The 288,358-nt window shown below is 37.3% G+C and overlaps 2 protein-coding genes and 1 pseudogene across 6 annotated transcripts; 1 reads left to right on the forward strand and 2 right to left on the reverse strand.

Moving 5' to 3' along the window:
* Positions 1-22,446: 22,446 nt before the first annotated feature.
* Positions 22,447-24,371, reverse strand: LOC118890481 (C2 calcium-dependent domain-containing protein 4A-like). Its single transcript, XM_036843399.1, has 2 exons — positions 24,146-24,371; positions 22,447-23,675 (listed from the first exon to the last, which is right to left on the reverse strand). The coding sequence occupies exons 1-2, from the start codon at positions 24,160-24,162 to the stop codon at positions 22,502-22,504; spliced, it is 1,191 nt and encodes a 396-aa protein (XP_036699294.1). The 5' UTR covers positions 24,163-24,371; the 3' UTR covers positions 22,447-22,501.
* A 6,911-nt stretch (positions 24,372-31,282) lies between these two features.
* On the forward strand, positions 31,283-221,243 carry VPS13C (vacuolar protein sorting 13 homolog C). Of its 5 annotated transcripts, XM_036841777.1 has the most exons (85): positions 31,285-31,480; positions 47,155-47,198; positions 49,692-49,734; positions 53,053-53,148; positions 54,563-54,664; positions 59,488-59,550; positions 64,279-64,344; positions 69,752-69,861; positions 72,177-72,236; positions 74,688-74,747; positions 76,115-76,195; positions 77,130-77,187; positions 79,826-79,953; positions 81,695-81,801; positions 82,379-82,550; positions 83,721-83,783; positions 87,469-87,598; positions 88,164-88,258; positions 98,460-98,602; positions 99,451-99,643; positions 101,204-101,318; positions 101,902-102,038; positions 103,007-103,130; positions 104,505-104,622; positions 107,304-107,433; positions 108,245-108,323; positions 108,989-109,128; positions 112,339-112,492; positions 114,147-114,226; positions 115,819-115,878; positions 118,165-118,327; positions 119,090-119,206; positions 120,074-120,177; positions 120,603-120,770; positions 121,276-121,580; positions 123,338-123,485; positions 124,495-124,603; positions 130,827-130,963; positions 132,670-132,826; positions 133,795-133,874; positions 134,368-134,427; positions 135,134-135,290; positions 137,092-137,208; positions 138,653-138,756; positions 139,166-139,333; positions 140,555-140,859; positions 141,829-141,976; positions 145,020-145,170; positions 147,207-147,319; positions 151,517-151,686; positions 153,109-153,356; positions 154,506-154,735; positions 156,248-156,340; positions 158,969-159,334; positions 159,716-159,802; positions 161,475-161,630; positions 161,835-162,099; positions 162,741-162,901; positions 163,905-164,026; positions 164,539-164,833; positions 166,102-166,491; positions 168,008-168,112; positions 168,842-169,006; positions 170,533-170,661; positions 177,853-177,986; positions 179,725-179,851; positions 183,153-183,388; positions 194,788-194,929; positions 195,966-196,106; positions 196,899-196,980; positions 197,092-197,161; positions 197,792-197,903; positions 198,022-198,135; positions 200,087-200,226; positions 202,167-202,248; positions 203,220-203,333; positions 204,968-205,043; positions 205,462-205,625; positions 206,850-206,895; positions 208,487-208,610; positions 209,132-209,246; positions 214,051-214,139; positions 217,506-217,629; positions 218,965-219,048; positions 219,358-221,243. In XM_036841777.1, exons 1-85 carry the CDS (start codon positions 31,381-31,383, stop codon positions 219,457-219,459), a joined length of 11,262 nt encoding a protein of 3,753 aa, XP_036697672.1. In that variant the 5' UTR covers positions 31,285-31,380; the 3' UTR covers positions 219,460-221,243. The 5 variants fall into 5 exon arrangements, with proteins under 5 accessions (XP_036697673.1, XP_036697671.1, XP_036697672.1 ...); XM_036841774.1 differs by lacking the exons at positions 59,488-59,550; positions 64,279-64,344 and having other exon boundaries at positions 108,245-108,332; XM_036841775.1 differs by lacking the exons at positions 59,488-59,550; positions 64,279-64,344.
* LOC118889716 lies at positions 126,328-128,786 on the reverse strand (annotated as a pseudogene).
* Positions 221,244-288,358: the final 67,115 nt, after the last annotated feature.

Here is a 288,358-nt window from a genome sequence, read left to right on the forward strand (position 1 = left end):
GCTATATTTAAAATGGATAACCAACAAGGAACTACTGTATATAGCACAGGGAACTCTGCTCAATATTATGTAACAACCTAAATGGGAAAAGAAAAAGGATAAAAAACAAACAAACAAAAAACCTACTTCATGTTATGTGTAAAAACAGAGGTAGGTTCTAGGCTTGCATAATGATAAAGAGGTTTTTCCAGTATGTGAATACCTGGTGGAACATTCAAACGTCATGCCAGACTTGGGAAAATTCTTCGTTGTCTGGGACTGTCAAATTGCAGGTCATTTAGTATCCCCAGTTTATCCACCACATGTGCACAGTGTTCCTATAATCATCGTGCTGACCAAAAGCCCTTCTTCAAATTACTAAAATGCACCCTGAGATATATCACCCCATTAAGAACCACTGCTTTAAGCCATGAAATGATCTAATCTGGCTGTCCCCCAGCTGTTCTGTCAAGAGCCCGTCTTCCCTCCCCACTCTGATGTGGGTGCGACCTCAGGGCCTGAGCTGAAGGCTGTTGACCAGCGCCTGCCCGGCTGATGTGGCTTTCCTGGGCCGTGACCCAGCTGCTGTGGTTCTGAGCGTCATTAACATCCCACTCTCTCACCTACCCCCTCCTTCTAGAGGCAAGTGGCACAGAGCCCACTGACTGGGATGTGAGCCAGGGAGAGGGAGGAGCAGAGGTTTCTATCACGTACCCCACGAGAGGATGCATATTGATTGACTCCTAAACTTTTTACCGCAAGTGCAACAACTGCTTATTCAGCAGGATTCCTCTGGCTGTTCCTCCCACTTGCAGTGATTTAAAGATTCAAGATCTCTTCAAGGTTGAACGCCCATCCATCAGTTCCTCTGTCCAGGGCCTTGCTAACCCATACGATGGTGATGATGGTGCCTTCCTGTAAGTTACTAATAGGCACCCCCTAGACACTTCTGTAGGAAAACGCCGTAACATGCTGATTTGGTCATAATAAATCCACAGATCCGTACTGTCTACAATGTGAATGTTCCCCTCCCCCCCCCCCAGTACACAATAGGCTCAAACCTAGAGGCAGTCCTGGACTTTTTGGTCTGTATGATTCAGGCCATGGCTACCTCGTGGTCACTGCTGATTGTAATCATTCTGACTCTGTATTAAATCAGCAAATGCCGGGACTTCCCTGGTGGTCCAGTGGTTAAGACTACACGCTCCCAATGCAGGGGGCCCAGGTTTGATCCCTGGTCGGGGAAGTAGATCCTGAGTGCTGCAATGAAGACCCGGCGCAGCCAAATACATAAATAAATAAATCAGCAAACAACTATTAATCACCTACTATGTGTAAGGAGGGAAATATAAAAGGGATTAGGACGGGCTTCCCTGGTGGCGCAGTGGTTGAGAGTCTGCCTGCTAATGCAGGGAACACGGGTTCGCGGCCTGGTCTGGGACGATCCCACATGCCGCGGAGCGACTAGGCCCGTGAGCCACAATTACTGAGCCTGCGCGTCTGGAGCCTGTGCTCCGCAACAAGAGAGGCCGCGATAGTGAGAGGCCCGCGCACCGCGATGAAGAGTGGCCCCCGCTTGCCACAACTAGAGAAAGCCCTAGCACAGAAACGAAGACCCAACATAGCAATCAATCAATCAATCAATCAATCAATAAATCTTTAAAAAAAAAAAAAGGGATTAGGACATGGACCCTTGAGACACTCATAATTTAAGTTCGTGAAAAGAAAGTGTGCTGTATATTTCCCTGGCTGCTGCTTTTGGATTAGCGACTTGCTGTAGATAATTAACTTTATTGCATATGGTTTTCCAGTAGGGATTCAACTGGTCTCCTACCAATATCATAGTAATCATGTGAGATATGAGGATTTGGAGAAAGATGCACGCACCCTAGACACTTGAAAAATTGGGGCTTACATGATTTTCTCCTACATAAACATGACTGCTTTGGAATCAGAATCTTGCTGGAAAGTGTAACCTCTTGCCTTGAAAGAGACTCAATTTTATCTTGAGGCCAGTTGAAAGATATATCACTTTTTAGAGTAACTACTGAGCATTTTTTTTCTAGTGATTTCCCGGTGAGCTGCTTTTATTTTTCAGCTGACAATGCACATAGGATGTGACCTTCTCAGAAACTAAGAAAAAAAATTATGGCTTTAATTAGTTCTTTGACATAAATACAACAATCATATTTTCCTTTAGGAGCACTTCAATACTGTTCTCATGATTAAAGTGCACTAATAAAGTCAAAGGACCACTCAGAAAATCATAAGAGTTCAAGGGTTAGGACAGTACTGACTTGTTCACATTCCAGACTCCAAATGATGTCATTTAAATTGGTGAAAACAACATAGTATAACTTCAAGAAAAATGTATTGAATCAAGCAATACAAATTCGGCAAAAGGTATAAGAGATATATTTCAAATAACCTGTACATCATTATCATTTACCCAAGATCATCAAAAAGAGAAATTGAAATTATCTGTAAATGTGCTACGATAGCATTACATACCATGAAACGAGGGCAAGGTTTTTTTTTTTTTTTTTTTTTAATTAATTATTTATTTATTTGTTTATTTATGGCTGTGTTGGGTCTTCGTTTCTGTGCGAGGGCTTTCTCTAGTTGTGGCAAGCGGGGGCCACTCTTCATCGCGGTGCGCGGGCCTCTTACTATCGCGGCCTCTCTTGTTGCGGAGCACAGGCTCCAGATGCGCAGGCTCAGTAATTGTGGCTCACGGGCCTAGTTGCTCCGCGGCATGTGGGATCTTCCCAGACCAGGGCCCGAACCCGTGTCCCCTGCACTGGCAGGCAGATTCTCAACCACTGCGCCACCAGGGAAGCCCCAGGGCAAGGTTTTTTGAAGCATATTCTTTGCAAGTTTTATTTTTTGACAACTTGCATTACTAGCAGAATAGTTTCTTTCTTCCCAAATAAAAACTCTTTAAGGAACTCTGGAGGACAAGAAAATTTAACAAGTTACCGCAACTTAGAATTAAAAGCTAGGCAGCTGAAAAAAGGAAGTTATAAAATTATCAATGATCTGATTCACATTTTAAAGTTTGTTTTGCATTGACAGAATATCTTCTTTACTTTTTGCTGCTGTTGGTTTCAAGCTTCCAAGTTGACAAACGTAGTAATTTTTCCTTCACCACAAATAATGATATTTGGTTATTAATAAAGTTATGTTCCCATGTGTGGCAAAGTAAGCCTATTTTTATGTACTAGGGGTGGGTGTTGGAGGACTAACATCTGTTGTTTTTGCTTTGCATCCCTGTACTCTCTCTCCTGAGATAACACCCCCTTCCTTGGAGGAACTGCCCCTCCACTACTCTGTGAGGTTCTTGGTTCTACTGTCAACAGTGGTACCCTTCCTTGGCAATGGTGATTGGCCCAGGGAGGGTCCCATGACTCTGCCGAGCCAATCAGAGGCTTCCTTGGGGACCGTGTTGCTCTTCTTTCCTCTGGGGTCATTAGGCTAGTTGAGTATATGCTGAAAATGTTGGCATCCATGGCCTCCACCCATCATTTTCTCCACTCCATGGAAGAAACCTGATCATAGTAGGAGAGCTGGAGATGGAGAGAGAGACAGAGAGAACCACAGACTGTGGTTGCTGTGGCCAAATATCTTTTGAAGATCCAAGTTCCCATCCTGCTTGACAATACCCTGTGCACCCTTCTTGCCAGCATAAGGCAACAGTTATCTGAACCCTGTACCTAACTGTAAACAATAATAGTAATAGCAATAACAGTGAATACTCACTAAGCTTGTATGATGTTTAAAGCTATGCTAAGCCCTTTACTCCCAGTGTCACATTTTGTTCTTACAACCACTCCAGAACTTGTATAGCCTAATAGAAATACTACCCCCAGTTTATAGTTGAGGAAACAGACACAGAGAAGTTAAGAAATGTGTCCAAGTTCACAAAGCTAGTTAAGAGGTAGAGCTGACATTCGAAGTTAGGAAGTTGCACCCCAGAGCCTCAGTCAGGTTTCCAAGATTCCAATATGAGAGATGCAGGCATAGGAATTCATGCCTCCTCCTCCTTGAAGCCCTCCTGCATTACACAGGCTACATTAAATTCCCCATTGTCTCAGCTTTATTTACCCTTCTGGCCACTTCACCAAGCAGGTAACATAAGAGGCAACACAGAGTGTGGTTAAGAGTCTGGGTTCAAATTCTAGCTTGACCTCTGCTAGCAGTGTGACCTCAGCCTCAGTGTCCTTGTTTGTAAAATGGGGATAAAAAATAGTACCTAGCCCTTGATGTTGTTGCATGTATTAACATGTTAATATACGTAAGGCATTTAGAGCAGGATCTGTCGCTTACTGTATAGTGTTAGTTGTTATCAACCTGATGTTCTCCAAATGTTTTCGGTGTCCATGTTGCCTCTCCGGGTAGAGTTTAAGGTCTGTGAATCCTGGGGCCTTTGTCCCCCTTGCAACCTCTAAAGAGGCTGATGACTACATCACACAGTATGTGAGGAAGAGCACACAGTAGGCACTTATGGGTTAAATGCTTGTGGGTGAAGCCTGCTATGTTTTGACTCAGTGACCCCTCTCACAAGCTTTATTAAAGATGTATAAGGCAAAAGTACTCATTTGGAATTTTGCTTTTTATGCCCTAAATTCATATTATCTGTGACAGTGGAAACCTGCAATTAAATGTTTCTGCCCTATAAAATCAGAACTGTAGACCTGAATATCAGGCACACTTTCTGGGAAATTTCCCAGTCCTGGCTCAGCATCTGGAAACCTGACCTTCTTCCCAGCAACCATCCAACAGGTGGTGGCTTGGGGAGGAGTGGCGAAGGGAGGGGACCGGAGAGGAAATATGAGCTCTGAGAAAACAGTCATCTCTTTCAAAATATCACCAGCAGAATGAGGTGCGTCACATCCAGCTGACATTTCCATTTTATTGAAGGATGCAAACAAATGATTGGGTAAGGGCTTCAGCATTTATTGAATCAGTGTTAATAGCCCTTGGGGCTTTACTTAGTGAAATCACAAAGATCATCAGGCTTATGCTACTAGAGTCATCTTTGAGATGAACAACTTCATCATTTTGTCAGCTGGTGACATCCATTAGTAGATAATTTACCTCTGCAAATTATGTGCATGAGCTCATAGCGCCAATTTCAAATTTGAAAAGAAAGAGCAAAGCATTGGAGGTGGGTTCAGAACCTTTATCTGCCACCTGTACCTGTGTGACAATCCAGCATCTTCTCTGTAAAACAGACATAAGTCACACCTACTTTGCTGGATTGTGGTGAGAATTTGAGATAATATATGGAAAGTACCTAAATCATGCCTTGAAAACACTGGGTGCTCAAAAAGTAACTTCTGTGAAAGATATGATGCCAAAAGGCAATAGACAAAGCAGCTGGGTTGAATGTTATCAGATTTGCATTCAACAATTATTTCCTAATCAAGCAGATTTGGGCCAGGCTACATCCAATTTAAGGACTGAGATACATACTTAAGAAATGGAGTTTACCCCTCAAAACATGCATGACATGTGAATGGATGTTCAACTGGTTTCATTACTAGTAATTTTTTCCTGTCCATTTCTATTTTAAATGGTACCTTCTAAATATAGAGCTTTTGAACATAAGAGAAAGGCTTAAAATAGGAATAAAATATGTAACAATACCTTCTTACCATGTCCATGGCAGACACTATTAATCAATTACAGTTCTTTTTTATTTCTTGTTGTTGAACCTGGATGTGGCTTTACTATCCTTCTCAACACATTGCTCCAGATAACCTTTACTAATTGATCACATTTGATATTTGAGATAAATTCTATCTGTCATCCTGGCTTAAATTTGGATAATTGTAGAAATAATAGAAGCCTATGGGATAAATAATTTAGCCAGGTGGGCCCTATGTGCCCCTCAGATCAATTCACAAGCAGCTTATAAGATTCGACTGAAGTGGACAAAAAACAAAACTCCATCCTCCTTTATGACTCTGCAATTTTGCTGCTTATAATGTTGTTTTTATGTGGAGCTACTGGTATGGATTTGAATCAACACAACCTATTTCCTTTGAGAACTTTCTGTATGTAATACATGGAGTTATTATCAATATGACAGTGCAGAAAGCCCAGAGGCCGTCTGCGGAGGGATCTGGGTCTTGAGTGCATGCTGGTCCCTTTCTGTCATCCACAGGAGGAGGAAGGATGGAACATGTACATGAGGGCCTACTGCACATTTGAGGCCCTCATTGGAATTCTTGCCTGCAGTGAGGCACACAAGGCTGTCCTCCAAGCCAGAACAGCTGGTGTGGAGGCTTGAGGTAGACTCTGGTGATGACTTATAAGCCAAAATATTTCTCATTATCCAAAACTTAAATGTTTGGGCTAGAGAAAAAGTTAGGTCCAGCAGATCATACCATTCCCTGGGCAGCTCTTTGAACATTAGTGATTAGTGCTCTGGCTCTATTGGAGATAGGAACCAGGGCCAGTAGGGAAGCTGGCGGGTCAGGATGCCCATGGATTTGCAAACTGTGCTCTAGAAGTCCAAGGGATTCCAGGAGGACCCCAGAAGCAGCTATGGGAGTGAGTAGGAGGCTAAGGGGTGGGGCCTTGAAACTATGTCCAGACCCCGGACATATTTCTCACCATCTCCAATGCTACCGCCCTGATCTGGGCCACCTCATTTCTGCCCTGAATTAGTCTCTTTGCTTTCATCCTCATTGCCATCTAGCTTATTTTCAATGCAACAGCTACAGTAAGCCTGTTAAAACAGAAGTCACATTAGGCAATTCCTCAGTTTAAAACCCTGCCGTGGTTCCCCATTTCACTCAGCATAAAAGCCAAATTCCTGGCCAGACTCTTCAAGGCCTTGCACAGTCTAGTCCCCTTTATCTCTCCAATCTCTTCTCCTGCTCCTCTCCTCGTCACTCACTGCCCTCCTGCCACCCTGGCATCTTTGTCGTTGCTCCACTGTGCAGGTGTGCTTCCATGTAGGGCCTTTGCTCTGTCTCCTGGATGCTCTTCTCCCAGACACCTGCTTGGTGGTTTCCTCACTCCCTTCTCAAATCTTTGTTCAAACCTCACTTTCTCTCTATGAGAACTTCCCTGACTACCTTCTCTATTGCAGTTTTCCCCATATCAGCTGGGCACTCTGGATTCCTCTTCCTCTGGTATACTTTTCTGTTTCCTGTTATATTTATCACCTTCTAACATACCATACATATTTACTATATGTTGATTTACTCTGTTTATTGTCTAAACAATTTACTCCCCTTGCTAAAAAGTAAGTTTCATAAGGGCGGGGATATTTATCTGTTTTGCTCACTGATGTTTTCCAGGCAGTTAGAACACTGCCTGACACATAATAGGATTTCAAAAAATATCTGTTGAATTAGTGTCTGAATGAATGAATGGGTTTCTGGGCCCATCACTTCTTCATCAACCAGAGCAACTTCATCTTTAAAATTAGCATTGATGTTAGGTTTCTGCATAAGATTATATTTGAAGAAAAGATTCAGCAGCTAAAAAGTCCATTTAGAAACCACCACTCTGGTCCAATGCTCCATTTACATATATTAGGGGGCCTGGGCCCAGAGGACTCACACATCCAGCTAGAGCAGAACCAGAAGAGGAACCATCTCCCCTGATTTATGATCTCAGCCTTCTTCAGTCTCTTTCACCCTCATCATGCCCACCTAAATGCCTTCCCTACTTCTTCCTTAAATTTTTACACCTGCTTTGAAAGAAGAATCATTTCACAGTTATTACAATCAAGAGTTTTCACTGCTAAGAAATAGTAACAGGAGCTGCTCTCGCCTTCCCCCACCTTCTTTTTTAAGCTCTGGTTACCACAAGTGACAGGTTTACAAGTATGTGATAGCTGGGTTTTCTGCTTCCAGCTCAACCACCTCAGGTGTGATTAGGTTTACTGATGCTGTTATTACTAGCAATTAGCTTATATATATATATTTTTTTCTTCTGGCAATGCCTGGTTCCTAGAAATTTCGCAAGCTCTTCTCACATATGCAAAGGTTAATGAAGTAATAAACATCACCATCTGTTCTGTATTTTCCTCCCCAGGATTTTTTTGGTTGCTTTTTTTTTTCCCTTCTCTTCTCCTTTATGGTATCTTACGGGAAAAACAGTTGGCTAATCAGCCAGCCAGACACTTTCCGGGCTTTGTGTCCTGTTTCCAACTTTAAAGAAAAAGAAAAAAAAAATCCACAAAGGAATTGTTAATGCTTATCTCAGTGAGATTTTGACGTTTTGGAGGGAACAATTTGACCCAGAGGGACAGCATTATGCTGCTGGTGGCACAGCATTATAATGGTAGTAGGGCTGGCCTGAGCTGCCTCAGCCTCTGTATTATCACCTTCACCTGAGACAGGGCTTCCCTGACCCCAATCTATCACATCACTCTGTTGTGTCATTTCATGTTACTTCCCGTACCTTGTTTAGCTATTTTTAAAAACTCATTCACTGTTCGTTCTCAATCCCATGTGAGCTGGGACCTCTCTTCCTTGCTCCTTTCTGTATTCCAGCGCCTGGAAGAAGGGTTCGCATGAGTTACATTCATGTAACCAATCTTTTAGAAGCTTGTACCTCATCTAGAATTATTCATCTCTGGGTCATCTCAACATCACTTTTTTGCAGACACAATCCTTCCCACCCCGTGGAAGCAATCCTCTGTATTTTCTTAGCTTTGTTTGAAATATCCAAAGCGGCTTTGTTTTGACTGGACCTTGTCAACAAGTGATGAGACCACCACTCAGTATCTGAAATAAAGAACAAAGCTGAGGGCTTCCCTGGTGGCGCAGTGGTTAAGAATCCGGCTGCCAATGCAGGAGACACAGGTTCGAGCCCTGGTCCGCGAAGATCCCACATGCCGCGGAGCAACTAAGCCCATGCGCCACAACTACTGAGCCTGCGCTCTAGAGCCTGCGAGCCACAACTACTGAAGCCCACGCCTAGAGCCCGTGCTCCACAACAAGAGAAGCCACCTCAATGAGAAGCCTGTGTGCCGCAACGAAGAGTGGCCCCCACTCGCCGCAACTAGAGAAAGCCCACATGCAGCAACAAAGATCCAACACAGCCATAAATAAATAAACCAAAATAAATAAATAAACAAACCAACCAAAGCTGAGATTATTGCTTACTATAGTAAGGGAGGGATACGCTGGTCAGGCACATTCATTTTGAGCTGAGAAGTCTGCTAATACCTTTTAGGAGTTTGGGGAAGCACAAAGCTCAGGAATTGGAGGAATTTTAGAGGCAAAACTGATGATGTTCTCCGCAGCTGCTTGGTTACTCAGCTGAGACTGTTGTTGATTGGCTGTCACTCAGAGGTAGGCTTACTGAGGTGAGTCCATCTCTCATTGGCTGGCTTCCAGAAGTGAAGGTTGACACTGATTGGTTGGCTTGCAGAAGCATGTTCAGTGAGGCAAGTTGCTTCAAAAAAAGTTTTTGAGACTTCTCATTACCGTAGTTACATACCAGTCTTTTCCTAAGTTAAGGGGGACTTTTTTTTTTTAATGCTCAACCCTAATCAGTACACCTACCTTAGTCTAGTTCTAAACTGTGGGTAAGGTAGGTTTGTTTCCCACTATACCCCTTATTAACTTTGTGACATTTCTTGAAAAGTCACTTAACTTTACTAAATGTCAGGCTCCTCATTTGTAAGATATGGCTAATGATACCTACTTCTAGGATTATTGTGAAGATTAAATGTTACAATGGTTGTGAAAACTCTGTAAATTATAAAACATCCTGAAAATATGAAACACACTTGAAATCTTCTCAAAATTTGATAATATATGCCAAGATGATGTGTAAATTCTAAAGTGCTATAATCATAAATATATGATCTTTTTTAGTATTTATGTTAGTATTATCTTTCCCTGTTCAAGACCCAATTCAAGTGTTCTTTCCTCCAAGAAAATATCCCTAACTACCCAAGTCTGAATTGATAAACTGATCTTTGTATTCTCTGAATTTTGACATTTATCATCTGTGCCACACAAATTAGCCCTCATAATTATTCCACCTCGATTTATTCAATTTATTTAATTTCTGGTTGTTGGTCTTACTTCTGCAAACAGATTTTAAGTTACTTAGGGCAAGAATCTTATCTTCATTAACATCAAAGAATATCAGAGTTGGAGAGCTCATGAGCCCAGGGTCAATAAGTAGTAGCACATGTATCCATACTTTAGTGTGAACCTATACAGACATAGCTAATCAATCACAGAGCTCTCTCCCCCTAAGCCCAGATGTTGTCTTAGCATTCTTTTCACCATAGCACTCCAGGCCACCACTATAAGTTCAGTGGAGCTTACACCTGAGATAAAATCCACTTGCTATCCTGGATCTACTCCACGCCTCTCATTTTCCAAATGAGGAAATTAGGGCCCAAAGAGGGAGTGACTTACTCATGGTGTGCAGAGCCAGAACTAGAACCAGTGTCTCCTATTTCTTGTCATCTTCTTTCTTCAGCGTCACTAAGCATGCTGTGTTGTTAATATCCCCAAGGGTGCCCGACACAGTTGCTGGGTTCATACTGGGTGCTCAACAAACACTATGACCATCTTTCTTAGGGCTGAGTTTACTCAGGTATTTGGAAAGCAGAGTATTTCACAATGCTATTGACATTGTAATTTAATATCATTGGGTCTGCCTGGGGTGGCAGCTTAATTCATGATTGTGAATTACCTGACATTTCAGTTCAAATTTGTGGTTTTCAAACTCTTTTCCTTCTGTAATGAGGTCCACAGAGGATATCCCAAACCTTTTAAAGTATATGCCCCTCTCACCACTTGCCATAGTCTCTACCAGTCATACACATGGAAAGAGTCTGTAGTTGTACAAAACCTTCCTGGTTAAATATGGCAGGTTAGATATTTAAAAAAAAATACATCAATCACATTCATAATGAAAATTAGATTTAAAAAGCATAAGTCTAAAAACATATTTGCATGAAATCAGTTTACTCTCCTCCAAGTTATTTAAGATGGATGCATCTGAGCAAATTGTTCTTCCCGGTTCTTTCTCCAGGCACTTAGAAGGGCTCTCAACAAAACAGTGATTAAAGAGAGTAGGGTTTTTTAAATCCCAACAGAAATAACATTTTTGTGCTTTGGAGGCTCTTGCTGCAAACTAGACCCTGATACAGGAAAAAGGAGACTGGAGAGGAAGGGGACCCTTGCTCAGAAGCAGCCCAGGCCAGCAAATCCTTTGAGAAAGAGTCCTTAATATCAATAATTAATATGTAACAATAGTGTTACTTACCATAGCAACCAAGCCATACTCATTCCTTTTCACTTGCTATTTTATCTCTGGAAACACTGTGCCTTCTACAAACATGTTCAGTTCTTTAGTTACAAACCTATTAAATTTCGGGTTTTTCTCTCCCTTCCTCACAGTACTTCTCTTCCCCATTTCACTTTGTAAAAGAAAATACTAACAAACTGGAAAAGGCAGTTTATTAAGGTGTATTAGGAGACATAACCTTGTTCATAGCCTTTGATCCTGAAATCACATCACTTAGAATTTATTCAAGAAAAAAAATCAAAAGAAGAAAAAATATTGGGAAGAGTGAAAAGTGTTCAACAATAGGGACATAGTGATATTTATTATTATATGTCTACTTTAAGGGCTATGATACCAAAGGCCAATGGCAACATGAACAACTAAATTATAATCATAAATAAAAAATAGAAAAAAATGCTATGTGTGTATACACTATTCTTGAAACTATATAAGTACTGGTATACTTATGAACAAAGACTGGAAAGTAGTGAATAAAGACAAAAATAATTTACATCAGAGTGGCAGGGGAATGTTTGTGTTTTGATGGTGATCATTTTTCAAAATGTTCTTTAATAATACAAAAAATTGAGAGTTCACCAGTGTAATTAGTATTATGGCAGATGAAGGAAGAAGGGGCTCTAATTTGGGAGTCAGGGTATGTCACTAACTGGCAATATGACCCTGCAAAATCCTTTCACTGTTTGATCTCACTTCTGTCATCTATAAAATGAAGACAGTGAGCAACTTTTTTCTAAGTTGATCTGAATTCTATTATCTTCATGGACTTACCTTCTTCTTTATTTAAATTGACATTTGAAAGTGTTTTACTACTATGTATAAAATAGATAACTAATAAGAACCTATTGTATAGCACAGGGAACTCTACTCAATACTCTGTAATGACCTATATGGGAAAAGAATCTTACAAAAAAGTGAATATATGTATATGTATAACTGATTCACTTCGCTGTACAGCTGAAAGTAACATAACATTGTAAATCAACTATACTCCAATAAAATTTTTTTTTAATTTAAAAATAAAGTGTTTAAAAATGTTTAAGGATGGTAAATACATGTCAAATTTCAGGGCCTTGGTCCAAAAAAGAAACTTTCAAGCCTCACTCAAGCTTAGAGAACTGGGTTACCTAAAATAAAAAGTAATATATCTGTCTTGGCTCAAAACCAGTCATTTTTTCTTAAGCAAAAAGCTGTGATTTATCCATTTTTCAGAAAAGCTCATACTTAGAACCTACTGCTGAATACATAGTTAATCATGCAGTAAAATACCTTTAAAAGATGGAGAAATAGTTCTGTCCAAGGGCGATGTGATATTATGAGTGAATAAATCATGACTGCTAACATAGGATGAGCCATTCTCTTCTAATTGTTGCAAGGCACAGTGATATCTATATGTTACTTTTATGTGCCAGGAAGTCGGCAAGTCAAAGTTCTCCACAGGTGGGACAGGATCACCAAAGATGATCCCAGGGGCTGCTGGGGATCTAAGAAGCAGTGTTTCCACAACACAGTTTATTAATTCTTACCTTGATCCAAAACTTTGTTCCTTTTCTTTTTTTTTTTTTTTAACGTCTTTATTGGAGTATAATTGCTTTACAATGGTGTGTTAGTTTCTGCTTTATAACAAAGTGAATCAGTTATACATATACATATGTTCCCATATCTCTTCCCTCTTGCATCTCCCTCCCTCCCACCCTCCCTATCCCACCCCTCTAGGTGGTCACAAAGCACCAAGCTGATCTCCCTGTGCTATGCGGCTGCTTCCCCCTAGCTATCTATTTTACGTTTGGTAGTGTATATATGTCCATGCCACTCTCTCACTTTGTCACAGCTTACCCTTCCCCCTCTCCATATCCTCAAGTCCATTCTCTAGTAGGTCTGTGTCTTTATTCCCGTCTTACCACTAGGTTCTTCATGACCTTTTTTTTTTTTTTCCCTTAGATTCCATATATATGTGTTAGCATACGGTATTTGTTTTTCTCTTTCTGACTTACTTCACTCTGTATGACAGACTCTAACTCCATCCACCTTAGTTCCTTTTCTAAGGCTGCTCTTCTCCCTTTTCTCTTTAAACCCAAATCCAGCCCACCTTGAGCAAAGGCTGTGTGGTCATATGTATCCCGGCCGTTCCAAATCCATGTCTTCCCCTTTACCAGCCATATGACCATGCGTCTTCTCTGAGCATCAGAATCTACTTTTAAACTCTTTCCTCACTCGGCAGTGGCACAAAGATGTCTAATACTGAATGTGTCTCTAGTATAATGTCTGGAACATCAATATTAAATAAATGTCAGAGCCTTTCTCATTTCCCAATACCCTTTTTAAAGAATCCTTGTCTGCTTGCTTTGGCACTTTGTTTTATTCCTGAAATGACTCATATGTGTATAACTTATCTCCTAAATCCCTTAGATGTAGGGTCCCACCTATAGGATAAGCACCTATTGAACATGCTAAAAGCTTGGGGGTAAGTCCAGAAACATCATCCATTATGAAGAAGCCAAAAATAGAACTGGGATTTATTGAGTGGTTCTACATACCAGGCCCTGTGTGGAGGACACTGAATTCATTACCTCCTTTAATCCTTACACAAATCCCATGTGGTAGGTAATATTACTACATCTTTACTAATGAAGAAGTGACATTTAGAAAGGCTAATTGACATGACTGAGAGACACGAATAGAAAACAGCAGCTGAGATCTGGAACCCACATTCCTCTGATTTTGAATATAAACTCCTCTTTTAAAAAAATGAATTTACTATCAGCAACCAACACTTGGAGAGTTGCTACAGAATATCCAGGCCCAGATTTGAATGTGGAGTGGCACCTTGGAATAATGATTGTCAGAAACTGGCTCTGCAGCAGTATTCTAGTTCTGATGTCACCAGATAGCTCATATTTCTGCTCCCCCAGCTTCAGTGTGAAACAGATAGGAAAGAAGAGATTGTCAGTTCTTCGACAAAGGTGATTTCTATTAACCTACCTAGAAGAAAAGCAAGAGTGTCTCTAACCCCCATCTCGATTCAGACTTTTCTCTAGTGGTATAATTGTTATTTCCTTTAACTGACTCTCACAAAATTTGATCCTGATCTATGATAGATCTCTTTTATCCAAATTGATTTTAAATGACTAAATTAATCGCTTTGGGAAAGAAACTCAGTGACTCTTATGAAACTTGAAAACTATTGAATCGGTACTGAATATTTTTAAAATTCTGATATTCTAGGATTTTTTTAATGAACCCAGATATTTTACAGATATCTTATACCGAGATAATAATGGTTACATTACTTTGAAGTTCTGCCCTAAATGGAGATTTTGCCTAATTGTTATTGCTACTTTTTAATTATTAAAGTAAAACTGTCATCAGTATTCTCGAGGGGACTGAGGTACATGGTTGTAACAACACATAGGTAACAGAATCGAAACTTTGTAAAAGGTAAAAAAAAAAAAAAATAGAAACTTTGAGTATGTGTTTCCTTCAAAAGGTCCTCATATGTGCAAGTTTTGGCAAGGATGTAGGGCAAACAGAACTCTCACATGTTGGTGGTGGGAAAGTTAAATGATACGACCATTTTGTCAGTTTCTTAAAAAGTTATCACATGATGATTCATCCATCTACTCTAGGTATTTACCCAAGAGAAACGGAAGCATATGCTCACACAAAGTCTTATACATGAATAGTCACAGCAGCTTTATTCAGAATAGTAAAAGACTGGAAACGATCTAAATCTCCATCTATAGGAGAATGGATGCTGATTCTGGAAGTCTAGCTTCCTAAATGGGGTCAGATTTTCTTTTTTTTCTAATGTATTTTATTGAAGCATAGTTGGTTTACAATGTTGTGTTAATTTCTGCTGTACAGTAAAGTGATTCAGTTATATATATATATATATATATATATATATATATATATATATATATATACACATTCTTTTTTATATTCTTTTCCATTATGGTTTTTCACAGGATACTGAATATAGTTCCTTGTGCTATACAGTAGAACCTTGCTGTTCATCCATTCAGAGTCAACTTTTCTTTAGCTTGGAATGAGCTCCAGTATGTAAAGAGCATGGAAGCTGTCATTCCACTCTCACAAGAAAAAAGTCCGAACTGAAAATTCATGACTTAATAACTTTTTCGTCAGAGATTTGAGGTAGCAGAACAAACCATCACTCTGAAATCTGGAGAGACAGACAGGAGCATGTGGAGAATCACAGCCAAGATCAGACTGAGTAAAACAGAAGCTGCTGGAGCCATAAATTGACAGGAATACTTAATTTTGACAAATTGCTGGAGCCTGAGTGTGACTAATGTGTAAGTGAGATTCTCCTGGAATCCATAGTCTTGGAGGAGGGGGGCTTGTGGCTGATATACTTTCATGTCCAAGAACACCACCAGGTTCCTATGGTGAAGAGCTAAGCAAAAACCTTAGTAGTAACCCTTTTGAAATACTCCCAGTACATTCTCCATAACAAAAGCCTACCCTACAGGGAAAAAGACCTGACCAGAGCCTATTGACTTGGGGGAAAGGGTAGTTACCCAACTCCAATCTTTCCATCCTTTCCATCTTATCTAGGGGGAAAAAAGTAAACAGACAAACACAATAAGACAACAACAGCAAAACATTTGTGAAGTTCACAGCTTAAGTACAAAGGCCCACAAAAGGACTGAAATTTAATCATGGGATTATAGACTGCTTCCCCACCCCAATATTTACCACCAAATCAGTGTAGGGCCCCCATATAATAACAGTGGGTAACAGCTGAAAGAGCTGCAAGGCAGATACTCTATTTAAGAAGGTGATCTTAGAGAAACCCAAAGACTACAGATAAGACAAGAGTAAGAACTCTAAAGGAAACTGAAGCCTTAGACACCTAACGGCTACAGCAAACAAACACAGCATAACTCCACCAGGTAAACTTAACCCTCACACTAAAGGCCTATTTACCTCAGTTTCTATTGTCTAATACATTATACCTAGCTTTTAATTGAAAAATTACAAGGCAGGCTAGAAGGTGACAAAAAACAGTCTGAAGAAGCAAAACTTGCAGAACCAGACTCAGATTAACACAGATTTTGGAATGATCAGAGAATTTAAAATAACTGTGGTTAACATGTTAAGGGCCCTAATAGAAAAAGTAGATAACATGCAAGTACAGATGGGTAATGTAAGCAAAGAGATGGGAAAAAAATCAAAAGGAAATCCTAGAAATGAAGCCCTGTAACAGAAATGAAGGAAGGCTTTCAAGCATTCATCTCTAGAATGAGTACAGCAAGGAAAACTCAGTGAGCTTTATGACATGTCCATAGAAACTTCCCAAACTGAAAAGCAAGGAGAAAAAATAATGAAGGAAAAAAACCCAGAACAGAATACCCAAGAACTGTGAGATAATTTCAAAAGGTGTAACGTACGAGTAATTGGAATACTAGGAAGAGAAGAGGGAACAGAGCAAATGAAATACCTGAAGTTAAAAATGGATGAGAGTTTTCCAAAATGAGTGACAAATATCAAAGAACAGATCTAAGAAACTCAAAGAACACCAAGCAGGATAAATACTAAAAAAAATCTATACCTAGGAATATCACATTCAAACTGCAGAAAACCAAAAACAAAGAGAAAATCTTGAAAGAAGCCAAACAGGGGGAAATACCTTACCTATAGAGGAAAAAGGATAAGAATTATATTAGAATTCTTGTCAGGAATCATACAAGTAGGAAGCCAGTGAAATGAAATATTTAAAGTAATGAGAGGGAAAAAAAACATTAAAGTAGAATTCAATATCCAGTGAAATTATCCTTCAAAAGTGAAGAAGAAATAAAAATAAACAAAAATTAAGAGAATTCATTGCTAACAAATCTGCCCTGCAAAAAAAAGTCATAAGAAGTTCTTCAAGAAGAAGAAAAATTATATATGTCAGAAACGCAGATTAACATAAAGGGAGTGTGTCAGAGAAGAAATAAATGATGACAAAACGAAATATTTTACTTTTTCTTAACTGATTTGACAGATAATTTTTTCAAAGTAACAGTGGTAATAATATTTTGGATGATTAAAGTATATAGATGAACGAAATGAATGAGAACAGTATTATCAGAGATGAGAGAGAGGTATTGGGCATGCTCTTTTATAACATACCTTTACTACCCACAAAACAGTAGAGTGTTATTTGAAAGTGGATTTAGAGGATGCACAGTTGTAAATGTATACTGCAAGCAATAGGGCAACCACTAAAGAAATTTTTTAAAGAAATATAATTGATATGCTGAGAGAGAAGAGAAAATGGTATCCTATAATATGTTCAATTTAAACTAGACAATGCAGTAAAAGAAGGGAAGGAAAAAAAAGAAACAAATAACAAGTGCAAGGAATAGAAAATAGTTACAAACAGGTGAATGAATAAAAGAATTGTGGTTTATCCATTCAATAGCTCTTCATTCAGCAATATAAAGGAACACACTACTGATATGGGAAAAAAATATGGGTACATCTCAGAATACTAATGCTAAGTGAAAGAAGCCAACCCTCCCTCCAAATATATATTTTTTCCATTTACATAAAATTTTATAAACTGCAAACTAATCTGTAGTGAAGAAAGCAGATGGTTCCCTGAGGACCAGAGAGGGGATGTGAAGGGGTCAGGAGAGAGGGATTACAAAGGAACATGAAGAAACTATTAGGAATCATGACTGTGTTCATTATCTTGATTGAGGTATTGGTTTCATGGGTGCATGTGTATGTCAAAACTCATGAAATTGTATACTCGAAATAAGTGCAATTTATTGTATGTCAATTGTACTTCAAAAAAGTTTTTTAAAAATAGCTTACCTGAGGAAAGATGGTGAGGTGAAAAAAGCAGTGAGCATGGAGTTTTGAGAGGTCTGTAATTAAATTCATGATTTACTTGCATGATCTCAGGCAACTTATTTAATTCTTCTGAATAGAAGTGTCCTTCCCTGTAAAATGGACACTGTCTCTGTCAGTTAAGATTGTGTTCATATATATCTGAAAACCTAGCAATGGCTGAAACAAGTAAAGGATGTATTGTCTCATGGACATGAACTTTGGGTGTAGGCTGTCCAGCGCTGGCATGGAGGATCAGTGACGTTACTGGTGAACCAAGATCATTTTACTGTCCTTAGTGATGGCTGCCATTCCTCAGGCAGCTTGTGTATCCCAGCAGGGAGAGGGAGGAAGGGGAAGAGGCACCATCAGGTGACTTCTCCCCATCTTTCATTGGCCATAGATGAGTCGCATGGCTATCCTTAGCTGGAAAAGGGCCTGGGAAGGCAAGTTTTTGTTCTCTAGCCTCTATAGCACAGAAAAGAAAGCAATAAGGGGTTGGATTGTGCGTTGAAGGAGCCAACCTACAGCATCTACCCCAGGTACAATAAAAGTAACTAGCCCAAACTGTCATTGAGAAGATTTAAGCATATACAGGATTAAAAATTTGCTTGAAAACTACAACATTGCAAACAAAACAAAACAAAACAAAAAACATGTTGCTATTTGCTTCCTAATGTCCTGAAGGCCTAATCTGACCAGAGTTTGTAATCCTCTCAAATTAATGTCAGAGCCATCATGGCACCATAATAAAATTCTTAGCTATGGGATGCACGGTAGTGAAAACTGGGTTTGTAAACCCCATGGGCTGTCTCAGGTCAATTCCATCTGTTGAACTAGTAAACTTGGAGGCAGAAGATCTTCTACATAGCAGGGCTGAACCCCACAGGAAGTATTTCTCACTAGTGATAACATACTAGCAGAATTCCTAGGAAAACCGTAGTCAGGTTCCCCTGGGAGGTCAGAAGTCCCCAGATCAGCACACTGGATTGAAATATGACAGCAGTATGTACATGACCATAGAAAAGAGGCTCAGTGTTGGGTCCTCATACAGGTCTTTCTTAACCATCCAATCTAAGGTGGATGGTTCACCCTAGTCACACTCTTTCCCATTAGCACATTTAATTTTCTGAAGCACTACTAAAATTATTTGTTTGTTGTCTATCTTCTCCCCTGCCTTTGAAAACTTAATTCCATATGAGCAAGGACCTTTTGTGTCTTAGTTACAGCTATAAATCTAGAATCTTGAGTATGATAGGTGTTCTAAATTAACCTTTTGGATACCTTTCTATCCACTTATATATTTTTATTGCTTTAATGTCATAGAGATCACATAGTACCCACGTTTTGCTCTGTCTTTCAAATATCTTTGACCAAAGGAGTATTTTTACCTAGATCCTGGGGATGGATATGGGGAAAATGTTTAGAATTGTTGAATGTGGGTAAAAGAAAATTAGATTCTAAAGAAACAATCTTCTAGGCAGATTTCAGTCATATTAAAGCTAGTATTTTAGGTGTAGAATGAATTATCTTTGTAAGACTAAGTGACAAAAATGATTTGATTTTAAATTTGTACTTAACACTATTTAAACTGACATATTTCCCGTTGTTGTATAGGGTTTTTACTTGAATATGTTCAGATATTTAAACCTCAAAGAGACAAGATGGTGCTGTGTCATTTGTGGAAAAGATATGGGTACCTAAAGCCCAATGGGAAACATGAGAACTCTTAAAGCAGTTTTCTGCAACCAACATGCTGTTTGCCACACGCGCCCAGCTTCATTATTACTGGGAAAAAGTTTTTTGTGTTTTTTTTAATCTAAAATATTTTGGCACCTTCTTTGCTCAGATAGCTATGTTTAGTTATTTTGTGATGTGACTCTTCCTGTAATCTGATATTAGCACACATCTTCAAGGTCATTGGGTCCTGGCATTAGATTGGTTGAGATGGTCTAATAGGAAGAAGATAGACCCACTGACAAAACACAAGAGGAATCCACTAGAGGGCAGCAAAATGCAAATCAAATTTAAATTTGCCCCCAGAAAGTCTGCTACCGTATTATCACAAAAATTTGTACTGCAAGTAAGATTTCTTAAATGCAAAAAATTCAGATTAGATCAGTGATGTAAAATAATTTATGCACAAGTATTTCTCCTTTCTTGGAAGTAGTGGTCCAAGAGCAAAATGAAAACAGAATTGGTTTCAGTCCCAGCTCTTTCACTGACTGCGTGATATGGCGCAATCTACAGTTTGCCTCTCTGGTCCCCTTCTATGATATGTGGATTTGTACAAAATGATTCTTAGCATTCTTTTCAACTCTAAAGTTCCATGGTTTCATGATTAATGATTCTATTTAAGTCATTTAAAATCTTGTTGATTAGGCTATTACATTATTCAATCACCCATAACTTGACATTAGTGGAGATTCTGTTTGGAAATACCCACCGTTATTTCATGGAAAACTTAGGTCCCTGATATGCATTGATTTTCCTTCTTAGTAAAATGACACTTCTGCCCCCAAACTGTTACTTGTATATAATCTAGTGACAATAGTGGTTGCAATGTTTTCTACAATAAATTTTATGATTTAAGCTATCAATACAACCTGTTTTTATTAAAACAAACAAATAAACAAAAAACCCTACAATGATCTTGTGCATACCCAGGTTGTTCTCACTCTCCATTTATTTTCCTTGTAAAGCACTACACATGTGAACTCAGTATTAGTTACTCTACCAAAATTCTAAAATCATTAAGAAGGTTATATGTGTGTGTGTGTGTATATATATATATATATATATATATATATATATATATATATATATATATATTTTAAAAAATCGTTGTCTTGAAGACCAAGGAAACTGTGACTGAGAGTAGATATAAGAGCAAACTACTAAAGATCTGAACTACTGTGATGTCATCACTCATTTGGTCAACGATTTTGAGCTTCTGGATGTGATTGATTTTGACAGTCAATTAATTCAGTTACTCTTCGCATTTGTTCAATGAATGTCATTATAAATATCTACCACAATAACCCATTTTCAGTTTGTGCTTGAGCTGTTATTAAAACTGAAACTCTTTTCTAAGTAGCATTTTTCACGAGCACCAATGGATAAAACTGTCAGCAGTTTAGTGAAAGCAGAAACCATTTCTGAACCCAGACTGATAAAGTAGCCATATTTAACAGTGCACCACATATTTAAATATTTTCAACCCTCATTTAGGACACATTTCCCTCCTATATGCCTAAGAAAGGAAGAAATATGCCTGGCTGGCAATGAATTTGAGGGATGAAGGAAAATCATCCTTTAAAACATAGTAAACCTATTATTACTATCAGAAGCCAGAGGAGGTAGAACAATGTTACAGGTACTCTTGACTCTGCCCTGGTACATTAGCTTGTCTGGTGCCAATAAGGCTGGTACCCCTTTTTCTATGACTCTGAAGTCTTTAGCTTCTGCCTCAGTCAGTCGTAGACCCAGCTCATCTCAATGCCTGAAGTCAGTAGCTTGAGATGATAAATCACTCATTTTAATCTATTTGCTTTTCTATTAGAGGGTGAGAAATGTGAAGAGACCTCAACCCCAGAATCAACAATTTCAGATATAAGATGCAGTTTCACGACTCTAGTAAGATGAGCCTTTCCGACACTGTAGTATTACTAATACAGAGTAAAGAGTAAAATACTGATTACCTAGGTGCAAATCCTGCTTCTGTCTTTATTCTGTGCCTCCATATCCTCATCTGTTAAATGGGGATAGCTGTACCAATTTTGTGGGTTGTTTTAAGAAATAAGTTGATACTTGTAAAACTATTATAATTATTATTTAAGCTTATAATATTAAAATGGTTTCACTTCTTCCTATGCTTTTCCAACAAGATGTAGCCAAGAGTATCAGATTGGAGCTCCTACTCATAATTCACTGTTGACCTTGAACAAGTCACTTCCTCTCAGTCTCATTTTCTTATTCAGGATCTAAAACAATGTTTCAAAAGTAATACATGTTCTAAGGTTGTCTCAATGGATGTTGTGGAATGAACAAACTTCAAAATAAGGGTATTGGAGCAAATAGATCACCAAGAAACCCTCTAATTTTAATTCATTATCTCTCAATAGTACCGTGGGGAACACCTGAAATGCCATTGGCTATCTACATTGGGAAACACCACTGCAAAACAGCATACGGTTTACTTAAAAAGAATATTGACAGTATGTACACAAAATATAACACCCTTTACAGTGGTAATTAATCCAGTATTATCTCTGCCAATACTAGACTGAAACAAAGGCCAGAGTAGAAGAATAAAAACACGTTTATTTTGTACAAATCGGCTGTCAGTGTCCGAGGGGCAGAGCAGGGGCAGGGCGCGCCCTCAGAGGAGCAGGAGGGGGCCCAGCAGCAGCTCGCCCTGGCCCAGCAGGCGGTCCCGCTCCGGCCCGCGGCCCCGGTTCTCGGCCTTGACGCGCACGGCCAGGCGGCGCACCTCGTCCTCCGAGAGCCCGTCCAAGCACAAGTCCTGCTCCAAGACCGCCCGGCGGCTCCGCCGGACCTCGGCGCCCCGCGGCCGGCGCGTCTGGCCCGGCGGCTGCAGGACGAAGCTGACGCGGCAGCCGACGGGGGCGCGGGGCTCGGCGGCACCTCTGGCCGTGCCCTCGGTGCGGAGCAGCCGGACGCGGAGGCGCCCGCTGTCCCGACTGTACTCGGCGGCCAGGCGCAGGGCGTCGCCGGCGCGGTCCAGAGTCACGGTGCCCTCGGCCTCCAGGCGCTCGGGCCGCGGGTCGGGGGGCGGCGGAGGGGACGTGGCGGGGGCCTGAGCCGGGGACCGGGAGCCGGCGCCGCGCTCGTCGTCGTCGTCCCCGTCCCGGCTGGAGACGGAGCGGGCGCGGGCCAGGCCGCTGCTCCTCTGGGCCCGCAGCGCGCAGCGCAGCAGCCTCTCGGGAGCGCGCAGGAGGCGGCGGCCGCGGTGCCGCGGGGCGAGCGCAACCGGGGGCGGGCGGGGGCCGCCGAGGGCCGCCGGGGGCGTAATAAGGGATCTTCCCGGGGGCTTGAGGGGGGCGTCTTCGCCGCCGCCGCCGAAGGTGCGGGCCCGGGGGCGGAGCGCGGGCAGGAGCGGCGCGGCCCCCGGGCCCCCGAGGAAGAGCGACTCCCTGCGGCGGGTGTGCGGGCTCTCGAGCAGCGCGCAGAAGCCATAGGCGGTGCGCGCTCGGGGCAGGTGAGGCAGCGAGAGCGCGGCCTGCGAGCGTGGGTCCCAGTCCGTGCGCCCCGCGCCGTCGTCTGTCCCTGCTTTTTCGCGCCTGGTGTCTCGGATCGCAGCCAGGGTCGGGCAGGGCGCGAGTCGCGGGGGGATGCAGAACTCGGGGATGCGGTCCGGGGTGAGCACGTTTGCGCACCGGGCGGGCCTGAGAGCAGTGGCCCGGCCGGCCTGATCCTGGAAAAGCCGGTTTCTGCCCCGCAGGAGGTGCTCGGGTCCCAAGCGGAGCCGCTCCAGGCACCACATCAGGCAGCAGTTGCCGGTTCCAGAGGAACCTCTGCTGGAGCTGGTCAGCCTGCAATGCACAAGCACACACGGATCGTCATAGTGAGCCCTGCGGGGCGCAGCAATGCCCGTCTCTTCTACTCATGGAGTGCTTCCTCCTGCCTTCCCCGGACCAGGCAAATTGCCCCTCACGCTGCTGTTGCAAATGTTTCAGTGTTTGCCTGACGGTAAAACAATCGTTCTTCTCTATTCTGTAGTAGTGTACACTTTGGGTTTGTTGCCTTAATCTAGACCTGTCCTCGCTGGCCTAAGGAGGAGATTCTCAAAATGTTTGCCTCGCGCTGTCCTCGGTGCCAAGTGGCACTATGCTTGTGCAATAGTTTCCTGAATCCTTGGATTATTGCACTCAAATCCTCAGAGAGAATTAAAATAATTATTGTCCTTTCCAAGATATTCGGCTTGCTCCCCGCTTAAAGTTCAAAGAGCCTCAAACGAGTCCCTGGGGGAGTTAAGCAAGGCTATAGGTCTCTCATAATGTACCTGGGGTCCAGCGTCATATAGGTGTCCGCACCGATCCGCCTGGGGCACCAACCTCTAGAGGCGCACAGCCTCTGGGAAGATCAAAGCTCGTGCGGCGGGGTTCTGTACAGTTTAAAGGCAGTCGGCTTGAGCCTTTATACCTGGGGCCTGGGACGCCCGCCAGTGGGCGGGCCGGATTGGCACTGATAGGTAACCTGACGACAGGCCTTCCAACTTTCCCTCTGCCACGTGGCTGGATCCGCAGCGCAAATTCTAGACATGCAGTTCTTTTTCTCTCCTGCTTCAGGGAGGGATGTTTCTGTTTACTCACGTGCAAAAGAGGGCTAAGTCTTTACTATATGGCAGAGTCATTGTGAGGATCGATGGATATAATGAGTGTGAATCACAGAAGCACTCTACACCCACCAATAAGAGGAGATAGAAGTCGAATCTGTCTTATTCTTACTTAATATCCTCCCCAAATCCAGCCTTTAGTTTGCCCAGCTTTCGAAGTTCCTTACCTACCTTCTGGTTTTCTGTTCTGATTTTAAATCGTTTTTGTTTGTTGATTACAAACCACTGTGGATACAGGGAACCTTATGGGCTGCTGTACATATTCTGTATCTTGATCTGGGTGGGGTTACTAGGGTGTATCCATATGTAAAAAAAAAATTATCTAGCATACACTTAAGATTAGATATAAGATTGTGTCTTATACCTCAATTTAAAAAATAACAACCAACTTCTTAAACCTTGTGAGCTGATGTTTTAATTGGGAAAATATACTCCTGCATACAACTGGGCTGTTGGAACCATCCTTTGATGGCACCTTTGTAGGCTGTGCCCACCTGAGACATCCTTTTCCTCTCTTGAAAACTGACCTGTGTTCACTTTGTAAGAGACCTGCTTCCAACTAGCTTAGGCTGAAAGAGATCTGAGGCATTTTGTTCAGCGTTTGTTTGGGTGTACACTATTTCTGCCTAAGATACCGCCTTGCAAATTAACTGCTTATCCAAAGGATGTTCAGTAAATTAAACTGAATTCATGCAAAGGTGATTTTAGGATGGGGCATGTGCATTTTGTTTCCAGGATATATACGTACACAGCCACTGTACTTGATGATTTACATAGTCTCTGGAATTGTCACACAAACCCTGCAAATTATGATTATTCCTAGTAAGGTATCCAAGTTCACATAATGATAGGAAATGGAAGAAAAATACATACTGATTGGCATAAATGAGTTGTTTTGGGGATTAAACAACTCTAATAAGGTAAAATACTTAGCGCTGTGCTTGGAACATGGTAAGTGCTAAATACATATAAGCTGTGATTATTATTATCATTAATAAAAATAGAAGGGAGGGACTTCCCTGGTGGTGCAGTGGTTAAAACTCTGCGCTCCCAATGCAGGGGACATGGGTTCGTGCCCTGGTCCAAGAAGATCCCACATGCTGCGGAGCAACTAAGCCCGTGCACCACAACTACTGAGCCTGTGCTCTAGAGCCCGCAGTCCACAACTACTGAGCCCACGTGCTTCAACTACTGAAGCCCGCGCACCTAGAGCCCGTGCTCCGCAACGAGAAGCCACCGCAATGAGACGTGCACCACATCGAAGAGTAGCCCCCGCTCGACACAACTAAAGAAAGCCCACATGCAGCAACGAAGACCCAACACAGCCAAAATAAATAAATAAATAAAATAAATAAATAAATAGAAAAAAAAGGAAAGAAAAGAAAATTAGGTCCGAAATCAGTGGTTTTGACTCTAGAATGGCCACTCACTATGTGACCATGAGCAAGTTACTTAACCTTTCCAAGCCACAGTATCAAATGTAAAATTAGGAGGTGGGGCCTTTGAGAGGTAATGAGATTAGTGACCTTATAAAAGAGACCCAGGAGAGCTCCCTTGCCCCTTCTGATAATAATAGTATCTATCTATTTATCTATCTACAAAATAAGGTAATGCAGGTGAAAACTTTAGCATAGAGCCTGATATACACAATGTCAGACATTTATTGTTACTACAGAAGAGAGCAAATGTTCGTTAGTCCATTTATTCATTCAAAGCAATATTTACTGAATGCCTCCTGGGTTCCAGCCACTGTGCTAGGCAGGAAGATCCAGGCTGTACAAGATCATATCAACTATGTACATCTTTCAGAAGAGAAATGAAATGATGAGGATGACATATTTGAACTCCATCTGGCTGAGGCAGAAATGAGAAGAGACTATTGCACACTATTTATATATTTAGTCTGGGGGCAGGGTTGGTGTGTCCCTGGGTTTGCCATGCCCTTGACTAGCTACTTCTTTGTCTTTATATGAGCTCCACTCCTGGCCAAAATTCTTGGTCCAGTGCCAAATCTATGGGAGAATGATTACAAATTATATACTTGAGGGTCACGTGAATGTGTTTTGACTCATCTTTTCTCAGGAGACAAGATGCTGTTCGCTCAGTAAATGAGAGCCCAGAGACCCCTAGGTTAAAATGGTGAGGCTTACAATCTGAGAAGTTGTCTGAGAAGTTGTTAAGCAGAGCTGTGTTGTGAAGGGAGAGATGATTTAGGGGTAAAGAAACATAAACTTTGGAGTTGATCTATCCTAGGTTCAAATGTTATGCAACTTTTTAACTATGGAACTGTGAGCAAGTTAATTAATTTCTTTGAGCTGAAGTTGTATAATGGGGGTTATAATACCTACCATGCAAGATTGTTGTGAGGGTTAAAAATGCATGAAATGCCTGGCACACAGTAAGTGTTGGCTATCTCTTAGCTGTTATTATTATACAGGTCTGCTTGGCTAGGAATTAGGTGATTCACACATGGATTCCCTTAAAAACATTTCTCTTTCTGGCCAAGCCAAGCAGCATTGCTTTGTTTTCATTAATAATTCACCTTCTTTAATAACACTTTGGAAGCATTTCCTATATAAGATTTCTTGAAACAGCAGAGACATGCCCTCGCATGGCTGGTCCCCTGTGACCACATTAAGCCTTATATTTTACTTACCTTGGAAGCATGAGCCATGCAGTACTTGGGAGGATGGTGTAACAGGATGAGGCCCTGTGCCTGGAACACCCAAATCTACTCAGAGGAAGATTGTTATCATTTCGAGATCACAGCTATGGGAACATTCACTGATGGAGCTGAAAAAATTCTGCGAAGTAAGCATAAATAGATCACACACCATCGAGGTCAGAGGTGCTCTTGGAGTGGAAGGCTATGGAACCACTTAAAGCAAAACTGCAAAATAATATATAGGAGGTTGGGTGTCAAGGAAAGCAAGAAGAAGAGAGTTTATAACCCAATAAAATACTGGTGTTCTGACTTATCCATCTCATTCAACAGAATTGGAGTGTGGAGTAATGCAAAGTAAACAGACCAGGGAGTTGGGACACCTGGGGTTTAGCACGGATAGTCACTAACTTCTTGTGGTACCCTGGCAAGTCCCTTAATTCTCTCTCGCATTCAGTGTCCTCTCTGTCAAAGGAGGAGGTTGGATTAACCCGATGATATTTGATTGCCTCTGTCTCTGACATTCTGCAATCCACTCCTGTGCTTTCTCCCAGTTAAACTTCCTAACTTTTCTGAAAACCCATGCTGTCATGCTTATTCTCTAGCTTTCTCCTCCATTTCCTTCCCCCCCCCCCCCCCCCAGATCCCTTTTGCTTTTCTCAGCAAACTCCAGGGCTGGGGAATGGGGTGTGGGTGTGAGGTAGTAGTGTGACATTGGAATTTCTTATTTTTCAATTTTTAAGCAAGAGTGTTAATTTTTAAAAAGTGTCCCTAATTTTGACTTTTGTTTTTAACAGGAAGAATATTTTGCTCATCTGTTTTTATTGCTCAGTCCCTCCTTGCAGTTTAGCTTTGCAATTGCCTTTGTTAACCTTCTGATTGTTCTGAAGCCAGAATGAATGTAAGAGCCATAATTACTAGAATGTTCATTTCCTTTAGTTAACCTTTGTATCCAAATTCCTTTTGGTATCTGTGCGTTAGAGTGCTAATGGTGTTTCTTTTTTATTTTATTTTATTTTACTTTATTTTAGGCTGCGTTGGGTCTTTGTTGCTGAGCACGGGCTTTCTCTAGTTGCGGAGAGCGGGGGCTACTCTTCATTGCGGTGCGCAGGCTTCTCATTGTGGTCGCTTCTCTTGTTGCGGAGCACGGGCTCTAGGCGCGCAGGCTTCAGTAGTTGTGGCTCGTGGGCGCTAGAGTGCAGGCTTAGTAGTTGTGGCACACGGGCTTAGTTGCTCCGCAGCATGTGGGATCTTCCCGGACCAGGGCTCGAACCTTTGTCCCCTGCATTGGCAGGCGGATTCTTAACCACTGCACCACCAGGGAAGCTCTAATGGTGTTTCTTAACATTGGTTATGGTTTGTTTTGGATTAAGATTTTTTTCAAGAAGTAGGGGATATTTGGGGCATTACTCTGTGCACATAATAACCAATCCCTCGAAACATACTTAAAAAGTAAAGTATTAAAACTTAAAAGCTTTTTATCCTCTATGGTAATAGCATTATTTGTACTGACAATTTTGAGCTGAATTTTTCCACGAGAGTTTCCATTCTGTCATCACCCTTTCAGAGCAAGAAATCACCTGGTGGTGATTTAACTCTACTTATTAAGAGAAAAAGTGGCAGTGCTCAGGGAACTGAAGGAAAGAAACACTTGCTGTGTAGTTTTATGTAAATCATTTAATTTTATGTAAATCACTAACTTTAATTTTCCTATAAATGAAGACAATACTACTACCTGCATTACTCGTCTCACAGATCTTTCGTGAGGCTTACTTGAAAATGCATACCTTGGCATAATAGTGGCATGATAGCTCATGAGGTATAACTGGAGAAGTATTAATAAGATGGAATAATGCTTATAAAGGCAGGCACATGCATTATTCTTTCAAAAGTGTAAAGTACCATAGAAGTACAAGAAATTATTACACAAGGATCAGTACTGCCCACTTTTCCCCAGCAGATTACTCCTTCTGTTCCGTTTGCTTGACCATACTCTTCTGCCCATGGCATCTTTCATATCATCTTGCACTGTTATTCATACATCCTTGCATTGTTTGCTTTTTATCTTTTTCTGGTGCATGCCTATCCCAACAAGAATATATATATATATATTTATATATTTTTATATATATATATTTATATATATATTTGTATATTTATATATATATATATATACACGTACATATATATATATTTTTTTGCATTCTCCTCAGTACATAGTTGGTGTGCACGTACAAGGGGAGAGGGGTTGTTGTGGATAGATTAGAAACAAGTTTGGTACAGGTTGAAGAGGGCTTTCTGAACATTGGAAAGTTATTGGGTCTTTTTGAGCAGGGGACTAACCTGAGCTCATCTGTGCTTTGGGAAATTAGCTCCAGTGACAATGTGCAGATGGATGGATAAGGGAAAAACTGGAGGCCAGGAGGCCAGTTAGAGGGTGATTGCATGGTTCGGATGAGATATAAAGAGAATTTAGGAAATATGGCAAAAGCAGAATAGCCAGGTTTGGCTGTTAATTGTTTGTGGATGGTGAAGGAGGGAAGTATGAAGTGCTTCAAAATACATTGCAGGTATGTCAGGGTGACTAAGCTCGGAAAAACAAACGGTTAAGGTTTTATATTCTGTGTGCAGGAGCAAAGGATGCAGGTGGTTACTGATAGCACCAGTACTGGTTAGTATTGGTTTTTTCCTTTACATCATTTTACTTAATACCAATTGTAGACATTTTGACTTTTTTTCTTCTCCAATGGACTTTGTATTTAAGGAATGATTTTTCTTTTTGATCCTCTTTGTCCGTTCAGGCTGCTATTATAAAATACCATAGAGTGGGTGGTTTAAAAACAATAATTTATTTTTCACAGTTCTGGAGGCTAGGAAGTCCAAGATCAAGGTGCCAGCTGATTCAGTGTCTGGTGAGGGCCCACTTCCTGGTTCATAGATATCTGTCTTCTTGCTATATCTTCACACGGCCGAAGGGGTGAGGGAGCTCTCTGGGGTCTCTTTTGTAAGGGTACTAATCCCATCCATGAGGGCTCTGCTTAATTACCTAATGACCCAATTATCTCCCAAAGGCCTCACCTCCTAATACCATGACAACAGGGGTTAGAATTTTAACATGAATTTTGGGGGTACACAATGTCCATAGCAGTTGTTTAAGAGCAATTCACACATAGTTTTTCAGACTTATGTGTAGCAAAGCATTTAATAAACTTGTGACTACAAATAATCTTATTATTTCTTAGGTTCATGTGTGTTTACAGTATCTCAACAGTTTTTTGAAACAAATTTTAGAAAAAGAAGTCCTGTTCTCTAAAGAGTATTGGCTTGTCAATGAGCAGCTAAACTTTACTAACGTGAAAGTCCTTGCATTATAAAAGTCCCACTTTCAAAGCGTTGCCACACCAGAAACAGTTCAATGATTGCTTGAAAGAGATAAATACACCTACACCTAAAGGAAAAAAAGTACTACGTCGTTTTGTTATTTCCCTACCGAGGTATGTAACTAAGAAGTGGCTTATGAGTTAACTAAGAGCCAATTAGCAACAGAAGGGAGTAAAAGAACGAGTTAACGAAATGCACATTCAGTTCCCATTCTATCTGCCATCTTATGATGCAGTTCTGTTCCTCCTCCTCCCACTTGTGAATTATTAGTGTGTTTTCAGGAAGCAAAAGTAAGAGGAGAGATGGTGCTAGGCGGAGCTGATATGTAGCAGGAGGAGAATGCAGCGTCTCCTTTTTCCCCTCCTGAAAGGGTGGTTACTTAGGAGGCGCTCAGGGTGCACTGGAGGCCCGGGAAGCGCCGGGCACCCATAGGGTCGGCTCCGAGGCCGCAGAGCTGCTTCCCGCCGGGACGATTGAGCCCTGCGGACCCGAGGTCAACAGAAGGCGACAGCAGGGAAGCACAGCGGCCACAGAGATGTCTCCGTGCTCAGTAACTCCTGCTCCTCCTTTTCTTTCTCTAACATCCGTTTCCTCTGGGGACCGGCTCCTCCGCCCACCCTCGGTTGCCCAGGAAGCGGCTACCACGACACCGCGAGTCGGCAGCAAGTCCACGCACCTCCCGCTCCCGGCAGCAGCGGCGGCAGCGGTGCGCCTGCGCACAGGCCGAGTCACGCGCGGTGCGGCGCGGCGCGGGGGCGGGTCGGCGCCCGGGGAGGGGGCTGTCATTCGCCTCGCTGGTCGCCGCCCTCAGCTGCGCCGGGCGGTTCCGGGTCCTCCTTCTCCCGCGCCTCTGGGCACCATGGTGCTGGAGTCGGTGGTCGCGGACTTGCTGAACCGCTTCCTGGGGGACTATGTGGAGAACCTGAACAAGTCCCAGCTGAAGCTGGGGATCTGGGGCGGTAAGCGAGAGGGCGCGGCCGCGGGCTGTCGGGGGTTGCAGGCGCTGGCCGAGGGGCCCACGCCGCGGGCTGCTCCCTTCCTGCCTCCAGCCCGGCCCGTGCTCCCTTCGCCGCCCGAGACTCCGCCTCCGGGGAGGGCGCTCGGCTGGGCCCCCTCCCTGGGCCGCAGGTGCGGGGCGTGGGGAGGCCTGCGCTGGCCTCCGCCGCCGCGGGGTGTCCGCCCGGGCTGCCGGGATTCCCGGGTTTCGCGTCCCTGAGGCCGAAGCCCCTGCCCCGTCCCACCTGCCCACCTTGGGCGGCCTCTCCCTGCCCTCAGCCTGGCCCCTTTGGCCCCGAAGCATAAAGAACCCCTCCCTGCTCCCGCACCGCGTGGAGCGAGGGTGGCTGCGTGGCCTCACACGTTCAAAGTGGCACCAAGGAAGAAGAAAAAAGAAATTGTGTTTCGCAGTGATCTTTTTGGCAGTTGATAGCGAGCAGGAGCTGGCTTCTCTTTAAGATTGCAGGGTTTGGGAAAGGATCGGCAGGCAGGGGAGGATCATTATGGAAGGCTTGTCGGTAGGGATTCTTACTCATAATACTTTTGAACTTCTGAGAAAGTGATAGCTTCCCTTAATATTGCTTATTCTCTCAATAGGAAGAGGACTTTCAATTTTGTTTTGGAGCGATAGAGAGAAATTCAGGCCACGACCAGCATCATCATTAGGTGCTGCTTGGTTGCACGCCGAAGAATTTACACCAATGCTTCTTCTACCCTAGGGGTTGTGTATAGAAGTAGACTGTAGTGTGCTTCTCCATTCTTCAAAAAGATTAATTATTTGCACCATTTACATGTTAAGCTTTGGGGACATTGGGGATACTTCTGCACTCTGCAGAAGACTTTTGGGCATTTTGTCAGCTTTGGAGGGAAATCTAAAGAACTACTCAAGTGGATGGAACTGCTTTTAATTCAGTCAACAAGTAGACCTAGCCCGGTCTGTCCTATACAGTAGCCACTATAGGAGCACTTGCAACGTAGTTAGTGCAAACTGAGGTGTGCTAGAAGTATAAAGTACACACCAAGTTTTGAAAATACTTAGTAGGAGAAAGAGTGTAATATCTCAACAATTTTTTCTGTTGCTTACATGGTGAAATAATAATATTTGCATATATTGGGTTAAATAAAATATATCATTAAAATTCATTCCCCCATTTCTTTTTACTTTTTAAAAAAAATCTGACTCCTAAAATTTGTAATTACGTATATGGACCATATATATATATACTGAGCAATTGTGCTGCCCTAAATTACGGAGGAGCCCGCTTTTAGTAGTTTACTGATCTTTTTATTGGTTCAGCGTGGTTTGCCCAGCAATAACGTACTTTGTTTACATGCCCTCCCCTCACGCTTAGTGCAAGAGAAAGAGAAGTAAAGGAGACATTTAAGGAATTAAAGGGCCAGTGCCTTCTGCAGAGATCAAGTGTTTCTTCAGACTACTGTCTAATAATACAAATTATTCCTTGTAGTTTGTAAACACTGTTTGAAATCTGAAAAGGCTCCGGGCTAGCATTTAGGAAAAACCTGGGTTTGAGGTTGTTGTGTTCGACAATCCATTTACCTCACTGGTCCTTAATTTCTTCATCTTAATTTCACCTTTAATAGAAAAAAAAAAATCATACCAGAAAATATAATATTCCTATGTAATCACTACTCAGAATTGCTTACCCAAGTTAAAACGTTTTGCCCTATTTATCTCAGATTTTTAAAAATTAAATAAAATTTATGGATACATTCGAAGATTCCTTCCCTCCCATATCTTATTTTCCTTTTTCTTTTTCTTTAAGACTTAGGGGTTGGGCTAGGTAACATCTAAGGGTCCTTCCAGTGCCAATACTCTGTGATTCTAATTGTAAATATACTGTGAAATTGTGAAGTATCCTGCCTGAGGATTTTGAATTTTTTCATGTTAGAAATTAAAATGCCATAATAATAACTTTACATCATTTTTCCCCTCTTTTTTGGTGAAGTGTAGGAAAGGAAACTTTCTTTTCTTGCTATTTATTTTGTTTTTTTACAATAAAGTATTCTGCCCATGCCAACATCAACTTTACAATAGGCCAGAGCAAATAAACCCATTTCTTTTAGGAAATGCCTCCAGTGGAAGTCTAATCAGGTTTATCAGCCCATAGCTGTGCTTCTGTAAAGTTTTGCTGCCTTTTATTTTTGTGATAGTCATAAAGGAAGCAATAAGTCATGAGCTTTTACAGTTATTGCTCAGATATTTTCTTTATAACCCTAATTCCCTCATTAAAATAGAAAGGCAAAATGTGAGTTGACTATTTCTGTTCTTTGAAGAAATTTATCTTAAACTTTTTATAGTAAACAAGTGGGATTATTAAGTTATTTAAGAAAACAGCAGATATTTGTGACATCTATGACGGTGACAAGTTTTATAAAGAATTTAAAATTTTATATGACCTTACTTGAAAACTATTTGCTTTAGTAGATAAGGTTTATGAGTCATAGAGTTTGGCTTTTTCAGGTTTTTTTTCGTGTTAAATTTTCATATCCTGAGGAGGGGAATAATTCAACCTGCAAAAATTTCACACAGCTGATCTTACTATTCTTTCCAAACAAGGGGTAAATGGATACTTTTTTGCCTAGCCTATGACAGTTGTTTTCAAGCAGGAATGACTTTGCCCCCAAGAGGATATTTGGTTATGTCTGAGACACTTTTGATTGTCACACAGTGGGGAGAGGTGTGCTTGTGGTATCTGGTGGGCGAACTCCTGAGTGCTGTTACATTCTACAGTGCACAGGACAGCTCCCCACAGCAAGGAATTACCAGCCCAAAATGTTTGTTGAGAAACCCTAGTCTAAGGGGAATATTGAGATTGTATTCTGCATTTATAGGAGACCTTCTGGTGCTGAACAGGTTGTAATAGGAAGTAAAAAAGGACTTAGAGGAATTATATGCTTCATGAAATTTATAACTTAAGAGAGAAACAGAAGTCTTAAGAAGTGACTTGGTATCATATCAGTAAAAATGCATAGTCTTTGCTTGGATGATATCAGGAAGTAGTTTTAGAAATCAAAATGTGTTGACATAATTTGAAAAACGTGCTGTGCATATATTCATATATATATAGGCATTCACAATGAAATCCAGAATAAACAAAAAATTACAGAGTGAGAAGGATGGGGAAAATTATTGGAATGTCTAGAATCAGGAAGTATACTGTCGATATTGCTTTAAATTGGAGAAGAAAGAAAAAAGAAAACTTTATCATTTTTCTTGTTTTTATTCTTTTAAAGATTTTTTAATGCCAAGCAACTCCTATGTATTTTTAAAAGTGATTTAAGCATAATGATTTTTTAAAAATTCTTGCTGTTGTAGAAAAATGAAAAATTATTTACTAGCTGTGGGACATGGGAGAAAAATTTTAATTCTTTAAGCCTCAGTTTCCTTATCCTCCTTTTAAAATGGGGAAATAACACTCTGTGTTTGTAAGATAAGTCATGTGAAAATCCTTTGTAATTATAATTGTTAAATTGTTAATACTGACAGTAATAGTGATGATACGCAAACCTAGCCAAGTGACGGAAACCAGCCTGCTTGTTTTATTTTACAAGCATACCTTGGAGATATTGTGGGTTTGGTTCCAGACCACTGCAATAAAGTGAATATCAAAATAAAGCAAGTCACATGAATTTTCTGGTTTTCTAGTGCATATTAAAGTTAATGTTTATACTGTACTATAGTCTCTTTAGTGTACAAGAGCATTATGTCTAAAAATATGTACATACCTAATTAAAAAATACTTTATTGCTAAAAAATGCTAACCATCATCTGAGGCTTTGATGAGTCGTGATCTTTTTGCAATAGGAACATCAAAGATCACCGATCACCATAACAAATATAATAATAATGAAAAAGTTTGAAATATTGCAAGAATTACCAAAATGTGACACAGGGACATGAAGTGAGCAAATGCTGTTGGAAAAATGACGCCAGTAGACTTGCTTGACAGGGTTGCCACAAACCTTTAATTTGTAAAATACAGTACCTGTGAAGCTCAGTAAAGTGAAGTGCAGTAAAATGAGGTATGCCTGTATTTTCATAAGTATATTTGTTCCAGGGTTTTCACATTCTGCAGTGTGATAATTTTGTGTAGAGTTAACACCACGTGTCTAAACACCACATATCTAAAAATATCTTACCTTCCAAAAATTGTTCTTTAAAGAAAAAAAAACTATTTGCATATGAGTTTACACTTACAGTACTTATACTATCTGCCAGTTATTTTGTCAGTCAGATTTTCAGAGGTTCAGAAAAATGCCTGGTGGGCATGTTGCTGCCTATGCAGGTCACAAGGTTTATCTAGATTTTTGTTCCCCACAGACTGGTACCAGGAGATAAATTGCACAGCTCTTAGCTATTTTTGGAGTGTCCAGGATTTAATTGTTTTAAGAGTAACATATATTTGAAAAGGTATGTTGAAACACCAGATCTTTTGCAATTTAGTTTAAGTAGGACTGTTGCAATGTAGAACCTTTGTCAGTTTGATTTTTCAAAGTCATTTACTGTGAAAAGTCATCAGAAGATGTCCGTTCAGAATTCTGCTGCTCTCACTTCCATTTGACAGGTAGAATATACATAGAGGCTGTGATGTGTTGGATGCAAGAGTTGCCTGTGGTGACCTGCTGGCCACCAGTAGGATTAGGAGCCAGGTGGAGTGCCTTCAGAGCTTGTAGCTCTGCAAACCAGGCTGAGCCCATGCTGATTACCCTATTGTCCTACACTCCACCCCTGACACTTTTCCATCAGCTGCCAGATGTTGTTGGAGCAGCAGGATAAGGAAGGAGGAAACCTGGGATCTAATTACATATCCAGTACTGCCTGGTTCATTGGCTTTTGGCAGTCACTGACCAGTGACCACTAGCTTCTTATCTGTAAATGAGAAGGTGAGGCAAGGTCATTTCTTCTCGCTTTGAACTTGTGTGACTTGAATAAGGCCAGAGCAGCGTGAGCTCCTTCATTAAGTTGTACTGCCACTTGCTCTGCATTCATGGTAGTCAGATCATGTTTCTTTCCTTTCTGTTCTTCACTCGGTACCAGTGAGCAGAGAGCCACAGTCATGAAATACGACAAGAAAAATAAAGTTTCAGCCTCATGCTGATTATTTGCTAATCCAAATCTATATATATAGTCTTAACAGATAGTCGAAGGGCAGCTTGAGAATGCAAGAAAAAACAGACCTCTTTGCTTCTTTTTACCTTGATCCATAAAACATAGCAGTATCTAAGTGTTTCTAAATTTTTTTTTTTTATTGAGGAATTTTTTTTATTCCTTTCCTCCCAGCCAACACTTGGTGTAGTGAAAGCCACATTTCTTATTAGCTTGTCCTATAGTATGTAAAGTGAAAAACAAAAAGTTCAATATTATAATGTACTTAGGCTTAGCTATCATTATTTAAAACAACACTTTAAAATTTTATTGAAAACAACTTTCCACATATTTGAATAGTATCATAAATTAAAACTTCACCTCTTTTCTACAAATAGAGCTGGAAGGTGGTACTTGGGTAACCATTCTGCTAGGAGGCTCTGCCATACTACTGTTATGAAAGCCCTGAAATGTACTTCAAAAGGAGAAAGTTCAGTGGTGACATGGCAGCTTTCCACCTTTCTTTGCCAAAACTTCCTGTTTCAATAGGGAAATGGAAGAGTGAGAGTCAGTTGTTTCTTCTCCTTCCCTTAGCTTCCCCTCCCAAGATAAAGTTACTGTGAACTCCTATTAAAATGAGTCTAGGTGGGTTAATTTGGGTTAAATGTTGAGTGAGCCAAAAGGTTTGTTCGTTTTTTTCTGTAAGATGGCTCTAGTAGCACTTAGTTCTTTAACTTCATTTGAAAAAATTTTGTTAGATTAGATGTGACAGCTCTCATATCAGCATGCATTTAAAAAAAGAGTTTTCAAAATTGGTGAATTTTTGTGTAGCCGTTTTAATATTGAAGATGGAAGAAAAAAAGCAGCATTTTCGGCATATTATGCTTTATTATTTCAAGAAAGGTAAAAATGAAACAAATGCACAGAAAGTTGTGCAGTGTATGGAGAAGGTGCTGTGACTGATCGAATGTGTCAAAAGTGGTGTGCGAAGTTTCGTTCTGGAGATTTCTCCCTGGACGATGCTCCATAGTTGATAGCGATCAAATGGAAACAATAATTGAGAACATCCAACGTTATACTGCACAGGAGATAGCCAACATACTCAAAATATCCAAATCAAGCGTTGAAAATCATTTACACCAGCTTGGTTATGTGAATCGCTTTGATATTTGGGTTCCACCTAAGTTAAGTGAAAAAAACCTTCTTGACCATATTTCCGCGTGCGATTCTCTACTGAAACGCAATGAAAACGTTCCGTTTTTAAAACAAATTGTGACGGGCGATGAAAAGTGGATTCTGTATAGTAATATGGAACTGAAGAGATCATGGGGCAAGCGAAATGAACCACCACCAACCACACCAAAGGCTGGTCTTCGTCCAAGGAAGGTGATGTTGTGTAATGGTGGGATTGGAAGAAGTCCTCTATTATGAGCTCCTTCCGGAAAACCAAACGATTAATTTCAACAAGTACTGCTCCCAGTAAGACCAACTGAAAACAGCACTCGAAGAAAAGCGTCCAGAATTAGTTAACAGAAAATGCATAATCTTGCATCAGGATAACCATTTACTACATTGACATAGTATTCTTAGGCCAGTCACTTAAGCTCTCTAAGCCCCAGTTTCTTTCCGTGTCCTGCCTCCTTCACCAGGAGGTTGTGAGGATCAAGTAGCGTAATAGCTCTGAAAGTGTTTTCTAAAGTAGAAAGGTTTATGTTCTTATTGTAGTCGTTCGTATTTCAGTACAATATGCATTCTAATTAATTGAGTCAAGACTTATTGAGTACCTACTATGAGGAGAATCAATAAGGAGTTTATGATCAGGTTGGGGATTTAAATAGTTAAGTGTTAAGTGCCGTAAGAAAGGTGTAGTGAAACTTCTGTGAAAGTTCAGATAGGTTATTTCTGACTGGAGGTATTTAACATCAGCACTATATTTCTTGCGTTTATTTTGTAGGCCATTTTGTGTTTTAAAAGCCATTCTTGGACTGAGGTGGGCTTGTTCCAAATTATGCCAGTACCATTTGATTCTTATTCATAAATATGCTAACCTTGTTATTTTCTGTAATTTAGCAACCATTTCTTTTTCTATTGAACTTTTCTGAGATGGCTCCAACTCTGCTTGCCTTGGTTTTATTTGCTAATTTAATGGATTTACTTTCATTCCCCTCTTCTGGTTCATTTGTAAAGATTATTAGATAAATTTTGATCCAGGATTTACTTTTTTAAGATACTTGTTAAAATATCCTTCAAGATTAGCTTTGAAACTGTATATGTGACTCTAGTCATGTATGCTCATCCAAAATGTTTCTGTTTATTTATGAGTATCATACAGGGTTAAAAATCAGAAACTTTGTCTTCTGAAGCCAGACTACACTCATTGCTTGCTGTCATCCTTTAGGCTGGCCAGTCCATCGTAGAAGGAAATCATTTCACAGAACTTCTCTACTTGTCTCTCACCTTGGTTTCTTTAGAAATTCATGGGATTAGGGACACTTGATTGTGGGGTTGGCTTTAGTGCCTTCCTTGCTGGCAGAGTTAAGTCTTTCCATCTCCAATTATTAGTCATTCTCCCCTTGCCTTTTTTTTTTTTTTTTTGGTTATTGTTAAAATATTAGACACATATTTACCCTTCCTCTAGGTTTTCAGGAACTTCCTATGGCCTCTGTGTGTTCTTAGCCCAGGGTGATCTGATTATAGTTATTAAAGTTATTTGCATGTGTATAGCATTATGTTATCTTGAATAGAAATGGAAAGCTAAATCTTAACTTTTTCCCTAGTATTGAGTTAAATATAAGATGGTTGATATTTAGGAGGGAGTCTGCTTTCTGTATCTTCAGAAAAGCATGCATTTTAGTGGAAGAGTACTTCTTAGCCCAGTGCCTTACTTAAATAAGGCACGCATCTACTGGTTGAATGAATGAATGCACTTTTACCCTGGTGTTAATCAGAAATACACTGCTGTTCCTCCCCTTTTCTTTGTGTTAGGACTAGTGGCTCTTCCTTCAGTGCAAATAATTCATAGACTGTATCATTCTTATTTCATTGTTATATTTACTGTTTGTTAGATAACATTCACATTTTTCAGAGAGGAAGTATGCATTTGTTTGCTGGACTCTAAGTAGTAGAAATAGATTTTTTTATGTGTCTGTAGAGAAGGTAAATAGTAAATATAGGAAGAATTTATATAAAACATATTGAGGTCATATTGACATTAGAATTTACCTTGTTTTGTTTCCCCATTTCATATTACAATTTGTGTAATAGTTTTTAACATGAAAGTAATACCTGTTTATTGTAAAAACTAGAAAATACTGAAGAACATTAATAAAAAATTCTTAATTCTACCTCCTAGCAATAATCGCCATTACCGTTTTTTAATCTGCCTTTCTCAATATACTTGTTTAGCTCTGTTAGCCATATTGGTAGTTTTCAGTATTTCACATGTTAAATACCATCTATTACTTCATTAAAGAACGAGAATGTCACTGCAGTAGAAAGTGTGCTTTTTTTTTTTTAAATTAATTAATTAATTAATTTATTTTTGGCTGTGTTGGGTCTTCGTTTCTGTGCCAGGGCTTTCTCTAGTTGTGGCAAGCGGGGGCCACTCTTCATCGCGGTGCGCGGGCCTCTCACTATCGCGGCGCACAGGCTCCAGACGCGCAGGCTCAGTAATTGTGGCTCATGGGCCCAGTTGCTCCGCGGCATGTGGGATCTTCCCAGACCAGGGCTCGAACCCGTGTCGCCTGTATTGGCAGGCGGATTCTCAACCACTGCACCACCAGGGAAGCCCAGAAAGTGTGCTTCTTATGAGGGTACTTATGTTAGTGCCTTAATAATTATTAGAAAATGCTTCATATCTACTGCAGGTTACTTGTGAGCACTCCTGGTGACCCTTGACCCACTAGTTGAAAATTAATGGGTAGGACAATCAAAATTCATGAGCAAGTTTACAAGTCTCCGTATGGTCTTAGATCGTGTTAAATTGGTTTGGATTCCTTCAAATATGCACTAGCTTATGTGCAGATCAATTCTTTAGGCCTGAGTAGAATTCCCAATTGTAATTTTTTGTAATTCGCTGTCTGACAGAATTAAACCCAGGAATATTTTTCCACTTTATATAATTTTTATACATATAATGCTTTTTAAGGATTTTTTCCCAATTCTCAACCATGTCAGTTTTCCATGACTACTGTATTATTCCTGTATTTGGTCAGTGATGACATCTTGTCAATTCTGCCTCCAGAGTAACTTGTTGTTGGTGTTGTTGAATTGGTTTTTATTTTTACTTTTTTTTTTTAAGTTATTTAATTTATTTTTTTATACCGCAGATTCTGATTAGTTATCTGTTTTATACATATTAGTGTATATATGTCAATCCCAATCTCCCAGTTCCTCCCACCACCACCGCCCCCCACTGCTTTCCCTCCTTGGTGTCCGTACGTTTGTTCTCTACATCTGTGTCTCTATTTCTGTCTTGTAAACCAGTTCATCTGTACCATTTTTCTAGATTCCACATATATGTGTTAATATACGATATTTGTTTTTCTCTTTCTGAGTTACTTCACTCTGTATGACAGTCTCTAGATCCATCCACGTCTCAACAAATGACCCAGTTTCATTCCTTTTTATGGCTGAGTAATATTCCATTGTATATATGTACCACATCTTCTTTACCCATTCATCTGTTGATGGGCATTTAGGTTGCTTCCATGTCCTGGCTATTGAAAATAGTGCTGCAATGAACATTGGGATGCATGTATCCTTTTGAATTATGGTTTTCCCTGGTATATGCCCAGGAGGGGGATCGCTGGACCATATGGTAGCTCTGTTTCTAGTTTTTAAAGGAACCTCCATACTGTTCTCCATAGTGGCTGTATCAATTTACATTCCCACCAACGGGGTAAAAGGGTTCCCTTTTTTCAGCAGCCTCTCCAGCATTTGTTGTTTGTAGACTTTTTGATGATGGCCATTCTGACCGTGTGAGGTGATACCTCATTGTAGTTTTGATTTGCATTTCTCTAATAATTAGTGATGTTGAGCAGCTTTTCATGTGCCTCTTGGCCATCTGTATGTCTTCTTTGGAGAAATGTCTGTTTAGGTCTTCTGCCCATTTTTTGATTGGGTTGTTTGTTTTTTAGTATTGAGCTGCATGAGCTGTGTATATATTTTAGAGATTAATCCATTGTCGATTCGTTTGCAAATATTTTTTCCCATTCTGAGGGTTGCTTTTTGTGTTGTTTATAGTTTCCTTTGCTGTGAAAAAGCTTTTAAGTTTCATTAGGTCCCATTTGTTTATTTTTATTTCCATTACTCTAGGAGGTGGATCAAAAAAGATGTTGCTGTGATTTATGTCAAGGAGTGTTCTTCCTATGTTTTTTTCTAAGGGTTTTATAGTGTCCAGTCTTACATTTAGGTCTGTAATCCATTTTGAGTTTATTTTTGTGTATGGTGTTAGGGAGTGTTCTAATTTCATTCTTTTACATTAGCTGTCCAGTTTTCCCAGCACCACTTATTGAAGAGACTGTCTTTTCTCCATTGTATATCCTTGCCTCCTTTGTCATAGATTAGTTGACCATAGGTGTGTGGGATTATCTTCAGGCTTTTTATCCTGTTCCATTGATCTATAGTTCTGTTTGTGCCAGTACCATATTGTCTTGATTACTGTAGCTTTGTAGTATAGTATGAAGTCAGGGAGTCTGAGTCCTCCAGCTCTGTTTTTTTTCCCTCAAGATTGCTTTGGCTATTCGGGGTCTTTTGTGTCTCCATACAAATTTAAGATTTTTTGTTTTAGTTCTGTAGAAAATGCCATTGGTAATTTGATAGAGATTGCATTGAATCTGTAGATTGCTTTGGGTCATATAGTCATTCTCACAATATTGATTCTTCCAATCCAAGAATATGGTATATCTCTCCATCTGTTTGTGTCATCTTTGATTTCTTTCGTCAGTGTCTTAGTTTTCTGAGTATAGGTCTTTTACCTCCTTAGGTAGGTTTATTCCTAGGTATTTTATTCTTTTGGTTGCAATGGTGAATGGGATTGTTTCCTTAATTTCTCTTTCTGATATTTCGTTGTTAGTGTATAGGAATGCAAGAGATTTCTGTGCATTAATTTTGTATCCTACCACTTCACCAAATTCATTGATTAGCTCTAGTAGTTTTCGGGTGGCATCTTTAGGATTCTCTATGTATAGTATCATGTCATCTGCAAACAGTGACGGTTTTACTTCTTCTTTTCTGATTTGGATTCCTTTTCTTTCTTTTTCTTCTCTGATTGCCATGGCTAGGGCTTCCAAAACTATGTTGAATAATAGTGGCGAGAGTGGACATCCTTGTCTTGTTCCTGATCTTAGAGGAAATGCTTTCAGTTTTTTACCATTGAGAATGATGTTTGCTGTGGGCTTGTCGTATATGGCCTTTATTATGTTGAGGTAGGTTCCCTCTGTGCCCACTTTCTGGAGAGTTTTTATCATAAATGGGTGTTGAATTTTGTCAAAAGCTTTTTCTGCACCTATTGAGATGATCATATGGTTTTTATTCTTCAATTTGTTAATATGGTGTATCACATTGATTTGCGTATATTGAAGAATCCTTGCATCCCTGGGATAAATCCCACTGGATCCTGGTCTATGATCCTTTAAATGTGTTGTTGGATTCTGTTTGCTAGTATTTTGTTGAGAATTTTTGCATCTATATTCATCAGTGATATTGGTCTGTAGTTTTCTTTTTTTGTAGTATCTTTGTCTGGTTTTGGTATCAGGGTGATGGTGACCTCGTAGAATGAGTTTGGGAGTGTTCCTTCCTCTGCAAGTTTTTGGAAGAGTTTGAGAAAGATGGGGGTTAGCTCTTCTCTAAATGTTTGATAGAATTCACCTGTGAAGCCATCTGGTCCTGGACTTTTGTTTGTTGGAAGATTTTTAATCACAGTTTCGATTTCATTACTTGTGATTGGTCTGTTCATATTTTCTATGTCTTCCTGGTTCAGTCTTGGAAAGTTATATGTTTCTAAGAATTTGTCCATTTCTTCCAGGTTGTGCATTTTATTGGCATAGAGTTGCTTGTAGTAGTCTCTTATGACACTGTATTTCTGTGGTGTTTGTTGTAACTTCTCCTTTTTCATTTCTAATTTTATTGATTTGAGTCCTCTCCCTCTTTTTCTTGATGAGTCTGGCAAATGGTTTATCAATTTTGTTTATCTACTTAAAGAATCAGCTTTTAGTTTTATTGATCTTTGTTATTGTTTTCTTTGTTTCTGTTTCATTTATTTCTGCTCTGATCTTTATGATTTCTTTCCTTCTGCTAACTTTGGGTTTTGATTATTCTTCTTTCTCTAGTTCCTTTAGGTGTAAGATTAGATTGTTTATTTGAGATTTTTCTTGTTTCTTGAGGTAGGATTGTATTGCTATAAACTTCCCTCTTAGAACTTCTTTTGCTGCATCCCATAGGTTTTGGATTGTCGTGTTTTCATTGTAATTTGTCTCTAGGTGTTTTTTGATTTCCTCTTTGATTTCTTCAGTGATCTCATGGTTATTTAACAATGTATTGTTTAGCGTCCATGTGTTTGTGTTTTTTACATTTTTTCCCGCTGTAATTGACTTTTAATCTCATAGCGTTGTTGTTGGAAAAGATGTTTGATATGATTTCAGTTTTCTTAAATTTACCGAGGCTTGATTTGTGACCCAAGATGTGATCTGTCTGGGAGAATGTTCCGTGTGCACTTGAGAAGAAAGTGTAATCTGCTGTTTTAGGATGGAATGTCCTATAAATATCAGTTAAGTCTATCTGGTCTATTGTGTCATTTAAGGCTCGTGTGTCCTGATTAATTTTCTGTCTGGGTGATCTGTCCATTGGTGTAAGTGAGGTGTTAAAGTCCCCCACTGTTATTGTGTTACTGTTGACTTCCTCTTTTATAGCTGTTAGCAGTTGCCTTATGTATTGAGGTGCTCCTATGTTGGGTGCATATATATTTATAATTGTTATATCTTCTTCTTGGATTGATCCCTTGATCATTATGTAGTGTCCTTCCTTGTCTCTTGTAACATTCTTTATTTTAAAGTCTATTTTATCTGATGTGAGTATTGCTACTCCAGCTTTCTTTTGATTTCCATTGGCATGGAAAATCTTTTTCCATCCCTTCACTTTCAGTCTGTATGTGTCTGTAGGTCTGAAGTGGGTCTCTTGTAGACAGCATATATATGGGTCTTGTTTTTGTATCCATTCAGCCAGCCTGTGTCTTTTGGTTGGAGTATTTAACCTATTCACATTTAAGGTAATTATCAATATGTATGTTCCTGTTGCCATTTTCTTAATTGTTTTGGGTTTGTTTTTGTAGGTCCTTTTCTTCTCTTGTGTTTCCCACTTAGAGAAGTTCCTTTAGCATTTGTTGTAGAGCTGGTTTGGTGGTGCTGATTTCTCTTAGCTTTTGCTTGTTTGTAAAGCTTTTGATTTCTCTGTCGAATCTGAATGAGATCCTTGCTGGGTAGAGTAATCTTGGTTGTAGGTTCTTACCTTTCATCACTTTAAATTCATAGTGCCATTCCCTTCTGGCTTGTAGAGTTTCTGCTGAGAAATCAGCTGTTAACCTTATGGGAGTTCCCGTGTAAGTTATTTGTCATTTTTCCCTTGTTGCTTTTAATAATTTTTCTTTGTCTTTAATTTTTGTTAGTTTGATTAATATGTGTCTCAGCATGTTTCTCCTTGGGTTTATCCTGCCTAGGACTCTCTGCACTTCCTGGACTTGGGTTGCTATTTCCTTTCCCATGTTAGGGAAGTTTTCGACTATAATCTTTTCAAATATTTTCTCGGGTCCTTTCTCTCTCTCTTCTCCATCTGGGACCCCTATAATGCGAATATTGCTGTGTTTAATGTTGTCCCAAAGGTCTCTTAGGCTGTCTTGATTTCTTTTCATTCTTTTTCTTCATTCTCTTCTGTGGCAGTGAATTCCACCATTCTGTCTTCTAGGTCACTTATCCGTTCTTCTGCCTCAGTTATTCTGCTGTTGATTGCTTCTAGTGTATTTTTCATTTCAGTTATTGTATTGTTTATCTCTGTTTGTTCTTTAATTCTTCTAGGTGTTTGTTCTTTAATTCTTCTAGGTATTTGTTAAACATTTCTTGCATCTTCTCGATCTTTGCCTTCATTCTTTTTCTGAGATTCTGGATCATCTTCACTATCATTATTCTGAATTCTTTTCCTGGAAGGTTGCCTAGCTCCACTTCATTTAGTTGTTTCTTTTGGGTTTTATCTTGTTCCTTCATCTGGTACACAGTCCTCTGTCTTTTCATTTTGTCTATCTTTCTGTGAATGTGGTTTTCCTTCCACAGGCTGCAGGATTGTAGTTCTTCTTGGTTCTGCTGTCTGCCCTGTGGTGGATGTGGCTATCTCCAAAATAACTTATTAATCTATCTCTTTGACTCTGAAGTTACTGCCTACTTCAGGTTTTAATTTCTCTGCAGTATATTGTAGACGCTTTCTTCCTATTATTATGTTATAGTATTTTTTTCCCATTTGTGAGGCTTCTTACCTCTTACTTTCCTTTTGAAGTTTTTAAGTTTATCTTAGGAAATTTACAATATGCTTATATAAAGGAAATGAACTTTATTATATGGCAATAACAGCTGTGATTATTTTACTATCTAGTCTTGTAGTTGTTTGTTATCTGTTTATAAGAAGCATAGTATTTTCTTAAAAAATAAATGTGTCATGAGTGATTAAGAAAATGCATAACTGCATAATTTATACTTGTATTTAGTGTTGAAACTTTAGTTTTAGTAATCTTTAGAGACTTTAAGTGAAATGAAAACTTTTTTCTTTTGCTTAAGTTTTTATGTAAGCAAGAATACTTACATATTGTGTATCAACATATAGGTGCAGTGTTTAAAATTTGAGTCATGTAATCATGTCATTGTGGCTTTAGTTTTTTATAACTTAATATCTGAATAGACTTTTAAAAAGTTGGACTAATGAAAGAATATTAGAAGCATAAACAATAATTACTGGGAAAGTAGGATGTTTGAAGTTTTAAAAGATTAACACTGTTGTCTTGTAGAACATATTCACTGACACCATGATTAAGGAAAGAATCCTGGGTTACAGGATATTTGATCTATTATAATAGTCACCTCTTTACTTCCTTCTTCTGAGATTTTGGCTTAATCATTAAAAATGATGGATACTTTCTTTTGTTCTAAAGTTCTTTAGTCTGAAAGTCTTCAACTTCTTTTTTTTTTGGTTAACATCTTATTAGAGTATAATTGCTTTACAGTGGTGTGTTTCAACTTCTTTCTCATTAAGTGTTAGCCTGATTAGCTATTTTGTAATTTGTTTTGCATTGGGCTAACCTAAAATATTTACAACTAATACTTCTTGTCTATAAGTAGCAACTCTTTTGTGCCAGTAGCTTCTTAAGTTCTTGAAGTTTTCTTTGCTCACTTCTTAGCATTTAGCATAGTGTCATAGTGTTTGGTTTTGCATTAAGACAGGTTATACTATTTGGTGTATTAACTTCATATTTTTGTCTTTTATTTTTTAAAGGTAATGTGGCTTTAGATAATCTACAAATAAAAGAAAATGCTCTGGTAAGTTTTTTTTTTTTTTTTTTTTTTTAACTATGTTGACTACTCAGTTAATTCGGTAAGCTAAAGGAAACCCTGGTTACTAGGTATCTGGTACCAGGTGCCAGATGAAGTGATTGAGTCGCACAACGAAGGATTACTTTTTTAACTGTTTGCTCTAGGAAAATCTGAGATTAAAGATTTAGGAAAAAATTTTTTTTCCTGATGATCGAAATAGTATCTCTTGGAAAATAATAATGTTTTTCCCTTTTATATATTTGACTGTATAGCTTTGTAGTAGATATTTGTCTTAATGAAATAGTTTTCTTCAGAATTATCTTTAAATAGTTTTCAGGTAAATAAGGGCTTTATTTTAACAATGTATCTAATAAATGATTGTATTTTTTGGAAATATATTGGCAGTCCAGCCTTGTAATACCATGGTAATGTTAAGAGGTAAAATAGAATTTTTTGGAATCTAGCTCTAGACAGTAATTTGGGTCATTTACTATTGAGCTAAAAACAAAACTCTCCCCATCTTCCAAGATCCCTACCCCCCTTTGTCTTTAGCCTCTTGGACTTAATTTGAGTTTATGAAATGTCTTAAGAATGAGTTTATTCTTTAATCAATAGGTCAGATTTATAATTAACCTACATTATGTTTTATAATCCTAGCTTTGACCTCTGGTTGAATTTCTACATGATGAACTGTGTAATTAAGGAGAGCCTTATACACAAAGTTCTCCCATGACTGGTCTCATGGAAGCCAGTTTTGGATGTTGAAGATCTAGGAGTAGAACTCAAGAAGTAACAGTTTATTTTGTTACTGGCATAGTGGAAAGGTCATGGACCTTGTACTCTGGCCGACCTGGGTTTGAGTGGTAGCTCTGGCTTTGACCAGCTGTGTGACTTTTGGCAAGTTACTCAATTTCTTTGAGCATCAGTTTAATCATCTTTAGAACAAAGTTAGTAATACAAAACAGTATAATATTTGTGTGCCTTTGTGGCTTGAATAAAATAAAAAGTAGAGCCTGGCAAGTAGTGGACTCTCAAAATATTTAAATTTTCTTTCCCTCCCTTTATATAGGATGCTGTAATTTTAAAAATTTTATCCAAAATTTTAGAACTTAAGGTTCCATTGCTAGAGATTGGAATAAAGGCTATTTTTACTCTACTTAACGAAAATATTTTAGAAGATAATAAGTCTAAATAGAATTGTGGTTGCAGAGTATAGGTATCTAATATACTTAAATGACAGATTGAACTCTGTTAGCCTAATTTGAATTTTGGTTATGATTAAATCTAATAAATTATTTTGTAATTTATATTCTCCATTAATTCAAACTAGCCTCCATTCCCCAGTTAATCCATCTTGGTGAGGTTTTACTTTGATATGGGTTCTTTACATTTATTTTGTGTGAAAAATTATTTCAGGAGATTAAAATGAGTGTGAGACCACACTTATAGAAGTGTATAGTTTTCCATTGGTATCCTGTATGATATGAAGACCCTTGAATTTATTTGTCCCCTTCCCCTGCCCAACCCCTGGAGGGTAGAGCTGCTCTCTCATTACCAGTGAGGATTTTTTGTTTGGGTCTAAAAAAAGGTTTATTGTCAAAATCTGTTAGTGTTTTCTTCAGTTTCTGTTTACTTAGAATAGTTGAGTAATCAGATGAGTGGGTAAATTGATTATTTTAGTTAATTATTTATTTATTTATTTTTTAGTTAATTTTTAATTGATTGGTTAATTCTTACCTAAAGTATGTATTTAAGTTGCCAGATTTCCGTAGTATTAGCATGTAAGGTACACCTAACAGAAAGGCTATTCTGACTGGTTGAATTTTTAATTATTTTAAAGACTCAAGCGAACATTGTGAATATCAGTTATTGGTTAGTACTCTGTGAATAAAAAAGTTATTTGAACTTTCCAGTGATTTGGAATCTAGATAAGTGAAAGTTCATCCTTATTGATGGGTACCTGTTAGTAACTTATCTAAAGTAAATGCTAATATGGTAGATAATATGTTGGGAATCTGCCTTTTAAGATTTGTTTATTCATTTACTGAATATTTTACTTGAGAGAGGATTGTTGTTCAGTTATTGTTTTCAACTTATTTAAGTGAAAAGAATCTTCCTTTTTCTTCCTTTTAGTATTTCACATAAGCAGTGTCCATCTGTTACTTTAAAAATTCATGGAATTTCCATCTGGCTTGGTTTGGTTTATTAAAACAACTAACCAGTTTACCCAATTACTTTCTTTAACTACAGACTCTTTTTCTGTTGTTCTTATTTATAATTTTGCTTCTCTTATGAATTCTTTCTTTAAAGTCAAGTGTAAGTTAATAAGAACTTTTTTTTTCAGCTGAGAAACATATCCTTTATGAGTTACTCAAATATAGAAAATTTATTTTGTTTTTCCTTAGAGATGATTGTGTATTTAAATGATGATAGAAAGGTGATTTGGGTGGGGGCTTAATAATTTAAGATGTTCTTTAATCTTTTTTCTTTCTTCTGAAGAGTGAATTGGATGTTCCTTTTAAAGTCAGGGCTGGCCAAATTGGTAAGTACTTCACTCTTCATTTGAATTTTTCTTCGTCCTTTTAGTTTTTTATTGTTCCTGTTATTTAATCTCAAACATCATTTTTAGCTTGAAAAAAATGTGAGAGGTTTTTGGTTTATGTTGATTAGAGCTTTCTGAGTTCTGAGCCGAATGTATACTATACCTAGTACATACATCAAAGTTTTTCACAAAAGGTTAGAAAATTACCCTCTAAAGTGGAAGGACATTTGAACTGCAATGATGTTTTTCAGGCCTGGTTCCACCACACAAAAATATCTTCATTTTCAAAATCGAAATGCAAATTTTGTGTGATTTTTCTTCATATGTCAAAGTAGTGTAATTTGCAAACTCTAGTAAAGAGAATTTAAGTGTAGCTTATTTCCCTCATGTTTTGTTCAGCCATTTCACTTGATACATTGTGCAGCAGTGTGGCATAGAGGATATGTTTTGTTAAGCAGAAAGTCTTCCTTTGCAGCTAAGCTCTTACACTAAGATCAGCCATAACTAAGCATACATCTTTGTTGGAGAAATTTTTTAATAGGAAGTTTAATATATCAAGTCCTTTCAACTAGTCCATACTACTTGGTTTTTACTTTTTTAAAAAATATAAATTACAACCCTAGATGACTTACCCTTACTTTAGAATTTTCACTTATGCCACCATCCTTCCTTCCACCCCCATCACCCTGCTACTTCACCACATCACTTTCCTTCTTCATTCATTATTTTGTATTCAAGGGAGGCTTTGTCTTTTACTGTTCTAGTATCTCTTAGTAATTACTTGAATACTTCTGTGAATCCACATTATATCATATATATGTGTTCGTTTTATAACAACTAAAAAATTTTAATATAAACTTTCCTTTTTTTTTTCCTTGAAAAAATTTCCCTTAGATCGAAAGTATCCCTTAGGGCTCGCGTTAGATTTTTTGTTCATCTGTTACACAGAGGCTTGTGCTTTGTGAGGTGGTGATGTTTAGCAATGTTCTAGAAGTATTGTTGCAGCCCTACATGCTTTATTGAAATCCTTGAGTGAAGTTATAGCCATTCATTCATTCTTTTACCTTTGAGATACATAGCTGTGGGAGAAGCAAGGCTACATATGATATCTTTGTCCTCAAAGAAGTTAGAGAGATCTAAAATTAGTACAAAATATTGCATTGTCATTTCCAGGGTATTGGATGAGTTATTTTTGACTAAAGAACTTAATACGTTATTCATTATATTATTACAACTAGATTTATATTTTGGAAGAGATTTTCTAATGGTTCAGAGTTTATTCTCTTTGCTTTTAAAGTATTATAAGAATTTAATGGCTTCCTTCAGGGTTACTCACTGAGTTATGAGAGACCCTTTACATGTAAGGATGCAAAACCTATTTTCTTTCTACTTATCCCTGTTTTTGGGTTTATGAGGCATTTATATTAGTTATTAAATTGCTGTTAGGTTAAAATATTACACCTAACCTGTAGAGTTAGTGTGGCTAAGTGGACTCAAGGATGTTTTGGTTTTCTAAGAGCTAGACATATTTGTGGATACTCCTTTTACTTAAAAATTTAAAAAATTTTGTGATCTATAAAAGGAAGGCAGTAACATAACTAACTTAAATTTCAGTGTAATACAGAATAATTAAGAATGGGAGGATAATGAGTTAGGGTAAAAGGAGAGAAGAAAAGGTTTAGAGAACAGGTAATCTCTTTTTGGTATGTTAAAGGGGCATTTCCCACTTTTTCAGTCTCATGCTCACCAAGAAGGCAATCAAATCAGTTTTGAGGAGTTGGTGAGATAACTACAAATAAAACACTATCCATTATAAATATAGGTGGTACTCACTATAAAATCAACAGACTTAGAAATGACTGGCATTACCTCTGGGTCCTCTGAAGTGGGAACCATTTAAGAAACTCATCAGGTTTATAAGCTGGAGAAAAATAAAAATTTAGATGGAGAAATAATTCGAGATTTTAACCTTGGTAAGAGATTCCCAGCTAAAACTGGCTTGCGTCCATAGCCATTCAGGTGAATCAAGATATCCTCCCTTTGCATTGCATTATTTTATTTCCTCTTCAGCTTCTTATCCTGTTTAACAATTTTTTGAGCTTTCAGCATCTTTATTTAAAAGTGCCAATGATTCTGGTGGTATAAGTAGCTTAGTCATTCACATATTAGCATGACTTAGTTGAATCAGATTCTTTGTCTTAAGAGTCTGATCGGCAGCACTGAGAGAACTATAGCTCTCAGTATAATGACTGTAGGGTCATTATTTTTTAAATTGTGATGAGAGAAGGTATTTAATTTTGGAACATGGAAAACTGTGGGGTAGAAAAGGTTTGGATAGAATTGCTCTAATACAGTTGAGGGCAGACTGGGACATTGGCTACCCGGAGACCTGGAAAGAGGGCATACTAAAGATTGGGAAGAGAGTAAGGAAATAAATGTGGAAAGATACCAAAGACAGATTTTGCCCATTTCAGAATTTAGCTGAGAATATGCCCTTTTTGTCTTCTCTCCTGCTTTGCGTAGCTTTTTTCCGTAAAACTCCAAACTTGGCTTAGTGACAATTAGGGCCATAGTTCATCTATTATTATGGGTGAGAAAGTTTCTGTAGGTAAGTTTCTGAAGGACCTGATATTAATACCATTGTTTCTAAGAGAGAAGATGTGTTCTGCCTTTCATGAGATTTATAAGTAGATATTTAGAATATAACTGGTCTGAACTCCTGTAACTCATAATACTAGTAACCATAAAACAGTATACCTTGCCTTTAGGGTTGGCCTCTTCCAGTTGTAGCAATTTGGCATACTGTCAAAGTTCTATTCCTTTGGTACTCTTCTCTGTGTTGCCGCTTCAATTCCTGAGATCTTGAACAGATTTTTTTTTTTTATACTAATGCTGTAGAGATGAAGTTGTAGGTGTGGCTAGAACAGCATGTACAATATTCAGACCATCAATTCTGGTTCCATTGATGACTTGGGTGGACTTAAGCATATAATTTAACCTGTCTGGGACTGAGTTTCCTTTTTTTCAAAACTGAAGTAATAGTTGCCTCATTTTTCTTATGGTTTGGGAATATTAAATGAATTAATAGTTATCAAAAGGTTTGAAAAATATAAAGCACAACGTGAATAGTCACCTTAATGGTAATACAATATGGAAAAGATGTTTTAAACTGTGTTGGGGTTTTTTTTCTTTTTTTGTCTGAGTGATGTACATACTATATGTGTGAAGGGTTTTGTCTACTTTCTCTCTTAATGAAAAGTGAGAAATGTATATCTTCTTGAGCATCCAAATAAGAAGGTTGAAATTATGTTCCTTTAGATAAATTAACTTTGAAGATTCCTTGGAAAAACCTTTATGGAGAAGCTGTTGTTGCGAGCCTAGAGGGATTATACCTGCTTGTTGTCCCTGGGGCAAGTATGTTATTTTAGGTTTATAAGCATTATAGTAAACATCATAGTACAATTATATAGCATCATAGTAAAATTAAATTGGTACCTACGTTAAGTATTTTAATATGTTTAGTAAAATAGAAGATAATAGAAATAAACTAATCATATTCATATATGTACACATATACAATACATACATTTTACACATACACACACATATATTACCACATTTTATGTAAAATATTTTTATGCTATTGTTGGAAAGAATAATTTCAACCATTTGTGAAATTTATTCTATCCTCAATGAATAATTATTCTACAACTAAGGCTTCCTATTAAGTTGAGATACATTAGACTTTTACTTTTGGGAATGAAAGTAAATAAGTTTTTTAAAATGTGTTAATCTACAGACTGGAAATTTTTTTTTCCCATTTTGTTGCTTCTGATTTTGAGTGACTGTTCTTTCAAAAATGTGTGTAGATAATTTTTTTCATTATAAAATATAGTATTTTAATTTTTAAAGTGTGATGTTTTTTAAAGTGATATCTTTCATTATTAATGTTTTTTCAGTTTGAGTACAATATAATGTTAAGAAAAGTTTGGGTATTTTAGGGAAAAATTACTTATATTTTCTCAACCATAAAAGAAACAATTTTTATTTTTACCTTTTGTTTTCCAGTCTTTACTGTATGCATACTTGATTTGATGTAGCATTTATTACACTATATATACAACATGGATCTGACTTTTTTGGTTAATATATATATTTTTGATATGTTTCACAGTTTTCATGGTGATAGTGACAATTTTGAAAGGCTATATGATATTCCATTATGGTCTGCCAACTGTTTTTTGCTTATACAGTGAACATTATAAACTCCTCCTTCTTATAGATATCTTACTCATTTTGTGTTACTCCCTTAGGATACATGATCAGAAATGAGATTACTAGATTAAAAGGATATATATGTTTTATGATTGTTGATACATGTTCTTGAATTACTTTCTGAAAGTCTTTTCATCAATCTTACATTGATACCAGTGGGTATTGGATATTACACGTTTTTTGTAGTTACTCAAAATTTTACCACTCAGATATAATAACTGGAAATTTTTTGGTATACTTTCTGCCTTCTCTTTGTTCCTCCCTTTCACCTTTCTACGCACCCTTTTCCCCAAATATCCTTTCTCCTATCTTCTTTCTCCCTTTAATTCCTTTCCTTCTGTCCTTTTCCTTTTGATATAAGCTTTGTAAATAAATAGGAATCATTTATGTTTAACCTTTTTGTAAAACCAATCTAAAGAATATAAATGTTTTTTGACTTACAAAAAATTACTTACTACACACACAATACAATATTATAATGAGGCTGAACTTTTCTTATTTGTTTATTTATTAGTTGCCTTTCTGGACGTGTGAATTAACTATACATTTTTAGGTATTAAATATGATGCTGAAAAGGAAGAAAAATCCTTGCAAGATATTAAACAGAAAGAGTTATCCCGAATTGAAGAAGCCCTTCAAAAAGCAGCAGAGAAAGGTACAATAAGTTTATGTTTTAGATAAATGTACATATACCTATATTTTAGATATATTTAATGCTCTGTAAGGAGGATTCGTTCATAGGCCTTCATAAGCTGTAGTTCCAAAGAAAGAATCTTCTTTTAAAATCATATCTCACAATATTGATTGTAAAGATTTTAATGACTCACACTTGGGAATCATTGCCTTTGTGATTATTTTATCTCACTGCCAGTTAAATTTTCTTACTTTTCTTACCAGTCATTTCTCCTGTGCTACGTAATGGAGACTTCCCAGATTCTTTGAGTTCTTGCAAGCCTGTTTGTTTTCCCCAAAGGTTAATGGTTTCTTTGTCTGCATTTTCACACGTGTTGTTGAAAGATAATAAGGTTTGGTATATTAATATAGTGAAATAATGTTTAGAGGAAATGGTGCTGTAAATCTTTTCTTAGCTATCTCTTTATATTATACATGATAGTTTTAAAAACTTGATTTTTCAGATTTCAGCATTTTAAGATCTTGTCTCAAGTTTTAATGTTTTGTTTTTATCTAAAAATAAATCTGGTGACTATTTTATTTTGGTTTATGGAGCAACAATAAGGATAGGATGAAAAAGAGTAGTCTATAGGATGGTGAGTTGAAGGACTTTTCCAAGCCTTTCCAAGTTTGTTTTTCTCTTTCAAGTCAAATCATACCCCAATTGCAGATAGGGGTGTGAGAGTTATAGCATTTTACATCATTTTTGTGTCATTTAGTAGCATGTTTATATATTTCTGTGATGAAAGAAGATGGTACTAGAAATGCTAAGGCATTTCTCTTTGGTCTCTCTTAAAAGATGTGGCAAATGTTGAGTTAGAAATGACAAAAATTATATTTAGATCTTATAATAAGATATCTTTCCTAGCTTAAGCTGCTGCTATTTATTTAAATCAATAAGAAATCTCTCTTAAAAATAGCTTGCTGATTAAAATTCTTTATCAATGATTCTAATTCTTTTTGCCACAAGTGTTTTTCTCTTATTCAGAATTATTGATTCTTTTACAAAATGTACTAAAATACTTAAAATACAGAGGCTATCTTAATGGTAGAATTTTTTAAAAGCCTAAACATGTTTTTTCCTTTCGCTTTTCATATTTAACCATATCTTATGTTTCTGCTGAAACTTAAGGATCTATATTTCCATGAAAACAGTTTTCTTCATTTCTAGTACTTTTATGTACCAAATAAAGCAAGGTGGTAGTGGTTTTGTCTTATGACAGTTCAGTGTGAGTATTTCTTTTTATTCAATTTTGGTTAATTAGAAGAAGTTTTATAAAAATGAGGAAAAAGGCTTGGAGAGCACTAAAATTTCATTTCTTTCTTGAATCAATTCAGATTAAATCTGTTTTCTTAACACAAATGTATATAATTGTGTAGTCATCAATAGGTATATTTATATATGCTTGGATATATTGCTGTAACATGTAGTTATATACTTATAATAATTTATAATATGTATAATTAAGTTATATTTTCCCTCTTGAGAAACAAACCACAAACTCATTGTTTTTTTTTTTTTTGGAATGGAAATAGCTGTGATTGCTTAAAAAATATTTTAGTGTTTCCAGTGAGCTATAAGAAAAAGCATGGTATATACTCTCTCCTGTTTTAGTAGTTGACAACTTAATCAGCAAAATGATAACCTGCTATACATTTTGTATTAAATGCCTATGAAATTTTGACTCCTGGGTTTTCAATACTTAGGAAACATATATTTGTGTCTGGCAGAGAGGCTATTAAGGATGATTTGATAAATCTATAGGGGATGAATATCTGTAGTATTAAGCTTGTGTAAATGGGGCTGTTAGGCTTATATAATATATAATCATTACATTGTAGCTTCTTGGATGATAAAATTTAGGTTTTGTTAGGTAGAACTAAAATTCAGAAAGTGAAACTCAGTTTTAACATTATTACATTAGATTTGTCAGAAAAATGTTTTGAGTATAAAAGAGATCAATTCAGGAATTGGGAAATACGTTGATAGAGGTTTTTTTCCTTTAATTGTCAAGAAATACATTTAATTATCTTGACTGCATATAAGTATTTTTTCTAGTTTGTGTGAATATGGATCCTACGTTCAGGTAATGTTATTCGTACGAATGATAAGACAACCCTGGCCTTTAGGTGCTTTCTATTTCACCATTATTAATTAATAGTTTTGACTTGATTACCATACTTTATTTTTCATACTTATTACTTTTCCACTTATTTCTTGATTTTAAAAGCACAAAAGCACTATCATGTATGTATAGAGACTAGGAGGTAAGGAGAGGAAGTGATTCAATTATAAGCACCAGATGATAAAAATGAAAATAGAGTCCTCAGGCTGATCTGCTTTAAAAAAGTATTTTTACTTAATTTGTTTCATTTGTTAAAATAAAGTGCTGCCCACTATTATGTGGGAAAAAAAGAAAATTGAAATATAACTATAAATTCATTTCTAGAGAGCTTGCTTAACTGTAAAAATAAACTTTCTTGATATTTTTCTTCTTTTATTTCATTGTAGTGAGTTTATTTTCCTGGAAAGGCTATTGTAAAGTAAAGGGAAATATTAAATTCCTAGTGAGGCCAAAAGATTTTCAAATGCTATATAGATTCTGTATTTTAAAATGTTAATTTTATCAAAAACTCTAAAATTTTAGAGTTAACATTAACTCTAAAATCAAATAGTTTTTCCAAAAAGACTTATGATGAAAAATGTCAGTTTCGTATTCCACCATTCTCTACCCTCTAGACCCACTTCTTAGAGGGAACCATCATTTTAGAAATATTAACTTTCTGTGGTTGTCTAATGTATTAATGTAAGGCACTCTCTTGGATTTCCTGTTACGGTAGTTAAGGAGTTCACCTCTCCTACAATTTTTTCACCCTAAATTCCACTTTCTGTCTTCTCACAATATGATTATATCATAATTTTTGGCCAATTACGAGTCAAAATTTACATTACTATGACAATATAATTATTGTTCACTGCATAGGTCAAATAATGCACTGTGATTATATTTCCTTTGCTATGTAGCCTTTTGTTTTTCTTGAATTTGTAAATGCTTCTTTCCTATTTGCCTGGTCTTCTTTGTAAATTTATCTTCAATTCTTTTTGTGTACTACATGAAATCAATCTATCATATGACTATCAGTGTTATTTTCCAATTGGCCAAACCCATTTGTTGGTCCTCTCCCTGTCCCCCTGTCCCTCTTGGAGATCTTTCTCTGAACTGGTTGTTTTTTTAGTTCTGCTACATAATTGTCATCCTGGAACTGGTCTTCACTGCTCTTCTGTTTTAATTCATTGGGTCCCTTGCCTTTTGTTCTTTGTTAGTTTGTTCCTTTGTTTTGCTAGAACATTTCTAATAGCTTTTAAGAAAGGATACACTGGATATAATTTTAAAAATCCTTTCAAGTCTGAAAGATTTGTAATTTACTTCCATACTTGTTTGATTTGGCTGGGGATAGAATGCTGGGTTTAAAATTAGAATTTTGAAGGCAAAATCTTCTAACTTTCAAGTACTTTTGAGAAGTCTGATGCCATTCTGTTCAACAGATTGTTGGAAACACAAAAATTAGAAAATTCCTGGAGCCTACTGTTGAAAGACTTCATGTATAGTGATAAATAGGAGAGAGTGTTGCGTCTCATCAAAGAGGTATAGATAAGAGTGTTACGGGAGTTCATAATGGGCATATTACATTCAGCCACAGATCAGGGCGGACACTGTGAAGGTATATATTTCAGCTGAGTCTAAAGGATGAGTATGCAGAAAGGAGAGAGGTCATTCTAGGTAAAGGGGACAATGAAATGAAAAAATGTAGAGCATGTATGGGGAGCAGCTAAGAATTTGGAAGTTTGATAGCGTAGCTGGACGTGAGTTGGAAAGCTAAGTTTAGGTCAGATTTAAGAGATTTGAATGCCATGATGGTGATGACAATAATTATTGAGAATTTACTATTTGTGGGTCACTCTTCAAAATACTTTATGTCAGCTTACTCATTTAATAGTCATAATTCTATGATATAAAGGCTTTTATTGTTCCCATTATATAGTTGAGAAAGCTGGAAGTTAAATAACTTGTTCTAGGTTATGCTGCTAGAAAATGACAGAGCTAGAATTTGAACTCAGTCTGGCTCTTGACTCTGGTTTATAAATGGACTTTAATTGGTAGTCAGTGAGAAAGTAAGTTTTACTTTTTTAAAAAAATCCGGAGAGTGATGTGATCACAGCTGTGTTTTAGGAAGGTAAGCTTGTAGTGGTGTCTAGGCTGGATTTGAGGAGGGAAATGGAAGATGGTGCTACCTAGCCATCACTGACAAGAATGGATAGAAAGGATTCAGACAATGTGTCTGAAATGGAACGTACACTAAAGTAAGATGAATTCATTTCAGCTGACTCTAAAATTAGCGTAAATATCACAGCAATATTTCATTCTGAAAATGGGCAAAATGGTGGGGAAAAAGGGAACCAAAACAGCAGATTTTTGCTTTCTTTGAAAATTTGGCAAATCAATGAGACATTAGCCATAATTGATATTTGTCTGTTTTGCTTAATTTGAAATTATTATTATAATTTTAATTATTAAGAATTTTTGTTTTAATGTTATGAAAACAAAGTTTATATGTTGAAAGAATGAAAATGGTGTCACTGAAAATATTTCCTTAGAAGTAAGTTGTTTTGGTGTCACTGGATTTTACTTGTTCTGTTACATGATTTCTAATTCTTTGAATTAAGTTTAGACATATTTTATGTGTAAAATTAAAGGTGTCTTTTAAACGCTTTGCATTTTGGTTATCGCTGCCATGCGGATGCAGGCGCACATTCAGGGGAGTTCATATATGGCTTGGAAAACTTTGTTTACAAGGACATCAAGCCTGGTGGGTATGCATGGTTAATTATATTCAGCTACATACAAAATTATATTCTTATCCATGCTTGTGCTTTTAATGGAGTTCATATGACGTGTCATCCTTTTAGAAAATATGGAAATGTAATTCATGTTTTTCCCCTTTACCATCATTTCCTTTTCTCTACCTTCTGCATTTATTCATTCACCAAATACTTAATGTCTTCTAGTAGCAAGCACTCTGCTGGATGGTGAATATTCATGAGGTGAAACAGACACAATCCACTGCCCTTATGAAGCTTACAGTTTGATCTATAGATAACTTTCAAATTTGGACTGCCTTTTTGACTTTAGTTCTGTAGAATAGTAGTTTCTCAATTAAACAATTCCTCTCCTATAGCAGTGCTTTTCAGACTTTGTAAAAAGCAATAAAATGGAACCTTTTATTTTTTGAGTGAGACTTTATTTAGAACCTTGATAAGAGATGTTTCTGTGACTTTCTTCTCATGTCCTCCCTGATTTGCTTCGCCTCTGCAGTAGCTTTGGAGGCACCGGTAGACTACTGTCCTGGACAGCCTCACATAAGGCAAATTTGAAGGCTGACTGCTTTAGGATTTAACAGTAGGATTCTTTTGTATCCTAGGAAGTTTACCAAGCACATTAAAATAATAATTTCTAATATTTTACACAGTAATTTGATTTATTTAACTGTATCCCCTATAACTTTTCAGGAATTTATTATATTAGCTCAGTCACACTTAAAATTTCTTTTGATTAAATGGCAAATGGGGTCTCTATCTCAAAATGTAAACAATAATAAGCATTATGATATAATTACTTTCGCTGCTAGAAACTTCTTTAATGTTTAGGTTCATTATGACAAATGGAAGAATAAGTTGCATGCAGATTTCACAGCATTGAATGAAATTACCCTGAAAGGAGTTTCTCTTTGTACAAATCTGCCCCTTGAGTGAGTGTGGCTGACTATGTTAATTTGTCTTCGAGTCACTTTGTTTAATATAAAAGATAGCATGGAGATACTCATGGTTCACTGTCCAGTTTTGTAGGTTGTAATTGAACCAGCTTTCTGTAGTCTGCCAGGGGCAGTGTTTTCTGATCCTACTAGGAGCAACCTGCCTCCAGGATACAAATGAATTCCACTGGCCCATTCAAACATGTAACAAAATCATTGGGCAGCATTGCTAAAAACAAAACAAAACAGACAGAGGTCACTATAAAGTAAAACCTCATTGATTCAGAGTTTCCTTTTATTCCAAAAAGGTATATTAGCCTGGATAAAAAAAACTAGGCCTAGAATTTGATGATTCTGAAATGAGAATAATTTTGTTGATGATATCTTTATTTAGTTGTCCAGGACTTTGTGTGTACTTTATAATCCTTTTGTTTTTTCCAGTTTCTGAGTGTATATTCCTTCCTCGTTAAAAAACAAACAAACAAAATACCCAAAACTTCTAGAGCAGTGGTTTTCAAAAAGTCAAAACTATTTTCATAATAATGCTAAGACATTATTTGATGTTTTCACTGTATTGACATTGGTGATGATGGTGCAAAAGCAATGTTGTGTAACATTGCTGGCTGCGTTAGCATGAATCGAGGCAGTGGCACTAAACTATACTATTAGGAGCCATTGTATTGTTCCTTACCAATCACTCACAGTAAAAAACAAAATAAAATGGAAAAAGCACCAATTTTACTTAAGAATGTCATTGATGAAATAGAAAAATTTTAATTTTAATAAATTACAGCTCTTGAGCATATGTGTCTTTGAAGTTTCGTGACAAAAGAGGAAGCATACACAAGGTATTTCTGCAGACTGAAGCAGGATAATTGTCTCAAGGACAAATACTTGTGCAGTTTCGGTTATCAGTGGAACCAGTTGCTTTTTTCATGGAAAGCCATTTTATTTGGAAGAATGGCTGACAGACTATTATTACTCAGATTTGGGTGTTTGGTAGACATTTCAACAATACAACTTTAAGAAAAAACAACTGACAGTGTTTGTTGCCAGCAAAAAGATTTGAGTTTCTGAACAAAAATTAGAATTTTGGGGAATTTGTATTTGCCGCTTTGAGCTTGATGGCTTCCCATACTTAAAAGACTTTCCTGATGAAATTTGTGGTGGTATTAACAATGTGATTTTTGATATTAAATAATAAAGTGACTCAATGTTTGTAAGATCTGCATAATTCAATGAAGCAATATTTCCATATTATCAGTGCTTGGTAAAAAAATTATGAATGTATAAAAGAGCAAGGTAGACTGATTTTAATTCAGACGAAAGATACACTGATAGAGTTTCAGTTTCCAAGGTGCAACTTTAAGAAGCTATCACTAGTTGAGTTTGGTGTAGTATCCATAATTGCATGAAAAGACCGTGAAGATGTTCCTTCCTTTTCGTATTACATATCTGTAGTTAGGTCAGATTTTCTTCACATACTTCAATCTAAACAACATATACCGAAAGAGCAAAGGCAGAAGCAGATATTTGAATCCAGCAGTCTTCTACTACGCCAGACATTAAAGACATTTGTAAGATTGTAAAACCATGCCACTCTTCTCACTACAGCTTTTTGTTTGGAAAATATAGTTATTTTTCATAAATACATGTTAACTGTACTATCACATAATGGGTTTTTAAATGAGTTAATATTAAAAAGATTTTCAGTGTTGATTTCCAATATGGTAAATATCAATAGCTGTAATCCACACTAATGAAAAGCTGTTTAAGGTTCTTAAATTGTAAGTGTGTTAAAGGAACCCTGAGACCAAAACATTTGAGAACTGCTTTATAGAGTGACTGGGGATCATGAATTTATTGTCCATCTGATTAAACAGAAACTCTCTCTAAAGAAATATGTAGTACTCAGATTAGATTTTGCAACTATTTGAAGATGTTTAAACATGGTGCATCTAACACTGAGATCAAAGACAGAACAAGGTGCTAGAACACATGAAACCAGAAAGATAATAGGAGGTCAGGTGAGAAGAGTGAGTTATGGTAGATTCTAAACCCAGGCAGCTGAACTCCTGTCTCTGAAAGCTTTCTACTTAATTGGGATGGTTTTCAGGGCTACTCTGGCTTTCTTAGCTGTTTCTTTTCAAATGGTAGTTCTTTGAGAACTTAGTCTTTTTCTGAATGTTTAATTTATAAATGAAAAAGACTTAGGGAACATCACTGTGACAACTACTGGTAATAGCAAAGTCCAGATTTTGTTATACGTTTATTAAATATTTTCTTCTTGAAACTTAGGGTTTTATTCTTAAAATAAAAGATTTGATTCTTAGTTTTTTGTAGTGGCAGGACAATTTGCTTTAAAATATCAAGGAAGAAAGAATTTAAAATTTCAAGCTAAATATCATGTATATTCTCTCAAATATATGTAACATTAACTGAGCTTATATTTTTATTATAATGTTCAGATGTGGATTTTTTTGATTCATTTGAACAGATACGTATCATGTGCTTTGTGCCTAGATGTTAGGATAATTCCTGTCCTAATGAAGACTCCTGCCTGGTAACAAGACAGTTGTGCAAACACTTCAAATACAGTGTAATCACTGCTTAATGGAAGTCTATATAAGGTGCAGGGGTAGATGGCCTTGGAGATGCTTGGAAGAGTCAAAGAAGGCTTCACACAGGCTGTAGTGCTGGACCTGAGATTTGGAAGCCTCCTAGGAATTTGCCTGGTAAAGAACTTCAGGGAGAGGAAACCAAGTTCAGGGAATGTGTAGAGGCATTAGGCATTAGAAAGTTATGGTTTGTTTTGGAAAGTATAAGTAGTATTCCTGAAGTATCCAGTGCAAGGATGAGTGGCAGGAGATAGAACAGGACAGGGTGATAGAGGTCGGATCATGAAAGGACTTTTGTGTCATGCAAACACTTTCTCATTTTATCTGGCAGGCTGCAGAGAGCCTTTAAAAGAATTTTGAGCAGGGAATTAACAGGCCTGAATAGTATTTTAGAAGATGTAAGTCTGGTGGCGGTATAGAAGGATGTTAGGTCGGAGGTAACAGTGGAGACTGGAGGCAGGGGAGACCATACAGAGGCTGCCCCAAGAGCGTGGACTGGAGTTGATGTGTAATAGGCAGTTGAATGTAACGATTTGTAAGTTGGGTAAGATAGGTTTGGGTTAAGGCCATGACGTGAGGCAGTGCCAAATAAAAGTGGATGAGGTGTTAAAGGAATTATTAAGCTAATTTCAGTGTAAAAGTCCATGTACTTTTTTTGCCCTTTTTGTATTCTTTATGTCCTCAAGTTATTAAAGTATTCTGCTTGTGAGGTGTATCATCCAGAGGAAGTCATCTGTCGGCAGCCTACCCATTCATTTCATTTGTGTTCCTGTGTTCCTACCACACACTTATCAAAACCTTTTCTCTGAAAGTCTTTTTATTCTGTCATTATTACATTTCCAATATTTTGGTAACGCTGAAATGAAAAATTAAACTTCATAGTGTAAACAGTCATAAATATTATAAAGGGCATTCTGTATGGATATTTTACCCAATTTTTGTGTAATTGCACCTGCCAGGTTATTTTCTAGATTAAAGAAGGTTATTCTAGACTAAAGAAGGTTTGTGAATTTCTGCTTGTATTGAAATAACAGATCAGTTTAGAATAAAGTAACGTGAGTTGTACCAAAATTTGCTGTCAGGAAGAAGTCTCTTGTTTTCTTTTCTGTCCTCTAGTCTGCTAACTTGAATTTTATCCTTTTCTCACTAAAATGCTTCCACTGAGAAGGACGTAAACGTAAAAAGCACAAAAAACATTTTAAGAAACCTTTTAAAGGTCTTGATCGCTCAAAAGGTAGGTAAAAGTAGTTTATATGCCATGTGTTATTTATACACATTGCCACTTGATTTCTGTCTTCAAAGGTCAAATGAATGTTAGATTACAATGTAACTTCAAAAATAAGTTTTAAGTTGGAAATGCATATTAAAATCTAAAATCTAAAATAAAAGAAGGACACTGGAATAGGTTGTAATTTCCATTGAGTAGTGCCTTAGCTATCGTTTGGTCATTGATTATGAACTATGAGAATTTCAACTCTTTTTTTTAATTTAATTTAATTTATTTTTTATACAGCAGGTTCTTATTAGTTATCTATTTTATACATATTAGTGTATATATGTCAATCCCAATCTCCCAATTTATCACACCACCACCACCCCCCGCCACTTCCCTGCCTTGGTGTCCATACGTTTGTTCTCTACATGTGTGTCTCTATTTCTGCCCTGCAAACTGGTTCATCTGTACCATTTTTCTAGGTTCCACAAATATGCGTTAATATATGATATTTGTTTTTCTCTTTCTGACTTACTTCACTCTGTATGACAATCTCTAGATCCATCCATGTCTCTATAAATGACCCACTTTTGTTCCTTTCTGTGGCTGAGTAATATTCCCTTGTATATATGTACCACATCTTCTTTATCCATTCGTCTGTCGATGAGCATTTAGGTTGCTTCCATGACCTGGCTATTGTAAATAGTGCTGCAATGAACATTGGGGTGCATGTGTCTTTTTGAATTATGGTTTTCTCTGGGTATATGCCCAGTAGTGGGATTGCTGGGTCATATGGTAATTCTATTTTTAGTTTTTTAAGGAACCTCCATACTGTTCTCCATAGTGGCTGTATCAATTTACATTCCCACCAGCAGTGCAAGAGGGTTCCCTTTACTCCACACCCTCTCCAGCATTTGTTGTTTGTAGATTTTCTAATGTTGCCTGTTCTCACTGGTGTGAGGTGATACCTCATTGTAGTTTTGATTTGCATTTCCCTAATAATTAGTGATGTTGAGCAGCTTTTCGTGTGCTTCTTGGCCATCTGTATGTCTTCTTTGGAGAAATGTCTATTTAGGTCTTCTGTTCATTTTTTGATTGGTCGTCTGCCCATTTTTTGATTTGGTTTGTTTTCTTAATATTGAGCTGCTTGAGCCGTTTATATATTTTGGACATTAATCCTTTGTCCGTTGATTTGTTTGCAAATATTTTCTCCCATTCTGAGGGTTGTCTTTTCGTCTTGTTTGTAGTTTCCTTTGCTTTGCAAAAGCTTTTAAGTTTCATTACGTCCCATTTGTTTGTTTTTGTTTTTATTTCCATTACTCTAGGAGATGGATCAAAAAAGATCTTGCTGTGATTTATGTCAAAGAGTGTTCTTCCTATGTTTTCCTCTAAGGGTTTTATAGTGTCTGGTCTTACATTTAGGTCTGTAATCCATTTTGAGTTTCTTTTTGTGTATGGTGTTAGGCAGTGTTCTAGTTTCATTCTTTTACATGTAGCTGTCCAGTTTTCCCAGCACCACTTACTGAAGAGACTGTCTTTTCTCCATTGTATATCCTGGCCTCCTTTGTCATAGATTAGTTGACCATAGGTGTGTGGGATTATCTCTGGGCTTTCTATCCTGTTCCATGGATCTATATTTCTGTTTTTGTGCCAGTACCATATTGTCTTGATTACTGTAGCTTTGTAGTATAGTATGAAGTCAGGGAGTCTGAGTCCTCCAGCTCTGTTTTTTTTCCCTCAAGATTGCTTTGGCTATTCGGGGTCTTTTGTGTCTCCATACAAATTTAAGATTTTTTGTTCTAGTTCTGTAGAAAATGCCATTGGTAATTTGATAGGGATTGCATTGAATCTATAGATTGCTTTGGGTCGTATAGTCATTTTCACAATATTGATTCTTCCAATCCAAGAACATGGTATATCTCTCCATCTGTTTGTGTCATCTTTGATTTCTTTCATCAGTGTCTTATAGTTTTCTGAGTGTAGTTCTTTTACCTCCTTAGGTAGGTTTATTCCTAGGTATTTTATTCTTTTTGTTGCAGTGGTGAATGGCATTGTTTCCTTAATTTCTCTTTCTGATCTTTTGTTGTTAGTGTATAGGAATGCAAGTGATTTCTGTGCATTAATTTTGTATCCGGCAACTTTACCAAATTCATTGATTAGCTCTAGTAGTTTTCAGGTGGCATCTTTAGGATTCTCTATGTATAGTATCATGTCATCTGCAAACAGTGACGGTTTTACTTCTTCTTTTCTGATTTGGATTCCTTTTCTTTCTTTTTCTTCTCTGATTGCCGTGGCTAGGGCTTCCAAAACTATGTTGAATAATAGTGGCGAGAGTGGACATCCTTGTCTTGTTCCTGATCTTAGAGGAAATGCTTTCAGTTTTTTACCATTGAGAATGATGTTTGCTGTGGGCTTGTCGTATATGGCCTTTATTATGTTGAGGGAGGTTCCCTCTATGCACACTTTCTGGAGAGTTTTTATCATAAATGGGTGTTGAATTTTGTCAAAAGCTTTTTCTGCATCTATTGAGATGATCATATGGTTTTTCTTCTTCAATTTGTTAATATGGTGTATCACATTGATTAATTTGTGTATATTGAAGAATCCTTGCATCCCTGGGATAAATCCCACTTGATCATGGTGTATGATCCTTTAAATGTGTTGTTGGATTCTGTTTGCTAGTATTTTGTTGAGGATTTTTGCATCTATATTCGTCACTGATACTGGTCTGTGATTTTCTTTCAGTATCTTTGTCTGGTTTTGGTATCAGTGTGATGGTGGCTTCACAGAATGAGTTTGGGAGTGTTCGTTCCTCTGCAATTTTTTGGAAGAGTTTGAGAAAGATGGGTGTTAGCTCTTCTCTAAATGTTTGATAGAATTCACCTGTGAAGCCATCTGGTCCTGGACTTTTGTTTGTTGGAAGATTTTTAATGACAGTTTCAATTTCATTACTTGTGATTGGTCTGTTCATATTTTCTATGTCTTCCTGGTTCAGTCTTGGAAAGTTATACGTTTCTAAGAATTTGTCCATTTCTTCCAGGTTGTGCATTTTATTGGCATAGAGTTGCTTGTAGTAGTCTCTTATGACGCTTTGTATTTCTGCAGTGTTCATTGTAACTTCTCCTTTTTCATTTCTAATTTTATTGATTTGAGTCCTCTCCCTCTTTTTCTTGATGAGTCTGGCAAAAGGTTTATCAGTTTTGTTTATCTACTCAAAGAACCAGCTTTTAGTTTTATTGATCTTTGTTATCGTTTTCTTTGTTTCTATTTCATTTATTTCTGCTCTGATCTTTATGATTTCTTTTCTTCTGCTAACTTTGGGTTTTGATTGTTCTTTTTTCTCTAGTTCCTTTAGGTGTAAGGTTAGATTGTTTATTTGAGATTTTTCTTGTTTCTTGAGGTAGGATTGTATTGCTACATACTTCCCTCTTAGAACTTCTTTTGCTGCATCCCATAGGTTTTGGATTGTCGTGTTTTCATTGTAATTTGTCTCTAGGTGTTTTTTGATTTCCTCTTTGATTTCTTCAGTGATCTCATGGTTATTTAGTAATGTATTGTTTAGCCTCCATGTGTTTGTGTTTTTTACGTTTTTTTCCCCTGTAATTGATTTTTAATCTCATAGCGTTGTGGTTGGAAAAGGTGTTTGATATGATTTCAGTTTTCTTAAATTTACCGAGGCTTGATTTGTGACCCAAGATGTGATCTATCCTGGAGAATGTTCCGTGTGCACTTGAGAAGAAAGTGTAATCTGCTGTTTTAGGATGGAATGTCCTATAAATATTAATTAAGTCTATATGGTCTATTGTGTCATTTAAAGCTTGTGTTTCCTGATTAATTTTCTGTCTGGATGATCTGTCCATTGGTGTAAGTGAGGTGTTAAGGTCCCCCACTATTATTATGTTACTGTCAATTTCCTCTTTTATAACTGTTAGCAGTTGCCTTATGTATTGAGGTGCTCCTATGTTGGGTGCATATATATTTATAATTGTTATATCTTCTTCTTGGATTGATCCCTTGATCATTATGTAGTGTCCTTCCTTGTCTCTTGTAACATTCTTTATTTTGAAGTCTATTTTATCTGATATGAGTATTGGTACTCCAGCTTTCTTTTGATTTCCATTGGCATGGAAAATCTTTTTCCATCCCCTCACTTTCAGTCTGTATGTGTCTGTAGGTCTGAAGTGGGTCTCTTGTAGACAGCATATATATGGGTCTTGTTTTTGTGTCCATTCAGCCAGCCTGTGTCTTTTGGTTGGAGCATTTAACCTATTCGCATTTAAGGTAATTATCGATATGTATGTTTCTGTTGCCATTTTCTTAATTGTTTTGGGTTTGTTTTTGTAGGTTCTTTCTTCTCTTGGGTTTCCCACTTAGAGAAGTTCCTCTAGCATTTGTGTAGAGCTGGTTTGGTGGTGCTGATTTCCCTTAGCTTTTGCTTGTCTGTAAAGCTTTTGATTTCTCTGTCGAATCTGAATGAGATCCTTGCTGGGTAGAGTAATCTTGGTGGTAGGTTCTTCCCTTTCATCACTTTAAATATAGCATGCCACTCCCTTCTGGCTTGTAGAGTTTCTGCTGAAAAATCAGCTGTTATCCTTATGGGAGTTCCCTTGTATGTTATTTGTTGTTTTTCCCTTGTTGCTTTCAATAATTTTTCTTTGTCTTTGATTTTTTTCAATTTTATTACTATGTGTGTCAGCATGTTTCTCCTTGGGTTTATCCTGCCTGGGACTCTCTGTGCTTCCGAGACTTGGGTGGCTATTTCGTTTCCCATGTTAGGGAAGTTTTCGACTATAATGTCCTAAAATATTTTCTCAAGTCCTTTCTGTCTCTCTTCTTCTTCTGGGACCCCTATAATGTGAATGTTGTTGCGTTTAATGTTGTCCCAGAGGTCTCATAGGCTGTCTTGATTTCTTTTCATTCTTTTTTCTTTATTCTCTTCTGAGGCAGTGAATTCCACCATTCTGTCTTTCAGGTCACTTAGCCGTTCTTCTGCCTCACTTATTCTGCTGTTGATTCCTTCTAGTGTATGTTTCATTTCAGTTATTGTATTGTTCATCTCTGATTGTTTGTTCTTAAATTCTTCTAGGTGTCTGTTCTTTAATTCTTCTAGGTCTTTGTTAAACATTTCTTGCATCTTCTCGATCTTTGCCTCTATTCTTTTTCCGAGGTCCTGGATCATCTTCACTATCATTATTCTGAATTCTTGTTCTGGAAGGTTGCCTATCTCCACTTCATTTAGTTGTTTTTCTGGGGTTTTATCTTGTTCCTTCATCTGGTACAAAGTCCTTTGCCTTTTCATTTTGTCTATCTTTCTGTGAATGTGGTTTTCCTTCCACAGGCTGCAGAATTGTAGTTCTTCTTGCTTCTGCTCTCTGCCCTCTGTTCGAGAATTTCAACTCTTGAACTTGTATTTTCCTGTTTTTTATAGATAAACCAAAAGAAGCCAAAAAGGATACGTTGTTGGAAAAATTGGCAACTCAAGTAATTAAAAATGTACAAGTAAAAATCACAGACATTCACATTAAATATGAAGATGATGTAAGTAACTTAGTTTACTTGGTTTAAGTTAGTAATTAAGTGTGTATATTATGACATTAATTCTTGATTTGCCCATAAATAGCAATTTTAAATCCAAGATAGATTTTTTTTTTTCCTGATTAGTACACTACCATATCTCCTTCCTTGTGTTAGACTTTTTTCATCCGGCATTAACATGTGTACATATATCATAAAACTGGCATATGTTCCTTTCTAAAGCTAATTTAAGAGATTTTTGGATTTTTCTCTATCATTTATTTTGAATTTTGTTTAAAGACTTAGACTAATATAACTTTAAGGAACTAATTTTTTTTAATAATGACAAGTAATTAGTTTCCAGAGGTGATGAAGTAGTCGTTCATAATGGTAGTTGGTAGAGAGGGGACTAAAACCCAGGTCAGTTGGCTGCTAGTCTCATTCACTTTACATTCCACCATGTTGGATTTTAACACCCACAGCTACTCACACACATGTGTAGCAATATTTAGAAACCACACTTCACTTATAAGCAAAAGTTTAACATTAGTTGATTAAGAGCTATTTTACTGATTAATTTTAGTTAAAATATAACAAATATTTTCAACTTAATATGCACTGCTTTGTCTTAAAGTTCGAAACATACATGAGAAGCCTTGAATTTTTTTCATTTACCTAACAAATTGGAAATGCTTTTTCATCTTTTCCAAAAATGAGTTTGCTTTCTTTTTTGTTTTTAGTTTGCTTTAAGTTTGGATTGAATTAAAGTCATACTGCCATATATAGAATTTATTTTACTTTCCTGATAAGTTCCTTTTGTAACTTAATATTCAGTAAGACACACTTGTAGTTTTTCAAGATACACCATCTCTATCTTACACTGACTTTTATCTTTTGGTTTTTCTGCAGTCATTAGACTGAATTTTGCTAAAAAATAATGTCTAAAAACTAAATTCATAAATCTCCTTGTTTAAAACAAACTTAGGAAAATAAAATTGACTCAACCCGTCATGGAAGTAAAAGAATTATTCTTAAAGCTAATGGCATGTTGGTGAATGATAATCTCAGTTTAAGCTTAAACTAAGCTTTTTTATTGAGCAAATACAATTCGAAAGGTACATTATTTCTTTCTCTTTAATGAAGAAATACAGAGAGATACGTAGGAGTGGGACAAGTAATATCAATTACATTTAAATTGGTGTCAGTGACAAAATATATTACAATAATCTAAAGGAAAAAAAAAGCACAAAGGGATCTTCCTTATATTGCCTCTTTCAATGTGATTACCTTAATTATTGTGTCTAGAAGGATAGTGAAAAATATAGAAATGAGGGTAGGGAAAGTATAATAATTTATCATAAAGATGTTCTTTGTATGATAGCAATAATTTATGGGTAGTGCATTAGCAGCTGAGGAGTTGTGTTTTATTAAAGTTCCTTCTGAAATAGCTGCAAGTTATTTTGAGCTTGATATCCACAGGTATAAAAAGATGAATATGGGAATGAAGGGAAATACATTTTGCCACAAATCATAATATATCTAATATTAAAAACAAAGCTCACAAAGCTCTTTGTGCTTTGCAGCTATACCAGAGCATGCATTTAGGTGACTAAACTCAAGTCTCTGGTGGATGATTTAGAACATGATTTTTCTCCTCTCTCTAGTTTCCCTATTTTCTTTCATGACCAAAAAACACTGACTTTTGGACATCTTTGCGATGTCGAAAACAATGACATCGTACACACCATGGCACAGTTTAAGCACTGTGTATAAATATAATTTAGGTATTGAAGATGAGAAATAGATCAGAAGTTTAACATTGGCATATTTTGAGTTAAGAGATTGAGGAAATTAAATATTAAGAATCTTGAAGCATCTTCTAACAAGCCATTTTTAAAGTGTCCGGGAAATTAAAAGGCTTAAAGAGACAGTTCACATTTCTAAATGTGAAAATCTTAAATGTTTTAAAAATAATTTTGTGGCACGGTTTATCTGCAACTCCTTGTTTTATTTATCTATGGAGAACGTCTTTAATGGTATATACATAAAGAGACTGTCTCTTTTAAACTATGTAGACAAGAGTCTGTTTAGTCCTAGTTAGTGAATCTTCTCACTTCTAGTAAGAAAATAGTTCTTCTAGGAAAGTATCATGTTAGTGTCATGCCTACAAAATATGGAAAATCCCAGCCATGTTAAAGTCTTCCTTCCCTTTCTTTTCCACAAATCCATTTGGTTGCGTTACTTTTGAACTCATTGTCCTGTGTTGCCTATTGTAGAGTGGAGAATGGATTTACCCTCACTATCAATATATTTTAATGTCACCTTTTTTTCTTTGATAGGTAACAGATCCAAAGCGGCCTCTTTCATTTGGTGTCACACTGGGAGAACTTAGTCTATTGGTAAAGTGACCTTATTTAAAATTTCTGTGGAACCTGTAAAATATTATTCTCAAGTCACGGGGTGAATTTCCTAAAATCAGCTATTGCTACAAATAGCTGTTTTATTTTTATGTGTAATCTTTCTACAGCTTTTCTAGGAATTTACAACTTTTAGTGATACTTTCATTATGTTCTCTAATTATTTTGATTTATCTTTGAATTTAACAGATTTCAAAATATCAAGAACAAGTGTTTTGAAAGTATTAAAAGCTGTATCTTATATCTTTAGTAAATTAGGGGAAGATAGATTTCTATAGAGTTATGTTCTTATCCACAGTATAATTTCCAAATAGTTTATACATGTGTATCTGTTTATTATATTGAGATGTACATAAGAGAATTTATTTTGATTAAGTATTTTATAATGCAGTTTGGTTTTTCTCTTAAAGGTCTTTAAGGATATAGAGTGTGTATATCCAGGTTGGACATTTTTTTCCTATTACGGACAACTAAGTGGCAGGAAACATGTTTTAAAGTTAAGGACAGTGAGCAGTAGATCATACTGGGTATATTTTGGCCTTTTGATTAGTTATATGAAGAGGGGCTTAGTAGGGAAAGAAGACGAAGAAAAAAAGAAAGAGAAGTAGACTATTAAACAGAAAAAGGACATTGTTACATGGAGGCCTTAAGAAGATACATGCATGCAGAGAAGTAGAGGTATACATCAGCTGAAGATCAAAGCAGAAAAATTAAAGAAAAAGTACTGGAGAAACAAAGGAAAGGGAGTCAAGGAAGCTAGTGTTTAATACACTGTTTATCCTCTGCTTGTTTCCAAAATGAATTTGAAGTAGCTTTCAATAAAAAAGAGACAATGCTATAACACTTCTAAACAAACCAGAATCTGTGTTCTGAAAGGCAGAGAGATCATTGTTCCAGAAAAATGAGACCAGCAATATTAGTCATAAGTGAGCTCCCTGTTTAATGTTGAGCTTCTAACAGACCAAATGAAAAATACAAAATAGTCACATAGTGCCCATTGACTGATAACAGGCATTCTAAGGATGGTGTGTAGTTTTCTTAGTGTGTGCTGTTGTTTGATCCTCCGTATCTTTGCTCAGATTCTTCATATGGTTTTTCTTTGCCTGTGTTATTCTTTTCCCTTAATCTGCCTGGCATTTCTGTTCAGGTTTTAATAGTTCCTTCAGATATTACCATCTTTCTCATTCTTTTTTTTTACTTCACTCTTAGAAGTTACCATTCCTTCTTTTATGCTCCCCATTATATTTTATCAAAGCACCTGTGACACATTACTGAACTGGTTATCATGTTGGTTTCCTTCTATCCAGCCTTCATTCATTGATACAATAGTGCCTATATTTTAGTGCTTTTGTGATGATGAAATTAGATAGTTTGTGTAAAGCATTTGGCACATTGTCTGGCTCAGTTACTGCTTCACCTACCACACTGACTATTATAACAACAATAATAGCAAACTTAACGCTTTCTGTATCTGTACCATTCCTTTTTTCCATCTTTCCACTTACAAACTAACTTTTATATCTAAGATAATCTTCCCACCTCTGATCTGGATCCCGTCGTCCCCCGTGTCCTTAGGAGCCTTTTTCCCCCTTTTCTCTCACCCCCTCCTACCTTTTGCCTTTTCTTCCTTATTTCTGTCAATTTCCTTCTCTTTCCTAAATCTTCAACCCTTCTTCTTCCCTCGTCTCCCTTCTCTACCTCCTTCTTCTAAGCATTGAAATGCATTCAAGTGTTTCTTTTATATTAAAATTAAAAAGCCTCTCCTTAACCTTCTCCCACTCCACCCAGGCCCCATCTAACTATTGCCTTCTCCTTCTCTTCTTTCTAACTAAGTTGGTGAGAAAATTCTCTACCTTTGCTCTCTTTATTTCCCCACCTCCTAATGACTCCCTACCCACTATACTCTTATTCTCCTGCTCCCCTGAAACTGCTCTTAACCAGTTCATCGGTAATGCCCTGGCCGCTTAAGTAAGTTTATTTTAGTTTATCTCACAGCAGCTTTTGGCATTGCTGACCATACTGACTTTGTAGAAACATGGTCACGCTGTGATTTCCATATTCTCCGGGTTTTCTTCCTACTTTGCAATATTTATTTATTTATTTACTTACTTTTTACAAGAATGTGGACCTTCTTCAGTAGTTTATAGGCTAGCTCTCTTGTTTTTATTCATACCCAATTCCTTCCACGCGCAGACACAGAGTAGCTCAGTAATTATTTTCTGAATGAATGAACTCAGTTAAATTAGAACCTCAATTCCATTTTCACTGTTCCTTTCATTTTGTAATATAAATATGTAAAGAAACAGGTAACTAACATTAGCCATCATTAGCTAAATGTCTTGTTGTTCCCAAGTTATTTTGTTACGGTTATTAGAGCACTGTTTTGTTGATATATATACTTCATTTCACAGTTACTCTCTTTTTTTCTTTTAGACTGCAAATGAACACTGGACTCCGTGCATATTAAATGAAGCAGAAAAAATTATATATAAGGTATTAGACTAGACTTTTTAATCCAGTTATTTTCCTAAGTACAAACACTTAATGTATTTTCTTCAAGAAACCTTGATGGAGCAGAATATGCCATTGGAATGTGAGTTAAAAGTTTTGGGTCCAGTTTTGGCTCTGCTACTTACTATGTGACCTTCTGTAATCACTTACCTATTCTGAAGTTTAGATTCTTCACCTAGAATATAAAGAAACCAGATAAAATTAATGTTTCCCAAGTTGTATTCATGGAGCATAATATATCATTGGAATGTGGGTTAAAAGTTCTGGGTCCAGTTGTGGCTCTGCTACTTACTATGTGATAACCTTCTGTAATCACTTACCTATTCTGAGGTTTAGATTCTTCACCTAGAATATAAAGAAACTGAATAAAATTAATGTTTCCCAAATTGTACTTCATGGAGCATTAGGTAATTAAGATATTATCAGATTTGGTGAAAAAATATTCTCTGGTCAAGTAAGATTACTGACTAAAGTAGAAAGCTGTACATAGTTAAACAGGTACGTTTTATTTTGTTTTAAACTCCAGGACTTCACAGTACTTTAAATATGCTAATAAACATTGTGAATCTTTAAGAAGGATATTTAGTATGTAGCTTTCCCCACCTTTGTTGATCATAGAATCCTCTCCCTTCACCCCTCCCTTGAAACAGCCATTTGTACCCACTGGAGAAATCATGTCTTTCTTTTTTTTTTTTTTTAATAAATTTATTTATTTTTATTTATTTATTTTTGGCTGCATTGGGTCTTCGTTGCTGCGCGTGGGCTTTCTCTAGTTGCAGCGAGCGGGGGCTACTCTTCCTCGCGGTGCACGGGCTTCTCACTGCAGTGGCTTCTCTTGTTGCAGAGCACAGGCTGTAGACGCGCAGGCTTCGATAGTTGTGGCTCGTGGGCTCTAGAGCACAGGCTCAGTAGTTGTGGTGCATGGGCTTAGTTGCTCCACGACATGTGGGATCTTCCCAGAGCAGGGCTTGAACCCATGTCCCCTGCATTGGCAGGCAGATTCTTAACCACTGCGCCACCAGGGAAGTCCTGAATCATGTCTTTCTTATTCAATGAAATATTTACAGTCTGTTAAATACTAAATTCTCAATAAATATTTGATCACTGAATGAATGAATCCCCTTGGGAATAGTGTTCCTGGAAGCACAGTTTAGCAAATGCTAGATTAATAATAAAGTCTCTGTATAATATACATATATTTTCCTCCATTTTTGCAGTATCTCCTTTCCTTTAAAAGTTCAAAGCGGCAATTGGAGAATTTTGGGGTAGTGAACATGAGAATAATCTTTTATTATTGATTCATAACTTCCGTGTGTTAGTTACCTGACCTTTTCCATTTTCTTCTATAGCTTATACGGCTTGATAGTCTCAGTGCCTACTGGAATGTTAACTGCGGCATGTCTTACCCGGGGTCAAGGGAACACATCTTGGTAATTTCAGTTCGTACCTTGGAGAACTAACCACACTCCCTAGATTTGTTTTACATAGTGGTCTTTAATGAGGACAGGATGTCAGTCTTTTGTTTAAGTTGTATGTAACTAAGTCAGAAGTGTGCAACACAGTTTTTGGAATCACTCTATCTTTTAAAAAAAGCACTTTTGATTTTGAAGATCTTTGTGAAATTATTCACTTGACAGTGAGATGAGAACCTATACTATCACATTAAAACTGTGTTTATGGTTTTTTACACTCTCATTTTGATGGCATTCTGGTTGCATTGTGGAGTTTCATATGAGAATGATTACTTGAAGAGTATTGTAAAGAAAGATGATACCTTTCAGATCTAAAAAATGTGTTCTTAGCAAATGTTTTAAGCATTTGTGATGATGCATTCTTGAATAGTGAATGATTGATTCAAAACTAAGCGTGCTAAGCCAGTCTTAGTCATGTTTATTTACTTAGACGAGAAAGGAAGAACAGTTGAATTTTCTGAATTGAATTAATTCCAAGATTCTATCTTTTATTTCTCAGAAAGATACTGTAACGTTAGGTTAATTTGCCTTTGTCTAGAAAGTGTTTGTGATCCTAATTCATGGATGTGTGTGTGTGTGTGTGTGTGTGTGTATATGTATATATATGTGTGTATATATGTATGTACACATATACACATTTTAAGTCAGAGGGGAACACAGTCTTAAAATGTCGTTTCCAGATATTTAGAATTTATAAAAATTATCTACTAAAGTAATAAAGAGATATATCTGTAAATAGTGCTCAGTGTGTTTTTCTTATGGACTAATAATTATGAAGATGGGAATAAAGATATTGATTTAGGACCAGATTTGTGTGTGTGTTTGTGTGTGAATGGCTGAATATGTATGCATTTTCTTTTTCATTCTCACATAGTTCAAATTTTTTGTTTAGGGTCAGCTGAAAAGTGAAATTCTTACAAGTAGCAATATACCCCCAAACCATCAATACAGTAAGTAATGGTAAAAGTTTATTTCATGTTATAAGAAGCATGGAATTAAATACTTTATTTTAAAATACTTTTTCTGATAAAGTTATTTTGACAAAGAGAAAGTATTAATTTTATATGTTAGTTTTATGATATAGCATATTTGGTATATAATTTAGTATTTAGAAATAGATTATACCACTTACACCACTGGAGAGTGAGAAGGGCACTGTGGCTGTAGTTCACTCCCAACAGTTAACCCTCTTGACCTCCATGTTTTCTTCCTACCTTGTTATTGTCTACTTTGTTTTAGGAATTAGGTTTTCTTTTCTTTGTTTAATAGCAAAATCTCTGAGATCTTGATATTCAGGATCTGAGCATGTCACTATTGCAGTGTTAAGACAGACTGACTACTCCAGAGATTTTTTTTTTTAATGAAGTATAGTTGATTTACAATATTATGTTAGTTTCAGGTGTACAGCATAGCGATTCTGTGTTTTTACAGATTATACTCCATTATGGATTATTATAAGATACTGGGTATAATTCCCTGTGCTATACAGTAAATCCTTATTTCTTATCTATTTTATGTATAGCAGTTTGTATCTGTTAATCCCATAACCCTAATTTGTCCCTTCTCCTTCCCTCTCTTTGGTAATCACAAGTTTGTTTTCTACATCTGTGAGTTGTTTCTCTTTTGCATATACATTCATTTGTATTATTTTTTAGATTCCACATATAAGTGATATCATATAATATTTGTCTTTCTCTGTCTTATTTTACTAAGCATAATATTCTCTAGGTTCATCCACATTGCTGTAAATGGCAGTATTTCATTCTTTTTTATGGCTGAGTAATATTCCATTGTATATATGTACCACATCTTAATCCATTCGTCTGTTGATGGGCACTTGGGTTGCTTCCATGTCTTGGCTATTGTAAATAGTGCTGCTGTTAACATTGGTGTGCATGTATCTTTTCAAATTAGTGTTTTTATTTTTTCAGGATATATACCCAGAAGTGGAATTGCTGGGTCATATGGTAGTTCTACTTTTGTTTTTTTGAGGAACCTCCATACTGTTTTCCATGGTGGCTGCACCAATTTACATTTCCCACCGACAGTGCACAAGGGTTCCCCTTTCTTCACATCCTCTCCAGCATTTGTTATTTGCAGACTTTTTGATAGTAGCCATTCTCACAGGTGTGAGGGGGTACCTCATTGTTGTTTTGATTCATATTTCTCCAGAGATCTTTTTTAAGTAAGCTTTTCTATTTCTTGGCAGCCTCACCTTTACCTATTTTTAAATAGATCTCTAACAAAGCTGCCTCTGTATTTATTTATCCCATTCATTTTCTCCATTTCAGTTTTGTTCTAAAGGTGCTATTCTTTTGTTTTTATTTAGTGTACCTCTTTATGTTTGTTCTCAGCTTTCATGCCCATGTTCTTCTATATTCCATACTACTCTCAATCACTGTTGTTTTCTTCTTATTCTTTTATAGCTAATTGCCTTTATGTGAGAGCTGGCACTTTCTCTTTATGTCCACTAACCTCTCTATTAAACGATGACAGAGTTTTCAGATACTGTTAGTTTGTGAGAGCATTTAGTTTCCCTCATGAAAGAACTTGTTCAGAAAAATCTACAACTTTATTCTGAGACATGTTTCATTTATAAATAACCTCTAAATAAGTTAAAATTTTTATACAGTCTTAACGTAAATTGTAAATACTATAAGATACCACAATTTATATAATTTTAATACTATTTGCAATTAAAATTTATTACATTACTTTGCTCTGTCATCTTCCCTAATACTCTTTTTCATACTACTTCTCAACTTCAAAAATATTGCCTTTAGTTGAGTCTAAGATTATATATGTAATGATCATTTTGAAAATTACAAAGTAGTAGGCAATTTTTTTCTGGGTAATATGAATTTCATTCATGATTTGTTCCTAAATTCTGACTATGATTAAATAATATGGAAAGTAATCAAATTTTGTTTCCTATCTTGTATTAGTATTTTTGGGGGGGGCCATGTCAAGCAATACTTTATAATTATTTTTTAAATTTTTATTGGAATATAGTTGATTTACAATGTTGTTAGTTAGTTAGTTTTAGGTGTACAGCAAAGTGAATCAGTTATACATATACACATATCCACTCTTTTTTAGATTCTTTTCCCATATAGGCCATTACAGAGTATTGAGTAGAGTTCCCTGTGCTATACAGTAGGTTCTTATTAGTGATCTATTTTATATATAGTAGTGTGTATATGTCAATCCCAATCTCCCAATTTATCCCTCCCCCTGTATTATTATTTTTAATGAATACTAAAATCATTAAATGTCGTGTAGCAAGGAAGGAAAACATAATTTTACACAGACTGAATAACCAAGATTAGATTGTCTATATTTTGTACATTTCTTACTTAGAAGCATAGAGCACCAGTTTTCTCCTTGGAGATTCCACTTTTACCATTGAGTTTGACAGTTCGTATTATGCAGATAAGTAGATGCTTAAATAGTTTTTTGGTAGTGATTTTTTTACATTTTTTGATCATTTTTCTTTACTTTCAAAGTAACAGTGTTCTCATAATTATTTACAGTTGCTCATGTGTAAGGGCATGTAAACATATCTTACGTCTTCCCATGTTGTATAAGTTTTCCAGCCAGTATCAGCCTCTGCAAAACTCTACATGAATCCTTATGCAGAAACAGAGCTCAAAACACCTAAACTTGATTGGAACATAGAAGTACAAAATATTGCCATTGAATTGACCAAACCTCAGGTAAGATTCATTTGGGTATTTATAGCTTTGACTAACCTTGAATTTCAGTGGCTTTTGTCCTCTGTGATTATTCCTTCTCCAGTGCTCTGGTGGGTCTTTTGGTTTGTTATGTTGAGATTTGATATATCTCCTAAAAATAGATTATATGTGTATTTTTAAAAGAAAATAAATACCATATATAAGAAGTAGTTTTCCTTCATTTTATCTGATTTTTCCCTTATTGGTGGAGAATCTTACCAAATTATAATGAATGACATGATTCCCATTTAATTCCCAATTCTTTTTTTTTTTTTTAAAGTAAGGTTTCTTTTATTTATTTATTTATGGCTGTGTTGGGTCTTCGTTTCTGTGCGAGGGCTTTCTCCAGTTGTGGCAAGCGGGGGCCACTCTTCATCGCGGTGCGCGGGCCTCTCACCATCGTGGCCTCTCTTGTTGCGGAGCACAGGCTCCAGACACGCAGGCTCAGTAATTGTGGCTCACGGGCCCAGCTGCTCCGCGGCATGCGGGATCTTCCCAGACCAGGGCTTGAACCCGTGTCCCCTGCATTGGCAGGCAGATTCCCAACCACTGCGCCACCAGGGAAGCCCAATTCCCAATTCTTGATGGAGGGTTTTAATAGTTTTTTTCTCCGTCAGATTTTAATAGCAGACACTCTTACATTAAATATTGTTCACTTAATTTTTAGAATAGCTATGTTGGCAGCTTTTTTTCCTTCACTTGTTTCTCAAGTTTGGTTATGTGCCTAAGGAGTTTGGATAAGACATCTGGAGAACTGGAAGTGAAAGGAGGATGGGGGATTTAGCTAATTGAGCTTTTAGCCCAGTGCAGTCCAGTACAAATATAATGCAAGTCATATGTGTAATTTTAAATTTTCTAGTAGCTACATTAGCAAAATAAGAAGAAAAGAGGAAAACAATTACTAAAATGAATAACATTTTATTTAACTTAACATAAAAATATTATCATTTCAACATGTAATCAAAATTAAAAATTGTTACAATATTTTATATTTTTATTTTTTTCTTAAGTCTTCAAAATCTGGGGTTTATTTTATACTTACAAATACATTTAAGTTCAGACTATCTGCATGTTAAGTACTGAATAGCCGTGTGGTAACTCTTAGGTAGAGTTGCGTTAAGAGAAAATGGAGAAGATGCTGGACTTCCCCTTTCTTTATTTTACCTATAGTTGTGTGTGTGTGTGTGTGTGTGTTTCCCTCCATTTGAGCTGTTTACGAGATACACACAGAGTTGTTGTAATGGTGGTTAAGATGGGTGGTTAAATAGCTTTATCTTACTTTAGTTATGCAATAATTTTCTGGAGCAATTTGAAATTCAGCTTATAGATAGCCACTGCTTGAAATGATGGTCCAGAGGAAAATATGTAGTTTTAGGAATCAGCATGTTTCATGTTAGTAGTTACAGATACCATGTTTCATTGGTTCTAAGATTTACATTTATTTCACACTTTAATATATTTGAAAATAGGATGTATATTATTATTGGTGGTATGACAGTTTAATTGGCAGTACTGTTTTCTTTTGTAGTAGAACTTAAAATTATCTTACAACTTATAATCATTGTTGTCTTAAATCTGATGAAATATATTATTGAATTACCAGACAACTATGATGTTCATTGTTCAGAGAATTTGAAGTCTCACTATACTGAAAATATAACAAAATTTGGTGTTTATTCATGTGTATGATGTAACAAACGTAACTTGGTTTTTGTTTTAATAGTACTTAAGTATGATTGACCTTTTGGAATCAGTGGATTATATGGTTAGAAATGCTCCTTACAGGAAATATAAGCCTTATTTACCACTTCATACCAATGGTCGACAATGGTAAGTTAGAATTTTTTAAAAAATGTTTTATGAGAACCATGTAATCATATAGTTAGGGACTCTCAGAGCTAAGAGACCTTTAAAGCCATGTAATGAAGCCACTTTATTTTTTTAGAGACATGAGAGGGATATCTTTTATATTATGTCCTTGTTACTTTTTTTTTTTTTTAATAAACACATTCTCTTGTACTCCTGCTCCTAGATTATTCCCAAATTCTTAACTCAGTATTCAAGACTTTCAACTTTTTTTTGATCTTATTGCCCTTCAGTAATGGATATGAACTCCAGTGTGGCAACCATATTGGGATACTATTAATTTCACACAACATGTCATTTTGTGTCTTTATGATTTTGCTTTGGCATATCCTCTTCCTGGAGTGGTTTGCTCCATTCATAATCTATTTAAGTCAGAGAATTGAAGTACTGGGGAATTGAAATGTTATCGCTGAGCTTTTGTAGGAATACAGTTAATAAGAACAAAAAAAGTAACAGTGTAGCTCTAAAACGTCAAAGCTATTTTCCTGCTGTTTCTTAAACCTTCATATTCAAATGTGCATTAACAAAATTTGATTTGCAGGTGGAAATATGCAATTGATTCTGTTCTTGAAGTTCATATAAGAAGGTATACACGGATGTGGTCATGGAGTAACATAAAAAAACACAGGCAATTGCTCAAGAGTTATAAAAGTGCCTACAAAAATAAGCTGACCCAGACTAAAGTCCCAGAAGAAATACAGAAACAAATTCAGGTATATCTTGCATATATTGGTGAGAGCTATTATTTGTTAAATCATCCTTTAATGTTAATTTAATTTAATTTAAATTTAAATTTAAATATAATTTTAGAAAGAACAGAACTGAGCTCTTTTTAAGAGAATTGTATGGAAAATGCAGAGTATTTTTCCCCCTGTTTTTTCCTTTGAAAAAAAGCTTCCTAATATCAGGGTACTTGTAAACTATTTGGAGAAATGTGTTTGGTTTTTATAATAATGTTTAGAAAATCAATATCAGAGCTGTTCAAATATGTGTTTAATATTAGCTAGATGTGTATTGTTAGTTTTGTTTGGCTTTTTTTTTAAGAGTTCAAAGTATTATTTGTAAAAAATAGTTCTTATGCTCAAGATAGGAGTCTTATTTACCCCCTTCTGAAATACAGAAAAACACTACACTGAATACATAATTTGCTTAATATCATCTGATCTTGATTATATCACTGTTTTTGCTACAAATTCATAACATAAAGAATTAATCGAATTGTTATTCTGAAATATATAACAATCACTAATATTATATATTAGGAAAAGCATCAAGTTTCTCAGTATCTTAGATCTGGTATTCTCATGTATAAAATGGAAACAGTATCTGTCTTACAGAGTTGTGAGAATTGCATGAAATAACACATAGAGCATGTGGCACACAGGTCACCCACTACATGTTAGATTCCTCTTACATAAATTCCCCAAGTTGGTTTCTGCTTTAGTGTACTTGATGTGAGGAATTTTACATTCTTAAATTTTGTGTTTATTAAGGTGCCTTTAGTACGATGATTGTGAAATAACAGAGAAAAGGGGGAGTCAGAAGTAACAACCATAAGGCTAATACCTAAAACAGGTCCCCCTCCTAAATATTTTTGTTTCCATTTGCATGTATGGCTATCTCTGTATTACAGTGGTCTCATTAAAATTCTTATTTTCATATTGTATTTAACAAGCATTTACTTTCTTGAAAAACTGTTTCTCACATTGCAAAAAATAAAAATGTAAAAGCCAAGTGTACATTCAAATTTATACTTATACTTTCAATAGATCACAAATGCTGTTTGTTCATGGACTAGAATAAGCCTAGAAATCATAGAAGAAAAGAATTTTTTTAATCTAATGACCATTTTCTTTGTTTACAAGTGTCTCTTTGTTTTTTAGGATTTGGAGAGGCCACTAGATGTTTTTAACATAATTTTAGCAAGGCAACAAGCACAAGTTGAGGTAATCTTTTCTTCTTTTTTTTTCTTCATGATATTTTTTTTTTTTTAAACTGGAGTATATTTGCTTTACATTGTTGGGTTAATTTCTGCTGTACAATGAAGTGAATCAGCTATATGTATACATACATCCCCTCCCTCTTGGACCTCCCTCCCATCCCCCCATCCCACCCATCTAGGTCACCACAGAGCACCGAGCTGAGCTCCCTGTGCTATACAACAGGTTCCCACTATCTATCTATTTTACACATGGTAGTGTATATATGTCAGTCATTTTTATTAGCTGATTTTATGTTTTAAACATGTTAATACTACTCCTTTAAACCTGGGATCAAGAAATTTAAGTTTCATGGGAAGTTGTTTAGATTTACTCACGTAAGAATAAAGGTTGAGTTTTCATGTCTTAATTTAGTCTCAGGAGAAAATTAATTGGAATATTGGAGGAAAAAACCCCACTAATATGAAGGGGCAAATTTTCTAATTTTATAACTAAAAATTTGCTAACCCCCCAAAAGAAAGTAAGTAAAAGTCATCCATAATCCTAGCAATACAGAATGCTGGTGTTAACATTTTGATATGTAGGCTTCTAGTTTTTCTCTCATGCATATGTACCTAGTTATTTATACTTTGTATTCCCCATTTCTTTCCTTTTATTTCCTCTTCCCTCGCTTCCTTCCTCCTTTCTTTAACCCATTTTCTTTTCTTCCCTCCTTCCCTCCTTCTCTTCCTCTTCTCTTCCTTTCTTTTTTTTTCTAAAATTGGGCTCAATCTGTTTGTAATGTTTTGTAATTGCTGACTTATCCCACTTGGTACCTTGTCCTCATTGTTCCATGTCATTTCTATTATTCTGTAACATGACTTTTTTGGTAAACAAAAAAATAAATTATAAGTGCAATAAACTCATTATAGAAAAGTTAGAATATAAAGATCCACAAAAAAAGAAAATAGAAATACCCATTATCTCACACACTAAAGATAACTACTGTTAATACCTTTTTGTGTATTCTTCCAGGCTTTTTTATAGTCGTAGATCTTTATACACATACTCATTTTTTTAAATGGGATTAAAGCATATGCACTTGTTCATTCATATACTTAGTAAATGCTCATTGAGTGCCTGTTGTACTAGCATAATAGTCAAGAGTGTAGACTTGGGAGTCAGATGGTCTGGATTCTAATCCCAGCTTTGCTGTCTGCTTCTTGTTTGACCTTGGGTTGACTATTTAACCTGCCTGTGCCTCAGTTTCCTCATTTGTAAAACAATATTAATTCACAGTACCTACATCATAGGGTTATTGTGTGGAGTACCTGATAAACTACATAAACCACTTAGACTATTATGTGCCTGGCACAATTCTATGTGCATATTATGTACATCTCATCACCCTTGCCGTATTCTGTTTGTTAGAAACAAGTCACAGGTCATGCCCACACTCAAGGGAAGGGGACTGTCCAAGGGTAAGGACACCAGGAGGGAGAAGTTTTAGGGCAGGTGGGGGATGAGTACAACATGTGAAAAAAAAAAGTGAGGAACTCACTATTGAGAAGGTCACTTCTCCAAGTGTTGACTTCCCTCCACCATCTGCCTACTTTGCTAACTTTTCAGAGTCTGTGGTAGATGCTTTTTATGTTTTGTCCAGAATTTTTTGTTGTAATAAGCTATGAAGGATGTGTTGTAGAGGGCTTAGGCCATCATGGAACTGAAAGTTCATCATTGGATTTAGCCGTAAAGAAATCATTTGAAGAACAAGTTTTATAGAATAGTATGGGTAGAAATTTGATAGGAATGAGAGGGAGTGGAAGATGAGGAATTGGAGAGACTAAGTACAGACAGTTATGATACTTCACTGTAAGTGGAAAGCAAGATAAAGGGAGTGGCAACTCGTGGGGATTGTGGAGTCAAGAGAAGGATTTGTAAGTTGCTTTTCTTTAAAAAAAAGTTACAGTGTTCTGTTTTATATAGTATTCCATAGAATTGTTTATCCAACATAATTTTAAATAACTGACTAGTATTCAGTTCTGTTCGTATACCAGAATTTGCTTACTATTTCCCACTGGTTATATTTGATTATAAATGACACTACAGTGAGGAGCCTTGTCTTTACATTTTCTCAAGCGTCTCTTATTTTCTTAAGGACAAATTCCCCAAGGTGGGGCAGAGAGTGTGAATATTTTAAAAGGTATTTGCTACTACTGTGGATTTGTTCCTGTGAATTAGAGAAACATTTTGCCAGAAGAAACAGATAATTCTAATCCTCCCTAAATTAAGTTGCTTCAGTTTAATTGGGTGTTCTTAATACTACTTATCAGTTGCTTCAAAATTGAAGGAAGAAGATAAATTATTGGATGCTGTGGCTAAAGAAGGATGGGGTGTAGATGAAGAGAAGGCAATTAGATTCATCCAAGATTGATGTTTTTTCATTATAGTGGAAAATCTGCAGGGCCAGAGAGTTTAAAATGTGGGCAGAGGATTGGATGAAGTTATTTACCTTGGCCTCTTAGCTGGACAGGGAAGGGAAGTGAAGGCAACAGAGGTGGTATTGAGGAAAAAGTGAAAGGGTTCTGCATACCTCTTCATATTAAATTTTATACACATTTTAAAATTTATGGTCTCATAGATATATTTTACTGTGAAAAGTAAAAATGCATACTAATCTTCTATGCTAGGAGAATAAAGAAGTTAAATGTTATTTCATATAAAATATAAACAAATCAGCTATATATTTTTTTACCCATTACGTTTCTGACTGCTGAAAATGGATTAAGCTTGACAAAAGGTAGTTAGAGCTGAGATATAACTGGGACCATCAGTGATTTTGTGGGCAGATATAGACCTATTCCCCGATTATTTGTTTAATGTCTACTTGTCGAAGATAACTTATTTAACTTAGTTTATACTGAGTTGTTAATCAAACTTATTCTCTTTACTATAGAATTCAGCTCTTTAACTTGTCTTTTGGATTATTTCACTTTTTGGTACACACAGAAGCTTGCAGTATGTTACCAATTCACTACCAATTTAAAATATTTTAAAGTTAAAGTGGGAAAATTATTTACTTATTCAGGAAATGAGAATATAGAGTCTAAATTACTTAAGCCCTATATTCTTTTTATCCTTTTGTTTTCCACTTTTGAGTTAGTCGTCTGTATTTTATTGAAAAGTGGGTAAAGACAAGGAGCAGCAGATAATCAAGCCAGGATTTGTTGAGAAACAGGATGAAATGAGATTTGAGGACTTTATAATTTTATTTATATTCTGTCCCCCAAACATGTTCATAGTTAGCAAGTCAACAATGTATGTGAATTATGAAATAGGATTGTTAAATTTTATTTTTGAGTGTGGAAGTATCTTCCTTTCAGGGAACTTTTCATTTTAAAAATCTGTCATAGTAGCTCCTTACCTTATAAATTTGGAAGACACATTGCTCAGAAGAATTTTACTTGAAACATTAACTTACTCACAAAATGCAACTTCGTCAGAAAGCTATCAGTAGGTGTGACAAGTATATAAATTAATAGACTACATTAACCAAATAATGTTGAGAATCGTTTCAGAAGGAACTAGCTTTATTGACTGCTTTTAACTTAATTTAATGTTAAAAAAATTAACCATTGTTCTTACCTGGCTACACCTGAAAGTGAAGAGGGCATTTATTCTTTAATTCAATTTTTTGATTTTTATTTTTTAGGTGATTCGATCTGGGCAAAAATTAAGGAAAAAGTCTACTGACAGAGGCGAGAAGCGTGGAGGCTGGTTTAGTGGGTTTTGGGGTAAGAAGGAATCTAAGAAAAAAGATGAAGAATCTTTGATTCCTGAAAGTAAGTTCCAAGTCAGATAGTTTATTGTACACTGATAAGGAAAAAATATATAAATTATGTTTTAGCCAGTTAGTTGAATTTTATTTTATAATGTTTTTGAAATAAAAGCTTAGTATAGTAAACATATAAACGAATACATCAGGATGGAACATTCCCATGTTTATTTAACTAAAATAAAACTTTGAATTTTTGAGAAAAGTTATTTGTGTGAAATTTTAAAACTTGAAATTCAGAAATCTCACAGGTAGCATTCCTTATTGTTACTTTTTTACATGGATATTTAATTAGATGTTTCACTTAATTTTTAATATACTTAGGGAATTATAAAATTGTTATGTGACAGCTGAATTTCCTTAATGGTGTCTCTTTGCGTTTTCTTGACCTAAACAAGCAAATACATGATGTTTAACAAGTCAAAATAGTATATTAGAGGAAATTACTTTGCTGCTTTTGCTTTAACATTTGTGTCTATTGATTTTAGGCCACTCGTTAGTTTGGTTTGATTTTTTTTATTGTATCTGTAAGACTGAAGCAATTGATTTCTTAAAATACTATCTTTTTGTAGCTATTGATGACCTTATGACACCAGAGGAAAAGGATAAGCTCTTCACGGCTATTGGTTATAGTGAGAGCACCCACAACCTAACTTTACCCAAGCAGGTAATTATTTAGGTGGTTTCATTTTTCTGTGTTATCTTGAATTGGGTTAAACAAGTTATTGATTTTTAAAGTAACTAATAAAAATACGTTACAGTTTGTTTCTGCTTTACTTTTTGTTAAATGTTTCAGTCAGACATTACCAATTAAAACTGTCTCCAACTTTAGATTTAGTTGCTTTAATGAATGTGAGAATAACCTGATAAAAAGTACTTATTATAGAGGTAAATTAAGTCTTTTAAAAATTTTATCTTAAAAAATCTGTGTGTGTGAGATGTAAGTCATGTATAAAAGAGTCGTCAAAACCAAAATGTATTGCTCATTTGATTTGTCATAAAGAACAGCTGTGTAATTACTATTGGTTAAATTATGGACTGTGCAATAGATAGGGCATTATTGTGAGATCTATCTCTGTTCTTTCATTGTGTGTATTTTGCTCACTTTCATTGTTGTGTAGGTATTTTCATTTGAAAATACCACAACTTATTTATTCATACTTTTGTTTTTGGGCATTTGGGTTGTCTTTGTTTTTTGGTTGTTATGCTACTATTAACTTCTTGTAAATGTCTTTTAGTGGGCATATGAGATTTTCTGCTCAGTATATCCTTAGGAGTAGAATTGGTGTATCATAGGATATGAGTATGTTTAACTTTAATAGATTCTGCTAAATACTTTTCCAATGTGAAAAACATTTCCATCAGTGGTGTATGAAGATTCTTATTGTTCCACATCTTTACCAACTCTTACCATCAGTCTTTTAAATTTATCCATTCTAAATGGTGAGTATGTAGTATTACATTGTGGTTTTAATTTGTGTTTTCTGGATGACTGAAGAGGTTTTTCACTTTCTTGTACTGTTGTAGGCCTGATAGATATCCTCTTTTGTGAAGTAGCTTTTGAGTCTCTTGTTCATTATTGGGTTGTCTTTTCCTTATTGGTTTGTAGGAGTCTTTTATGTATTTGTTAAGTTACATTACATCCCTAGAAATTAGTCATTTTATAACTGGAAGTTTGTACCTTTGACTACCTTCACCAATTTCCGCCATACCCTGCTCCCTGTTCCTGGCAACCACCAGTCTATTCTCTGGTCTTTTTAGATTCCACATATAAGTGAGACCATACAGTATTTGTCTTTCTCTGTTCGACTTACTTTACTGAGCATAATGTCCTCAAGCTACATCCATGTTGTTGCAGGATTTCCTTCCTTTTTTACGGCTAAATAATATTCCATTGTGTATATCCACACCACATTTTCTTTATTTTTTCATCAGTCATTGGACACCTAGGTTGTTATAATGTCTTGGCTGTTGTGAATAATGCTTCAGTGAACATGGGAGTGCACATATCTCTTTGAGATATTGATTTCATTTCCTTCAGATAAATATCCAGAAGTGGAATTGCTGGATCATAAGGTACTTCTCTATTTAGTTTTTTGAGGAGCCTCCTCACTGGTTCTTATAGTGACTATACCAATTTACATTCCCACCCACAGTGTACAAGCATAGGAATATAAATTGGTACAGAATGATAGCCATTCTAACAGGTGTGAGGTGATACCTCATTGTGGTTTCTTATTTTTTTTTCTAAAGAACATTGGCAAATGTATTTCCCTCCATATGAAGTTATTAATGTTTTTTAATTGAAGTATAGTTGATTTACAACATTATATTAGTTTCAGGTGTACATCATTAGTGATTCAGTATTTTTATAGATTATGCTCCATTTAAAGTTCTTACAAAATAATGACTATTATATTTCCCTGTGATGTACAATATATCCTTGTTGCTTATTATTTTATATATAATAGTTTGTACCTTTTAATTTCCAAACACCTTTTGTGCCCATCCCCCTTTCCCTTGCCCATCTGGTAACCACTAGTTTGTTCTCTATATCTGTTGATGGACATTTAGGTTGCTTCCATATCTTAGCTATTGTATGTAATACTGCTGTGAACATTGGGGTGCATGTATCTTTTTGAATTAGTGTTTTCGTTTTCTTCAGATACACACCCAGGAGTGGAATTGCTGGATCATATGACAGTTCTACTTTCAGTTTTCTGAGGAACGGCTATACTGTTTTCCATAGTGGCTGCACCAATTTACATTACCACCAATAGTGTAGGAGGGTTCCCTTTTCTCCACACCCTCTTCAACATTTGTTTGTTATTTGTGGACTTTTTGATAATAACCATTTTGACAGGCGTGAGGTGATATCTCATTTCAGTTTTGACTTGCATTTCTCTGATGATTAGGCATGTTGAACTTTTTTTCATGTGTCTTTTGGCCATCTCTGTATCTTCAGTGAAAAAAATGTCTACTCAGGTGTTCTTCCCATTTTTTAAAATCAGGTTAGTTGTCTTTTGATACTGAGTTGTATGAGTTGTTTATATATTTTGGATATTAATCCCTTATTGGTAATATCACCTGAAAACATTTTCCCTTACATGATGGGTTGCCTTTCCATTTTGTCAGTGGTTTCCTTTGCTGTGCAAAAGCTTTTAAGTTTAATAGGGTCTGTTTATTTATTTTTGCTTCTGTTTCTTTTGCCTTAGGAAACAGATCAAAAAAATGTTGCTGCAATTTGTGTCAGAGAATATTCTGCCTGTGTTCCCTTCTGTGAGTTTTATGGTTTCAGGTCTTACATTTAGGTCTTCGGTCCATTTTGAGTTTATTTTTGTATGTGGGGTGAGGAAATGTTCTAATTTCATTCTTTTACATGTACTGTCCAGTTTTCCCAGCATCACTTATTGAAGAGATTGTCTTTTCTCTATTGTATATTCTTCCCTCTTTTGTCATAGATTAATTGACCGTAAGTGTGTGGGTTTATTTCTGGGCTCTCTATTCTGTTCTGTTGATCTCTGTGTCTGTTTTTATGCAGGTACCATACCGTTTTGATTACTGTAGCTTTGTAGTATACTCTGAAATCAGGTAGCGTGATACCTCTAGCTTTGTTCTTTTTTCTCAAAATTACTTTGGTAATTCAGAGTCTTTTATGGTTCCATATAAATTTTAGAATTATTTGTTCTAGATCTGTGAAAAATATCATGGGTACTTTGATAGGGGTGACATTAAATCGGTAGATTGCTTTGGGTAGTATGGCCATTTTAACAATATTAATTCTTCCAACTTAAGAACATGGGTTATCTTTTCATTTCTTTGTATCATCTTCAATTTCCATTATCGGCATTTTATAATTTTCAGAGTATAGGTCTTTCACCTTCTTGGTTAAGTTTATTCCTAAGCTATTTTATTCTTTTTGATGTGATTCTAAATGTGATTGTTATCTTGCATTCTGTTCCTGATCATTCATTACTAGTGTATAAAAAAGCAACAGATTTCTGTTGATTAATTGTCTATCCTGCAACTTTACTGAATTCATTTATTAGTTCTAAGAGTTTTTAGGCAGAGCCTTTAGGCTTTTCTATATATAGTGTAATGTCATCTGAAAACAGTGATAGTTCTACTTCTTCCCTTCCAATTTAGATACCTTTTATTTCTTTTTCTCATCTGATGGCTGTGGTTAGGACTCCCAATGGTATGTTAAATAGAAGTGGTGAGAGTGGGCATTCTTGTCTTGTTCCTGATTTTAGAGGAAAAGCTTTTAGCTTTTTGGCATTGAGTATGATGTTAGCTGTGGGTTTGTCATAAATGCTCTTTATTATATTAAGATATGTTCCGACTGTACCAACTGTGATGAGAGTTTTGTCATGAATGGATGTTGAATTTTGTCAAATGCTTTTTCTTCACCTACTGAGATGATCATGTGTTTCTTATCCTTCCTTTTGTTAATGTGGTGTATCATATTGATTGATTTGTGAATATTGAACCATCCTTACATCCTTGGAATAAATCCTACTTGATCATGGTGTATGATTTTTTTTATATATTGTTGAATTCAGTTTGCTAATATATTGTTGAGGACTTTTGCAACAATATTCATCAGAGATATTGGCCTGTAGTTTTCTTTTTTGTAGTGTCTTTGGTTTTGGTATCAGGGTATTGGTGGCCTCAGAGAATGAATTTGGGAGTGTTCCTTCCTCTTCAGTTTTTTGGAATAGTTTGAGAAGGATAGGTAATAACTCTTCTTTATATGTTTAGTAGAATTTCGCTATGAAGCTGTTTGGTTCTGTACTTTTGTTTGCTGGGAAATTTCTGATTAACTCAATTTTACTACTAATGGTCAGTCTGTTCAGATTGTCTGTTTCTTCTTGATTTAGTCTTGGAAGGTTGTATGTTTCTAGAAATTTGTCAATTTCTTCTAAAAAAGTTGTCCAATTTGTTGGCATATAACTGTTCATAGTATTCTCTTATGCTTTTTGCATTTCTGTGATAATGGTTGTTATTTCTCCTCTTCCATTTCTTGTTTTGTTTGTGTGGGTTCTCTCTTTTCACCTTGGTGAGCCTAGTTATTGGTCTCTATTTTATTTATTTCCTCTCTGATCTTTATTATTTTCTTCCTTCTGCTGACTTTGGTCTTTGTGTCTTCTTTTTCTTATTACTTTAGATGGTAAGTTTGGTCGTTTATTTGAGATTTTTCTTATTTCTTAAGGTAGGCGTGTATTGATATAAAGTTCTTTCTCAGAACTGCTTTCACTGCATGCCATAGATTTTGGAAAGTTGTGTTTCCATTTTCGTTCGTCTGGAGATATTTTATCATTTCCTCTTTGATTTCTTCATTGACTTTTTGGTTTTTTAATAGCATATTGTTTAGGCTCCATGTGTTCATGCTTGTCCCTCTTTGCTTCCTGTAGTTGATTTCTAGTTTCATACCACTGTGGTTGGAAGAATTGCTTGATATGATTTCTATCCTCTTAAATTTGTTGAGACTTGTTTTGTGGGCTAGCATATGATATATCATGGAGAACATTCCATGTGCATTTGAAAACAATGTGTATTTTTCTGTTTTTGGATGGAATGTCCTATAGATATCTATTAAGTCCATCTGATCTGTTGTGTCATTTAAGACCACTGTTTCCTCATTGATTTTCTGTCTAGATGATCTGTCCATTGATGTAAGTGGAGTGTTAAAGTCCCCTACTATTATTGTATTATTGTCAGTTTCTCCCTTTATGTCTGTTAGTATTTGCTTTATATATCTCAGTGCTCCTGTATTTGGTGTATATATGTTAATGAGTGTTATATTCTATTTTTATATTGATCTCTTTTTCATTATATAATGCCTTTCTTTGTCTTTTTTAAATAGACTTTGTTTCAAAGTCTGTTTTTTCTGATATGAGTATTGCTCCCCTCAATATCTTGTCATTTCCATTTGCGTGAAATATCTTTTACCATCCTCTCACTTTCAGTCTGTGTGTGTCTTTAGCTCTGAAGTGAGTTTCTTGTAAGCAGCATAAAGATGGATCTTGTTTTCTTATCCAACCAGCCATCCTTTGTCTTTGATTGGAGCATTTAATCTGTTAACATTTAAAGTAATTATTGATAGGTGTGTACTTATTGCCTTTTTGTTACTTGTTTTCCAGTGTTTTTGTAGTTCTTCCCTGTTCTTCTTCTTTTAGTTTCTTCCCTTTTGGTTTGATGATTTTCTTTAGTGCTATGCTTGTGTTCTTACTCTGTATTTTTTGTATATCTATTGTAGGTTTTTGATTTATGGTTACCGCAAGGTTCACGTATGTTGACCTATAACTATACTTGCTTGTTCTAAATAGGAAGTCATTTAAGCTCAAGCACATTCTAAGTGATCTACATTTTTTCCTCCCCTCCTTCACATTTTGATGTCACACACATTTGATGTCATATTTTACATCTTCATGTTTATCCCTTTACTGATTGTTATAGTTATAGTTGATTTTATAATTTTGTTCTTTTCGTCTCCATGATAGCTTAATTGATTGATTCTCAGACTTTACTATGTATTTGTCTTTACTAGTGGACTTCCCTTCCTACCTGATTCTATGTGGGTCTTTCTTACAGCCTTGGTTTTGCAGGAGTCTTTTTGCCAGTCTGCAGTTAGTTTTCTATGAGACTTGTTTACATGTAGACATATTTTGATGTGTTCATGTTGGGTAGTTGAGTTCATTTCACATCCTCCTACTGTGCCATCTTGATCTTCTCCCTCATTGTGGTTTTGAATTGCATTTCCCTGATGATTAGTGATGATGAGCATCTTTTTATATACCTGTTGGCCATTTGAATATCCTCTTTGGAAAAATGTCTATTCAGGTCCTTCACCCAATGTTTAATTGGATTATTATTATTATTATTATTATTTTGCTATTGAGTTGTATGAGTTCCTTTTATATTTTTCTTATTAACCCCTTATCAGATATGTGGTTTGCAAATATTTTCTCCCATTCTGTATGTTGCCTTTTCATTGTGTTGCTTCCTTTTCTATGCAGAAGCTTTTTAGTTTGATGTTGTCCTGCTTATTTATTTTTGCTTTTCTTGCTTCTGCTTTCAGTGTCATATCCATAAAATCATTGCCAAGACTGCTGTCAGGGAGCTTTTTCCCTGTGCTTTCTTCTAGGAGTTATGGCTTCAGGTCTTACATTTAAGTCGTTAACCCATTTCTAGTTAATTTTTGTGAGTGGTGTAAGATAGGGGACCAGGGACTTCCCTGGTGGTGCAGTGGTTAAGAATCCACCTGCCAAGACAGGGGACACAGGTTCGATCCCTGGTCCGGGAAGATCCCACATGCTGCGGAGCAAATAAACCCGTGCACCACAGCTACTGATCCTGTGCTCTAGAGCCTGTGAGCCACAACTACTGAGCCCACGTGCCACAACTACTGAAGCCCGTGTGCCTAGAGCCCATGCTCTGCAACAGAGAGAAGCCATCGCAATAAGAAACCTGCGCACCGCAAGGAAGAGTAGCCCCCACTCACCACAACTAGTGAAAGCCTGTGTGCAGCAACGAAAACCCAACACAGCCATAAATAAATGAATTAAAAAAAAAGGGGGGACCAGTTTCATTCTTTTGCACTTGAATATCCAGTTTTTCTCGCACCATTTAATAAAGAGACTATCTTTTCTCCGTTGAGTATTCTTGGGGTTTTTTTCAAATATTAGTTAACCATATGTGCATGGATTTATGTCTGTGCTCTCGATTATGTTCTGTTGGTCTGTGTGTCTGTTTTAATGCCAGGACCATATTGTTTTGATTTCTGTAGCTTTGTAATATAGTTTGAAATTAGGAAGTGTTATGCCTAGTCTAGCTTTGTGGGTTTTTTTTTTCCCTCTCAAGATTGCTTTTGCTATTCAGGGTCTTTTGTGGTTCCATGCAAAATGCCATTGGAGTTTGTAGGGATTGCATTGAATCTATAGATTACTTTGGGTAGTATGTACATTTTTAAAAGCATTAATTTTTCCAATCAATAAACAAAGCATAGCTTTTCTGTTTATGTTTTCTTTAGTTTCTTTCATGAGTGTCTTATAGTTTGCAGCATAGATATCTTTAACCTCCTTTGTTAAATTTATTCCTAATTATTTTATTGTTTTTTGCTGTTGTAAATGGGATTGCTTAAAATTTTTCTTCAAATTAGTGTATAGAAACAACTGATTTTGTATGCTAATTTTGTATCCTGCAACTTTACTGAATTTTTTCATTAGTTCTAACTTTTTTTGGTGGAGTCTTTAGGATTTTCTCTACGTAAGACATATCATGTGCAGAGAGAGGCAATTTTCCTTCTTCCTTTCCAATTTGGATGTATTTTGTTTCTTTTTCTTGCCCGATTTCTCTGGCTAGGACTTCACATGCTATGTTTAATGGTAGTGGTGAGAGTGGGCACCCTTGTCTTGTTCGTGATCTTGGGGAAGAACTTTTTACCTTTCAACATTGAGTATGGTGTTAGCTGTGGGCTTGTCATATATGGCCTTTATTATGTTGAGGTACATTCCTTCTATACCCAATTTATTGAGAGTTTTTATTGTGAATGGATGTAGAATTTTGTCAAATGTTTTTTCTGAATCTACTGAGATAGTCATGTGATTTTTATCTTTTTATTCATGTGATATATTACATTAATTTCTTTTCGTATGTTGAACCATCCATCCTTACATCCCAGAGATGAATCCTAGTTGATTATGGTATATGATCTTTTTACTGTGCTGCTGAATTTGGCTTGATAGTATTTTGTTGAGAATTTTTGTATCTGTGTTTATCAGTGATATTGGCCTGTAGTTTTCTTTTCTCATAGTGTCCTTTTCTGGCTTTGATATCAGGGTAATGCTGGACTTGTAAAATGAGTTTGGGAGTATTCCTATTCTTCTGTTTTTTTGAGGAGTTTTGAGAGGATTGGTGTAGATTCTTTAAATGTTTGATAGAATTCATCAGTGAAAACATTTGGTCCTGGGCTTTTTTTTCTTGGGATATTTTTAATTACTCATTCAATCTCCTTCATTATTGGTTTATTCAGATTTTCTGTTCATGATTCATTCTTGGTAGATTATGTTTCCCAGAATTTATCAATTTCTTCTAGGTTTTCCAATTTGTTGGTGGATAGCTGTTCATAGTAATCACTCTTATGGTCTTTGGTATTTTTGTGGTATCAGTTGTAATGTTTCTTCTTTAATTTATAATTTTATTTATATGTGTTGTTTCTTTTTTTTTGTTAGTCTATCTAAAGGTTTGTCAGTTTTGCTTTTCTTTTCAAAGAACCAACTGTTGGTTTTATTAATCTCCATTGTGTTTCTGTTTTTCTGCTGTATTCTCTTTTTCATTTATTTCTGCTGTAATGTTTATTATTTCCTTTATTCTTCTAACTTTGGGCCTAGTTTGTTCTTTCATAGTTCTTTGAGGTGTAAATTTAGGTTGTTTACTTGAGATCTTTCTTTTTTCTTGATGTAGGCGTTCATCACTATAAACTTTCCTCTTAAAACTGCTTTTGCTGCATCCAGTAAGTTTGGTATGTTGTATTCCCATTTTTGTTTGTCTCATGATACTTTTTATTTTCCCTTTTGATTTCTTCCTTGATCCAGGAGTGTGTTCAGGAGTGTGTTGTTTAATTTCCATGTATTTGTGAATTTTGTAGTTTTATTACTATTACTGATTTCTAGTTTCATTTCATTGTGATTGGAAAGACACTTGATATAATGTGTATCTTCTTGAATATTTTGAGACTTTTTTGTGGTCTAATGTATGATCTATCCTAGAAAATATTCCATTTATTCCAGAAGAGTATTTATTCTGCTGCTGTTTGGTGGAATTTCTCTCTATGTCTGTTAGGTCCATTTGGCATGTAGTGTTATTCAAATCCATTGTTTCCTTATTGATTCTGTCTGGATGATATCTCTTTTGTTGAGAATGGAGTCCCCAACTAATATTTTATTGCTGTCTATTTCTTTTGGTTCTGTTAGTATTTGATTTATATATTTAGGTGCTCCAGTGGGTACATAACATATTTACAGTTGTTACCTCTTCTTGATGGATTGACCCCTTTATCATTATATAATGACCTTCTTTGTCTCTTCTGACTATTTTTAACTTAAAGTCTATTTTTTTTTCTGATGTAAATATAGCTACTCTGTCTTTTTTGGTTAATGTTTGCTTGAAATATCTTTTTCCATCCCTTCACTCTCAGTCTGTGTGTGGCCTTAAAGCTAAAGTGAGTCTCTTGTAGGCAGCAGATCATTGTATCTTTTTTTAAAAAAAAAATCCATTCTGTCAGTCTCTGTCTTTTGATTGGAGAATTTAATTCATTTACATTTAAAGTAACTACTGAGAGATAAGGGTTTACTATTTACATTTTGTTAATTGTTTTCTGACTCTTTCATAGATTCTTTGTTCCTTATTTCCTCTCTTCTTGTGTGGTTTGATGAGAAACATCTCTCTAGTTACCTGTCCTACCTGTAGTCTTGACCTTTAAATTTTGGGGGCAGAATTTTTTTTTCTCAGTGTCTTACTAACTCTCCAATGTCATCAAGCAGATGTTCTTTGTATTTTGTTCAGTTTTTGAGCTAGAGGATTGGTTTGAATTACTTTGCCTTAGGGAAAGCTGCTGAATTGAATCTTTAGGCCACAAAATATTTTATCAGATTTCATTTTTATTACCTTTAAAACTAAGAGAAATTAATTTTGAATCTTTTGTAAATGTCCTGTTTGAGCAAGCAATTTTGTATTGAGTTTTCTAATGTTCTTTTTTTACAATGAACATACGTTTTTTAGATCATTTTATAATTTAACAGATTTAAATATGAAGAAATGAAAGAATTACTTAAAATTTAACCATTTTCATTCATTCTTTCATTTAGTATGTTGCTTATATTGTGGCACTGAAGTTAGTAAGCACCTCTGTTACAATAAGAGAAAACAGAAATATTCCAGAAATACTGAAAATTCAGATAATTGGCCTTGGCACCCAAGTATCTCAGCGACCAGGAGCACAAGCACTTAAGTAAGTTTTAAAAACTTGTTATTTTAATTTTTATTTCTAAGTTTGACTTCAGGCCAAAAAAATACAGTGTTACTTAGCATAAAAAAACCTGATTAATAGTAGTTTGTCTCTAATTTCTTTTCCTTTTGTGTGTGAAGATAGTCATTTTACATTAGAGTTTGTTTTTTACGGAACTATACGAGGAGCTCATCATTTGTTCTCCCCTTCCTTTTTTCCTTCACAAATATTTCTTGTGTACTGTTTAATTCATAGATTTGTTACTATGAAGGCTATGCATAGAAACAATAACTTTCTGTTTTCAAGGTGTTTATGCTGTAGTTGATAAGAGAGGAAACAAAAAGTTAATTTAAAATCTGTATAATATTTGAGAGCTCATAAGTAAGAAGGTACTGTAATGTGAAATACCTTAGGGTTAATGCTACACAAGCTCAGTTGTAGAAGGGAATAACTTGGGCTTGGAGATTTGGGGCTTAGGCTAACTGAATGGAAGGGACCAACAGATGCAGGGATGAGGGAGGAGAGTGTACAGGGTGGCATGAAATAGGGAGATGACTTCCATGAGTTAAGTATAGCATGTATTCGTGTGGCAGTTCTGCAGTGTTCTGAAGTTGGCCAAAGTGGATTTTCATGAGGATAAGGAGAATAAAAAAATAAACCAAATCAGAGAAAAAAAGCCCCAGATTGTGTGGGTAATTAAATGCCAGGCTACAGAGTTTGGACTTCAACTCTGGGTGATGGGCATGATCCTGGCTCTCAAAGGAGTTTTTTAAAAGGGAAATTTGTATTTTAACCTATTATATTACAAGGATCTTATTTGTAATACTTCTTTTTTCCGCATTGGATTGTAGGGTGGAAGCAAAATTAGAACATTGGTATATAACAGGTCTGAGACAGCAAGATATTGTACCATCACTTGTGGCTTCAATTGGTGATACTGCATCATCCTTGCTTAAAATTGAATTTGAAACCAATCCAGAGAATAGTACTGCTGACCAGACTCTGATTGTTCAGTCTCAGCCTGTGGAGGTCATCTACGATGCTGTGAGTACAAGGAGAAAGTGAATCCTTATTAAACACATCTTATGCTTCTGACATATGGTTTTCTTCTTTTTTCCTTTTCATATTTAACCTTAACTTACTTAGCAGCTCAGTTTACTGACACTTTTTTCTTTATTAAAGAGCAGTACATGTTTAGCAGTTAATTTTGATTTTTCATATGCTACAGATTTTTTTCTACTGTATGCTTATGTTAAATTTTTTAAAAATGTAATATACCCTTAAAGAAGTCTGTGTCTATTATACCGGCTAACTACTCACAAATAATTACACACCAGTTTCCTACTCCAGTTTCTTTTTGCTTATTTTCCCTTTCTCTTCAATGTTTGGAACCAGTTTAAAGAGCTTTAGCAGCAAATGAAAGAATTTTAGATACGGTTCACGTGAGAAAAAAGCGTTGCCATTTCTTTGCTGTTGAAAATGCTGGCTCCAGTTCTGTATCTGTAGCTCCATCTTTATTCAGACTCTCTTAACTCATCTTGAGCTAGCCAGCAGCAAGGGTGTGGTTCATCACTCGTTCCGTCACTTGTAGGTTGGCCCCACTCTGCCATTGAGATCCCTGACTGTTTTTTTTTTTTTTTTTTTTTTTTTTAAGTATTTTATTTTATTTTATTTATTTATTTTTGGCTGTGTTGGGTCTTAGTTTCTGTGCGAGGGCTTTCTCTAGTTGCGGCAAGCGGGGGCCATTCTTCATCGCGGTGCGCGGGCCTCTCACTATCGCGGCCTCTCCTGTTGCGGAGCACAGGCTCCAGACGCACAGGCTCAGTAGGTGTGGCTCACGGGCCCAGTTGCTCTGCGGCATGTGGGATCTTCCCGGTCCAGGGCTCGAACCCGTGTGCCCTGCATTGGCAGGCAGACTCTCAACCACTGCGCCACCAGGGAAGCCCTCCCTGACTGTTTTTTACTGTACAGTTTAGAAGTAAATTCACAGTGTGGGTGGGAGGCAGAACTTACGGTATTCTGTGATTTTTTTTTAAAAAATTAAAAAAAATTTAAATTGTGGTAACATACATAGAACATAATTTCCCATCTTAGCTATTTTTTAAGTGTATAGTTCAGTAGGGTTAAGTAACATTCACACCATTGTACATCCAATGCCCAGAACTCATTCTTTCTTGCAAAATGTCTGAATTTAAGTTCAAGGTTTGGGTGTAGGTAAGGACTGAACAGCTTTCTTATTTCCTCTCTAAACTTCAAAGTGCAGGAGAATCCAGTTGCAGTATAGAGAGGTGGAGTTTCACCTTCTAATCTGGAGGCCAAGTCTAGAAGTAATGCCCCATTGCTACATCAACATGATATCGTAGAACATACTTAAGGTCACCTTAACGATATGCACACATTTGTTGCCTTTCCAATAAGGTGAAGTGGGCTATACCTTTTTTCAGGTTCCCTTTCACTCCAGAGGGAGATGTAGTAGGGTGGATTGTCTTTGGAGGTACCACGTCAGTTCAGAGCCAGAGTTGATTAGAATTAAACTGAAACTTTAAATTTTGTAATATAGAAAGTACTCTGTATAACTTGTTTATATTTTAAATGATTTTATAGAAAACCATCAATGCAGTGGTTGAATTCTTTCAGTCAAATAGGGGATTAGATCTTGAGCAAATAACATCAGCTACATTGATGAAGCTGGAAGAAATTAAAGAGAGAACAGCTACAGGTAAAGAATTGACGGCATAAATGTCATCTAAACTCTCAAAATTTTTTGCTGTTCTAATGTAAATACTATGTTTAAAATAGTGTAGGTAGTTTTGTCAAATATACCTGCCAGACTGGGTGAGAAAGAGAATAATATGGGGCACAGATGATTCTGTCTGCTGTTACCTTCAGGAACCTGTGCCGCAGAGTGAACTTGAGCTGGAAAACATCCCTGTCTCAGTTCTTAAGCGACTGTTCACTGTACTGTGTGTGTGAATCGAGTTTTAAAGATACATGCTTTTGTGCATTATGGCCTCTAATCTTAAGCCACCTACTGTATCTGGTTACTTAACTAAAGAAATAATGAATTTTTCTATCTCTGGCTAAAATACTAGCTGTGTTGGTTTTATTATATTATGCAATATGATTGTTTCTCATTGACCATAATGCAATTTCACCTTACATGCTGAATGGAGAATCTAATCTGTGAAAAGAACTTCTCCAACATACTTTTCAAGTGATATTCTTATTCTCGTTGTTAATAATATGATTACATATTTCAGTTTGACTGCCTAATCTTTCATCATTTCTTTTTCTTCTTTTAGGACTTACACATATTATTGAAACCCGAAAAGTTCTTGATTTAAGGATAAATCTGAAGCCCTCGTATCTAATAGTTCCACAGACAGGTTTCCACTATGAAAAGTCAGATCTTCTCATCTTAGATTTTGGTACATTTCAGGTAGGTGTATATGCATTTCTGTCTGCCCATTTTTGCTCAGTTTAGTAGCTAGCTGTCTGACAGTATGCTGTTTTTCCCTCAGAGTTCACTTAAACTAAACCTAGACTTATTTCTTACTAGCATTTTGTCAAGCCTAGCTTAGATTGTGTAGTTTGTATGTATTTTACAGGTAATAAAAAAAAAAAAAAAAACCTAACATTTTCTGAAATGGTGGATGATTTGACATTGAGGACTGGGTTACTGCTTTCTTTTCCTAATTAGAGAGAAGCACTCCTAGTTTTCAAGCACTCCTAGGTTTCCAGAATCTAATTACATAGTTTTCTTTGTTAATTTATATGTCTTGAGAATAGAAAATTATACAGATATGAATATATGTTTGTTAAATCACTGACATCAACTAAGTAGAGTACAAGAACTCTAAGGGTTTGGGTGTTGAACCTCCTAGAAATCCAATCTTCTGAGAAAAAGTGAAGATTTCAAGAAATGTAGTCCTGAATTGATCCTTGTTTCCTTTAGGAAGAGGGAAAAGCAAGTTGAGATTGGAGCTGAATTCTAATGGCCTAATAATTCTAGTTATATAGTGGGGAGAGGAAGGAGTAAAGTCTTCTGTTTCATGGTGAAGAGTTTAGGATAGCTGGTAGAGAAGCTTGAGCCACAAGTGGTGACAACTCCTGAGAGCCAGGAAGAGTCGCATGTCTAGACGGGTTATTTGAGATAGACAGCTGTGTAACTCATCTTGTCATTAATTTAAATGTGCTGAGCACCTGTTACCCAAACGTAATAGAGATTTATGCTGAAATGGTATATTCCTAATAAAATATTTGCTAATAATTATTAGAAAATTAGGCAAAATATGAATTCATTAAGGGCAATGTTTTAATTTTATTTGGCTTTAAGAAAACACAACTAAAGTATGTTGATATAAAGATTTTTCTGTTAAAAAAATTGAAGGTTTTTCTCCATTTCAGCTTAACAGTAAAGATCAAGGTTTGCAGAAGACTAGTAATTCATCTCTGGAAGAAATAATGGATAAGGCATATGACAAGTTTGATGTGGAAATAAAAAGTGTGCAACTACTCTTTGCAAGAGCAGGTAAACTGTTGCTCAGTTTTCAGGATCTTGAAATTATGTTGAGTAGCGTTGGTAAACAGATATGCATGTTTACGTGTATATCAACCCTGATAACATTTTGAACACATATACTGTTGGTCACTTAAGAGAACCAAATAGGAGCCCATCAGTGAAAATCTTTGTCACAATTACAAACAGAGATGTGGCTGTTCATCTTAGGGTACTTAGTACCATTTGAATCTAAGTCCAGTCGTTGCCTGTTTTTTTTTAAAGCGACATAAAACTGCCCAGAATACGGAATAGAAGTTGCAGTTGGCTCATGTTCCTCTGTCCCAGTGTGTTTGGGATGTCTCAATGTTGTTTCCCCTTGCTGCCTTTATTTTTAAATATTTTACTATTAGCCTAGTCTTTATTTGAGTAGTAGTATGTTTTTTACTTTTAGATAACTGAGAAGTATGGATATAGTCTTTAAACCCTAAAAGTAGTGAATTTAATTATTTTCCAAAAGCTTTGGTGGTTTCTACTGCTTAAATGAAGATTGTTGGTTGCCTGTATTTCTTTAGTTTCTAGAAGCAATAATAAGTATTTGCAAAATATCCTTGAGTATATCACTCTGTGGTAGGTCACTGGAGGAAAGGACATAGTTTCTGTGTGCAGAGTGTATACTATAGTGGGAGTGATGAGATTTATTAAAATGTAAATATATAATGCTCTACTTAGTTTTATAGATTGAGCCTATTAATTCCTTGAAGAGAAGTACCTATACAGACCATTAAAGCTGCCTTTTCTTTTGTATGTACTTAATAATAATTGTTTGAATTATAAGCAATAAAAGATGTTCATTCATTGCCATCAGTTAAGATCTGTGTAGGGTTCTTTCAGTCATTGGAAGTCTGTCTTTGGAACCTTCTTATTTGGAAGAAAAGTGACTGTTACACTTTTTTGTCATAAAATCTTGCTTGATAAAACTCATTTTTGCCTTAGAATTATTGCACTTAGGACCCCCAGAAACCTCTTTTTTTCTTCTGTCTTTTTTTTCCTGTTTTTTCCTTTTTTCACTGCAATCTCCCAACCTTGATCTCTAATTCTGGAATCAAGGCAGTAAATTCTTAGGTTTTTTTCCCTGTTTGCTTTAAGATGTAAGATGTTATTAGAAAACATTCTTCAAATAAATGTTCAGAATTATTTTTATATCATAGTCTTTGACTTTTGTCAATCTGTGTTAAAAAATATAAGTCATTTAGTTGAAATGTATGTATGTTGAAAGAATTAAAAGTATCATTGAATATATTTGTTAATTATTTTCTAATAGGTTACTTTTCCATAGAACATCTGATAATCTAAAACTAATTAATAAATAAAAACTAGTCATTTAATTAAAAAAATTTTTTTAAGATGAAAACTGGAAAAAGTGTCGATTTCAGCATCCATCAACTATGCATATATTGCAACCCATGGATATTCATGTTGAGTTGGCCAAGGCAATGGTGGAAAAAGACATTAGAATGGCTAGGTAATGTATGAGTTTCCTTTGTATTATAAAATCAACAAGGTGAAATATATCTGCATCAGTTACTGAATTTTAAGAAAGAAAAGCTAGATTTCTGAAGGACAGAAAAAAATAATGATTATCTTACAGCAGAAATACATTTTTAAGGAAATGTTTATTTGAATTATATATCACCTCTCTTATTTCAGAAGTTATTTGGGCTTTTACATTTTGTGAAATTTGGTTATCCCTCTTTTTGAATGGATCGAATTCAAGGTTCAATATTGAAAATAAAATAATAAAATCTTCAAAAATTATAGGCTCTTTTGATTATGAAACCATATAAAATCTTGAGAATAATCTAAGGGAATGGAAAGTAGAAACTGAATTTTGAATTTAAGTAGATAATTATGAAATTATCTGCTGCCTTCTTAAAAACAGCCTTGTTGAAGTATTATTGACATTTAATAAGCTACGTTTGTTTAAAGTATGCATTTTGATAAGTTTTGACATAAGTATCTATGAAACCATCACCACAGTCAAGATAATGAACACATCCATCATCCTCAAAAGTCTTTGTGTCCCATTGTATTCTCTCCCTCACATCCCTACCTGCTAACTCCTCTCCCCTCAATCCCCAGGCAACATTGATCTTCTTTCTGACACTAAAGGTTTGTTAGAGTTTTCTAGAATTTTATATAAATAAAATCATAGAATTGTAATTCTTTTTTTTTTTACTTCTTTCATTCAGTATAATTGATTTGAGATTCATTCATGTGTGTGTATCTTTAGTTCATTGATACTCTTTATCAGTTGGAGGTTAAATCAACCGTGCATTACTAGATAAACCTCTTTTAGTAGTAATGTATTATTCTTTTAAAATGTTGGATTTGGCTTGCTAAAATTTTGTTATGAAGTTTTAAAACCTTACATTTCTGTTTATGAGGGATATTGATCTGTGCTTTTATTTTCTTGTTTTGGCATCAATGTATCAGGCTTCATAGAGGGAAGTTGTGTAGAATTGGTATTTTTTCCTCCTTATATGTTTGGTAGGATTTGCCCGTGAAGCCACCTGGGCCTGGAGTTTTCTTTTTTGGGGGAGGGTTTTTAACTACAAATTAAGTTTCTTTAACTTAAATTCAATTTCTTTAATAGATATAGGGCTGTTCAGATTATCTGTTTTTTTTGAGTGATCTTTGGTAGTTTGCATTGCAATGAAAAAGTTAGTCTTTCATGTCTTAGTTGTTGAGTTTATTGTTTTAAAGTTGTTCATAATATTTCCATCTTACCTTTTTAATACCTGGAGAATTTGTAGTGTTGCTATTTCTCTCACTCTTGATATTAGTAACTTGTGCCTTTTCTCTTTTTTTTCTGATCAGTCTGGTTAGAGGTTTATCAATTTTGTTGATCTTCTGAAAGAATCAGCTTTTGGTTTCAAATGTTTTCTCTATTGTATTTGTTTTTTATTTCATTGATTTCCACTCTCACATACAGTATTGCTTTTTTGTTTTGCTTACTTCGGGTTTCATTTGTTTTACTCTCCTAGTTTCTTAAGATGGAAGCTGAGACCTTTCAATTGAGACCTTTCTTCTTTTCTAATACAGGCATTTAAGTGCTTTAAATTTCCCTTGAAATGCTGCTTAACTGTACCCTACACATTTTGAAAACTCTTCAGTCAGTAGACTGGGTATTTGTACGACTTTAGTCATTTGTTTCCCATCTTTCAACTTTCCTTTGTTGACTGATGTCCAGTGTCTTTGAAACAGTTGTTTCACATATTTTGTCCATTTTTTTAGTTATTTTAGTTGGGAGGGTTTATCTAGTCCATCTATTTGGGATGATATTAGTTTTATGCAATGTTTCAGAAATAATTAATAAAGAAGCATCTCACATTTTTACAGTGCTTTTCAATTTACAGAGTACTTTCACAGAAAGTTCAATCCTTTGAGGTAGGAACAGCTAACTGGCCTCTTTTGAACATTAGTGGTTGCATTATACAGAAAAATCATTCTTCATTTAGTAGTTAGGCATCTGTCAACTTGAGCCGTTCACAGCTTAGTTAGGAAGTCAAAGATAAACAACCTGAAAGAGCTTTATGAGCAGCAGATAGCTGCCACATAGTTATTAGGACAAGCAAACCCAGGCAGTTAGGTGTAATAGGGAAGCAGAAGAGAAGCACGTGCTGAAAAGTAAGCACCTGATGGAAGCACAACAGTGATTCAGCAGTGAGTAAAACAGATACCCTTCTCATGGAGCTTATATTTTAACCAGAGGAGACATAAAGTAAACAAGTATACGTATGCTATGTCAGGTGCTGACAAATGCTATGAAAGGAAATAATGGGAGGTGAGGGGATAGAGAATGATGGGGTAGATACTCTTTGATGTTTAGAATGAGAAATCTTTGATACCAGGAAATGTTATGTATAGTGTTTTAGGTTTTAAAACATAGATAATTTGTATTTGAAAATATCTTCCTAAAAATTAGTTAACTTAAGGTTTGGCTGCTTAAGAAGGATACAAAACTTGGCTTACATGGAGCTTCCCATTCCCTGACAGCGTTGAGGGATTAATGTAATTAGATTAAAACATATCCAAAGTAACTTTGACCCCAGAATGTAGTCTCTTCTCCATTCCCTTCCCCACCTCCATAATATAGAGAAGCTGGACCTTGAAACCTTATAGTTGAATTAATTATGTTTTTAGATTTAAAGTATCTGGAGGGCTTCCTCTGATGCACGTGAGAATTTCTGATCAGAAGATGAAATACATGCTCCGTTTGATTAACAGTATACCCTTGCCACAGAAATCATCTGCACAGTCTCCAGAGAGACAGGTAAATGGAGATAATAAAAATGCTAAATATCTTTAGATTTGTATATATGGTGAGTTTTTTTCGTCTTTTTTTGAGCTGTTTTGTTTTTCAATATTGTTTAGGGCCAGTTTCATTTATCTGATACATTTTTGAGGTTTAATGTGGTTGATTCTGTACAGAACTGCATATGGCATTGAATAAATAAAGACTGTAGCCTATTTTCGTTTTGGAGTGGTGGTAGAAAGTCTGTTATAGGGAATAACGGAAAGAAAGATACATAAATGAAAGGAAAAATGTTTTTCAAATTTAGGAAATGTGTTTTAAATAAAGCTAAATATAGAAATCTTTAAAATGTTGCAAAATATAATGATCATCATAAAATTTTCTTATATGTTAGACTTAAAAGTTCTAGGTCACTTTACTTGGAATTGATCTTTACAACATAAATGTCGGACTTCCATTTACTTTGAAATGAAATTTGAGAGAGCCAACTAATGTTGATACCATTTTCCAGGAACCTGTCAAAAAGATGTATAATTAATATTGTAATAGACAGCAACTGAATGCCACACAATGATAGGTAGACTTACCTACTGGAGTTGAACATGGTTCTGCCCTTGTAAATGCAGGTGGTGGTCTTAATAATAAGTAAACTCCAGCCAGCCATTAGTTAGGTGATTGCATAATGTTCTTTGTTGGAAGATTTGTGTGCTGTGTATGTGTCTTTCCATCTCTCTCTATCCTCTGTTACTTTTTCAGTATTTCTCTCATTTATGTACATTTAATCCTGCTAAATTAGTATGTTTAGAAAACTTTTTGTGTTATTTTCTAGGTATCCTCAATTCCTATTACACCAGCTAGGACAAAAGGCCTACTTGGTACGCCACTGTTGCTAGATGGAGTGGAATCAGGTGAGGAAGGTAAAATGTTCTTTATTAAACCAAACCTAGAGATAAACTTTTCAGAAAATAAAGGAATTGTGAAAGTGTTATAGTAATTTACTGGCTTTATTTCCAGTTGTGCTACTAACCAACAGTGAGACATTGAGTCATTTATTTTTATTTAAGGCCAAGTTTCTTTGTTTGAATAAAAATATTTTTGTGATTGACAGTGTTTAAGATTCTAAATAAGCTGCTTTTTTTTGCCCTGATCTCTACTTGATTCTTTTCTCTGTCTCTGGTATAACTGATCTTTTTTGATTTTGAACTAGAATGTAAACTCTATGAGGACAAGGATAATGTCTGTCCTGGTCACCCTGGTGTCCTTAGCGGCTGGTACAGATGGATATGGGATAGATGATACCCAGTAAATATTTTATTGAAAATTGAATGAATAAACTAAAGTGAAAAACAATCAGAATTGTTGAAGAAGAAAATAGAAGGGCAGTTTGATTTTATATATGATTATCCTATGCCAGGTTGAGTCACTCTGTGGGACTTAGAAAGAAGCTATATTCTGATTCTGAATATGAAGGTTATGTCTAATAAATGAATTTTACTTTTGAGAGATTTCAGTTTGAGTGTTTTATGCAGTTTTCGATGGACATTCTCTCAAGTCAATTGTCTTCTTCCTTTAGAGTCTGATGATGAGTATTTTGATGCTGAGGATGGAGACACACAGACTGGTAAAAGTATGAAAGGGTCAGACATAAAAACGGTTGCTGAGGCCCCAAATGAGGAGCTCATTAATCTTCTACTGAAGTTTGAAGTTAAAGAGGTATGTATATTTGTTTTGTCCATAAACAAATATATTCTTGTTACTGCTGTCCTTATAAACTGTCTCATGCTAGACCCAAACGTTAAGTATATTTAAAATGTGGTACTCTATCTTCCCTACTGCCACCCCCCACACACACACATACTTCTAAGAAAATGAAATGTTATTTTGTAAAAACTGATATAAGTGTGATCTGTGGTATATATCTGATCTATTCTGGACAAGCTCGAGACTCTTAATTAGGATTTTCTTTTCTGTAGAAAATTTCTGTGACATGTTTACTTTAATATTTTTCAACTTTTAAGCCAAATAATATAGTTTATTGTCACGTTTATAATTTAGAAAAATGTAAGCAACCTAAATTTGCAGTATGGCTTTTACAGCCATTAAAAGTCCGGTAGTAATAAAAGAAAACATCGACATGGAGAGATGGTCACCGCATATCTTTATTTGGAGAAAAAAAAAGCGATTACAATTCCAAGGATATTATGATTCCATTTAGAAAATAAACACACACATACACACTTTTTTTTAATAAATGACAGTGTTCATCTCTATGTGGTGGGATTATAGTTTTTCATTTCTGCCTGTTTGCTTTTATATATATTAAAAAGTTTTTAAATGAATATGCATTGCTTTGGAATAAAACACAAAAGGTATAAAAAGGAGGTATTTCTTACTGACTGCTTTATATCTAAGTATTATTGGTATTTGTTTAAAGAAAGATATGTTCTCCATGTTTAGACTTCTTTGACTTCTCTCTTTCTCTCATACTCTCATCTAACATAGCAGAAAACCCCTTGACTTTACCTTCAAAATGTATTCAAATGATTGCTCTTTCCTTCCACAGCTATTGCACTGTCCACATCACCATCATCTCTTGCTTGGACTATTGCAATAGCCCCCCCGTCTCTCTGCTTCCATCATGTACTCTGTTCTCCACACGGTAGCTAGAGTGATACTATTTTTAATCTTATTTTTAAAAAATATTTACTTATTTTTTTGACTGTGTTGGGTCTTAGTTGTGGTATGCGGGATCTTTTGTTGTGGCACGCAGGCTTCTCTCTAGTTGTGGCGTGCAGGTTTTCTCTTTCTAGTTGAGGCATGTGGGCTTAGTTGCCCCGTGCCATGTGGAATTTCAGTTCCCCGACCAGGGATCGAACTGTGTGCTTTGCATTGGAAGGCAGCACTGGACCACCAGGGAAGTCCCTAGAGTGATTCTTTTAAAGGGAAAGTCAGATCATGCCATTGCTTTGCTCATAACCCTACACGGGCTTCCCATCTCACTCACAGTAAAGAGCTAAATTCTTCCCATGGCCTACAAAGCCTTACATGGTCTACAAGTCACACCATGTGACTTCTTTGGCTTCATCTGCTGTTCTCTTCTTCCTTGCTCATTTTGCTCCAGCCATATTTCATTTATTCCTTCCATAAATGTTTATCAAGTGTCATCATGTACCAGGCATTGTTTTAGATACTAGAGCTACAGCAGTAAGCAGAGTTCTTCCTCATGGAGCTTACACTTGGCTTTTGTTCTTTCTTCTATATACCAAAGCATATTCTTTGTGCTTGCTGTTTCCTTTGCCTGGAAAACTCTTTTCTTGCATGACTTGCTTCTTTACTTCCTTTAGAAATGGCATCTTATTGGAAAGGCCTGACCACGCAACACAAAATAGTAACCTTTGCTTTTCCCCATCCTCCCTAGAATGTAAGCTTCTTGAAGACAAGGACTTTGTCTGTCCTGGTCATTTTGATGTTCTTAGTGGCTGGTACACCCTCATACATGGAAGATGATGCTCAATAAATATTTTATTGAGTATTGAATGAATGAACTAAAGTGATAAACAATCAAAATCATCTAAGAAAAAACAGTAGTGCTGTTTGAAATATTTTTCCCAATTTGACCTTTTTTTGCCATTCCGAAGTTTTAAATATTTCTGTGGTGAAATCTAGCTAATTTTTTCTTTATATTCTCGTTTTAGTGTGTGTTTAGAAAATTATCCTCCATTACAAAAACATTTACCCATGATTTTATTTATTGTTTTATGATTTTAATGCTTTCATTTAAATCACTGATTTATTTGAAATTTATTTTTGTGTATCAATTCAGTACTGAATATCTTACTGTACTGTTTTATTGTTTCTGTTTTTCAGTTGACACTCCTGATTTTTCTTAGGTATATGATTATATCACTGCTAATAATATTAGTTTTTGCTTTTTTTTCAGCATTTATATTTTTCCAATTACTGTGGCTGGCTTATAGGTGTTCCCAAAATGTGATAGTTCAAAACAACTATTTTATCTTGCTGACAGTTTTGTGGGTTAGGAATTCTGGAAGGGCCCAGCTTAGTAATTTTTGCATGTAGTCTTTCCCATGCTTTCAGTCACATTTGACTAGAGTAGCAGTGACCTGAACTCTCAGAGGGCCTCATGGCTCACTCATGAGGCTGGCAGTTGATACTGGATGTTGGCTGAGACCTCGGCTGGGACTGTTGACCACAGTACCAACTCACGGCCTCCTGACCATGGCAGCTTCAGGGTAGTTGAACTTTTTACATGGCAACTAGCTTCCCCCAGAATGAGAAATCCCAGGTGGAAGTTTCATGGCCTTTTTTAACTTTGGAAATCCTTATAGTATCACTTCCTCTGTACTCTATTGATTGAAGCAGTCACAACCCTGCCCAAATTCTGCGGGGGTGGGGCAAAGACCTCCATCTCTTGATGGAGATCAAAGAACTTTCATGTTTTAAAAATGGCAACATATATGTTTTATTTTTCATTGGCTAAATATACTGGCTATCATTTCTACAATAAATTTGAATAGTAGTGTAATAGTAAATGTCGTTGTCCTACTTTTTGACATTAATGGAGATGATTCTTATATCACCAGACATGACTTTTAGTTTTGAGATAAAGGTTTTAAAAAATCATATTCAAGAAGAATTCATACATGCTGATTTTTACTAAATTAAAAAAGTAAATCAATAAGGATATAAAATTTCATCATGATTTTTAGATAGATGTAGTTATATTCTCAATAATAGAATGTAGGATAGCTTCCAATCATGGTAAATAACTTGATGGTAATAGAAGAGTATGAGCAAAATTTCTACTATGGTCATGATTATATATATGAAGAAGGATTTTGTACTTTTAAGTATGATTCAAAGCACTTATCTGCCTTTCATTGGCTGTCCTGATTGTTTTAGGTGATTTTGGAATTTACCAAACAACAGAAGGAAGAGGATACAATTCTAGTGTTTAATGTTACTCAGTTAGGAACAGAGGCTACAATGAGAACATTTGATTTAACTGCGGTAACTTACTTAAAGAAAATCAGCTTGGATTACCATGAAATTCAAGGTAATAGCCATAAAATTAGAAATAATAGACAGTAACAGATTCAGTATCACTTTTGAGTATCTGAAACATATTCATTTGTATAGTAATAATTATGATAAATAAAAGCTAGCAGTGTTCTAAGCATTTTATAAATAATAACTCATTTAATCCTTGTAACAATGCTATAAGATAGGCAATGCTATTATCTCCAATTTACACAAGAGGAAACAAAGTCATAAATTGGTTACATAATTTACCCAAGGTCACACTGCTAGTTAGTTAGTGGCTGAACCATGATTAAAACCCTAGAAATCTGGCCCTAGGGTCTGTATTCTTAACTACTATGATCTACTCAGAGAGTCCATATAAATCCCCTTTATATAGGGAGTATTATTCCCATTTTACAAACAAAGGAAGGTTAAATAAAGAGAGATTAAGTGACTTACTCAAGATCATGCATCTTACGAATAGCAAAACCTAGAATTTATCTCTGGTCTTATAATATTGAAGTTCTTGTTCTTTTGATTCAATAGTGTTCATATATCAGAAGCAGCATCAGGTTATAAAAATGAAAATGGAGAGACATAAAATTAATTCTTTCAGAAGCTTTTATGGTTTATGCATTTCAGTGTACATCTTGTATACTCATTGGATGAGGAATGAAGGAATGGGTGAATCTACAGTAATTAAGGTTACCTAATATTTGCCTAGTATTTTAGTCAAATATAAAGACCTATTTTTTTTGTTATTTTTTAAATAGCTCTAACTAAAATTAACCTCAGCTTAGAAGAAAAATGTTTTATGTGTTAGTAAGCTCCTATAAGCACTGTGGAGAGATGGAGTTTACATTACTGTCTTAAGGGGAAAAATACAAATAATAAATTTTCTACACTATTTTTTCCTTTAGAGAAGGTTATTTCAGTGGAAAATTCTGAGATATCTCAGAAACAGGAGTTATAAAACTGCAAATAATAAAAGATGGATAAAAGAGTGGATAAATCACTTCTCCCTCCATGGCTTCTGGAGGTAGTTCCTTGGGACATGTACATGAGGATATAGAGGATATCTGGTGGTACCTGTTGTTTTTAAATTTAAAGAAATTTAACAATTCCCCTCCCTTCAAAAAACCATTTCCTCTTCTGTGTAAGCCTTCTCTTAGTCTAAACAAAGGAAAATTATTTAAATTTCCTTAATATGAATGAAATTTTAGAGCTCAACAGAATACTACATATTTTTCTAGTTCAACCTCATTGTTATGTAGTTGAGAAAACTGAAGTTAAATAGCTTTTGGTAAAGGTAGAGATGAATTAGAATTCATATTTCCTGATTCTTAGCACCCGTAGTCTTCTACTGCCTTACGAATGCACATATGGTCTTAAAAATATCTAGAGAAGTTTTGATTACTTTTGAACGCAGATGTAAGATCAAAGAAAATAAATACAGCATGCATGTTTTTAAGTAAGTTGGATGTCAGAGGTAAGGTAAGGATTTGGATTGGCTTGTTTCTTTACCAGTGATGACCTTAATATTTAATAACCATGAAAATATGTGCAGATAGTCTTTTAAAGCTTAATTAATAAAATTTTTTAAGAAGAAAAAGACATGTTGAAAATTCCAAATGTAAAAAAGAGCAATTTATTTGAAACACTTTTTTTTTTCTTTTTCTTTAATCTAGGGTCCAAAAAGAAGCCCCTTCACTTGATTAGCTCTTCTGACAAACCTGGATTAGATCTCTTAAAAGCAGAGTACATTAAGGTAAGGGTCATAGAATGTTTATATATTTATTGTATACTTTAAACTATCCTCTGGAAGGAAAAAGATGACAGTAGATTATTAAAGGCTCTTGTGTATCATAGGTTTGAATCATAGGGATATCTACTGTTTCTCTGTCCATTTGCACACCTCTTTCTCTTTCACTCAAGTAAGGACTAGGATTTTACAAAGTCACACTTCTTGTCCACAAAGATGGAAGCCTGGGATGAAGTAGGTCTTACTACTGTCTTCTGGGGCACATTCACCTACCTACATTCATTGTATGTGTAGGTGATATTTGGCTAAGTATCCTACATCAAAAGGGATAAAGTCAAATTGAATTTGGTTCAGAAGAGAATTGCCAGGATTCGGAAGGACTCAAAAATATGTTATATGAAGAATGTTGAAGAATGTTATACGAACTGATGGTATTCAGCTTCATTCAAGATTAGCTGATTTAATTATTCAATAACTGTTGAACGTCTTTTGTGTCAGGTTGTGTTAGGATACAGAGATGAAAAACATTCTCTATTCTCAAGGAATTTATAGACCAGTTGGGAGATAGGTAAACAACAATTAAAATGTAACGTGTTTTACGGATGCCAAGGGGGGAAAGTGGGGGGGGGGTGATGTGATGAATTGGGAGATTGCGATTGGCATGTATACACTGATGTGTATAAAATGGATAACTAATAAGAATCTGCTGTATAAAAAAATAAATAAAATAAAATTCAAAAAATATATAATGTGTTTGATTCTTTAATAAGGAAGAACACAAAGCATTATGAGAGCAGCGAGGCAGGGATATTGATCTAGCCAGAAGGCTTCTCACAGGAGGTAAAATTTTGAATTTACTGTGTATGTTCCCAAGGGACATAACTTGAACCAATTGGTTATTATGATAGGAGATAGATTTTAAAAATATTGATTGATTGATTGATTATTTATTTATTTTAATTTTTTTGGCTGCACCGGGTCTTAGTTGTGGCACGCAGGATCTTCATTTCGGCGTGTGGGATCTTTAGTTGCGGCATGCATGTGGGATCTAGTTCCCTGACCAGGCATTGAACCCGGGCCCCCTGCATTGGGAGCACGGAGTCTTACCCACTGGACCACCAGGGAAGTCCCAGGAGACAGATTTTTGATTCAGTGTGAAGACCTCATTAAATCAAACTTCTCTAAAGTTTGGATTTCTAAGAAAATGAGGTTTCTTTCACTGGAGATATCCTAAAATAGACTTGCTGAAGACTTTCTAAAGGTATTTAAACATTAGGTGATAGATGGGCTAGACTACCTTTAAACCTTCTAACCCTCAGAGTTTATCATTCTGATCCCTAGCTGCAGTTTCCCAAAAGTGAATGATGCCATGCTCTCCTCTGTTTGAAGAGGAGGACAAGTTTTTACTCTTAATGATAAATAAATAGATTTGGATGTAACTTTAAAATAATGATAATAAAATTAAATATATAATGTATTTTAAAATAGTTATAACTGAATATAAATAAATTAAGTAAAGATTATAAGTAAATGATTCATTTACTTTGGTCTTAATTCCTTCTTTAGAACTTCTTTTTTCTTTCTTTTTTTTTTTTTAGGCTGATAAGAATGGACCCAGTTTTCAAACTAGTTTTGAAAAAACTGAACAAACACTTAAGGTAAGAAATTCTGTTAAAAGAATAGATCCTGTTTGAAAATAACCTACTCTGGAAGTCTTCAGTATCCTTTGAGGAACCATTAAAAGTTATAAATTAGCCTCATAAATGTCTACCATGCTCTGTGTTTATGATTCAGGATAATAATACTGTTATTTAACTCATTTATCACATCCTAATTACTTCTAAAGGAGGGAATGCTGTAGATGAGGGAACTTTGGTTTACAAAGAACCAACAGGATTCTGAACAAACCAAACTAGATACTGTCTTTTAACGCAGGGCTCAGAAAGTGTGTGAAATACAAGGAGAGATGTTGAGTACTTCTGGAGCTATACTAAGGTACTCAAGTAGAGGAAGAAGAGGCAAAATGTAATTTTAGAATACAGTAAAAAGAAAATGAGAGAAATGAGTTTCAGATTATACTTTTGAGAGATGGGAAAATCTGTTGAATATTGAATCTTCCTTTTAATAATTTTTATATCCACTTAGTATCTTGAAGCAATGAAAAGAAGTCCTTTTGTATAAAAAGTGATTTTAAAAAAAATTCAATTCGCTATTAGAAAATCATATATTCTTTAAAGCAATTTGTGTTGCTATTTTAGGTTTCTGGAGTTATTGTTTTTAAAAATACAATATTTTCTCCTGTAAGCTATATATTCTTTTTTTTTTAATGATAGGACCATAATTGTGGTTTTAGAAGATTATTTAGTGACTGAGAACTCACTCTTAATTGCATTTTTTATATTTAAATCTCATGAATGTCACATTTGAAATCTTTTTTTTTTTAACATCTTTATTGGAGTATAATTGCTTTACAGTGTTGTGTTAGTTTCTGCTGTATAACAGAGGGAATCAGCTGTATGCATACATATATCCCCATACCTTATGGGGATTCCCTTGTATGTTATTTGTTGCTTTTCCCTTGCTGCTTTTAATATTTTTCTTTGTATTTAATTTTTGATAGTTTGATTAATATGTGTCTCAGCGTTTTTCTCTTTGGGTTTATCCTGTATGGTACTCAACGTGCTTCCTGGACTTGATTGGCTAATTCCTCTCCTATGTTAAGGAAGTTTAATGTTGTCCCGGAGGTCTCTGAGACTGTCCTCAGTTCTTTTCATTCTTTTTTCTTTATTCTGCTGCCTGGCAGTTATTTCCACCATTTTATCTTCCAGCTCACTTATCTGTTCTTCTGCCTCAGTTATTCTGTTATTGATTCCTTCTAGAGTATTTTTAATTTCAGTAATTGTGTTGTTCATCATTGTTTGCTCTTTAGTTCTTCTAGATCCTTGTTAAATGTTTCTTGTATTTTCTCCATTCTGTTTCCGAGATTTTGGATCATCTTTACTATCATTACTCTGAATTCTTTCTCAGGTAAGTTGCCTATTTCGTCTTCATTTATTTGGTCTTGTAGGTTTTTACCTTGCTCCTTCGTCTGTAACATATTTTTTTGTCGTTTCATTTTTTTTTTTTTTGATGGGTGGTGCTGTATTCCTGTCTTACTGGTTGTTTGGCCTGAGACGTCCAGCACTGGAGTTTGCAGGCAGTTGGGTAGAGCTGGGTCTCGGTGCTGAGATGAGGACCTCTGGGAGGCCTCACTCCGATTGATATTCCCTGGGGTCTGAGGTTCTCTGTTAGTCCAGTGGTTTGGACTCGGAGCTCCCACCACAGGAGCTCAGGCCTGACCTCCAGACTGGGAACCAAGATCCCGCAAGCTTTTTCTTTTTCCTTTGTGCTTAGTCTAGATGCACTTGCTCATAGGGGGCTGCGTGCAGAGGCCTCACGCCCAACCCTTCACACCAGAGTTCCTAGTGCGAACCGGCTTCTGCTGACACTGTAGCTTCAACGGCCATGTGCAGAGCCATGTGCAGAGCCTGAAATCATTTCTTAACACGGTGGTAATACATGGTGATTCTGGAGTTTCATGTTCTAACTTATATGTTTTATATAATCATAATAGTAGTCATTGAAGATTCCAAAAAGTGATATATATATTGAATATTGGAATGGCCGTGACAGGCAGATTGTAGGCTCTATGGTAATTAGGCTTGGGAAATGGAGTAATTAGGTTACCTTGATACTCAAATGAACCCCCAAAATGTGTAAGTATTATTTACTCTCCATATAGTCCCTGTTTAAGGCTGTGAGTTGTGAGTCTTCCTCTCTTCTCTCTTCCTTTTAAGTGGTGTACGGCAGTGATGCAAGTCTAGTTAGGAGCCTTTTGCATACATCATGCAGACTACTGGTATAATTGGCCTGGGAAACTAATTTTCTTTTTAAAATATTTCTAGGTGGCTTTTTCATCTTTAAACCTGTTGCTGCATACACAAGCTCTTCTCTCTTCTATTAATTACCTGACAACCATTATTCCATCAGATGGCCAAAACATGGGTGATACCAAGGAAGTACAAGTTTCTACTGAAAAGCAACAAAAAAATTCAGCTCTGCAGAAAAGTATGAAAAACACTGTTTTGTTTCTTGTTAGTAAGGGTTTTAGAATTGTAGAGCTAAATGGGGAATCTTAGAGACCATCTAGTTAGTCATTTACATGCCATTTTGCCTACCTTTGTTCTTTCCTTCAAACTGAGTCATACATGGGTGCCTGATATGTAAGATAAATGTAATTAATACTGTTGTTTAAAAAAAATGTTTTTGTTCTTATTCTGGTGGTGATGGGGGATGCCTTTATATGGATATTAGGGGAAGAAGACCTGTATTTATTCTGAGCTCTTCCTTCTCTCAGTGGCTCCTGAAAGGACACTATAGAGGGTTAATCTTCCCTAACATTTTACAGATAAGGAAATCAAGACCCAGAGGCGTGAGGGCCAGGGTGCAGGGATAGCATCGCATTGGATAAGAGCCCAGCTTTTGGATCAGAAAGAACTCAGTTCAAATCCTGACTCTGCTACTTAAACTATGGGACCATAGGCATATTATTTAATATTCAGTAACTTCCTTGAGTTTCAATGTTGTTGTCTTTATGTATTTTAAGTTTTTTCTTGCTTTTACATTATCAAAGTAGTATATCTCACTATTAAAAATGCAAACTATATAAAAGAATATATAAAGCAAAAAAAATATTTGAAATACTTAAGAATTTGAGAATTTTAAAATTATTTTAAGCAGAACCATGGTTCACTTAATACAGGGAAGAAACCTTAATAGAGTGTATATTACTAGAATCCACTGTGATAGAATTGCTTTGTTTATATGCAGTGATTGTATCCTCTAAGGAGAGTGACATTATTCACTTCAGGCTGTTTGCCAAGTTGAATGCTTTCTGTGTTATTGTTTGTGATGAGAAGAACAATATTGCTGAAATCAAGATTCAAGGTAAAAGTTCTCATGATATTAAAAATTGTTTAAAAGATAAGCTTGTTTTTTGCAATGCTAAAGTATATATAAAATGGAAGGCTCTGAGCTGTGAAAACTGGATTATTTTATTTTGTGACATAATTGGATTGCATGTTTTCTTAACTCTTTGAGAGTTGAACCACACATACTGGTGTCTTGGACCGTTTTGAGAGTTGTCTCAGAGGTGAAAGGAATACTAATGTCAATGTAGGGATGCTGTTGATGAGCTAAGTGTCAACCCAGAATTCAGTTTAAGGTCTGTGAATACGCTTTATCTTGGTACAAATGCAAAGCAACCTTATCATGAAGAACAAATCCTATGAGCCCATTATGTTCTTTTAGGCAAAATCTGCTAAAATGAATGTAGATTTTTTCTCTGACTCTATCTTTACCAGCTCATTGTGATCTGGTAAAGGTAAAGAATATGTTTAATACGATTCTTGAAAAACTTAAAACCCAGAAAACTAGGGTTTTTCTTTGCTCTTTCGAAACTGGCAGTGCATCTACTAGTCTGAATTTGATTCATGAAACTCTTATAGTCTCCATGTAAATGACTGGATATAAGGTGTAAAGAATTTACTAAAATCCTAAGATAATCTATCTGCACTAGATGTAGTTTTTTCACAAGGTTGAAAATTCAGATAATTATTTTTTAATGAGTTTATAGGTTTCATTGTTCATAAAACTAAAAATATCTAATATTACACTTATTTATCAATTGTGAGTTCAAACATTGCTAAATTTATAAAAATACCACCTACAGAATAAAGTTATTCAATGGAAGAAAAATGTTCAGATCTTATTATGGTATCTATAGAAATTATAATAATATAATTTTTTTTCCAGGACTCGATTCTTCCCTTTCTCTTCAGTCAAGAAAACAGTCACTATTTGCCAGATTGGAAAATATTATTGTCACAGATGTTGATCCTAAGACAGTTCATAAAAAAGTAGGTGATAGTAAATCATTAATATTTTTTGATGATTGAATGTGAGACTTTATTTTAAAATATATTTTATTTTTTAAAATACTAATGACTAATAACTAATAACTATACTAATAATACTAATGACTAATAACTAATAACTATACTAATGACTAATAACTAATAACTATACTAATATACTAATATACTAATACTATAATAGTATAATAGTATAATAGTATTAGTATAGTAGTATAATAGTAATAGTATAATAGTATAATAACTATACTAATATACTAATACTAACTATACTAATATACTAATACTAATAACTAATATTTTGATAGAAAAATGTTTCTATAATGATTATAAACCCTTTTAAATTGCGATTTTATTTTGTCATTGTCATTGTCCATTGGATGGAGTGCATTCAAATCTCTGCTTTTCAGGCTGTGTCAATAATGGGAAATGAAGTCTTTCATTTTAACTTGGATTTGTATCCAGATGCTACTGAGGGGGATTCCTATACTGACATGTCCAAAGTGGATGGTGTGGTGTCACTGAACGTTGGCTGTATACAGATTGTCTATCTCCATAAATTCCTCATGTCACTTCTGGTAAAATCACTATTTATATATAGATTTTTTGACTTAGAAATACTTAAAATAAGTCTGATAATTGTGATTGCAAATCTTAAAACTTTGAATGTTAGGTTGTGCATTGATTTGATTATTGATGGTATTTATGGATTAATGTAGAGGTCAAAACCTCTCTTTAACAGTTGAAATCTGAATCATATAATGATTTTTGTGTAGCATTGTCTAGAACTGGAATTATTTTTGCTGGAATATAATGAATCCAAATTCTCAAGTGCAAAAACTATTAAAAATGTTTTTTTCTCTGTTCCTCAGCCATATAAGTCTAATTATAATTAGCCCTTGTCAGTCAGGTAGCTCATAAATATGGATGGATAATCAGTAATTCTTTCCTAACTAGAAAGATAGGACTAAATTGAAAGTTATTTATTGGAAAAAAATTAGCACATAAATAAAAAGAAGATGGTGTTAGAAATGATGTGCTTGTCCTCCTGTTTGAATTGCTCCTTTTATTTTGTGTCCACAGAACTTCCTGAACAATTTCCAGACAGCCAAAGAGGCTCTGAGTGCTGCCACTGCTCAGGCTGCAGAAAAGGCTGCCACAAGTGTGAAAGATTTTGCCCAGAGGAGCTTTCGTGTTTCTATCAATATTGATTTGAAAGCACCAGTTATAGTCATCCCACAGTCTTCCATTTCCACCAATGCAGTAGTGGTAGATCTTGGGTTAATCAGAGTTCAGAATCAGTTCAGTCTGATATCTGGTGAAGACTACTCAGACCCTCCAGTAATTGATAGAATGGATGTGCAGCTAACAAAGCTTAAGCTTTCTAGGTATACTGTTTCAATAATTATGTATTGATATTTAAGTATGATTTAATATTGTCTATGAAATTTTATGACTGTTGAAATTCATGCTCAACATACTTCTGTTGCACAGAGCTGTTTTTTAAATCAACTTTTTATTTTGAAAAATCTCAAGCCTACAGACAAATCGCAGAAATAGTACCTATAATTTTTCAACTAGATTCACCAATTATTTACATTTGCTTTAACTCTGTGTATATACATATTATCATTTAAAATATTTAAAAATTTAAAATTTTATTTTTATTCACGTATGATTGACATATTAGTTTCAGGTATACAACATAATGATTTGATAGTCATATGTATTGCTAGATGGTCACCATAGTAAGTCTAGTTAACATCCATCACCACACATATTTACAGAAAATTTTTTTCTTGTTATGAGAACTTTTAAGATATATGCTCTTAGCAACTTTCAAATATACAGTACAGTGTTATTAACTATAGTCACCATCCTATATGTTACATCCCCAAGATTTATTTTATAAATGGAAATTAAAACACTTTGTGCTAAACCATTTGAGAAAAGATATCTTAACCCTTTGCCCCAAAGTGCTTTAGCATGTGTCTCCTAAGAACAAGGACATTAATCCTCTTACATAATAACCACAATTATCAAATTCTGGAAATTTAACATTGATATAATCTATTATCTAATATGCATTCAATATTCAGATTTTACCAGTTATTCCAAGAATGTTCCCCTCAATCCAGGATAACATGTGGCATTTAATTGTATCCTATATTAGTGAGGGGGATTTCTGTACTGATAGACATTTATTCTGGGATAGTTCTTCAGCCTTTCTTTGTTTTTCATGATGATGACAGTTTTGAAGAGTTCAGTCTAGTTTCATAGAGTGACTCTGAATTTAGTTTTGTCTGAGTGATTTCCCATGATTTAATTGAGCTTACACATTTTTGGCAGGAATGCTGTGTAAGTAATGATGTATCTCTAGGGCTCACACCAGAGGACATTTGAAAGTGTGTATGTTCATTTTAAAATCATTTTCTACCCCATCCAAGGAGATTTAATTATCTTGAATACAAAAGGAATGATTATAAGACAAGTCCAGGAAAGAATCCTGGTTGAAGAGCTTTATAAACTTAGAAATAGCTTACTTTTCATCTTGCCATTTTTTTCTCTAATCTCTGTACCAGCACACATATCAGTCCTTGAACAACTGTATTGATGATTTCCCCCATAGCTTCAAAAATATCAGTTTCTTTTAAAAATTTACTCAGTTTGTCATCTATCTTCTGTTTAAAAGAAAAAGTTTTCTTAAAGGCTAATCGTATATCATATACAGTTGACCCTTGAACAGCACGGGTTTGAACTTCATGGTTCTGCTTATGCGCAGATTTTTTTTTCTAGTGGTAAATAACACAGTATTATACAACCTGTGGTTGTTTAGAACTGTGGTTATGGAGGAACCGCATATACAGAGGAACCGAAATATGAAGGGCAAACTATAAGTTATATGATTGCATGGAGGGGTCGTCACCCTAGTCCCCGGTGTTGTTCAAGGGACAGCTGTGTTTAAATCTGTCCATGCTAGTATATTGTAGATTAAATTAATTATAGGCCAAGTTTAGAAAACACTAAAACAGCGCTGTTTCAAATCAATGTTTAGAGCAGCAACTTTGGACTTTGTGTTTTTTTTAATGATATGTTGCATTTACTCCTATGTTTATGCATATATATCAATTATATTTTTCATTAGGACAGTGATCCAGCCAGGCATCTCCCATCCTGATATTCAGCTGTTGCGTCCAATTAATTTGGAGTTTTCTGTAAATCGGAATCTAGCTGCATCTTGGTACCACAAGGTGCCTGTTGTGGAAATTAAAGGTCATCTTGAGTCAATGAATGTGAGTATATGAGTGAAAAAAACTTTGTTTTTTAAATTATTTTTTTTATTTATTTATTTTTGGCTGCATTGGGTCTTCGTTGCTGCACATGGGCTTTCTCTAGTTGTGGTGCATGGGCTTCTTTTGTTGTGGAGCACGGGCACTTCAGTAGTTGTGGCGCACGGGCTTAGTTGCTGTGCGGCATGTGGGATCTTCCCGGACCAGGGCTTGAACCCGTGTCCCCTGCATTGGCAGGCAGACTCTTAACCACTGTGCCACCAGGGAAGTCCCAGAAAAAGCTTTCTTATTGAAAGTTCAGACTCTGAAGACTTTCTCATTATAAATCTAAATGAAATGTGGAATTTTTACTGATTGTTGTAAGGAAAATTTCAGTGTGATATTGTCCAACAGGATCTTTATTAATTTTAGTAGAATTTAATCTTCAGTTAAATGTTACGTAGCTTTTAAATTTGTTATGTGTACACGTTAGCAGAGATCTGTTTGTAAATTATTTATTAGTGTATTATAATTATAGCTCATTCTGTATATTATATACACACCCTTTTATTTTAGGGGTATCTGAGTATGAGTACCCCTCAGATAATTATAGCATTGAGTGAAATGCCTATTTTTCATATTGAAGGTGGCCTTTTATTACATTGAAATTCTTATTGTTTAAAAAGTGGAATTTATGTGTGTTCTGAAAGTCACTTATTAAAAAAAGTGATCTGATTTCTTTAATAATTATTAACTTTCACTAAGGATCATATTGGTTAAGTAGATGAAACTAATATTGACTTGTAAATCACATTGTTTTTCTCCAAACACTGTCTTATATTTGAAAATGAAATTTTTAACATGAAATAAGTAGTGAAATACTTGAGTGTACAGTGATTGTACAATTTTTTAGTCAATGTTAAGAGTATCCTGTCCTTAGTGTTTTGTTACTAAGGATTTGTTTTCCATATTAAAATTGTTTCATTTTAAAATGAAATATCTTTATCCTTTCTTGGAACATCATATTTCACAGGTTAATCTAAATCAAGAAGATCTTAATCTTTTATTTAGAATACTAGCAGAAAATCTCGGTGAGGCTACTGAAGATTTGAATAAAGTGAAACCAAGAGTGCAAGAGACAGGTAAGAGGTTGACAGTAGGTGGTGTAATAAATGTTTTTTACAATTTTGTAGGGGAGACAAATAATAAAAATGAAGTAAACAAACATACATTTACAAATTGTGATTTGTATTACCAAGAAAACAAATAAGATGCTATTGAATAAAACCATAGTTTGCTTTTAAGTTGAGTAAAGTCAGTTTCTAAGTTGCATGAGTTAGGAGGAGGCCATAAAGAAGGGTTTCAGATCAATGGTGAAGTCCTGGAAAAATTTTTGAACTTGCATGTATAGAGAAAAAAACATTTTAAGTTGGCACTAGGCTCTGTAGCATACTTGATCTGACTTTTTTTTAAAAATTTTTTTAAAAATTAAAAAAAAATTTTTTTGGCTGTACTGTGTGGCATGCAGGATCTTAGTTCCTTGACCAGGGATCGAACCCACGCCCCCTGCAGTGGAAGTGCGGACTCCTAACCACTGGACCACCAGGGAAGTCCCTTGATCTGATTTTTAGCTGTACAAAGTGGAGTGGTTGATAAATTACCACTGAACAAAGATACTGAAAAAATTGTATAGCAATAAAAATGCAAATAGTATTTAAATTATTAGATACAGTGGCCCTTAAAGGCAAAGTAACTACCAGACTTATTTTTTAAGCTGATTTATATGTACACATATACACATACACAGTGTATCTTGGTATTCATTCCATATCTATATATATGCTGTGTATAGATCTCATTCTTTCTAATGGCTTCTTGGTATTAAATTCTGTTGAAGTATCATAATTTAGTTAGCAAGTCCCTATTGATGGACGTTTCAGGTGGTTTTCAGTCTTTCACTCTTACTATGTTGCATTAAATATCCTTGTACATACACTTTTACAAGTGCATGTTTATCTGTAGGGGAAATACCAGGACTGCTGGGTTAAAGGGTATTCAGTTTTTATTAAGCTAAAATAATAAGTGAATTCAATCAATACATTTAATAAAATTAATTTTATTAACATTTTGACAGATTTGCCAGTTGACCCCCATAGAACTTATACTCATTTTGTACTCCCATCAGGTGGTTTTTCTGTGCTTTTTCTAACACAGTGTATTACCAGATTTAAAAATTTTTGCCAGTTTGCTGCTGAGTGAAAAATGGTATCTCACTGTATTTTTTCAATTTTAAAAAACTTTTTTTACCTGAAACTAATGTAATATTACATGTCAGTTGTGTCTCAGAAAAAACCCAAAATACTAGGGGGGAAAAACCTTTTTTACAGTATGTTAATACATATAGTAAAGTGCAATTCAGTGGATTTTTATATATGGCTACACCAGTGTAATCACCATGATTAAGATATAGAACATTTCCAGCACTGCACCCTAGAGCTCTCCCTATGCCTTTACCAATCAATACCAAACACCCACCCTGCCCCTGAATCCACCCAGAATTAAGTACCATTCTGATTTGTAATATCATACATTAGTTTTGCCTCTTTTTGAATTTCATATAAATGGAATCATAGAGAATTTACTTTCATTTTTGGCTTCTTTCTTTTTTTTTTTTTAATTTTCACATGTTTTTATTCCATTAAAAGCAAAACAAAATCTAAATCCATACTCATAGAACAGAATACACTTATTTAAAGTTTTGACAGTGTGAAAAATTAAAGTTTGTATATTTAATCCAAACTTTAACATGAGTATTCTCTTGTAAGGCGATTTCTTTCCTTTAATAAATAATATATTAAAATATATATTATTCTGGAAGCAAATCATCTCCTAACTGTTCATCAGCAAAATCATCCTCGTTGACTCTCTTTTTGGGTCTTTCTATTTGCGGGCCAAGTGGATCCATATAGGAGGCATCTAGCTCCTTGTTACTGCTGCTCTCATAAGGCTCGTCTGTCCCAGGCAGGGCTCGGAGCTGGGTGCTGAGCCGCTTGCCTCTGCTACCGGAGCCACAGTTCTGCCCACTGTCACTGCCAGCGCTCCTGTCTCTCCTGCCATGGGGACCCCCGCTGCCATCCCTGCCAGACTTGATGCGCTGTTCCCTGATTTCCTTCATTTTTTCCAATCTCTTGAGTTTTGTTGCATATTCTTGAACTTCTTTTAATCCAGTGTCTGTGCAGAGATGTACCAAGAAACGTAGACATTCAACATTTTCTGGAAAATTTCTGTGAATATCTTTGTAAGTATCTAATGCTTTTTGGTAGTTACCACTTCTTCTAAAACAACTAGCTACCATCAGCTGCCATTTCACCTGTGTAGGCTGTATAAGAGAAGCTCTTTCAAAGTACTGAATGGCTTTTTCACAAAACTGGGTGTCAATGTAATAGGCCGCGAGCCACTCGTTGACTTCAGTGTTGGACGGGAAATACCTATATGACTCATAATAATATTGGAATGCTTGGGATTTATCCCCCTCAGTGTCATATAATCCTCCCAGTTTAGACAAAGCTCTGGAGTCAGTTGGAACAACACTGATCAGCTGCATTAACCATTCCATAGCTTGGTTGGGATCTTCCATTAATTCGTATACATTTGCTATCTGGTAAAGGACTTGGGTGCTGTCTCTTAGGATTGTGTGAAGTTTCAGGAAACAGTCCAAAGCTTCATCAAGCTGGTTTAACTTCTTATAGGTAAGGCCAATATTATAAAGTGCTTTAGTACAAGAAGAATCATTTCTTAGAGCCTCATTTTACAATTCAGCTGCCTTCTCATAATCACCATTTGCAAAAACTGTATTCCCTTTCTTAGTAAGAGCTGACGGATTATATCTGTCAGAGTTCACAGCTAAATCTGCATAGCTACCGGCTTCTGCAAATTCATTTTCCAAATAATACAGGAATGAGAGGTTGGGTGCAGCTGCACTCTTCACTCTACTGTCCTTTTTTTCAAAATTTTAAAGGTCTCTACAGCTTGATTAAAGTCCTTTTGTCTCAGGTAGGTAAGTGCGTTATTTCCAGATCATTTGCCAGCTCTACATACTGAGAAGCTTTCACAACTTCAACACACCAATCATAACCTACAGCAAAAGATGTTTCAATTACAGGAGCAATGAGTTTTGCTCATGATGTCATGGTGTATTTTTCTGCCATGTCTTTCCATTCACGTTCCATTTGCCTTAGATGATCATTTTTTATAGATTCAATCACTAAATTAGTATGTGGGTCATCACTTGGTGAAATGTATTTATATCATCTTCATCAGTTTCTAATGGAACAGCAATCAAGTTTTGGAATGCCTTCTTCATTTTTTTCTCGATCTCCAACAGCAAAGTAACTAAGAATTAGGTTGAAGCCTGCCTTCAGATTTGGTGCCATACTCATTATGTGCTCAAATAAATTCATGGCATCTGAATACTGCCCAGTTTTAAAAAATGTAACTCCAATGTTCTGCATAATTTTAATCCTCATTTCTTTATGGACACTTGGAATTTGATCTAAGGCTATTTGGTAGAATTTAATGGCTTTGGAATAATTTCTTTGCTTTAAATAAATATTTCCCATATTCACTTTCAACCGTCCTGCATTGCTAAACATCTTATTTTTCACTATAACTTGATAGGTGTTTGGTCAGCATACATTTCATTAGCTGAATATTCACTGGCCAAGTTGAAAAGAACTGATTAAGTTAAATCCAAATTGATGTTTTCTGGACTTGTAACTTGTTCTCCTTGTCTCACCAGGACTCTCTCTTTTCTTCCTGCATCTTTTGCCTTTTCTAAGGCCAATTTTAAGTCTCCACGACTATTAGCAATACAGCTTTCTTCTACCGACTCATTTACTTTCTTTAATTGTCTCATCTTTTCTTCTCGGCTGTCTTCGTTCCTGGCCTCCAGGGGCGGTGCAGGGCCCCACGCCTGACCGAGAGGGTCGACTCAGAGCCTCTCAAAGCTGCTTTGGTAAAACCAGCTGCCCTCGCTGCTGTCATGGGTCTAGTAACTCCATCCTGAAGAGCCCCTGCCATTCGTCTTCCCACTGACGATGCCAGGGATGTCTTGGACCCATACCCAGTAGCTACAGGTCTAGCAACTGCTGTGCTTGGTATTTTAGCAGTTACAGGAGGTCTTCTGCCATGACTAGTTCTCACAGCTTGCTGAAAAGCTGTGTCATTCTCCAGTTGCTCGGCATCATAGGTTGGATTGTAGTCATTATAGCCAGACTAAAGATCATCTTCATCTGTCTCTGGGGCCAGGTGTCCATTTTGCATCATTTGTACCTCCGTGAGAGGGGGCCCGAGCTCGTGCCTCCTTGGAGCCTTGCCGGGGATTTCGGAGCTTCGTGTTGCGAACTTGGGGTCGGGGGCTCGAGGGCCGCGCGCGGCTTCGGGCGGGGGGGGGGCAGGTGCGTGGGCCGGGGGCAGAGCCCCCGCGCCCCGCTCCCACGGTCCCCTTGGAGGGCGGCAGGCACCCGCGCCGCCCCGAGCCCTCTCCCGCCTCGCGGCGAGGGGAGCCGCGCGACCGTGAGCGCGGCGGGGCCGGCGCGGCCTTTCTGGGGCTCGGCAGAGAGCTGCGCGGTCGCAGCGCTGCCACGCGCGGATCCCTTGGCTTCTTTCATTCAACATTTTGTGGGATTCATCCGTGTTGATGTCTATAGCGCTAGTTCTTTTTATTCCTGTTTCCAGTATTTGACTGTCATGAGTGAAATTGCTATGAATGTGATTGTACAGTCTTTTGGCACACATATACTGTTTTCTTTTGGACATATAGCTAGGAGTAGAATTACCGGGTCATATGTTAGCTTACGTTTCGCTTCAGTAACTTACGCCAGGCTATACTGAATAGTTTTCCAAGTGGTTGAACCAATTTACTTTCCCACTAGCAATGTATGAGAGTTCCAGTTGTTTCACATTCTCACCAGTACTTGCTATCCTCAGTCTTGTAAAATTTAGCCATCCTGGTGGTTATATCTCTCTGGGTTTTATTTGTTCCCTGGTAACTAATGAAATTGAAAACCTTTTCATATGCCATTTGGATATCCTCTTTTGTGACATGATCATTCAAGTCTGTTGACCATTATTTTTATTGAGGTATGGTCTTTTTTCTAACTGGCGTATAGGAGTTGTTTATTCATTCTGGTTAGGAGCCCTTTGCTGGTTATATGTGCTATATGTATATATGTTAGCATATGTGTAGAAATATCTTCTCCCTATCTGTGCTTTACCTTTTCACTCTCTTAATAGGTTTTCTTTTAATAGAATTAGTTAATTTTAATGAATTCTAATACACAATTTTTAAAAATGATCAGTGCTTTTTACTTCCTATTTAAGAAATCTTTGCCTGTTCCAGGAATTGTTTTGTAGAAGCAAAATATTGGCTAGAATTATTTTCCCTCAATCACATTATGTTTGGAACAGTGCTGAAATAAGGTGATAGTTAAGAAACCTTGCCCTGTGCTTTGCTTTCTCAAAGGTAATAATTAACAGCAGTGGTTTTCCATATGAAAAACACTAGACAAGGTACTGAATCTGTCTGGACCTCAATTTGCTCATATGTGAAATAAGGACAACATAAAGGTTTTACCTTAAAGTGTTGTTGTAAGAGTTAAATGAGATAGTCTGTGAACGTCTGTTAGCACAACATTCAACACAGAGGTTAAGTACTTTGCAAGTGATAGCTATTATTAGTGTTGTGTGTTACAGTTTAGAAAGCAATTTTACTGCATTTCAGGATGCATGAATTTCAGGACAACCCGGTCATATTCATATGGTTTTACTTTTGCTTCTTGGTATGGCGTAAGAGGCTTTAACTCCCCCCCCCCCCGCTTCTTTCACATCAAGCCTTAGCTCTTATTATCCTTCTTATGATGTAACCATATCAAACTCCATTCTGTTTGCAAAACCTATCCTGATGTTTTATCTCTCTGTGGTTCTCCACTACCTCTTATTTTATTCTTCTCTGTGTGAGGAGCTCCTTCAGTTCTACTTGAATTATAACTCTCCTATTAAGACTTTCTTGACCTTCTCATGACAATGTCATGCTTAGTTCTGTGCTTTCTACGTACTTTATCTAGAGACTATTAACATTTGTCCATTTAATGTGACTAAGTGTAGCCTTCTTATTTTGTTTGTATTTTAAGTGTATATGTTTCTTCTACTAAGCCATGAGCTTTCTAAGGGCTAGAGCTGTGTATGACTGATCTGTGGATTTTCAATGCCTGTACCAAGTCCAGAGTACTTGTATAAGTCCTTGTTGAGTATTCATGTAAGAAATGTGTGAATAGAAGTGAATGAATTTCTTTTAAACATCTTTAGGTGAAACTAAAGAGCCACTTGAAATCTCTACATTAAAACAAGATATGCATGTTTCACAAGATAGTTTAACAGCTGGAGTGGAAGAAATTAGATCTGTAGACATCATTAATATGCTGCTGAAATTTGAAATCAAAGAGGTGTGTAATTTTCTTCTGTTTTTATTAAATGAGGTGGATAAATAATGGATATTTGGAATTACCTCTAATAAAGTAAACTTGCAGATTATTGATATGGATAGAAAAAGCTTACAAAGGCTATTTGTAATTTGTATGTAGAAATAATGTTTAAAAATTTGAGAGTTTGCTGAAGATGAGTTATATTTGGGGGATATGATATTTACAGAGAAAATGGTAATATGCCCTGTAACTGGCTTTTCAAATAATTTTAGGACAGTTGGAATGTGTCCTGCTTTGGATTTTATATAGGGAAGGCAGGAAAGGGAAAAATGACAGAGAAATTCTTTGCAAATTTTAGAAACCGTTAATAGAATAAAACACAATATGCCTACATTTAAAAAATGTTACATTACCATTACCTGCTTTCCATCTGCAGATTCTTAAGGAAGGGTTAAATGAATTTTCCTCTTCTGTGTTCACACACATAACAGATATTCATTGCATGTACTAAGTGCTAAGGATACAGAAGTAAAAGACATAAACTCTGAACTCAAACAAGAAAACAATTAAAATTTTTGTTAAGTACTCCCATTAACAATGTGCCCAGGGAGCTTGTGGCAGTGATGGTAGGAAGAGGGCATCTAAGCAGTCTGAAAGAGTCAGGGGAGATTACCTGGAGGAAGTGAGATTTCGTTGAATTTTTAAAGAAGAAGATACAGTCTGAGAAAAGGAGTTTAGGAAAGGGGCTGGGACAGGGTAGAAAGAGGGACAGGCATACACGTGTGTATGTGGGAAAGCATCGCGGATACAGGGACTTAGAAGAACTTTCTCCAAAATCCCTTCATCGTTAAATAGCTGTGTAGAGGTTATGTTCTATCTTTGAGTCAAAAATAATAAACTTTTAAATAAATGAGTGCTACTTTTTTGATCTGAAATATATGTTTTGAAACTAACTTCCTTCATGCTAAACATCTGCTGTTTTTCTGGTTAATGTTACAGTTATTGAAGATTTTTAGGCTTTGATAATTGAAACATTGATAAATGAATAATTCTATTTGCAAATGGGTTTCATTAACATATGTACATAGAAAACCTATAAGTCCTTTTTAGTATCATTTGTAATACATATAATTACAGTTCCCTTCCCTTAGGACAGTGATTAGGGTGGGGGGAAGCAATTTGCATCCTCCCCTCAAGCTGATAATTGGCATTGTCTGAAGACATTTTTGGTTGTCACTGTCCAGAGAGAGAGTGGGCTACAGGCAGCCAGTGGGTAGAGGCCAGTGATGCCACTGAACCAGCCTACAGCGCATGGGACTGCTCCCCACTGGAAAGAATTATCCAGCCCCAGGTGTCAGTGGTGCCAAGGTTGAGAAACCTTGCCTTAGGAGTAGTTTAAAAATTGACTGTTTATCTCAGACTTTCAGATCGAGTCTGACACCATCCATCAGACTAGGACTTCTGGGAATTAGGCAGAACAACTTTTTTTTTTCATAACTATCTTGAAATCCATTAGAATATAGTGACAGTGCTTTAAAAGTCTGAACAAGTAAGTGGACCTGCCAATGTAAATAACCCTAGGTAATTTCCAGGCACAAATAGAAGTGAACATCTTTATGCTGTGTGAATATTTTGATAATATCATTCTGGATGGTTATTAAATTGTTAGCTTATCTTCAATGTATATTAGTGAAATAGTTTGTGGTAATAATGGTACCTTTTGCTAGGTCGTGATTACTTTGATGGAAAAAGCAGAAAAGAAAGGAAGGCTTTTACATGAACTAAATGTCCTGCAGCTTGGAGTGGAAGCTAGAGTTAAAGCCTACGACCTGACTGCTGAAGCTTATCTAAAAAAAATTAGTATGCGATGCTTTGAGTTCACTGGTAAGTGTGAAGTATAGTCTCTGTAAATTGTGCATGTAATAGGCAGATGGTCATTACCTTTTTATCAACATGAAGCATATTTATTAGTGTCACCATAATTATTTAGTTAGTTTAAATTTATTACATTAATATGAAGTAATTTGATAGTTAAAATTCATTATCTATGTAGTTATTTATCATAAAGTAAGTCTATATCTAAATATTTAGCACAAAGTAGAATATATCTAAAAGAAAAATGAGGCATATGTCTTCAGTACGTAACACTCCAGTACTTATGGAAGGCAACATTACATTATAACTGTGCTCTGAGAACAGTATCCAGGTTAGAGCCCAGGGACCCTTTTTGAAAGGTGAGTTAATTTACTGGGAAGTAACGTTTTTTCTTTGGTTTTTTAATTTATTTTAAAATTACATAAGTGTTTTTATTTGTGTTTAATGACATTAATATATACTTGTAAAAAATAAAAATTAAACAACCCAGAAATATATAGAGGAAAAATTTAACATCACCTTGTAGTCTCTTCAGCCTTTCAAATTCACTTTCTAAATTGCACCAAGCCAACTTTTAAAGTTGGTGTGGGTGTTGAAAGTTTATAGGAACTCTATGGGGTAACTTCAAGTAAAGCAAACTTGTATTGAGAATAATCGCTAGTTTAAGTATTTTATAGCTTTGTTCTTTAATATATTATGATTTGTTCAAATAAGTAATACCAGTAGTACCAAATGTTATAGCATTTATAATTGGCCAGTGCTGGTTTTTTTGTTTTTTTGCAGTTTCTTTAATTTTTTTTTTTCAGAGCCATCTTTATTGAGATACGATTTATATACAGTAAAATTCACCCTGTTTAGCGTACAGCTCTGAGTTTTGACAAACGTTTATTTGTGTAACTGGCTGGTCTGTTTTTAAATACATTTGAAATGTCTAAACGACTTAATAATGAATCTACCCTCTCTTTTTTCTCTTTTAGACTCGAAAGGAGAACCTCTTCACATTATTAACTCTTCTAATGTAACAGATGAACCCCTTCTGAAAATGTTATTGAAAAAGGTAGTTTCATTTCTAGGATTCTTTAATATTTGCATATATGAAATTATGTCATTCCCCTGTATATAATATCTTAGTTTCTCCCCTAAAATTTTTCATCCTAAAACTGGTTGATTATATTGATTTATGCAAGCATCTGACAATCCTGGATAATTTCAATAAACTTCTGAGTTAATCCTATGTTTTTGAATAAGTAGATGTATACAAAGTTCCATTGTAGTTTGAAGCAAAATCTGTTATTATCTAGATACACTGACAGTTTCCCCTACCTTTAGCATTTCCTCCCAAGTAGGATAAGGAGTTTGGGTTTTTGCTTCTATAGAATATAAGAAGTGCTTATGTGGTCATGTTTTTGGCATGTTCTTCTTTGCCTTTAAGAAATATGTTTATAGTGTTTTCATACATACTTTGAAAAGTAAAGAATATATATATATTTTTTCAGTGTGTGAATTTTTAGTGTTTGCAACCCAGTGGCTTTATCCTCCATTATTTGTAGGCAGACAGTGATGGACCAGAATTTAAAACCATCCATGACAATACCAAACAAAGACTTCAGGTAAATCTTTTTGAATTCCCTATAAGGTTAGATTATAGTAATGATTAAATCTAGCTTCAAAGCCATCTTCAGTTGTGAGATTGTGAGCTCTAAAATTAGAATAAGGGTGGTGATAATAATAGGTTTAATTTTGTAGATAAAAGAAATGGGTGGAGAGTTGAAATAAAGTTATTACAAAAGTTGACTTGATTTCCTAAAAGACTCCTTGTTTCCCAGATATAAATTAATGATTCCTTGTTATACACAAATAAAATATTTTTTAAGGAAATTTTGTTCACTATGGTTATTTGGCGTAGTGTTGATGGAAGCATTAAACATTTGAATTAATTGGCTTTAGGATTAGAAAAAAATGAAGGGTAAGGCTAAAAGTATGGCTCGGTACAGATATCAGTCACCATCCATTTGAGTGTGTATAGTCTGTCTTGGGACCACCTGTAAGGGGACCAACCAACCTAAGGCTGATAATACTTCCTGTATCTTTACTTAAAGCCTATCAAGTTCCGTTGAGGTTAGAATTATCGTTTGGGTGTGGAAGTGGGTAGTGTTGGTTTATTGTCTGGTAAAGGTTAACAAAGTAATAGTGAGTTCTTTCTCAAAAAAAAAAGTCCTTAGTTGAACTCTTCCTGTGCTACTTGTGTACGTTGAGGTTTGACATAAAAATGTTTCCATATCTGAAATCTGCCTCTCTAATTGTTCATTATCTTAGGTTTCATTTTCATCCTTAAACTTAGTTCTTCATTTGGAAGCTTTACTGTCCTTCATGGATTTTTTATCATCTGCTTTTCCATCCTCTGAACCTTTTAAGAAGGAATCGGAGCTGAAGCCACTTATGGGGGAGTCCAGGAGTATCATTGCGAAAACTGGTATTAACTTTTGAGTCATGGTTTAATACTTTCTATCTGAACTTTAATAATCTTATAATAACATGTATTTTCAAGCTAAGATTAACTGTTTATCACCTTTATGTTTTAGCTGCTTTGACAGATTAGGTTGGTTTCAAAAGAAAGCAGATTTTATCCCTATGGTATAATAGGGTAATTTAGTGAGAGATTTTAAATAAGTGTTTAATATTTACCACGTATTTATATTTGATTTCACTGCCTAGCTTTTATGTAAAATAAAGTTGTATATACTTTGCATTGATGTCTCTGTAACCTTCATTCCAGTGAAAGTGAGGAAGGAAGTAATAAAATATGAACACAATCATGCGTAGTAACAAAGGCCCATTTCAGTCAGTCAGTTAAAACTGCCTGGTGCTCAACAGTTTTCAGCTTTGCAAAACACAAAAGGAACAATCTCATGGAAGAGACAGACTCACTTTGGTTTCTAACCAAAACTGTATTTAAGTCACATAGAGATATGGGCACTTGCCACAATTTGTGCCGTGAAATATTAGATGTGGTGTAGCGTGAGTGAACATGTGCCTCTTTTTAAGCCAAATATCATTTTAATTATTCTTCTTTCATGTCATATGATGTGAGTATCTAACGTCTGGTAATTTAATTTTCAGACCATTACCTAGTTGTATTATATCTATATTACTGGCATCTTTAAAGTGAAAACTGTTAGTAATATTAGATCTGATACAAGGATGAGATTTTTTTTTTAACCAGGGAGCAGAGCAGTATTTTTGCATTAAACTAGAGTAAAAGAGTTTTACCTTCTTTGTCTTTAATGTACTTGTTACATTAATATCCATGGAAATACTTACATAACATATACATACATACACACGCACACACACACAGTTGAATAAATGAAAAAGCAATGTTTAAGCTCACAATAAACTACAAAAAATAGTAATCCAAAGAAACAATCTTCTAGTTATGCCAAATAGCTGTTTTCTATGGTTTGATTTTGCTACTTTAAATCTTAAAGGAAAAAAAAAAAACCCTTTTATCATCTCGGTGTTTAAGGACTGATGTCCCCATACTTTTACAGTTTCATAGGAAAAAGTGTTTCCTTCAGTCAAGACAGATCTCTAGGAAATTATATCTTAAATTTATCAATCAGGACCTAGACTAAAATAGATTAAGGGAATCCATTTGAGTGTGATTTTTATACACATGTGCACAGACACAAATACACATTATAAAATAATTTTTTGTTTTTTTCTTAACTTTAGCCCTTTATGTTCATTTCTTATAGAAATTTTTTCAGGATTCTTCATGGAGAAACATAATATAATTTAGGGAAGTTGTCTCTATAGTTAATAAAATGTATGTGTCATAGTTAATAATACATATTTACTAAGTCATCACTATTTCAATTTTTCATGAAATATTTTTCTTTGATCTAATATATGATATGAAAAGGAGTTCCAAATCAAAATTTAGCTCTAATGGAATCTTAGAATTCTAATATAGGGGGTTTCCTTTTTACCCACAAGAAAAATTATAGTACGGTTTCCATCTAGCAAAATTATACTTACAAGGTGTTAGTAAACGTTGCCTTTATTTTTAATTTGGATGGAAATATGCTACTTTCTGTCTGATTGGCATTTGAAAATTGATTTTAAAATAATATTAATTATATGTAATCTTAATGGAGAACTTTTTGGTTCTTCATAGTTGATAAGGTACTTTTATTTTAGTGATTTGGGGATTATTTTATGTTATATCATCTTTGCACTTTGCTAATCACTAGAATTCTATTACTTTTCAGTATCCAGCAACACTTCTCAAGATGATGTGTTTGATTTAAAGGTCATAGCTGAATTAAATGCATTTAATGTCTTTGTCTGTGACCAGAAGTGTAACATTGCAGATATTAGAATACATGGTAAGTAATTTTTTCCTAGTGTAGGTATTTCTGTTTCTTTACATAGACCTTCAGGAAGAATGAGCTTGTTGCATGGTAGATTTCTCGTGAGTCGTCTTTTGGTTTACTTATATTGAAGAGTCTTGCAAACTTTTCAGAGATGTGCTTTGAAATGTTAGAAGTAAATTTGTTATGATTCATGACTGATGTGAGACAGTCCTTATGTTTAAAAAATTTTTCAGAATAAGTCTAAGGCTTAATCTCATGTTCTGTTTGCATTTTCAGAATAATATAACTTTAAACTGAGAAATGAATATCATAACATCTCACTGAGTAAAGAAAATGTCATTATCCTGTTTCCCTTGTCTTTTGTCCTTATATAGTGTCAGGAAAAGAAGTTTCTAAAAGAAATTTTGTAAGCTTTACTCATCATCAGCCTGATATAAAGATGAGTTCAGATTATACCATGGGTTCTGGAGCCAGCCTGCCAAGGTTCAGATTTTGGCTCTAACACTTACTGGCTGACCTTGAGCAAATTAATTAATGTTTCCGTGCCTGAGTTCCCTCTTCTGTAAAATGGAGATAGTTATAATAATTATTCATGGGATTGTTATGAGGATTAAGTTTACAAATTTACGTGTATTAAGAAAAGTGCCTGGTATGTACATAATAAGCAGTTAACAAGGGGTTAGAAAATCAGTTCCGTTCAACAAATGTTACTGAGTATCTATTTATGCATAGCGTGGTAATGATTTAGGTTCATTCTTGGGGCTTAGCTGTAGGCATTCTCTCATTCACTCTGAGGAGTGGTTTTAGAAATCATGCCTTTAGAAATTATGAGAATGACAAACATTTTTTTGGAGAGAAATTTTAAAAGATTGTGTTTTAGGTACAGTTTACTGTAGAAAGAATAGTATTTATTCATCAAATTATATTTATGTTTAGTTTTCAGAGTAATAGTTTTCATTATATAATGTTTGTAAAATAACTGTTTAACAAATGTTAGGTGTCATCATAAATGACCAATTCTGATCTTACTAATAATGCACAGGATACTTGTGTTTGGAGACCTGTGATTAATTTTCTTTGACATTTGATTTCTTCTGTTTTAAAATTTCCACAAAGTTTATGTATGAGATGCTTCTAGCACTTAAAGATATTATAATCTTTCTTAGTATCTCATACATAGAAGTTGTTACCTTTGGGACTTCCCTGGCGGTCCAGTGGTTAAGACTCTGTGCTTCCAGTGCAAGGGGCGCAGGTTCTATACCTGGTCGGGGAACTAAGATCCCACATTCCCACATGCCACTTGGCGTGGCCAAAAAAAAAAAAAGAAGTTGTTACCTTTAGTATGTCTAATAGTGAGTGATTTTTATCTATTCTCTATCTTGGTAGTATATTATTGAATTAAAAACCACTAAATTAGTTCACTTGGATTAGGTGAAAAGTGTTGTGTTTCCCACAGGAATGGATGCCTCTATTTCTGTGAGGCCAAAGCAGACCGACATGTTTGCCAGACTTAAGGATATCATAGTTACGAATGTTGATTCGACTTCTATTCACAAAAAGGTAATTAAAAGATACGTTTCTATATTGAAATTTATTTTTGTTTTTTGGGGCTTGAGCTACCTTTAATCATTTGTTCAGTGTATATTTATTATCTGTCATGTGTCAGGCATTTTGTTAGGGAGTAAGCGTGAATATGGTCATCATCTGCTTTCACAGTGTATATAGACTAGGTGATTTGTAAAAGTTATTTCTAATCAATTAAGTGATTGATATCTCCATTGATAAAACTTTTTTTATAGATATAGGAAAAAGTTATTGTCAAGTTAAATGTTTTTAACTAATAGTTTGTTGAAGGTTGAATTTAAGTGATGCTTCTTTATATGTCAAGGATTCTGTAATAAGGAAACTTATTTATAATACAGTGATACAGCTCTTTTGATATAATAACCAGTTAACTTAATACTTTTAGGCTGTCTCTATTTTGGGAGATGAAGTCTTTAGGTTCCAAATGACTCTTTATCCAGATGCCACAGAAGGAAAGGCCTATGCTGATATGTCTAAAGTAGATGGCAAACTTACTCTCAAAGTGGGTTGTATTCAAATTGTTTATGTTCATAAATTCTTCATGTCTCTTTTGGTAAGTTTATTTTTTAAATGTATTTATTTCTCATTGACACCTAAGTATCTTTGCCTATACATCTGAACCTAGGTAGTCAAAATCTTTACTAATAGGGCTGCGTGGTAAACTCCCAACTGCTGAATAGAATATTACAATTAAGGAAATCCTTTACATGATGGATAACTAAATGAATTTTTGTTGTCATTGTTTTGAACCTATGAATGATCATTCTTTAACATTTCCATAGTTATATATTTTGAAAGTACTTTCTGATGTTTTAATTAGGGCTTTTCAGTGTTATTTGTTTTATGAGAGACCCTTAAAAGGTATTTAGCGAAAAGAATCTTTTAAGGAGGTCATCAGGCATTTGAAGGACTAATACTGGAACTTACAGCTTTTGATTATAATTATGATCAACAAGGCCATAAAATTCTTTTAATTATTTATTTCCATGTAAGTGTCATGAGCTGAAGAGTTTAATTTGCCTATGCCTCTTAGCAGGGCTGTTAATCAAAGCTTTTAAGTTATGGATTTCTACCTAAACCATCATGTTTTATTTTTCTGGAAAGTAATTTATTTGGAGGGGGGTTAGTTTAATAAACTAAATAAACCATTTGCGTTATTAATGGAAGAATATTGCTTCCAATTCTTTTCTCCATTGGGAAAAATCTTTCTGTTTTTAGTTGAAATTGAGGTGAAAGGCATCTCACTCTAAATAAAGAATTTTTGACTCTTATTAATGATTACAAGATTGTAAACACTTCAGCATCTTTGCTCATGTTAGAGTACACTTAAGAAAAGAACCTTTAGAAATAAGCGGGCAAAACCTTAGTTTCTAAAACTAAGGACTAAAACTAATGGACTTTATTCCTATGACCTAGAGGTACAGAATTAAAGCAACTTTGGGAGATGTAAAGAGTTCTCCATCATCTTTTTATTTAAATTTGAATTAAGATGACAACATTCGTGAGTACAAGGGATATTTTAAAAAGTATTATTACCAAAATTTGTCAAAAAAACACATAATTCTGAAATACATAAAGTGAAAGTTAAAGGATTCTTTCCTCCACTTGTTAATTATCACAGAGTGTATCTTTCTAGACTTTACTCCATGCACACAGTCATAAATAACGTCTCTTTTATATCACCTCTTTTATTTAGTTTTTCTTTTTTAAAGTTTTTCCTTTTAAAAATAAATCCTGTTTTGGGGGAACTCTAAATACCAGTATTTTCCAACAGAACTTCCTCAACAATTTTCAAACCGCCAAAGAAGCTTTGAGCACCGCTACAGTCCAGGCTGCAGAAAGAGCTGCTTCCAGCATGAAAGACTTGGCTGAAAAGAGCTTCCGCCTTTTAATGGATATCAACTTGAAAGCACCAGTTATTCTCATTCCTCAGTCTTCAGTATCACCTAATGCTGTTATAGCAGATCTGGGTTTAATTAAAGTTGAAAACCAATTTAGTGTGGTTTCTGTGGAACAGCATTCTCTTCCCCCAGTCATTGATAAAATGAACATCCAACTCACTCAGCTGAAGCTGTCCAGGTATAAATATATAATCCAATGGCAAATTACTTACTAGAGATAGAATTTTCATAAAACCTTTGCCAGGGGTAAAACACTCTAGTGATTTATGGTTCTTATTCCTTATTTCTTCTAATTATGAAACCTTGACTGTTGGTTTTTGGTTAGTGGTTTATGATGGTGGATCTCATAGAATCTACATTTTGTCTTACTAAATTTATAACGTGTTTTTTTCACTCTGTAAAAATTTCCTATTATAAAATTATAGTTTACTCAATAATACTTAATTTAGATTTATTTTTGTTTATTTATTTGCTCTGCACATCGCTATTTTCATTTCTGTACAGAGACAAAGACTTCTTAAAATGTAATAAAATTTAAGATTTATTTCTCATTTCCAAACCTTGTCACATTTAGGAATTCTCAGTAAGATATCTAATGGATTATCAAATCCAAATGGGAAAGTGTTCGCTCTGTTGAAGGACAAGAGTAACTTATTTGGTGGTTCAAATGTTTGTTGGCAGGCAGGCTAGATATGACTGTTATAATATGCTTGTTTAACTTCTAGGTTTGGTGAGTTTTTCCCTTTGAGTTTGGAGAAGTACTAATAACATAAACTTAAGGGCTAAGTAGAGTATCACTTTCTTTGTCCTCCAGTTTTAGGAGGATGTAACATGTTTGTATGACGTTGGACTAGTTGCTATTAAATATCCTTGTGAAAGATAGTAAATAGTGTGATAGTCATACTTCATGAAATTTGTCTCTTTGAAATCAGCATTACGTAGGCTTTGTTTTACATAGCTCTGCATATAAACTTGAATTATTCTGATGCAGATTGATTTGTGAAAAGAAACATGTTCTAAAAGAACTCTGATAGCAGCCTTTAGTGTTTAGAAAAATGCTACGTGGAAACTGTTACACAATATGATAGTCTTCATTTTAAGATGTAGATTTTAGAAATGTAAAAATAAATTCTTATTTATCTTTCAGAACAATTTTGCAGGCTGGCTTACCACAGCATGACATTGAAATTTTAAAACCAGTCAACATGCTTTTATCCATACAGCGAAATTTAGCAGCATCATGGTATATGAAAATTCCAGGGATGGAGATAAAAGGAAAACTAAAACCTATGCAGGTAAGTATATGTATAAAATACATGAAAATTGCTAGAGAGGCTTTTATCATTGATCACAGTGTAGTTCAAGTGGACATCAGAAGTGATAATACATTTAAAGGGAATGCTTTGTTAACTGAAAATGAAGTTATCCTAGTTTCCCACACTTTTCTTTATTTCACATTAATTGGATATTTGGTAAAACCAAGCAAGAACTCTGAGGTTAAAAGCTATGGAGTCTACAGAAAATATTATTAGTAATTTTAGAAAATTCTATTAAAGTTTTAAGGCAGTTAAATTATAAGACACTGTAAAGTGATATTTAGATACCACATTCAAAGCACCTTAGTAGTATTTTTAATGTATAGAAGCACTCTTTTATAGAAAAGTAGACATTTTCAATAGGTGAATATGTTTATTTGGTAAGCATATAAACAGCAATACTTTTTTTTTAAACATCTTTATTGGAATATAATTGCTTTACAATGGTGTGTTAGTTTCTGCTTTATAACAAAGTGAATCAGCTATACATATACATACATCCCCCTATCTCCTCCCTCTTGTGTCTCCCTCCCACCCTCCCTATCCCCCCGCCGCAAGGTGGTCACAAAGCACCGAGTAAACAGCAATATTTTTAATACTGTAGTTAGCAGGTCATATGTAGGCTCACAGGAAGAGATGATACTAGTCGAAGATGGTCATGGAAGTGTAGGAATCTTATGGTTCTTGTGCGCCTGTGTGTGAAACTGTTGAAGCCAAACAGTAGGGGATAGGGAAAGGGAGGGGGTGACTGAACTGAATGTGTGAAAGACAAATAAAAATTTAGTAGTTTATGGGTTTTGATGTCTGTGATTATTTCAGAGTTAGTTCTAAGATTAAACAAGAAGGGAAGGGTCAAAGGAGCAGAGTCCTACTAGGGAAGATGTTAAAATTGAAGTTTGTTGTAGGAATGAAAGATCCCTATCTGTAGTATGAGTAGATAAGATATATGAAGAAGAACATCTGTTCAGGGTACTGATAGAGACTTTTCTATTCTGGAATATGAGACTGTTCTCTTAAATTCTCCCTTGCTAAGATTAGCTCCCAGAACTAATATTTGATCCTTTTCAAATATTAGGAGGTGGTGAAGTTAGCTGTTCTTCAGGCAGCTGTGATATCTTGGTTGGTGTCACAAGTGGGAATGAATATACGAAGAAGTCCTAGGGAGTTAAAGTGACATCTGTTATCTAAGGACTGGGGCTTGGAGCAAATAAGAAATCCCTGGTCATTGCCTCTTGCTAAAATATCTCCCCAGTTTCATTTAGGCTGGGAATCAGGCAATTTCCTTGGTGATAGGGACCTAATTTGGGGGACATAGGGTACTCTGATGTCCAGAAGAAAAGATGCTGTGAATGTATCTGTGTGAATTTGTGTTTAGGTACTTGAAAAAGGCCTTTTGGACCACTATATGTGTAGGGGAAGTGTACAAAAGATGGAAGGATTAAAAGGGTTAATGGATCTTAGCAACCAGTAGCATCTTTGTTCTAGCAGCTTCCTGTTGTTGTGCAGCCACCCATGAGGTAGATGATATTATTCCTATTTTAAACATTAAGAAACTTGAGTTAGGGACTTCCCTGGTGGCGCAGTGGTTAAGAGTCCGCCTGCCAATGCAGGGGACACAGGTTCGAGCCCTGGTCCGGGAATATCCCACATGCCGCGGAGCAGCTAAGCCCATGTGCCACAACTACTGAGCCTGCACTCTAGAGCCCAGGAGCCACAACTACTCAGCCCACGTGCCACAACTACTGAAGCCTGCGTGCCTAGAGCCCGTGCTCCGCACAAGAGAAGCCACTGCAATAAACCCTGAGGAGCCTGCACACTGCAACGAAGAGAAAACCCGCCCGCAGCAACACAGACCCAATGCAGCCAAAAAAATAAATTTATTTTTTAAAAAAATAAATTTATTAAAAAAAAAAAAGAAAAGAAACTTGAGTTAAGGAGGCTAAGAAACTTAGCCAGTAGCACAGCTTGAAAGTGGTATTATTGATACAGATCTGCCTGACTCAAAAGCTCTTGCTTTTTTTTTTTTTCCTTTTTGCCACATATCCCCTTTTATAAAGGTTGGAGATTAGCAAGATACTCATATCCTGGTCTGTGTTTTGGTTTTTAAAAATTCTTTGTAGATGCATTTGTTATTCTAAAGAGGCATCATCTTTATAAGTTAAATGATTTAAGTCTGTGCAGATGCATATGTACTGAGAATAAGAGCTGCATTGCGGGGCTTCCCTGGTGGCGCAGTGGTTGAGAATCTGCCTGCCAACGCAGGGGACATGGGTTCGAGACCTGGTTGGGGAAGATCCCACATGGTGCGGAGCAGCTAAGCCTGTGTGCCACAACTACTGAACCTGCGCTCTAGAGCCTGTGAGCCGCAACTACTGAAGCCTGTGCGCCTGGAGCCGGTGCTCTGCAGCGGGAGAGGCCACCGCAGTGAGAAGCCCACGCATCATGACAAAGAGTAGCCCCCGCTCACCCCAACTAGGGAAGGCCCGTGCGCAGCAACGAAGACCCAACGCAGCCAAAAATAAATTAAATTAAAAACAAACAAACAAAAAAGATCTGCATTGCAGGAGAGCGAGCATCTTTTTCCTTCTTGGTGGAGACTGGAAACTGAACAGCATTCTTCCTGTATTGAGTTTGGAGGAGAGTAAATAATGTGGAGGAGAAATCCGGTAGTGGATGAAAAGAGAGAGAAGCAGAGTGGAGATGAGGAACTAGGGAGAGGGGAGAGGGACACAGGTCCAGGAACAGGACAAGATAGATAGTAGCAGTTAAGGCAGGAAGAAGGGAGTACCGGAAGTAGGGGCTTGGATATGAGTGGAGGCAGATGCGTGTTTACACACAGGAGTAATGTCTAATACTATGAAATGAAGTACTTTTATCCTGGTATTCATGGTCCCAACTTGCTTTTTTTTTTTTAGTTAGATGTACAATTAGTTAATTTGAGGGACCTTAAATTAAGATATAGATATTATATTTTGCATTTTTTATTACTTTGTATTAACAACAGCCTATTGTTGCTTTCTAGGTTGCTCTCAGTAAAGATGACTTAACAGTTTTAATGAAAATTTTGCTGGAGAATCTTGGAGAAGCTTCTTCACAGCCAAGCCCTACACAGTCTACCCAGGAGGCTATAAGAGTAAGAAAAGACGTTTCCAGTAGACCTGACCACCTCAAAGGTATAAATTGATGGAGATTTTTGCTTTGATTATAGAGAAAAATTAGTGTTAATGCCATATTTATATTTAGTGTTGTTTTTAGTTGTCTAGCATAATGTGGTGTGAACTGATCCAGTATTGTATTATTTACTGTGGAAAATCAGCTGGGGCTGCCTTGAAGCTCCCAAGGGAAGGAGATAGGCTCATTGCTCTAAAGGGAGGGCCCACCTCTTATTGCCTGCATGATGCGTATTTGCCCTTTATTTGTGAAAGGTGAATTTGTCCAATTCAAGGGGCACTGAGGTGGTGTACTTTGAGAAAAAGCAAAGTAGGCATGCAGCATAGTAAGGTCCCAGAATAATTGAGAGAAAAGGACCTTGGTGTCATACTCAGATGACTGGTCCATAAAAAAGGAAGGTATTCTTGTTTAGTAACAGCATTACTTATCTGGCTTCATTGGGGAGTGTGATATAGTCAGATACATAAGGGAGTTTCCCAGATTATTAAAATTGAATCTTTCAAAAGCGCTGAACCTTTTAAATTCAGCCGTTTTTAAAAGATAATTTTTCTAAAATATAAGGTTTCTTTTTACTTTCTTGAACAATTATATAGAATAACTTTATAATTGCACCCTTTTCATCATTTAAAATCGTTACATGAATATCATATGTTTTATTCTAGACTGTGAATAGGTTAATATTTCCATGGCTAAAAAGAGATGAAGTGTTCCTTGTCCATGTAATAAATGGCCCCAGACTGCTGTGCTTTTATAATGCTTAGGTCATCAGCTGTTACTTACGACAGCAGTCGGTAAAACCGCCAGTTAATAACGCTGTACCAGCACTGCTTCACCTATAGTTAGGTCTGGTGTGTTTTGAAATCACAAAACAAATGACTAGAGCAGTGTGAAAAATAAGGTTTTTCGTTCAGGATAGTTAAGAGTACTACATGAGTTTAGTGAGGTCAGCATCTTCTCCCAGGTTTAGTTCATGCCACTGTATAGACAAATGCTAGATAAGTAGGCTGTAGCTCTGGTTAGACAGGAACTATGTACACATGAATAAACTGTAGCAGGCAAACTTTATGTGATTAACGATCTCATTATGTTCAGCTGTGGTCAATTCGTGTCTCTGGTTCAGGCTATACAGTTAATGTGGTACTTGGGAAAACTTGTGAGTTCAGATGAAAAAGCTACAAAGATGATGAAGATTGGAATGTAAATTATTTTCAGGAAAGGTAAAGGAAAAAAACCCTAGAGCTTTCCAACTTGGAGAAGCCTTTATCTGGTTAAAGTTATGCAGTGTTTGCTCTTCCAGTAACTTGTACAGTAAGAATAGACTTTCCTATAAATGACCAAAAGAGTAGAATCAATCTCCAAAAGAGATTGCAGAATCACTTTGTAAGAGTGATTGAAAGCAATATCTATTGTTCTTTGTCTAAAAAGTTTCTGCCTAAAGATGAGGGGAGAGACTGAATTACTTGTCGAAGTCTCTTTCACCTCAGAATTCCGAAGGCTCCCTATCCCAAATTATATTTGAGCTCTCCTCGACTCTGCTTTTGAATTACATTCTGTTCTTCTTGTAAAGGTAATGGATTGGGTGATATAGGTAATTAAAGATAGTGAGACATGAACTACACTAGCAGAGGATCTTTTACTGACTAGCTGTCTGTTGTAGGACAAAGTATTTTACTTTTCTCTACCTCCAATTTCATAATCTCTTGAGAATGGCTTGTAACCAGTTAAGTGAAATGCTTTGATAATTATAAACTATAATGAAGTAGTCTTGCTCTGGATGGGCTTTTTAAAAAAAGTTGTCTTGATACTCCTTGCAAGGCCCTCTCTCTTTTTATTTTTAATGTAGATAGTCTGGCTCTGTCACTTTGCCCTGTATTAAATATATATGGAATACATGCCATTTTTGTTAATTGTCTCATAATGATTTAAAGAATCCTTGAAAATATGATATAAATTTAGAATCTTAGTTTTTAAAATATGTATAAAATCATATACATACTTAAAAGCTTTTTAATTTTCATATTTATGTTTGAACCATCAGAACAAGAAGATGGGACAGACTCAAAGCTTTCTTTGGACCAGAATGTCACTCTCCAGTTTGACTTTCACTTTGAATCTCTTTCTATTATACTTTATAACAATGATCCCAGCCAGGTATGTAGTTAATGTCTGCATCTAGGAATACATCTTTAGCTCTTGATATTCAATTTTAGAATGTTGTCATTTTTTTGATGTGACTTTTCTTCTCACAATTGATGTGTGTATTAAATTCTATTTGGCTTAGAGAATATGCATTGGTCTTGCTCTCTGCTTTCACTTTGTTAGTTTTTTTATTTTTTTTTAATTTTTTAAAATATTTAGTTTATTTTTATTTTTGGCTGTGTTGGGTCTTGATTGTGGCATGCAGGATCTTTTTGTTGCAGCACACGGGCTCTTGCAGCGTGTGGGCTTCTCCCTAGTTGTGGTATGCAGGTATTCTCTTCTCTAGTTGTGGCGCACAGGCTCCAGGGCATGTGGGCTCTGTAGTTGTGGAGCACGGGGTCCGGAGCACGTGGGCTCAGTAGTTTGCGGCACGCGGGCTCTTTCATTGAGGCGTGTGGGCTCTTTCGTTGAGGCGCGTGGGCTTAGGTGCACCATGGCATGTGAGATCTTAGTTCCCTGACCAGGGATGGAACCTGCGTCCCCTGCATTGGAAGGCAGATTCTTTGCCACTGGCCCACCAGGGAAGTCCCAGTGTTTTTAATCTTACTAGGCCAAGGAAAAGTTCTTACTTTTTTCCAAGTAATATCAGCACTAAAACACTTAAAGCTATCTCTAGGAGAAGAATTTTATATATGAGTAATTAATTATATGTACAATTTTATTATGTAGCTAGATATATATGCATATTTAACTAAGGAAAATAATTTAGTAGTGGCTTTGGAACCTTAGAGGATTATTTTAAAATTCATGATTATCCACGATATATAAGCATTAATTATGTTTCTCTTGAATAAATTTTATATGTAGTAGATACATATTAAGGATACTGATGAGTGAATTGAGGAACCAGGGTCTAGTGCCATTATGATTTGAACCACATAATGTGTAATTGATAGTTCAGAAAGCTATTTTTTTATTATATAGGTAGTATCTTCTAATAAATGTTTTTGATTATATCAATTAATATCTCATATCATAATACTCATACATATAGTACCCATAATATGCACTGATTATAAGTATTATATCTGTTGTTTATGTCCATTTATATGTTTTCTTATGTTTCATATTGTTTTCTAAAAGTTATGCAATATTCATATATTGTTATTTTTGGGCCTTGGGCTAGTGTCTGTCATTTGTGCAATGGACTGCCTTAATTTCATTTTGTTTTCAAATTTTATTGAAGTATAGATGATTTACAGTGTTGTGTTAATTTCTGCTGTATATCAAAGTGATTCAGTTATACATATATATTCTTTTTTTATATTCCTTTCCATTATAGTATATCACAGGATATTGAATATAGTTCCTTGTGCTATACAGTAGGACCTTGTTGCTTATCCATCCTGTATTTAATAGTTTGCATCTGCTAATCCCAAACTCCCAATCCATCCCTCCCCCTTGACAACCAGAAGTGTGTTCTCTTTATCTATGAGTCTGTTTGTGTTTCGTAGATATGTTCATTTGTGTCATACTTTAGATTCCACATATAAGTGATATCACATGGTATTTGTCTTTCTCTTTCTGACTTACTTTGCTTGGTATGGTAATCTGCAGGTCTATCCATGTTGCTGCAAATGGCATTATTTCATTCCTTTTTATGACTGAGGAGTATTCCATTGTATACACGTACCACATCTTCTTTATCCATTCATCTGTTGATGGACATTGAGGTTGCTTCCTTGTCTTGGCTATTGTGAATAGTGCTGCTGTGAACATAGGGGTGCATGTATCATTTCGAATTATATTTTTGTCTGAATATATGCCCAGGAGTAGGATTGCTGGATCATATGGCAACTCTATTTTTAGTGTTTTGAGGAACATCTATACTGTTTTCCATAGTGGCTGCACCAATTTACATTCCCACCAACAGTGTAGGACGGTTCCCTTTTCTCCACACCCCCTCCAGCATTTGTTATTTGTAGACATTTTAATGTTGACCATTCTGACTGGTGTGAGGTGACTGCCTTAATTTCTAATGTTTAATGTTAAAAAAAAGATCAGAAAATGACATAATGGAGAATGACCAGTTAAATGGATTCTTCATTTCAATTAAGGTACTATCATTCTACTGGTTTCTCAGCCTTAGAATCTTGGTGTCTTCTTTTACTTCCTTCTTTGTAGACCTTCTTTATTCATTTAGATAGAGTACTGTCAGTTTTTTCTTTGAGTGAACATTTGTTCTTTCCTGGCAGTTTTCACTGCTGCTTTATTTGAAACTTCTTAGCTCACACAGTACTGCAGTGGCTTCCTTGTTTGTTGGTCTTTTTCCTTTCATCCATCCTAGACATTGGCACAAGCCAGTTTCTTCAATTAATCTTATGTAGCCATTTACAACTTCCCATTCTACTTAGAAAGCATTCACTGTTATGTTCTGTGAATTTTAACTTATTAAAAAAATTCATTGGCTCCAAATTGTCTACATCAGTAACCATATCACAAACGCTATTATATTGTGATCAGTAGATGTGTCACTGGTCATTTCTATTAATAGTTACAGATCACAAGTTTGTGAATTATTTACATTTTTTTTTTTTTCAGAAATTCACGTTCTTTTAATTATTTATTTATTTATTTATGACTGTGTTGAGTCTTCGTTTCTGTGCGAGGGCTTTCCCCAGTTGCGGCAAGTGGGGACCACTCCTCATCGCGATGCGTGGGCCTCTCACCATCGCGGCCTCTCTTGCTGCGGAGCACAGGCTCCAGACGCGCAGGCTCAGCAATTGTGGCCCACGGGCCCAGTTGCTCCGCGGCACGTGGGATCCTCCCAGACCAGGGCCCGAACCCGTGTCCCCTGCATTGGCAGGCAGACTCCCAACCACTGCGCCACCAGGGAAGCCCTATTTACATTTTTGTAAATTAAAGGCATTCCAAGTTTTCCAATAATAATTTCATTCTGACCCACTTACATGCATTGTACTCTTTTGAGTGAGAGAATATAGGGAGTTATAACCAGTGTGCCAAGAATTGCCCATCACCAGTACCCTTATATCAATGCCATGGTCTGTAGTGAGCAATTATGACTGAACTGATAATCTTTACTTCCCCGAATTTTTTTTTTTTTTTTTTGGTTGGTTGATTGGGTTTTGTTCTTTTAATGTCTCGGCACACCTACAGAATTTGGAGCTATGTATTATGGTGAAATAAAGATTGACGTCCTTTTTCCTTAAAGTTTAAATATTTGGTTTAGGATTTGAGACCACAATTAGACCTCCACATTTCTTTCCAGACATCATTCCCTACCTTTCTTTTATTGGAATATTTAAGCCTGAGATGCCAGTCTGTACCTTGTGCCCTCAGAGCATCTTGAATTGTTTGCTCATGTTTTTTCCCCATCTAGAATGTCTTCTACCCCTCGTAGCCTATCTGGTTCCACTCAGTCTCTCAAGCTCAGTTAGTTCTCAACCTTCTTCATGAATTTTTCCCAGCCCACAATGATCTCTTTGACCCTATGAGCTTTTGCTGTTTATATTCTTTACCTAATCACTTAATATCCTTTGTGGAATATGGGAAGATATAAGTCTGAATAAATAAGTGACGATATATCATTTTTTAATTATTTACAACTTATAACACCTCCTTGGGATGTTCCTTGTAATGTATTTCTATTGTATTTTTTTCAATTAGAGTATAAGCTCACTGAGATCACCTACCATGCCTTATCCTTTCTCATAAAGCCTTTAGTTCCTCTCACAGAGTGTTTTACAGAAGAGCACATTAAATATTGGGTTGGCCAAAAAGTTCGTTTGGTTTTAAGTAAAAATAAAAGACCTTTTTCATTTTCACCAAGAACTTTATTGAACAGTGTATTCATTAACCAAACGAACATTTTGGCCAACCCAGTATTTGTAAGTTAGCATGATTGATTGACAGTTTCCTGGGTTGTTTTTATTTGCATTGAATTGTAAATTAGAAATTTTTATGTATTAACCCTTGTTGAAGATCAGCACACACACTTACATATATTTATTTGTACGTGCATATACAGTCACAAACATGCATATTATTCTTTGTTCCAGTTTTAATGCTCATACTTTAAAAATTTGTGGTATGGATTTGCTTTTAACCTCTGAGTTAAGAAATATGTTTAAAAGTAATTACATAACACCTGAAGATAATTGATTCTTTTGCTTGAAAAATATACCACAGGAATCCAAACTTTCATTTCATAATGACAGTTTCCGGCTTGGTGAACTCAGACTACATCTTATGGCCTCTTCAGGGAAGATGTTTAAGGATGGCTCAATGAATGTCAATATTAAACTTAAGACATGCACCCTTGATGATCTCAGAGAAGGAATTGAGAGAGCAACATCAAGGTTTGTCATCTCTGAATTTGCCACACATTATATAAGGTTGACATTGCACTTGGCATTGCTACCAGGCATTGATTGCTCAGCTTAAGATTGTCAGAAGGGGTCTTTTGATCATCCTTTTTGGGATTCTGTTCCTTGGGATTATCAAAAGAGGTCTTTGGTCATATTTCAGTTTGAAGTGCATCAAGAAGTAGTGTTAATTTCAGGTTCAGTTGCTTTAAAGTTTGAATAAAAGGAAGTTTAATAATAAAATAGGGTATTGTCTTAAAAGTGGGAACTAAGAAACTGTAAGAATTTTAATAGTTAAATCCACATGGGGTGGTTCATTGGTGATATATTTTTCTAAATTGTTCACAGTAGGCAGAATCTTTTTTTCAAAAAAGCCTTAAAGTTATGGATCTTTCTTTTGTTTTATTTTGTCTATATTTGTCTGTTTATATTTTATTTTGTCTGTTTATATATTATTTGTCTGTTTATATTTTAAAACAGTTTTGTGAAATTTCTTTAAAAGTTTTAGTAGATCAACTATACTTAAAAAAGACCCTACAGGATTAAAAAAAAAAAAAACTGGAATCCCTAATTTTCACATTATCAACTCATTTTTGAAAGATTAATTTATATCACCCTACTGTAAAGTGAGAAACATGCAACTTCAATAGCCTAATTATATTTTTATTCCTTTCCCAAATAATGAGATGCATAATATTTTTGTCCTTGTTGTTTTTTGGAGAAAAACTATTCTGCAGCTTGAAGTTGGACCCGTTGAATATGTATTGAATACTTGTGAGCCCTTTGTTTTTCTAAGAGATGAATAAATGAGGAAAGAGTGCTATCATGCAACCAGCTTTTCTGATTTGCAAATTTCATGTCTTGGGGTAGCAGTCTAGGCAAGGGTGATAAAGGCCATCCTTCTGTTTCATAGCGTGCTCTTTGCAGTGCACATGAGGATGTGTGGGAATTATTATATCATTGCAGACGCTTGATGAATGCTGCCTGATTTGAATCACATTGAATAATTTGGGAGTCAATTGTATAGGATGATCTTTGGAGACAAGTTCTTTCAGGGAGGTTTTATTTTGTAAAATAATATGAAGAGGTTGTCTTTTAAATTTTGTGGCACCACATTAATGTGTTTTGTTAATTGCCAAACTTCCTTTCAGCAGTCATTGATTTGTTTTTCTAGTATTGCATTATAATTATAAAGTATTCTATAATTACTTATTATCATGAACCTTGCTGTGGAGATTAGGAGACCATGTCTTGGTTGCTGATTAGCTAATTAGACTCAAGTTAACACTGATCTGTTTTCTATTCACAGATTGGAAACTGAAAGGTGAAAGAAAAATGATTAAAATGTATAGGAAATTTTTCATCTTTTTAATTCTTTTAGCGGAAATAAAATAATGAATGTATATATTTTTTCAGAATGATTGATAAGAAGAATGGCCAAGATAACAACAGTTCTATGATTGACATAAGTTACACACAAGACAAGAATGGAAGTCATGTTGATGCTGTTCTTGACAAGCTGTATGTTTGTGCCAGTGTGGAATTTCTGATGACTGTGGCAGATTTCTTTATCAAAGCTGTACCTCAGAGTCCAGAAAATATGGCTAAAGAATCACAGATTCCACTGCGACAGACTGCCTTAGCAAAAATCAAGATGGAGAAAGGTTAGCAGAATTTATCTGTCAACTTGTATATTTTACCAAAATTACAAACTGGAAAAAAGAGAAATGGAGAATTTAAGAATGTAAAATTACTCTTTCAAATTTAAATGCATTCAGCAGAAAAACCTTAGTAAGCATAGATTTTTTTAAGAGAGAGGTGGAGTAAAAATATATATTGGATCAGGCACCAGGAAACCTCTGCTCTGGTTCCAACTCTGCCATTAACATTTCTTTACCCATCCAGAAATACAGCCTGTTTTATAAAAAGGGAATCTTTTATTCAAAGAAAATATTTGGAAGAATTAAATCATATTGAAGAGCAATTAAACAGCTGAAAGCAGAGGGTGGGAGTATTGGAGGACCCAACATGACACCCCTGGACATCACCTTAGATTCCTTAAAGTTAGCAGAGGGTTTGCGCAGCTCTGGTCTCTGTGTATGCTGATGCCACTCCCTGACCCGTAAACCATTTATTCCAGCATTGCAAAGTAGATCAGTGATTTCCTCTGTTAAATTGTGATTGTCTAAGGTCAGGCATTTTTCTCTCTAATGTGTAACTCAGCAAGATTGCAAAACTGCCATTTACTGGCAAGGTCAGAATTTTATTTTTCCATTTACCTTTCTTAAACAGTAATCATGTGATATTTCTATTCATATATGCATGTAATGTATTTTTACTATAGATTGTATGACACTAACTGTAGACTTGAGGGTGAAATCAAGGCAGACGAGTAATAATGGCCTGTGTACTTATCAGGGTCTCCTGTCCTCTTCCTGATACTCCCCTCACCTGTTTTCCCTTCCTTGCTCCTGCAGCATAACACAGGACACGCTCAGACGTGTACACACATGCATCGCATATATGCGTTAATTCTGACAAAAGGAACTTCAAAACAAGATGATTTCTGCTAGGTCAAAGTGGGAATGATCTTCTTAACAACAGGGGTCAAGATTGCATTATCCCACGTAATCAGCATTTGTTAATAATCATTTATCGTTAGTCTTTACCGATCAGTTATTAATATTGTTACTTTCACCATATTCATAATAGCAGGATATTAGAAGCAACTTAGCAACTTACAGATAACATGTACCCAAGTGACAAGGTTTACGTTGCTAGAACTTTCATGGTTCCTATTTTTGTTTCTTCAGATGACTCTGTGAGACCAAACATGACTTTAAACGCCAAGATCACAGACCCAGAAGTGGTGTTTGTTGCCAACCTGACAAAGGCTGATGCCCCTGCTCTGACAGCGTCATTCCGGTGTAACCTCTGTCTATCGACATCCAAACTCGAGCAGATGATGAAAGCGTCCGTGAGAGATCTTAAAGTGCTCGCTTGCCCTTTTCTCAGAGAAAAGAGAGGAGAAAACATTACCACAGTAAGAATTACCTTATATTCTAAGCTTGGATTGAAGGATGGCAGAAATGGTTCATTCATAGAATCCCAGAATGTGAGAGCTCTGTAGGACTTCAGAGAGTATTTACTCCAGCTTGAGATTTTACAGATAAGGATGTTGCATTCCAGAGATGTTAAATGATTTAGCCATGTCTGTAGTGACAGAACTGTAGACTATCTCCAGACTCATTTTCATTATACCGTCTTTTGCTGAACAGTATTTGAACTTTAGTACAAATCAACATTCCTTTTCAGCTGTTGGCTTTTGTTCACCACAGTATATCCAATGAGTGAGTGGATGAATGAACCAAAAAATTCATCAGAGTCATGTGCCCAAAAGAGATTATGTTTTGCTTTATTACAAATTAACTTCAATTGTGCTTTCACATTATAGTTGAAAAATATGGTTTTAGTTAATTAAATTAATTACTGTACCAAATGTTTTTTAATGTTAAATTGATAATTTTATGTTAAAGAGCATCATTATATAATGTGACTCATTTGCAGTGTTATTTTAAATTTTAAAAAATTCGTGGACAAAGTGACTTGCATAAAGAAGTGCAGTGCTAAGCTTAATCTATACTGTATCATGAAACATTCTTTAGCAGGATCATCTTCTTGTTTTTTTTTTGGTTGCACCGGGTCTTAGTTGTGGCAGGCGGGCTCCTTAGTTGTGGCATGCATGTGGGATCTAGTTCCCTGAGCAGGGTCCCCCTGCGTTGGGAGTGCAGAGTCCTATCCACTGCGCCACAAGGGAAGTCCCAGGATCATCTTTTGACATGTCACAGAAAGCTTATATTAATCATTCTATTTAAAGCTCATCCTACTTTTTTAAAAATGAAAGTTATGCATACTAATTCCTCCATTCAGTTCAGATGCATTTTATTTGTTTCTTTAATGATATTTAATAGCCTTCATGGTTTTAATAAATCGTCAAGTTTGAAGATTTGAAATCTATTCTAATAAGGACCTTACAGGAAATTCAAGACTGACCTGTTGGTAATCATCTGGAAACTGTTCATTTACCTACCTTACTATAGTCTTTTTTTAAAAGGTGTTAACAGAACTATTTGTTTAGAATAACATTTTCAAGTGATTTAGTGGTCATAAAAATTATAATGAAATACATTTCCATTTCCTCATTTACCTCTTTGCAAATGTAAGACCTTACCATAGTCCTTAGCTCATTTTTGTAGATATCTTAAAAGTGTATTTTACATAGGGCATCATTTAAAACACATTTTAGCAAAAGGAAACATTTTAAACTTCTAATAGTAAATGTGCATTACTACTTAAGAATTTGGCATAAAGGAATTCATCAGAACTGCTTAAACTCCTTTACAATGGTCATAGACTTGTCTTAGTTTGGAGGAGCCCTCACAAGAGATTCTCAGCTAATTTAATTTGCCTTTTTGCTTTTAGTTGTAGACTATAGTTAAAGATCTCAAATTAAGTAAGACATGTTCATAAGTAAATTTCATTTATTTGTTTCTAGGTCTTACAGCCCTGTTCTCTGTTTATGAAAAAATGTACATGGGCTTCAGGAAAAGAAGATATAAATATTGAAGTTGAAGAATTTATAATTAAGGTTAGTGCCTGTCATATTATTTGGGTGAAAATCAATTCTGTTTTTAAAAATTAATTAATTTATTTATTTTTGGCTGCGTTGGGTCTTTGTTGCTGCACGCAGGCTTTCTCTAGTTGCGGCTAGCGGGGGATACTCTTTGTTGCGGTGCACAGGCTTCTCATTGCGGTGGCTTCTCTTGTTGCGGAGCACGGGCTCTAGGCGCGCGGGCTTCAGTAGTTGTGGCACACGGGCTCAGTAGTGACTCACAGGCTCTAGAGCGCCAACTCAGCAGTTGTGGCACATGGGCTTAGTTGCTCTGCGGCATGTGGGATCTTCCTGGACCAGGACTGGAACCTGTGTCCCCTGCATTGGCAGGCGGATTCTTAACCACTGCACCACCAGGGAAGCCCCACAATCAATTCTTATTTTTCTTATCTTTTGATGACCCTCACATCTAGAGCATTATGCTAGTCACATATTTAGTAATCAATAAAAACCTCATATTAAAATACATTTTTCTTTAATGCAAATGTTTGTTTCTATTTTCTTTGAAACAGTGCAGGTGACTCTTGAGTAACGCGGGGATTAGCAGTGCTTTAACTTTACAGTCAGACCTCGGTATATGTGGTTCCTCAGAATCTGCATTCCTCCATGTCTGAGGTTCTACATCTGCGGATTCAAACAACTGTGGCTCATGTAGTACCATAGTATTTACTACTGAAAAAAATCCACACATAAGTGAACCCCCGCAGTTCAAATCCATGTTGCTCAGGGTGAACCGCACTTTTAAATATATACAAATGATCAGGATAGTTTTTATCTAGTATATTTGTGTGTGTGTTGGAGATTGGGTTTGGGTGGGGAGAGCAGAGATGAAGTGGGAGGAGAAGGAAAGGAAGGATAGAAAAATGAGGTTGCTCTTATTTTATTTGCAATGTTATTTTTAGGCTTTTATTTGAGGTGTAGTTTGGTTGAATTTAATAATTATGTGATTAAATGTTTTATTTGTCTTATAAAATATTTATAATGACAGATGTATGCCAGAAATAAATTATTAGAATTTTTTTTATCTCTTACATTTGTAGTATTGAAAAAGCAATCTGCTCTCCAATGTACTTTTCTCTCAATATTTTAAATTACTAGTTTGTCTCAGATGGTATTTTGTTAACAGATTTACTTTTCTACAGACTTGAAATGCCAAATGGGGAGAAAACTTGGATTTGCATGCATTTTTGTCTGCGACACTGGGTTAAAGTGCTGAGGGATTGTTTTTCCATGTCTTTGCATATCACTTTACTTATTTATGGAGCACGCGTTTTTTGAGCCTTTACTGTGTATGAAGAATGTCCTGTACAAGGCACTGGGGGTACACGGTCCCTACATTCAAAAAACTTAGTGGCGTATGTGAGAGAAAGAAGTAAATGAGTGATTACTTTCAGCTTTCAGTGCTAGAGGCATGCGTGAGGTGCTCTTGGGGGTGCAGGCAGGAGCCTCCAGCTCAGACTAGGACATCAGGGAAGGCTGTCTGGAAGTGGGGCCACTTGAACTGAGCTTTGAACGTCTGAGCGTGGTTAGATGGAGAGAGAGGGAAAGGGTTACCTAGACAGAACCAACAATATGCATCAAGGCAAAGGCTTGAAAAATCCTTTAAGGACTTGGAGGGGTGATCCCATGTGGATGGGGAGAATGGTGCGGTGGAGTCGTAGGACTGAGAACACTAATTATAGGTGACATTAATAAGGCAGTGAAGAAAAGGATTCAGGTGACAGGTAAGTTTGGGAAGTACTGCATACTCGCTCCTTCTTTTGGTGATGTAATCATAATCTCCTTAGCGTATTAAACAAGTAAGGGTTGTGAGAAGTGAACAGTAAAGGAATCCACTTAATTTCTTTAACCCAGTATTGCTCAAACTTTGGGAAACCATGGGTAGCTTAACTGATTAGGCATCAGGTCACAAAGAAGTTCGTGTCCTAAGCTAAAGAGAGTTTTAGTCTTACCCTGAAAGTTATGGGGAGTTGTTGAAGATTTTAAACATAGGAATGACATGCTCAGATTTGGGTTTTAGGAAAATCATGTGGTGGGTGGGCTGAGATGGTGCTGACAGGACATGGAAGACATCATCGTTGCTAAGAACTAAGGCACAGTAATTGGAATGAAGAGGTGAGCAAAGATACTATCCAAAGATAATAGGAGGTGGAATTTTCAGATCTTAGGGTGAAAGGGAGTCCATGGTGATTCTCAGGTTTCCTGTGTCGGTAAGACAAATGAAAACCATGTGTGTATATCTTGATGAGGATCACATACTTTGGTTTAGTTAATGCAGCTGGTTGAAAAATGAAAAATTCAGTTATACTTCTACATTTTTCTGTTCACATAACGCTGTTTCACTCTGAATTAACTGATTTAACTTTAGGTTTCGACAGTTGACATGCACATTAGTCACTTAATTCTAGAATAACCTGGGCAGAAATCACTGTTTTGAGGTTAGTTGACTTGACACATGATTTTGTGTGTTCTCTTTTGTTTTCCTCAGTTATGAATTTAATATGTTTAAATTTTTAATTAGTTACTTTAAATTTTTTGTGTTATGTATTCTTCTCATCTGGGAAAGAATTTATTCTAAATTTTTTTCTCCTTTCTTTTTTAAAGATTTCACCCATAATTCTTAATACTGTGATGACAATAATGGCTGCTCTGTCTCCAAAGACAAAAGAAGATGAATCCAAAGATATATCTAAGGAAACGGAACATATTTGGGGTGTCAAATCTATTAGTGATTATAACTCTTGGTTTCTTGGTGTTGACATGGCCACAGAAATAACAGAAAATTTCAGAGACATTGAAAATCCAGTGATAGAGGAAAATTGTGCTGTTGTTGTCCAATCAGTTCAAGTTACCTTAGAATGTGGCCTTGGGCATCGAACTGTACCTCTATTATTGGCAGAGTCTAAGTTTTCAGGAAACGTTAAAAATTGGACTTCCCTAATGGCCGCTTCTGCTGACATGACACTAGAGGTATGACCACATGAATTATTACCCACCTTCAGAGGCAACTTCCTTAAAAGTGCAATTGAGGAATTAGGAAGTGAGCTTTTTTGTGTGCATGACCATAGCAAGTATATATATGAACAGATAATATATTCTAACATTTAATTTATTCATGTTTAGTATTATTTATTTGGTCATTACTTTTTAAAGGTTCTTTTGCTAAATAATTGGTTTATGGAGCAAAGTAAGAGTAAAATAAAATGCACCCTCCTTATAAATATCCTTTGTGTCCTTAGGTGTGTTGTTAAAATGGTTATTGGCATATAACATTACTTAATATTTTTTCCTACTGGTTATAGAAATATGTAGTTAAAGTTTAAAGACTCTCATAATTCTGTGCCTTTCCAGGTTCATTATTACAATGAGACCCATGCTGTATGGGAGCCACTGATTGAGAGAGTGGAGGGGAAGAGACCATGGAATTTAAGGCTTGCTGTAAGGAAATCATAATAAAATAATATCATTGTGTACATTCATTTATATATATATATTTTAGTTCAGAGATTCTCAAGATGTAGTCCAGGATCCTTGAGGCCCTTTTAGAGGATCATGGGATCAAAATTCTTTTCATAATAATATTCAGACATTATGTATCATTTTCATTCTCATTCTCTCATGAGCATACAGTGGAATTTTCCAGAGACTATGCAATTTTGCAGCAGATTGAATACAAAATTAGAAATGAGTCCGCCTGTCTTCTCTTAAGGCTTGCACTAAAGAGACCTGTTAAATACTCCTCTTCTCACTATGTATTTTTAATGGTTATTTTTCATTAAAATATTATTTATGTTAACATGTAATTGTTGGCTTTAAATGAATATTTAAAATTTTCTCAGTTTTAGTTTCTCATAGAGTACATACTGATAGATAATAACCCACATAAATGAAGCTCCTTGGGATCCTCAGTCATTTTAAGAGACCAAAAAATCCAAGAACTGCTATTCTGGTTCATGAATTCTTTGTGTCATCTCTTTGTGATGCTTCTTGAGAACACTGCAGAGTCCTAGATACTGAAACACATCTCCCTAGATTAACAGGAACACAAGTTTTATACCCTTCACAAATTATCACAGCACACTTCTCTGGGGGAACTTGACCCAAGTGTGAGGCATTGAAATTGACTTAGCAGATTCTTTTTTTTTTTTTTTTTTTTGTAAGCTACTCTGGACATCTTTAAATCATTTACCTAATGGATTTTTTTAAAAAAATTAATTTAGTTATTTATTTTTGGGTGTGTTGGGTCTTCATTTCTGTGCGAGGGCCCTCTCCAGCTGTGGCGAGCGGGGGCCACTCTTCATCGCGGTGCGCGGGCCTCTCAACTGTCGCGGCCTCTCTTGTTGCGGAGCACAGGCTCCAGACGCGCAGGCTCAGTAGTTGTGGCTCACGGGCCCAGTTGCTCCGTGGCATGTGGGGTCTTCCCAGACCAGGGCTCGAACCCGTGTCCCCTGCATTGGCAGGCAGATTCTCAACCACTGCGCCACCAGGGATGCCTGCAGATTCTTACTTTAAAGATGAACAGTCACTTAACCTGTGTCCTAATTTCCTTTCAGTAAAGTAGAAGTAATATTTCTGACCTGCCTCTCTTTGGAGTAGGCAGGCTAACAAAGAATGTTTTACAAGACTTTTGAAATGCCTTTAGAACGAAAACTATGATGGAATCTGATGGCTGGTTGAAAGCTTATCATATTACTTATTTATAGGTGTTACTGCTAAAAAGTAGAAGGAATACCAGATGTTACTTCCAATAAGGATCAGTTTAGACTTCAGGGTCCTCTTAAAGTGCTCATCAACATAAAATGACCAATTAGGTGACACTGGGTAAATAGCTTTCTCTGGTGAATGCACAAAAGACAAATATTGTAACTCGCTTGGAGTCCTTCCATGGCACAATTCTAAACATTTCCCTATGCGTGGACTACACACTGAAAGAAAGAATGCTGACCTGCGCTAAGTCAAGGTGAAGCACTGAATATTTTTGAAAATGAGACTTTTGAGGAGCCTTAATATAAAGTGACAGGGTTAGGAGAATTTAACCTTGACTCTGTCGAGAGTATTTTAATTTTATTATTCATTGGCTAATAAAACTGCTATGTATTTATCCTCGTAGGTAAAGAAGAATCCAGTCCAGGATAAAAGTTTGATGCCAGGAGATTATTTTATTCTTCTTCCTGAGCCAGAAACAGAAATTGATATTTCTTCAGGAGATACAATGAATATAACAATATCCAAAAGCTGTCTTAATGTTTTCAGCAATTTAGCAAAAGTATGTTTGGTTCTTGCTTGGACTATTTCATAGTTTGGTTCTTGTTTGGACTATTTCAAATGGAATTTTAAATGGAAACGTATGCATTATTTTTGTTTGTCATCAACATTCATTTCTAAAAAATGTGTAGCCGAAATTTAGTTTTTGAAAAAAAATTTGAATTTTGCAAAAATTTTATTGTGTTGTTGTTGTGTTCCTTTTCAGGGTTTTTCAGAGGGCACTGCTTCTACTTTTGACTACTCTTTAAAAGACAGGGCACCTTTTACAGTAACAAATTCTGTAGGTGTTCCCATTAAGGTGCAGCCCAATCATAATCTCAGAGTGATGGGCTCCCTTGAGAAAAGTGATGTGTGTGATGTTGATGCCGGTCAGAAATTGGAATTGGAATATGCCAGCATGGAACCTTCATGTCAAGGGAAACTATCTACACTGAGCCGTCAGGAGAGCTCCCTCTTCTCTCTGACCTTCGGTATGCTATATTTATGCTATTTTTAAGGGTATCTTTGGAATTCTTGGTGTCAGCTTATTTTTGATAAAATATGGAAAAATATTTGCTGCAGATACCCTTGAGAGACAACATTTCTAAAGGCTTGAAACAGATAGTTGATAAACTTTTGTTTTCTTCCTCTAAACTTGAGAAAATTAAACTTGATTAATTTAAGAATTACCTTAGAAAACTAGATTATTTCTATGTGTTTAAATAGTACAGTATGTAGTATGCTTCAGAAAGGACTGGAGTTCAGTGAGGAGAGAAAATAACTATATTCAGAAGTCTTAAAATGTTGACAGTAGTTAATCACCATTCCAGAAAAAAAGCGATTTTTATTGTTATATAGTTGAGAAAATAAGGAACAAGTTGGATTTTGTTTGTTTTAATACATTTAAAACCCCAAGAGAAATTGTTTGGGGTCAAAAAATTTTATAATAATAACTAGTTTCCTTTCTTTGTTATTAGCTCCTGTGTCTTAGAAAAGAATTTTGTGTAGTCTACATTTCTAGTCATGAGGAAGAATACTCTTGTCATTATTTTGAGTTGCTGCTCCTGATCTGTCGTATAAAAATTTAGGTAAATTAGTATTTGGAGTGCTTCTCACTTATGCTCTGACTTAGCACCTCATGGATATACAGAAGTTACAAAAGTCCCTGTTGCCAGACCTGGACGGCGATTGTATAATGTATGGAATCCCAATGCCAGTCATTCTGACTCACTCGTGGTACAAATTGATGCAACTGAAGGGAACAAAGTAATTACCCTTCGTTCTCCTCTGCAGGTAATGCATTAAAGTGAATTGTGTTCCTTTAAGTATATCAAGAAATATTAAATCATTTGGCTGAATATAGGAATGTAATAAAACTTCATTAGGTCAGTACTGATTGTTCAGAAATAAATAATAGTTTGAACTGGGTATTTCCTGTCCAACTTACTTTTGTAATATTCTTCATTTTAAATGTCTCATGAAATGCTGTTGTTAATTTAAAGCCCATTTTTGTTGTCTCCTGGGTTTAAAATTAATGAAACTTTTTGTCTATTCCTTTAAAGATTCAGAACTGAGGAATATTGCAGTAATAGCTGGTTGTCAAATAGGATAACATTCCATTCTCTTTGTATTGTATTTTTCAACTATGTATGAAGGAATATTGAAATGGTCTCCCCAGAAAAAAATTTTAGCATATTAATCTGTATAAATATTTTTTTCTACCTTTAAGGCTTTATCGACTTTTCTTTTTCTCTGCATTATTACAGATTTCAGCATATGGTCAGCAGAAGAATATTTCTTCCTACCTGTAACATCAGATAAAAATGAAAGGATTTCCAATTTTGGTCATTGTCTCTCAGTTTACTATTAGCTCCAACCTATATTACACTGTAGTTAAGGAAGGATTGTACTGTATTTATTTACCTCATGTTTCCTTTACTATCCTTTTCTGTTTAGTTGTATGGTGCATTGAGAAAAGGTTGTAATGAGGAAAATATTATGGCTGAAATCCTCAAAGATTAATATGTATTTGAAAGATAATAATACACACTCAAAAAATCAGTCTGGAATATATGAACATGTGAATACCCTAATAATTTTTTAACTTCCATTTAAGCATCAAGTTTCCTATATATAGCTCCTTAAATATCTTAAAACTTTTCAATTACCATAAAAATATCTTCCAATATTGGGCTTGAAATTTTTTAGATCTGAAAGTGATTGTGTGTGGCTCACATTTTTCTTTTGAACGTCTGCATCTTTTTAAACAACTTGTATGTTTTTTTTTGTCCAACAGATTAAAAACCATTTCTCTATTGCTTTCATCATCTATAAATATGTTAAGAATGTGAAGTTATTGGAGCGCATTGGAGTAGCCAGACCTGAAGAGGAGTTCCATGTTCCTTTAGATTCATATAGGTAGATACGTCCTTGAATATGTTGATGTAAAAGGTTCATAATGTATATTTTTAATTCTGTGAATTAGGATCTTTATTCTAGAATAAAGTAAAATATCTGTATTCTACATAATAACAATTCTTATTATCTAAAGATCTGTAAAAGCCAGTTTTGAGACATATAGAGAAATACATTTATATTGTTGAACTTACCAGATGAAACTTCCTGTTGTATACTTGATGTTTTAGAATTTTCTGAGACTTATTTTTATTAGATTGCCTTTGTATTTGAAATGACTTTTTTTTTTTAAGTTGCCATTTTTTACGGAGTATTTTTTTCCCACAAGGTGCCTCCATGAGTCAGCTGTGTGACTTTGGGCAAGTTTCTTAAACTTTCTTAGCCTTGTTTTTCTCATCTGTAAAAATAGGAATAATATTACTTATCTTGTAGAGTTATCAAGAAGAATTAATGAGATTCTTTTTCTTACGTTCTCAATAAAAACGTTTTTCCCTCTCTGTTTTCTTCTTCTGTAGATGTCAGTTGTTCATTCAGCCAGCTGGTATCTTAGAGAATCAGTACAAAGAATCCACCACATATATTTCCTGGAGGGAAGAACTTCATCGGAGCAAGGAAATCAGATGCATGCTGCAGTGTCCGTCAACAGAAGTCAACTTCTTACCTCTTATAGTCAATACAATTGCTGTACCTGATGAATTAAGCTATATATGTACACAGAGGAAAGACTGGGATCCAGCTTACATCATTCATCTTTACCCTACTGTCACTTTGAGGAATTTTCTCCCATATTCTCTAAGATATTTACTTGAGGTATGCCTCTTGCATTTTGTTTGACTTTTATTATTACATGGAGTGAATTCTAGTTTGTTTCTTTTTAATGGTATTTTTAGTTGAGGTCAGTGTTTTACATTCACCTACTTGTAATGCTTTAATAATATTAATAATATCAAAAACTGGTATAACGTCTACTTTGTGCCAGCCACTATGTCATGTATTTTACATGTATTAACATATTTAGTCCTTACAATAACTTCCTGAAGAAGGTACTGTTATTAGACCCATTTTACAGATGAGGAAACTGAGGGGTTAAGTGACAGGTCCAGGATCCCACAGCTAATAAATAGTAGAGCTGGAATTTGAACCTAAGCAATTTGGTTCCTTGTTCTCCACCACTGAACTCTGCTGCATCTGCTCTAAATAATTATAATAGTGTCTTTATTATCTAAGTATAATTCTCTTAGCTAAAGTATGGAAAAATGACAGTGAGAAAATACTTCATCTTAATTTATTATGAAGTTAATTTTAAAGTTTTTTGCTTTAAAGTGATGATTATTTGGTTCAAGTTTCTGTTGAACTGAAAAATAATTACTGTCTTAAAAAATATTAGGGAACATTTTCTAGTAATGAAGTATGATAAATATTTTTAAATTTGTACATGCCACAACATATCAAAATACAAAAATCTGGAAAGTATTTGGAACCTAAACTTATTTTCTTTATCTGACAATGAGCCATCCCTGAGTTGTGGAGAATAAAATTAATTAGATTAACTAAGTAGTATTTATACAAGAGATGCTTTCGGTAAGGAAGCCTAATTTATTATGTTGCTGTTACTCATTTTTAAAGTAGTTCCACCTTAGATAGCTTGTCAGCATAGCTTGATATCACTTTTCTTATTCTATTTGTATGAGAACCATTAGGTGTAGTATGTGAATAAAGGATGAAGCTGAAGTCCAGGCAATTAAGTGGCTCATTTAATGACATAGCTGTTAATGGAAAACAGCCAGTGTTCCGGAGTCCAGCCTTTGATTCTTGGCACAGGTCTTTTTCTCAAAATTTATAACCATTGGCCTGCTAATGACCAAAAGACAGTTTCTGACTTTGGCTATGATATAGTGTTTTATTTTTAATCATTAGTAATTGCTGGATATTCATAATATGTAAAGATGGTACCTTGAAGACTTGTCAGTTAATGTGAATCTGGTAGGTTACTTAGTATTTGTATAAAATATGGACGTTATTGCAGAGGTTTTTAAAAAATTGGTAAGCAAATTTAGTTTTTGTTTCTTTGTTTTTAGGGAACAGCAGAAACTCATGAGCTAGCAGAAGGCAGTGCTGCCAATGTTCTACATTCGAGAATCAGTGGAGAAATAATGGAATTAGTTCTGGTGAAATATCAGGGCAAAAACTGGAGTGGACATTTCCGTATATGTGATACACTTCCCGAATTCTTTCTTGTGTATTTTTCTTCTGACTCCACAGAAGCGTTGACAGTTGACCTGTCAATACATGTCAAGCGAATTGGCAGCCAGATGGAGCTATCCATCTTTAGTCCCTATTGGCTAATCAACAAGACTTCTCGGGTTCTCCAGTATCGTTCAGAAGAAATTCATGTGAAACATCCAGCTGATTTTAGGGATATTATTTTATTCTCTTTCAAGAAGAAGAACATTTTTAGTAAAAATAAGGTGTGTTTTTGTCGATAAAACAAATTACCTGTTCATTGTTTATCTAATGCCATGCTTACCTCTTTGCTCAGTGTCACAGGTATGAATTAGGTCCAAGAGGGCTTTTAAGGAATACTCGGTTAAGTGGGATATTAGGAACTAACAACAATAGTGTCCCAAGGCTGAGTTACCTTTTTCTTTGGTGCCCCTAGAATTACTTCTGTTCTTGACATAGTGTCGAGTAGAAACCTTGATTTTATGTAGGTTACCAGTGATGCAATGGCATTGCAAAAGATAGAACAGTTGAATTTGGTTTATTTTAACTGAGCCCTCCTATGTGTGAAGCACTAAAGCAGGCCTTCGTGAGAGAGACCTAATGCGTAAGGCCTGACCCTTCATGCTCTGGTCCCTTCTTTCCTTTTCAGACTCATATCTTGGTATTTTTTACCCCTATGCCTTTGTATAGCTGCACTCTCTGCCTAGAATGCCTCTTGCCCTATGCTTTGCCTGTCTGCCTCATGTTTTCTGGTTATCCGCTGTTCATCCTTTGGCAGTCTGCTCCAGCCTGACATGTGTGAAGGATTTTCTGACCATCTAAAGTGGGGCTAGATATTCCAACCATGTTCTCTTAGAGCAGTGCTTCGCAAATGTCAGTGTGTGTTAGAATCACTTAGAGGGCTTTGAAAACAGGTTGCTGGGTCAGACCCCCATAGTTCGATTCAGTAGGTCTGAGTAGGGTCTGAGAATTTGCATTTTCCACAGGTTGCCAGGTGTTGCTGATGGTGCTGGTCCAGGGACCACACTTTGAGAACTCCTGTCTTAGAGTTTTCATTAATACTTGATATTGTACCTGTTGATGTGTCTGACCTCTGGTTGTACTCAGGTGTTTTATAATCTATTGGGTAGATGGAGGTTAATACAGGAGCAGAATTAGATCTCTTCTCTGCAACTTTATCTGAATCCCATAGCCAGAAGTAAACTTTTTACCCTCTCACCTTGATCGCATATTATCCCTTTTATATAGTTGTTATCACATTGAGTCTCGCATCATAATTATTAGTATGTATTTCCTATCTCTTTGTTTAGTTGGAAGCTCATTGAAGACAGGAATTGTGTCTTCCGTTCTGCTTATCACAACACTTTTCCTTTATTGTTTGCTGAATAATGTTAAAAGCATAAATTCTCTGTGTGCTAAAACTTTAAGAATTCGTTAGCTCTGTATCAAAAGTCTAACACTGGAAAATATCATTTTACATTATAATTCCTTTTCAAATAACAGAAGGTCTCATTGGTATACATCTTTAAATTCACTATACTCATTGCATAGGTGAATGGGAAGGTCAGAGCTCTGCTTTTAAATATTACGTTGTCCCCTAGAGTTTCTGTGGGTCTGTTACCCATTTGCAGCATGCCTTTTGTTATATTTTTCTGTCTCATGTTACTAAATAAATTTCTAGTGGTCTAGCAGCATTCCATCAAATAAAATTAATATAGTGTTTTAGATTTCTTATATGATTGTTTGTGTTCTCTGGTGTAGGTACAGTTAAAAATTTCAACTAGTTCATGGTCCAGTGGTTTTTCATTGGATACAGTGGGAAATTATGGGTGTGTGAAGTGTCCTGCCAACAATATGGAATACCTGGTAAGATTTTGCTTGCTTATTTACTTCTGATTTCATTCACATTTTCATCAGTAAATGAGCTGGATCCTAAGGGGTACAGAAATGTGAATTCAAAGTATTACGTGGAGGACAGTTATCTCTCTACTAATTCTAGGACCGCTAGTATCAAGCAAAACCTAAATTTGTCAAAGTTTAAGGCATTGAGTTGAATCCATACAAGTAAGCAACTTGGTAAATATTCATAATATACTAGAATCTGCATTCCATACCACTCCCTGCCAAATGTTTCTTAAATCTTAAGTTTGACTGCAAAAATTTGAATAATCTGATACAAGTTGACTTGTTTTATTACCATTTTGAAATTTTTATTTTATTTTATTGATAGCAGCGTTAATAAAGCAGCAAAAATCGAGCCTGTACACTAATTTTAAAACAATTTATTTTGGAATGTTAAAAAGTAAAGGATTTTTAAAAAATTAAGTTTGTTATTATAAGTCATCATTAGTTAAATTACTGAGTGATATTTCTTCAATTTGTTTCTGATGGAGCCAAACTAAGGAACCAGAATTTTTCTTCTTAGAAGATAATCAGTCATGGAATATGGCTCTTAGCAGTTACTTTATTTAAGAAATCTTATTTTAAAATATTTTAAGAAGCCTGTATGTGAATGGGTGTGTGTGTGTGTGTGTGTGTGTGTATTTCAAGCTGTGTAAAGTACTGGGAAATGATAAACTTGTTTACTTTTTACAGGTTGGTGTTAGCATCAAAATGAGCAGTTTTAATCTTACACGAATAGTTACTTTGACTCCCTTTTATACTATTGTGAACAAGTCATCACTAGAACTAGAAGTCGGTGAAATTGCATCTGATGGCTCAATGCCAACTAATAAATGGAACTATATTGCTTCTTCAGAGGTAATATTTTCCTTTAATACAACTGGCTCCTAAAATGTACAAATAAATATAGACATATAATTAAGAATTATATATATCTCTTTGTCATACTCACTTTGCTACCATATTTGTGGGTTAAAATATGACAGCCAGCTTTGAAAGACTTTTCTTTCATACTATAAGCATATGTTAAAAAAGAAGAAAAAAATTGTGGATAATATTTACCACTAGCTCAGTCTAGACTGTTAACACTCATTCTCTAGTTCTTCCTATATGTATAAACATGGGTAGGTACTGTAAAATGTACATGAAGTACTATGTATTGTGTCAATAGCAAGGTAACGTCTTTGTATTCAAGAAGTATCTTATCTTGTTGGAGGGCTTAAGACTCATATAAGTTAATACATGGAGAAGAAGATAGTGTATGGTAAGTTATAGGTGGTTATAGGATCTCTAAATAGATGAGCTGGAAGTTTCCTTGAAAAATTCCAAAAATTCAACCACCTTGCTTTACAGAGAAGGAAATGGAATCTCATACTTTTTTAGGTCAGTAAAGTTATTGGAGGTTGAGATCATTGTGGTCTAGATCAAAAGTAGAAGTTTCATAGAAGAGCTGGCATTTGAACTAAACTTTTGCAGACTCAACAAGATGAAACGTGAAGAGAATAAGGAAAGAGTGGGGAGAGGACAGATGCAAAGACAAGTGTTAGTGCTTGAATTTGCCCAAGTTTTCAACCAAGCCACCTGACTTAAGGATAGGACTGTTCTTCTGTACATCTCAAAAGAATTCTAAAATTATTTTTAAAAATATTTAGCAAAAGCTTAAGAGAAGGATTCCAATTACACTACAAACACAGTTAGACCTCTAAGAGGCATGGCCTTTCCAAGGCACTTGGAATGATCTCCATAGACTTGGCAACAAATAAATGCTCCTTATCTTTTTATCTTTGATGTGAGTTTGATAGCAGCAGTATTTTTTTTTAGAAATAGAATTTACCCAGTATTCTATACAGAGGGAACTTTCTTTTTAGGAACTAAGATCTCAGTTTTACAGATAAGGAAACAGGCTCAAGAAGGTGCATGATTTGATTAAGATCAGACAGCCTGGAGGATAGTGTCAGGACTTCCAGCAAGGTCCTCTGCCTTCAGTTGTCTTCTGGTTTATCTAGGATAAGATACACTGTGAAAGAATTCATAGTGATTAAGGAATTAAAATGGGTTATACATAAAAGCAAATGTTATTAAGATTATAATTTTTAATATTCAAGATACTTGAGATGTTCTTAATAGCACTTCAGTTTCTCATATTGTAATTATTCCATAAGTATGAAAAGACTAATATATCTATTCTTCTGATGGAGTTTCTTTGGCTTCATAAATAATCATTATATTGTCAGTAATCTTAATATTAGATGTAGAGGGGCTATTTTAAGAAACTTAGTAATAATTGAATCATGATCTGAATTAGAATTGGAAACTTTATTAGCCACTGTTTTATTTATACTATAGTATTGTTTTAAGACTGATATTAACTCTTATATTTTCAGTACCTTCCATTTTGGCCTGAAAAATTTTCAGGCAAACTTTGTGTGAGAGTGGTGGGCTATGAAGGATCCTCCAAGCCATTCTTTTATAACCAACAGGATAATGGCACTTTATTGAGCTTAGAAGATCTGGTAAGTTTTCCTGTTTTAAAATAAAATGTCTTTGATTTTTTTTTTTTTTTTTTTCACACACACACACTGTATTTTATTTTTATAAGAGATAAATAGACTGACACCAAGCATTGTACATGGATGACCACAACAAAAGCAACAATGATTGCAATTACCAAACATGAAAACACACTCATAACTATGTCATAATATTGACATTCAGTCCAGTAATCCTCCACTGTAACAGCTCCTTTACTTTGCAGTGAAAATTGATTGTATATTCTTTGCCTCTGAGTCCTTGTGGGATTTTTTTTTTTTAAATTCAGACAGAAAGTCACAAAAATTATACTCATCCTCATCAGTTCACTCAGTCCCATGTAATTCATTTTTTTCATCTTGATATTTTGTTAGCACTTTTATGAGTTCATCAGTTTTTTCATTAGAGTTCTGAAAATGCTTATTCATTCAGTTCAGCAGTACAGTCAGTTACCAGAAACCTGTACTTGTCAGAGTCTTTTCCATGAATTTCTTGAAGATGAAACCCTTTATAGGAACATATTTGCAAAATCATCAGAGTACACCCAGAACTGTCTGTAAATGACAAAAGACTTAAAAATGACCACGGTTAAAGATTTGATGAGAGTTCATAATAATGCAGTTGACAAGAAAATTAGTTATTTCTGAGATATACATTTTAAAGTAATAACTAGGATTATTACTTATAACATTATACCAGAACATATAAGATTTTTAGAAATTTCATGTAATGTCTGAAACATTTATATTAACATATTTCCATACATATTTCCATACAAATACAAATATAAGATTTTTAGAAATTTCATGTAATGTCTGAAACATTTATATTAACATATTTCCATACATATTTCCATACAAATACAAATATAAGATTTTTAGAAATTTCATGTAATGTCTGAAACATTTATATTAACATATTTCCATATAAATAACCCAATGAAAGTTTAGTATTAGTTGTTTTGTTTGTTTTTTTTTATACTGCAGGTTCTTATTAGGCATCAATTTTATACACATCAGTGTATACATGTCAATCCCAATCGCCCAATTCAGCACACCACCATCCCAACCTCACCGCAGTTTTCCCCCCTTGGTGTCCATATGTCCATTCTCTACATCTGTGTCTCAACTTCTGCCCTGCAGACTGGCTCATCTGTACCATTTTTCTAGGTCCACATACATGCATTAATATACGATATTTGTTTTTCTCTTTCTGACTTACTTCACTCTGTATGACAGTCTCTAGATCCATCCACGTCTCAACAAATGACTCAATTTCGTTCCTTTTTATGGCTGAGTAATATTCCATTGTATATATGTACCACATCTTCTTTATCCATTCGTCTGTCGATGGGCATTTAGGTTGCTTCCATGACCTGGCTATTGTAAATAGTGCTGCAATGAACATTCGGGTGCATGTGTCTTTTTGAATTATGGTTTTCTCTGGGTATATGCCCAGTAGTGGGATTGCTGGGTCATATGGTAATTCTATTTTTAGTTTTTTAAGGAAACTCCATATTGTTCTCCATAGTGGCTGTATCAATTTACATTCCCACTAACAGTGCAAGAGGGTTCCCTTTTCTCCACACCCTCTCCAGCATTTGTTGTTTGTAGATTTTCTGATGATGCCCATTCTAACAGGAGTGAGGTGATACCTCATTGTAGTTTTGATTTGCATTTCTCTAATAATTAGTGATGTTGAGCATCTTTTCATGTGCTTCATGGCCGTCTGTATGTCTTCTTTGGAGAAATGTCTATTTAGGTCTTCTGCCCATTTTTGGATTGGGGTGTTTGTTTCTTTGATATTGAGCTGAATGAGCTGTTTATATATTTTGGAGATTAATCCTTTGTCTGTTGACTCATTTGCAAATATTTTCTCCCATTCTGAGGGTTGTCTTTTCGTCTTGTTTATGGTTTCCTTTGCTGTGCAAAAGCTTTGAAGTTTCATTAGGTCCCACTTGTTTATTTTTGTTTTTATTTCCATTACTCTAGGAGGTGGATCAAAAAAGATCTTGCTGTGATTTATGTCAAAGAGTGTTCTTCCTATGTTTTCCTCTAAGAGTTTTATAGTGTCCAGTCTTATATTTAGGTCTCTAATCCATTTTGAGTTTATTTTTGTGTATGGTGTTAGGGAGTATTCTAATTTCATTCTTTTACATGTAGCTGTCCAGTTTTCCCAGCACCACTTATTGAAGAGACTGTCTTTTCTCCATTGTATATCTTTGCCTCCTTTGTCATAGATTAGTTGACCATAGGTGCGTGGTTTAATCTCTGGGCTTTCTATCTTGTTCCATTGATCTATGTTTCTGTTTTTGTGCCAGTACCATATTGTCTTGATTACTGTAGCTTTGTAGTATAGTCTGAAGTCAGGGAGTCTGATTCCTCCAGGTCCGTTTTTTTCCCTCAAGACTGCTTTGGCTATTCGGGGTCTTTTGTGTCTCCATACAAATTTTAAGATGATTTGTTCTAGCTCCGTAAAAAATGCCATTGGTAATTTGATAGGGATTGCATTGAATCTGTAGATTGCTTTGGGTAGTATACTCATTTTCACAATGTTGATTCTTCCAATCCAAGAACATGGTATATCTCTCCATCTGTTGGTATCATCTTTAATTTCTTTCATCAGTGTCTTATAGTTTTCTGCATACAGGTCTTTTGTCTCCCTAGGTAGGTTTATTCCTAGGTATTTTATTCTTTTTGTTGCAATGGTAAATGGGAGTGTTTCCATAATTTCTCTTTCAGATTTTTCATCATTAGTGTATAGGAATGCAAGAGATTTCTGTGCATTAATTTTGTATCCTGCAACTTTACCATATTCATTAATTAGCTCTATCAGTTTTCTGGTGGCAGTTTTAGGATTCTCTATGTATAGTATCATGTCATCCGCAAACAGTGACAGTTTTACTTCTTCTTTTCCAATTTGTATTCCTTTTATTTCTTTTTCTTCCCTGATTGCCGTGGCTAGGACTTCCAGAACTATGTTGAATAATAGTGGTGAGAGTGGACATCCTTGTCTCGTTCCTGATCTTAGAGGAAATGCTTTCAGTTTTTCACCATTGAGAATGATGTTTGCTGTGGGTTTGTCATATATGGCCTTTATTATGTTGAGGTAGGTTCCCTCTATGCCCACTTTCTGGAGAGTTTTTATCAGAAATGGGTGTTGAATTTTGTCAAAAGCTTTTTCTGCATCTATTGAGATGATCATATGGTTTTTATTCTTCAATTTGTTAATATGGTGTATCACATTGATTGATTTGCGTATATTGAAGAATCCTTGCATCCCTGGGATAAATCCCACTTGATCGTGGTGTATGATCCTTTTAATGTGTTGCTGGATTCTGTTGCTAGTATTTTGTTGAGGATTTTTGCATCTATATTCATCAGTGATATTGGTCTGTAATTTTCTTTTTTTGTAGTGTCTTTGTCTGGTTTTGGTATCAGGGTGATGGTGGCCTCATAGAATGAGTTTGGGAGTGTTCCTTCCTCTGCAATTTTTTGGAAGAGTTTGAGAAGGATGGGTGTTAGCTCTTCTCTAAATGTTTGATAGAATTCACCTGTGAAGCCATCTGGTCCTGGACTTTTGTTTGTTGGAAGATTTTTAATCACAGTTTCAATTTCATTACTTGTGATTGGTCTGTTCATATTTTCTGTTTCTTCCTGATTCAGTCTGGGAAGGTTATACCTTTCTAAGAATTTGTCCATTTCTTCCAGGTTGTCCATTTATTGGCATAAAGTTGCTTGTAGTAGTCTCTTAGGATGCTTTGTATTTCTGCGGTGTCTGTTGTAACTTCTCCTTTTTCATTTCTGATTTTATTGATTTGAGTCCTCTCCCTCTTTTTCTTGATGAGTCTGGCTAATGGCTTATCAATTTTGTTTATCTTCTCAAAGAACCAACTTTTAGTTTTATTGATCTTTGCTATTGTTTTCTTTGTTCTATTTCATTTATTTCTGCTCTGATCTTTATGATTTCTTTCCTTCTGCTAACTTTGGGTTTTGTTTGTTCTTCTTTCTCTAGTTTCTTTAGGTGTAAGGTTAGATTGTTTACTTGAGATTTTTCTTGTTTCTTGAGGTAGGCTTGTATAGCTATAAACTTCCCTCTTAGAACCGCTTTTGCTGCATCCCATAGGTTTTGGGTCGTCGTGTTTTCATTGTCATTTGTCTCTAGGTATTTTTTTATTTCCTCTTTGATTTCTTCAGTGATCTCTTGGTTCTTTAGTAACGTATTGTTTAGCCTCCATGTGTTTGTCCTTTTTATGTTTTTTTCCCTGTAATTCATTTCTAATCTCATAGCGTTGTGGTCAGAAAAGATGCTTGATATGATTTCAATTTTCTTAAATTTACTGAGGCTTGATTTGTGACCCAAGATGTGATCTATCCTGGAGAATGTTCCGTGCGCACTTGAGAAGAACGTGTAATCTGCTGTTTTTGGATGGAATGTCCTATATATATCAATTAAATCTATCTGGTCTATTGTGTCATTTAAGCTTCTGTTTCCTTATTTATTTTCATTTTGGATGATCTGTCCATTGGTGTAAGTGAGGTGTTAAAGTCCCCCACTATTATTGTGTTACTGTCGATTTCCTCTTTTATAGCTGTTAGCAGTTGCCTTATGTATTGAGGTGCTCCTATGTTGGGTGCATAAATATTTATAATTGTTATATCTTCTTCTGGATTGATCCCTGGATCATTATGTAGTGTCCTTCCTTGTCTCTTGTAACATTCTTTATTTTAAAGTCTATTTTATCTGATATGAGTATAGCTACTCCAGCTTTCTTTGATTTCCATTTGCATGGAATATCTTTTCCATCCCCTCACTTTCAGTCTGTATGTGTCCCTAGGTCTAAAGTGGGTCTCTTGTAGACAGCATATATATGGGTCTTGTTTTTGTATCCATTCAGCCAGTCTATGTCTTTTGGTTGGGGCATTTAATCCATTCACGTTTAAGGTAATTATCGATATGTATGTTCCTATGACCATTTTCTTAATTGTTTTGGTTTGTTTTTGTAGGTCCTTTTCTTCTCTTGTGTTTCCCACTTAGAGAAGTTCCTTTAGCATTTGTTGTAGAGCTGGTTTGGTGGTGCTGAATTCTCTTAGCTTTTGCTTGTCTGCAAAGCTTTTGATTTCTCCATCAAATCTAAATGAGATCCTTGCCGGGTAGAGTAATCTTGGTTGTAGGTTCTTCCCTTTCATCACTTTAAGTATATCATGCCACTCCCTTCTGGCTTGTAGAGTTTCTGCTGAGAAATGAGCTGTTAACCTTATGGGAGTTCCCTTGTATGTTATTTGTCGTTTTTCCCTTGCTGCTTTCAATAATTTTTCTTTGTCTTTAATTTTTGCCACTTTGATTACTATGTGTCTCGGCGTGTTTCTCCTTGGGTTTATTCCGTATGGGACTCTCTGCGCTTCCTGGACTTGGGTGGCTATTTCCTTTCCCATGTTAGGGAAGTTTTCGACTATAATCTCTTCAAATATTTTCTCTGGTCCTTTCTCTCTCTCTTCTCCTTCTGGGACCCCTATAATGCGAATGTTGTTGCGTTTAATGTTGTCCCAGAGGTCTCTTAGGCTGTCTTCATTTCTTTTCATTCTTTTTTCTTTAGTCTGTTCCGCAGCAGTGAATTCCACCATTCTGTCTTCCAGGTCACTTATCCGTTCTTCTGCCTCAGTTATTCTGCTATTGATTCCTTCTAGTGTAGTTTTCATTTCAGTTATTGTATTGGTCATCTCTGTTTGTTTGTTCTTTAATTCTTCTAGGTCTTTGTTAATCATTTCTTGCATCTTCTCAATCTTTGCCTCCATTCTTATTCCGAGGTCCTGGATCATCTTCACTATCATTATTCTGAATTCTTTTTCTGGAAGGTTGCCTATCTCCACTTCATTTAGTTGTTTTTCTGGGGTTTTTTCTTGTTCCTTCATCTGGTACATAGCCCTCTGCCTTTTCATCTTCTCTATCTTTCTGTAACTGTGGTTTTTTGGTCCACAGGCTGCAGGATTATAGTTTTTCTTGCTTCTGTTGTCTGCCCTCTGGTGGTTGAGGCTATCTAAGAGGCTTGATGGGAGGCTCTGGTGGTGGGTAGAGCTGACTGTTGCTGTGGCGGTCAGAGCTCAGTAAAACCTTAATCCACTTGACTGTTGATGGGTGGGGCTGGGTTCCCTCCCTGTTGCTGTGGCGGTCAGAGCTCAGTAAAACCTTAATCCACTTGACTGTTGATGGGTGGGGCTGGGTTCCCTCCCTGTTGGTTGTTTTGCCTGAGGCAACCCAACACTGGAGGTTACCCGTGCTCTTTGGTGGGGTTAATGGCAGACTCTGGGAGGGCTCACGCCAAGGAGAACTTCCCAGAACCTCTGCTGCCAGTGTCCTTATCCCCACGGTGAAACAGAGCCACCACTCGCCTCTGCAGGGGACCCCCCAACACCAGCAGGTAGGTCTGGTTCAGTCTCCCCCAGGGTTACTGCTCCTTCCCCTGGGTCCCGATGCACACATTACTTTGTGTGTGCCCTCCAAGAGTGGGGTCTCTGTTTCCCCCAGTCCTGTCAAAGTCCTGCAATCAATTCCCACTAGGTTTCAAAGTCTGATTCTCTAGGAATTCCTCCTCCCGTAGCCGGACCCCCAGGTTGGGAAGCCTGACGTGGGGCTCAGAACCTTCACTCCAGTGGGTGGACTTCTGTGGTATAAGTGTTCGCCAGTCTGTGAGCCACCCACCCAGCAGTTATGGGATTTGATTTTACTCTGATTGCGCCCCTCCTACCGTCTCACTGTGGCTTCTCCTTTGTCCTTGGACGTGGGGTATCCTCCTTGGTGAAGTCCAGGGTCTTCCTGTCAATGATTGTCCAGCAGCCAGTTGTGATTCTGGTGCTCTCGCAAGAGGGAGTGAGAGCACGTCCTTCTACTCCACCATCTTGGTTAATCCTCCAAAATGTCTTTGATTTTTAAAGTTTACTTTAAAATATTTTATTAAGACATGCTATAAAATATACTGATAATTAATTGAAGGTATACTAAAATATCAATATATAATGCTGTACATATATTTGTAAGAGATCAGAGCCAGTGTGCTTTTCAGTAAGAACTTAAGAAAACCCACTTTGTAATATCTATATAAGTGATTGAAATTCTAAATGTACCATGTGCAGTTTAAACCAACCCCTCAAACATGCTCTTTTTTTCTTCTACAATAGAATGGGGGTATCTTGGTGGATGTAGATACCGCTCCACATTCAACTGTCATAAGCTTTTCTGATTACCATGAGGCATCCGCACCTGCCCTAATAGTAAACCACACACCATGGGACATCCTCACATATAAACAGAGGTATGAAATAAAAGGGTTCTTAGAAAATCTGATTTGCTTTTACTGGTCCACAGTCCCTTCTAGGAAATACTTGGAGCTAGATGTGTTTCACATTCTACATGTTTCCAGATTTTAGAAAGGTAATAGGGATACATGATGTTTATTGCTAATACCCTTAGCAGGTTTTGAGAACAGTACTCTATAACCAAACGCATTAGTATTCTTGTAGCAGAAGTTGGGAACCTTCACAGTAAGTGGGATAAATGAAACCGTTAACAGTTTCACATCAGTTCAGATCAAGTTTTGCTGCCACATGACGTTTGACACCAAACTTAGAGAAAAATATTTGGAGTTTTGGAGCTTTTTAAACTTCAGAATTGCACGTAAGGAATTGTGAACCTGTTTAAGTATTATCGTTCTTTTGTAGTCTGGTGATGCTCAGTGAACCTCTCCCTGTAAATCTGTATCTAGTTTTTTGGTAGGAATAGTAGAAGATTAAATAAGAGAGCAGAAGATTAAAGAAAGATTAAAGTAGAAGATTAAATAGTGGTGTTGAATGTATTATAGTACAGGCTGATAGGAATTTTGTTGTTCTTGTCTGTGCTATCATTTGGCTTGGGTAATGCCATTAAATAATGATATAACAGATAGCTTTAAATCCTTAAAATATGTAATATATATTTGCAAAGAATTATTATTATAAATCTTCAAGGCATTATCTTATATGTATATATAAAATATAAAATAATAATATACATTATATATGTATATATATAAAATAATGCCTTGCAGATTTAACGTATTCATAACTCTCATGGCTTGAGTCTGCTGAGAGATTTAAAAGCATAGATTGGGATTAAACCTTAATTGGGTTACCTTTTGTTTTATTTTAGTTCTCTGGAAAGTCTTTTGTATTATCTAGACCAATACTTCTTAAACTTAAGTATCAATATTCAGATCCCTTAGAAATCTTGTTAAAATGTAGATTCTGATATCGTAGGTTTTAAGTGGGGCCCAGAATTCTGCACTTTCCAGCAAGCCTCCAGGTAATGCTAATGCTGCTGGTCCGCAGACCACACTTTGAGTAGCAGTGGTGCATGGACCCAATTGTTTTTCCTCTGAGCTTATTTCTTATGCGTTGCATTTGATTAAAATCTTAAATTTGAGCACCAAGTAAAGTTCTTCTGCTACTAAAAAATTTACTATTGGGACTTCCCTGGTGGTCCAGTGGTTAAGACTCTGTGCTCCCAATGCAGGGGTCCCGGCTTTGATCCCTGGTCAGGGAACTAGATCCCACATGCCGCAACTAAAGATTCCACATGCCGCAACTAAAGATTCCTCGTGCCCTAATGAAGATCCTACACACGGCAATGAAGATCCTGCATGCTACAACTAAGACCAGCACAGCCAAATAAATTTTTTTTAAAAATTAAAATAAAATTTTACTATTCACAGCCTTTTCTATAGATGAACTCTGATGTAGCAGTCTGTTTACTTTAATGAATTTCAATAGTGTGATCTCGCCTAGATCAGTTCAGAGTATACTGCAACTTCAGAAAGGGCAGTATTCTGTTCCCTCAAGCTTCAAAATCATTAGTTAATTGGACATTTTAGGGTACTTATTTTTAGGCAGAGTTGTGTTTTATTAACAAAGGCAGTTTTATAAGATGTTTGCGCCAGTCCTTTCCTCAATAAACCACGGGTCTAGGTGCCTCAAGGCCAGGATATTTTAATCTTCCCTTTGTTGCTTGCATTTCAGTGGGTCACAGGAAGAAATGGTATTGCTGCCAAGACAAGTTCGACTCTTTGCCTGGGCAGATCCCACTGGTACCAGAAAACTTATATGGAGTTATGCAGCAAATGCTGGGGAACATGATCTGTTAAAGGTACCATTTGATGTGAATGAGTGCTGTATGAAGTACCTGATAACAAAGGAAGTAGACAAGTTAGCTTCACACAGTCATCTTTGTCTTTACTGAACTAAAAATGAATTGAAAGTATTTTCAAAATAAGTTACTTTTTGGCTTTAGATTGCAAAGAGTTCATACCAATATTTTGTCCTAGATCAGTCAAAATACTTTATTTACAGTTTTAAAAAAATAGGCCTGTTTCAGCTTGCCTAAGACCAGGAAAGTACTTTTTTATTTACTTTTGTTTTAAAGAAAGGAATTTTGAGCCTAAATGAAAAACAACTTTATCTTGAACATGTGCGTACCACTGTTAGCTGTGAGAATTTTTAGGCATGTTTTCCCTATCAAAGCCACATGTTTTGTTAATTAAAGGAGTCTGACAGTATGCAAATTATCCCGTATAAGAAATTTAATAAAATATTTATTGAAACAATATTTAGGTAGCTAAATTAATTCAATATGTTATTTCCTAGACTCTTAGACTTTGGGAAGGGCTTAAGAATTCATCTGCCAGCCTCCTAATATAGGCCTTGCTCTTCCATGAGCAGCTAGTTTCTGTAGGAATGTATTCTATCCTGAGAAGTTCATACAGTGTCATATTCCATTGTCTGACGATGCCAGTTGTTAGAAAAGCTTTGTTGGTTATTTAAATAGTAATTGGCCAACAGTGACTGAATTATCCTCTCCTATATTCCCTCTGAAATACCCATAAAAGAGATAGACTTACCCACCTTTGAAAAATCAGACTGATAGTTATGAGATTCTTGGAGTGATTTTTGCCATGACAATTTGATGGAGCTCTATTGCCTGCTTATGCTTTACTTTTTACAACAGAAAAACCTTCAAGGTTTATAAGTGGTAGAGAGGAGCTTAAATTCCCTGTTCCTCTTAGGTCTCTGGCTCAGAGACATGGTAGCTCAACCAGGGGTCCCTGTACTAGGCTGGTGTTATTTTCCTTCTCCTCACATTTCATGCTCCTCAGCAACCACAGCTCCCAGAAAGTGGTATACAGGCCCTGGAAAGAAAGTGGTAATGCCACCCCGAAGGAGGATATCCAGGTCTGTAAATTAAGGCAAAATCATGAAGAATCCTGGTAGTAGCATATTCACGGGATTGTGGTTTTAAATGTTTCTATTCTGTTTGGTGTTAGAGAGCCAGGCAGTAAGAAAAGTAGGTAAGTGTGCCTCAGTCAGCAGGTAATCTGCCAGATTATGAAACTTGAGCTAGAAGCAAGGCAGTTACCCATTTCCTTGTCCCCTGGGTTGATCTGAGAAGGGAATTCTGCTCAGGCCCAAGTGGGAATTCAGAGAAAATCCTTACAGTATTGGAAAGCCCTGTCCTCATTAAGTGTGAATAAACAGAAAAAAAAAAAAACATGGAGTTTATGAAAAAAATAGTTCAGGAGAAAAACATAACATTATCCTAAAGATTCAGAGGTTGATTATACTTCTGAAAATTTTTTACTACAGGAGGACCAGAGAAAAATTTCAGAATGTATGCCTGAGATCCCCAAAATTATAAAGATATGAAAAAGGAGAAAGATGGTGAAATAAAAGACAACAAAATAAAGTGAAAGAGGAGCAGGGAAACAATATATTCTGAACATACTATATTAACACCATTTAATCCTAAATTTTAGGAAATATAGGTCAAAGATGATGGGGTTTTTTTGATACCAATTAGTAGAACCAAAATCAGTGATAAAAGAATTCTAAAACAATTAACTGAGAAAATGAAAATAAAGAAAATTTTGCCCTTATAGTAAAAGAAGGAAACCTAAGGAAGTATATAGAAAGTGGCAAATACCTTTTATTGAGTGTATATCGTGTGTTAATGCTTGTCATATAGTATCATTAATTCTTATGATTGGAACTTAGAACTGCTGGTTAGAATTCAAAACCAGGTCTGTCTGACTTCACAGTTCATGGACTTGCCCCACTAAACCATGCTTCCCATCAATTATGCCAGTAAATGAAAATGGTTTAAATTCTCCTATTAAAAGACCACATTCAGATTGAGTTAAAAATTAATTTCTAACCAAATGCTACTTACATGAGATCTGCTTTAACTGAACTAATACAAAAAGTTGAAAGCAGAAGACATGGTAAAGATTTAACAGACAAACAAAAATAAAAAGGAAAGTTGTTGATTTTAATTTCTGAGCAACTATAATTCAAAGCAAAAGTTACTAAATAGAATATGATAATGTGACAAAGAAGGCATGATAGCCATAAACCTTCATGCAGTGAATATTGAATCAAAATGTGAAACTTAAACTGTTGGACGTCAACTGAAACACAGTTGCCTGAGGATATTTTAACACACCTCATTTAATTTTTAACCGATCAAATAGATGAAAAACAAATGGGATTAGAGAGTATTTGAATGATAACTAAGACTGAACCAAGCTACGTATCAAATTTTGTAGTTTACAAGGAGAGAATTCACCTTCTTAGTAGGTATCTCTGGAACATTTACAAAATTTGATCATGTTAGAGTAAAAAAATTACACAGTCTACTTTGACATATGTTAAAAGCAATAGGTAAATTTTAGACAACAACAAATACCAACCATTCCTATTCTTTTGGTAACATCCTTTATTTATTTGGTTTTGGTTTTTGTTTTCCAAGAAAGCATGAAATGAAAAGCACATATTAGGAACTTATACTGCCTGCTGAAACGAACTGTTGTTATATTTATGTTAAGTCCAGAATGAGAGAAAAATCATTATCTAAATCTCTGAAGACACTCACCAAATCAAGCCTCATATTTTTAAATGCTATATGAGACTGTCAGCCAAGAAGGCTCTTCTTAGTGAAACTTAGTACAAACTGATCACCATAGTTTGACTATTTAACAATGTGATTTATATAAGTATTTGCAGTGTTATAAATTATTAAAACCTAAAAATAAACCAGGTTAGTTTTACCTGAGGTTACTTTTCCAATAAATTTCTAAACCATTCTGTTCTCCATCTGGGAGACAAGTAAGCATCTTATGGCATTGGTGCCATTGAAGGATACTCTTGTTCCTGCTAAGTGCCCTTTGAGCACTAACGAGGTAACTCAAACTAAGGTTTAAAAAAATTAAGCACTATTAATCTTTGTTACTGTTTGAAAAAATTGGTGAGTATATTTTAAAACAGATTATAACTTTAATTTGTTATTTTGATAATTTTCTGATTTATAGTCATGCTTTCTCAGCTACTACAGTTCAACTGTATGTAATAAAAGCTTACTGTTTGTGGTTTTAATATGAAGTCTCTCTTTCCCACAGGATGAATGTGGACAGTTTCCGTATGATGCAAACATCCAGATACACTGGGTATCATTTCTAGATGGGCGCCAGAGAGTTTTGCTTTTCACTGATGATGTTGCCTTGGTTTCCAAAGCACTGCAGGCAGAAGAATTGGAGCAGGCCAATCATGAAATAACTTTTTCTCTCCACAGTCTTGGGCTTTCACTGGTTAACAATGAAAACAAGCAAGAAGTTTCATATATTGGGATAACCAGGTATGAAAGAAGGAAAAGGTATCAGAAATCTTGAAAAGGCATTGAGTCCGTAATATCACGTTTGATGAGCATAGACAGATACCTGTTCTGAATTTGCTTACTGTGCAATTCTTTCAGCAAAACTTACTGAACAGCTGTTTTCACTAGTTGCTGAAAAGCCCCTAGGACTGAAAGATGACTAAGGTCATGTCTTTGCCCTTATAATACTCATCAGTTGCTGGCGGAAGAAAGAGGTTTGCTTCTTTCTTTGTTGTTTGTTTGTATTTTGGGGGAATGAATTATAAAAACACCAAGAAAAGCTACAAAGATGTGCACGTGCAGTGGTGCTGTAGAGGCTGGAGAAACTGGTGTGGGTGGGGGATGCCAACAAGTCGCACACACCGGTAGAAAGGGTTATTTATAGAGCAGGCAGGCAGGCAGTAGTGCACGTGGGTACATAATCTTTATTGGCTACTCATTTAGAACTTTTTCATAATGATGGAGCCAGGTATTTCCTCTGACTGTGCTTATACCTATCTAAGAAAAATATTTGAATTTAACTGTTTTGGTGTTTCAATCACACTAACTATGGTAAAAGACTCATTCTTCTTTGGAGACTGTTGGGGGGAATGGTTACCAGGGAATGGTTACCAAGTATAACCAGCATAGGGTCTATCGATAATCATGTGTTTCTTCAGTGAAGTACAAAATTAAGGAAATAAAGAGATCATGTATGTAATGCTCTTTGTGCAACACCTAACAGATTAAGGGTTCAATAAATGGTATTATACATACCATTAATGTAATATTAGTACATTTATGTATGTATGACTGATATATTCTCTTGGCTATATGTTTCATTATTGTAGAGTATTTTGAACTAAATATGAAAATCTTTTTTTTTTTTTTTTAGAATTTTATTTATTTATACTGCAGGTTCTTATTAGTCATCCATTTTATGCACATCAGTGTATACATGTCAGTCCCAATCACCCAATTCATCACACCACCACCACCACCCCCCGCTGCTTTCCCCCCTTGGTGTCCATACGTTTGTTCTCTACATCTGTGTCTCTATTTCTGCCCAGCAAACCGGTTCATCTGTACCATATTTCTAGGTTCCACATATATGCGTTAATATACGATATTTGTTTTTCTCTTTCTGACTTACTTCACTCTGTATGACAGTCTCTAGATCCATCCACGTCTCTACAAATGACCCAGTTTCGTTCCTTTTTATGGCTGAGTAATATTCCATTGTGTATATGTACCACATCTTCTTTATCCATTCCTCTGTCGATGGGCATTTAGGTTGCTTCCATCACCTGGCTATTGGAAATAGTACTGCAATGAACACTGGGGTGCATGTGTCTTTTTGAATTATGGTTTTCTCTGGTTATATGCCCAGTAGTGGAATTGCTGGGTCATATGATAATTCTATTTTTAGTTTTTTAAGGAACCTCCATACTGCTCTCCATAGTGGCTGTATCAATTTACATTCCCACCAACAATGCAAGAGGGTTCGCTTTTCTCCACACCCTCTCCAACATTTGTTGTTTGTAGATTTTCTGATGACGCCCATTTTAACTGGTGTGAGGTAATACCTCATTGTAGTTTTGATTTGCATTTCTCTAATAATTAGTGATGTTGAGCAGCTTTTCATGTGCTTCTTGGCCATCTGTTTGTCTTATTTGGAAAAATGTCTGTTTAGGTCTTCTGCCCATTTTTTGATTGGGTTGTTTGTTTTTTTAATATTGAGCTGAATGAGCTGTTTATATATTTTGGAGATTAATCCTTTGTCGATTCATTTGCAAATATTTTCTCCCATTCTGAGGGTTGTCTTTTGGTCTTGTTTATAGTTTCCTTTGCTTTGCAAAAGCTTTTAGGTTTCACTAGGTTCCATCCATTTATTTTTGTTTTTATTTCCATTACTCTAGGAGGTGAATCAAAAAAGATCTTGCTGTGATTTATGTCAAAGAGTGTTCTTCCTCTGTTTTCCTCTAAGAGTTTTATAGTGTCCGGTCTTACATTTAGGTCTTGAATCCATTTTTAGTTTATTTTTGTGTATGGTGTTAAGGAGTGTTCTAATTTCATTCTTTTACATGTAGCTGTCTAGTTTCCCCAACACCACTTATTGAAGAGACTGTCTTTTCTCCATTGTATATCCTTGCCTCCTTTGTCATAGATTAGCTGACCTTAGGTGCGTGGGTTTATCTCTGGGCTTTCCTGTTACATAGGTCTATATTTCTGTTTTTGTGCCAGTACCATATTGTCTTGATTACTGTAGCTTTGTACTGTAGCTTTGTAGCATAGTCTGAAGTCAGGGAGTCTGATTCCTCCAGCTCTGTTTTTTTCCCTCAAGACTTCTTTGGCTATTCGGGGTCTTTTGTGTCTCCATACAGATTTTAAGATTTTTTTGTTCTAGTTCTGTAAAAAATGCCATTGGTAATTTGATAGGGACTGCATTGAATCTGTAGATTGCTTTGGGTAATATAGTCATTTTCACAATATTGATTCTTCCAATCCAAGAACATGGTATATCTCTCTATCTGTTTGTATCATCTTTAATTTCTTTCATGAGTGTCTTATAGATTCTGAATACAGATCAGATGTTTTGTCTCCCTAGGTAGGTTTATTCCTAGGTATTTTATTCTTTTTGTTGCAGTAGTAAATGGGAGTGTTTCCTTAATTTCTTTCAGATTTTTCATTGTTAGTGTATAGGAATGCAAGAGATTTCTGTGCATTAATTTTATATCCTGCAACTTTACCAAATTCATTGATTAGTTCTAGTAGTTTTCTGGTGGCATCTTTAGGATTATCTATGTATAGTATCATGTCATCTGCAAACAGTGACAGCTTTACTTCTTCTTTTCCAATTTGTATTCCTTTTATTTCTTTTTCTTCTCTGATTGCCGTGGCTAGGACTTCCAAAACTGTGTTGAATAATAGTGGGGAGAGTGGACATCCTTGTCTTGTTCCTGATCTTAGAGGAAATGCTTTCACTTTTTCACCATTGAGAATGATGTTTGCTGTGGGTTTGTTGTATATGGCCTTTATTATGTTGAGGGAGGTCCCCTCTATGCCTACTTTCTGGAGAGTTTTTGTCATAAATGGGTATTGAATTTTTCAAAAGCTTTTTCTGCATCTATTGAGATGATCATATGATTTTTCTTCTTCAATTTGTTAATATGGTGTATCATATTGATTGATTTGTGTATATTGAAGAATCCTTGCATCCCTGGGATAAATCCCACTGGATCCTGGTCTATGATCCTTTAAATGTGTTGTTGGATTCTGTTTGCTAGTATTTTGTTGAGAATTTTTGCATCTATATTCGTCAGTGATATTGGTCTGTAATTTTCTTTTTTTGTAGTATCTTTGTCTGGTTTTGGTTTCAGGGTGATGGTGGCCTCATAGAATGAGTTTGGGAGTGTTGCTTCCACTGCAATTTTTTGGAAGAGTTTGGGAAGGATGGGCGTTAGCTCTTCTCTAAATGTTTGATAGAATTCACCTGTGAAGCCATCTGGTCCTGGATTTTTGTTTGTTGGAAGATTTTTAATCACAGTTTCAATTTCATTACTTGTGATTGGTCTGTTCATATTTTCTATTTCTTCCTGGTTCAGTCTTAGAAGTTTATACCTTTCTAAAAATTTGACCATTTTTTCCAGGTTGTCCATTTTATTGGCATAGAGTTGCTTGTAGTAGTCTCTTAGGATGCTTTGTATTTCTACGGTATCTGTTGTAACTTCTCCTTTTTCATTTCTAATTTTATTGATTTGAGTCCTCTCCCTCTTTTTCTTGATGAATCTGGCTAATGGTTTATCAATTTTGTTTATCTTCTCACAGAACCAGCTTTTAGTTTTATTGATCTTTGCTGTTGTTTTCTTTGTTTCTATTTCATTTATTTCTGCTCTGATCTTTATGATTTCTTTCCTTCTACTAACTTTGGGTTTTGTTTGTTCTTCTTTCTCTAGTTCCTTTAGGTTTAAGGTTAGATTTTTTATTTGAGATGTTTCTTGTTTCTTGAGGTAGGCTTGTATTGCTATAAACTTCCCTCTTAGAACTTCTTTTGCTGCATCCCGTAGGTTTTGGATCGTCGTGTTTTCATTGTTATTTGTCTCTAGGTATTTTTTTATTTCTTCAGTGATCTCTTGGTTATTTAGTAACATATTGTTTAGCCTCCATGTGTTTGTGTTTTTTATGTTTTTTTCCCTGTAATTGATTTCTAATCTCATAGCATTGTGGTCAGAAAAGATGCTTGATATGATTTCAGTTTTCTTAAATTTATCAAGGCTTGATTTGTGACCCAAGATGTGATCTATCCTGGAGAATGTTCCATGTACACTTGAGAAGAAAGTGTAATCTGCTGTTTTTGGATGGAATGTCCTATAAATATCAATTAAATATCTGGTGTATTGTGTCATTTAAAGCTTGTGTTTCCTTACTAATATTTTGTTTGGATGATCTGTCCATTGGTGTAAGTGAGGTGTTAAAGTCCCCCAACTATTATTGTGTTACTGTCAATTTCCTCTTTTAGAACTGTTAGCAGTTGCCTTATGTATTGAGGTGCTCCTATGTTAGGTGCATATGTATTTATAATTGTTATATCTTCTTCTTGGATTGATCCCTTGATCATTATGTAGTGTCCTTCCTTGTCTCTTGTAACATTCTTTATTTTAAAGTCTATTTTATCTGATATGAGTATTGCTACTCCAGCTTTCTTTTGATTTCCATTTGTGTGGAATATCTTTTTCCACCCGCTCGCTTTCAGTCTTTATGTGTCCCTAGGTCTGAAGCGGGTCTCTTGTAGACAGCATATATATGGGTCTTGTTTTTGTATCCATTCAGCGAGCCTGTGTCTTTTGGTTGGAGCATTTAAGCCATTCACGTTTAAAATAATTATCGATATGTATGTTCCTATTACCATTTTCTTAATTGTTATCGGTTTGTTTTTGTAGGTCCTTTTCTTCTCTTGGGTTTCCCACTTAGAGAAGTTCCTTTAGCATTTGTTGTAGAGCTGGTTTGGTGGTGCTGAATTCTCTTAGCTTTTGCTTCTCTGCAAAGCTTTTGATTTCTCCGTCGAATCTGAATGAAATCCTTTCCGGGTAAAGTAATCTTGGTTGTAGGTTCTTCCCTTTCATCACTTTAAATATGTCATGCCACTCCCTTCTGGCTTGTAGAGTTTCTGCTGAGAAATCAGCTGTTAACTTTATGGGAGTTCCCTTGTATGTTATTTGTTGTTTTTCCCTTGTTGCTTCCAATAATTTTTCTTTGTCTTTAATTTTTATCAGTTTGATTACTATGTATCTTGGCGTGTTTCTTCTTGGGTTTATCCTGCTTGGGATTCTCTGTGCTTCCTGGACTTGGGTGGCTATTTCCTTTCCCATGTTAGGGAATTTTTCGATTGTAATCTCTTCAGATATTTCTCAAGTCCTTTCTCTCTCTCTTCTCCTTCTGGGACCCCAATAATGCAAATGTTGGTGCGTTTAATGTTGTCCCAGAGGTCTCTTTGGCTGTCTTCACTTCTTTTCATTCTTTTTTCTTTATTCTGTTCTCCGGCAGGGAGTTCCACCATTCTATGTTCCAGGTCGCTTATCTGTTCTTCTGCCTCAGTTATTCTGCTATTGATTCCTTCTAGTGTATTTTTCATTTCAGTTATTGTATTGTTCATCACTGTTTGTTTGTTCTTTGATTCTTCTAGGTGTTTGTTCTTTAACTCTTCTAGGTCTTTGTTAAACATTTCTTGCGGCTTCTCAATCTTTGCCTCCATTAATTTTCCGAGGTCCTGGATCATCTTCACTATCATTATTCTGAATTCTTTTTCAGGAAAGTTTCCTATTTCCACTTCATTTAGTTGTTTTTCTGGGGTTTTATCTTGTTCCTTCATCTGGTATATAGCCCTCTGCCTTTTCATCTTGTCTATCTTTCTGTGAATGTGGTTTTTGTTCCACAGGCTGCAGGATTGTAGTTCGAAAGTCTTTTTGAAATTATATAAATCCAGTTTTCTCCACTCTCTTGTTCTTTGATATAACTTATTTTTCCTCTAATATTATATATGCTAGTGTATTTTGTTAGATTGACCTTTATTTATAAGGACATTTTAAAATTTCATCTAAAAGAACTTGATTACCTTTTTCTGACACACTACACATTCAATACACATTCAGTAGGATGTGTACTGAGGAAAATGAGGTACATAATTTTTTTAAAAATAGACTTTTTAAAAAACAGTTTTAGGTTTACATAAAAATTGAATGTAAAAAGTACAGAGTTCCTATTTTATCCCTTCTCCCCGCCCATCACCCCAGTTTCACCTGTTATTAACATCTTGAAATAGTGTGGTACATTTGTTGCTATTGATGAACTAATATTGATATATTATAATTTTCTAAAGTCTGTTGTTTATATTGTTTGCATTTGCTCTTTGTGTTGTAAATTCTAAGGATTTTGATAAATGTGTAGTAACATGTATCCACCATTACAGGATCATGTAGTATAATTTCACTACTCTAAAAAATCACCTATGCCCCACCTCTTCATTCCTCCCTCCCTCCCCTTGAACACCTGAAAACCACTGATCTTTTTACTGTCTCCAAAGTTTTGCCTTTTCAGGAATATCTTATCATTGGAATTGTACATGTAGCCTTTTCAAATGGACTTCTTTCATTTAGTAATATCCTTGTAAGGTTAATTATGTCTTTTTGTGACTTGATAGATGATTCTTTTTTTTAATCACTGAATAATGTGGCATGTGTGGATGTAACACAGTTTATTTATCCATTTACCTAGTGAAGGACTTCTTGGTTGCTTCCAAATTTTGGTAGTTATGAATATTCATGTGCTGGATTTTTGTGTGGACATGAGATTTTGCCTCATTTGGGTAAATATCAAGGAACATGACTGCTGAATCATATGGTAAGAGTATGTTTAGATTTGTGAGAAACTGACAAATTGTCTTCCGAAGAGGCTGCACCACTTGGAGTCCTGCCAGGAATGAATGAGAGTTCCTGTTGCTCCACATCCTTGCCAGCGTTTGGTGTTGTCACTGTGCGGATTTTGGCTAGTCTAATAGGTCTGTAGTGATATCTCCTTTTAATTTGCCTAATTACATATGATGTTGAACACCTAATTACATATGATGTTGAGCATCTTTTCATATGCTTATTTGTCATTTGAACATCTTCTGTGATGAGGTTCAGATCTTTGGCCTAATTTAAAATTTTTTATTATTGTTGAGTTGCGAGTTTTTGTATTTTTTGGGTATCAGTCTTTTATCAGATTTGTGTTTTACAAATATTTTATCCCAGCCTGTGGCTTGTCTTTTCATTCTTTTAACAGTCTTTTTCTCAGAGCAGAAATTTTCAATTTCATTGAAGTCCCACATCTATTTTTCTTTCATGGATTGTGCTTTTGGTGTCATATCTTAAAATTCATTGCCAAACCTAAAGTCACTTAGACTTTCTCCTATGTTATCTTCTAGGAATTTTATAGTTTTGTGTTTGATATTTAGGTCATCCATTTTGAGGGGTTGTTTGTGAAATATGTAAGCTCTTTGTCTAGATTCACTTTTTTGGCGTGTGAATGTCCAGTTGTTCTATTACCATTTGTTGAAAAGACTGTTCTTTCTCCTCTGAATTGCTTTTGCTCCTTTTCAAAAATCAGTTGACTGTTTGTTTGTGTCTGTTACTGGGCTCTCAATTCTGTTCTCTTGATCTGTTTGTCTGTTCTTTCATCAATATCACACTGTCTTGATTTTTCTAGTTTTATAGTAATCTTGAAGTCAGGTAGTGTCAGTCCTTCAACTTTTTTCTTCTCCTTTCATATTGTGTTGGCTATTTTGAGTCTTTGCCTTTCCATATAAACTTTAGAATCAGTTTGTCAACATCCACAAAATAATTAGCTGGAATTTTGATTGGGATTGCATTGAATCTATAGATCAACTTGGGAAGAACTGATATTTTGACAATACTGAATCTTCATATCCATGTACATGGATATTTTGATTTATTTAGATCTTTGATCTCTTTCCTCAGACTCCTATGGTTTTTCCTCATGTAGATCTTATACAGATTTGTTAGATTTTATTATACCTACGTATTTCATTTCTTTGGTACTAATGTAAACATTATCGTGTTTTTAATTTCACGTTCCAATTGTTTATTGCTAGTATATAAGAAAGTATTTGACTTTTTTATGTTAACCTTGTATCTTGAAACTTACTAGTTGCAGGAGTTTTTTGGTTATTTCTCTGGGATTTTCTACATAGACATTTGTGTCATCTAAGAACAGAGTCATCAGTTCTTTATGTCTTTCTTCTCAATCTGTGTACCTTTTATTTCACTTTCTTGTCTTATTACATTATCTAGGATTTCCTGTACAATGTTAACTAGGACTGGTGGGAGTGGGCATCCTTGCTTTGTTCCTGATCTTAGCGAGAAAATATCTAGTTTCTCACTGTTAGGTATGGTATTAACTGTAGGTATTTTGTAGATGTTCTTTATCAAGTTGAAGAAGTTCCCCTCTCTTCCTAGTTTGTGGAAGCTTTATCATGTTGAATTTATATAATTTATAGTAGGTAGTTTATTCATTACCTTCATTGACTGGTGTCCCTTAAGCACGTTATGTAGTGAGGACATTGTTAACACTATCATGACTATTATCAACAAGTTATGTAAATTAATGCATTATGGAGTTACGTTTTATCTTTACGCAAACATTCTCCAATCAGGGATCCGCAAAGTATGGCCTAAGAGCCAAATCTAGTCTGCTGCGTGTTTTTGTGTAGCCCTTGATCTAATAGTGATTTTTTTACATTTTTAAATGATTGAAAAATCAGAAGAACAATAATATTTTGTAGCACATGAAAAGTATATGAAATTCAGAGTGTGTTGCCTATAAGTAAAGTTTTATTAGAAAACAGCCTTGCTTATTCTTTTGCATGTCTGTGACTGCTTTTGTACTGCTGCTCAGTGCATAACAAATGACAGTGATGTGGTTATAACTTGAGAATGTTTGAGTGCCACACATATAGCTCTACTGCAGCTTTTATTTATTTTTTATTTCTAATGCATACTCATCACATCAAAATAAGAAAAGTGGACTTTGAATGTCTCTCTTATAGGACACAGTTATCAAATGAAATGGCAAAGCATTATTTTATTATGTAATGACACTGTGTGTAGTTAAAGAATATAATATATATTGACATTTGCAACCTAGGTATGCATCAGAATATATCCAACTCACAGGAAAGCAACGGCCAGAAAAATTAGAAAATTTAAGACAAAATATCTCATCACAGAAGAGTTTCTTTATAAGATTAAAAAAACAAAACAAAAATGAAGCTGCAACCAAAGTTAGTTTCGGAGTGACCCATTTGTTAAGCCATGCAGAGAAAGCCTTTTACCTATGGTGGATTAATTGAATCGTGTCTGATTGTAGCAGCTAAAGAAATGTGTCTAGAGCATATAAACTTAGGAGCATTAGCCTTTTGGTGAGAACAGTTGCTTGAAGAATTGAGGACATTTGGAGCAACATCAGTAGTTAATTAGAAAACAGGCAAATAATTTTGAGTGGTTTTCCTTGGCTCTTCATGAGTGAATAGATGTTACCAATACGCCCAGTTGCATATTTGAGAAGCCAGTACTGAGTTTGAAAGTGAATGAAGAGTTAGCATCTATAAATAGTCAACATAGAACAATACAGGTGAGAATATTTTCAAACAAGTTGAAGTAATACTAATTCAGTGCATGAAGTGGAATCTTCGAAGATATATTACAACTAATGATGAGAAAATAATGTGTGAAACACAAGAAGACACAGTTGGACAAATTCACAAAGCTTGTGAAAATGTAGTGTTGAATGTGTATAGTTTCATTATGTTGTTTGTCAGCAGGTACTTTGTAGAAAATATTTGAATTGATCATTTGTTATCAAACCAGTAGTGCCCAATAAGGAACTTCATTCATTCTTGTGGACTTAACCATCATTAGTTCAGCGAATTTTTGTCAGAACTAGAAGCCGAATGTCCTTACTTAACACACAGCAATTTGACTGTGTAACGGTAATACTTTTCATTGTACTTTTTTTGAGTTCCTGGTCAAGATTAAAATTTTTCTAAATGAAAAGAACCACCCTCAGCCACTATTATTGAACACTGAATGGCTTTGGAAGTTAGCTTTTGCTGCATAATTGATAGCAAATTCAACCTAAAAGCAGAAAGTAAAACAGCAAAGTCATTTTGATGATGACTAACATTTGAATTGCAAATAATGTTAGTCTATTTTATATATTTCCTCTGCTGTCCAAAGTTAAAACAAGAAGTGAGGTCTCCAACCCCACACAAGTTTGGAGTTGGTGGATATATTTTATGACCTACAACTATAGTTCCAACAACATGTTTTCCAACCCCAGTGCAAGTACAAAGAAAATTTCCACATTTCAAAATTCATTTAACTATTAATGAAAGAGCTTCTACCTAACCTTCAATCGGAAGTGATTGATTTGTAATGTATTGACATGCTAAAAGGCAACAATCAAGAGAAGGATCTAATAGGGTAGGAAACAGAATTTAAAATTAGATCTAGAATTTTTCTAATATAGAATAGAATTTTACAAATGTATTACAAGCAATACATATGCTTAGTTAAACTAATATTCTCTTAGATTGAGATCAGTATTTGACAGTATCTCTCTGCACAAAAGGACATTTTTAAAGATGCTCATTACAGACCAGCATTAACAGATGAACATTTGCAATAGAATTTGATAATAGGGAACACTAACTTTGAGCCCTAATTAAGTGAAAAGTTGTCACCCCCCAACAAAAGAAGTGTGAAAAAAATTTTTTGTAACTATGTATGGTAATGGATGTTAACTGTTACTGTGGTGATAGTTTTACAGTATATACAAATATCAAATCATTATGTTATACATCTGAAACTAAATAATGTTATATGTCAACTATATCTCAATAAAAAGGAAGGGAGGGAGGGAGGGAGAAAGTGTTTTTCTCACTAATAGACTTGTTTTTAAAAATTGTACCCAATTGTTATTTTTACATTTTGAATTTCATCAATTAAAAAAATGTGTGGAAGTGTTTTTTCTCTCTTGTTATTTAAGTACCTACATAATAACTTTGATTTTGTCTCAGCTCACAAAGCCTAAAATATCCCCATATGAAAAAAGTTTGCTAGTCCCTTAGCTCATTGATGTCAATGTGTGATAGAAAAAGATTTTCCCCTGCCTCTTTTCCTTATGCACTTTTATAACACAGATATATTTTGGTATTTTAAAAAAATCTCATGTAGAAATGTGATTTTCATAGGTGGTTGACAGTTGCAACAATTTGGAGTTGAATGACAATTCCACAACCTAAATATGTATTTAATTTAATTAATTTTCTTTGTGAATTATTTTAGTTCTGGTGTTGTTTGGGAGATGAAACCAAAACAGAAATGGAAGCCATTTAGTCAAAAGCAGATAATTTTATTGGAAAAGTCCTATAAGAAATATCTAGAATCAAGAGACCTTGGCTGGATTAAACTAGATGATAATTTTGAGGTATACCAAAATTGTTTTGTTTCTTATATATGTATTTTGTTGCTTCTGGTGGTAGTAAATAAAATTTCACTATCCACATAAAAATGTGTATGCAGAAACTAATGTATTTGTAGGATTGGCATGACTAATAAAATTTATTAGTACATTTTAAATTAAAATACATTGTTGAATCATATAGTATGAAGCATTATCTAAATATGTTTCTTATCTGCATTTTTATAATTTCTTCTATTTGCAAAGCAGATAGTTTCATGTAACTTGTTTTTAGGAAGATTATGGAGAAATTAAGATTACTTATTGAAAGTTTTCCTATTCTGAATGATACCAATATATATTGCTAAATAAAGGCTGTGCAAAATTGTATACATCAGTGATGAAAACCCTATAGAAAACTTGCTCAATTAAATTCATTAAATGTGAATGATTGTAGGACATGAGTAGATGTCCACAAATAGATGTGTACTCTACATAGGCCCCTACACTGTTGAAACTGAAAGTCACTTTTGCTCCAAGAAGACCCCAGAAGCTTGACTGCAGGTTCAGTCATACAATTTGGGTTACTCTTTGTCTTTAATGGTTGAGTTTGCATTGTCACCAGATATGCTCCCCAACCGCGCCCCCATCCCTGTAAGTGTTGGTCATGCTCAAATGAAAAAACACTCTACAATTAGTGTCAGACGTAAATAAGCTATTAACTATTCGTTGTTTAACTTTGTTAAAACAAAGTTTAAGTGTTATCTAGAATTATCCATTACAATTGAGGTTTTTAAAATTTAAAAAGCATGGCTTATTTTCTTTAAGTATAATTTATATAGTTGAAAAGTTCTCCAATTGTTTTCTTGTTTTCCTATAACCTTGGTAGAAAAGTGATGATTCTGCTTCCAGTATTTCAACTGTAGATCATCTTAAGGTAGATCTTTTGATGAGACCAAGAGATTAAGATATTTTTCCTTTTCAGTTTGTGAGTGAGTGGATATTTACAATGGGCTTCACTGCTCATACCAGTTTATCACAAACACATGTACTTTGTTTCCAGGTAAATTTTGGCAAAGACCCAATGGAGATGCGCCTCCCTGTTCGGTGCCCTATAAAGCGAGATTTTTTATCAGGAATTCAGGTTGAATTTAAGCAGTCTCCTCACCAAAGAAGTTTAAGGGCCAGATTGTATTGGCTTCAGGTAACATTATCATCCTATTCAGTAGATACATCTAATCAGTTTGGGAATCTTGGGTCTGAATTTCTTTTTTTTAACAAGATTTTATCATGCATCATAATTGGTATCTTTCTTTTTGTTTATATGTTTATTCTCCTTCTTCCACATATCCTGTAGATTCACCATCCAAGGCTAAATGACCGTTGAGACTTTAATTTGACCAGTTAGCCTGCCAGAGTGTTTTCTTACACTGAAATTGTTATTTTTAATATTCCTTTGTATTTTTCATGGGATCCCAAAATCAGATTTTCTTTTGTCCTTCTATATGGGAATGAGCAGGGCTTTATTGGAGGCTGTTTTTGTCTGCTTGTTTGCTTGCTGCCTTCCTCTCTCTCTCCATCTCTTGCTTTTAACTACCGATTACTACTATTTAGGACGTTTTTATTTTTTTCTTAATACCTAACCTCTAATTTCATATCTGGTCTCTACTTACATTTTTATTTAAATAATAGATAGATGAAATCTCACATGATCCATAGATACAAATATTTCCATTAATGGTGTTCATGCTGCACAATTTTAATGCAATTATGAGGATGTTTATATATTCCTTTATGTAAAAGCTTGCCCTTGGTGAGATTTATAAGAATTTTAGATTTAAAGTGAAACTTTTAATAGCAGCACATATACATACAGATACTTATTTATGATGTAATTAGTGGCATCGTCTATAATATTGTCTCTGAAACAAAAGTTTAAATTTAAATTATTTCAAGTCCTGCTGAATCAGTTTTCTTTCTTTTTTTTTTTTGTCAGGTTGATAGTCAGTTACCAGGTACAGTGTTCCCTGTTGTATTTCATCCTGTGGCCCCTCCAAAATCTATTGCTTTGGATTCAGGTAAAAAAAAATTAAATTGAGATATACCCTATATATAAAAGTTGAGTAGACATTATTTTGACCTACTATAAAGCTTGATTGCCTTTTTCCTGTTTTCTTTCTTCCTTTTAGAGCCCAAACCTTTCATTGATGTGAGTGTCATCACAAGATTTAATGAGTACAGTAAAGTCTTACAGTTCAAGTAAGTAAAGATTCCCTTATTTATCTAAAGGAATTTAAAATGAGAATCTACTTTGAAAATAAATTTTACTCTTTTGAAAGTGACTTCTATATAAAAATTATTATCCACCTGAACATATCAATCTACTTTTGGTCAAGTGATTTTCTATATTGAAACTTATTTTAATAATATATATTTTAAAGTAAAATTCCTTCAACCACTTTCTCTCCTTTGTAACTTCCATTAGAATATAAAATAGTCAGTGAAATATAAATGATAAGTGTGTTTGTGAGGTGTGTTCTTTAAAGTAATTCCTGTGGACTTTAAAAATTAAGTAATACATGCTACATCATCTTTGCTTTTGTCTCTTCTATAACATGATAAATATGGAATTTGGGACTTTAAATGCTAAGTGTTAATACGGCAGTATTACCTCTAGTGAAATCTTCACTATGATGAAAAAAAAAAATTCTCAGTCTAAGTAGACTTTGATCTTATTAACATAACACTTTTTTTAGAGATCAAGGAACAAGATCTTGCTGTGGTTTTTGGCCAAAATCAAAGTTTTAACATGGAAAATTACAAGGTTTGATAGAAAGCCTTTTTCATCTTTAAAAAAACCTTTTCTACTTAAAAATTTTTTTTTCTTAGGTATTTTATGGTTCTCATTCAGGAAATGGCCTTAAAAGTTGATCAGGGGTTTCTAGGAGCTATTACTGCACTGTTTACCCCAACAGCTGACCCTGAAGCCGAAAGAAAATGGGTAATAATTTTTATTTCTTGGGAAAATTATAAAGTAAAAAAATTAAATCAACCATTCTTTGCACTAATTGTAGTAGGAAAAAAAATTAAAATAGAAATTCTTGATTAATTTTTTTCAGACAGAGTTAATCCAGGAAGACTCTGATGCTATAAACACAGAATTAGTGGAGACCTCAGTGACTGATACGTCCATTCTTAGTTTCTTTGAACATTTCCATATTTCTCCTATTAAGGTTTGTTATAATTACTATTTTGAAAATTTGACAGTATTGTAGAACTTTTAAAGGATCTGTGTACAAATGTGGGTTTTAATTTCTTGCACCAAGTATTTGGTGGGAATTTTGTTTGATTAATTGAAATAATTAAGACAGTTCTCTGACATATGTACAACCATAATTCCCACAGAGAAACCACCAGAGCATGCTTTCTAGTCTTGAATTAATAACCCCTTTCTTCAAGGAAAAAGCTGACAAAAGCATTTCTTAATTAAGCGAAGAAGTGCTCACCAATGTTTAATGTTTTGGTTGCACTTTGTAACTACTGTCACTGTCTGAATAGAAAGCTATAATGGGTTTCCTAACCAGAATGTGAAAACGCTAAAGTAGGTATTACACTGTTGATGCGGTGTTTTTCACCCTTCCAAAATTTGATTGTAACTAAGAGAGTGGAAAATTGGATACCTTTCACTTGCCTGATTTTGTACTTTATGAACCCATTTCCTTATCTCCTTTTGTTATTCTTTTTAGCTTTTATAGGGGAAGGTGACTGCTTAGAGAATTCACAAATGCTGTCAACCATGAAGCTCTAAACTTGTGTAATGGGCCAGATTTACAATTAAGTAACTCTTAAAATATTGATGATCCTTTACAGTCTCCAAAACTTTATAGCACATTATTTTTAGTTGCATTCACCAGTCCATTCAGCTAAATGAATAGATTTATAAAATGCAATTATTATTTTAAATTGATACATTAGTTTGGTGTTATCAGACATATCCATAGTGTTAGGTTTAAAATTGATATTGTTTTATGTGGTATTATGCATAACTTCTTTTCCATTATTAAATGAAAATCAGTTCTTTATGAGACTGAGCAGTACCTTCAACAAATTATTTACTGAAGGCCTGCTATCAAAGTTGCTGTGGAAGGTGTAAAATGACTTTATGGAGTTTATAATCTAGGGGGTATTAAAGATTGATGATTTACCTACACGTATTTTTAGGCGCACTGGGAATTGTGCCATGAAGTTGAATAATTAAGATCATGAACCATGGTCATTTTCTTATTCCATGGTGACTTTGCCCTGGAAAAAGCTGGATCTCTTTTCACCTAAGATTACCTTTCCTGGATCCCAGCAATCTGTGACTCTGAAGATGGGCAAAAGTCCACATCAGAGAAAAAAACTCAACAACCAGGCTTTCTTGGCTTTACCCTAAGTCCCCTCTGTTGAGCTCTCTGTTGATGAGGGAAAATGCCTAGAGAATGGCAGAATGAGAAGGGAGAGTTATCTGCTTTACTTACACACGTTGAATGACCTTACGCCTGTGTCTTCTGGTACTGTTGCCTTCTGGCACTGTTGCACTAATGATGATGCAGCGCAAAGTAGAAGAAGCTAAATGGGAATGTGAAAATCTCATGGTTAAGTACTGAGTTGAAGGGTCTGTGGAAGCTGAAAAACTTATTACTCTTTAAAAAATTTGTTTAGAACTTGCTAATTGTTGCCATAATTGTCATGTTCTTGTTACTTGTTATTATTGTATGATTATACCACAGTTGTTATTGTTAGTTGTTACCATAAGTTGTTTATCTTATTGGGTTAAAATAAATGATTGGCCATTATTTCAAGTGTTAGACTACTTGTGGGCCAGTTGACACATTTTTCTCCTTAAAATGATGATGCTATTTTTGCAAAGTGTTTTGGTCTCCTCCATATAAACACAATGGTATTTATAGGCTTTGAATAAAATTATAGTTCAATTTTTGGGACAAACTGATTTGTATTTTATCAAAAGGTAAATATGAGAATCAGAGCTGTTCAGTGTAATTTACTGAGTAACAAATAGTAATTTTCTTTAGGACTCTGATTGAAAGATACAACATTTGTTTGTATCTGGACGATCTGGCTTCTATGTATGTAAATATTTTTGTTTTTAGTTTCATTTATTGAACATTATTTTTCTTTTAGTTGCACTTGAGCTTGTCTTTGGGTTCTGGCGATGAAGGGTCAGACCAAGAAAACCAGGAAATGATTCCAATTCATTCTGTCAATCTGCTGTTGAAAAGCATAGGTGCTACTCTGACTGATGTGGATGACCTTATATTCAAGTAAGTTATGTTAAAGTGTATTGGGGAGGTTTTTGTATCAGGATGATGTTTCTGGATATTAATTCTCTCCATTTGTGCTAGAATGTTAGCTTAGGAAAATGATAATTCTTACTACTTACTCTTTTTATTTATTTATTTATTTATTTATGGCTGTGTTGGGTCTTCGTTTCTGTGCGAGGGCTTTCTCTAGTTGTGGCAAGCGGGGGCCACTCTTCATCGTGGTGCGCGGGCCTCTCATTATCGCGGCCTCTCTTGTTGCGGAGCACAGGCTCCAGACGCGCAGGCTCAGTAATTGTGGCTCACGGACCTAGTCGCTCTGCGGCGTGTGGGATCTTCCCAGACCAGGGCCCAAACCCGTGTCCCCTGCACTGGCAGGGAGATTCTCAACCACTGCGCCACCAGGGAAGCCCCTCTTACTACTTACTGTTGAATAATTTGGTCCCTTTCTAATTAAGCCCTTTAGGTATACTTATTTTACTCATAAAGATAAGGTAAAGAGTCTAATATCTTCTGCAGTTATCAGTATCTAGATAATACATGAATATAGTATAAACATTGAATTAGTTTAGTAGTATATTATAAATAGACCATGTTTTAAAAGGAATTATATTTAGAAGTATATAGCAACAGGATTAGATTTCAGTATAATTATATGGCAAAGTATAGATAATAGCTCCTTGCTACATTTAATATAAGAATATTTGTGTGTGCCAGACACATACAAATTCAATGAATGTTTATTGAATTGAATATTCAACAGTGGTACTGGAGAAAAAAATTCATTAATATTATTTTCACCTCACTTGTACACTATCAAATTTCATAGGAACTGAAGGCTTAAACATAAAATTCAAATAGAAAAACAAAGACTAAGGAAAAATAGAAGTTAATCGCTATCAAATCTCTGAATAAAAGGAAACCTTTCTATGTTTAAAAGCAATGGAAAAAATCCCAATGGAAAAATGCAAAATTGATTTGACTACATAAAAATTAAACTCTTACAACAAAATCAATGAAAACACTTAAAAAACAAAGGACTGGAAAAATATGACGACAAATATAACAAAAGATAATAATCTTAATTTTTAACCTAAAAGTTCCAATGCCATAGGTGCCAGAGGACAATGTTAGATAATTCACAAAAGGGAAGACACAGTGGCTAATAGATATTAGAAATGGTTAGCTTTATTATTTATCAAAGAATATATGCAAATTAAAACAAGTTATTAAAGCTTTCAAAATATGAGAAATCCTAGTACTAGAGAGGGGTGGATCTAAGAAATGGGCACTTTTTTTTTTTTTTTTTTTACTCTTTGTATCAGTGGAAAGGGATCTATTCAAGAGCCTTAAATGTTTTTGTAGTCTTTCACTCATTAATTATTTTGGGCGGGAATTTGGTCCAAAAAATAATCTTGAAATGCAACCAAAGTTATATTCAAGATACACATAGCAACATTAATTATTGTGTCAAAATTTTAAAATGTCTGACCGTGGAAGAATCGTTTGTTGTGACACGTTCACATATTGGAATGCTATGCATTATTAAAAATGGTTACATAGAATTTTGAAAACACAGAAGAATATTTATCCACAATGCTGAGTGTAAAAATGCATACAGAGTGTTTTAATATTTTTCAGTTGCACAGAAAAGAAAGAATTCAAAGTGGAAAATGAGAAGAAGAAAAAACTTTTAAAAAAATCCACTGTGTGGGGGGATTATGGTCAACTTTTTTAAACCTTTTTACTCTTTATGTGTTTATGAAAGATTTGCATGAGAATGCACTATTTTTATAGTAGTTTTGTTATCCTAATATTTAAGATCGCAAACAAATTATATGTACAAACCTAATTGTGAATTAGCAATGATTATCATTGAAATTTTAAGTCTCTTTTTTTTTTCAAAAAATAATCTTAGTACTTTTGACACTTTCTCCTCCCAGACTTGCTTATTATGAAATTCGATATCAGTTTTACAACAGAGATCAGCTCATGTGGAGTGTTGTTAGACATTACAGTGAACAGGTAATTTCCTATCATAGTAACTCATAAGGAATATACTTCATAAAATATCAAAACAGAACATTTGTATGTGATTGTACAGTGTGTGATGTTTACCTAATTTACTGCAGTTCTCAATCTCATTACTTAGTAGTTTTCTTGAATGATTAATTTCTATTTCTTTAGTTTTTCCCCACCCCCATATAAACTTTTTAAAAAAGTTTCCCTTAGTGTTTTTTCCCTTTGCAATTGTACATTTACCACTTTGGGAAAGAATAGTAACTTAGGAGCCAATACATTTTATTCCTTCAATGACTATAGTTTCTAAGCATAGTCTAGTAGAATTGCGAGGAAGCCAGGTTCCTCCCTTTGCCTGTTTCTCCATGGTTCGAGTTCTATGCACAGACATAGTAGTTGTTTTGGGGCACTAGGGTTCCATTGCTATACTGTGGAACTCCAGGGTGACATTCCTCTTTCCTTCCTCTGCTGGCAGGTCCTTTCTCTTATGGTGTATAGACATTATGTTTTTTACATGTTCAAATAAGGATATTTTTTCTTTTTTTTTTGTTTTTGTTTTTAACCCATCTAGTTCATAGAAATAGTGATAAGAACAAAAGTAAGTACCAGTTATTGAAATATATATTCATTTAATGTGCATGCTCAGCCATGCAAGGTCAGTATAATAGACCTCCCATTTTATAGATGAAAAGAGGAAGGCCTATAGAGACTAAGTGACTTGTCCAAGGTTACATAACTGCCAAATGGCAGACTTTGCCTCAAACCTTAGTTCTGTCTAATTTGAAAGACCCATGTAAAAGTATTAACATAACGCCTGGCACATAGTGAAAGATCAATTACTGGTCATAATGGTGGTTATTCTGCAGCACTTTCCTTTAACAAACTTAATTTAGTCAGTATCCCACTTTCTTACTGCATCATGATGTTGTTCCTTACAATAGTTGCAAAGGACTTCATTTATTTTTTTTTCCCTGTAGTTCTTGAAACAGATGTATGTCCTTGTATTGGGCTTAGATGTGCTTGGAAACCCATTTGGATTAATTAGAGGTCTGTCAGAAGGATTTGAAGCTTTATTCTATGAACCCTTCCAGGTATTGATCTTTTTTTTTTTAAACATCTTTATTGGAGTATAATTGCTTTACAGTGGTGTGTTAGTTTCTGCTTTATAACAAAGTGAATCAGTTATACATATACATATGTTCCCATATCTCCTCCCTCTTGCATCTCCCTCCCTCCCTATCCCACCCCTCTAGGTGGTCACAAAGCACCGAGCTGGTCTCCCTGTGCTATGCGGTTACTTCCCACTAGCTATCTATTTTACGTTTGGTAATGTATATATGTCCATGCCACTCTCTTACTTTGTCACAGCTTACCCTTTCCCCTCCCCATATCCTCAAGTCCATTCTCTAGTAGATTTGTGTCTTTATTCCCGTCTTGCCACTAGGTTCTTCATGACTTTTTTTTTTTTTCCCTTAGATTCCATATATATGTGTTAGCATACTGTATTTGTTTTTCTCTTTCTGACTTCACTCTGTATGACAGACTCTAACTCCATCCACCTCACTACAAATAACTCAATTTCGTTTCTTTTTATGGCTGAGTAATATTCCATGGTATATATGTGCCACATCTTCTTTATCCATTCATCCGATGATGGACACTTAGGTTGCTTCCATGTCCTGGCTATTGTAAATAGAGCTGCAATGAACATTTTGGTACATGACTCTTTTTGAATTATGGTTTTCTCAGGGTATATGCCCAGTAGTGGGATTGCTGGGTCGTGTGGTAGTTCTATTTTTAGTTTTTTAAGGAACCTCCATACTGTTCTCCATAGTGGCTGTATCAATTTACATTCCCACCAGCAGTGCAAGAGTGTTCCCTTTTCTCCACACCCTCTCCAGCATTTATTGTTTCTAGATTTTTTGATGATGGCCATTCTGATCTTTTATTTATTTTAAGTGTAGTATAGAAAAATGGATGTTCTATTTTTTGTGACAGGTAATTTGTATTTTAATTGTATCTGGGGACTGAATAATGTTCAAATAACAAATATATCAATTTTATATATTTTTTTAAATTACTAGAGATGACATTAAAAGATTGTTTTAGAATTAATTGAGCACTTCTAGTGTCTGGAAGACATCCCCACATTTTCTAGGATTTAATGTAGTTGTAAGGAAGAGTGCCTAGGTAGTTTGAGACCGATTTCAAGGCTGTTTCACCACTATGGAAAGGACTAATGGGGCATTAAAAGCTGACTTTGTTTCATAGTCAAGCTTTCCTCTAACCTGTTCTCCTCCATTTAAAGGATCCAGGAGCCTAGTGTGGTGAGGGTTTTAGAAGGACAAAGCAAAGAGAATAAATGGGGAGAACAAGAGAGCCCAAACTGTGTGGACTCTTAGTCTTGTTGTCAGTGTGGCTTGCTTTAGCAGTCAGATGGCACTTGGTCCTGGGAGGCCAACTTCAGATTGTGACTGAAGCCAGTGATTTACTCCTCTCCAATTTTTTTCATCTTAAAGGGCTTGCTGAGATCATGTGGGTTGAAAGTATCTTCAAACACAACAGGTATTCCATCAGTATTTGGGTTAGAAGGTGAAAACTGTCACCACACTGTTTATGTGTCTTTACAGATTCTGTATCTTCATGGAAACCCTGAAATACTAGATTCAAAGTCTTAAACTTATTTAAATTTTAAGTAGCAAACTTTTTTTTTTTTTCCGGCCAGGGTGCTGTTCAAGGCCCTGAAGAATTTGCTGAGGGGTTAGTAATTGGAGTAAGAAGTCTCTTTGGACACACAGTAGGTATGTATCACATATTTGTGTGTGTGTGCGTGTGTGTGTGTGTGTGTGTGTATACGTATTTTTAATTATAGTTATTATAAAATGCATTGTTTATGAAAAACAAATGATTATGTTTAATAAAAGAGGGATTAGTTTTATAATAATCCTTTTAAAAGATGTGCTCCCTTGTTCTTAAGTGGAAAATAATTTAACACTGACCTGCTGAGTTTTTTTTAATATGTCTTTGTTGTGTTGAATCAATGTACTTTAAATAGTTTTATTCCTCTTCTTGGTAAGTGGGAAATGGAAAAAATAAATGCATTTTTATATATGCGACAGAATTGTAAGCACCTGTTAGTTTAAAGCAGCCGCATGCTGTAAATTGTGGTAATGCTCTTTAAAGAAACAGTGTGACTTACTTCTCTTGACCTTTTGATAGGTGGTGCAGCAGGAGTGGTATCTCGAATCACTGGTTCTGTTGGAAAAGGTTTGGCAGCAATTACAATGGACAAAGAATATCAGCAAAAAAGAAGAGAAGAGATGGGTCGGCAGCCTAAAGATTTTGGTGACAGCCTGGCCAGAGGGGGAAAGGGCTTCTTGCGTGTAAGTCTCCTGCTGAATCTTCAAGAAATGCTTACTTTTATATACACTTTAGAATATGTACTGGTTGTTTGGCACTTGGAATACTGCTTGTGAGTAAAGGTCTGTCAGAGTAGCAGTAGTGATAAATTGTGGACTTTCTGTTTCCTTTTTTGTTCTCCTTCCCTTTATCACCATCAGATCTACCCCCCAGTTCCTGGACTTAGTTTGGCACTCGGCTGGAGTGAAAACTGTAATGATGGCAGGTTAGCACTAGTGGGGAGGGGGCAGGTAGAGCGGAGGAATGTGGAGGTAACTGGAGGGGGGAGGAATTCTTCAGGTCATCATCAGTCGACCATTTCTATGGAAGGGAGGCATACATGCTACAGGTTATAAACCAGGAACTACCTTTCACTACTTTTTAGGTACAGGTATTATAAATTATATATGAATACTGTTTAATTATACAGGTAATATATGACTGTCCTCCTTATAGGTAATAATAAGAACTTACGAGTTCTTTTTTTAAACGAGTAATGGAAACATAGGTAAGGCTATGAAGTACTCTTTGATTACCCCTCACCTCTTCTGAGAGGTATCTAATCTTTTCAATATAGTATATATCCTTCAGTTCCTTTTCTGTGTGCTTATATAATATGCAGGTATTTTTAGTTACTACCGTTACTTGACAGTTATTTAAAGAATGTACAAACATTATTTTTTAAATTTTGGAAATAATTCAGGAGACTGTAACTGCTGTGTTTGTGCCAGTGATTTGTAATATTTTGTGTATTGTCTCCTCTAAAGTGCTTTACTTGTCAGGATATTTGCTGTCCTTCAGAGGTCCCTTCATTTTCAGTTTTCCATACTTTCACTAGATTATAGAGTAACCTCATTAGAACTTATAATTAGATGTATAATTTTCTCAGCTTACTCATTTACTGATATGGATGGAAACTGAGACTTAAAGAGATTGTATCAACTGCTGATTGGTGTCAGAGTCAGACGTAGAAAATTTTCACCTGCTCTACTCCTCTGTCTATTTTAAAGTTCTACAAAGTGCTCCGTTTAAAATTTGCTATGATGTAATATTTTAAAAATCATAGTGCTCACTTATATGTGCATGTTGTTCTCTGTGAAGTCCTCATTTAAAAAAGTTATTTCTAGTATGTCTGTAGAGACCTCTAGTGGTTGGTTTAAAATTAAGCACCTTCCTTTCGGGCTTGACTTGATTGGTTTCTCTCTCAGGGAGTCGTTGGTGGAGTGACTGGAATAATAACAAAGCCAGTGGAAGGTAGGTTGAGAACGTTTCCTTCCTGTACAGAGTCTGAGGAGTTGATACATGGTAAATTGTTGTTTAATGAGCGTAACTTTCCTCAGGATGTGAAGAGGTTAAGTAGTAGACTGTGTCTCAGACTTTGGATGCTGTTTTTAACAGGGCCATAGTTAGACTAGAGTCCCTTGGGCCATCAATAGCTGTTGACTCTTTTTTTTTATCCTATTAAAAAAAAAACACATTACTTTATTCAGTACAGTCCCTATCAAAATCCCAGTTAGGTTTTTTGCAGAAATTGACAAACTGATTCTAAAATTTATATAGGAATTCAGGGGAACCCCGAATAGCCAAAACAATCTGGAAGAAAAGAAAGAAGTTGGAGGACTTACACTGTCCAATTTTAAAACTTACTATAAAGTTAAAGTAGCTAAGACAGGTGGTGCTGGCGTACAGGTACACATATAGATCAATGGAATAGAATTCAGATTCCAGAAATACATCCTTACTTTTATGGTAGATTGATTTTTGACAGGGGTGCCAAGATAATTCCATAGAGAAAGAATAGCCTTTTCAACAAATGGTGCTGGGACAACTGAATATAAACATAGAGTTTATATATGTGATCCCACTCTTAGGTATATACCCAAGGGAATTAAAAAGCTATGTTCGCTTTAAAAACTTGTATATAAATGTTTATAGAAGCATTATTCATAATAGCTAGAATGTAATAACAACCCAAATGTCCATCATCTAATGCATGGATAAACAAAATGTGGTATATCCTTACAAATAACTTATTATGCAGTTACAAAAAGAAATCAAGTATTGATATAAGTACAAGATGGATGAACCTTGAAAGCGTGATTCTAAGTGAAAAAAGCCAGTCACAAAAGACCACATATTGTATGATTCCATTTGTAGGAAATGACCAGAATAGACAAATCCATACAGATAGAAAGTAGGTTAGTGGTTGCCTAGGTCTGCAGGGTAGGGAGGAAGGAGGTAAATTGCATAGGATTGAGAAGAGGGTTTAGGGGGAAATGATGGGGGATGATTGCTAATAGGCATGGGGTTTCTTTTTGAGATAATAACAGATTTTGTAAAATTCATTATGGTGATAGTTGCACAACTCTGAATATACTATAAAAAACATTTAACCTGTATACTTTAATGGGTGAATTATATAGTATTTGAATTATATTTTAATAAAGTTCTTATATTTTTTTAAAAAGTGCACTGCTTGAAAAATCTCCTGATTGTTGGCCAAAAAAAACCACAATATTTTCTGGTCAGTTCTTAGATCTTCCAGTCATAGGTACTGACTAGACTCCTGGATCAGTAGTTGTAAAATTTGAGTGTGCCTTGGGGTTACCTTGGGGACTTAAAGCACAGATTACTGGCTGGGAGTGGAGGCTAATAATTTGCATTTTTAACACACTTTGAAAACTGCTGTTGTATCACATGTTAGGATTAAATTCAACTTCTTTAGAAAGTCAAATTCTAGGAACTTCCTGGGTAAAACAGTTCAGTATTTGACTTAGGCTTTTGTTGAGTTCAAAGTTGCTTATTTTAAAATCTCTTTTCTTTCATTGTCTTTGGTTTTATGAAGGTGCCAAAAAGGAAGGAGCTGCTGGATTCTTTAAAGGAATTGGAAAAGGGCTTGTGGGTGCGGTGGCTCGTCCAACTGGTGGAATAATAGATATGGCCAGCAGCACCTTCCAAGGAATTCAGAGGTAATTAAGTGCACACTGTGTGCAAGCTATGTGTCTGTGTGCAAATTGTTGCTAGGAATACATAAGTAGGTTAAATACTCTGCCTGTGCGTGAGGACCTTAAAGTCTAATTGAAAGCTCTGACAGGTTCACAAGGTAGAGTGCCCCCAGAAAGGAATAAGAAGAGATGTTTTTTTATAGCCAGTTTCTCTTTTATTCAACAAGTGTTTATTGGTCCCTACTATATGCCAGGCAGTGTGCTAGACACCACAGATACAACGAGTGGATGGCCTACTCCCTGCCTTTATTATTTTGACATTTTCTTTTCTTTAAGAAAAGGTGGGGGAACTTGGAGTCAAACCTACTTGGTTTTAATACTTGTCACATTATTTTGGGCAAGTTATTTAAAATTACTCTGTGTTTATCAAATATTGATATACTGTGTTACGTAGTACAGTGTTTAATCAACACATATATATTTGTATTATTTTGAAAGTTTCTCACATGTTTTCTCATATGTACTTACTCTGCTGCCTTACACAGGGTGGCAGAATCAACTGAGGAAGTGACCAGGCTCCGTTCCCCTCGCCTGATCCATGAGGACGGCATCATTCGCCCTTATGACAGACAGGAATCTGAGGGCTATGATTTATTTGAGGTATAAATTCTATTCTTCATGGTCATGAGTGAAATTTAATTTTAAAGATTTCTAGGATCAGGATTTCATGGGTGGTTCCTAAAGTTCCTGATTCATGAACTTCTTTAAAGATGACACAGGGAACAATGGTAGGGTAGAATTTGATTATTTATTTGTTTTATTATATTAGCATAATGTATTAAATGGGAGTAACTCATCATTTTTTTTCTGCACAGGATCAAAGCTTTTTAGTGCAGAAAGGATAATCTTAAAAGAAGTCATAAGCTTTATTACTATTTGTATGTTAGCTCCTTTAGTTTACGTTGTTAACTTTGGTCTCCTGCTTTGTAGCTAAGTATTGGAATTTCACTGCTTCCTTTTCTCCCAACCAAATTAATTTATTTGGACTATATTGTAAATCTAGATTTATTCAGGTAAACAGAAGCTGGAGGAGAGAAAAAAAGATTATTATGTACAATTTAATCTTTTTAAACCTTAAAAACTTTTTTAAGGATTTTTTTGGCTTTTATTTTAGTTTTAATTTTACTGTATTTAAATAATACACACATATGTAAATTGCTATTCTCCCATGACTAGCTTTCCTCCAAAATAAAATTAGTCATATTTTCCTACTTTGACTTTAAAATAAAATGACTCTTCATTTTTCTTAGACTTTGACTTTTATAGTATGTGATTATATTTTATCTTTCTGCATGCTTCTAACTTTATTTTCTTTCTTTTTCTGCCTACACAGCAAGAACTGGAAATACAGGACTAAATGTTTTCTATACTGCTACTTGATTTCATCCTTAAAAATCAAAACCAACTGTGGTATTAATTGACTGTCCTGGTTTATTTAGAGTGAGAGTCCATTAAAATGAAGTTTTCTTTACATTTCTCACCTCTATCTGAACTTTTTATTGTAGTGGCTTGACTACAGATAAAAATTGTGATATTCCTGGTAATACTGTACAGGAATAAGAGGTCAATATAAAAGATGAAAGGATATAGGAAATCAACTCTCTTTTACACTTAGTTGGAGGAACACTTTATTGAACTCACAAGTGGATACTTTTACTATCATTTTTAGAATTTCATCTTTTCTTACGGTATTCATGTGCATTTCTGGTAAAGTTGGGAAAAAGAACAATTCTTATGTTCAGTCTATTATGCGTTCTTTATGTATGTGAGTCCTGCTGATAGATTACATAACTATTATATGTTTCACAAATCACCTAAATTTACTCAAGTTGCAGAACTATTGACTGGGGCATATATTTTAAGAAATGAAGTATCAGTTGCTCTGGGTCTGTCCTTAGACCTCAAATAAGAGTTGGCACATGAATTTTCAGAATATGTTTCCTTAATCTCTTTTTCTTTTTTTAACTCCTTGGTACTCTTGCTAGATAAGTGGCAATCATTTTCTAATTATGTTATATATATTCCTAGCCTTTTGTATTTATACCTTTTAAAAATTGTCTCCTTATTGGTTATGCTTATTTGACAATTACTAGTTTTAATTAATGTAAATAGAAGTTGAACATGTATTTAAGCAGCTTACTTATGTGGCTTTTGGACTTATAGATGTCTTTATTTTTAAAAACCAACCACTTTTGCTTTTAAATCCTGCAAGAGGATTCATTATCCTAATGAGAACAAAAAAAATTATAAACTATCATTTTGAAATTAGTGGCCCCATAGTTAATTTCAATATAAGTTATATTTTGTTTTTTCTTTTTTATAAATGATAGAAATGTTTGATTTAGCAGTGTCTTATCTAGCAACTTTCATGCTTCCTCCCAAAAGTGAAAGTATAAACTTAGGTTTAATGTGTTGTAACATGTAAAGAGAATGAAGCCATTAACATACAACTGTTCAGTTGGATTATATATTTTTTAAATGATAGTTATCAAAAGAATAAATTGAATCCTTCATATTTAAAACAAGGACTCTTTAAAGAAGAAAGAATGACCTTCAAAGACTAGCCTAAAACTATAGCTGACAGACTTTTCTTGTGCCTGAATAATTGAGGGTTGGCAAAAATGTTGCCTCACGTACAGTTTCTGTGAGAATCAAGCACAGTAACTAATTCAAGATTCTGTCTTAAATCATCACTAATAATTATTCTTCCTTCTTAGGTAAAAGTAATGATTTTTAATTTTCCTGGATATATTACAATTTTAATGGGACTTCGGAAGATCTTATAACTTGTTAAAATTTTTTTCTTTATTGTTTACTTTTTGATTGTTTAGCTCTTTATGTTATTCTTTTCCTCATGATTTCCCTTTTTACAACTGCATGTCAGTAAGCACAAAACTTCAAGAAACTTTATTATTTTAGCTAAATATAGTCATCTTATCTGATTTAGTAGTTTTTGTTAAGATATGAGAACTGGAAGAAATAGAATGATTGTACATTAAGAACAGAACTTGGTAACTTTTTTCCATGGGTAGCAAGGGTAGGCATGGATAATTAAGAAATTTAGGCTGTTTCATCCCTTGCCCATTTTGCTGTGATCAGTTAGTTGGGTACAAAGTATTTGATAATCTAGACTGTGTTGGATATACAGAAGAAAGGAGACTTCTGTCCTTAAGGGACCTAGTATGACAAAATGTGTAAATATTAAAGAGCATTTGAGCATAAAATTATGTCCTCCTAGTGCTTATTGTAATGTGGGTACATTCTAAATAATTTATTTGGGAATCTTTTGATTTACCCCATTTTCTTTTTCTCCTGAGTATTGCTCTGTATTCTTTAATTTAATACTGAGCTTTGAAAGTTACTGAATTATATACTATGTTTTCATAGGATATACTCTTCTACTTATCCTCTGTTCTCCTAGGATAATTATCATGACACACACATACATACATATATATTTATATATATATATATATATATATATATATATGGCCAGTTTTTATTTAATATTCATCTTGATTCACATAGTTATGATTATGTAATATTTAAAATGGTGTTCCTTGCTTTTTTGTTTTAATTATATTTTTTCATGTTCTTAGAAATGCTTCATTCTTAATTCTTGCATTACTGTCTGTCGAGGTAAATTTACCTCATATATTTGACCATTCCCAGTTCTTGACATTAAAGTTGTTTCTGTTATTTTACTAACGGTAAGAATGCTGTGATAAACATCATTAAACGTAATGCTTTTTCATATCTTGTATTATTTCCTTAGAATTTACTTGAAAAAATTGAATGGTTTTGCTAAATATTATAAATTCTTCAAGTTGCATTTTGGGAAGGGAGAGTAAATATTTTATAAACTAATCTGCCACAAAGACTGAATCTCAGAGTGTAGTGGGTTTTAGAAGTGCTGGAAACCAGGTTTCTATAATGTATTATGGTGATAAATTTACTTTAAAAGCTTCAGTTTTTTTAAAGTGTAAAACCTGATAACTAATGAAAATGCATACAAGATGGAAAGTGGGTAGTATTTCTTGTACATTTCATCTCAAATCTAAATATTTTAACATATTTAAATTTCAAAGCTGAAAATAAAAGCACTAAATTGTTATATTCATTTCCCATATTCTCTTTAAAGGAATTAAGGTATAAATGTTAAAAGATTTTAGCTAATTCACACAGGGAAGATGTGAAACAAGTGACTATTAAACTCCACTTCTCTCTGAGACTCATTCCGAGGTTGAGACCCCATTCTCTGGGGATTCATCTTACTGTTCATGGCTTTTTGTAATTGTCAAGGAATGACTGGGAACCAAGGATCTTTAAAAAAACTATGTATTTTAGTATTGAAATAATAACAAGTGTGCTTTCTCTGCTTGTGATTATTATTATTGATTATATTCTCCTTTTGATAATATTGATGTTGTAGTCTTGGTTATAAAATGTTAATATCTTATAAGTATGTTTATGTTTTATATTTTCATATATATTATCTCATCTGATTTTTAATTATTATATATAATATCAATAATATTTCATTAGCATTAATTATAAAAATAACTTTATTAATTTTAATGTGTGTTGACTAAAGTCACAATAATTTTGAGATAGTTAAAAAATAAATGTATTTTAATGTGCTACTATTTATACTTGAATTATTTTATGCTTGTAATTGTCTTTAGTACTAAATTGTGCCGGCTATTTGAAATCTTAGAAATTCTTCATGTTTGTGTTAAGATTGTCATTAAATTTTCTTTTCTGCCAGGAATATAATTCAATACACGCTTGTACTTCTCATGCATGTTTAATGTATAAGACCAAATATTCAAAAATATTAAATGTCAGTTATCTTGGAATTTTATTATGTGTATATCTACCTCTCTGTAAATCAGTAGTTCGTAACCTTTGAGAAGGATCACAGACCCCTTTTAAAAATCTGATGAAAAGTATGAACTGTCCTCTGAAAAAAGTTCAGAAATACATTTTCAAAATTTTATATTCTTTTATGGTAGTTCATAGACCTCCCAAAGTCCTTCCATGGACCCCAGGGTAAAGACCCCTGTAATGTTAATGTCCAGCTTTAGTATAGGTTCATATTAATGAAAATGTCTGATTATTTCTGGTAAATATTCAAAAGCTTCTGAGTTATGCAACAAGATGTATTTTATTAGAAGATCACTTAGTAAGTGTTTAATACTTATTTGTCTTTTAAGGCACAGTGAAAGTTAATTTACACTATGAATATTTTTCTAGCTTCGCGTGCCAATCTATAGAATTGTGCTTTTGGTTTTAATAATTTTTTCCTAACTGGCACTGTTATTATGATTAGCTAATATAGAGTATTGGAAGTACTATTTAGATGCATGTACAACCCAAATCTTGAGTCTTCTTTTCTTTTCAGAATCATATCAAAAAGTTAGAAGGAGAGACTTACCGATACCACTGTGTTATTCTGGGAAGGAAGAAGACAAGCCTTATGGTTACAAATAGGTATTGACTTCAAGTGACATTTTTTAAAATGCTAACTATATAGATTATAAGAATTTTGGAGATTAAAATGGCAGAGGATTTAGATAACTATGCTTCAACTGCAAAATGTTCATTGTCATACAGTCATGGAAATACAGATCTGGATAGGTCCTTCGAGATCATCTATTCTGATCCTCTCATTTTGGAGATGCTGAAACTGAGACTTAGCATGGTTTAGGGGCTTAACCAAGTTATACAACTTCTGAGAGACGGAGTCTAGAATAGACTTTATAAGTGCAGTAGTGATACCTTTATATGTGAATTATAAATCCAGTTATGGAGGGTGAATTCATGAATCACTTTTTCTCACTAGGTTTTATTTTGGATGATTAGCATACCTTTTAAAAGGATGGTATTATTTCTTTGTGTTCCAGTTTTTTCTAAGTATTTTGGGAGTGGTAGATAATTTTTCCCAGTAAAAGAGCTTGGACTAAACTACTAAGTTTATTTTCCTGAGATTTACCTTACATCACTTATTCTAATTATAGGTTAATAATTTTCAAAACATTCTAAGTTATGTATTTTGTAGGACTAAGGCAAAGCACTTACAGTAGGTAACATCTGCATTAGATTCCTTACTATTGCACGTAAATATATTTAGGTGGCAAGGAGAGAAAGGAAAGCATTAGGATTCAGGCTTAAACCTACAAGCTGTTTCTAAGAGAGAGTTAACTAGTCTTCTGATTTGCCCATTAATTAAGAAGTAAAATACTCACAAAACAATCTAAAAAGTAGTTTTTATGGTTTTTATACTTTCTATGTAATTCAGCACTAAGCAGTGGAAATCAGTGGGTTTTTTTGTGTGGTTTTTTTTTTTTTGGTAATATGTAATACTTCAGTATTTGTTTGATTTAGGCATTTGGTAGGAATATTAATGTGTACATTATACATCTGTTTTTCTTCAAGTAAATTGAAAAATCATAGTAATTTGAAATCTAATCCCTTATAGAGCTTTTCAGGAGGCAATTAGAAAAATAATATTCCTGACCAGTGCAATGACAGTCTCCCTTAGATATGAGTGGATAGCCTTAAGAGACCAGGGTTGGGTGACTGAATATGGAAGAGAAGGGAATACAAGATGAGTGTGCTGGGTTTTGGCTTGAGTACCATTTACAGTAATTTGAGGGAAAAGATGATGATTTTGTTTCTGTTTTGAGCTTAATGAGTTTGACATAGCTTTGAGATATCAAAGTAGAGGTGCCTCAGTAGTCAAGGAGACATATAGATACAGGTATAAGTGTAGATAATTGGAGTTTGGGTAAAGATCTGGAGTTGAGATCTAAGAAACCATCCTGAGAGAATATGTTAAACAGAAGAAGACCAAGATTTGCACTCTGGCAAACATGGTGCAGGAGGAAGAAAGTGAAGGAGATTGAAGGTGGCAGGAGAACAATAATATTGTTCAAGAGTACGATGGTCAAGAGTAGAGTTTTAAGACAATCAGAATGGTGAATTGCATTTGATGCAGTGATTTGTAATAGTTATCTTTAACTCTTGGCTCTATCATCTGATTCTCTACTAGGCAGGAGGTGGGGGGTGAAGTCCACTTCCTAGAGACTGTTTGGAATGTGTAGGGGTGTTGGAGGTTGTCGAAATGATTAGAGGCCCTGCAGGCGCCTAATAGCCTGGGGCCAAGGATGGTGTACTTCCTGTGGTGCACAACACAGTCCCGCAATTTCAGTAGCATCTGTGCTGAAAAATATAGTGCCAGGGATCTGTATCAGTCCTCACCCCATTGGTCACCAAGTTCATTCAACTCTACCTTATAAACATCTAGAATCTAGCTCTTTCTTCTTCTCACAGCCAAAGTCAAAATTTCCTAAAAGCCTCCCCCACCCCCGACCCCTGCAAAAAAAACCAAAAAACAAAAATCCTTCAAGATCTGGCGCTAAGCTAATTTTCTCACCTCTGTATATATCCAGTAGTCCAGCTACAGACCTCCACATTCCTCAGATAAATCTTCCCTTTTTTTTTTTTAGTAATATATTTTAAACATTTTTAAAATGAATTAATTAATTTTATTTATTTGTTTTTGGCTGCATTGGGTCTTCATTGCTGCACGCAGGCTTTCTCTAGTTGTGGCGAGCAGGGGCTACTTTTCATTGCGGTGCGCGGGATTCTCATCGCGGTGGCTTCTCTTGTTGTGGAGTGCGGACTCTAGGCACACAGGCTCAGTAGTTGTGGCTCACAGGCTCTAGAGTGCAGGCTCAGTAGTTGTGGCGCACAGGCTTAGTTGCTCCGCAGCATGTGGGATCTTCCCAGACCAGACCTCTAACCCATGTCCTCTGCATTGGCAGGCGGATTCTTAACCACTGTGCCACCAAGGCAGTCCCAAATCTTCCCTTTTTTGTACTCCTGTATATGTTAATGCACTGTTTCCTTTGTCTAGAGTATAATTCCCCTTTCCTACCTAGAGAACTTCTTCCTTTCAAGAATCAGCTCTTAACGCTACCTACTTTATCACCACGGTCAGTCCCTCTCTCCCGTGTGCCGAAAGAATTTTCTACACACTCTGCTCTTGTTCTTATCTAACTGTGCTGTAGCATTTATTTGCAGGTTTATTTCCCCTTATAGCCTATGGGTACCTCTCAAGCAGAAACCCTGTCTTCTTTGTTTCTCCAGCACCATAGACATTTGTAGAATAAACAGTTCTACTTTCCTAGTTTTGCTTTCTGTAACAGAAACTTTAGAATCAAGTATAGTTATATCAGTAACAAATCTGAATCACACACTGGGAAATCAATGTGGATGCCCTTTAAGGATTCTGTGAATTTTTTTTAATTGCTGTTGAGTAAAATGGGATGCTCGCTCTGTGATATAGTACATCAGTATTAAAGTGTTCAAACCTGATATTTATTAGTAGGCCTAACGTGAATCTTTGCTGACATTTGAGGTTTGTGACATTTCTTTCTTGATTAGAAGGCATATGTGATTGACAGTAAAAAGCAATTAATAATTTTCCAAGTAAAACGTTTTCAGAGGCTTCTGCCTTTATTGCTTCCCAGATGAGAGTATAGCCTGTTCCTTATGTGTTTTAAAGAGAATGATTTCAGTTTTCTGGTCAGTTAAAAAAAAAAAAAGACACTTTTCTGAATTTTGCAAGATCGGCAGAAGGGGAATTTTTGAAGGTCTGCTTTGTTACTTGTGCCATGTTTGCTCTTTATTTGACAGTTACCTTTTTTTTTTTTAAATGTGAAGCATACATTTTTTAGTGTGCCAGGTTATAATGCTTACTGAGCAAGTAATTCCGTCCAGCAGAGTGAAATATTAGAATAATTAACTGTCTTTATCACTACCTGTATGTTTTTGTTTCCTTTTGCAAAATAGGCGAGTGTTGTGTATAAAGGAAGTTGAAATCCTAGGCCATGTGTCCGTAGACTGGCAATATCCATTTGAAGATTTTGTACAGTCTCCTATTGTTGATGGAAATCTGCTCAAAATTTCAGTTGAGGTAAGAAAACATGAATCACATCTTTAGAGCCAGGAATTTGTTAAATGAATGGAAACCAGTGCTTTCTGACTCTGTTTTATAGTTAACTGAATAAAATGTTTGAAGTATTATTATTATTATATGCGGAAAAGTAAGGAAAGATGTAATCTATTTGTGTTCTGTACTTTAGTTTCTGACAGCCCTTGATTGCATTGAGTGAAATAATAAATTCGTTCACTGAAAGAATTAGGTTTCTTTTTGGTAGAATAAAGCGTTATTGAGTAGAAGGGTTTTTTTTTAACTTCATGTGGATACTATTTTGCTATAATCTTAGATACTTCTGGAAAGATTCCCCATTTTAGGCTTTTAGGAGATTATTATAAATATTATGTCTAAAACACTCACATTTAATAATATTTGACATTTATAGAAAGCTAATGCATTTTAAGTATGTAATAATGCTTTCATGTCTTTCCTCTACATTTTCTATGGAAAAACTTTTTAATTATATAGCAAGTAATTAGCAAAAATGATACCCCATCTTTTGCTTAGTTCGTAGACTCACTTTACTTTGAAATGTATAATTTTTATTATATATGATATAAATTTATTTTCACCCCTTTAAAAAAAACTAGAAATTACTATTCCAAAGATGGTAATTTCTATATTTTTTCCTAAACAGTAATTGTTATCTCTATTCCTGAAACTATCTGAAAAATATTTATCATAAAATTCAATAGTTAGAGATGTAAGTACTATTATCCTTTAATTTACATTTACTTTCTTTTCATAGAAGTTTACAAGTAAAAGAAACTACCGTGAAACCATTCCATTTTGTATTTTAGCCTTACCTCATTGTAGAGTTTCAAAATTTAAATGTCTTGGTATATGAAACATAGTTTTTAGACTAGGAAAGATTGTGTCACTATGCATGTATATTACAGTTTCCTCAGTTATCACTTTTCTTTCACATCAGTGGTGAGAATTGACTCAGTGCATTTTACATTATATAAGAATTTTATCTATCGGCCAAGGAAATGAAGGAAGGGTTTTTTGATTTGTCAGATGTGATGAGTTATCAAGTGGTATTTCTGTAGGCTATTTATCATTGCCTGCAGAAAGCCATCATTTTATGCAGATAGATAGATACTCATCCAATTTCATAAATTCTAACAACTCACATATGGAACCACTATCCTTGTACCAAAATGATTTATTTCTTATCATACCGAATATGTGTATTTGGTTCGTCTAGTGATTATAAAATAGAGTGACGTTTAAGCACTCAATTAAAGGTTATGATTTTTTTTCTTCCCCATAATAATTTCTTTTCTGTCATTGTTTCTTTTGAAACAGAAACAAGGTCTGTTCCAAAAAAGAGACAGTGCCAGTCAAGGCTATGTTCAGAAAATTTACCTGAAGGATGTCACCACAGCAGAGGTAAACGATTTATTTTAAAGAATGCCCTCTCAGTGTTTTCACTGCAAGTTGAAATAAAAATGTTATAATTAACAATACTTATTACTTTTCCCAAAAGATCAACTAGTTACAGCTTTGGATGGATATATATGCTTAAAATAATATGTTGTGGGTTTAACAGGGCAGAAGGGTCTTAGCATGACGTGTATTAACTGTGTATTCTTGTCTTTGGACCTGTGTGGAGAGCTCATACTCTTGGTTTTGTACCTTTCTCCACCACGTGAGCCTGTACTGGTCTTTACCATTCATGGTAAATATTTTGTTTTCCAGAGAGCATGTTGTGCCATTGAGGATGCACGGTCAATGAGATACCAGCAAAAATTGATGAAGCAATCATCACTGAAACTTCCCAGGCCCCAAATACCATCTTAATCACAGATCCCAGGGGGCTGCTGCTGGGAGAAAAACCAATCACAGTCTTGTCTGTAAACCACTCTTCTTCAAGGAAGCCTTTAGTTTTGGAATTTTTTTCTAGAGTAGTTAGTTTTGGATTTTCCATTTTCCCCCCTTAGTTTTGGCTCTAATTTTGTAGCTGTGTGTATGACAGCAGTCCACTTCCACACTGCCACCTGGATGGGTCAGACCCTTAAAGAAATACTACTTTAAACTCAGAGTGAAATTTCCATTAAAATTGTGAAACAAAGGGTAATAAGCTTGTTTTTAATTAAAGTCCTTACTGAAAAATAAGAAAGGAGCTTAGAATGACTAGTGTTCTGTGAGAGCTTTTTTGGACAGGTCTTTGAACAAATGTATATTTTGTTCAATAATTGAACTGATACAACATTTTTGGTAAACCAGGTGATTGACTTAAGAAAAACCACTAAAGGGAGACATGACATGTTTCCTATTTTCTTTTCATGAAAGCATTATTTTCTCCTAATAAAAACATGTTTTGATTTGGCGCTGATTTTTCCTCCTTGCACTGTAATATAAAGACAAATGGAAAATCAAACCTTAAAATATCTATACTCTGTTCTCTAGAAGTTTTAGAAATTATTTACATGCTCTTTCAAGATGAACTTATATGGCATGATTAATGTGCTGATGCATGAAAATATTGCACTTTAAGTTTTTCAAGAGTCAGAAACATGAAAAAAAATGAATATTTTTATATTTCCAGAACTTGTTTTTTATAAGTTGATTTTTTAAGGGCATCATAATTAACACTTAATTTTAATGCATACGTAGAAATGTATTTTAAATGCTTAGTAGGAATAATGAAAAAGCTCTAGCTGCTTTATATATAAATAAAGTAAGGCATCTAACAACATTGTGGAAAATCATTGGTAGATGTATCCTTTGAGCGAGCAGGCCTGTAGGAATCAGCTCCGTACACTCTCATTTTTGTTCTTTCTGCATCTCATTTGTGCTGGTCAGAGATGCACTGCCTATTAAAGCTTTTTAAAAAATGCTCAAAAGTACTTAATTTCCTTGGATGAATCTTTAAATTTACTCATGGTTTTTAACATGGCATTTACTTCAAATCACTGAATTAATGATGAAATGAAGTTGTGCACAAACTTGGTTTGCTCTGTTTTTGTTGATATGTGTGGTAATGTTTCTGCTATCCTTATTCATGTTTTTTAGGACTGGCCTTACAACTTTAAAAAATTTTCCTAGTTATAAATTTACTGTAGACTCCAAAAACGAAGGGTATAATAACTAATGCCCTAAATATTTGATATGTTATGGCGGTCTTTGCCTTTTCAACATCACTTTTTTTTCCTGTCAAGGAAAGTATTATATTCAGAACTTCTAGCTTTAAGCAGAATTTCTGTTAATTACAGTTTATTCAAGTGTACTAATATTTTGTGTCTTTTAAAACTGACTTAATCAGGAATTTGAGGTATCTGATTATATCTTTCATATGAATCACAGCTATTGACAATATCCTAAATATTTAAGTAATTATATTGTACTGATGGCATGTACAAAACATTGAACTAAGAAAAATTAGTTTATAGAAACCCATAAATTCATCATCTCAGTTGGCTCAGAAATAAACTTCCAAATATTTGTACCATTTTCATTTGATTTAATCCCCTGGGACAGAAGTAATTCATTAGTAAAGTGCAATAATGTCTATTGTGTTTTTTAAAATGCTTTGAGAGTCAACTGCTTGCATATGAGAGAAATAAAACATTTGGTGTATTGTTTACAGGTGTGAAAACTTTGTGGGTTTATGCTACATACTCAATAATACCTGCTTTTACTTTTTGTGAGAAGTTAGATTAATAGTTACGGAGAGCTTTTTCAAAAATTTTATTGAAGTATAGTTGATTTACAATGTTGTGTTAATTTCTGCTGTACATCAAAGTGACTCTGTTATACACATATACGTATGTATGTGTGTGTATATATATATTCTTTTTTGTATTCTTTTCCACTATGGTTTGTCACAGGATATTGAATTTAGTTCCCGAGAGCTTTAAAAGGTGCTAGGCAGGGGCTTCCCTGGTGGCGCAGTGGTTAAGAATCCTCCTACCAATGCAGGGGACACTGGTTCAATCCCTGGTCCAGGAAGATCCCACATGCCACAGAGCAGCTAAGCCTGTGTGCCACAACTACTGAGCCTGCGTTCTAGAGCCCGCGAGCCACAACTACTGAGCCCGCGTGCCACAACTAATGAAGCCTGTGCGCCTAGAGCCCATGTTCCGCAACAAGAGAAGCCACCACAATGAGAAGCCTGTGCACGATAGTGAAGAGTAGCCCCTGCTCATGCACAACTAGAGAAAGCCCGCGCACAGCAATGAAGACCCAACGCAGCCAAAAATAAATTAAAATTTAAAAAAAGATGCTAGGCAGGAAAAGGTTTTTCCTGGGGGTGTGGAGCCCCTTTGTCACACTGGAGACCAGTGGCACAGATCTTCAATGCTGAGAGAATACAGAGAACAGATGTGACCAGCTGCCACACTTTGAATTTGTGGCCCCACTTGTCATGTCTTCCATGCTTTCTATCAGTCGCTGACTGTGGGTGGCAAGGATGCTGGGCAGGCCCACCCCTGGGAGACAGGGAGCTCCTCTGACAGCCGACTTCGGCTTGAAGACTCCTCAGTGGCCTCGCAGAACCTTTCTTAGACTGCACGGCAGTTTGGGGGGCTTCCACCCCATCTGTCTCTGTCTCTCTGTTTTTTTGTCTCCCGCCCTCCACCCCCTCACACTGGGAACTCAGACTACAAGTCTGAAGGCTTTCCCGGTACTGGGTTATCCACTAGGAAGAATAGCCTGAGGAATGTAGCAAAACAGGGGCATCAAAATGAAAAAAAGTGCAAAAGATTCAAAGACTCATAAGAAAAATCTGATCTAGGATGGATTTCTTTACACGTGTTTCATGATTTAGTATTGTTTTTATTTTGAATTATGTATAAGGGAGGTGACTATCACCTTTCTGGTGCTGTGGGCCTCTAAATGTATTGATGTGGTGCTGTCTGGACATCTGTATGTTTAACAGTGGTTTATGTGTATTTCTAAGGTACACCTGGGACTAAACAATTAATGCTCTGGATTTAAAGTAATCAAACTCTTGAAGAGCTCTGCAGTTAAATTACAGAATTGCAATTACTGCCAGAGCTAGAAGAACCATCGTTTTACTGGGGAGAAAACCAAAGATTTTTAAGGGATAGGAGATTACTCATATCAAAATCATCTATCCTTGAGGCACAAGCCCTTTTGTTTGAGAATCACGATTAATACTGATGAAAGAGGATTCTATGCTATGTGTGTATTGACTCTGAAAAGAAATTGAGACTCCCTGGAACAGAGGGAGCCCATTTTTCTCAGTAATTGTGCCTATAGTAGAATTTAGGCTTATCGTTCTTGAATTTATGCTTCCATTACAAGGCTGTATCATTCAAATACTCAACGTTGAGCATCTCTTTGCACTGAAAAAGCCTTCGGAAAAACTTTTTGTTTGTTTTGTTTTTACCTACCCTCAGTCCCTAACAAAATTCAAAAATTGAAAAAGCTCTGAAAGCCAAAAGGTTTTTTGTAAGTTTGCAACAGAAACATTTGACAGCAAAATCTGAACTGAACTGACATGAGGCTATTTGTGGTCTTTATTCTGTTTGTGTAAATGAGTTTGGCTGTAGCAAAATTACTGTATTTGATTATGAGGTGCTGCTCCAGACTTCACTGGAGGGGTACAAGCTATGTGGTATACAAACCGTATTGCCTTTCTAAAATTAGAAAAATTCTGTATTGTGAAACACATCTGGTCCCAGGGGTTAGATAAGAAATTGTAAATCTGTATAACCTCAAAATTATCAGTTTATTAAAGTTGCTTCCCGAATTTTGGAAACGTCATAAACTGTAGGAGAAGCCATGAGGAACAACAGGATTTTCTTCCCTCTTCAGATCGTATCAATGTTTCATTTTAGTTATGCTGGCAAATTGTTTTGATAAAGCATTCAAAGTCATTGACATGGACATGTAGGAGACTGAAATGTTGCCATATGATGGTGCTTCATAAAGATTCATGACAACTCTGGAGAAAAAAACAAAACAGAAGAACATAGTCATGATTCCTATCCCCTAGTGTATTAATTAAGTAAATATCTGGTGGATGAAAAGTTTTTAGAATTGACCTCTAGTGTGAAAATAATTAGAATGGTAATGAAATAAGCCAACATGATCCTCTAGGTGGATAGTAAAGAAGATTTAATTCTTTAGTATTATTTTTATCTTGAAGAATGACCAAGTGACTTCTCCAGAGATTGACTATAATGCTTAAATTTCCCCAGTTGTGGTTTAAGTTCCATGATAAATAATTTTCATCAAAAAAAGACTTCAGATCTTGGTCTTTGGGTCTTATTGTTTGTTTTTGTAGAAAACATTTACCTCATAATACTAGTTTTTCTGTCACACAAACTGCTTTCCTCTTTTGTCATCTTCTAAGCCTTCCTTCTTTATACATTATTTTCTTTATCTTTTCTTTTTAATGGCACCTCTCTGAATATTATTGAATTCTCTTTATTAAGTATCAGTAGATATTATACCAGTGACTGGCACACTGCAGCCCATGGACCAAATAATCTGGTGTTTTTTTTGTTTTTTGTTTTTTGTTTTGGCCGTGCCCTGCGCGTCATGCAGGATCTTAGTTCCCCGACCAGGAATCGAACCTGTGCCCCCTAGAGTGGAAGCACGGAGTCTTAACCACTGGACCACCAGAGAAGTCCCCAAATAATCTGTTCTTGTAAGTAAAGTTTTATTGGAACACATTGGTAATGCTGTTGCATTGGTAATTCATTTGCATTGGTAATGCTGTTCCCACACTACAATGGCAGAAATGGGTAGTTGTGACAGAGATGATATGACCAGCAAAACTTAAAATATTTACTCTCTGAACCTTTACAGAAGAACATCAACCTCTACATTATACTATCAATATAAAATTAATCTTAGAGATGGGACAGAAACAAGACACTAAATAATTTACCCAAAATCCTATGGTGAGATAGAAGCAGAAATTAGGATTCATCACCTACCAGCTTCTCTTTCTTATCTCCACCTCTTCCCCTTCTTTCTTCTTAGAAATGAGGATACTTGTGTCAATATTGAATGAACATGACTGATGTTGGCTTCTTGGATTTCTTTTAGAACTTTATACCCTTATTCCAAAATTATCTATGTATTTTCTCCTACTCTATGTTTTAGGTCTAACAGTGACACAAAAACTTACCATAGTAGCACTTGAATTCTAAACCGGCCCTTTGTCTGAATTTTTTTTTTCTTTAGAGAATTCTTACATATGATCTAATTTTTTTTTTTTTTTTGTCTGCATTGGGTCTTTGTTGCTGCGTGTGGGCTTTCTCTAGTTGTGGCAAGTGGGGGCTACTCTTTGTTGCGGTGTGCAGGCTTCTCATTGCGGTGGCTTCTCTTGTTGTGGAGCACGGGCTCTAGGCGCGCAGGCTTCAGTAGTTGTGGCACATGGGCTCGGTAGTTGTGGCTCACAGGCTCTAGAGCGCAGGCTCAGTAGTTGTGGCGCACGGGCTTAGTTTCTCTGCGGCATGTGGGATATTCCCGGACCAGGGCTCGAACCTGTGTCCCCTGCATTGGCAGGTGGATTCTTAACCACTGCGCCACCAGGGAAGCCCTGATCTGATATTACTGTGACAGTTTACTAGCAAATAGAGCTTTTGAGGTGTAAACATCAAGAAATAATTTTGGCTAGGACCTAAAACTTGTCTCTATTTCTAATGCATGGTCAGAACAAAGAATCAAATATGTGATTATGGTGTTATACCATAATCAAGCCATTAGAAAGTTCTTTTGTTAGAGGCATGAAAAAAATGCCCAAGATGCATTCTGTATCCCAGCTAGCTAGGGGCTCACTGGAGGAAGTTACATGTTTTTAAGCATAGTAGGTCATATTAAAGAGTAATAATGTAACATGAGCAGGTGTTCAAAGATTGCAATTTGAGTGGAAGCTATAACATTTTAGATTACCAGAGGATGGTGCGGCAAATGAGATAAGCAAACACTTACTGATGGTTTAGATTAAGACGCACACCTGAACAGGACATATCTCCCTTCCCTACAGAGCTCTTTTGGAGATTCTTAACCTACTTTGATATTTCTGATCAAGTCTTCCTTCATTCAATTCACAGTGATTCACACTTTCAGAAGTATTGGGGGGGCGGGGGGAAAGGGAAGAGGGCATGAATTAGAGTATTAACAGAGTTAACTTTTTCATTAAAGATTTCCTGGACTCTGCAGTGATTGGAATATCAGTAGCTGTGTAATGGAAGTAGTAGATTTTTTTTTTTTTCTTTAAGCCAAGATAAGGGAGTCATACTCCTGAGAGATTCTGGAATAGTTATAAGGTCTCTGTGACATTTTAATATATCTGGAATTATTGACTGGAAATACATTGCAGGAAATAACTGCTTGCCCATGTAAAAGATTCCTTTGGTTAAAGTTTAGAGACCTAGAAAATGCTCCTTCGGAGCTGACCCCAAATGAACAGAGTGGAAATTTTGCATGACTATTATTACAATCTAGGTGGTGAATGGATACTATTGAAAGCATTGTTTTGTAAGGGCCATAAAGACTGATTACCCATGACTCAGACTGGTGAATAAGAATATATTGCCTGTTCTATTTAAAACTAATGACTCAATCAATTAATGTTAAATTATAATGTAGCTCTTTTAGAAACACCAATAATGCTTTTATGTCAAATGGATTCATTTTTAATTAGTACTATCACTCATTTTTTTGGAGAGAATAATTCCCTTGGGGGCCTTTGTTTTAGTTGTACTTCAATTCATAGACTGATAATGGCCCATGGTTGGAAGGTCCTTACATTAAGCTTAGATCTGTTTTCCTGCGGCTGCCATCCTTTGAACTCAGTCCCAATCCTTGGGGCCGTTAGAGTAAGAATGACTTTTTATACAGATGAAGTCCAGTTATAACTGCTCTTTCCTCTGCTGGCTGACGTCCTTCTCATGGGATGAATTCCCCCCAGCATTACACATGTATTCCTGGTTCAGAGAGAAGAAATACAGGTTTTGTTTTACATGACGGAATGTTTATTAAACTCTGAGAACTTTTATTTTTACAACTGAAGACTTGAAAACCATTTACTCCCTCTAGTCCCACATAATAGGTGAAAACCTTCAACTATGTAAATTAAAAATTAAAGACCTAATTCTAGCTATAAATCCAATGGCTTTAAATTCTGGATACTGAGCCTACCTAGTAACTCTGTTTATATTGTAAGAGTAGTTGGAAGTCCCTTTAGTCACAGATATTTAAAGCCTTTCCTGATGGAACCGTAGAATCTTTACGAAATTATATATACCATCTTCTTGACCTTGGATAAAACCACCCATCCTTCAATGAATGATTCTTTAAAGCAACGACTTTATATAGATGGAAGCCTGCATATGGAAGCACTGAGTAATAGAATTGAAGGCTGACCTCATGTCCTGCCATTCATTCAGTAAAGCATGTAAGTCTTCAAGTTCTCATCTCTTTCTACCTAAACCATCCCTGATTAGACATAAGTTCAGGTCATCCCATAATCTTGATGGCCCTTCCCTAAATACAACAGTTCATCCATGTCCCTCTCAGATGTCGTACCTGATCTGAGTGAGTGTTGCCAGAGACAACTTAGGCAGACCGGTACCTGGGCAATCCCATATTTTCTACTACCTCTATAATAGTAATATAACTATCCCAACTTATTAATTACTTACATGAAGTAAAATGTCCTCACTATTGTACTACTTTTCCTCTTGATTATAATTTATTAGTCTTGTAACTTCTATTTATATAAGAATGTTATTATCCCTTTTATCTCTTACTAAAAGTAAGAGTGAATTTGTGTGGTACTACAAATTGAAAAATCAAAAGACCCTGAAAAAAATCCCTTTACCTCTCTCAGTCTCAGTTTCTTCATTTGAAAAATAAGACCTCTGGACCAGATCTGCCTTTCTGTGCTCTGCATGGATTATACAGTTATGGACAAAGTGATGGGTTTTAACATTGTTAGTTCCAAGTGTGAGATGTGTTACTTCAAGGAGGTCTTATTCCCTCTTTCCCACAATATCCCCATAGACATATGTATGTTTTAATGACCAATGAGGTGTGTGTGTGTGTGGTTTTTTTTTAAACCACAAAGCCTTTATTTTTTTTTTTTTTTGCATTTTGAAAATTCTCATTTTTTATGGTAAACGTGTTCCAGAAAAGTTGGATGACAGTAATATAGTATTTTAATAAATAAGAACATTTTGGTATGCTATGGGAAATCTGTTTGTTTTTTTTTTAAACATCTTTATTGGAGTATAGCTGCTTTACAATGTTGTGTTAGTTTCTGCTGTATAACAAAGTGAATCAGCTATATGTATACATATAGCCCCATATCCCCTCCCTCTTGCGTCTCCTTCCCACTCTCCCTATCCCACCCCTCTAGGTGGTCACAAAGCATGGAACTGATCTGCCTGTGCGATGCAGCTTCTTCCCACTAGCTATCTGTTTTACATTTGGTAGTGTATATATGTGAATGCTACTCTCTCACTTCGCTCCCGCTTCCCCTCCACGAAGCCTTTAATAGAAAAAGAAGAGGAAGTGTGAGGTAGTGTGGCTAGTCATTGTGTGTGAGAATGGTCTGGTGTGGAGAGGGCAGAGTGCTAATAGAGAGCCCCCTGGATGGCCTGTGAAGAGGAATGGCCTAGTCTAGAGCCAGCTTATTGCTCTGAAAATGGAATCCTGATCTTATTTCTCAGAGCTTTACCCTTAGCAGTGCCCTTTAGTTGTCTTGGGATCCAGGCTGTGTAATGCAGTCATCACGTAACGCCAGGCCAACCTAGGTTCTCCATGAGATAACACTACAATGGACTGAATTCAGTCCCCAAAATTCAGTTGTTGAAATTGTAACCCACAAGGCGATGGCATTAAGGAGTTGGGGCCTTTGGAAGGTAATTAGATTATGAGATTGCTGCTCTCATGAATGAGATTAGTGCCCTTATGAAAGAGACCTCAAGAGATCCCTTGCCTCCTTCCTGCATGTGAGGACACAGCAAGAAGGCACCATCTTGTCTATGAAGAAGTGGGCTCTCACCAGACAGCAAATCTGCTAGCGCCATTATCTTGGACTGCCAGACTACAGAACTATGAGAAATAGTTTATTGCTTATAAGGCACCCAGTTCATGGTATTTTTGTTACAGCAATCCAAATGGACTAAGACAATCACCCACTCAGAAGACTCCCCGGCTGCCCAGCCCTGTCGTCTGAAATTTTGTTGGAGTCCTTGCTTTGGAGAAAGGATTACAAATATTACCCATGTGGATTAATTTGCACAGGTTAATTTACCAAATCAGCAAAAGGGTAGGATTAAATTACCAAGAAATTAGAAAAAGAAATATCCAATAAAAAATTTTAAATGGATACGCTTTAAAAGAAGGATTAAAAACAAGATACTATTAAAGAAAAAAAAAAGGCAAATTAGAATGAGAACCAAATAGATCTTCTAGAAATGAAAAATATCATTGAAATAAAAAAATCAATGGACAGCTGAAACAGGAGGGAAGGGGGCAGGGCAGAACCTTTAAAAGAATGACATAGCCCAAGGACATGACATAAACTGATTAGGACCAAATAGGTCCAAGATAGCAGACCACTAGACCTTGAGCCTCAGTATACACTCACTGAAACACATCCGAAAGCTAAATGACACACCCACAGGTGCCATGACAGTTCCAAGGCCAACCATCAGAGACCAAAAAGTAGGTGGTGGCCCAATTCTTAGAAATCCCTACCCCTTCCCCAAAATAGCTGGAATACTCCTCCCACTCATTAGCCTATGAAATTACCCAGCCCATAAAAACTGACAACCCCATACCCTGGTGCCTTTTTCACCTTTTGGGATGGCCCACACTCTGTCTGTGGAGTGTGTTTCTCTCTAAATAAATCCACTACTTACTTACCACTTTGTCTCTCACTGAATTTTTTCTGCCATGAGACATCAAGGACCTGAGCTTCATTAAGTCCTGAGACCAGGTGTGTGATCTCAGTTAAAAGACTGTGGATTCAAGTCCCAATCTGGGTTTTGGCTGAGTCCCAGGCGTGGGTTCAAGTCCCAATCTGAGGTCCACAGTTTCAGAGCGACAATAGTAAATTAAACATAGCTAAAGAATTAATGAATTGGAAGATAGAAGAGACTCATTATATTTCCTGGAATGCAGTAGAGAAAAAGAGATGGAAAATATAAAACAGAAGTTAGGCAACATAGAGGACAGACTGAGAATATCCAACATATTTCTAATCTAAGTCCTAGAAGGAGAGAATAGAGAAATGGTTGATATGTTCCAGAAGAGTTTAAGAAAAATTTGATTTGACAAATGCAGGAAACAAGGTGAGCCCAGAGCAGGATAAATAAAAATAAATCCAAACCTAACACACATTGGATTGAGACTATACCAGTGCAAATACAAAGAGAAAAATTGAAAAACAGATAAAAACATATGACTGACAAAGGATCAACAATTAGCAGAATTCTCAACAATAGGGCCCTGGAGGCAGTGGCATATCTACAAATTGTTGAGAGAAAACCAACTGTGTGCCTGCTTGTCTTTAATCAGCTAAATTATCATTCAAGAATGAGGGTTAAATAATTCCATCTTCAGGAAAAAAAAAAAAGTTTTCTACTTTCAGATCCTTTTTTAAAAAATTACTAAAAGATGACCTTCAAGAAACAGGAAGTTGAACCCAAAAAGTTATATCTGCCATGATTTGTTCTTCACAAGTAGAAGAGAGATCGTTAGCAAAACAGCAAAATGTCAGTATCTGTTCAATCCAGGTGATAAAGACATGAGTGTTTGTAAGACTATTTTTCACACTTTACGTACACAAAACATGTCACATTTAAAACGAAGGAAGAGGGCTTCCCTGGTGGCGCAGTGGTTGAGAGTTTGCCTGCCGATGCAGGGGACACGGGTTCGAGCCCTGGTCTGGGAAGATCCCACATGCCGCGGAGCAACTGGGCCTGTGCGCCACAATTACTGAGCCTGCGCGTCTGGAGCCTGTGCTCCGCAACAAGAGAGGCCGCGATAGTGAGAGGCCCGCGCACCGCGATGAAGAGTGGCCCCCGCTTGTCACAACTAGAGAAAGCCCTCGCACAGAAACGAAGACCAACACAGCCATAAATAAATAAATAAATAAATTTAAAACGAAGGAAGGGAGGGAGGGAGGAAGGAAGAAAAGAGAGGGAGAGAAGAAAAGCATGGCCTGGTGGCCAAGATAATATTTGGACTGAAGAACTGTTAGCAGAGCTGGGGAAGCTGGACGCCCTCATCCTTGGATGAAGGGAGGCCAGAATGTGGAAGGGCTTTCTCTCCTCAGAGCCCCACGCACTCTCTGAAGAAAGGACTGACCTGCAAGGGGGTGGGTGGCTCCTGGTGAGAGGGGAGGCTGCGAGGGAGACAGTGAATGTTGAAGTGACTCTGGGTCTTGGCAAATGTCAAGGAGGGGAAGCAGGGGAGAGGGGGAGGACCAAATACATAATGGATCTCCACTGGGGGTGTCCGCTGAAACAAAGCAAGATGGAACCATGTATGGAGCTGCTCTCCCCCCTCCCCCCACGCAGACAACGGCAAAGGAAAGGAGAAGGAGCAGACCTACTACAAGGGGAGGACAGGGATGGAGATGTGACAGATTTGACCGTAACTGGTTTAGCAGCCTGGATAGAGCTGACACTTAGATGGTTTTGTGGGGATTGGAAGGATACCAAAGAGTAGTGAGCGGCTGAGTACACTGAGGGGCACTGGGAAGCCTTATAGAGTAAAGAAGGCTGTATTTTGGGTGGAAGAGAACAGAGGGATGCACTGAAAGTCTTAAAAAGAGTAATTAGGTCCCCATCTCTCCTCTCTAGCCTCTCACAGCCAGCTAATCTCCTTTCTCTGGACTTTGAAGGAGGCAGGTGTGCAGAGGTGTGATGGGTGAGGCAGTTAGTGCCCTGGAGAAATTGACCTCAGTTTGAGGTGCTACACTGAAAATGGAGAGCCATGCAGGAAGAATTAACATTTTTTATGAAGCAGACCCCCGCCTGCTTCCCCTTCTTTCCTCACGCTCCCCAAACATTGACCGTCAAGACGGATATTCTTTTCCTCTGGAGAAACTGATTTTCCCAAGAGATTTCTGACATTTTGGGATGTTGACATTAGAGATTTCTGACATGTGAGGGTCTCCCAGCAAAGTGGCTGGGTCTGATTCTGACCCGGGATGGCAGCTGCAACAAAGGGGACCCATGAACTTGGGAGACGAGGCCCCTCATTTCACAGGGCGAGGAACTCAGTCCCAGGGAAGGCAGGCCTGCACACGAGAACACGGAAAAGAAGTCAGACATCTGCTACTACACATAGTGCAGGTACTTGTTTCCTGGAAGACAGAAATGCTGTAAAATGGAATAAAAAAACAGACTGTGCAGAAGGCAATATCTAAGGAAAGTCAATTCTTTTGCTTTCAGGTACAAATGGTTCTGTCACTTAAACTAGGCTATCAAAGTATGGTCTGGCCAGGGCTCTGGGGGACCTGCTTTAATGAATTAGATAAAGTTGATTCATATCTCATATAGTGAGTGATTGTCAATTGCTGCTTCTAAGGTAATTGAGAATGCTTGAAAGGTAAGTTAAGTGATAGTTTACACTCTTAATTAGCTCTACCTAACTTTTTAATTTCACTGATAGAGCAGAGGCTGGCTTGAATCACTTTGGCAATCCACACTAAGGAGGTTTTCTGGGTAAGAAAATATTTCTGGATCTACTATGCCTGACGGGAACCTAGTTCGAATTCAGAAAGCTTCTGACCTTCTGCGGGCCCTCGTTAGCATTTACACTGGCAGCCCAGCCCCAAGTGTATCTCAGTTTAGCCACCGATTAATCATTTCCATTGGAAATCTCCCCCTTCTAAAGCAGAACGCATATATTTGAAACAGACATGTCTTTGGGCTGAGCTGATTAATTAATTAAGAAACCAGGGCTTTGGGCAGTTAGCTTGTTGCTTCTAGAAACATTTGCTTTTGATTCAACCTCTTTGTCAAAACAGCGATAAACACGGATAATGTGGCCTCCTGTAGAAAGATAATCTTCCCCTCATTTGCTCTTTGAGGAAGCTTGCCATGTCTTGTATTCTTCCTGGGACAGAATACGTGGAATGCCTTTGCGTAAAGAAACGTTGCACGTCTACTTCCAGGATGGTTCTTATCTTTGTGGGGCAGATCATCCAAACGGGAGACCCAATACAACACAAGACCATAGTGGAGGGTATGATTAGGGGCAGCTCCGACAAATCTCTGTTACCTGCATTTGATTGCACTTTTTGAATTTCACTTCTGTTCCCTCAAATTCCCTTTTGTAATCTGCCCCCTTTTCCAGTTACCAGCCGCCGAGCGGAAGAGACTCTGCACTCACCTACCTCGGCATGAAGCAAGCCCCATCACACTGCTTGTTGTGTTTGCCTGGACTACCCCACTCAGAGAATGTGGCAGCTGGTTAGCCATTGTGGAAGAGAAGAGCTCTTGGGATTTATCTTGAAGATGCTGCTTTGCTGGGATGTGGGCATGCCCTGAGGCGCCAGCTGCACAGGCATAAGAAAGGAGCACCGGTTTGCAATGGGAAGGCCTGGGTAGGGGTCTCAGGGCTGCCCTCACCTCTCTGAGCCTGTCTACCCGATGGGCACCTAACAGATTGGTTCTGAAAGCCCTGCCAACCCTTCAGTGGGGTGAGTGGTTTGACCCAAGAGTAAAAAGCCCTGGTTGCAGTGAGCTTGGAGTTCTTCTAAAGAATGGCAGGTACGTTTGTCCTTGGTGACATTTAGAGACTTTGCTAGGGATCAAAACTGCAACCCAGAAGTTGTTAGCACAGGTCAATTAAAGAAACAGTCAGTGAGCACCAACCATGTGTCAAACCCTGTGCTGGCTGGGGACACAGGAGTAACCAGTCTCTGCTTATCTGGGCCATTTGGCCTAGGGAGGCACCAAGGTAAGGAAGAAACAATCAGGTCTAAGGAAACTTCCTCATTTTCATTGCTCTTGAAATTTTGAGATTAAAGTTTCCCTATTTTAATTCTATTGCCATAAAGTAAACATATATTAATATGTGCATAATTATCATTAATCTAAACACACTTGAATTGTACACTTCAGAATTAAATTAGGAAGCACAGTCTTACAAATGCAAAAAGAAAATGGATGGGCATGCTGACGGATTTAGTTACCTTTTATAAACGCTGAATTGGCTTCTTGAATTAAAATAATCGTATGTGTCTCTTGAAGAGATATTTACACTAACAGTTTATAAATGCTAATGAAATTCCTCCTAGATCAAGCAGCCAGGCCTTTAGACTGGAGGCATTTAATTTTACGAAAGGTGAAGTTTAGGATTAATTAAGCATTTTAAGTTATTTTTTACATTATTTATAATGTTTTAGAAAATGCTCCAAAGAAAAGCTGAAGTCTTCTTTTTGCAAAGAGCATCTCTACATGTGTTTTCAAATCTGTTACTCAAAAGCTGTGCTTTGGTAAATTTGGATGTTGTGTCCTCCTGGGAATATTCACGACTGTTTTGTGTACAGTTTGATTTTGGTCTTCAAAGTTCCAAGTCTATTTGTGTAATTTGGATTGGAGACACTATTTAGGACATTTCTAAAGACATCTTTGTATGAAAACCTTCTGCTGAATGTTACTACTACAGTCTTTTCCTTTTAAGCATTTACTTTATATTACTGCAACATTGGTTGTTATTTCTTCTTTTTCATTTCTTATTTTGTTTATTTGGGTCCTCTCTCTTTTCTTCTTGGTAAGCTTGGCCCAAGGTTTGTCAATTTTGTTTATCCTTTCAAAGAACCATCTCTTGGTTTTATTGATTGTTTCTATTGTTTTTTAATTTTATTTATTTATTTATGGCTGTGTTGGGTCTTCGTTTCTGTGCGAGGGCTTTCTCCAGTTGCAGCAAGCGGGGGCTTGCTTCATCGCGGTGCGTGGGCCTCTCACTATCGCAGCGTCTCTTGTTGGGGAGCACAGGCTCCAGACGCACAGGCTCAGTAATTGTGGCTCACGGGCCTAGTTGTTCCACGGCATGTGGGATCTTCCCAGACCGGGGCTCGAACCCGTGTCCCCTGCATTGGCAGGCAGATTCTCAACCACTGCGCCACCAGGGAAGCCCCTCTATTGTGTTTTTAACCTCTATTTTATTTATTTTCTCTCTGATCTTTATTATTTCCTTCCTTCTGCTGACTTGAGGTTTTGTTTGTTCTTCTTTTTCTAATTCTTTTAGGTGGTAGGTCAGGTTGTTTATTTGAGATTTTTCTTGTTTTTTGAGGAAAGCTTGCGTTGCTATGAACTTCCCTCTAAGAACTGTTTTTGCTGCGTCCCGTAGATTTTGTATGGTTGTGTTTTCATTGTCATTTGTCTCAAGGTATTTTTTAATTTCCTCTTTGATGTCATTGTTGACCCATTAGTTTTTTAGTAGCATGTTGTTTAGTGTCATGTAATCATATTTTTCTCATTTCTTTTTCTGTGGTTGATTTCTAGTTTCATGCCATTGTGGTCAGATTAAACATTTACTTTAATTTGACTTTTCTGATTTGAAATTGTATCTGTCTTAAAAAATATTTTGTTGGGCTTCCCTGGTGGCGCAGTGGTTGAGAATCTGCCTGCTAATGCAGGGGACACGGGTTCGAGCCCTGGTCTGGGAAGATCCCACATGCCACGGAGCAGCTGGGCCCGTGAGCCACAACTACTGAGCCTGCGCGTCTGGAGCCTGTGCCCCGCAAAGGGAGGGGCCGCGATAGTGAAAGGCCCGCGCACTGCGATGAAGAGCGGTCCCCGCACCGCGATGAAGAGTGGCCCCCACTTGCCGTAACTGGAGAAAGCCCTCGCACGAACCGAAGACCCAACACAGCCAAAAATAAATAAATAAATAAATAAAGTAGCTATAAAAAAAAAAAAAAAAAAAAAATATTTTGTCTTCAGTCAGCATCCTCTGGTGTAGGGTACTTTGGAAGTAGGCTGTCCTTGTCAACATTGATAGCATTTACACAGGAGGCAGTAAAGCAGAGTGGGGAGATCCTAGGCTTTTCCACAAGATGGATGTGGTGTGAATCCCTGAATGATCATTTACTGGCTCTGTTTAGTGTCCTTAACAATAAAATGGAGATAATAATACCTGCTTCATGGGGGTGTTGGGAAGATTAAACGAGATTGTGTATGTAAAGTGTTTGGCAAGGTGCTCAATGCTCAGAGGAACCAAGTACAAGATGTCTAATAATTAAATCCTAGTGGTCTTTGATCTTATAATTTGACCCAATATTCCTATTAAATATCCATATTCAAATACTGTTATTACATTTAGGTTGTATCAGTATCAAAAACCATGCTAAAATTAACTGCAAAAATATATCATAAACAAAGATTAATAACCCTTATATACTGCTTAAATAATTCCATTTTGATGACAATTTTTAAACTTACATGAAAATGTAGGCCCACCTCCGTGCATGCCCACAAAATAGGAAGAGTGTGTCTGCTTGAAGCATTACTGGAATCTAGTTTACAGGAATGGGTGTGCGCTGCAGAGTGGATTTTATGCTTTAAAAGGACTAATAAAAAGACCAAAACGCTTTGCAAATGAAATGATCCGTTTTAAAAAGAACAGCCACTATTTGTCTCGGTTTTCAGACCTCCTATGTGAAACAGCTGTGTCTGGATTTGATGCCCAGACTTGAAACTTCCCTGAACCAGGAGAACCATGTGAGAAACACATCACGGGAGCCAGACTTCCCAAAACCCAACTTCATTGTTTTTCTTGGAGGTGGAGAGAGCTGCTGTTCAGAAAAATTTCCAAGGTTTCTGTGATTTGTTGTGAATCGAAGGTCGTTCCCTGGACTGGATCGTAGGAGGCACCAGGGTCTACTCGCCAGTCAACGTGGAAGCAGATGTGTGCTGGCCATTCTGTAGCAGAGGAAAGAAAATCTGGGAGAAAAACTCACTTGGCTTGCCAGGGTTAGGTTTCATTTTGCATCTGTCTTTCCCTCATTTTCCACTAGAGGGCGCCCAGCTACCAGCTGTGCAAGTGCTCCAAGTAGGGGTCTTTTCCCATCCTGATCCAAGGAGACAGTTGGGGCCAGCTACAGACTTGGGAGGATTCTGGGTCCAGCCTGGGGTTCAGGGCTCCCTCAAGAGGTCACCCTCCAACTCCCTGGGGAGGGTGGGGACTGTGAGAGCCCTGCACTTCAGGACTGGGATCTCAGAAACCCCAGTGAGGGTTTTTCATTTTCGATCGTCTCTCTTTGTTTCAAAAGGGCACTGCAGGGATGACTTATGACAGATCCCATGGCTTTGGGGACTGTATTTCCTGAACCCCAATTGCCAGACCGCTGTAAACACAGATGTCCTTATGGGAGCAATAGACTGGAATATTTGAAACCAGAACTCAGGAAAATCCGGAATAGATGTTTTCCCTGATCAGGGCAAGCTCTCTGTCACAGAGCCCCTGGGTCTCCCTGCCCCCTGCCAGTGTTGCTTCTGCACTGGCATTTTATGGGTGAGCGTGATCACTCTTGACTTAGAATTCTAATTAACAGGTCACTGGTTCATAGGTGGGCTCCCTATCAGCATGCTCTGTAAGCGGGAGGATGTGATGAATGTCTCCCCCATTCTTTGTTTCTCCCGACTCTGTGTTTGAGGACCTAATTTTGAGCCACCTACCCCTGTATGAATTACTTCTGCCACTTTGAAACATTTGATGAGGATGACCAGGAGCCTAGTTTCCACTGCACTTTGTGCCTTACTGCATACTTTTGCACACATGTCATTTGATACAACCATCAGGCATGATTCTTACCCCTCCCACTTCACAGATGAGAAAAACAAGGCTCAGAGCAAGTACGTGCTGACATTCCGATTTGAACTCACATAATCTGATTCGAAAGGGATTGCTCGTGGTTGGGTTTGACTTCAGAGAAAACCTCTGACTCCCTGACCTTCACATGTGTGTGTGTTAGCAGGAGATTGTGACATTCCCTCCAGATACTCTTCAGAAAATGTCAGTGATGTCTTTTTCCTGGAAAGGTTGAAGGGCATCCTTCCTTGAGGCAGGAGGATTAACTGGACGAACCCTGGAGGTGGCTTCTAACCATACTGTTCTGTAGAACAAAGCACTCAGAAATAGACGAATCTGTCCCTTTTAACGCAAGAACATTTATGGGCAATTGTACGAAAACAGGCAATTTCCAGTCCAATTAATAACTACCGTGGAGACTTTCAGGAGGTGCTCATCTCTATGATAGATTAAAAAATTGTTTTCGGCTTTGCGACTTCATTGTTCTGGAGCCGGCTTCTGACCCGTGTGGAAAGTGCAGTTCTCCCAGTGGCCACAGGGTGGCGGATTGACTTAAGCTTCTTACTCGCCTTTCAGCGTCAGGACAGGAAGCTGGGCGCTAGTCAAAGGGAGCAAAGTGGAGCAACCAGGAGTTTGTTCAGAGTGACATGGACTTCACGTTTATAAACCTCTTAAAAAGGGAGCAGAAAGATCTCTGTTTCCAGAACATCAGTGTTGGAAGGGAGCGAGGAGACGGGGTGCTCGATTCCAAAGCAGTGGAAGAGGCCCTTGGAAGGAGCTCTGAATGGTCAAATCAGACCCACCCGCTGGCCCTCGACCTGGAGGATGCTGAGTGACCTCTGTCCTGGAGAATTCCAGAGCTGCCACCTCCCCCCTCTGTCTGAACTTTCTTTCCTGGGGCTCTGCTTTTATAGATTGCTTTTCGCCATTTTAAAACTCATTATTTATTAAAGGTTTAAGTGTGTATAAAGTGAGGGGGCAGGATAATGCAGAGTCCAATGGGACAACAATCTGAACCCCAAATTTGGGCATATGTTTCTGATATGCATGGCTGTATTTAAGGGAATAGTGAGAGAATATTTAAATGTGGGACTAATTTGGACTCCCTGGGACATGCAGGCACTGCACACACACACACACACACACACACACACACACACACACACACACACACACACACACACACACACACACACACACCACGATGAGAGCATAGAGGACCCTCGACCTGAAGGGGCCTGCTGTGAGCATCTCAGGGCAGGTGTGAGCCACGGTCCCCCGACGCTGTGGGCCTTACTGGGCTCCCACAGGTAGAGAGGGCAGGAGCCCGACAGGTCCCACGGAGGCCGGCGAAGAAGCCCTGGGCTTTTACCTCCTGCAGTTCCGCCAAGCCCTGGATGCCACTGTATAAAGACAGCAGAGGTTTAGTGCCATGTGCTCTAGTCCTCTTAGCAAGATTAGCAGAGGCAATGTTGAATTTCACCGTGAGAACATTTTTCAAGCCCAACTTGAAGGATGGAGGAGTCTCTAACATTTTTTGTAGAAGTGATTAATATTCATTTTCTCAAATTTGAGATCATAGACTTGTGTGTGTGCGTGTGTTTGTGTATGAGACACACACACGTATATAACACACACACACAGCACAAAATAGCGGAGGCGTTGCTGCTAAAGCTTCAGAACAAGGGCTGCATATATTTAGCTTCTTTCCTCCTCCAGCGTTTGCTTTTGTGTCCATGTTTATGTCATTCATTTACTAACCTTTTGTAGATATTCAAACACCTACTGTGTGCCAGGCAAATTAAAACGAATCAGAGTCATGCTTATTTTTAGAAAAAGACCGACCCCTGGGAATCCGTCCTTTGTTTGGCAGAAAAGCAGGGCTAGGCCGTGTGGCTGAGCATGTGAGCTGGGGCTAGGTTGTCTGGCTGCGAGTCCCGGCCCAGGCTCTTCCTATCTGTGTGTCTTTCCCTTGGTCCCCTCATCCCAACACGTGGATAAGAGCAGTCCCCACATCAATAAATTGTTGTCAGGACAAATGAACGAGGATAAAGGGCTTTTCATCGTGTACGTAGAAAGAACTCAGTGAATACATAGCTTTACTAGCCTTCCCTTCTCTTTGTCATCTCAAGTCTCCCAGGATCCTCTTTAACAGGCATCCTCATGTTCTTATGGACCAGCTAAGGTGGGGACCAGAGATGAACTGAACAGTGTCTCCTGGGAGCTGGGAGCGCTGAGGTGACACGTCATCGTGGCCACCAGGGAGAGGTAGGTGGTGAAAGAATGAGCTCAGAGTTGACCCCATCCCTCTGGCCAACTGGGCAAGGAGTGAGGGTGAGGGACACGGGCTGTGGCCCCGGCCTGTGATTGGGTGGCCTGGCTGGGAGCCTGGCCACCCAATGAGGCATTGCTTCTGTGTCAGGAACTGCAGTCCCTTAAGAAGATTGTGACCTTCAGAAACACAGAAGGACCCTTCTCCTGCCAACAGGATTATAGGGTGTCAGGGGATGCCCTTGAGAGCTGGTCTGAGCTCCCATTTCTGGGAGAGCCCCAGGTCGGGGAGCCCCATGTGGCCTTTCAGGGCCTGGTAATCAGGACACCGGTCCATGCTGGCGCCCATGGGGGCAAAGGCGCCCCCGATAGGGCGCTGTGTGCACATCTGAGCTAGGGTTTCCTGGGGCCACACCTGCCCCAGGTGTTGAAGGTGTGTGGGGAGGAGCCATGTCCCGAGTTCCCTGGGTTGAGAATGAGGGACCCCAAGCTCTGGGCAGAGGGTGGGACGGCTCCCATCAGGGCGGCTCCAAGGGGCTGTGAGCTGAGGTCCACTGGGACTTCCCGCTGCTCTAAGCCCAGGCCCACGGTGGCTGATGGGCAATAGTTGACCCATCCACTGGGTAGGGGGTGCCAGGCACCAGGGGGGCAACCTGGAAGTGTCTGCTGGAGAGAGGTGGGGAGGGGATATGGGGAGCGAGGCCCAGAGGGTCAGGGAGACCCTGCAGGAGGGCCAGCACCAGGGACCCCAGGCCTGAGTTCCTGGTTACTCTTTGTTGCCCAGGTGGCCTCCAGCAGATTATCTCACCCTTCGGGGCCTCAGTTTTCAAATCTGTAAAACAGGGAGAAAAACTGTCCCGCAGCCTCCCTCACTGGGCCTGGTCAGTGTCAGTGAGCGGAGCTGGTATGTCCAGGCTGCCGTGATCCTTGAAGAGAGGTTTCTCCCGTGGGGCTGGCTCGTTGGCAGGGTTCAGCCAGGCCTTCCCGCTATGTCCCCTGACTGCCTCCGACTCCTGGTCTCCCCGGGTGAGAACACCTGGCCGTGTCCCTAGGTTGTCCCTCCTCATCACACAGCCAAGGCATGACTTTCAGGAGTCAAGTCCAGGTGAGTTTTGAACTTGCCTGACTCTGATCTCAGCAAACTTCTCAGGCTGTCTCCTCTCCCTCCCCCCCTGCCCCTCGCTGTGTCCTGCTGCCTCACATGGGGGTCCTTCTGGGGCCTCACCTTCCCTGACACCCTTCCCTTCAACCAGACTCGCAGACTCCTCGGTTTCCCGTGCTGGCCGTCTAGCTGACTGGGAGGCACTGCATCCTGGGTAGAAGCCCCTGAGCCTGGGGCCTCCCTCACCCACAACCAGCCCAAAGCTCATTTTCTACAGAGCCCGAAGCTTAAGGTCTGCAGAAAGGGAGATATGCGGGGCTTGTGGCAAGGGCCACGGGGGCCAGAAATTCCTCTGACCCCTTGGACTCTCCTGAGGACTCTTCCCTGGCCTTGGCCGTGCTGCCCGAGGTTCCATCAGTCACCCCCGTCCGCATCCCTCTCCCCGGATTGCTTCCCCGTTCCCCATGTCCTACAGGTCCCTCTGACACAGGCAGATGCCAGGTCCTGGGTGGGTTTAGGGGACGCAGCTGTGACTGAGACGTGTCACCATCTACAAGGCGCTCATTGGCTGGTTGGTGGGGCAGAGACTGCTTTACATCTAGCCTCCCTCTCACATCTATGAAATGGGCTTCTCTGGGTTCCTCAGCTGAGCAGGACCAACCATTCTTGTGTTCCTCAGATCTGCTGATGCCAAACCACTGGTCATCTCCACCGATGAGTATTTACTTAGCTCTTCCTCTGTTCCCTGTGCTGGGCTAGGTGCTGGGGGAATTCGCAGGGAGCAAGGCCATTTCCTCATGGAGCTTCTAGTCTAAAGGAGGCCAGAGGAAACCTAATATGGTGAATGATTATATTCATTAACGTGGTGACAGTTCCATAATTGTTATCTTGGCTTCTGTCCTGTGGCCGCATGGCTTCTTGGGAAGGTCTGGGTTTGTCCTGTGTGGATGAACCCCATTTGCTTATTTGGATGTTCTCATGCAGCCCCTCTCCCCCGGGGTTCCTCACGGGAAACACAGAACACAGAAAATGATCTGAGTGACAGTTTTCTCAACTCTGCCCAGGATGGTTCATAACTAGGACCATTCCGGGTGCAGAGGCGAGAAGTGAATTCACTACATGCGGCCAATGCCTTAAGGCACTGGGCTTTTTTTGTTTCTGTTTTGCTCCTTTGTGACATATTCTAAACTCTGAACATTGGTTTCCCTTGCTTCCTGCCTCTTCTGAACCTTTTATTTTTTAATCTCCCTGCTTGGATTATTTCTTCTATCATTTGTTCTCCTGAGCAAGGAGGGAGAAGCAGAAACACAGGGCACAGGTGGGTACTTTCATTACTCATCCACGGTGATAGGTGACAATTCTGCTTGATTTGAGAGTCTGCTCATGGAGGGGATGAGATCTAAGATAAAACAGATGTTGCCAACTGTAACTCAACCAGGATTTTTTTTCAGGTTAACCATTACCAAGAGCATAAAATTCAGTGAATCTCTGCACTCATGCCCCTCCCCCAACAATGGCTGACTTTGTAACAGAGCACAGTTCCCTGTCCCATCTCTCTTAAAGGCAACTTCTCCATCCTTCCTTTAAAGTGTTTGAATTTTAGCTTCTTTGATAGATAATACAGGCATATAACCCAAACCTCAGCAAGATGCAAAAGGGCATGGCGGGAAGAGGGTCTTCTGCCATCCTTGAAGCCGAATCTGGCCTCTGTACCCCAACACCGAATTAAATCTCAGAGTTTTGGGTGAAGTAGAAAAAAATAGCTTTATTGCTTTGCCAGGCAAAGGGGGCCACAGTGGGCTAATGCCCTCAAAACTGTCCTCACCTGGAGGGAGTAGTGAGAAGTGTTATAGTAATGGTTCAAAGAGGGCGTGATCAGCTTGTGGACATTCTTCTGCTGGGTTGGTGGTGAGGTAAGTAGGAGTCAGCATGATCAACCTTCAGGTCTAACCAGCCTGGCGTCTACGTGCTTGCAGGCAGCACACCATCGTTAATCGTTAACTTCTCCCACCTGGCGGGGGTTTCAGCGTCTGCAAAACAGCTCAAAGGTATTGTTGTGTGTATCCCTTGATGGAGAACCAGGACCCTGCCCCAAGGCTGCACTATTGTTTCTCTTGACTGTTGGTTTCTCCCTGGTGGCGCATCCCCTCCCTTCCCTAATTAACAACTGCTTGAACTGCCCGCTGGAACTCAGAGAAGGTCATGGAGGCTGAATGAAGCTTAGTTCCTATAATCAAAGAAATGGGGACACAGAAAGGTTTTTGTGTCCAGGAGCCCCACAGGGTCCAGCTCGGTATCATCCTGGCCTCCCAAGCCATCTTGCTCCCCTCTCCCCAAAAATCACCACCAGCAGCTTCTTCCAAAGTCTTTCTTGATTCGGTTCTCCAGGCAACCATGAGTGATGGACTGGAATTGACAGGTGAGATGAAATGAATTGGCTGCCCTGGGTGGTGGGGAAGCCAGGGCCAAATGGCAGCTGGGCAGATGGAGGCGTTCTGGCTGATGGTGGTGGGGTTCGCAGAATGACAGCGGGAATAAGAGGCTCTGGTGGTGGGTAGCAGCCCTTGGGACCATTGCTGCACTTCTTTCTCCTTCCTCCCTGGGTGCCTGCCCACCTTTGCAGGGGCTGGACCCTGTCTAGTGTGGGCCAAGGCTGTGGTCTGTAATCACTGTAGCCTGGGAGCTCTCTGCCCCTGGGTGGCGTGCTGGGAGGACACGGAGATAAGCAGGATTTCCTTCCAAAAACGCTGGACCGAGCTCTGGCTTAGGTGCTGAGAGGGGGCTCTGCAGGTGGAAGACAGTGATTTGTTATTGTTATTGTTTAACATTCATCAAGTGCCCGTAATGTGTTGGACGACATTGAAAAAGATTCGTGGCTGGTCAAATTAAACTGAGCTCAGAACTGGCCTGGTGCCTCTAGGCAGAGGCCAAGTTCTGGTTTCTTTCTTTGTCCATAAGAATGACCTCACAAACCAGAAATGAGAAGCCCCCACCAATGCAGCCCTGCTGATAATTCTCCTTAGAAAAGACATTGGTTCTCATCATTTTCTCTACCTCAGGGATACTGTTACCCTCCAGAATGAGAGGACAAGAGAGGGAAGGTCACCCAAAAAGGTGACAAAGCAAATCAGTGCAAATGACATCCGTGAGCCAAACCTATGACATCAGCAAAGCTGGACTTCAGTCCTTCCTTCGCCCTTTCCCTGGTTGGGGTGCTCCCTCCCTAAGACACACAGCCTCCTCATTCTCCCTCCCCTTTCAAGACTGCCTGCCCTGCTGGGAATGGGTTACACACGCATTCATAGTAGAGTAAAGGACTGAGAGCTAACATCGTAGTGCGGATCGTGTGTCAGGCACTGTGCTAGGTATTTTTACCTCCGTTATTTTCTTTAATATTCCCTACCACCCTTCTATTTGAAAAATAGAGAAAAACACCAAAAATTAAAATGTCCTATAATCCCTTGCTATTCTGGGGTAGTGGGCATGATTCTGTGAAGTTAGATAGGAGAGTCCCCTGCCTTCACCTGGGCCATCCTGTCTCATGGTCCAAAGGGATCTCAGGCAGCAGTTTGGACTCGTCCTTCCTGACTTTCATGTAACGCAGATGTATTTATGTCGGTAACAGACATGTCTTTGCAAACATGTTTGGTCTGCAACTGTTTTTGTCTTGTTTTGTTTTCTTTTTAGCATATATAGACATCCTTCTTTCCAGATCGTTGAATATTGATCTTCTTGATTCTTTTAACTTCTGCTTAGCATTCCAGTGTGTGAATGCAATGTAATTTTTCTACCTCTCCCTTATTGTTAATTTGCTTGTTTCGGGTACTATTATTATCATTTTGCTATTACAATGCCTCATTAAACATTTTTTACATATTTTTACATATGTAAAAAATCTTTACATATCTTTCTGTTGAGTACATTCTTATAAGTGGGTGTGTCTGGACCATAATTCATCTCCATTTTGATCTTCATAAATACTGCAAAATTAACACCCAAAAGGATGGCACCAATTTCTATTTGCAATTCTATTTCTCCATGGCCATGACATTATTGGATGTTATCATTTTCAAAAAGAAGATCTGCTGGACTTATGAGTGAAAAGTGGTATTTTGTTGAATATACATTTCACTGATCATCTTTTTAAAAATTGAAATATAGTTGATTTACAATATTGTGTTAGTTTCAGGTGTACAGCAAAGTGATTCATATATATATTCTTTCAGACTGTTTTCCATTATAGGTTTTTACAAGATATTGAATATAGTTCCCTGTGCTATATAGTAAGTCTTTGTTGCTTGTCTATTTTATGTGTAGTAGTTTGTATCTGTTAATCCCATACTCCTAATTTATCCCTCCTTCCCCTCACTCTTTGGTAACCATAAGTTTGTTTTCTAAGTCTGTGAGTCTGTTTCTGTTTTGTATATAGATTCGTTCGTATTATTTTTTAGATTTCACGTATAAGTGATATCATAAAATATTTGTCTTTCTCTGACTTCACTTAGTATGATAATCTCTAGGTCCATCCATGTTGCTACAAATGGCAATATTTTATTTTTTTTATGGTTGAGTAATATGATATACAATATAATATGATAGTAATATAATATGATATATATATCTCACACATTCTTAAGCCAAACATCCATTGATGGCCCCTTGGGTTGCTTCCATGTCTTGGCTATTGTAAATAGTGCTGCTGTGAACATTGGGGTGCCTATATCTTTTTGAATTAGAGTTTTTGTCTTTTCCAGATATATACCCAAGAATGGGATTGCTGGATCATATGGCAGCTCTATTTTTAGTTTTTTAAGGAACCTCCATATTATTTTTGGTTACCTTTTTGATATGAATTAGAGAATCTTCTCATTTGTTTATTGGCCATTTAAATTTCCTCTCCTGTTCATATCCTCTATCTAGTTTTTCTATAAAGTACTTTTATTATATATTTATTACAGATCTTTTTGTATAAGACATAGAAGCACTTTGAGCATTATAATCTATTTTATTATATTTTTTACTTTTCAAATAAGGTTTTCATTTTGATTCAGCAAAATCTGTTAATTCATTTCAGTTTTCTCTGTTCCTGAGTTTTTATACAATGTACCATCCTTGCTGAATTCTTTGCCCATATTCTTACATTTAAATTAATGCTACAGAAAGCTAGGAAAAATCTGTAGGACCTCAGAGATACCAGTAAATAGAGACTGAGTGACAAAGTGAAAAAGAACGTAACAAAGGAGAAACATAAATTTCACAGGTGTTGCCAAGTGGAAGTCTGGCCAGATTTTGTTATGGGGGAACTTAATGCAAAAAGCCCTCCAGTATTTTCTTACCTTCTCTATTCATCTTTGGGTTTGAAAAGACTGATTTTGGAAAGTGCGGCTCGACTGTTCCAACTGTGAACACCCTGTCTGCCCTCCTCTAGGCTGTGCCACTGTTGTCAAGTCCTGGTGAGAAAAACCCATAAAAAATGGAAATGGGCCACATAGGGTGGCAGAAAGTGAGTTTCTAGTCACTGAAGGTGCTCAAACCTCTTGATGGGGTTTTGATAGAGGAGATGGGGTCCCAGGGTCTGATGACTGTAAGCCCCCTTCTAACCCTGGGGTTCTCTGATTCTGGGACTCAGCAGTCGAATATATTAATGGGAAAGAACATCATAAAATGTGTTTAACAGTAATAGAACCGGAAATCATAGAAGGGGAGTGGGAATCTAGCAAATTTTCACTGGAGTGCAAATCCCAACCTGAAGGGAGGGCGCTGGTGGAGAGAGCAACAGGAGTCCTATTTTCGGAGCCTGTGGATAATACTTTTTAAAGGCCTAACACAAAGCTGGCATGGAGGCAAGATCCAGGAGTGAAGGAAGACTTCAACCATCTGGGCATCAGCCGGAGTCTCAGGCAGCTAAAAACAGATAACGACTTGTCTTGCCTTGCTGACAGTTTCATCTCCCAAGGGAGAGAAAGCAAAGAGGAAAACTGGTAATTGGGACCAGAAGGAGTCTATTTGGGGTGGGAGAAAACAAGAACCCAAAGGACTGTGGCCCCAGCCTTGGCATCCACCTAGGAGGGAAGAGAAGCTGAGAATGGAGTGGGGTATGTCATCTACATGTGAGCAGGACCCAGTGCAAAGGGGTCGGAGAGAAGAGGGGTGATTCTTCCCCCCCAAAGTGTTAAAAGATGATCCTGGTTACAAGGGCAGGAGCCTCTACATGGCCATTCTGCTTATGCAGTCGTAAGCGACCCAGAAAAAAAGAGGTGGAGAAGGCTCGTAAAGAAACCAGTACAGCTACACGGAAGAGGGGAGGAGGAGTGTCTTAGAGTTCTCCAAATAGGACAGACGTGTGTGCACGCAAACTCTCTCACACACCTCCATACATACACACACGTAATTCTTTTAAGGAATTGCCTCACGTGATTGCGGAGCGGGAAAGTCCAGAATCCATAGGTCAAGCCGGCAGATTGGAAGTTCAGGTGAGAGTTGATTCTGCAGTCTTGAGTCCAAATTCTGCAGGGCAGCAGGTTAGAAACTCAGGCAAGGTTCCTATGTTGCAGTCTGGAGGAGAATTCCCTTCTACTTTGGGGAACCTCAGTCTTTGCCCTTAAAGCCTTCAACCGACTGGATGAGGCCACATACATTATGGAGGGGAATATCCTTTTCTCAGAGTGTACTGATTTAAATGTTAATCTCATCTAAAACTACTTTCCCAGTGACATCGAGACTGGTGTTTGACCAAACAATGGGGCACCATAGCTTAGCCCCGTTGACACATAAGTAACCATAGCAAGGAGCATGTAGCCGAGGGCCAATTCAACAGCACAGCCCGGCCACAGGATGAATCCCAGGAAGGCTAAGTTGGAAATGGCTGAAGGGCCATCTAGATGCCATGGTGGGGACACTGAGAATTAGTGGGCGGCCAGTGGAGGGGGCACTGTGTATAGCAGGGTGCAGATTGCTTGTCTTCTGTCTTTGCTGAGGAGAAGTATCTCTAACCTGGATAGGGAAAGCTTAAGTGTATAAGAGAGATCTGATACCACGTAAGATGATGAAAGTTACTGATCTATTTCCGATGCACCGTCAGAGTTGAGAACCCTCAGCTTCAGCTTGTGTGTAAGAATAACTGAAGATTTGGGAAACAGGACCTTTTTTGTTTGTTTGTTTGTTTAAATTACGTTTCACTAATATTACACAGTCATGAATTTATCCTAAGGGAGTAATCATGGATATGTCAGAAGATTTCGCTGCAAAGCATTGTGTATAATAGTAAGACAGGCAGAGAACCTAAATATCTCAATAAAAGGATATTAAGTGAATAATTATGGGATATTGTCACAAGGGAATACTATACTATGCAACCATTAAAAATGATATGAAGATTTCTTAATGAATGGATGTTGTTGACAACATTTGGTCAAATAAAAAAGCAGGTTATTAAAAAAAAAAGAGAGAGAGAGATATCTGAGGCTGAAGATAAGAAGAGAGACCCAAGCACCTTGAAATCTACCAGCTTCTAGGCTGAGACCTGTTACAACTCAGGGTGCTGGAATTTTCTGGAGATGTGTTTGATGAACTCCTGTTGAGAATTTAGAGAGATCACAGAAAGCCAGAGGGGATGAGAGGGATGCAGGCTAGCATTCGGCTTTTCATGCAGGGAACATACTGGATATAAACTGTTAGCCGAATTCTAAAATAAATTACAACCCAAATTGCTCAGAATCTAAATTGTGAGCGTTTAGAAATAAAGGTTGCAGAGGGAGGAGCTAGCCTGGGGTAATAGGTTTGAGATGTATCACCTCCTGCGCATATGGACTCCTCACTCCAGCCCTGGGCACGGGGCTGCCTTCATTTATTCCCCTTGGTATCCCTTCTGGGAGCTGAACACAGTCAGAGGGCAAGGGCACAGTCAGAGCCCAAGATCCCACAGCTGGAAATACAGGATCCAGGACATCAGTGGAGCTTGTGTTCTTTCTCTTACTCTATAGCAGGGCTGGCAAACTATGGCCATGGGCTGAATCCAGCCCCCTGGCTATTTCTGTATGTTCTGTGAGCTAAGAATGGATTTTTTAAATGGTTAGGAAAAAGAAATATTTTGCGGCATGTGAAAATGATATGAAATTCAAATTTTGGTGCCCATAAATAAAGTTTTGTTGGAACACAGCCATGCCCTTTGTTTATACACTGTCTATGGCTGCTTTGGGGTGAGAAGAGTGGAGTTGAGTAGTCGTGACAGAGACCGTCTGACCTGCAAAGCCTAAAATATTTAGTCTCTGGCCCTTTACAGAAAAAGTGTGCTGTCCCCCGTTCTCCATCTCTCGGTCAGTCCTTCTAGGGCTCCTATGTTAAAGGTTACTGTCCCACCGGAGAACACCTATGAAAACATGTCGGGGGACTTCCCTGGTGGTCCAGTGGTTAAGACTCCAAACTTCCACTGGAGGGGACGCAGGTTCGATCCCTGATCAGGGAACTAAGATCCTGCATGCTGAGCGGCATGGCCAAAATAAAATAAAATAAAGCATATGTATTAAAAAAAATGTCAGAACCTGGGAACAAAAATATAAAAAGCATTTTTGATATTGGAGTAGCTTGAGGGAGGTGACACCACGGAGCACGGGAAGACAGGACAGGTGGCATGATGGAACATTCTGGGATTTATTCTAGTCTTTTAGACTATGGGCCTGGCTTTCAGTAAGGCCTTTGCAAAGTCTCTCATGATATCCTATGAATCTAATAGCGAAAATGTGGATTTGATGATAAAAATTAGATATATGTGTTTTGGCTGTTCAACTGTTTCTGAAGGATTTGGTTAATGAATTGCCACCATCCTAATGTCTCTAGTACCCTGCTGGGGGGTCATGTCTTTGAGCCTGTCCTAGCTAGCATTTACATCAAATTGGATAAAGACACAGAGAGCATGGCTATCTAGTCCAAAGTAAAGTAAGACTGGGCCTGTTAGCTGTTCAAGTCAGAAGTCTGGGAGTTTCACACCAACAAAGGGGAGATTATAAACCACGAGTGTGATATCATGAAAGACTAAGAAGAGAAGTGTGTGCTCAGAGCATGAGACACCCCAGAACTTGCACTGCATTAGATAGATGTGCTGGGAGCTTCATGTCCCATCCCAGCTCCACATTGTAGGAGAGAAATTTGCAAGTGAAATGACCGGGGAGAAGCTTGGCCAGGGTTATAGGTTATAGGTCTCGGAACAATATCACATGAGGAATAGGAGAAGGCATGAGGGCTATTTGGCTTGAGGAAGAGAACTTAAATAGAGCATCATCTTACTTGGGTTCTCCAGGAATAGACTGTGAGACAAGGATTGGGTGTACGTGCTTTATTTGGGAAGTACAGAAAACCCTGGAAGGGGAGTGGAGAAGGGAGACAGTGAAGGGAAGGCAACCAGTAATGGGTGTTATCCAGCCAGCTCCCACTGTGGGTACCTGGGGGCTTAATTCTGCAGAGAAACTGGGAGATGGCATAGGACATACACCTCAGTGATCCCATCTAAGCGCTGGGGGCTCTGGGGCATCTGTCGTTGACTGAGGGCTGTGCCCAGGGGTCTCTCCAAGGCTTCAGAGAGAGCCCCAGACTCAGAGATGGTACACTGATAGTAGGAAGGCTGTATGGGCATGGTACCAGCACATGTGCTACAGGCATCAGAACTGTCCTCAGATGTTTGAAGCGCTGTGATGTGGGTGAGAATTGCAGGAAGCAAATGTGTGGTGAAGGGAAAGAGGTCTTTTCTAACAGTTGGAGCTCCATGAATTGGTGACATCACAAGGCAGTGCAGCCCCCAGCAGCAGGGCCTGAGGGGCCAGATCTGGGAAACAATGTGCAGACATTCTGGCTTTGAACTGAGTGTTGAGAAGAATGATACACTGTCCCTTTCTGGGTCCAAGATGCTCTCATTTTATGAATGAAATTCTAATGGACATTGGAGCAGTGGGTAGTGGGTGATGAGCCTGGTGGTGATGGAGAAGGGTTGGAGGTCTGTGAGGTCATGCTGTGCACACTGTCCCCCATGCTCCCTGGGCTGGGGACAGCCCTGGATAAGAGGTGGGGGAACTGCAGGCTGATTCCCGTCCAGGGCCTTGATCCTCTGATTCCCACCATCAGCCCTGGTGAGCAAAATTGAAGCACAATTGGAGAGTTCAAAATCAGCCCCTTGGGCAAAAAAATTAACGCAGGAGACAGTGTGGGATCCTGCATGCCCGCCAGCCCAGTGGCCCCTCAGCTTTGTTTCTGAGGCCTTGGAGCCCTGGGGCTCAGTACCCCTTCATGCCTTCCCTCCCAGGCCCTCTGAGCTGGAGCTCAGCTGCTCACGACAGAGGCAGCTCATTATTTTGCTGCAGTTGACTTGAAATCTGAAATCAATTGGGTATCAAATATGCAGGCCTCAGTTTGATACCGTTTTTTCAAAGGTGCAATAACGTTCAGAAATGACATTGCATTTCCTAATTATGAAATTCTGTCGTTGCCGCTCAGTCTAGGATGACTTGGCTGCAGGGTTTTCTCTTTCTTTCTTCATTTTTTTTTTTTAGGGTTTAGCACACACTACGATTATTTTAAAATTGCTTTGGAAGAATATGTTTCATCAGTGAACTACGTGCGTGCTTATTACCGAAGTTTGGAGGCAATTTGAGAGGAAGGATAAATTAGCACAGACTCTGGAGGCCTTGGAAAGCATGCCCTCCCTGGTCCCCACCTCTGGCTTCTTATCACATCTAATAAGACCTTTCACTGTCAGCGCCTCCAGACTCTCCTGCCCTCCTCACTCACGGGGCACAGGTCAAGATCATGAACTATTTGGGGATTGGAAGGGGATACTGGGGAAACCCCTGCTCCACATCGGAACTGGGGAACAGCTGTGGGGAAGGATGGAGAAGAGGCAGGAAGTTAAGGGCTCCCTCAAAGCCGGGGTCCCTCTCACCCATGAGCTCCGCAACCAGAAGAGCTGCTGCTACAGATCCTGGAGCTCTTGGGAAGCCGAGGCTTTGTTTGCTCGGGAACATGGATGCCTCTGTGGGCAGTGGGACTGTGGAGTGAGCTCCCAATATTTAAAAAGTAGCCCAGAGCCAATCACTGACAGACGCCATGGCACGGTGAATCTGCAGAATGTCATGTTGAATGAGAGAAGCAGACACAAAGGGCACAGGCTACATGATACCACTGACATCAGTGTTCCAGAACAGGCATGATGCATCCATGGGATAGATATCAGAACAGTGGTGCCTCTGGAGAGGATGAGATTGATAGAAAAGCGGCATGAGAGAACATTCTGGGCTGATGGGAATGTTCTCTATCCTGATTGGGGTGTTGGTAAATGAACGTATAGATCTGCCCAAATTCACCAAACTTTATGCTTAAAAAAAAATAAATCTTGCAGTGACTTAATACTACTTAGGTGATGTACAATAGATAGAGACTTCCAGGAGGTGTAGCCCACCCCAGATGCCAACTGATGACTCCACTCTCAGGACGGCATGGCCTCACGGGTTTACACTTTCTGTTAAGAAATAGAGTCACCGTGGCTATCCATCCCAGCTTGGGGCTCTGCCCTGTTATCCTAGCCACGAGCTAAATACTCAAATACTGCCCCACTCTCTGGGGAAGCAGCCTTGCTTTCTGAGAAATATATGCCACCTGCAACCCACACCATCCCTGTCTTGGCAAGGATGGGACTGGCAGGGGGCAGGGGTAGCACAAAATCAAATGCTAGAGGACAGACGCTGATAACACGTGGGAGCCTCTGGGGCTGGGGTGAAGGGGACCACCTCATTCGTATGAGATGATACTTCCCAAGGAATTTTTTCCTTTCCTTTCCTTCTTTTTATTTATTTATTGGTAACAAAGGCCTCTTCATATTGGCGAATTATGAATACGCAGAAAAGATGGTGTGAGACCACTCCATGTCTCTGAACTGAGGCCAGTTTAATTCCTAGGGCTCTAGTCCCTGGTACTTTTCCTGCATTTTCAGCAGCACCTGAAATAGATTTCACTTCATATGAAATGCAAAACACTGCAGAGTAGAAAGCTCACCCTGGTCTGTGATCCAGGCAAGTGTTCTCAAGCCTGGTGTTGATAGTTTTTTCACCCTGTCTTCAAAATACCGCCTTGCTAAGCCCACAGATGGGGATCATAGGATAAGTAGATGCATAATATATTACCCAAAATATTCCACCAGGCATCTTCTCTTACAGGTCAGGAGGACTTGCAAATGGAGTCTTCTAGGTCACCGCATTTCCATCCGAGAGACATTCTCTCTCATAATTAAGATTATGTCAGCATTTCCATTACAGAACCTGGTGGTGAAATCCACTCTGAAGTGGGGTTTGGTTTGAAAGCTCTTGGTCTTGGAGAAAATGCTCTTTCTCTCTCTCTCTCTCTCTCTCTCTGACAATGGTCATGTAACACTTTTCCCTTTAGAAACTGGAGAAAGAAAGATGCACAGTGAGTCAGGAGCAGCAGGGCCGGCTGTTGGTCAAGGGGTTGGGTGGAGGAGGTTGGCCTCAGTCCCACTGTCTCCTGGATGGTGGCACGTGCGGTGGGAGAGGTCTCTGAGTCCCAGCTGCTGTTCGCCAGACTGTCCTCTGCTGAGCCTCTCTATCAGAATCACCTGGGCACTACCTGTCTTAAGGAAGTGCAGATTCTTGTCCTCCTAGGGCATAGCGTACCCGCTCCACCAGCCCATCTGCCCCGCCCACACAGATGGTCCAGCATGGGACCTGGGAATCTGCATCTTGCAACTAGGTTCCCAGATGATTCTTCTTCCAGGAAAGGTGAAGCCTCCTTATCTAGGTTTTGCTACTTTGCTGCTGGTGGCCTTGGCCAACTGTCTCCACCTGGTGATGCCTTGTAACCTCATTTATAAGTAACAGCTAACATTTATTGAGTGCTTACCATGTGTCAAGCATGTTCTAAGAGTGTCTCAGGACTTAGCTCATCTAATTTTCACAGCAGCCCTGTAAGATTGGCAGTATAATTATCTCCACTTTTAGGATAAGGAGTCGGAGACACAGAGAGGCTAAGTAAGTTTCCCAAATAACACAGCTCGTTGAGTGGCAGAGCTGGGCTTTGAGATGCAGTCTGGGTCTGTCATGCTGTGCCGCTCCTTGGAGGATAATTATAATTATCACCATCCTGGACTGGGAGGGGCAAATGAAGCAGAGAATGTCAAACTGCTCTGTGGCCTGTGTGATTATTTTTAGGGTATTTTGACCTCAGGCTCTCTGAACCCTGGGTCCATGCCTCCTCCTGGTTTCCTATTTGGGATTGTCCTGGCTCTTCACAGTCTCCAATCATCCTCCCTCTCCCTTCCTGGTGCTACTTGAATCTTTGATTTGTGAACAGCTAATCTCACCGGCTAATTTACACTCAAAGGTTAATAAATGATGATCGCCTAATGCGTTTGCTTTTCTCAGATAACACTTTCATTTTAGCTGAAGTTTTAACTCAGAATTTCCTAATCTGCTGACACTGGGGATCCCCCTCACTATCTTTCTCCTTACCAGTCCCACGTTCTATGAGATGTTTCCGAAAGAAGCAAACTTTGTAGGAACTGGATCCACACATGCGTGCATCTTTATACTTTATAAAACAAAAGAGAATTTGTGGGCGTTATTTCTGTGTCTTATTTGAAACCTTGAAAATTTCATAAGAAATCCTCCTCATTGCCATCTGAATGGGTCACCAGATGTCTGGAGACCCCTTGTAAGAACCATTGTCTCTCCCCAAGGACCACGCAGCCCAGCAAAGTGGAATCTGTCAGGGTGGGGCGGGGAGGGTACAAGTGTGTGACAGGTGACATCCTGCTCTGTCTCTGGGTCAGGCTGGCCCTTCTGCTCAGGACCTTTCCCCCAAGCAGCTGATGAGAAGGTGAACAGTAGTCTTACTAAGAGGGCAGAACTGTGCGTGGAGCCCATGGGGATGGGATGGGGTTGCTGCCCGGGGGGATGCGGGCAACACACTTGGAAGTTGCTGGGAAAGGTGAGTGTATTTGCCTGAGGGTCATCACAGGCCCTCACCCGTGTGTGTGAAGCTTGTATTTTCCCCTGTTTTATTAATGGGTATATTCTCTGGGCTCAGTATACATACCTGACACGCACAGGGGCTTAATTGCTCTGGCACATGAATGACTCCAGGGCCTCTGGAGCGTCTGTGCTGCCTCCCCCTCTGCCCTCCCCCCCCCATTCACTCTCCTCCAGTCACACTGGCCTTGGACTCATTAGCCATACTCCTGCCTTGGCCCTGTAGCTGGTCTCTCTCTTAGGCTTTTGGTGTTGAAAGTCTTACATCTTAGGCTTTTTGTACTGAAACTCCTTGGTCCTGGGCAAATTGAGGCCGTTGATCATCCTACATCTCTCTGGAACATGCCTCTCCAACATTCCTACCAGCCAAACCCCTTCATTCCCATCAGGCTTTTGCTTAACTCTTGCTTTCTCAATGAGGCCCACTGCTTCCTACCCTCACCACCCCATTTCCCTAGATTTAAGCACCCTGAGGGCAGTCTATCTTGTTTCTGACTTAGCCCAAGTGCCTAGAACAGTGCCTGGCATATAGTTGATGCTCAATAAATATTGAATGAATGAATGAGCACTCACATATTCTCTGCAGATGCTACTAGGTACCATGGGGGGAATTAAAAAAAAGCATTAACTACAATCCTTGCTTTTAAAGAATTGATCCTCCAGCGAGAGAAATACAGCAAGAAGTTAAGTCTTTCTCATCTGAAAAAGGTTCATCCTTTATCCTGAAGCCCACTCTTGATATAATCTAATTCCCTCCACCTTTGGTCTATATATAAACTTTGTGAAAGGATGGGCTCCTTGAATTGTAGCCATTTCTTCACTGCCCGTCTAATCCCACACCATTTGACTTTCATTCTGCTCCATTGAAATCCTTCTCCTTAAAGCCCCCGATGACCTCTTTATTGGCAAATCAGTGTCTAGCTCTTATCCTTAGGCTGCTGAACCCTCAGCCACATCTGCCTGAATTGGATGCTTCCTCCTTCATCAAGTGCTTCCTTCCCTTGATTTCATTGTATCTCCCGTGGAAACTGTTTCTTTTGTAGGTCCCTGATCCTCTCCGCACTTCCCAAATGCTGGTTCTTTCTGAGGGTTCTGTCCTTGGGCTGTTCCCTATTCCTTCTACACTCTCCCTAGGTGACCTCAGTCACCCTCAGGGTTTCAATGGTTTTATATTCCTGATCCCCACACCTCTGTCCCCAGCTCACATCTCACCTCCAAACTTCAGCCTCAAGGACACTGTCTACTGTGTATCTCCCCTTGGATGTCATCCAGGCGCCCCCTGCTGGCCACATCCCAACAGACCCAAACACCAACCACTCCTAACATGCTCCGTTTCCTATTTCCCTGATTTGATGGCACCACCATTTAGCTAGTCTGTCAAGCTGGAAAAGTGGGAGTCATCATTGACGTCTCTGTTTCCCTCACCCCACCCCACCCCCGCCATATTCAGTAAATCAGCAAGTCCCATAAATTTTACTTCCAAAACAGTTTTCAAATATGTCATTTTTACTCTATACCGACAACCATCCTCTCCCCCTTTCCCCATTGAGGTTTACTTCAGCAGCGTCCTAACAGGTCCCTTGCCTCTGCTCCTGTACCCTCAAGTCCATTCTCCGCAGTGTTGTCATCCTTTCCCTATTGAACACCTATCATGTGCCAAGCATGGTGATATGTGCTAGGGATACAACAGTGAAAAAGACAAAGACCCTATTTTCATACGTCAGCAGGATCCACATAAATAATAAATCTCACACTGGCCCTCTCTGGCTTACAACCTTCTGACATGTTTCAATCCTTATCCCAATTATTCTTTGCATGCTTTCAGTCATGGATCCCTTTTAAAATCTGATAAAAGCTGAATTCATACAGAAAACTTTGCTGACAGCTTCAGGGGAGAGGACGCTGGACCCTGAAGGCCAGGCTTCAAGAATCCTTGACCTTTGGGATTAGCAGATGCAACCTATTATATATAGGATGGATAAACAACAGGGTCCTACTGTATAACATGGGGAACTACATTCAATATCCTGTGATAATCCATAATGGAAAAGAGTATGAAAAAGAATATACATATATATAACTGAATCACTTTGCTGTACAGCAGAAATTAACACAACATTGTAAATCAACTCTACTTCAATAAAAAAAAAAAAAATCCTTGACCTGCACAGTCAAGTGTAAGCCTTTTTGAATAATACACATAGCCCTCCATGGCCTGGCCTTGCCTGTAATCATGTCCACCTGGTTCACTCTTTGGTGTCACAATGACATGGACCTTCCTGAAGCTCCTCCATGCGTCATCTATTCACCTGGTGACCATTTATGAAGAACCAAATTCCTTAGATTGAGTCACCAAAAGCACAGAGGTGAAAAAGAATGTGATGTGAGCTTTATGTTCTCTGTGCCTTTCTCTTACTTCAGCTATGCCCTCTCGTGGTGCCCCTCTGGTCCTTCCCTGCAAACTCACCATTGCTCACTTTGAAATTCAACTCAGGCATCTTTCTTCCTGTAAGACTCTCCTAAATGTAACCTCTGTCTTCAGATTGGATTCCTTCTGTGGGTTCATGTATCTGCAAATGTCTGTTTCCCTGCCCTAACACATTATATGGTAAATTTTTGTTTCTGTGGCTGTTTCTGGAACTAAATTAGCTTTTAAAGGACAGGAACAGTTTTGTTCTTGAATACTTTATCCTTTGGTGCCTGCTTCAATTTGGTACTCAATAAATACTTGTGGAATGAGTGAATGAATGAATGAATAAGGCTAGAAACGCAGTATCAAGCCCACCAAGGTAGACCCCTGAATGCTGGCCTAGGCGTTTTGTTCTTTACTGAGTAGCTCATGGGAGAGCCACTGGAGGTGTTGGGCAGAGGATGATAAGGTAAAAGTGAGTCTTTGTGATAGCAAATCTGGCAATGGCTTCTGCCAAGGGCAGGATCTAAGTACCAAAGAGGCAACGTGGAGAAGGGGAGGAGGCCTGCTGGAAGGGCTGGGCTGGGGGCTCTGGCACCAGCTGTGCCACTTTTTAAGCTGTGCTTTACTTACTAGGTACCTCCCTCTCCCGGTCCTAGTTTCTTCACCTGTTAATTTAGGAGGTTTAATTGGATGTGTCTGGGCTCCTGTTTTATGTTTCTGGGTCTTTCCTGCTTGATGGAGCCTCTCTGTTGCAGACCCAAACCTGCAGCTTTTTTAGGAGCCCGCGATTCACAACGCTCGCACTAGATAGAAATGGCCCCTGGAGGCCACCGTAGCCACCTCGTGCCTCGTTCATTTGCATGCCTGGAGAGAGAACTCAAACTAGGAAGGCCGCGGAGGGTGTTTCAGGGTTGATAGGGATCTCAGATGTCACCAGGCTTTGACTGCTGGATAATTAGGCCCCAAGCGACGGCTGGCTATCCCCGCGTCAACTTGGCTCTGGCTCCCTCGTTTTCTCTCCTTGGTTAGAGAGACGGCTGCTGGCTGGGATCTTCCTGCGAGGATCGGCCCCTTATCAGACCTGGACAAGGTCCCTCAGAAGGAACCCCGTGCAGGTGAGAGGGGCCAGTGTGTGCCCACTTGCGGCCTCTGACAGGTTGAGGCTCCGCGGCTGCTGCACACGCCCCGCGTCCCGGCAGGAGGCGGGGACCTGAGGGGGATGGCGTGAGCACCCCTCCCCCTGCGCCCGTGCATGGCCTTGCTGGGTGTCGCGGGTGTCGTCCGAGGGCTTCACAACAACCCCGGCAGCTGGTGTTTCTGCCTCCCTTGAGAAATGAGGGACTCAGGCCCAGAGAGGTTGAGGAACTTGCTCAGGCCTCAGAGCAGTATTCATTCGCCCCAGGGCTCGTAACTCCACAGCCTGTAGTCGGTCTAACCACACAGGTGTAGAGAATTGGCCCTTCCAGCCCGTAAGTCGCCCACACTGGGACTTTTTAATATACTATTGCGGAAAAATGGGGGAAGCTTGGAATCCAAGCTGTGGGTTTGAGTCCTGGCTCTGCCTGCCGTTTGCTGTGTGACATTGGGAAGTGACTCCACACCTGTGAGCTTCGTTTGCGTTATCTATAAAATAGGGGTGATACCACTTACTGTACAACCTTGTCGTGAGGACGAACTGGGGTGACACGCATGGGTCCCAGGCTTCCCTGGAAGTGGCAGGACCACTGCCGAAGGAAGAGGCTAGGGGCTCTCCAGAGTGCCCTGCCTCTGTGGGGCACCTCTAGTGTTCCCTCAAGTGGGACTGAAAGGCGTCAGGGGCTGGGGTGCAGGTGGAAGTGAGGATGGTGGGAGTCACGTGCTTGGAGACAGCGGCTGGGGGATTGAAGCCCAGGGCCAGCACTTGCTGGCTGTGAATCTTCGTGCAGTTAACACCTCTGCACCCCAGTACCTGCATCTGTGATTCTCCGTGTACCCCACAGGTTGTCATACGGATTTTAAAAGGAGGGGAGAATAAAAGGGTGAATAAAAAGACTGAGGCCATATAGTTTTTTAAAAACTGGCTTAGGATTTTTTTTTTTTCTGATTTGTGAATATATTGCTATGAAAAGTCTTAGGGACAGAATTAAACTGTATTTTGGTATAATTTAATCAATAATCTTTGTTTCAGAGACTCACAGCACTTAGGAATTCTGCAAAAAAAAAAAAATCTAGGCTGTTTGATCACTGTTGATAAGGAATCCTCTTAATTCTTTTTTACTAGTGTCAGTTGCAAGAGGCTGTAGGTAGAGATCGTGACAAAAGCAGCCAGGAAAAGCAGAACCTTCTCTGTCCCTTATAAGTATTTTGAACACGTCCATAGAAAATATCTTTACCTGTTGACTCTCATTCCCCAACAAGGACGAACACTCTTCCTCCCATGAATGCCTTTTTCTTTCCTTTTCAATATTAATTCTCTCCATGATGCCCTTTTCTAGAGACCAAAGTAAGGGTTTGCTTGATATAAATAATGACACAGTACATGGTCCTGGATGAACACAGAACACCAATTCAGGCCTGATGTTTTCCTATTATTTATTGTGCTATCAGCACAGCGTCTCAATTGGATCCTGGTCTTAAATCAGGGATCCCATCAGAGAACCTAATGTGGGAGAAAACCAGATGCATTAGGAGCCTGCTTTATTTATCCTCTCTGGCTTGTCAAGCAATCAGAAAACGGAGACTTGACGTTAAAATGTATGCACTGAGTAACTCTGTCTGGTGGTCAGTGATACTGTGATGTGGTGAAATACCAGCTTTTGCCGATGCTCCTCCGAGCAGGTCTGTACCCTAAAGGAGTCAGACCCACACTCCTGTGTCTAATAAGACATTTAGCATTTAGAACATACAGCTAGAGCGTTCTCAAGGCATTTAAAGTTTCATTTGAGTCTTATGGGAAATGCAAAAGGGTCAAAGAATTAAGAGAGTTGTTTGAGCTTCGAAGTGGACTCAGTGGGTTAAATTTCACTGGGGCATTGCTTGGAATACCTGGGTTTGGTATGGGGCAGTCCCCTGATGAGCTGCGTCTGGGTCAGGTGGGTGTTATTCAACACATGCATGTACTGAGTGCTAACTATATGCCAGGGACTGGTCTGCATTCTAGAGATGGATGCAGAGGTCAAAAACCCTTGGTCCCTGCCCTAAAGGACCTATACTCTCAAGAGAGATGGGCAAAATAAATGATTGTAGGTTCTAGGTGAGGCTTCTGCAGGGCTCCCTGTGAGGGTAACTGGAAGACCTGTTGGACTTTGGCTTTGGGGCATCAATTATGGAGGAGGGTTCTGGAACTCTCTCCTCTGACCTCTGCCTCCTAGAAAGCGGTGGTGACCCCAAGTTTTCAAAAGGGCAATTTTCAAGGCTCTTCTTTGTTTATTTCCTCACAATAATTAACTAAAGGGCAAGGAAAGGCAATTCCAATGAAAGACAAGTGGTATCAGGTGAGATCCTGGATGAAGTCTTATGAAGCGAAGATGGACATCTCCCTTTGACCACTCCCCCTCAACTGGGAGGCAGGCAGCATGGTACAATGGAAAAACCCTGTACTTTCTCGTGGCAGCCACTTGCCAGGCATGGAAGCAGTGATAGGCTGGTAAACTGGCTCTCACAGGGGAAAGAGAAAGCCTTGATTTGTAATGTTTGCCAATTTCCATGGTGTAACTACTCTCATCATGGCTGATTTCAAGCTGTCAATGGTTTAAAAACTGGCCTGAAAATTTTTTGAAAATTTAGTAGGCTCTGGTGAGCCACAGGGACTGGCTTCAGTACACTTCTGCATGGAACACTGTTTAATCTTTATCTCCCCAGTGGTAATAATTTCTGCCCTGGAATCTCCAGGGCTGTGGTAAATATGGGCATGAGGTAGGATGGGCCATGGATTATCATGGTGCTTAGCACACCCAAGGGTCTTAGTAAGTGTTGGTTCCCTTAACTCTGCCTTTCTCTACCTTGAGAATAACAAAGTGAGATATGTATTGTCAGTCACTTGTTAATTCATTTATTCAACATTTATCGAGCAGCTACTATGCAGGGTACCTTCCTAGGCCCTAAAGGTTTAAAATAGACTAAGACAAGAGTCTTGTCTGAGTGCATCCTCCAGACTAGTATGGGAGACGAAGCCATGGGTCAGAGTCATGGTTGGGTGCGCAGAGATTAGTGCTGTGAACTAGCTGTGTAGAGGTCATCAGGGGAGCAAAGAGGAGGGCCAAAGAGGAATGGGGGATTGATCATGGAAAGTTTCTTGGAGGTGGAGACATTTATTGAGTTCTGATGCATGAGGTAGATGAGGGGGAGAGAAAGACACTCTAAGCCAGGGTAGACAAGTGACTTTCTTTTCATTATTGCCCCTCTAAGGAACCTTTTCAGACATCTTTATCCTAATCATTCTGACCTTTCGTCATGAAATGTAAAAATAGGATGCATATCTGTTTATGTACTGCATGTATATTTGGACTTCATACATAAAAAGAGTATGGCTCCCCAGAACCAAAGGGGCAATATTGCCCCTTGTTGAAACTCTTCTTACTAACCATTGAGCCCGTAATAAAGCTGTTGATCATTATTTGCAAAATGAATGAATACATAAATGTCACCACCAGTAGAAAGAACTACTGCAAGAAGTGGGGCAAAAGAATAGAATAGCATAGGTGAATGAGGCAATGCAGGGCTTTGCTCTCATTTACAAATAAGGAAACCCAGGCTCAGAGATAGGGTTGGAGGGGTAAGTTGGGTCCAGTAATTAGGTCCTCAAATGCCAGCCTGAGATGTCCAATTCCAGGTGACATATGAGATTCTGAATCTCCCAGCTCACAGGAGGAGAGATTCCCTGTGGCTCTCAGGACTCCTCGTTGTTGCCTCTTAGCAGTGAGCCAAGATGGGGTCCACGGACGCCAACACGGAGATGCACAGCCACTGACTAACTTATTACGCTCCAAAGTTTTAATGAAAGAGCTACAATTACCAAGCTCCCTGCCTTTGGCACTTGAGAATCCATCTCAATTTCCCCTTTCTTTCTGAAGCGACAGTGATTAAGGATTCTTTCTGCACATAAAACAAGTGATCAATGGTTCCTGGCAGTTGCCATTGTCTGTCCCCCTCACCCCCGAATCAGTAGACAATGTATCTTGGGGAGCTGCCGGGGCCTGAGAAAAATGAGTTTGCCAGACACAGTTCTATTTTGATTTAGATCACAAATAGCTCAGCTCAGTTTTTACATTGATAACAAGGAGATGGGCTCCATTTCCTGAGTTCTGCGACGTAAGTGTAAGTCCATCTCTGTTGAGAGAGAAGGGGAGACCGATCTTCTTGTGTTAGTTGTAATACACTGGATCCAGATATTTGTGGTCAAGCAGACGCACGAGGGACTCCGTCTGACTGACCTGGCCCCTTTCCTGGAAGCTGAGGGGTCGGTGGGGTCACCAGGCGTGCGGCCTGGCTTCTTCCTAGGCCCCCCAAACCAGTCCTCACTGGGGGTCAGTGGTGGACATCCATCTGCTTTAGAGAGAGGGTGGAGGCAAGGGGGAGGCCAGCCTGGGAGGAGGGCCTGCCAGCCACTGGCTGCAACGCCCAGGTGGGGCAGGGCAGGAAATCCAGGAAGAGCTAGAGGGTGAGGAGGGGGCTCTTAGGCTAAGGCTGCAGGGCCCTCGCCTTTGTGTGCGTGGAGGGACATCAGTCACAAGGAAGGAGGAGCTCTTGAGGAGAGGAGGGTCAGCCTCCCCACGCCATACCCTCCCACAAATGCTCTCTTTCCCTTCGGCCCCTCTCTCCTAAAGGGGAATAAATCCTGAATTTGTGCCCAGGGAGCCCAGTTTAGGAGCAGAAGCCAGTCGTAGGAACAAAGGGTGATAGGTGAGAGACGTATCAATAGCAGCAAATGCTGAGCGCTCTGGGGAAGCTTCACTGAGGAGGCATCTGGGCAGACTATGAGGGGAAAAGTAGGGAGTTTCCAGCCAGGCGATCAGGGGAAGGGCCTTCCAGGCAGAGGACACCATCTGGGTGAGAACACGGTCCCCAGGAGCTGGCTGGGTGGAGGTGGGGACAAAGGTTGGACCATATCACCAGGGGTTATTCTGAGGCAAGAAGTGAATTCAGGTAAAATAGTGTCCACGTGTAATTTCAACCATAAAAATAACCATTGAAGATAAATTTGGGAAGGAAGGAAAGCAAAATGTGAGCAACACTTAGCTCTGGTGGTCTTGAGTGACTTCTCTGTCCTTTGTTATATTTTTCCATATATTCCAACTGTCAGTGAGCATGTGCTACTTTTTAATTTTTTGGCCTATGTATTTTATTTTATTTTTCTGATTATCACCTCTATTTTTTATTATTATTTTTTAAACATCTTTATTGGCGTATAATTGCTTTACAATGGCCTCTTTATTTTTAAACAGCTTTTTTGAGATATAACTCACATACCATGTAATTCATCCATTTAAAGTGTACAAATCAGTGTTTTTTAGTATATTCACAGAGTTGTGCAGTTATCACCACAATCAATTTTAGAACACTTGCATTACTCCAAAAAAGAGGCCCTGTACCCATTAGCAGTCATTCCCCACTTTCCCCATCCACCCCATCCTACTTTGTATCTCTAAATTTGTCTATTCTGGACATTTCATAAAAATGGAATCATGATATGTGGTCTTTTGTGACTGGCTTTTCTTTCTTTCTTTTTTTTTTTAAAATTTTTATTTATTTATTTATTTATTTATTTATGGCTGTGTTGGGTCTTCGTTTCTGTGTGAGGACTTTCTCTAGTTGTGGCAAGCGGGGGCCACTCTTCATTGTGGTGCGCAGGCCTCTCACTATCGTGGCCTCTCTTGTTGCGGAGCACAGGCTCCAGACGTGCAGGCTCAGCAATTGTGGCTCACGGGCCTAGTCGTTCCGTGGCATGTGGGACCTTCCCAGACAAGGGCTCGAACCCATGTCCCCTGCATTGGCAGGCAGACTCTCAACCACTGCGCCACCAGGGAAGCCCGCTGTTCTTTCTTGAAATCATATTTTCAAGGTTCATCATTTTGTAACATGTATTGGTACGTCATTCCTTTTTATGGCTAAATAATATTCCATTGTGTGGATATACCACATTTTGTCTATCCATCATTAGTTGATGGACATTTGGGTTGTTTCTAAATTCTGGCTGTTATGAATAATGCTTCTGTGAACATTGATGTATAAGTTTCTATGTGAACATATGTTTTCAATTGTCTTGGGTATATATACCTATGTATGGAATTGCTGGATTGTATGGTAACTCTAAATTTAACTTTTTGAGGAACTGCCAGACTGCTTTCCACAGCAACTCTACCACTTTACATTCCCACCAGAAATGCATGAGGGTTCCAGTTTCTCCCTATCTTCTCAACACTTGTTGTAATGTTTCTTTTTTATTCTAGCCATCCTAGTGGGTATGAAGTGGTATCTCCTTGTGGTTCCAGGTTGCATTTCCCTAATGACTAATGATATTGAGTACTTTTTCATGTAATTATTAGCTATTTGTATATCTTCTTTGAAGAAATGTCTATTCAAATCCTTTGCCCATTTTAAAATTGGGTTATTTGTCTTTCTATTGTTGCATTATAAGAGAGTACTTTACATATTCTGGAGGCTATACCCTTATCAGATATATGATTTGCAAATATTTTCTCACATTCTTTAGGTTGTCTTTTTCACTTTCTTGACAATTTCTTTTGAAACACAAAAGTTTTTGATTTTTTATCAAAAGTTCAATTTATCTATTTTTGTTTTTCTCTGGTTGCTTGTTCTTTAGGTAGTAAGAAACCATGGCCTAATCCAGGGTCACAGAGATTTACCCCTCTGTTTTCTTTTAAGAGTTTTATAGTTTCTGCTCTTACATTTATATCTTTGATTTGTTTTGAGTCAACTTTTTATATGATGTAAGGTAAGGTTCCAACTTCATTCTTTTGCATGTGGGTATTAGTTGGGCCATCGCCATTTGTTCAAAAGTCTATTTTTTTTCTCCCATTGAATTGTCTTGGCATCTTTGTCAAAAATCAGTTGCCCTTTAAAGGTATGGATTTATTTCTGGATTCTTAATTCTGTTCCACTGATCTTTATGTCTATCCTTATGTCAGCACTTTATGCCGCACAGTTTTGATTACTGTAGCTTTGTAGTAAGTTTTGAAGTTGTGAAGTGTGAGTTCTTCAACTTTGTTCTTTTAAAGGATTATTTTGGCTCTTCTGGGTCCCTTGAATTATTATAAGAATTTTAGGATCAACTTTTCACTTTGACTGAAAAAGCCTACCAGGATTTGATCAAGATTGCATCAAATTTATGGATCAGTTTGGGAGCTTTACTTTTAAAAAAGAAAGTGATCTTGAAGTGAGGCTGTATGGTGTAGAATAAAGAATGGATGGAGGTTTCAAAGTCAGGTGGACATCAGTTCATGTCTGACCTCCCAGCACTGACTAGTTCTGTGATCTTGGGCAATCAAATCTTCTTTGAGCCTCAGATTCCTCATTTGTAAAACAGACCTAAGGACACTTACTCTAAAGGTGTTTTGAGAATTAAACAAGCGTATCTGTATAGCGTATAAGGACAGTGCCTGGCATATAACTGCAGCGTCCATCCATTTTCTGGGGTCATTGGAACTCACCCAACTAACAGGAGAGGAAGTATCAGATTATAAAAATGTAAAGGCTGGAAAGGACCTCAGTGATTAAATTAATGCATACTGAAATGTCTTTTACTGTGACCTTAATCTTTCCCTTGCCCCTAGAATACTTTTCACCCTATACCTTTGACAAAATTCATTTCCGCCCTGATGGCCTAGTTGGAAATAATCTCCTCTTTTCTGAACGCACCCAGCACTTTTTCTTCTCTGACAGCATCTAATTCTGTTTGCCTATTTTCTACAGATTTGGGTATGAGTCTTGACTGCACTTTTAAATTGTAAGCCTATAAAGGCAGAATTGGTCATGCCCTCTTTAACAGACCAGTGTGGCAGGGTGGGGTGCAGTATGGCCCCGTTCATGGTCAGACAGTGTGGATGTGTCACGGTGTGTGTGTGTGTGTGTGTGTGTGTGTGTGTGTGTGTGTGTGTGGTCATTCCCTGCCCTCCTCTCTCCACCCTCCCCATTCGCACACATAAGCCACCTCATGCTCAGCAAGGCTCTGCTAATGGTGAAATGTTTAAGGACACTGATAAGTTAACTCTTGAAGACTGTTGAAGGACTACCGAGGTTTCTTTTGCCCTGGGGTGTGGGTGCTCCTTGAGGCCACCAGCATCCTCTCTAGCGGGGAGGAATTTTATCATTGTTTTAATTTTGCCAATTTTATAGATAAAAATAGTATCATGTCTTAATTTGTATTTCTTTCATTACTCCTATGGTTGAATTTTTTTATATGTTTATTAGCCATTTGTACTTCTTTTTTGGTTACCTTTTCCACCTGAAGTATTTCAACATTTGGATTTGAACTGATAAGGAATAGACTGGGGATTAGCAGGAGATGCAGTTTAACAACCTGTTGGGGGCCAATCAGTCAAAAGTTTGGAACTGACTCAGTGTGGGGTGTGTGGTGGGTTGTGTGTTTGTAGGTGGGGACACAGCCTTAGGGAACTGGGGACTCACCGCTGATGTCATTCTGTGGCACTCTGTCATGATGGAACATTTCTGCCATGTGGCCCCTATTAAATGCAAATTTTAGCATCATAGCCTTCTGCATAGAGCTCCAGCTGAGATCTGTTTCTCTTAATTCTTTCATTTAAGCCTCCTTGCTGACTTCAGATGTTGGCGACCCTATCAAAGCATCTCTTCTGTGTGCACAGGCTTCTGATCACTGCCCTTAGAAAAATAGAATTGAACATTACACTCCCCTGTTGGGGTGAGAAATTGCTTTTTTGTATCTGTTGCCAGTTGTTGGTTAATTACCTAAATGTTGGATGAAGGCTAGAAGTGGGGCGGGGCTGGAGGCAGAAAGGAAGAGGGGAATCCCTGTGCTCCCTCGCCTGCTGGAGAGATCCTGATGCCTGGCATGGCCTGTTGGAGCAGGATGGTCAGAAGAAAGTCCAACTAGGCCACACTGGTGAGTGTCCGGAGAGCTGAGGGCAGAGACGACAGCGCCCTGTTCTTGCTCAGAACCCAAGAGAAAGGCTTTTGGGAAGTGGAAAGTGGCAGGTGATAGAGGCAGCTAGGGCTCCAGGGCTCTAGGCGTGGATGCTGGGAGTAAATGATGAGGATGGAGAAGTGCGCTCTGGGCGTCTGGTGGGGGCTTGGGCCTCTCCTCTGTAGGCTCTGGGAATGTCAGGTGGGATGACTCAGGGTGCTCAGGAGGGAGAGTCTGCTGCCGCATCCATTGATGGGCTGTGAGATTAAGTGACAGGGCTGTCTGTATAGGGCTGACTCTGGCTTCTGGTTTGGGGGCCTGGGTGGATGGTGTTGCCAGGAACTGAGATGGGGATGTAAGTAATGAGTTCAGAATTGAACATGTTGAATGTGGAAATTGAGGAGTCTGTGTCTAAGAAGGTGGGAGTTTGGGGAACACCAGGATTCATGGGCAAAACAAGGAGCACCTATAAAAGAGATCTGGGTGAGAGGAAACTCTGTCCAGGTCAGTCACCTGGAAGCCTGTAAAGGAGGAGGCACTTCCTAGGAGGAAGACATTGGTGATAGTGTCAAATGCCACAAAGAGTTCTGGCAAGATCAATGCCAGGATGGATTTGGTGGTGAAGCATTTGGCTAAGGACATGGGCTTTGGGTTGAGGTGAACCTGGGTTCAAATTCTGGTTCCAGCACCTAGTGTCTCTAGGGTCTTAGAGATACTAAGCCTGAGCCTCAGCTTCTGCATCCATAAAATGGGAAGATGATAAAAGTGGCCACTTCATAGGACTGTTGCAAGGATTGGGTGAATTATTGTCGGTGAGGTACTAGGCACAGATCCTGGAACATTGTGAGCAGAGAATAAATATTACTATTGTAGTTATGATAGATAAAAATGGTAACAATATCTACTTAAGAACTACATGAGAGCATGCATGAACACTGTCTCTTGTCCAGCCCCAGATGGGTGAGTGTGATATTGTGAGTTGTAATAAGAAATGTATATATTTGGTTTCTATGGCCTTTTCTGGCACATATCTCCCAAAACCCTTGGAATTTCTTGTGATGAGACCCATAAGGGTATCTTTTGGTATGTTAATGAGGCGACTTTTGGAAAGCACCTAAGGATGGGAGCTGGTTGCCAGGGGAACCAACCAGGTGATTAGAGGGCTGGAATTTTCACTTCCATTCCCCCAACCTCTGGGAAGGGAAGAAGGGCTGGAGATTGAGTTCAGTTGCCAAGGCCAATGATTTAATCAATTGTGCCTATGTAATGAAGCCTCCATAAAAACCCCAAAAGATGGAATTCAGAGTGGTGCACCTGGAGAGGGCACGGAAGCTCTGTGAAGCTTCCTGATACCCTGCCCTACGCATCTCTTCTATCTGGTTGTTCCTGAGTTATATCCTTTTATAACAAACTGGTAATCTAGTAGGTAAAATATTTCTCTGGGTTCTGTGAGCTGCTTTCGTTAAGTTAATCAAACTCAAGGAGTGGGTCGTTGGAACCCTTGATTAGTCTGTCAGAAAGTCGGCCAGAAGCACAGGTGACAAGCTGCTCTTGAGATTGGCTTCTGAAGTAGGAGTGGGGGCAGTCTGGTTGTGACTGAGCCCTTAACCTGTGGGATCTGATCCCATCTCCAGGGAGACAGTGTCAGAATTGACTTGAATTGTAGGGCACCCAGCTGGTGGGGAGCATTGTTTGTGGGAACTTCCACCCCTCCACACACACACACACATTGTAATTGGGCGTAGAACGCTTAGTGGGGATGAGAGCTGCCAGGGGGAAGGCATCAGCTGGGACCAGGTCAGGAGGAGTGTGGTGTGGGCCTGAGAGAGGCCTGAAGTCTGGACCAAGTCTGGGAGTATTAGATTCAAGTTCAGTGCTCTGGGGGTCTGGTCTGAGAGGTTGGAGAAGTGATAGCCTTAGGTGGGACTTTAGGTTTTTTTCAGTGAGAGTCTGACAAAATCCAGACAAGGCTAGGTAAGAGGACAAGGGGAGTGAGCCTTCGAGGCAGACTTGGGCAGTGTGGGCTCGCTCAGATGCTGGGTGCTGGCTTTATGGGAGCTGCTGCTTAGTTCTGCGTGGGGACTCGAGCTGGCTCCACCCTGAGGTGCACAGGCAGGAGAGCTAGAGACTATTTGCAGACTATGCTAGCTCATGTGCAGGGCTCTGCATATTCCCAGGTTTGTCTCTCATTGGCCCAGGACCAAGGCCTGGAGAGCTGGGCCTGCAGGTGACAGTGTACATTCTGGGCATCTGGGGATCATTGCTCATGAAGTCACTGATGGTGTGAAAATGTCTAGACTGGGACTTGAAGCCAAGACGGTGTTGGGAGTTCATGCCTTGAAGTTCCCTTGATGTCAAATACATTGCAATGTGAAATGAAATATTTCAAAAAGAACTCAAACATAGCCACACTCAACAAGATGAACACCTCAGTGGGCCAGAAACAACACAGTAGACTTGCTGGGTTCTTGGACTTGGGGATAGGCAGAGGGGACTTGAAATACAGCTGCTGTGAGATGACAGGGACCAGAAGTTTTGGACTCATGATTGGGGACTGGACCCAAGCTCACTGGGTGAAACTGAAGGGCTCACTGCCAGGTCTTCAGAAAGGGCTAGAAGAAACTTCAGTCACTGCTTGGAGATGCAGCATGTTGCAGAGCTGAATGCCTAGGCGGAGGAAAGAAGCAGAGGAAGACACACCACCAGGACCTCAAGTAGCCACTGCTGGCCCAGTGACTAGATCTGTGCTACCCCCAAGATCACCTTGGAAAAGGAAACCTGACCCACCGTTATCAGAGCTGACTCTGGACTAGGAGTCCTAACAGGGGGGGGACTGATCAACTTCCAGACGGGGAAGGATTAGAGGAGAGAGGTGTTGGGAGGGAAACATTCCAAATGAACTTGCCAACGAAAGTCCCAAAGCACATGAAGAAAACTAATACCGAGAAAGACAGTCAACAAGCTCAAAAATCAGTAGCATTCACTCCCATTGAAAGTGAATAATAGAGCAATCTGAAAATTACTTTAAAATGAGTATGTTTGAGATTCTTAAAGATATAAAGGAAGGAATAACACCTAAACAGTGTGAAATCATGAAATAAAAACAGGCAGGTAGAAATCAAGAACAGGTGTATGTGAAAATGAACTAATTAGGCACTGGAAATGAAAAATAAAGCAATTGGAATAAAGATATGTTCAGGAGACAAGATCGACTCTGGACTTGATGTGCCCAAGAGAGCATCAGTGATTTGGGAATTAACACTGGGGAGGTCACCTGAATGTGGCACAGAGATAAAGAGATGGAAACAGGAAAGGGACATGGAGGACAGACCAAGAGTCTCCAACAGATGGACTTCAAGAAATAGGGACTTGAAGGAATAGGAGAAAAGCAGTTTTCAAAAAGATAATAGCTGAGAAAATTCTGAAGTTCAAAAAAGGTACAAGTTCTCATCAGATGAGAAGCACACACTAAATGCTGAACAAATATATGTCTAGCACAGGGCCTGGCAAACAAATAGTTGTGCAGTAGATATTAGTTCCTTTTCCTTCCCTCCTGTCCTTCCTTCCTTCTTTCTTTCCTGAAACAATTACTGAACATTTGGTATGAGCTACATTGGACATACAAAGATAACTATAATACATTCCCCTGACAAAGAGCTGAGAATTTGGTAGGGAATACAGATGTGTAAACAAGTATATGCAGTAGAGTTACAGGGCCCTTGACAGAGATCTATATAGAATCTGGAAGGTACAGAAAGGAAGGAAAGATATGTGTGTGTGTGGTTTGATAGTGTAGGTGATGCTTCCATAGTGTCATGGAGGGGGACAAGCAAAGGAGAGGAAACAGCATAAACAAAGGCACAGAAGCCCATGCTTTTGCACGTGGGGAAACTGCAGGCAGCTTCCTGTGGCTGGAGTGTGGGTTTTGAAGGGATTGTGTGTATCTTCCCTTAATTGATTCCATGTATTATGAACTCCCCAATGGTAGGCTCTGTGGGACCAGTGCCTTCCCAGAGCATATCCAGCAAGGTCCGTGAACAGCTGACCTTTAAGAAGAGTCTTGCTGATCCACCTGCAGAGATGCAGAGCTATCTTGGCGGATGCATTTTGTTGACAAATTTCTGGAGAACACAGGTTCGATGCCTTCCACAGATGCTCTGTGTAGCTCACGTTCAGGCACTCCTTAAACCCAAATTCCTCAGAGCAAGTGCTCCAACAGCCCAGGGAGGTGTTGTTGATACCTCAGAGAGAGGCTGATCTGCCCCCGCAGGTCCCTGGCTGATTCACTGGGGGAGAGTTTCTTAGCTTCTCTGTTCTTTCATCTGTCACTGGGGAATGACAGTGCCTGCCACTTCCGTGTTTCACAGACATGTCGTTATCAGGAACATTGGCAACACCCTTTGATATATGGAGATGAAAGATGCTGGATTAATTCAAGGCTTTATTTGTTGTTTTTCACTATTATTACTAGTTAAATTGCTGAACACAGTTTTGACAGTCTTGTCAGCAGCTCTCCCATATGTCCTCTCCCTGGAAGAGTAAACATTGCCATCAGAGGCATGACTACTGTGTTTTTTTTTTTTCTTTCTTTCTTTCTTGGCAGTGAAAAATGACTTCAAATCACAGTGTTTAGGATGATGATATTTTTGATGTATTTTATCCTCTTTCAAGCTCTTACTCTACCCCACACTCCTGTGTAAAAAGGAAAGGGCAAAGGAAAATTCAGGAGTCAGCCTTGCCTTGGCCTCCAGAGCCACCTAGGGGTCAGTGTGAGAAGGCCATCACTTGGTGAGCGATGAGGAGGGGTGGACACGCAGAAACAAAGGTCTCACAGGTGTTTAGTTTCACGGGGTGTGTGAGAAGGGCTGTACGAGGTTCTGTTCTAAATGTCTGGCTGTTCCTGTCTCCTGAGGCACCTCTGAACACAGATCTGCCTTCTTTCCTAGACCACAAGCTCCTTGAGAGCCTGGATTTTTTGTAACCATCTCCATCTTCTGGGTGGAAAAGAACTATTTGAAACTAACAGAGTGTAAGCTTTGAAGGTCCTTCATCTCCGATCTCATCCAAGGCCCTAGGAGAATCCCTAGGAACATGCTCACATATTTTTGTAAAATTCGCAAAAGTAAGACATTTTAACAACATTTGGTTAAAACCGCGGTCTCTTTCCATCCAGCTTCTCCTCCATCACACTTCCCTTTGTGTCCAGGTAGCCTGAGGTGGCCATGACCACTTTTGGGATTCTGCTAAAGGAAAGTTGTCTGGAAATATGCTAGTTTGACTGCAGTTTGCAAAGATCATTTGGAACATATCAATACATAAGTAAGAATTTACAGATTCCTGATATGGGCCTATTAGAAGAGTATATTCTTTCATTGTCTTCATTTATTAAAGAACTATGAGAAAATTCAGATGAAGATTAAGACTGTGAAATGAAAGCAATGATACCTGATTAAATCAACAAAAATTCTTCACTTCCTTATGTTGGAATACTGAACAAAAAAATTCACATTCTATTAGAAGGAGAATATCTTTAAGAAAAAAAAGATATATTTTTGAATTTAATGACACTTAAGGCCAGATAGTTCTTATCTGTAGCTCCCCTGGGCATTGTAGAGTGTTTAACAGCATCCTTGGCCTCTACTCAGTAGATATTAGTGTTACCTCCCCAGTTGTGATAACCTAAAATATCTCCAGACATTGTCTCATGTGCCATGGAGGTAAAATAGCTCTTTTTGAGAACCACTGACATAACTACACTGAAGGGGGGTTGAGAAGAAAGGAGCTGACTTAAGTGCTTTTGGAAATCTGTGTTTTTGACTTGACACCATAAAACTAAAGACAGAAAGTACTGTGCACACACACACTTTTCCTATGGGGATTTGGGTTAGCAATCCTGAAACTGCTTTCTGTGTATATTAGGGTTGAACAAATAAGTAAATGTATTGTCAGTAATGAGAGCCAGCTTTCTTACTGTAAGATGAAGAAGTTATAGGTACGGAAACAGGCAAGTGTAGAATGAATATTGTGGTGCTGGACTGGATTCAGAAAATTATTAGGAACTCTTAGTGTGTATATAATATACACATACACACGTAAATACACAAATACGCAGATACAGAAATTAGATGTGCATGCATACGAGGGTTAATGTACATGCATATACTTTCTTCCTCAGTCCACGGAGAGGGCCTGGAAGCAGTGACGTCCTAGGAGCAATGAGCAAATCTACTATCCACATCTTGGTTTCTAAATACTGTTCTCCATGGAAAGGAACCAGAGTTCCTTGGCTAAGTGGTGGATTTCCAGGGCAGGGATGGGGAACAGACAAGTTGAGCCTCTAACAAAAAGTCCGGAAGTCCTAAAAAAACAAACAAAAAAAGTGGGAGCATGTTGAAGAGCACAGGAATCAATCTCAAAGAACTCCCAGTGGTCAAAGCTAGAAGAATTTGAGCAAAAAGTAATTAGGATAGCATTGGATTATAACCCAAAGAATAAAATAAATAGCCATGAGTCCATACACATATGAAAAGTAATTGATAAATGAATGTGGGAGAAGGGACAACTCTTTCATAGGGAAGAATGCCACTTAATAAATAAAGATGAAATGAGAGAAATAGAAAATCACCATTAAAACCACAGTAATAACCACAATAATAATTGCTGTAAGCAAGTTCCACCAATGGATAATAAAATTTGAGATGAAAGCTTAAGGAGAACCAGGAATTCTGCATAGTCTCAAAGTATCTTCTCCCCAATGTTTATTAAATACAAATGGAGAAATAGTAACTTTCCAGTGGAGAAATTGGACACGTGCCACCTTAACCAAGGATCAGGTTAACATCACCTTGATAAGGCAGAGCAACTCATGTCCTCCTGAAATGATGCACTGGGGATGTCACCTCTGTGGAATTCTTTCCAGTAATGCATACGCTCAATTTAATCATGAGAAAACCCCAGAAATTCAAATTGAGGGACCGGCTGCAAGGTACCTGACCAGTGCCCTTCGAAAAGTTCAAGGTCTTGAAAGACAAGGAAAAGCTGAGGAACTGCCACAGATAGGAGGAGACTAAAGAACAGCAATTAAATGCAATGTGGATTGAATCCTGGGACAGAGAAAGGACGTAAGTGGAAAAACTAGTGAAATCCAAGTGAAGTCCATAGTTTTGTTCATAGCATTGTACCAGTGTTAATTTCTTAAGTTTTATGATTGTCCTAGAGCTACATAAAATGTTTACATTAGAGGAAGCCGGGTGAGCTCTTTGTGCTATCTTTGCCACTCTTCTGTAAGTCTAAAATTATCTCAAAATAGAAATTATTTTAAGGTTTCAATTAACCACACCAGAGGAAAGACTGAATTACCTTTAAAATTTTTAGTTAGGAAATATTATAAAATAATTGCCACATGAAGTGGTAATGATGTATACAGTCAAAATTGTAGGAGAAGCAATATTATAGAGATGTTTAAGGCAGTTAAGTAAGCAAAATGTTATTTTTATGGATTTTGTGGTGCTTTGTATTTGTCAACTTTTTTTTTTTAAAAGGCTTATCCACCTGCATTTTTTTTTAAAGAATTTATTTATTTATTTATTTTTGGCTGCGTTGGGTCTTTGTTGCTGCGCTCGGGCTTTCTCTAGTTGCGGGGAGCAGGGGCTACTCTTCGTTGCGGTGCGCGGGCTTCTCATTGCGGTGGCTTCTTTTGTTGCAGAGCATGGGCTCTAGGCACACGGGCTTCAGTAGTTGTGGCTCGTGGGCTGTAGAGCGCAGGCTCAGTAGTCGTGGCGCATGGGCTTCGTTGCTCCATGGCATGAGGGATCTTTCCGGACCAGGGCTCGAACCCGTGTCCCCTGCATTGGCAGGCAGATTCTTAACCACTGTGCCACCAGGGACGCCCCCTGTCAAATTCTTTTACTTGTAATTTGTGGTGATTTCTCTGACTTTAAATAAATACTCATTTGTGTAATACTTAAATTTGCTTTCTTAATCTAGTAGTCAGAGTGGTGGTGTCTGTTATCTATGTTAGTTTCCTGCCTCATTCTTTCCATCTCCCCTGGCCTGGTGGCTATGAAAGGGACCGTTTTCTCCATAGCTTCACCCCCATTCTCCTCTACATAATGGTGAGGTCAGCAACCTCCCAGCTTCCTCCACTGATAGTTTTAACACAGTCGTGGTGTGTCTGCAAAAGAGACAGACCTAGTGGTTAAATAAAGTTCTTGGAATCCTCCTGATTCGAAGACACTGCTCTTAAATTTTCTGGCTATCTGTCCAGTGGTCCCAATTTACATCTCTTTCTGTGTTTATCCTCTACATCCATTGATTTTAATTATCTGGGAATCTCCAATGATGAGAAAATATATTTGCTTTTTCTCTTTTATTTTTTAGGTTATTATTTTCTGTCCTAAAAATAAATATTCTCTCTTTGAAATGAAAGAAAAAGAAAGAATTCTTTCCAAGAAATTCTATTCCCAACCCAACCATTGTAAATATTTTGGTATATCTCCTTCCTGTCTTTTTCTTAGCCATGGGGATGTAAATATGTATGTATATTTTAAAACGTAATGGTGATAATGTTGTATGTCGCATTTTGTTTCCTGCTAACAGCACAACGTGAGTATTTTCTCACAGTATTTTATGTAATCTTTATATACATCATATTAGTAACTGCACACTCTTCTATTGAATGAGTATCATAGTATACTTAACCATTCCTGGGTCACCGGATGCAGCAGTGGACTTTATTCACAGAGTATGTGTGTTTGAATGCATATGCGTGCGTGTGTGCGTCTGTGTCTGTGTAAGTGTGACTTTTACGAGGTTCACTAAGGAAGGGCAACCAGAAAACCTCAGATAAGTGTAAGCACATTAGGCAAGGACAGAGTCTCTGCTGGGTCCCTGGAGTTGTCCCTCAGAGGACGTGAGAGATGGGGGACAGTACCAATAGAGAGACAAGTTTTGGTTCTATGAAGTCTGGAGTTCAGCTTTTTGGTTGAACTAGACAGTTTCCTACTTTCAGGATGAGTGCCTAAGAGGATGTTTATTAAGCACCAGGAGAAATGAAAATTAATGCAAATGTCTATTAGCCACTAAAGCCCAAGGAAGGACAAGAATGAAACATTGTGGCAGAGAGGAAATGCAATCCATAATAATGGGGCAAACAGCATGTGTGGAGACTTCCAATGAAGACAGAGACTTGCAGTGTAATTAAGTCAAGTCCTTGGACAGCTAAGAAACAGGGCCGTTAATGGGCCGAAGCCCACTCTGCAGCAGAGGAGGCCAAGGACGCATTAGAGATGAGAGCCTTGGCTTCCAGTGTCTGGATGCCACACTGATCCTGTCGTCCAGCATCTCAAATAGAGTAACTGTGCTAATTAGTAATGTGAGTGATAAGGAGGGCCCTGAATCTGCAGATTTGCCTAAGGTAATGGAATGCAGATGGTCATTTAGGTATTTGGAAAAACAAACACTGTTTTACCAAGAGAGGGGATTAGTCAGTTAATAAACTCTTGGTACACTTTGCCTCCTCAACAGTCCACATACTTTGAAGGATATTCAAAAAGTCCAGAAATGCTTGGCCTGGAAAGCACAGTGGGAACTTAAGACACATCAGCCCAGGAACTCTGTAAAAGCCAGCTAAGTGCTTTGAAACAAGCTGGTGTTGGAGATAGTCAGCAATCTACCAGAGGAATCCCGAGGATTATAGGGACTGCCACTCAGGCCAAAGAAAGGGCTTTGTATCAGAAGCCCGAACTCTTGCCATATATGCCATATTGATGCCCATGATTTCCCACAGATGTTTCTAAACAAAGCAAAAATGCTATTCTGCACACATCCACAGACCCTGCCAAGTCAAGAGAGTCAGGATTCTCTCAGGGGCCTGCTCAGCTGCTCAATGGAGAAGGGAAGATGAAAGAGGGGAAATTGTTCCTTTGGTGCAGACTGGAGAGGGCTGCGATGATTCCATGTAACATGTTGGCATCTGACAGGGTAAGAGTTATTTCTGAGCCAAATGTACAGGGGATGTCATTGCACTTTTTAAAGTGACTATCTTTTTTACCCACTGGAGGCAAAATAATTACGTGGATTTAATTCCAGTAAGGCAATGGCTTTCAGAAGGGAAAGATAATAAATTTTAATGACAAAAAGAAGGAAACAATTTTGGATTCTGTTTCCTGCCCCTCCTGGGATGATATCCCGTGCTTTGGCGCTGAGGCTCTTTGTGATCTGTGCATTTTCCAGTTTCATCTTCCGTCATGTTTCTGCCAAGATCATGCCCCAGCAAACATTGTGGTTTCTAGAACATATTCGGCTCTATCAGTCCTGTAGGTACTGAAATGCTGGTGAAATAGATGCTTTTCTCTGTCATACGCGCCTTGCCCTGGTGATCTTCCATGTGTCCTGAAAGATCCAGCTTGACATTCACCTCCTCAGGGAAACTCTATATCAGACAAGACTCAAAAGGAAACAAAGGATGTACTCACATTAGGGTAATTCCAGGAGGGTTTAATAAAGTTACCAATAGAAAAAATAGAGATACTATTCAAAGAAGAATGGACAGTGTGTAGACTCATCAGCATCCCTAAATCCAAAAGGATGACAAAAGGAAGGAGTTCCCAGAATTCAAACCCATAAGCATAGAGTTATGCATAAAAGGCTATCTGGAGAGAAATCAGGCCTAGCTAATCAAATACTCTGGTTGCTCTCTCTTCCCTTTTGATCTCCTGCTAAAGCTCCCCATTAGCCAACACCCAAGTAGATGCCGGAGGGCATGGGAGTCTTCTTGTTGAGATCCAAGTGGATCAGCCTGGGGGCAGAGAGCAGGGCAGGTAGAGGAGGAATGAGAGTGGATCTGGAGGAGAAATGGAAAATCCTAAGTGCAGTCCACCCCTTTTGTCGTGCAGAATCCATTCATTCTTTGTGTGTGTGAAAAGTTCATATTCTCCAAGCAGCAAATGCAAAAGTTCCATCAGTTGTTTTACTTATATGGGAATCTTAACCCACTAACCACTACTGATATTCTTTGTATAAGGTAGTTGTGGGCGGGGGCAGAGGGAGAAACTAAATATTAAGTAACCTGGGGCTTCCCTGGTGACGCAGTGGTTAAGAATCCGCCTGCCAATGCCGGGGACATGGCTTCAAGCCCTGCTCTGGGAAGATCCCACGTGCCGCAGAGCAATTAACCCTGTGCGCCACAACTACTGAGCCTGCCTCCTCGAGCCTGCGTGCCTCAACTACTGAGCCCACGTGCCACAACTACTGAAGCCCGTGCGCCTAGAGCCTGTGCTCTGCAACAAGAGAAGCCACTGCGATGAGAAGCCCGTGCATCGTAAGGAAGAGTAGACCCTGCTCCCCGCAACTAGAGAAAGCACGTGCGCAGCAACAAAGACCCAGTGCAGCCAAAAATAAATTAATTTTAAAAAACCCTTCTGAAACAAATAAAGAAAAATATATAAAAAAATAAAATAAATATTAAGTAACCTAAAACACAGATGTTCCAGTCCTTACTTCTGAACTAGTCTTGAGGTCCACATTGATAATCATAGCTATTTTCTCTCACCACAATTCCATGTTGCCTTTACCCTTTTCCAGACCCATAGGTTAGATGGGATTCTTTAAGTTACTTTATTGCTGAGGATACCAAAAACCTTTTTCCTGTAAGATGAGAAGCCTTGGCAGTCTTGGTTTTATTGTGTTCCATTGATCAAGGCCACTGGGCAAGGGAGTACTAAAAGGCACTCCAGTGAATATTTTGGATTTCAAACCTAATCCTTTTTGTTTCTATTGGGTATCAGCAGTCTGTTTTCCACCCAGCAGTTGGGATCATGCACATGAATACCAGCTATTAGAATAACCCCTTTAAATTCTTTTTTGTTCAATGGTATGAGAAGCTCAAAATGGTCAGGGGAATCTCAGCTTTCAATTCATTGGGGCCATGACTTCCAAACTCACTGAGCCCAAAGCTGTAGGAATGGGAAGCAGAAATTCTTTAAGTGAGTTATTAGAAATAGGAGAACCAGGCTTCCCTGGTGGCGCAGTGGTTAAGAATCTGCCTGCCAATGCAGGGGACACGGGTTCGAGCCCTGGTCCAGGAAGATCCCACATGCCACGGTGCAACTAAGCCCGTGCACCACAATTACTGAGCCTGTGCTCTAGAGCCCACGTGCCACAACTACTGAAGCCCACATGCCTAGAGCCCGTGCTCCACAGCAAGAGAAGCCACTGCAATGAGAAGCCTGCGTACTGCAACGAAGAGTAGCGACCACTCACCACAACTAGAGAAAGCCCATGTGCAGCAATGAAGACCCAATGCAGCCAAAAAGAAATAAATTAAAAAAAAGAAAAAAAAAAGAAATAGGAGAACCACTCCCAATTCTGCTCCTAGTTTCTTGAACCCAAGCTTCCTGACTATAGTAAAGATGAAACCATACAGAGACTGCTGGTCCAAGGTATGCTCTGCACCATGCAGGAGGGTAGCCTAACCTCATAGGGTGTTTCTCCAGCTGGTATTTAACTAGATCCTTAGCAGGTTATTCAACGTCTATCCAGCTAGCTGCATCTGAGTTTAAGTCCGATTAACTCCTCGGTGTGAGCCCATGTCTGGCCCTCCTTTGTTATAAAATATGTCCCCTGGTTGGAGGCAACATCGTATGGGGTACTACAGTCTTGGATAAGATATTCTGTAAGTCCATCAATAGTGGCTTTAGCAGGACCGGTTTGGGTAAGAATGGCAAATATATACGTAAAATGTGTGTCTAATCCTATGGTGACAAATCATTGGTCACTCCATGATCAGGAGGATCTAATGTAATCAACTTGCCACCTGGTAGCTGGCTGGTCCCCTGGGGATGCGTGTCACTCAGCATTGGTCTTTGCTGATGGCATGTTGGACACTCAATACTGGCAGTAACGAGATCAGCCTTGATGAGGATATGACTGTGGTGTTCAGAATATCCATAGTCTTCATCCCTGCCAATAAAGCCACTTTGTACACGAGCAGGCATATTGAGAAGGTATCAGATGGCTGGGGAAAGGGGCTGCCTGACATCCACAGGATTGGTCATCTTGTCTACCTTATTACTGAAGGCTGCCTTCACTGTGGATGCCTCTGGTGGGCATTTAAAGTTACACGTATCTTTCTATTATTTACCATTCTGTGGGGTTTGTCCCCATACTTCTCTTTCAGGCTTCCTGTTCTCACTTTCCTAATTTGGTTCTGACCAGCCATCCTACCTACTTCCCATGAGACAGAGTAGAACCTCAGGCCATTTCTCCTTCTGCAGGTTACTTAATCTTGGCATATGGATATATTTCAGGGAGTTCATGAACATGGTTGGGGAAAAAAATTAAACCTCCATTTTCACTAACATCTAACTGAATTTTAGAATTTCTTTTGATCATGAATGTAGTTAATAACCCATGTTAGTGTTAGTAGTACCTGTGATTTTGTAATGAATGAATCACACAATCTTTGATAACACAGTACAGTTTGTGGATATCTTAAAATATCATCTATGCATCACTACTTTGAAAATATAACAGTACTTAGACGTGTTGCTGGAAGAAACATGATCGTAATGTTCCTATATACATATGTTTATGTGATGGTGCCGGTCAAGGTAGACTTGTTCTCATTTTGGTGTTCCAGATACCTATGATGCTTTTCAGTATTTCCTGTCTACAGTTGTTTGATAAATTTGTGAAAATAGTCATTTTCAGAGTTGCTAAGAGTTTGAAAAACTGGATGGTTCAAATGAGAATTCTTAATTCTGTGTAGGATACTTCCACATTTGGATTTGCCAAATAAAGAAGCTCCATGCCATTGGAGAGATGGTGGTAAAGCAATGGACAAACATGGGCTGGTTTGTGGACCAGAGCAGAAGAGAGAAGCTGATAGTAATACCCTTGTTAAATGGCGAGATCTGGTCTGGAATAGTTGATTTTGTTAAAAAAACATTCTGAAGCCTGTCACTGAGAATTGGCAGCTTTGCTGTTTGCACTCAGTACACGGCCAGATGCAAACAGGCATTTAGCACAATATCCAGCTCCTCAGTTTCGCTCCCTATGTGCATGCTGATATATTTAAAGAATTGTTATTTTGTGAGTCCCTTTCGGGAACTACAAAGCCCTTTAGTATTTTGGAAACGGTAAAAACAAAACTTTGCCTAGAAATAAAAGCTTCAGATTCTGCCCAGATGGTGCTTCTATAATACCTGATGATGCATCTGCTTTTGGTATATAGTGAAGCTGCAGGCTCCTTACATTTGTGTCACTAACTCCATTTCCCACAGGCGTGTGTTTATGTCATGTCTAGATTCTGACAGCAATCCTGAAAGAAGTTCGGTAAACAGCCATAAAGAAGGCATCAACTTTATCAGGAGTGGTTTCTGAATCATAGTGTTTAAGAAAGATTTTGTCCAGAAATAGGAGCAGGCTATGAGGAACTTTTCTCCTACACAGGGGTCTCTGGCAGGAGAGCCTTCTGGCCACGGCTAGCAAACTAAAGCCAGAGTGTTACCTTTTCTCAGAGAAAAAGAAAACCCATTCTTGAACCTTTCTGAAAGAATTTTATCCATGAATTGGCTTACCTTGCAGATATGTTTAACTATATAAATAAGAGAAATACTTGAATTCAAGGTCTTAAAGTTATCATTGTGGATGCTACTGAAAAATTGGAAAAAACTTTCTTACTTTAGCTCCTGATACAGAGGAAAAAAGCGAAGGCCAGTGTCCTTGCAAACTTTCAACTGCTGGAGGAGTTGCTTTTTCCGGATGAAGTTGAGATACAAAATTCTCTGTCAATTTCTTTGAAAAGATAAATCAGAAGACGCCTGGAAACTCTTCAAAAGTTTTGCAAAACGTATCTCTATCTTGATGGCACTTCAGTTGAGTTAGGGATTCACAATCCTTCTCTTTCTGATATAAATATATCGAAGGTGTAGATTAAACCAAAGAGAGACATGTTGATCATAGGACCAAAGACTCACTACAGTTGAAGTTTCAAACAGCCTTGACAAATTTTGGAGCTTCTTGGGAGGAGTTCACCTTGATCTTGTGAAGTGAGCTATGAAAACTTCAATTCTACTTGTAATATTGTATCTTTCTGAAGAATTTTTAACATTTGTAATCATTAAAACAAAAAGTCAAAGTTAGTTGCATGAAAAAAAAAACCCAAAAATTACTTGCACGTCCAACTTCTTGTGCGTGTCGTCAGTCAATGGTCACCCCAGAGTTTAATGTGATTTTACATGCTCAACGAGAGACTGCATTGCCATGCCTCTTAAAAAATAAATGTAACCTCAACTTGCCTGTATTATATTGTCTTGGTATTTAATGTGTTAATAAGTAAGTATATATGTTGTATTGTATATTCCAAATACATAACTATATAGGTGTGCCTCTATAAGTTCACACTGTATGTAACTAAATATATATATTAAACTATATTCCAACATGATTGGCTTTCTGTGTAGTCTTATGTGTTTTATTTTATGAATTTAAAATTATTAATCTGGAAAGATGTCTATATACTTCACTAGATTGCCAAAGAGAACGAAGGGACTTGAAAAAGTTAAGAAGCCTTGTTCCAAATACAACACCAGCCAAAGGTGCCCCCACGGGGAGGGAGCCAGTCAGGGAATACTTAGCTACTGAACTCTTTCTCCCTTGATCCTTTGCTCAAGTGCCTTATTCTCTGAACCCTCCAGAAGCCAGGCTCAAGGGAGACTTTTGGTACATTCATAGAGATCACCCTGCAAGGACAGGCAACCAAGTGGAGGAGAGTGAAAGGTGAATCTGGAATGGGCGATGGAATATACCCAGAGGCTTTCTTTTCCTCTCTGTGCTGTATTACACCACGAAATACTTTATACCTTTGTCACAGCAACAGTACTTTAATCATTTCAATTCAGTTCTGCTCAGGAAACATTTTTGAGCACTTACTAGAATCCCAGCTTTCTTAATATATTATCTTGCTTAATACTTAAAAAGTGGACATTAGTATCTCCATTTTACAGAGAAAGCGAGCTTGTTCACACAGTTATCAAATGATAGAGTTGACTCAGTGCAGGACTTTCCAACACTTTGCCTACACCATCCTTCTTTCTTTATCCTCACATCATACAGGTAAGGAGACAAAGATTCTGAACAATAGGAGAGAGGTAAAAGAGGTCTGGGAACATTTGTACACAAGTGTGTTCGCTGTTCTTATATGCACCAGGTGGGTGACAACTTTATTTTTGTACTATAGGCTATCACAGAGAATAGAAGTTCAAGTTTAAACATTTATTGTGAATGCTGTAAGCCTGTAAATAACGTAAGACCTATATATAGGAAAATTTACCAGTCTAAGCTTACCAGATTTTCTTCTTTATTAAGCCTTAACGTTTTCTTGTACAACTGTATCGCCCTGTGTGTACCTATCAAAGTTACATTCACATCCAATATGTATTATTTACTTTTTTTCCCCAAACATGACCACTACCCTAATTTAGAACCTCACAGTTGTCCATGGTTATTACCCTGTCTCTCATTTCTTCTTCTCCAATGGAAGGTATGGATAGTAGGATTTAGATGCAGAAGTCCTGTTCCAAATCTATAGTGTGCGGTTGACCGTGTTTTGATCAAAGAAGTTCTATCCTGTTCCTCCATGCTGCATCTCTAGTTTCTCTCTTGGCCAGATCCATTTTAATTGGAGGACTGATTAAATCCCGTGGGTTCAAATACCACAAAGACTATATTCCTAAATCGTTATATATATCTCTTCCTTAGTTTCAGACTCACTGCCTACTGTATATAACCACGTGGATAGATGGACAAGAACATCTCAAACACAGCATGACCAAAAAGAACTCAACTTGTTCCCCTTGAAACTGGCTTCTTAACTTCCCAAGAAATGGTGCTGGAACAACTAGGCATACATAGGTAAATAAATGGACCCACATATCTCACACCATATACAAAAATGAACTCAAAATGGATCATACACCTAAAATATAAAATCTAAATCTTTGAAACTTCTATAGTAAAACATTGGATTAAAAAATTTAAAACCGTGGACAAGGCAATGATTTCCTTGACAAGACACATAAAAGAAAAGTTTGATAAATTAGACTTAGTCAAACCTAAGTACTTCTACTCTTTGAAAGCATCATTAGAAATATAAAAAGACAAGCCACAGAATGGAAGAAAATATTTGCAAATAACATATGTGATAAAGGACTTGTATTCAGAATATATAAACAACTCTTAATATTCATCACTAAAACAAACAATAATAAAGAATGGGCCAATAACTTGAATAAACCCTTACCAGAGATATGATCTTATAAGCACATGAAAAGTTATTCAACACCATTATTCATTAGAGAAATGCAAATCAGAACCACAATGAGACACCACTACATACCTATTAGAATGGCTAACATGAAATACCAGCAATACCAAATTCTGATAAAGATGCAATGCAACTGGAACTCTTTTTCATTGCTAGTGAGAATGCAGTGTCACAGGCACAATGAAAAGGTTTGGCAACATCTTATAGTGCTAAATCCTAACCCATACAACCAAGAAATCCCACTTCTAGGTCTTTACTCATGAGAAATGAAAACAAATGTTCATATAGACTTGTACTTGAGTATTCACAGCAAATTTATTTATAAAAGCCCCAAACTGGAAACAACCCAAATGTCCATCAACTGGTGAACAGATAAACAACTTATGATATATACAATGGGATGCTACCTAGTAATATAAAAGGACAAACTACGGATACAAGCAACAACATGGATGAATCTCAAAAGCATTAAGTGGAAAAGTCAAACAAAAGACTACATACTGTATGATTTCACTTACTTGAAATTCCGGAAAGGCAAATATCTGTCAGGACAGAAATCAGATTAGTGGTTGCGAGATCTGGGATAAAGGAAAGTGAGTGACTTCAGAGAAAGGTGATGGGAATATTCTATATCCTGACAGCTGAGGAAGTTACACGACTATATATGTTTGTCAAACCTCAGAACTGAACACCTAAAATGGGTGAATTTACTACATGTAAATTATACCTCAATAAATCTCACATTAAAATTTAAAAAAAAATTTTTAAAGTCTCCTCCACCCCCCAAAATGGCTTCTCCTCCCATGCGCTCTACTTCAGGAACTAGTTCCACCTTCCAACCAGGACCCCAACCCTGATATCTGTATTGTAATTGATTCCTTTCCTACAACGCCAATAACAAGCAGTTGCAAAGTCAAACAAATTGTTCCTTCATTAAAGCTCCTAAATCTTTCTTTACCTCTGCATTCCCACTGTTTCTCTTTTGTCCACACCATTATCTCCACTTGCCTGGATTATTGTGACAGCCCTGACGGGCCTCTCTGCTGGAATGGCCTGTTCCACTGCTGCTGGGTGGATGTATCAGAAATGTACACTTCCTCATGGCATTCTCCTGCTTAGAACTGACCAATATTCCCCATTCATTGCCTATAGGATTAACACCACCCTCTCCTCATGCTCTGACCCTTGCTTACTTTTTCATTCTCATTTACCATCACCCTCCCATAAATACCCTGTGCACTGTAACCTCACAATACTTCTTCAGCTTGCATGAAGAATGTGCAGTTCTTGGCATGAGTTATGCAAAACTCTCCACTGTATCAGGTATTCTCTTGTTCCACTCTTCACTTAGCCAGCACAGTCACCCTTACAGACTCTATGCAAGCACACCATCACTCTGGAAAAGCTTTCCTGAAATCTCTGTCTGGGCAGCACTTCCTTCTGTGTGTCCTCATGGTACCCCATGTATACCTTGAACACAGAACTTGCTTAATATTAAATTGTAAATCTAAGCTTAGGAATGCAGGTCCCATGTCTTTTTCAGTCACTTTTACCAAGAACTCAGCATAGTTCCTGTTTCATAGTTGAACCAAATTTTTGTTGGGCAAGTGTTCAATAGAAATGTCCACTAGACAGAATTCCTGGACACACAGCATGAAGGAACCCTCCTGAAATGGGGTTGTTAGGATGATGGAGTGGGAATATTTCAAGTTGTAGATTTCCTGGTGTTGGTACTCTCTGTAATCACAGGCTCCCAGGACCTCACTCACTGCTTCTGCCACCAGTGGGTGCTGTTCTACCAAGCAACTCCTAAGCCATTCCCCATATCCAGGCCCACATGGATTTTTCTCTGACCCAGGTTATTTCATGGCCAAGGGTTCGTAAATCATGGCATGAAACTTGCATTTGTGCAAAGTTCCTTGAAGAGGATTGTTAGAGAAATAATCCAATAAACAGGATGTTTTAACAGGGAAGAGTAGGAATTTGATTCTACTCCAACTATAGAGGAGTTTTTACTCTCTGCCAGCCTGACCAACACCAAATTTTAACATGAAGTGTAGCATATAAATGGGTCTACTTTTAAGCACTTATTGCCTGTGAAAAACTTCCATTAATGTTACTAGGGGTTGTGTGCCCTTGTGAAGGAGAGAAGTGAAGCCCAGAAGTGTCTGCGTATGGCTTTGGGAAATGCTAACAGAATCCCCTGCAAGTCAGCTTCCTGGTTTTTTCTTCCAGAGCCAACTCACTTCTCCCCTATTAAGCAAAAGACTCTGACTCCCGAGGAAATGTGTGTGTAAGTAGGTGACTTTGAAGCAAGGCAAGAACAGGGCGTCATCCTGGATAAAGGTCGATTGGGAAGATAAATTCTCCCTCTGTGTCCATACTTCACACAGGTGAATAGAGTGATAGTCAACCTGTTTATTTTCCAGCAAAGGGGACGTGGCCATGTGACACATGAAAAAAGAGCCTGCATTTACCTCCCAGATATTTGACCCTGTCCTTCTGAGAGCTGCTGGGCATATTTCAAGTCTAAATCCACAGGAGAGTGTTTCCAGAGCACACGGCCCCAACATTTAAACAGAGATGCATTAAGGAAATCCAATTCCATGACCTTCCTCTGAGTCAAGTACAACACCCGCATCTCATGTCGTTTTTTGGTAATGCGACTTGACTGTCATTTTTCTTCCCACCATACTGCCTGGTAGTTTCTATCAAGTTCCTACTTTAGGAGTTCCTGTAGGAAGCACATGATTAATCTTTTATAGACCTATTCACCTAGGTTTAAAAGTAGTTTGTTTACAACATTGTCATTCCATGAACTCTGAGTCCCCCCGGGTCTGTGTTTGTTGAGCCGAGGTCCTGGCTGAAAGGAATGATGGGTTCTGTTCAGTTCAAGAAAACATTTATAGCTACTTGGTTTCAGCTCAGAGGGGGTGATTTTTAGCAACAGAGTTAGTGACTGATAAAAGTGTATTTTGTTTATAGGCATCTTGACCCTCGTGTGTCTATGTGCATTTGTGTGAGGGACCATGTGCCCTTGTGAGGTGGGGGATGGGCACTCTCAGCCTGAACAAAATTGTGTCCCATTCTAGCATCATGGCTTTCCAAGGTTTTTGTTTTTTTTCTTAAGTAGCAGAAACCTGTTGTCAAAATCTCCTAAGAAACTAACATATTGAACAGATAAATTGGTAGGTATTTTAGTAGCAAAATGTATTTTTTTAAGGTCAGTACTTGATATACAGTTAATCAATGAAAGCAGGGAAGTGTTTGAAGAACACAGAAATTTGAAACTGCTAGTGATTGATGACAATTGCCATCTTTTATCAGTTTCAGCATCTGCTTTATTTCTGTTTTTTCATATTTAGGTTGTACTGTATCAAGAAAAGCCAGATTTACATAGGTCCGTAATTGTAACTTGTAAGTTTTCTAACAGCTTGCCTTACAATCTCAGAATACTCTTCCATTAAAAGAAAAGGTCAGGGAAGCTTTATTCTGAGAGCTCAATAAACATGAAGTTACCTGGAAGCTCCAGTGAACACATTTGTATTTTCCTTTAAGTTAAAATTTGAGATATAACATATTTGCATGTCAACATACTTCACAACAATTTGATAAATAAAAACATTAAAAAAAAATGAGATTTGCGAGTTCCGGTGCTATGGCATATAGAGTAAACACAATCTACCCTGTCTTTACCACT

Source organism: Balaenoptera musculus, chromosome 2 (assembly GCF_009873245.2).
Source record: "Balaenoptera musculus isolate JJ_BM4_2016_0621 chromosome 2, mBalMus1.pri.v3, whole genome shotgun sequence".
Classification (NCBI taxonomy): domain Eukaryota; kingdom Metazoa; phylum Chordata; class Mammalia; order Artiodactyla; family Balaenopteridae; genus Balaenoptera; species Balaenoptera musculus.

Coding starts and splice junctions, on each gene's coding strand:
- VPS13C (XM_036841777.1), top strand. CDS start 31,381: ATGGTGCTGGAGTCGGTGGTCGCGGACTTGCTGAACCGCTTCCTGGGG. Junction 151,687..153,108: donor ATTGAGAGAGCAACATCAAG/GTTTGTCATCTC, acceptor ATATTTTTTCAG/AATGATTGATAAGAAGAATG. Junction 208,611..209,131: donor ACCTTCCAAGGAATTCAGAG/GTAATTAAGTGC, acceptor TGCCTTACACAG/GGTGGCAGAATCAACTGAGG.